Source organism: Heterocephalus glaber, unplaced genomic scaffold (assembly GCF_053883595.1).
Source record: "Heterocephalus glaber isolate CG9 unplaced genomic scaffold, H.glaber_assembly_v1.0 deba00001550, whole genome shotgun sequence".
Classification (NCBI taxonomy): domain Eukaryota; kingdom Metazoa; phylum Chordata; class Mammalia; order Rodentia; family Bathyergidae; genus Heterocephalus; species Heterocephalus glaber.
Window position 1 is genome coordinate 22,296,377 of NW_028258343.1, and position 288,358 is coordinate 22,584,734.

The 288,358-nt window shown below is 43.3% G+C and overlaps 2 protein-coding genes, 1 long non-coding RNA gene and 4 pseudogenes across 12 annotated transcripts; 2 read left to right on the forward strand and 5 right to left on the reverse strand.

The window, feature by feature from the left end:
* The window catches only part of LOC147824273 (mitochondrial nucleoid-associated protein 1-like), an 18,426-nt pseudogene extending 9,553 nt beyond the window's left edge, over window positions 1–8,873 (reverse strand).
* An 894-nt stretch (window positions 8,874–9,767) lies between these two features.
* Window positions 9,768–14,486, reverse strand: LOC110344967 (double homeobox protein A-like; annotated as a pseudogene).
* A 2,973-nt stretch (window positions 14,487–17,459) lies between these two features.
* Window positions 17,460–20,020, reverse strand: LOC101712323 (coiled-coil domain-containing protein 82-like). Its single transcript, XM_087189996.1, has 2 exons — window positions 20,000–20,020; window positions 17,460–18,331 (listed from the first exon to the last, which is right to left on the reverse strand). The coding sequence occupies exons 1-2, from the start codon at window positions 20,018–20,020 to the stop codon at window positions 17,654–17,656; spliced, it is 699 nt and encodes a 232-aa protein (XP_087046122.1). The 3' UTR covers window positions 17,460–17,653.
* A 19,394-nt stretch (window positions 20,021–39,414) lies between these two features.
* Window positions 39,415–204,470, forward strand: Tbc1d32 (TBC1 domain family member 32). 10 transcript variants are annotated; one of them, XM_087190189.1, is made up of 33 exons: window positions 39,415–41,498; window positions 53,373–53,534; window positions 58,002–58,194; window positions 66,199–66,267; window positions 68,026–68,151; window positions 71,870–71,948; window positions 72,074–72,177; window positions 72,264–72,325; window positions 73,090–73,234; window positions 75,352–75,411; window positions 77,772–77,862; window positions 80,707–80,847; window positions 85,361–85,453; window positions 87,202–87,344; window positions 89,381–89,508; window positions 99,974–100,175; window positions 100,699–100,781; window positions 103,670–103,814; window positions 106,752–106,839; window positions 108,649–108,767; window positions 113,495–113,611; window positions 121,460–121,548; window positions 146,513–146,635; window positions 147,624–147,732; window positions 148,487–148,580; window positions 163,729–163,854; window positions 169,380–169,463; window positions 177,046–177,115; window positions 178,504–178,619; window positions 179,373–179,527; window positions 185,515–185,655; window positions 190,522–190,710; window positions 203,528–204,470. In XM_087190189.1, the coding sequence occupies exons 1-33, from the start codon at window positions 41,344–41,346 to the stop codon at window positions 203,645–203,647; spliced, it is 3,921 nt and encodes a 1,306-aa protein (XP_087046315.1). In that variant the 5' UTR covers window positions 39,415–41,343; the 3' UTR covers window positions 203,648–204,470. The 10 variants fall into 10 exon arrangements, with proteins under 10 accessions (XP_087046315.1, XP_087046317.1, XP_087046319.1 ...); XM_087190191.1 differs by lacking the exon at window positions 203,528–204,470 and adding an exon at window positions 199,311–203,521; XM_087190197.1 differs by having other exon boundaries at window positions 41,463–41,498; window positions 53,373–53,470.
* Window positions 68,882–69,480, reverse strand: LOC106010680 (AP-3 complex subunit sigma-1 pseudogene; annotated as a pseudogene).
* LOC110344964 (ubiquitin carboxyl-terminal hydrolase 14 pseudogene) lies at window positions 81,684–84,407 on the reverse strand (annotated as a pseudogene).
* A 5,699-nt stretch (window positions 204,471–210,169) lies between the features above and the next one.
* Window positions 210,170–221,262, forward strand: LOC110344972 (uncharacterized). Its single transcript, XR_002387973.2, has 3 exons — window positions 210,170–213,823; window positions 214,888–215,000; window positions 215,550–221,262. It is a non-coding gene; the product is annotated as an uncharacterized LOC110344972 (long non-coding RNA).
* Window positions 221,263–288,358: the final 67,096 nt, after the last annotated feature.

Here is a 288,358-nt window from a genome sequence, read left to right on the forward strand (position 1 = left end):
GTTACATCAGTCTAAATTCTCTGGTTTGGACGGGGATGTGTGTGGGTGTGGTGGGTGTGTATGTGTTTATGCATTCTCCTCTGCGGGCATCTTTTGTTAAGATACTGGGTACAAGAGAGGTAATAGTTTTAATGGAACTGTTCATGTTAGCCTAGGTCCTGTGTTCTTGACATAGCAACCCCTCCCTGTAATATGTCATCGGCACTGGGGATCCATCAAAGAAAGGAGTGGTTCGGTTATTTCACAACAGCGTATGCTCACTGCAGAGTGTCTGTCTGTCTGCACCACTCACAGAGGGAGTCCAGCACGTCCGAAGTTTCGTTCCACCCTCAGCTTGGCCTTTCCATTCTCAGCACCTGCCCGCTGTCCTATCCCAAGCCTTGTCATCCCTGGACTCTCTCTGTCAGGTTGTCCACCCCTTCCAGTGGCTCCTTGGAAAGGCGAGTGAGAGGTGAGCTCTTGGTCAGGTATAGAGGTTCACCTTCCTACTTGAGAAACTTCAAAACTGTATTTGGGAAAGAATTTTCATTCAGAATTTGAAGGCCTTTCTTCAATACTGAATTTGAGTAGTCTGCATTTATTCCCTCTGTTAGTTCTTTGGGTGTGACCAGTCTTTATTCTCCAGAAAGTATAGAATCCACTCTATTCCAGTGTTGTGGAATTTCAAATGCTGTACCCTGAGGTGGGTCTATTTTCAGCCATGATGGAGGCAGTCAATGAACCCTTTTAACCTAAAAATTTCAGTTCTTTAGACTTTTCTTAAGGTTTTTTTTTTTTGTGCTTTTTTTTTGAGACAGGGTCTCATTTTGTAATTCAGGCTGGCCTTGAGCTTGCTATGTAGCCCAGGCTGGCCTCAAACTCAAGGTTATCCTCCTGCCTCAGCCTCCCAAGTGCTGGGATTACAGGCATGCACCACCACATCCAAGTTTGTCTTGAATTATTTCATTGTTGATTGCTTCTTTTCTTTCTTCTTTCTTCCTTTTCTTGAACACCTGTTTTTTTAGATTTTGAAGTCTCTGGTTTAGTCCTCTATTTTAAAACTTTTTCTCTTCATCTCTCATTGATTTATTACTTATTCTACTATCTATCTACATTTTTATTCCAATTGATCAGATGAGTTTTTCATTTTTACTATGAAATTTCTAATTCCCAAAAGCTCTTTTTATTGTCTGACTATGTTTATAACAGATTCCTGTCGTTTCGTGTGTGTGCAATAATAATGCCTCCTTTTTTCTCAAAGGAGATTGATGACAGTATTTTGTGGAAAAAGGTGTTTTTTTGCTTTTGTTTGCTGTAAACTGAGAAATTTTTGTTTAGATGTTTGGGATGATTCCTATGAAAAGCTTCTCTCACATGCATACAAGAAGCGATTAAGAGCAGGTGGATTAAAAAGCTGATTGGAAACTCTAAGCCCACAAGTGTAGTGTGTGGACTCCATTAGCCTCTATCAAGGAAGCAACTTCTATAATTGTCAGAGATTTGTTCTAAAGGTTAGACCTAAATAAATGTGGGAAGGGAGGGCAGGGATGGGAGGGAAAGCAAAGAGAATCAGGATATGTTATGTACATGTACCAACTTCCCATGATGAATGCAATCATTACGTACTGCAAACCTGGAAGAGTAAAAACTAAAAATTAAAACTAGATAAATAAAAAGAAATTGTAGGAGGCACTGGGGAGGTGAAGAAGTGGGAGAGGAGATGAGGACTCCCTAATGAGTCCTTTCTGAGCACTGATGTGGGTGGACCAGTTGGGGTTTCTAGGGAAATCTGAGGCTCCCATGTCCAGAGTGGGGTGGCAGAGTGGGTGCCAGGACCCCAGGACAGTGCTGTGGGAAGCAAGACCTTTGTGCTGTCCTGTAGGTTCGACCCCGGGGCCCTCAGTGGGGCCTGGGAATGGTGTTGGGCACCAGGGAAAAAGGGCCCAGTGTGGAGTTGTGCAGAGGGTGAGAGATGCTAGCGTCTGCCAGGCAGCACTGCGCAGTCCGCTTCCCTGCATATTAAACTGCAGTTCTTATCTTTTGTTTTTTAAGACAAAGTCTTGCTCTATATTCCAGGGGGCCTTGAAATCACTATGTAGCCTAGGCTGGCCTGCCTCAGCCGCCACCACACTGGGCCTCCGGGTCTCCTCCGTGTTGTAGCTGGGATCATCCCACTGACGGAGACAGCAGGGCTATCTATTCTTGAGTGCTGGGCAGCCCTGGACTTGTACCTGGGTGAGTGCTTGGCTTGCTCACTGCTTAAGATTAATTTGTTTTTCTGTTCTGCTGAGTTAAACTCCTCCTTATATATTTTCTAGCTGATAAAATTTTATAGCTATCACTGTATCTATTATTCTTCCTTAGTTTATATCCTTAAAAATCATTTATGGTCTTTTTAATGTGGCCCTTAAAGAGCAAACCGAAATATATGCATACATTCCATGTGCTGTCTTTGGCTGGGAGTTCGCATAAACTCATTCCTCTGGAAATAAAAGTGATTGTATGTTTTTAAAATGTTTCCATAGCCCACGGCAGGAGTATCCAGATGGACAGCGGCTTCCACAGCACCTGGAATTTCTTTTACTCTCTTCTTTCTGAAATGCTAACCTAGCCAGATCTGCACTGGCCAAGTCACAAAGACAAAGGTGTTTTGAGGTCAGAATTCACTCCAGAATCTCACTTATTTCTGTATTTCAAAGGTATATCTTTTTTTGTTTTGTTTTTTGGTACCGGGGATCGAACTTGGGTCCTTGCACTTGCAAGGCAGGCGGCAGAACCACTGCGCTAAATTCCCGGCTCTTCAAAGGTATATTTTGAAAGACTATAGCATCTCAGGCACTATTGTGGATGAAGAGGACCAGCAACTACAAACTGCAAATCTGCTCCTATAAGGTTTGGCCTTGGGTTCAATGCCCCCTACCCCCCCCCCCCAATGGATCACTATGTGCGAAGAAAAGCTAAAGCAGGATAAGAGGATCAAGGATGGGATTTAACTATTTCAAAAAGAGTGAACAGGGAAAGCCTTTTTCGAAGGCCATTTTAAAAAAAAAGCAGTATTTAAGGTCTTTATTAACAGGCATTTGCAGTTTGTTGACCTTTTTGGAAAAAAACTAAAGTGGAAATTTTTATTATAATTTAAAGATCAAGTTCTTAAAAGTATGAACATGGTCAGACATGAAACGATTTAAAACTCTTTGGGAATGTCACCCCCGCCCCCGCAGCTGGCCATCAGGGCCTCGCGCATGCGCCCTCCCTGAGCTCGCGGGAGGCCCAGGAAGGTGGCTTCCGGCAAGGACCGGAAGTGGGGAGAGGCCATGGGCAGATGTGCTGGGGCTGTGGGTCCGAGGGGCAAGGCCGTCCGCGGTCCCTGCGGTAAATGGCATGGCGGGGCAGTGGCGGGGACGGGCTGGTGGCTCTCAGGCTCACCCGTGCGCCGCAGGAGGCAGGTAGGGGACCCGGTTCCCCAGGACCACGCCAGGCCGGAGGAGCCCGCGGGTCTGCGGAAGCCGGCGGGCCTGACTCCAGTTCCCCGCAGCCTCTGCGCTCCACGCGGCCAGCGCTGAGCAGGCTATGGCCGCGGCCCCCGGCGATGCCCTTTTGCCTCGGCAGAGGGCCGATGTGGTTTCTCTAGATCCCCTCGGCGTGTGCTCAGAGGCACGGCCCGTCCAGGGAGCCTGGCTCTGGGGCGCCGCGGCCTGGCCTCGCGCTTAGGTGGGCCTGGTGGGAAGGGCTGGGTCCTGGGCTGCGGCCTGCAAGGGCGATCGCCCTGCTCCTCCCTTCTCTCTGCTTCCTGGGCACCGTGATGTGAGCAGCTTCCCCTCTGTGGACAGAGGTGAGAGCCAAAATGAACTTCTCTAAGTGGCAGGCATTGGGTATTGTGCCTCAGCGACGAGGACAGGGTACGTGATCTAAGAATAACGGACCGGCACACTTTTAAAACGAACACCCGGCTGCGGGTGTCACGCGTGACTTGTGAAGTGTCCCTTGAAGAGGGGCCTCCTGGATGGCCCAGCAGCTGAGAGCCCCACTGTGACAGAAACAGAAGAAGGGCTGGTCGCTAGCAGACCCAGGAACCAGAGAGGCCAGGACCAGGCTGCAACTCAAAGGTCTCCTCGGACTAAACTGAGGGGAGAGGCCGAGAAACCTTGAGAAAGAAAGAGTGAGCGCTTCCGGGAACAAAGGACAGCATGTAGGCGTGCGCACACACACACACGCACACACAGGGACTTCCTTCAGTTGTGAAGCATGCCGGCCAAAACTCTATCACCAGACTAACAGGACGAAGATGCTCCTGGTGTGAGCTCAGCAATTTGGGAGGTTAAGTGAAGAAAAGAAACACCTGTGATGGAAACAAAGCAAAACACAAGGAGATGGAAATCATGAGGAAAACAGAAGGAACTTGGATAGTTTCAGGAGTCAGAACATAACAAGAGTTAGAATTCCATAAAGGAAAAGGAAAAAGAATATGCAGAGAGTAACAAATAGAAAATAAAATTTCCTGTGCTGATGAAAGACTACAGATTCACGAGGTTCACTGTCTTAGACAGGATTAATTTGAAAAGCTATGACTTAGTTATATTTTTGCATTACAAAAATAAAAGAAAGCTCTCTATAAAAAAACCAAAAACAAACCTTAAACAAACTAGCACCAGACTTTCCCTCTATAAGGTTAGAAACCAGAGTGCAGCACAGCAGTGACAGGAGTGTTGAGGGGACGACAGTGTGACTGAGAAATTCCTTCTCCAGCACCTGTGGGAGCAGATGAGCACACTGAGCCTGGGAGGATTCAGAAGGATAGCGATGCACCGTCACGTAGGAACTAGGAACTAGTCTAACAAATGAAAATTAAATCATGAGAGCTTTCGGTCAAGAGAAAAGCAAAGGAGGGAAAACAGTGGGAAATGGTGAGTCTCAGAGGGTTCAAAACCTAAAGTAATTTGTAATATGATCAGGAAATCAGGACTTTCTAAAAAGAACTGTTTAGCAGTGCATGTTTGCAGTGCATAATGAACACATCCATCGTGAGGAGCTGGTGCGTGACACACAGCACCCTAGTCCTTTTCACATCCCCTTCCTCTCCACCCTCCCCTCCCTCCATCTCTGGGTCCTCTTCCCCTTTGCAAAAGATTTATCTCCCTATTTGCTATTACCTGTCTTTTACTTAGCTTTTAAAATGATTTATGCTTTGGTTTTTTGATATGAGAAACCACATGGCATTTAACCTGTGTCAAGAAATCAAGACTTCCGAAACGGAAGAGAGAAACTGAGAGAGAACTGCCAATAGTAACCTAAACCTAAAAGTCGAAGAAATGTCAGAGGTAGATGAAGTTGTGGATGGGTGGGGTGCTGAAGTGGGAGAGAAATGTGCTAACAATTTGACTCAGAATGGACGGAGCAGGAGTTTGAAGAGTCGAAGTGATGGATATAAAATATTCTAAAAATTTCATGTTCTTATGGAGTAGCCAAATAAAGAAACTTTACAGAAGAGATGACTGTTACTATATGTTAATATAAAAATAGATAAATGCAGCTTATGTTTGTTAGAAATAAGTTAAAAATAGTGTTATGGTGTCCCCCAAGCCTCATGTGGTCATAGGCTATTTTGGAGTTGGCTGAATCTAGAGTATGTGATTGATTCATGATGAGGCCTAGGGCTGAGGGCACTAGGATTAAAGGCATAAGTGCTGCCCACCCTAAGTAGTCTGAATAAGCTAAAAGAGACAGACACTGTTAAGGTCTCTTGTTGCTTTGCTACTGTCCTCCATAAACTGTTGCCATGCTGCCACCCTGCCTTGGAGCAAGCCAGTTATGGATTGAAACCTCTACAAACTATAAGATCAATAAACCTTTCCCTCTTTAACTTCAGTGTTGGGTATTTTTGTCTCAGCAATGAGAGAAAAGTAACTAACACAAATAGTAAAACTTGTGTGGAGGACAGCTTATCAGGATGGAAGAAAGAAGGGAATGAAAAGGTAATTGCCGATGTCAGTCAAATTAAGTTTACGGAATTTAGGGACAAAAAATAAAGTGAGTAAACATGAAAAGCTAAACTCATAAAAAGTGATCACTTGAAACTATGAGGAATCACTGACTCTTTGATGAAAAGACAAGAAATTGTCATTTTTAGTGGGGAAAAAAATCTAATATTTCAAATGAAATTGAGAAGTAAACCTGAAAATAAATTATACCAAGCCGGGGATTTAGCTCAGTGGTTCCACCACCTGCCTTGCAAGCGTAAGGTCCCAAGTTTGATCCCCGTTACCAAAAAAAAAAAAAAAAGAAAACAAATAAATTATACCAGGCATATGAGAAACCTGAAATAAGCAGCTATGGAAAAATTATAACAAGAACAAGTAGAAATTCTGGGCCAAAATATTAAGCCAGGTAATTATAAAAAGTATATGCACTAAACAATATTTTAATGAAATATACAAAATGAAAAGTAGAATGTAATGTAAAAATTAATATTTTTTACAGAACAAGGACATAGATTAAATACAAAAGAGACTTAAATAATATATGTAAGACACTTATGTTTTAGACAGATTCTGTTACTCAACAGTGATTACATATCCTATTCTTACATACTTGAAGCATTTGTAAAATTTGTAAATATTGATTACTTTATAAAATATTTTAAAAAAGATTTTTTGTAGACTACGATCTCTAATTACTATTATCCAAACCTTAGCTACTTTTATACAAGTACCATATGCTGATTGTGCCACTGGAGGCAGCTCCACTAACTACTTTTAAATCAGAAAAAACTCCCTAAACAATTTGATTTTTAAAAAAGAACTCATATTACAGATTACTAATTATTTGAAATTATTGACAGAGTACACCTCCTGGCTGGTAAAGCTGCTCTTATGGGATGAATTAAAGACATGAAATATTTTAATTTCATTAAAAAATAAAGTGCCTCAGTTTGTGTTACCCCCCAAACAGAAGCAAGACAAGGTTTTGGGGGCAGAGATTTTATTAGGCAGAAAGTAGGGCCATGGTAGGGTGGAGACAAGAGGAAAGAGGGGAGAGGACAGAGATAATGAGGCTTGTGTTGCTGTCCTTAGTGATGGGCTCATGTCCACAGTGGCCCGGCAGGTGTACAGGAAATGCCCCTCCCTCCTGGGATTCTCCACAGGAAGGAAACAGCTCTATTTCAACTTGAAATGAAGTCAGATGTGAACAAGGCAAATGTGAAAAAGAACAATGAGTGTGTCATTATTTTATCAGTAAAATTCATAAACCAGATTAAAGATTGTTTACAAGTTTAGGCTGTTAATTTGTTAACAGGATCCAAGCTTCCTTTGCCCTCACTTCTCCTTCTGAGCTGTCTCGATTGTCGCCAGCCTTGGTTTCTGACCTCTTACTACACCACACTCCTTTGTATCTGCACACCTTTGCTTATGCTGGGTTCCCTTGCTTGTAATCACGACTTTAATTCTCTCTCCATATATCCAAATCTCTCCATCCATAAATACACAGTTCAAGTCCTACCTTCCTGAGGCTATTTACTGAATAGTTCCCTCATCACTGATGCTCTAACATGTCTCTAGTGTGTAATTCAGAACATATTGATATAACATATGTATATATTTCATACATATTCCTTTGACTCAGAAATATTTCACATCTACCATTATTCATAGTTCATAAAAAGTAAATTAATCTTGGTATTTTTTAATAATCCATGAGCACAATTTTACTAAGTTTTTTATTTTTACAAGGGCTCGAGTAAGAGTTTGCCTTAAGTCTCAGAAGAGACTTTGGAATTGAACTTTTCAGCAACACTGGAACTATTAAGATTTGGACAACTCTTAGAGATGGAATAAATGCATTTTGCATAAAGGGATGCCCCTGGGGCCAGAGGCAAAAACAATTGGTATACGAGTTGCTAGTGATTGGTTTAAACACATAAGGAACTCTAAAAATTCAATACAAAAATGAAAACAATCATCCAATTTAAAAATAGGCAATAGACCTAATAGAAAATTTTTAGCATAAGATATACAATAGCCAACAAGTATATGAAAAAATTGTTCAACATCACTAATCATCAAGGAAATGTAAATGAAATATCACTTCACTATACTTAGAATATGTATTACTAAAATCACAAAAGATAACAAGTGCTGGAAAGAATGTAGAGGAAAAGGGAACCCTTGCACACTATTGGTAGGAATGTAAATTAGTACAGCCAACACAGAAGACAGTATGGAGTTTCCTTAAAAAAATAAAATTAGAACTACCTCATGATCCACTCATGACATATACACTCAGTATATATCATACTATGTCAACTTCAACATCTGAAGAAATGCCTAGCAGATTAGTGGAACACAGTTCTGGGTGTGTCTATAGATAATTGACATGCAGCCCAGCAACTGAGGGGAAGACCCACCTGGATGTGGCTGGCACCAACCGATAGGGTAGCCTGGACAAGATAAAAGGGGAAAGAAGAAGGAAATGTTCGCATTTTGGAAGAGCTCTAGTCTTTTCCATCACCTTTGGACATCAATCTCCACCTTCTTCAACCTTCCACAACAGACTCACACAGGTGACTCTCCAGGGAGTTTCCAGGCCTGTGACCTTGGGCTGGTGCTGCATTCTTGACCTGTCTTGTTCTGCAGGTTCTCTCTTCTTTGGCTGAGTAGCTCCTGGATCTTCTGGCTCTCCAGGGGACAGATGACTGTTGTGGACTCTCCTCCCTCTGATCCTGTGAGCCACCTAATAAATCTCCTTGGATAATTAGACATCTATTTTCTAATGATTTAGTTCCTCTAGAGAACTTTAATACAATATGTAAAGGAAATTAAATCAGTATGTTGAAGAGGTATCTGCACTCTTATGCTTTTTGCAGTACTTTTCACTATAGCCAATAAACCAACCTTCATGGCCAACAATTTAAGGATGGATAAAAAAACATGAAAATTATATACATATATAATGTGCATATATTTATAGTGGAATATTCTTCAGCCCTATATAAAGATGAAATCTTGTCATTGACAACATGTTGATTGAAATAATCCAGATACAGAAAGACATATACAGCATAATCACACTTGTGCAGAATCTAAAATGTCAGTCTCTTTGGAGCTGAGAGTACAGCAGGTTTACCAGGCCTGGAGAAAGTAGGGAGGGAGTGATGTGGAAAGGTTGGTCAATGCACACTGGTTTGCAGGTAGATAGGAGAAATAAACTCTGCTCTTCTATTGCATAGTAGGGCAATTGTGAGTAATAATAACACGATGTACATTTCAGAAAATCCAAAAGACAAGATAGTGAATATTTTCACCACAATAATAGTGAATGTTTGAGAAAATTCTCAAATATGCTTACCTTAATTTGAGCATTACTCAATGTATGTATGTATTGAAATATCACAGGGTAACTCATAAATATGTATAATTTTTATGAGTCAATTAAAAAAAATTGTGTGAGGAGATGCTTTGAATAAGGTATATATGCTGTCCTTCATCAAGTGTTAAAGTTTTTACATCAACTGATGATTTTTGCCAGAACCAATCATTACTTAAATGACTGAAAAATGATTGCTACTAAGTTAATCTTATTTTCTCAAAGTCTGCTGAACTTTGAAGTGAGTATAAATCACTAGGGCTGTATGATGCCATTTGTACCTGTCTCTGCCTCCTGGGATCCTGTTTATCATTTTGTATCACCTCCAGAAAGCTTAGCTCAAATTTGCAGCAGAAAGATAAATTCTCAGAGACTGTGAGAGATCTCTGGCCTCGGCTGATGATATTACACATGCTGACTTTGTCTCTATGTCTGCCATATTGGAGTGCTAGAGTCGCTGGTGAAGTTAGTGATCTTGTCCCTGGTCTTGTTCTAAGAACCCATGAGGTTCCCTTTTTTTCTGGACACAACATCTACACCTTCAATTTTGAAGCCAAATTTGTACTCTTGACCCTAGCACCCCAAATGTTCTCTGGAATCATTTCCAGGGTAGGGGTTGTTCATAATTACTTTGAGCAGGATGTATAACTGAGAGGATCTATAGCTGGTGCAACACTGGCTGGCCTCTTAGAATTTCTTCTTGAAGGTGATCTCATCCTTGGCCTTGGTTTGATTCTAAAGCCTCCTTAAATTCTTGTCTTTTCTGGAATTGGTGCCTGGCTCTTTGATTCTGAAACCACATCTCGATTCTTGACTCTTTGGTGTTGATACCCAAAGCAAGTTTTGCTTGGTAGCATAGAGCAGGTAAGGTTTTTGGTTAAAGGTATTGATGGGAAGTTTCAGTTGCTCTTCTGTGAATTTGATGTGACTATGTCTACAATTTATGGCACTGACTTGTTTGTTCTGATGACCAAGAATCCACCTCACGGACTGAACCTACCACTTCTGGAGAGTACTTTGTAGAGTCTCCCTCAGTTATGTTATGATTTATCTAATATTTTTGTCATGATTAGACAGCCCTGTAAACTTTGGGATAAAGAGCACAGAGGTTAAGTGCTGCTTTCATCACAGTATATCAAAGATATATACAATCGACTTAACTTAAACACTGATGTTGACCTTAATTTGTCAGGCTTCTTCATTGTAATCACTCTTTGTTCTCTTTCTTTCTTATTATAACATTTGTAAGGAACTTACTGCACAGATGTACCTAACGAAGGGAGAGTTAGCCTGTACTACCTTGAGGGCAGGATAGCCTTATAAATTATTTTGAATCCTGTAATAGAAATTGGCCTCTTCTCTGCCCATTTATTATATAAATATAAATGTAAATATATATACATATATATGCACACATATGTATGTATACACATATGTATGTATATATACATATATATATACATACATATATCTATATCTGTATATATAGATACAAGGCCAGTTCATACTGGCCTTGAACTCACTATACAGCTCAAGCTTGCTTTGTACTTTGGTGATCCTCTTGTCTGAGCCTCACAAGTGCTGGGATTATAGCCCTGTGCCATCATCCTGGCTGAAATTACAGATGAAATGTCTATTGCCTAATGGGGCAACACTCCACAACTTATATTGCTGTCTATGTAAAGCTGGCCTCATCGCTCTCTATCTCAGATGTCAACCTAAGCATGGTATGTCAAGAACAAACAAAAGACATCATCCCTAAAATTTTGGAAAGATATTTTATCAGTGTTTCTTAGAAAATACCAAAGAGTTACTCAAGAGGCAGAGGCAGAAGGGTACCAAGTTCCAGGCCAGCCTGGACAACTTAGAGGGACTATCTCAACCTAACAAATGAAAGTGGTTGGGATATAGTTCACAAGAAACAGAACAAACTAAAATACACCACGGATGTCTTTCAGTCATAATCCAGTTCCCTCTCACTCTCTTTCCCGCTCATCTTGCAGCACACACAGCTCCAGAATGCTTATCCTCAGAATTCCCCAAATGCTTCCAAAGTCCAGCCTGGACTGATTCACTTTTCTTCCTCCCCTTTCCTTTAAGAAGCCACTGTCTTTTCCAATGCAAAGCAATGTAGCCCCTTTTCATGCTTCTCTCACCTGGTCCCCTGAACTGTGGTATAAAGCCCAGGCATTTAAAAGGTCAAAGAGAATTAACTGTTTGGAATAGAAAGGAAAAGAAAGAGGATGCAAAAATATCTTTTTATTTTTTCTGCGACAAAGGAAACTGTAAAATAGAAAAAATTAAAATATGTGTGTAACAGCTAAGCCTAATTGGCTTATGAAATGTCCAGGGAGTTAGCAAAGCACACTCCTGGATGCGGGTGGCTGGACATGGAGGCATGGATTTGGTGTTGGGTCTGGTCCCCAGCCTTTTCCTCCCTGGGGCTGTTCCCATGCCCTGCTCTCTGGCCACTGTGAGTAAAGCAGCTGTGCTCCGCCAGCCTCGCTGCCCAGTTTCTGCCCTGGAGCCAGCTGATCATGGACTTTAGCCCCTGAAATCATGTATCTTAGTTACTTTTGTTGCTGAGACAAAATAATTGACACCCACAGTCAAAGGGAGGACAGTTTATTTAGCTCATAGTTTGTAGAGGTTTCAGTCCATAATTGGCTGGCTCCAAGGCTGGGCGACAGAGAGGCAACAGTTTGTGGCCAACAGACAGTAGCAAAAGCAACAAGGGAGCAAGGGAGGGGCCCTAAACAGAGTCTTTCTGCCCCTTTTATCTTATGCAGACTACTTAGGGCAGGTAGCACTCACAACCTTAGTCCTAGTGCCCTTGAGCCTAGCATTACACCATGAATCAAGTCCAAAAAAAGCCCCACCTGCAGCAGTATGAGGCTTTGGGGATACATCTAAACACGAGACATAACACTGAGAGCCAAATCAAACTTCTAAATTGTGAGCATGAGGTATTGTCCAACAGTGAGAAAGCCTATTAATCCAGCATAATTATGATAATTATGACATACATCCAAATACTTAGTTTCATTTACCAATTTTTGTGTATGCTCACTACTCAACTGGCAAAACAAATATGGAAAAATAGCTAAAATTACAATACCTGCTTTCTTTGAATATAAGGAAAGTATGTTGAGACTTAAGTCTAATTTTAGAAAGAAATTGATGATCAATTGATTCTGATCAAAAAGTAGTAATTTACGTTGTAGCTTGAAGTACTTACACATGGATGATAGGCACAACTAAGCATGTGGTTTGAATCCTGTCTTTGTTCTCTAAACTTGATCATAAAATACTAATTTTGATTGTAAAATAATACTAAAATTCTGCATCAACAGAATATTCAGTTGAGCTGTTTTTTGGAATCTGAATATTTCTTTTAGTAATTAATTATTTTATTACTTTTCAAAAAATGAGACAATTAAGAAATTTATGTTAAAATGGTCTTAAAATTTTAATTAGGAAAATTCCTGAGATATTGAAACTTTTTTTTTGGTACCAGGGATCGAACTCTGGACCTTGTGCCTGCAACACAGGTGGTGGAACCACCGAGCTAAATCCCTGGCCCAGATACTGAAACATTTTATCAGAACACTGAAAGAGCAGGGAAAGGTCAGAAGGGCAAAAGTAGGTAATAGCCATATCAGTCAATGTATTTACTTTCCACTCTCATGGATATACTTTATTGCCAATATATCCTTTTGAATAACATGTAGTTATTACCAAGTCAGAAAATGTTATACACCTGGCTTAAATAGAATCCAAAATGAGTTTTTAAGATAGGAATAATTTTTGAATTATGTTGCAGTCTGTATAATCATTTGAAAAATGTCTGTGTTTTAAGTGAAGATAAATCAATAGCTGCAAATATTTTGGGTCCAAAATATGAAAATGAGGGCAGGCTGGAGTTGCCACGGTTGGGGGTGGTGGCTGTGGCCCCATGCCTGCCTTGGCTGTCGCAGCCTCCATGGGCTCCTGGTCAGGAGAGGAAACAGGGTCAGGAAGCAAAGAAATCTGGATCAAAGCAAAAGCGTCCAGGGGCTGTGCAGTGGGAGGATGCTCAGCCGCCCCTACATCCCTACAACAAAATTTATGGGAGAGGGAGAAGGCTGTCTTCATGCCGGAGATGTTCATACCCAGGTGGACTCAGCACCTGCAGGATATGTTGCAAATCCAAGCTCTCAAGGTCATGTGTGGGCAGCCGCACTTGTGGATGTGGACAGAGCCGTTTCTGGAGCCTCCCACATGAAGCAAGGCCCCCTGTCCACGCTGTCATGGAGCCTGCAGAACATGGAAGTAGCTCCTTCTCAGAATTCTGCTGTCTGTTCAAGTGACTGGAAAAAGTCTTCCATATATTTTGGCTCTGGCTGTCACACTTGTTATGTAGCACATAGCAGGGATTTCTCTTGGAACTGGACAGCTAGCTAATGGCTTTTATGTATGCAAACAGAAGCACTGCAAATCAGCTTTTCCTAAGAGAAGGTTCCTCAAAGATTCAGGGCGCTTGGGTACTGGTATTCTTAGTGAGAGATTCTGTTCTTTTATGTGATAGCTTTCATTTTCAGTCACTTTATCACAGCTGAATTTTCATGAATCCTACAATGGATCATTTGGGCTTCTAGGAAGTACTTTGGATTGTTGGAATTATAAACTATGTTCTGGAAAAAAAATATAAGGAGCTTGTATATGTGAAATGGAGAAAGAATTAAGTAGTTAGTATCTTTAATGGTCAAGTGAGATGAACTTTCACCAAAAATTGTGTATGGTGGATTCAAACAAGCTTCTTAAAGAGGAAGTACAAATGGCCAATAAGGACAAGAGAAAATGCTCAGCATCTTTGGTCACTACAGGAATGTGAACGAGAACAGCACTGAGGTCCCTCTGACCCCAGAAAGCATGGCTGTCATCTGGAGGTCCAAGAACAACGAATGCTGGGGAATATGTACAGGAAGAGGAACCCTCTACATTGCTGGTGGGACTGTAAACTAGTGCAGCCACTGTGGAAATCAGAGGTTCCACAGAAGAGATTAAAAAAGATAGAAACAGAAATCTCATCTCTCCCAGCTATCTCTCTTCTGGGTGTCTTCCTGAAGGAGTAAAGTCATCGCATTATGGTGATCTATGCACGCCATGTTTACAGCAACACAACTCACAATGGCTAAATTATGGAAGAGGGAGGGGTAAAGGAAATATGGTATGTTATATAACTCAGCCATAAAGAAGGGTAAATTTGAGTCATTTATAGGAAAATGGATGGATCTTCAGACCATAATGCTAAGTGAAATAAATCAGACACAGAAGGATAAATGTCCCATGGTTTCTCATATGGACAAACCCCAAATATAAATAATTTATGAGCAAAATAAAAGAGAGAGGTTAGGAAACAGGAGAGTACACTTTGCAGAGATGGGAAAGGATCCGGGGAAAGGGGAGAGAGGAGGAGAAGTAAAAATGATCAAGGTGCAATATGTATACGTATCATTTCCTAAGAAGAATTTAGTTTAATTATTATGTATCACACATATGTGCCAACAATAAAAGAAGTAGACACTCAGAGAAATTGGAGTGTTGGAGAGAGAGAGAGAGCAACAGATAGAGCAAACTGGCATTTCTTTTAGGTGATATTTACAAAGAAATTATTGAAAGGCCAAGTACAGGTCTCCTGAACATTCATTTGGATATTTAGAAGAAACTCTTTTTGTTTGGTACCGGGGATCGAACTCAGGACCTTGCACTTGCCAGGCAGGCACTGGAACCACTGAGCTAAATCCCAGCCCTAGAAAACACTTTTGAGTTATGTTGTTATTCTTTACCAAGCACTTTTTCTGAAATATATTTATTCTGTGAAATAAAGATATACACAATAATAACAGGAGTTTTAAACTCAGCCTATTTATTATCTGACTGTTTGGTGCAGCTCATTACCTTTTTCTTGTATTCAAGCCTTAACAGCTAGGTATCATGGAGAATTATTTGTCTGATTCTTTTGCTTTAGGAAATAATTTAAAGTAGACCTCAGGATTAAACCTTTGGAAAAAACACTAAATTATTCAATTCTTACTTGTGCAGCTCACTTTTTCTATCACAACATTAACAATATTTCTTAACATATATGGATAGTGCTTTATGTTTACCTGTGAATAATTTTTGCCAGAAAAATTAATATTGTTTCATCAGCTTGCTAGGATGATACATTCTCATCTAAGCATCACTACAAAATATCACTAAGGCTGGGGATTTAGCTCAGTGGTCCTGCCACCTGCCTCGCAAGTACAAGGTCCCAAGTTCGATTCCCAGTGCCAAAAAAAAAAAAAAAAAAAATCACTGACTTTGAGAAAATTCTGTTACCTTCACATCAGTTGTCAGATGACGAAAAGACCAGTATTATAGAGCCACCCTTAACTCCTTTAGTGTATTAATAACTTCTGAAGACATATACAGAATATGAAGTTGTGCTGTAAATTATGGCCATTACTCCAGACGTGACAATGCATAAGCTAGAAATCAATATAAGCACATTTATAGTTATCTTCTATAGGTGCTTTTTGTATCAATATGAAATGATTAATTGTAATATTCAAGGCAGAGCAAAGCAAAGAGTTCAGCATAAAAGGGGGCAACAGAAAACCCTGAATGTCCAAGATTAATTATGGGCTTTGGTTCCACCCAAACCGGACAGAAAGATTCTGAATTAACAGGAGCAAAGTCCTGGTTGTCCTTTACTGTTTACTCACAGGCTCTGAAATTGTCTGAAGTGTTCTAAAATGTGTACAAAGCAGCTGATGGTACAGTATTTTCTTCACTAGAATTCAAATTCTTCCTTAGGTCCTCCTAGTATTGTTGAAAAATAGATTATTATACTTAGAAATTTGCCCAAGACCCCATAAAACAACAAAAACATTTGCCTTGAGAAAACTCTTTCCTGATATAAAAAAGTAGGCCCAGACTTCTGGTAGACATTGGCTAACAAGTGACAAAAGAAAATAGGAATACATACTTATTTCTTTGGTTTACTGATTTGGAAAGTAACATAGTTCTAGATCACTGGTTATTGGAGAGAGTACATGGTTTTAAAGACAAAGGTATGAATTACTGACAGCCTTCCCAAACTTACCAAGCTAAGGAAAAAATAATGCAGTACTGATGAAATAAATCGACATTAGAATGCTGTAAGTTTGCTTTAGGTAACTTTGAGGTAACAAATTTTCTTATACCTATGTGTTTTTTTTTAACATATGAGTTCAGTGAGCTCTGATAATTACTTTTTTGTCCTGAAATACTTAGTTGACAAGTTAAAATGGTACACATTCAAGGTGTACAGCATGATGATTTCATAAACATACATATTGTGTATTGATTATCATACCATATTGCCAACTTTTTCAAAACTGCTTTTCGAGGGGTCTTCAATTAGTAAGCAGGTAATATTTTACTTCTGTGTCTTTTTTTTCACTTTATAACACTTTATTATATTATGGGATAAATTAGATGTGCAAAGCAATGCAGATACCAAATTATGCTTTTAAAATGTTTGGGGCAGGCCCTGTCTCTGACATCTTCAGACTCTAATATATACAGATATGGTAAAGTTATGAATAAAAAAAATCTCAATCACTAATATACAGTAAGTGAATAGAAAGAGAAAGAATATTTTAGAGTATGAAATACATATCCATGAAATTTTTCTTGAGTGTGAGGGCTGAAAGACTCTAGAGACCAGAAATCTACTTGCAAGGGAAACTTTAGAAAAGAAACAAAGGACTCCTCTTCAACTCAGAATAGATAAACTAAGTTTGATTCTGAGACAAGGAGGTTGAACTCAAGGGTACACTGAAGTTTTTTCTGTGGCCCACTGATCTAGATGATAGTAGTCAAACATGTATTAGTGAAGATCTTTAATACTGCCAGAGGCAATAAACAAACCTGGACAGAGACTAAGTAATAAATACATATAGATATTCTTTAAATATATTTTAAAAATATGATATGTTTTTATTAAAATGAAAGACATGAATAGTTCATTCACTTGACAGTAATCTATTAAAAACACTGATAACTTTAAAATACATTTATGGATTTAAAAACTTAAGCTTACATATTCCATATATGTCAAATAAAAGTTTTATTAGATTATAGAGTGCTGATTCATGGGAATATAGATAGACATAGGTTTTAAACAAGATATTTTTTCCATGAATATATAAATAAAATATATAAAAATGCCACATGATACAGCGACTCAAGACTCATGATCTTCACATTTACAGAAATTTATAAAATCTTCTCAGGAGGAAAAGTGTTATAATTCAAACCTCTCATCCTGAAAGTAATCCGCAAAATTGAGATATTCTTGAAGTTGACCATATTTCTCTTTAATCCAGCCACTTTCTTTTGACTGAATGAAAATTCTCTCCACTGTTTCTTTAACTTGTTCATCCTCAACTTCTTCTGTCTTTGCAGTGGAGCGACATTCCCGGTACAGTTTGAATTTAAAATGTTTCAGTTTATGGTAAATTCTGGTGCGATCAGCACAAATTCTGCCAACAGTAAACACTTGTTTATCATGCGACATGAAGTCATCGGTTTCCAGAGTTCTGATGTTATACAACTTTGCCGATAAGTGCACTGAATATTTACAGTAGCGATGCAATCCACAAGCCTGGCAAGAACAGTTTTCAGGATTCTTCAAATGTATACGTACATTAGAGTAGTTTTCCACCCGCTCCTTATATTCCTCTTTCCAATGACTCCTAGAAGATAAACCCTCCAGTCGGGGCTGAACAAAGCGGTTATCCAAATAGTGAAGAGATGTCAACATACCTTGTGCATATGATTTTTGCCTGGTGCCATCACACAATGTTCTCAGAAAAGAGTCATCTAAAGCGTTGATCAGCACAGCCCTTACCACTCTTTCAAAGTGAGTATAGTGGTCACTAAAAGAATCTTTCAAAGTGCCTCCGCCTCCACCACGCACCAGCTAGACGAGCGGAGCCCCACCCCCTTCCGGGGACCAGAGGAAGTCCCTTACTATTGTGTCTTTTCTTCTCATGGTGCTGGGGATTGACCTCGGCGACACGCTTGCCAGCCAAAAGCTCTACCACTGAGCTGCACCTCCAACTCCTTGTGTCTCTTAAAATACCTTTCTTCCTGTCTGTCTGCTGTGTAGCTGCTTTAATGAAAGCACTCACAATGCCATGCTAATTCTCCTGCTGTGCGTCCTGTAGGCCGTCCAAGCTGTACCAAGTGTGGACACCCCTGTCGTATTCAGTGTCAGTATTTGAAGTAAGGCCTAGCAGAGTTCACAGAAAAGCTACACAGGAGGCCAGTGTGATCCCCACAGTGTGTTAAACACGTGACCCCATAGCACTACCTTTACAATTTATGAACTTTGAAAGTTTTAGGTTTATCATTATTTTATTCATACCATTTCCATGCCTTTACCACCTTTAATTCTTAAAACTCTTAGACCTCTCTACTCAGGTCTCCTCACAAATTACTGAAAAGAAAACTTTGGTTGATAAAGAACCAGTGGCAACATTTCATATTTTATTGCTAATTAAAATCTTCAGGGTTTGTGTAGTGTTTTTCTCTTTTTTGTACAAGGCTGGTACTATAGAATTTTACTGGAGATATTTTGTTTGAATAGGCAAGGCCATGAACATTCTGTCACAGAAGGTTAGCGAAGGTTGACTAATTCCCAAGGGCCTCCAAGAACAGACCGGACCTCTGGGAATTTTCCATACAACCCAATTCCAGGCTCTGACATTTGGTGTTTCGGGCTTTTACATTTTTCAACATTTTTGTTATACTATTGTTGAAAAGCTAGAAATCTACTCAGAAAAGATCAAGGAAAAATATACCTGCAGGGTACGGGAAAATTTCATCTAAAGAATTTCAAAGAGCAAAGCTAAGACTCAAAAGAACTGAAAAGACAGGCAATTTTCTAATTCTCTCTCCCTCCAAACTTCCCAGTGTGTATTTATCTGTTCTACTTTCTCTTCAGAGGCTGATCCTCTCTAACTTCTTTTTGGCAATGTTGTTGAAGTCATTTTATTAATTCACAAAGAGAAACGTAACTTGGCATGGCTAGTGCCTTCACCCTCAGTAGGAAAGTTTCAAGGTAAGTGATTGGGCTGAGGATTTGGCTCAGTGGCACCACACCTGCTTTACAAGAGCAAGGTCCTGAGTTTGATCCCCGGTACCAAAAAAAAGTGATTGAGAGATCAATAGTGTTTGTGTATATCCAAAACTCCTTAAAATATACATTGACTTTGCAACGTTCTTAGGTCAATTATTCTTAAAAATAAAACTTTAAAAAGAAGTAGTTTGGTAAGAATGGAATCAGATTAATTTGTTGAACAAAGAATAATGAATGAGGTATATCTATGTCACTTCCAGCCACAGGTGCTGCTGCTTTGAAATGGTTCCCATCTCAATTGTACTCATCACTTCTGGCTGAGATGATGAAGTTGGAAAACCATGCTTGTTTCCTGTGGTCCCATGATAGGTACAAAATCTGGACACATCTCATCATTCCGAGTCTTAGTGTTTCGAATTTCTTTTGTTTTTGCTGGGGTTCAAACCAGCAAAAGGCAAGTGCTCTATGGCCCAGCAATGTTGTTAGCCTTAAGTATTTAGAACTTACATCCAGTGACACAGAAAACATTGTGCGTACTGAATTCTTGTGTAGTTTTTGCTACAATTGGCTCTTTGGAGAACTAGAGCTGTAACCAAGCAAAAGTCAGAGGGAAAAAAAAAAAAAGTCAGAGGGAAGAAAAGAGGTACAGATAAACGTGCAGAGAAAATGGTGAAGTGGTGGCTATGTTTGATTGCATCTTTCTACAGTGTGTCATGTTAACATTTATATTTTCTGAGTTCCACGTTTTTCATTTTCTGATTGACTACCTCATTTGGGAGAGCACATCCTGCAGTAGCTTTCTAACAAAGGATTTATGGAAGGTAAAATTTTTGAGCACTTTTTTTGGGAAAATGTCATTTTGTACTCCCATGGTTAATTGATAGTTTGTGTGTGTATTTCAAACTTGAAAATTATTTTCCCTAAAGAAGTCATCTTCTTAGGGTCCTCCCATGCATTTGGTGTGAATTATTATTTTTGTTCATTGTTTAGAGAATGTACAAACGTTTTGTATATGGACATTCATGTCTTTTCATTTGATATATTTTTTAAAAATTACGTATTTAAGTATTTCCCAGAATAGTCATGCCTGGATTATGACTTACAAAAACTCAAAGATTAGAAATGTTTTGATTGCTGCATTTTAGGATAATTTTTTTATGGTGCAAAAGAGAATGAATACCACTAGTCTTTTGGTTTTCTGAAAAAAAATATTTTCATGACAGAGGACTATAGATAAGAAAATTGTACTGTATATAGGATTTATGGTAAATACTAGATTTTTATTGATCTTGCCATAAAAACCAAAACAACAGACATGCATATGAGACAATAGATACATTCATTTACTTCACTTGTTATCTGTATTTGTCCACAGCATCACATTTTACACCTTAACTATACATGACACAATTGATTTTTAAAAATATAGAGCATAATACTATTAGTGTTCTTGGCATTATACACAGATCGAATGATAAAGAATGAATGTGAATGTAGGTTTTCATTTCTGCTACACATGAATTGCTGTTTTTTTATTGGCAACCTAGAAAGTATTTGTAAAATCACTAGAGGAGTAGTATTAAATGTGATATAAATGAGTAGCCTATTGACTCAATTTAAATGATTTCAAATAACTTTCTGTGTTGTCAGCCTGTATATTTTTATATTGTTCCGAATTATTCAAGAATAACAATTGTATCCAGATCCTCATAGGCTCATTGTATGATAGGATCTTGTTTCCTTCCAAACCACCTTCCACCAACCATGAAGGTAACACTTGGCCTGGATCAATGTGGAAGTGAAGACCAGAGCTAGTGTGTGATTCCATCTTACCATGAAATACATGCTCATTGAGGAAACCATGAGCAGTAATGAGGTTCGTGAATATAATAAGAACTCTGTTTATTATTTAATAATAATTATTCTCCATTTGTCCAGAAACTAGAGAAGTTGTATGGGGACTGTGAGAGAAGTGCTATCATGAAGAAGAACAGCCACAGTGAAAATCAGATGGAGACAACCTATGCAGTGTCAATTGTATTAGGGTTCCAAAGGTAAGGAGAGCAGGAAAGTGACTGCCACTATCAGTTCTGCTAGGCACGCTGCAGGCTGCAGCATTCTGTCTTATTCAATCTGCACAAAAATCTGTGAGCCAGGTATTAGTCAGCCAGTCAGGGTTTTGCATCCAACTATTTTTTTTTAACGTTATTTTTTGGTACCAGGGATCAAACTCAGAACCTTGTGCTTGAGAGGCAGGCAGCAGCACCACTGAGCTAAATCCTCAGCCCTGCATCTGACTATTAACTTGATTGCAGGTTGAAAATATCTACAAAAAAATTGAGTCTGTACTGGAAAAAATATCTTTAAGAAAACCCAAAGACTAGTTACATTTTACACACATTTTTCTTGTCATTCCCTGAACAATACAGCACAGCAAGTGTTTACATTAGCACTTAGTGCATTAGGTGTGATAAGTAATTGTGAAATGATGCCAAGTGCACGAGAGGGTGTGTGTCCGCTATACACAAATACCGTGCCATGTTCTGCAGGGCCGCGAGCACCTTCAAATTCCGGTAGCGCGAGAGGTTGTGGAGCTAATCTCCAAGGAGACCCAGCGCTGACAGTACGATTCTCCCTTCACAGATTAGGAAACTGATACACATTTGTTAATGCCAGGAAGGTAATGAGAAATGTTACTGAAATACAAACCACAGATCTGTTGAATTCTAAAACCAATCTTTCCCCTATATCATCCTCCTCCTGAAGCAAGTGGGAAGCGCTGTTTCAGATCCCTCCATATTATAATTCACTTCATAAATATTTAATTTCTTCCTATGTTAGAGTTAATTTTGGTCCCTATGGACACAAAAAAAATGAGTTCTTGCTTCTCAATACTGAGGTTTTTGAACAATAAATAATTTTTTTCCAGTTTATTCTACAGTTTTAAGATTATCATTGACACTATTCATTTTAGTGACTATTTTCCTCCCTTAAATTTGTGAGTCAAGTCTAGTAACTTCAGTTATAATATGTGCAACAAAATGGGACTCAAAATCCCTATTTTGTTCAGGAAATATTGAATTAAATAGCAAAGCAGGGCCAGGGATTTAGCTCCCAAGCACAAGGTCCTAAGTTCGATCCCCGGTACTAAAAAATAAAAAAATAAAATAAAATAAAATAAAAAATAAAAATAAAAGAATTAAATAGCAAAGCAAACAATGAAGGTCATACCCATAGAATGAACAAAGTCAATTAGATATAAAATTTCATGAATGCCCTTTGGGTCTTCTAAAAATGAAACAGCAAATGTCTCTAAGGTTAATATTTTTTATTTTTCTTTTCATTTGTACATGCCTGCAGTATAGGATTACATTCATTGTGGGGAGCTGGTGCATGTGGGTAACATGTCTTAATTCTTTTATGTCCCCTTCCTTTTGCCTACCCTCCTCCATCTTTTAGGTGCTTTTGCTAAATATTTCTCTCCCTACTTCCTATCATTTATCTTGCTCTTTAATTTACTTATACTTCGCGTTTCTCATATTAGAGAAATAGTGCAATGTTTAAGCTTATGTCTTTTGTTTATTTCACTTAACATTATGGTCTCCAATTGCACCCGTTTTTCTTCGTATGACTCAAGTTTAAGAAACTCACTCTAGGTTTTTGATTTCTTGCTTTGAAAAAGTAAATCCAATAGGCTATGGAAGAATAATGTGAAGTGGGTGTGGCAGCGCATACCTGCAATCTCAGCTATTCTGAGGCTGAGGTAGGAAGATCACAAGTTCAAGGGAGCCTGGGCAAATCAGTGAGATCCTCTCTCAAAAACAAAATTAAAAAGGACTGGGAATGGGAGTTGGGATGCTGTTCAGTGGTAGAAGCTTGGCTAACAAGCGCAAGGTCCTGGGTTCAATCACTGCAAAAACAAAAAAGACCTCTCTGGTAAATGCTGCGACATTACTGCCTAATTTTTGAGAAGCGATGCCAATCATGAAGAACTCTACATAGGCGATTTAAGTTGAGAACTTGGTGCATAACTCACCAGTGTAAAGTGTGTTGGCATAGGGTTAATTCTTCTGGAAAAATATGTGTTTTCAGTAAGAGAAAATATCCCTGGGATGAGTGGATGTAGTTTGCTTTCTTACCACATTTTCAATACCTGTAGTAGAAGATTTTATATATGGCTTTTGTTGGAAAGGGTGAAAAATCCCCAAACTAACACCAAAAAACCTTGGCACTTTTATTACATTTGAAAAAGTTTCAAAATTGTTTAGGGAACTGGCCTTAATTCAGAGAGCTTAAACTAGCTCTTCTACCTTATCTGAACAATCAGCAACCTTGCTGTTTTTTTTATTTTTCTAAAATTCTAAATTCTAAAATTTATCAGGTTGTTCCTGGTAACATGGAAGGCTAGATGCCTAGGTTGACTTTCCAATCAAAATGGGCAAGTATTTCTGATAAAATAGTTGATTAAATTTTATAAAATGCATCAATGAACTGACAGTAAAGTAAGAAACACTCAGGTCAATTATCTAAGTACATGTACCTAAAGAAAGGTCATGGAGAATTGGACAAGGACACAAAGCCCAAGACCTGTCCGAGATGGGGAGTTTAATCGTGAACACTGTCCTCCTATCCAGTATGTCAACGGGTAAGGTGAGCCAGAAGGAAACCTTCCCTCTCTATTCACTCCCAGAGGATGACAAAGGAGCCAGCTTTCCTGAATACAGGGCATGGATAAAACCACAACGGAGGGTGTGGGCCAGTGTGTCCCTCGGCCTCTGTGTGCACAAGACAGGTCCAGTGCCATGAGAATAGAAAGTAAAGGGGATCTGGACTAGAGAAAAGAAAGGAGGTTGTCGTTAGTAGCAGATGATCTGGATGGACACATAAGAGTAAAATTTAGTGGTAAACTACTAGGATTAAGAAGAGATTTTTAGTAAGGTTGCTGAATTCAAAATGAATACTGTGGTGTCTTGGTTCATGAACTTAATTCTTTCCACAATTCTGGTTGCATCAATTTTTGTATATTTTTCTCCCTATCCTTGAGATGTGATTTTATTGAGAGTTAAGCAATCTTAATATTTAATTTTTTCTCTTATTTGCCTCTGAATTTTTTTGTTTTTATTTTCTGAGACAGGATCTTACTCTGTAGTTCAGGTTGGCCTTGAACTCACAATGTAGCCCAGCCTGGCCTCAAACTCACAGTGACCCTCCTGCCTCAACCTCCCAAGTGGAGATTACAAGTATATGCCCTCAAGCCCGTATATTTCTGTACTTTTAAATACTACCTTTATCTGCTATTTCCTGATTGTTTTTCATTTAAGCATGTATTCATTCCTAATGTGAATCCCAAAAATGTAATAACACACATACTGCTCTCCACATTCAGCGCATACATCACATTTTTTTAGGGAAATTGGTATCTATTGTTCCTTTTTTTGTGACATGAATACAAACACTCTTCTGCACGGTGAGTGCTTTTTTTTTGTCATTTGTTTTCCTGCATTCCTGTTGCTAATTCTTTCTAATACCACGATAACTGCAAGCAAGTCATTCGATGTGTAGAATGCTTCATTTAATCCGTCCTTTCCATTTTTATTTTGCAGAAACCATCCCAGAACTACTCTGTCATATATTTCAACTTAGGTTGCCATCACTGTTATGCTGGTAATTTCTTCACTTTTCTTCTGTGTTCATTCATTCAACAAATATTCTAGAAGGCCATGTGCCGGGCAGTATTATGGATGCCAAAGACACACAGTGAAAAAGAAATGGTGCCCTGCCTATGAAGGTGAACCTATGGGGAGAGAATTATGTCATGAAACAAATGTGGTAGAATATTAAACTGGAAATTTTCCCTCAGAAAAGAAGATACAATAGACATGACATTCCAAATGTCATGGAACTAAAATGGAGGTAAAAATTAATATTAAAATTTTCAAAGGAGAGAGGTGAAATCCTTTTGTGTGATCCTTTTACTGCACAGGAAATAATCAGATATGAGAGAACTTTGTGAAGAATGACTGGGACTCATGTTTGGCTTGCTTTCCGCAAAGATCTTTCTTTGCTAATTCCTCTTTACTGATACTTTGGTAGAAATCTAAAAGACGTGAGAGGATGAGACAGATGAACATCTGAAAGGTAGAGTATTCCAGCCAGATGGAATGAAAACGTCAAAGACACCGAGGTAAAAGACTGTGTCCTGTGTCTTGGAATACGGAGGAGGAAGTCTGCCAGGGTTGGAGGGAGCGAGGGAGGCGATTGGATGGAGAGCAGCCCAGGGAGTGAGCAGGTGACCTTTGATGCAGGAAGGAAGGGCGGATTCTGGGCATGCTTGCTCAACAGTGCAGCCAGCAGGCTTTCCTGACACCTTTGCTCTGGGACATGGCTGACCAATGAGTTAAGGGTGACCTCAGGATTTTAGGTTGAACAACTGGAAGTGGGCTGTTTACTGAGATGCAAAACACATAGCAAGGAAGAAGAGAGAGAGTAGCTTCACCTGTTTGATTTGCAAGTATTCATTTACAAAAGCCTTACTATCTACCCAGTTGAAAATACCTGGTGGCAGTTGTAAATGAGTCCATGGTGCGGGCGAAATGACAGGGCTGGAGATGAAAACTCAGGAGCTCCTGTGGTGTGGCCAGTACTGTAAAGACGTGGGTCACTGTGTCTGCTTAGGGGATGCGGGCTGAGTTGGGAGCCAGTTTCCTGCTCACTTCTCTCTTCTCAAGTAAGTAAAGCTTCTCTCTCCGTTAGCTTGTCCTTGACATTTCAGTAAACTCATGCCTGTATTCCTTCCATATTTGGGACCAAAGATTCATATGGTCCCACGTGTTGAGATAGATAGGTCTGATTTAGACTATTTCCTTACCTACAATAAGAGGACATGTAAGCTTCTCTTTTGAGAGTTAAGAAATGAATCTTGCTCAATCTCAAGGCATCCACTATTTGTCTTCTTGTACTTGATAGCTTGACTCATGGCAAATTCTTACCCACATAAGCCTGTTTTATCTTCCTATAATATGCTTCCTAGGAGAAGGCTGAGGCAAGCCTTCAAGCTAAATCCTTTCCCCAATGTTCAGCCTAAGTCCGAGGAGGTAGACCCTCACCTATGGGCTCCACACTTGAACAAATGGAATATTCAATTTTACCTCTCATGTTCTTCTTGTCCTTGTGGGTTTGTGTTTTTTGTATTTGTATCATTTTTATCATTTTTGGCATTTTTGGATGGAGCAGAAATAAGTGGATGTATTTAAGCTATCATATTTAACAGGCCAAATGATTTTCATGTTATAAAAACCCTGTAAAATGATCCTTATAGGATTTTTCTAGTTATAACAAATGTATATTATTCAGCTGACCTTGCTTAATAGCTAAAAAGTTTCTTGAAATGATTAAAAAAAGGCTTTAAACATTACTCAGTGCTTACTTCTAGCAGTATTTCTGACATTTTACTGTAATTTTGTAATTTATCAGAATACTGTGAGCATTATCGGGTTATGCTGGAACTCACAGGAATAAAGATTACATAGGAAAAGTCACATCACCAAACTCTATTCCATAGATTACTTCTTCCAATGGAAGTGACTTCTAGTGCCTTGCTATTTTCAAAATGAGCTATTTAATATTTCTGGTTAGGACATACAGGAAAAGTATCTGGGAAATGAAAGAATATGATGAATTTTATTGTTGATATATATGTAAATTTGAAAATTACTAAATATTTCAAAACACAAAGGCTATTTTAAATTTATATATGAAAATAATCACTGGGAAAATAGATTTTGAAAGACGTAAATATTGCCTAGATGAATAATTTAAATTAGCCTATTAACAGCTTCACTGAGATGGTGTTAGGTATTACACGCCAAGATTAACTGAAAAATCAGTCTGTTTTTACTAAGTCAAACATTGAAGTGAAAATTCTCCCGAAGGATTCTTAGGCGTGGAGGGAATCGTCGGAGACCATGGAGAGCATCTTGTTGAGTAATCTGTCCACACGTTTCCCTCTGTTGTGTCTACTTGAGTCAACCATGAGCTGTTAGATGGCAGTCTTGTCCTCCCTGTCTTACTGCACACAGCCCCAGCCCTAGCAAAGAGCCAGGCACCTAGTGCTCAGCACACTGCTTACGTATGTTTGATTTGCAAGCAGCTAGTGATTTCCTGGAGACAACCAGATTCTGGCGGAAGAAACAGAATTCAGTGGTACCTTGGTACTTGTTGTTAGTTGGTTCTGGGAGACCCAAAAAGTATCCCAAGAAGGATAAGTACTGAACAAAAGGTCTCAGCCGGAAAGGGTACTGAGTCACGTGGCAGTCAGCACTCACAAGTTCTAGCTTGCACACCAAGTAACAAACAAACAAACGATCAGTACTACATTTGATGAGTTTCAAAGCAGGCAAGTACCAAAGCGCAACTGAGTGTTTGCTTCAGCTCTGTTTCTATTTGATTTTCAAATCCAGCTCAGGTAGAGGATTCATAATTCTGCCTGGACCACTGGCTGCCTCTGCAGGGGTGACCTGCTATTCACAGCTGAGGGTGGCTGGGGCAGGAAAGGCTGAGTGAGCGGGTGAAACATTAACAAGGCTGTTGTGCCATACGTCCAAGTCTCATCCTTCAATAAACTTGTAATAAAGCTGGTGTCTTATCTCCAGCTGTGTGATCCCTAAGTCTACCTCTGAATTAATTTTCTCCTTGGATGGGAAAGACAAATATCACTTTTGAGCCTCTGTTCCCCACACCTAAAAAGTGTATATTGCGTATAAACTGAAAGTGTAAATATACACAGGTAAACATATAATAGTATAGTAGGGACTAACAAAAAGCAAATCCCTATGCCTCCTTGCCCTCTCTCCAATTCCAATTTCTTCTTAGAGGCAACCATAGTCAAATGTTTTGTTTTTGTTGAGTCTTCTCCCTTTAACTCAATATAATATGATTATGAAATTATTTACCAACCTGTCAGTTTTAGACATAATCCATTAGTTCACAGGGATTTAGTGCACTTATTTGTTTTTTGTTTTTGTTTTTGGTACCGGGGACTGAACTCAGGTCCTTTCTGTTGTGCAGCAGGTGGCAAAACCACTGAGCTAAATCCCTGGCCCCCTAGTGCACTTATATTATGCCTGTTCTAAGAATTTATAGGATCCAACATTATATACAATAATTTTACAACTGTAGGGAAAGAAATTTTCATCCCTAATTGTGATGTGCGTGTGTGTGTGTGTGTGTGTGCACGCGTTGCTGAGGACATAATCGTGCATTTCACTTTGTATGTATACCATAAATATATATTGGAGGAATACATAATTTTATAATATCTATTTGAAGGAATAAATACACATATAATTTTAAATTCAGACCTTCCCATTTTAAATGAGTATATTCTCTATTAAACGTTCACATCAAACTTTTTATGTGTGTGGGGTTTTTTTTTTGTTACTGGGGATCGAACTCGGGACCTTGTGCTTGCAAGGCAGGCACCGGAACCACTGAGCTAAATCCCTGGCCCTTCTTTTTTTTTTTGGTACTGGGGATTGAACTCAGGTCCTTGTGTTTGCACAGCAGGCAGCGAAACCACTGAGCTAAATCCCCACCCACATCAAACTTTTTGAGTGCCTGATATTATTAGCATATGGCTGAGCCCAATTTACTTAACTTTAAATCTATTGTGAAATATTTAGAAAGTCTCCAGTGTTGTAGTGTTACAAATAATGTGCCTGTGAACATCCTTATAATAAATCATCAGCTGCATCTCTGCATTTCTGACCCTTAGAGTGGATTCCAAGAAATGGAGTTGCTAGTTCAAAAGTTATTGATGCAAATTGCCAGTTTCCTTTCCAGGAAGATTTTGTCCATTTGTGCTTCTAGCAGCACTCTAAAAGACTATTTCATTGCATGTTATTTATCTCTAAATATATATATATATTATTCTAAAACTCGGCTAATTTTGTAGGTTTGAAATCTTTACCTTGCTTTAAGTAAAGAGCTTTTTTTCCCAGGTACTAGAGATTGAAGTCAAGGCCTCCATACCGAGCTACATGCCATACATTTTGATTTGTTTGTTTATAATTGGGTTCTATCACTAATTTGAATTCTTAATAATCCAGAAAAGTATTTTATAAAATAATTTACCTCTCTGTTTTATTAGAGATTCTTTAAATTTAAAATATCCCAAAGAAAAGCAATTTAAAGGATTAGTAGTCTTATTAAAAATTCGGTGAGAATAAGAATTAACTGCATGGCTACTTGTATTTATTTTGCCTTTAAACATATATTGTGAGCAATGGAATTTTAATAAAATTATAATCAACAATAATTCTCCCTAGAAATGGCGCTATAAAACTAGTTTAGAAAAAAATTGTGGGAATAAAAAGTTATTGAAATGTGCATAATCTTGAGGTCAGATAGTTTTTATAATCTGGAAGGCCAGTGGTAATGTTTATCATACTTATATATATATAGTTTTGGTTTTTTTTTGGTGCCGGGGATAGAACTTGGGAACTTGCACTTGCAAGGCAGGCGCCAGAACCACTGAGCTAAATCCCCAGCCTATATTTATATTTTTAAACTCATGTTTATTAAAAGAAATACATCTTATTGACAGAAAGATACCTTTAAAGCTGAACTGGCTGGCTTTATTTTCATTCCATGAACTTAACATTTTTTGGTTTTAAATGTGTATGAATATGAAATATGCTGACCACCAAAACTGAATAAAAATAAAGAAATATTGTACTATAAATAATCTACATAAAATTTACTATTTTAGCATACTTTCAAATAGTTTTTAAAAAATCATTCAATAGGAGGGGTAAGTAAAGAGGGAAGAAGAGGAAAGGAAGGTAGAAGAAAAATGAGAAAAGAAGGAAAAAATGGAAATGGGCTTTTGTAAATAAGGGGAAGAGGGGCTGAAGGGAGGAGGGGAATGAAAAAAAAAGGAATCAAGATACATCATGTAAAGGTACAAATTCCCTATGATGAATGTGATCATATGTAAATCTAAATTGTAGCAATAAAATTAAAAATGATAAAAATAAGTAGTTATAGGTATGTGAGAAAAAAAGAGATTAATAAAGGTGAAAACTTATGACTGGGGCTCAATCTAGGTAGCTGAGTAAGTCAAAAAAGAATTCAGCAAGTTACTCAGCCGCAAGAGTTTACATTGAATTCAAGTATGCTCATGAACGATGGATTTATTTTTTAGACTATGTGCTTCTATTTGTCACAGGGGTGGCAATGGACTTTCTCACCTCCAAATGCACACTTTTTAACTGACCTTTCTGTTCGGTGAAGTCTGTGGCCCTGTCAATAACACTTTCACATTTCTTTGTAGCTTGCATTCTGGGTGTGGCTTTGGTTCTGAAAATCAAGCACAGTTACACAATTTGGAAAGTTGAAGTTTTATACATTCCCTGCCTTATGTTTGTGGTGGAACACATGGAGATGGAAAGGAGACATTTCCTGCCTCAGGACCACACTTTTGTCTCTAGCTTCCTGTATGTTTGGAAGCAATTTCTGTGCAGATAGTGGTCATATTTTAGTCCCTATAAATAGGTCTCTGGGCTTTGTGCTGATCACAGAAGCTTCTGGTGTCCAACTTCCTGTCCCTGAACTCAGCTATTGTCCCATATTCTCGAATGACACTGGCACATGGTGGCATGGAAGTAGCATTTCTACTGAAGGATCAGTTCTCAGTGCCCTGGGAGAATTCCTAGAGGCTCAATATAGTTTTCTTCTCTTGCCTTTTCAGCAACTTTACTACTTGAACATTCTGTATTTCTTAAAATACCTAGATTAATTTTTATTCTTTGACTTGAACCATGACCGATCCAACCAGTTAGCACTAATGGGTACAACCTGAAGTCAGCAAGTAACCACAGGGACATGTGGCAGAGACAGCTTGCTCCACGAATACTCATTTTGTCTTCTTCTTTCAGTCACTGAAAAGCTCACTTTTATTTATCCAGACAGAGACTCCAGCTCCTAGTTTCTGCCACAGCTACCTTGTGTTCATGTCACTGTGAGATGTCAACAGAAGGATGCATGTCAAGTTTGGTGAAATTCTTGCCTGTTTCTCTTTTCGGATGGCTGAAAGGCAGAGGCAGTGGCGCAAGCTGCAGCAGCTGCCCTGGATGCAAAGCTGACAAATACTGTTGATGGCAAAGCTGCCCTGCCACCACGAATGGAGCCAATTACACCGGACACCGATCCTTTTTTTTAAATTTTAAATTTTTTCACCTATCCTTCTTAAACTACTCTATTTTTTCCTCTCCTCTTAACAGAAGCTTAGACTGTAACCTAAACTAACACAAGGTATATGTGAACTCTTGTATTGGAGACCAAGCATGAAAATGCCTGTTACTTGATCAACAGTTATGTCTTGGGATTAATGAGGCAGCCTGTACAATATGAGCACAGGAATAAGGATCGGAACAATTGCTCATTTACAGTTCTTGTATAAAATGTCTTCTGGTGGAAGGCTGGTAATATGTCTTCAAATCAGAGTACTGTAAGGTACTTAAAAAGCTGTGCTATGACCAGGTCTTTAAAAGCAAGCTTGTTACACCAGGTGTGCATAGCTCTGCAGATGAGGTAACAAGCATCTTCACAAGTCTGAATGAGAGAGTGAATGTGTGACAGGCTTGCTTTCAGAGTGGTGAAGTGGTTATTTTGCTGTCACTGTGTTCAAAGCAGGATTAGGACATGCATTAGCTCAGAAACTAATTCCAAAAGTTGCTTAGGCCAACAAGTTAGGTAGCATTAGTAAGTAGCCCCAATAAATAAGGAAAGGTAATAATTCAAATTCTTTTCCTAGACATTGAAAAAGACTTTCAAAGCCAAGCACTTATATTTTAGATAAATGGCCAAGCTCTACATCACTTTTGTAATAATTTTTCATCAACAAATCCATGATTTTTGTTCCTTAAATTCTTTAATTGGTGCATTTTAGGTATACAATATGTTTACATTTATCATTGGGTGCTTGTACCTGTACATGATGTATCTTGGTTCTTATTCTTTCCCCATTACCTGTGCACCCTTCACCCCCTCCACCCTTCCCTATTTACATAGACCTTGTGTCCGTTTTTTTCTTTTCTCATAATTTTTCCTTTCCCTTCTTTTCTTTCCCCTTCCCCTCCCACTTCCCCGACCCTTTGGAACTTTTCTTCCTATTTCAAATTATCAATTATTCATTTGAATCATTTTCATCCTTATTTACACTTTCAGTTTCTCACACCAGAGAAACTATTTGGTATTTACATGTGTGTCCTATTTATTTCACTTAAGAGTATGGCTTCAATATGCATCCATTTAGCTATAAATGTCTCTAGTTTCTCATTCTTTATGGCTGTGTAGTACTCCATTTTATAAAAAAACCCACATCTACTTATTCAGTTTCCAGTTGATGGGCACTTGGGCTGTTTGCAAGTTTTTGCTATTACAAACTGTGCCGCTGTAAACATGGGTGCACATATATTGCTGTGATATGATTCTTTTAATTCTTTTGGGAAGATACCCAGCAGGGGGATAGTGGGGTGAAATGGGACCTCTAGCCCTAGTTCTTTGAGGTATCTCCATACAGATTTCCACAGTGGTTGCACCAGTCTGCACTCCCACCAACAATGGAGAAGGGTTCCTTTTGCTCCACACCCCTGCCAGCATTTGTTATTTGTAGATTTCTTGATAGCAGCCATTCTTTCTGGGGTGAGGTGAAACCTCAGTGATGTTTTCATCTGCATTTCTTGAATGACGAGTGATGTTGAACATTTTTTCATATATTTATTTGCTGCTTTTACTTCTCTGTCTGAGAAATGTCTGTTCATTTCAGATGCTCATTTTTGAATTGGGTCTTTGAATTTGGGTGGGTCTGATTTATTTTCAGTTCTTTATATATTCTGAATAGTAGTCCTTTGTCTAAGGTACAGCTGCTAAAATTTTTTTTGCATATTGTACGTTGTCTCTTAGCTCTGTTGGTGGTTTCTTTTGCAGTGCAGAAGCTTTTTAATAAGACGAGATCCCAGTTGTTGATTCTTTGTGCTAGTTCCCGTGCTACTGAGGTTTTGTTCAGAAAGTCTTTTCCTATGCCAATGTCTTCAAGAGTTCTACCTAACTTATCTTCCAGCAAGTTTAGTGTTTCTGTCTTAATATTTAGATCTTTAATCCAGTTTGATCTTAGTTTAGTGCATGGTGATAGGTATGGGTCTAGTTTTAATCTCTGGCAGGTTGAAATCCAGTTTTTCCAACACCATTTATTAAATAGGCTATCTTTCCTCCATTGAGGGTGGTTGGCTCCTTTGTCAAAGATGAGGTGGCTAAGTATGACTGGAGTTGCTTCTACATCTTCTAATCTATTCCACTGATCCTCAGGTCTGTTTCTTTGCCAGTACCATGCTGTTTTCTTACCACAGTGGCTTTGTAGTATAGTTTCAAGTTGGGGATTGTGATACTCCCAGGCATGTCTCTGTTGCCTAAAATTGCTCTTGCTATTCTAGGTCTCTTCTGGTTCCAAATTAATTTTGGATTGTTTTCTCTAGTTCTGTGAAGTATATTGTTGGAATTTCAATAGGCATTGCATTAAATCTACATAGCAGTTTTAGAAGTATGGCCATTTTCACTATATTGATTCTTCCTACCCAGAAACAAGGGATGTCTTTCCATTTTCTTATATCCTCCTTGATCTCCTTTTTCATAGTGCTGTAGTTTTCAGTGTAGAGGTGTTTTGCTTCCTTTGTTAGGTTGATTCCGAGATATTTCATTTTTTCGGATGCTATTGTAAAAGGAATTGTTTCCCTAATTTCTGTCAGTGAGTCTGTTATTTGTGTATAAGAAGGCTATTGTTTTTGAGTGTTGACCTTGTATCCAGCTACTCTACTGAATCTGTCAATTAAGTCTTGAAGACTTTTGGTGGAGTCCTTGGGGTCTTCTATATAAAGCATCATATCATCAGTAAATAATGACAGTTTCACTTCTTCCTTTCCTATCTTTATTCCTTTTATTTCTTTCCTTTTTCTAATTGCTGTGGTTAATGTTTCCAGAACAATATTGAATAGGAGTGGTGATAATGGGCATCCTTGTTCCTGATTTTAGCATGAAAGTTTTCAGTTTTTGACCATTTAGTATGATGTTGGCAATTGGTTTTTCATAGATAGCCTTAATCAGGTTGAGATAAAGACCTTCTACTCCAATTTTCTGTAGGGTTTTTATTATGAATGGGTATTGGATTTTGTCGAATGCTTTTTCTGCATCTATTGAGATGATCATATTTTTTGTCCTTGACTCTGTTAATATATTGTATTACATTTATTGATTTACAAATGTTGAACCATCCTTGCATCCCTGGGATAAATCTGACTTGGTCAGGGTGTATGATCTTGATGACCCTCTGTATTCTCTTTGCCAGTATCTTGTTGAGGATTTTTGCATCTATGTTCATTAGGGAGAACAGCCTGTAGTTCTCTTTTGGGTTGGGTCATTCCCTGGTTTTGGAATCAAATACTTGCTTCCAGGAATGAATTTGGAAGCCTTGCTTCTCTTTCAATTTCCTTGATGAGTTTAAAGAGTAATGGAGATAGCTCTTCTTTAAATGTCTTGTAGAATTCAGCAGTGAAGCCATCAGGACCTGGGCTTTTCTTTGTTGGTAAATTTTTTATTACATTTTCAAGTTCACTCATTGTAATTGGGGTGTTTAGGATTTCTATATCTTCTTCATTTAACTTTGGCAATTCATATGTATCTAGGAATCTGTCCATTTCTTCTGTGTTTTCCATTTCATTAGAGTACAGATCCTCAAAGTAGGTATTGACAATATTCTGGATTTCTGCTGGATCTGTTGTGACTTCACTTTTTCATTCTTAATTGCATGGATTTGAGCCTTTTCTTTCCTTTTTTTGGATAAGTTTGGCTAAAGTTTTATCAATTTTATTTATTCTTTTGAAAAACCAACTCTTTGATTCATTGATTTTTTTGTATTGTTCTCTTAGTCTCCATTGCATTGATTTCTGCTCGGATCTTTATCATTTCCTTTCTTACATGAGCTTTGGGTTTGTCGTGCTCTTCTTTTTCTACGAGCTTGAGGTCCAGCATTAGGTTATTTGAGCTCTCTCTGTTTTCCTAAAATGGGCATTCACTGCTATGAATTTTCCTCATAGAACTGCTTTCATTGTGTCCCACAGATTCCTGTATGTTGTACTGGTATTATCGTTTACTTGTACAAACTGTCTAATTTCTTCTTTAATTTCCGTTGTGACCCATTGGTTGTTCAGGAGAGTGTTATTTAATTTCCATGTGTTTGTGGGAATTTTGTGGTTTCTTATGCTATTGATCTCCAATTTTATTGCACTGTGGTCTGATAATATACAGGAGGTAACTTCAATTCTTTTACATTTACTTAAACACGTCCTATGAGCTAGCATGTGGTCTATTTTGGAGAATGACCCGTGTGCAGCTGAAAAGAATGGGTATTCTGATTTTGTAGGGTGGAACATTCTGTAAACATCTACTGAGTACATTTTTTCAATAGCTTGGTTCAGTTCTAGAATTTCATTAATTTTTTTATCTAGATGATCTATTTGTGATAGTGGGTTATTGAGGTCCCCCACTGCAACTGTATTAGTGCTTATTTGGTTTTTCATGTCCATTAATATTTTTGTATAGTTGGGGGCATTTGTATTTGGTGCATATATATTTATGATTGTCATCTCTTCCTCTTGGATTGTTCCCTTCACAAGGATGTAGTGACCAGCTTTGTCTCTCTTAATTAGTTTTGGTTTAAAATCTACTTTGTCTACAAATAAGATTGCTACCCCTCCTTTTTTCTGGGTTCCTGTGGCGTGGAGAACTGTTTTCCATCCTTTTACTTTCAGTCTATGAATTTCTTTTTGAGTTAGGTGTGTTTCTTGTATACAGCATATTGCTGGATTTTGCTTCTTAATCCATTCTGTCAGGCTACTTCTTTTGATTGGTGAATTGAGGCTATTAACATTGATGGTTATAATTGATAGCTATTGACTCATCCTTGTCATGATGTTTTACTATTTCTGGCTCTTTTATTTCTTATTTTTTCCCTCCTTTCCCTTTAGTTTCTTATCTTGCCTGGTGGCTTCTCTCTGTTGGGCCTCATGGAGTTGTGACCTTCATTGTCCTTTTCTAGGATATTGTTTAGAATTGTTTGGAGTGCTAGTTTGGTGTTCATGAAATTTCTCAGGTGTTCTTTGTCATGGATGTATCTAATTTCCCCATGAATTCTGAAAGATAATTTTGCAGGATACAACATCTAGGTTGGAAGTTATTTTCTTTCAGGGCTTGACATACTTTACTCCAGGCTCTCCTTGAATTCAGGGTTTGTGTTGAGAAATCTGCTGTGATTCTGATGGGCTTTCCTTTGCAGTTGATCTGTTTCGTTTCTCTGTCTGTAGGATTTTGTTCTTGTGTTGCATTTCTGGGATCTTGACTATTATATGTCTAGGTGTAGATTTTTTTTGAGCATGGCTAGTTGGAGTTTTATATGCCTCACTTATCTGTATGTCCAGTTCTCCAACTCTGTCTGCGAAGCTTTCTATTACTTCTGTGAACAGTTTTTTTATGTGAATCATACTTTCTCCTGTTTTTTCATGGACTCCTATCAGTCTTATGTTATTCTTCTTTGCATCATCTAGCAGCTGCTGTATTGATTTCTCATGGTCCCTCACTATTTTTAAGAAATCTGTTTTCATGGTCCTTAAGCTCAATCCTGTCTTCTATATCTGATATTCTATCTTCAGATTCCCTTAATAAGCTGCATATGCTTTCAATGGAGTTTTTAATCTCCTGAATATCTGTTTGAATCTGTTTCATGGATTTCATTTCTTTCTTATGTTGAGCAATCATGGTTTCCATTTCTTTCTTATGCTGGCCATTCATGGCTTTCAGCATGTTTCTGAGGTCATCTATTTTTTCATCTGTTTCCGTTCTAGAGCCTCTAATCATGTCTTTTACTCTGCTCACCATCTCTGTAGTTATCTGGGAGATTATTTCTGTTTTGAATTTTTCTAGAGCCTCATTCATCTGTTTTGTTACTTCCTGTGTTATCAGTTCAGGGTGTCCAGGTGGTTGATTATCAGACTTTTCCACCTCATTTCCCTCAGAATTTGCATTTTGTGGGGTGGAAGTCTGAGTTTGTGCCTTAAATGTCTTCTCATTTTTGTTTTTGTTACTGTCCTTGGTTTAGTTCCTGGGTTGATACTTTGAAGTTGCTTATTGTAAGTATCTTTGTTGATGTATTTAGAACCCTTATGGAATGATTGCTTCTCAGAGGTGTCTTCCAGATACAGCTGTTCTTTAGGTTTTGAGTCTCTAATGGCTCTGAGGCTATCTCATTTTCACTATACCAGGAAGGACAACTGATTAGATCATAACACCTTAGCCCAAGTGATACAATCAGCAACACAACAGCATCAAGTACCTCTTAGAAAATGACAATTTGTGGCAGTTATTAATCTATCACCTTTAACTGTATGAATTAAATCAAGATGAAGGACCAACTCAACATATGTTTATAGTGCATAAACTCTTCAATATATCAACTTTACCCTTCAGGATGGGGAGTCAGAAGGAGCTGGGAGGGAGGAATAGGTAAGTAGAAGGATAGGGGAAGGTTAGCAGTGAGGCCAGAGGGCACAGGAGAGAGAAGGAAAGAGAAGAAAAGAAAAGTAAATAAGAAATATGAATTAGGGCAACAGGAACACAAAGGGAGATGAAGAACAATGTTGGACAGCAAGGGAGCACGGGGGAAAGAGAGAGAAAGAAAAGAGAAAGAGAAAAATATTTTTTTTAAAGTATAAAAAGATGAAGAAAATTAAAAATAAGAGCAAAAAAATAGTGGTAAATTTGAAAATAACAAATAAAAGATTAAAATGAAGGGCCTCCTTCAGATTATGTCTCTGCTATCACAATAGACAATGTGGGCAGCAGTGTGCAGTTATAAGTCAATGAGTCTCAGTAAGCCAGTCACAGACCCGTGAGATTCAGGCAGATTTCTGGCTGCAAGTCCCAAGTTGAGCTCCTTGTCCTCCTGTAGGGTTGAACTCTGTAAGGTTCGATTGCAGGTTCCAGTTGCCTTTCCCCTGAAGATAGTCCAGGTTCCGATGGGAGGTGATGATTCCTCCAACTTACCAAGTATGGTGTTCTGGTGTGTCTTTATTGCAGAGATACTCTTCACTTTTCCAGTGGGTTTCAGTTTTCGATTATCAGGGAGCCTGAGAGAGGCCCTCTCTCTGCTTTTCACTTCTGCAGCTCAGGACAATGGCCTTTATGTCCCCCTGTGCCTCTGTAGTGTGGAACGACGTAGATGCACAGCCAAGAGGCCAGAGGCAGGGGAGTGGCAGGAGGGGCGGTGTCTGTTCTTGCAGGCTAAGGTGGTGGCTGGTGGGTGTGCCCGGGTGGTCCTCCCATGATTTTTTTAATCAAGTGAGACTTTCCCTAAAAAATGGGGGATCTTCCTAAATAGAAGAAGCCTACAATACAGATACTGGTAGTTTATGTCTCCCCAATTTCACTTCAATGTATTATGTAAAAAGCTAATTTGAACAGTTGAAAATTTGAAATGGTTGTTTTACTAGTTTGTAAAATTTGAACGTGGCTAAGTTCTATGAAAATGTACACTTTAAAGCTTTAAAAATGGGCAACAACATTAATAATACCCAAGAATGGGCTGGCGATTTAGCTTAGTGGCACTGTATGTGCCTCGCAAGTGCAAGGTCCTAAGTTCATTCTCTAGTACCAAAATAAAACAAAACAATACCCAAGAATTACTGAGCACTTTCCTATATCCAAGGTCTTTGTATTTAACACAGGAACATTCATTCCAAGTGCACAAGTACCAAGATCCTACTATGCTTACAGCCATGTATTTTATTTTATTTCTTATTTTTTTTTGTTTTGGTACCAGGGATCGAACTCAGGTCCTTGTGCTTGTGCAGCAGGTGCAGAAACCACTGAGCTAAATCCCCGGCAATGTATTTTAAAAATAAGGGAAATATGAAAAAAAAATCACGTGTAGGTCATTGACCCTGCCACTGTGACCTTATACTTTTGGTATGAAAATTAGTACCTTGGCCAAGGTACATCATGTATTAAATACACATAAGGAATACCAAAGCCTACACCATGATCAGAAGCTTCTTTTTCTTTTTGAGACAGGGTCTTGATATGCAGTTCCTGATGCCTTTGAACTATGTAGCCTAGGATGGCCTCAAACTCATGGTGATCCTTGCAAGTGTTGGGATTACAGGCGTGTGCCACCACACCTGGCCAGAAGCTTATTTTCTTAAGAAAATGGAACAATGTCGAATTGACCCCATGGAATTCCAAAATGGACAACACATTCTGTTAGACACAGACTCTGATCATCTTGGATTTGTGTGCAGTAGGCTTACTGGGGTAGACTCCAGGGAACAATCTCAAAGAAGAGTGGAAATGAATGAGGAAAATTTCAATGCATTTTTTTTTTCAGCAAAGGCTTCAGCCAATCATATGAGGAACTCTGGAGCTAGGATAGTGCTTAAGCATTAAAGGATGAGTAAGAACACACACGAACTGGATGAGGTGGCTCACACTGTAATACTAGCTCTCTGTAATTGGCTGAGGCAGGAAGATTTCCAGTTTAAGCTCAACCTGGGCAAGTCAGCTTTTGCACTGAACCATTCCTCAGCAGCAGCATGGGACTTTTCTACAGACAGCAGCTTGGGTGGCTCTTCCTAGCTTGGATGGGATCATGGTGTGGGGATTTATCTAGGTTGGAAACTGGGTGAGGAACTACCATCATCCATTGCAGCTTCCTGCAGTATGCTCTTTATATCTGACAACCCATGGTGGTGTCTCCAGAATCCAGTTGTCTCACTACTTGCAGGATAAACCTCCAATCCCTTAGACTGCCTCACATGACTCTTTCAAGTATGGCCAGGGCACTGCTCTGGCCTCACTTCTTTCTGACTATAAACTCACATACCCAATATTGTCCATGCTCAGGCCCTGATGCAGCCCGCGTCCAATCTGTTCGCTGTTCCTTTCTCCCAACTTCTGCACTGGGTTCAAACCCGAGCACGAATTCCCAGAGCTTCTGCACGGTGCGTCTTTCCAGCATGGGCCAGGTCTACTGCGTTGTAACTGTTAGGTTCTGTTTCGGGGAGACAGCGCAGTGGTCATCTTCCAACAAGCTCATGCGCCAGCTTCCTGGAAAGGAGCTCAGCAGGGGCCAGCTGTGGGAGGAGCCAACACCGCTCACACTTCAGCTTAAGCTTCAGACTGCTTCCATTCATTTTAATTTTCATTAGTGCATGTCTGCCGTGCATAGCGGCTTCCTTCACAGTAGGAATCTGGTGCTTGTATACGACCCACACAAACCGTTTTTAGGCTATTTCGGTGTAACTTTGTTCTCTTCCCTCTACAGACCAATCCATTTCCCCCGCACCCGCAAGGCACAGGCCTGCGAGCATGCGCTTACCTCATCGGTCTTCAGGCGCCCCGCCCTCCCGCCAAGGAGGCCATGTTGACGTGCTGACGTCACGTACGGTGGCCGACGAGCCGGCGTTCCACAGATCCACAGATCGTCGGGGCCGTTATTCGGGGCAACCTGAGTTCTGTAGATACTGTAGGCTGGCAGCGGCGGAATCGAAGGCGAGGCCTAAGAGGGCCCTGATTTCACCGAAGGAAGAAATTGGTTTTTTGGGCACCGCTGAGTGGCCGAGGCCCCGCCTGAGAGTGCGCTCCGCGGTCTCCTAGGCAACGACGCCCCGTGCGGGCCGGGCGGGTGGTGCGCGTGCGCACTGGACGGCGCGCAGTGGTCCCCGGGACGGTGGTCCCGGCCCCGGCTGAAGATGGCGCGCGTGGGCCCCGGGGACGAGGCGCGTCTGCGGGCGATGCTCAGGCAGCTGATCCAGAGCGTGAAGGAGCGGGTCACCGGCGCCCCGTCCCTGCAGTGCGCCAAGGAGGTCCTCCTGCGCCTGGAGGAGACGGACGCCAACTTCCACAAGTAACTGTCGCCCGGGCTCTCGGGGCGAGCGTGCGGGCAGGGTCAGCGTGTGGCCCCGGCCGCGCCTCGGGTGTCCACGCCGCGCCCCCGCGCCCAGTGCAGACTGCCCGTGTCCGTTGGGGCTCGGGTCCCTCCCGGAATCCGCGGCCCGGCCCTGGCCTTCGCTCCGGGCGTCTGCGGGGTCGCGCTGGTTGTCCACGTTGAGCACTGCGCGAGGACCCTGCCCCGAAGCGAGCAGTCCAGTTTCCCCTGGGACCTCGCGCCTAGAAGGGGTCAGGCCGGGACCCAGGGGGTCGACCCGGGCCAGCTGGGGCCTCCGGAGCCGTGCGCCGAGGAGAGGCCTGGGCGGACGCGAGGGACCTGCAGACCTAGGGATCCTCAGCGTCTTTGGAGACTTGTTTTTCTCTTGGTTTTGTCGGTATTTTGTTAAGCCTCCGATTTTCAAAGGCTCACCCTGACTGTAGCTTCTGTATTCGGAGTAGTACGGTAGCATTTTAAAATCAAGTGTTTGCATTTCATTGTGATCTCATGGACAGGACATTTAAAAGTTTTCTTGGGTTGTTTTTGCTGATTCTTAGGTACACTGAAGTTCTACTTAGGGAATCTTTGAGTACTTCAAAAGTTCGCGCAATAGTTTGTGTTCACTTGCAGTTTTACGGGGTGTCATGGACAGTTTTCATCAGATTCTCACGGGTCTTTGTTACAGAATGTCTACAGGGTCCTTGTTCCTACAATTCTCATATTTTAGTATTTAGTAAACATATTTTCTTCACTTTTCCATGACTTTCTTGTTATTTCCTCTTTAGATCCACTTCTGATAGCTACTATTGGATGATAGTTTCTTATACTTTACAGACGCCAGAGTCCAGGTTTATTGGTTAGCTGTTGATTTATGTTTAAACAGTGCAATCTAGAAAAGTTGGGCCTTCTCCAATACAAGTTTGGCTATAGATATTTGTAAACTTAATGTAGTGATAATTTACCTCACATAAATTCACATCAAGCATTAAACTTGGGGTTCTATTTCTGGCTTGTATTTTACATGCATTTATTTTAGAAATCCGTAAGTTACCGAACTAGTTTTTGCTAGGATCACATTGCAGGATTTTGTCCTTTTTATCTAGATTTTGAAACCTACTTTCATAAGTGTTTATATTAATGTCTCCTTATGTTTTAATAGTTTTAGTATCTATGGTTTTGTCCCGTTAATTTTTTATTTGTACTGTTCTTCTTTTGCTCTTTATCTGTCATGCATGCTAGATTAATTTTGTTAATCTTTCCAAAGAACCAGCTTTTTGCTTTTTTCCATCTTTTTCTTACTTTTTTGATTTGAGTTGAGTTGAGAGACAGGTCTAGCTCTGTAACCCGAGCTGCCCTTGAACTGTGTAGCCCAGGCTGACCTCAGCTGGCAACCCTCCTGCCTCAGCCTTCTGAGTCCTGGCATTACAGCCATGCACCACTGTACCAACACGTATGTTTGTTTGTTTGTTTATTTTTTACTTTCATAATTTCTGCTCTTCATTTCTTTTTCTTTCTTGGGAAACCTTTTGACATTTTTTTTCAAGAGAGTTTAGCTCATTAATTTGTAGCATTTTATTTTCAGTGAAAGCATTTAAAGCTACACATTTGCTTATACATATTGCTTTAACTGTATGAATTTTAAAATGTTTTTCAATTCAAAGTTGGGTTATTGTGGTTCCTCTGAGAAGTCTAATGACTTTTGTAATGTTACTTTCTTCAATTTATTAGGTAGATGAAGTAAATGCTTGCTGATTGACACACAGCATTAATAGTTGTTTACTGAAGAGATTTAGTTGTGGTTTGCCTAGAAAGATCCAGGCTGATAATAAATTGTAGCTCATCTGTAGTCTTAGAAATATAGGTGATTAGATTCATAATGTACTAGTGGCACTAGCCTGAGATCTGTATTTTTTTTTTTTTTTGGTACCGGGGATTGAACTTGGGACCTTGTGCTTTCGAGGCAGGCGCCAGAACCACTGAGCTAAACCCCCAACCCTGAGATCTGTATTTTAAGAGGAGGAGCTCTCAGGCAGGCAAGGAAAAAGAGGAGGAAGCCTTTGCCACCTTCATAAAATCTTGAAATCTTAGATTTGCTTGGCATTATAATTATCTACACTCATATTTCTGTTTCTCTTTCTTTTCACCAATGTAACTCTTCTTGAACGCTTAGTATTCTTGAATCACTTGGGTATAACTTACTTCCAAAGGGTTTCATAGTTCAGAATCTTCTTTTAATCTCTATTATCAAAGCCTTGGTTATCTAAATACATGATACTGCCTTATTATTAGCAGGAAGAAGTCTCATTGAAAAGGCTTATGGGGAACCTAGGGCTTATGGCTATTAGCATTTTTTCAAGAAGATGCTTTTTAAAGCCGTCGAGCCTGTGAATGATACACTCTTAAGCAGCACAATGAAATAAAGTGGGGATATGCAGTCTAGCCCTAGCCAGGATTTGTCCCATTGGCTGTTATCTCTGCTCTCCAGAGCCTCTTGTATTTTTCTGCCTTAAGCTGTACACTTCGTCTGAAAGATCCTGGCTCTCCTTTTCTCTAGGAGTGGCTGCGGGTTACTTTGGGGGAGAGAGCCATTGTACCTGGCTTTCCTTGTGTATGTGTGTTGTGTCAGTGTTTACACCCATGGGCTCCCTAAGAAACAAGCAGTGCTGGTTTTCAACCTCCAGACACTAGTCAGCAAGGGGAACACTTAAAAAACTACACGTACTTGAGCTCTGTGTGTCACAAATGAATGGGAAGTTGCTGGGGGTCTTGCTAGAGGAGGGGTGGTAGGGGCTGGAGCTTGGTGTTTTCAACGGCTGTCTAGTTGACTCCATGTGTACTGGGTTGAGGCCATATTGTTAGAGGGCGGATAGTTACATTTCATTGCAAATTGTAGTTTTTAAAAAGTATGTGCCAACTGTACTGATTATAATAGCCCCTCCTGCTAGCTGGTATTTTTTTGGGGGGGGGGTACTGGGGATTGAACTCAGGACCTTGTGCTTGCAAGGCAGGCGGCAGCACCACTGAGCTAAATCCCTGGCCCTGGTATTTTTTGATTTAATGTAAAAGGAACACAATAATATATGTGGACTTGCACTTTATTCTTTGTTTTACAGTAAGAAGAATTAGTGACCTTAGTGAACTCTAGTGTGATTAAGTGATAACTTCAAGAAAACATTCTTTTTGAAGAGTGATATTTCTGAATAAACAAATTACCAATATGTGAACTTCTATAGTTAATGAAGCCGTGTCTAAAAAGTTCACAGAGATGTAAAATACTTGTTCTTTTTATTGTGTAATCTCTTGTACGTTAGTTTGTCATATAATCCTGATTCTGAAATACAATCTTTTTTTTTGTGGTACTGGGAATTGAACCCAAGCACTGCACTGAGCTACATCTCCAGCCCATTTTTAATTTTTAGATTTTGAGACAGAGTCCTGCTAAGTTGTCCAGGCTGGGCTTGAACTCTCGATCCTCTTCCTTCAGCCTCCCAGAGTGCTGGGGTTACAGGGGTGTGGACACCGTACCTGCTTTGAAATATAATCTGTTTTAAACATTCCTGAAATTTGCATTATAATTTGTAACTTACACTAATAAAATATCTTTAAAACATCATTGGTGATAATTTTTAAGTAGATCATTTAAATATTTCTTGCTTGTTTAAACAACTATAAAGATGATTTCCTTAAACAAACGTGTACTAATTTGATCTTTCATGTCTTTATGTTACAATGGCAGTGTCTGTATCTCTGCACATTTTGTTATCAACATTGTGGATATGCCAGAAATTCATCATGGAAAAGCAGTCATTAAATTTTCTTGGAAAATGTAGTTAATAAAGCTGGAGAAGAAAGAATGGAAAAATGAATGTTCTTTTATCCAACCTGGTAAACTTTCCCGTATGAATGTGAAGAACTTCGTACTCATCAGTAGAGAAACATCAGGCATACACTGTGTTTTAGTTGGGCTGCTTCTAAAGTGCGGTGATGTTTGTGTCTTTCCTTATTAGCAAGTAAGGTTTAAATGCCTTGCTTTGACGATCTTTCTTTCTTTTTGGTGTTATGGATTGAACCCTAAGCACACGTTGAACAACATCCCCGGCCCCAGAGGAATATTTTGAAAAAGATAATTTTGCATGATTTGGCAATAATGTCTTTGAAGTCAAATTTAATTTTTTTCTCATTAGCTTATGTTTAAAGTAACAAAAGTAATAAATACGTATGTAGCACATTTGGTGAGATAAACACCAAAGTATAAGAAAACACTAAAGTATAAGAAAACACTGCAGTAAAAACTTTACATGGAGTTATCCTCACCTTTGAGTAGGGTAGAGCTGAGAAGGCCAGCTGTTTTACCTAAGGCTGCAGGTCTGGTCAGTGTGAGACTCAGGACATGAATCTCAGGCAAACTTGAGTCCTAGATATCTAGAAGGCTAACAATTATAAAGCTGTTCATCCACTGTCCACATCATATCCTTAACAAATTATAACACTCCCAATTAGTGGAAAACAACACGAGCAGTGAATATTAACAGACTTCCCTTCACACAGAAGTAAGCGGAAGTTGTATTTTTTTTTTTTTTTGGTACCGGGTATCGAACTCAGGTCCTTGCTCTTGCGTAGCAGGTGGCAAAACCACTGAGCTAAATCCCCAGCCCGGAAGTTGTATTATAATCCATGACAAAGCTCTGTCGTGCTTGGTGTAGTACAGGATTCATTGTTATTTGACCATCAGATGTCCTGTGTCTGAAAATATTCATACAGAGGGGTCTGAAGGGAGAGGACCTAAATTGCAGCACAGCGGATTTAAATTAAACCAGGAAAGCATATTTTATAAAAAAGCCTGCTGCAGAGTTTTGGAGGACGTTTGTATTAAATAAACAGCTGATTCCTGGTGCCTTTAGTGGTCTGGGTTTTGTTAAGCTTGGAGAGGGAGGGTGGTGGAAAGGGCACACTGGCACACTTCCGAGGGCATATTTGGTCTGGATGCATTTTTTGGCTAGATTTTAAAAAGTAATTTAAAATAATAATTTTAATAATACTAAAAATAAAAAATAATTAAAAATTGGGGGTTAGCATGTAAAAAAGTTTTGGAGCTTTTCTTAAAACACTGGGAGATTGATAGCAGGCTCATGTTCCTGCACGGCACCTGGCTGGAGCCGTGTGGAAGCCTTCCCTGGAGGTGGGGGTCCAAGCCCTGCAGTGGGTTTGTATATATGAGGGCCTTTCGGCATCCTGGGCTGTACTTTTGTACAAAATGAGTCAGCTGTTTCTCTTCTGGAGCACTCACTTCCTAAAGTGATGTAATGGGAATATTTAATGTAGAAACCTGTAGGTCTTTGGCCTTCTGGATTAGGTGTAGACATCCTAAGAGCTGGTAGGCAGCACTGTCAGGTTACAGTGCAGGCCACGTGGGACCTGACTGTGGAACGATTTGCCCAGTCAGGTTGCAACAATAATTTTCCATCCTGGGCACTGATTTAGAAGGACAAAATGACTTCTAGGAATTTGGGAGTACTACTGTGAATTTAAAATTCACAGATTTAAAAGACCCAACACAAGATGAGTTAGTGGGTGAGGGTCCGCGACATAGGTTTTTCCTCTCATCTGAAGACTGAGGCTTAGACGCCCGTGTCCGTCTGTTTGTGATTTGTGGCTCTCCACCCGCCATGACCCCTGGGGGGCCTGTTCAGCCTCTCGGTCCCCATGTGATAAGGGACTTTCCTTCCTGGGAGGTTTTTTAAGAAGATCTTTTTGAAAACAGCCCTTACCTCTTATGGTAATGTTTATCAGTAGGATCCTTGGGTTCATTTTATGTGAAGGATAACCCAAAACCTTGAAGCATTCGGAAGGAGTCTCCTGGGAAGTAGTACAATTATCATAAGACTGATGTTATTAGAAAAAACATGTACTTATGCAAGTTCCTAAAGAGTAGATTCAAATTATTTCCTTGCATATTTGCTGTTTACAGCTAATGCTAAATGGTGGATTTTTTATGTCTTATTTAGAATGGTATTCTCTTAACCTGGTTGAATATATTTTGCTAATGGGCTTGTGTTATATTTCTTAACTGCTGTAATTATAAAAATACCATTTCTGTTATTTTCTGGTTGGGCTTTATAACAGCATACGTAAAAATTATATTTCTCAGTTAAATTAAGCTTCCTTTTTCGTAATTGCCTAGTTTATGTCACAGAGATGGGGCTGATAAGATTGAAGAATAAGGGTAACTCTGCCTTTGTCGGTGTAACTGGTGTGCTGCTGGACATAGGCAGCAGTAGGTGTTGGGGTACCCCATCCCTGACCCTCTGACGATTGAAGTCCCTTTCCAGCTGCTGAAACAAGCTGTCTCCCTGCGCCTGCCTCCACCCTCCCAGACCTCTCTGCCTCTATCCTCTGCACACCTGGGCACCCACGCGCGGCAGTGGGAGTTCTGGGTCAGCTTAGGGGCCCATCTTTCCAGCCCATGCCTAAGGGCTCTCACGGTGGCCCTGATCACCCTGAAGAAACACAACTAACCTTTTACCAGCCCTTGCTGTTCATAGCACCCACTCTCTCACCGACCTTTCATTCCCCAGAACCACCTGGCTCCTGTTCTCTTCCAAGATCCAGAAAGTCTGCCTGGGGCCAGGGATCCAGCTCAGTAGTTCCGGCACCTGCCTGGCAAGCGCAAGGTCCCAAGTTCGATGCCCGGTACCCAAGAAAAAAAAAACACCAAAAAACAAAAAACAGAAGGTCTGCCTGGCCCTCATCTTCAGTCCCCTTGTGGCCTTGGGTAAAGCAAGGTCCTCCGACCTGGCTACTCTCCTGCCTTCACCAGGCCTCTCACCAATCATGATCCCTCCCGTGATTGCCCAGAAATCATTCACCAAGAAAGACCTGTATCACTTTCCCAACATCCATGAGACCCTCTCCGACAGGCGGTTCATCCATGGGAGCTCTGTGAAAACTCCCGAGGCTGTCCGGCAGCATAGCCATTGTCTCTGACTCCAGAAATGTGCCGGACACTTGACCCCTGCCCAAGGAGGCAGCCTCCCCACAGGCTGAGATCGTGGTTCTCACCCTGACACCCACCCTGGCTTCCACCTGGCACAGATGACAAGTAACCCACCACCCACTTCACTGTCCCACACCCATCTGGAAACAGGAGCTTCCTCCGGGAGCAGGGCGCATCGCCGTAACAGCACGCACAAACACTTTTGCAGGTGGCAGTTTGCCACGGAGGCGGCTGTCCTCTACTGCCTTTCTCACCAAAAGTGATCCCGTCTCAACGTGGTCCAACAGCCTGGCTGACAAAACCATCAGAAACTGCCCTAACCTGAACCCCCCAGGGCCTCAACACCTGGCCCCACGGCTCCCACTGTTCCAGATTTCCAAACCCAATGCTCAGGCTCCCAAATCGGGCCTTATGGTTCTGGTTTCAAACCAGGCCCCTGGCTGTGTTCTTTTACTGGGTCGCCGCAGTTTACCTGCAGCAGTACTTACAGCTATATTTGTTACGCAGGCCTGTGAATTTATCCTGTTGGTCAAGTATAGAGGAATATAACAATTTAGGTTCATAGACATGGTAATTACAGTGGGTTGGTTATTTAGTGTTAATTTTTTTTAAATCTGGGTTTAGTGGGATCAGGAGCCAAACATAATCAAGTAGATCACATAACTATTCACAAGGCAAGCAGAGGATCAAGTAGACCATAGGACTACATGAGTGTATCTGTAGCTACATACAAGGCAGGACATTCTGACTTCTAATAAGCAGGACAAAGCACTTTTAGGGCGTGGGTGAAAAAGAATGTCAGGTTTTGGGAATCTAGGAGAAGGTAGCGTTTTAGGCTGTGGGAGAACCTATTAAGATCCCGTTAAGGAATACTCCTATAAGACTAAGTGGTGAATATTATTTAGGGGATTGGGAATGGAATTCAGGGTAGTAATGGAACATATGTCTGTCGAATAAATTGGAATCTAAGAGGGATTTTAGTATTAGTGATAAGGTGTCTAATAATGATGCCAGTAAGAGCTACCACTTGTAGATTATTGAATTTACATAAGGCCCTGTGTTACATAAAATACATGCAAAGCATATATTACCTAGAATCTTTATAATAATTTCCAATAGAGAAGCTTTCCCATTTTACGAGTGGAAAAATCCCCACTGAAGCACAAGGAAGGATATGTAATCTGTACAACCTCAAATAGCAAGTGAGGGACTGAAGTTGAAAACTGGTACTACACCATGTGACTCCTAAAATTCCAGCATGACCTGCTTATTCTAGGTCATTGGGATTGGTACTTGGTCTGCTAATTGAAATAAAATTCAATTAAAATAGATGATCATGCAGGTGGCGTGTGTAGGTGGTGGGTGACAGACTCGGCCTTGGTTAGGCTGACTCTGACTCAGTGAGGGGACACGTAGCGGCTGTGGCCACAGTAACAAGCCACTGTAACAGCTCTTCTGCTCCAAGGGGAGGGTGGGCAGCAGAAGGTGCTCAAGAAGTGCCTTGTTTACATGGAATCTGAGGTTGAAATTCCATGTGAGAGCGGAGAATGTCTGGCAACCCTTTTCTTTCCTGGTGGTGACAGAGTTGAAGTACCTTGTCTGCTGTCTGAATTCTTCCAAGTGAGATGGAACAGTGCAAGGGCCGCTGGATTATAGATGAGAAAACAACGACCTGCCCAGGGCTGCGCTGCTGGGAGATGGGAAGCTGGGAGCTGCCTTACTTTTACTGTCTTTCCACTGAGCCTCCCTCTGCCATCTCCTCATGATGGTTAGGGCCGGCAGTGTCTGTGATGGGCCTAGCACTCAGCATGGAGGCCGCTGTGGGGACTGGGAGGCAGTGCTGAGAGCCGAGGAGAAGAGGGCATCTACCTAAAGCAGTGCCGTGCAAGTGAGGTCCGTGGCTGCTCCTTATGGGAAGGAGGCTGTGGTGAACATCACAGGGGGTTCACGACGGTAGGAGTATTCAGGCTCTCCTGCCCCGCGCGTATGTAAGGCTCTTAGTGATCTTTCAACTGGACGTCTGAGCTGTAGAGATCCAAAAGTGACCCATTCTGAATCATCATTGTCATCTGGGAGACCATAAACACTTGAGTATTTTTTAAAAATTTGAACAGTTTCTTCCTATTTCACAATATCTATTATACAGTTTGATCCTTATTTATACTTTCAGTTTCTCACACCAGAGACACAATGCAATATTTACACATGTGTGTCCAATTTATTTTACTTAAGATTGTGGTCTCTAGGTCCATCCATTTAGCTATAAATGTCTCTAGTTCATCCTTCTTTACGGCTGAGTAGTACTCCATTATATATAAAAAACCCCACATCTTTTTTATCCATTCCTTGGTTGATGAGCATTTGGGTTGTTTCCAAGATTTAGCTATTACAAACTGTGCTACTATAAACATGGGTGCACATATATCACTGCGGTATGATGTTTTTAATTCTTTTGGGAAGGTACCCAGAAAGGACATAGCTGGGTAAAGTGGGACCTCCAGTTTTAGTGTTTTTGCAGAATCTCCACACTGATTTCCAGAGTGGTTGCACCAGTCTACACTCCCACCAACAGTAGAGAAGGGTTCCTTTTTCTTCACAGCCCCACCAGCTTTGTTGTTGGATGGTTTCTTGATCATAAATACCCTTTCTGGAGTGAGATGGAATCCCAGCATTGTTTTAATTTGCGTCTCTTGAATGAACAGTGATGTTGAACATTTTTTTCACATATATATTTGCAGTTTGTACTCTTCCTCTGAGAAGTGTGTATCTCAGATGTCCATTTTTGAATTGAGTCTTTAAATTGGGGGGGGTCCTGTTTTTTTCAGTTCTTTATATGTTCTAGATAGTAGACCTTTGTCTGAGTAACAGCTGGCTAAAATTTTTTCCTATTATGTCAGTTGTCTCGTAGCTCTATTGGTGATTTCTTGGGTTTTTTTTTTTTGGTACCGGGGATCGAACTCGGGATCTTGGGTTTGTGAGGCAGGTGCCAGAACCACTGAGCTAAATCCCCAGCCCTGTTGGTGATTTCTTTTGCTGTGCAAAAGCTTTTAATAAGATTAGGTTCCAGTTGTTGATTCTTTCTAGTATTTCCTTTGTGGTCGAGGTTTTTTATTCATGAAATCTTTGCCTATACCTATGTGCTCAAGGGTTCTACCTATTCTCTCTTCAGTAGATTTAATGTCTCTGTTTTAATATTTAGGTCTTTGATCCATTTTGATTTTAGTTTAGTGCATGGTGAGAGACATGGGTCTAGGAAGCCAGTTTGTCCAGCACCACTTATTGAAGACGCCGTCTTTCTTCCAGTGAGGGTGTTTGGTCCCTTTGTCAACGATAAGGTGGCTGAGTGTTTTTGGGTTTGTTTTGCATCTTCCAATCTGTTCCAGTGATCCTCAGGTCTGTTTTTTTTTTTCCCCAGTACTGTGCTGGTTTTTTTTTTGGTACTGGGAATCGAACTCCAGTCCTTGTGCTTGTGGGGCAGGCAGCAGAACCACTGAGCTAAATCCCTGCCCTGTACCATGCTGTTTTTATCACAGTAGCTCTGTGGTATAATTGCAAGTCAGGAATTGTGATGCCCCTGCCTTGCCTTAGTAGTTCCCAGTGAATTTTAGGGATTCATTGCAGTTCTGTGAGGTATGCTTATGATATTTTGATCAGGACTGCATTAAATCTGTGTAACAATTTTGGAAGTATGGCCATTTTCACTATGTTGGTTCTTCCTACCCAAGAACAAGGGATGTCTTTCCATTTTCTGATATCCTCTTCCATCTCCTTTTTCAGAGTGCTGTAATTTTCCATGTAAAGGTCTTTTACTTCTTTGTTAGATTGATTCCTAAGTATTTCATTTTTTGGGTGCTATTCTGTTGCCCTAATTTCTCCCTCAGTGAGTTTGTTTTTTGTGTACAGGAATGCTGTTGATTTGTGAGTGCTGACTTTGTATCCAACTAAGCTACTGAGGTATTAAATCTAGAAGTCTTTTGGTGGAGTTTTGGGGATCTTCTATGTAGCGTAGCATGTCATCTGCAAATAATAACTTCTTCCTTTCCTGTCTTTATTCCTTTTATTTCATTCTCTTGTCTAATTATTCTGGTTAATTTTCCAGAACTATATTGAATAGGGGAGGTGATAGTAGAAATCCTTTCTGATTTTAGAGTGAAAGCTTTCAGAAAAAATTTAGTATTTTTAAATCATGTTATTACAGTTATTGCCCTTTATCAGTGAATGTTTCATTTTAGATTATTTACTTTGTGGAACATTTACCTTCTCTTATTTGTTACCATGTCTGAGTTTACAAACTAATTTTAATATTATTATCACCCTAAGTATATGAAAGAATATGCAATGTATGGAATTTCGTGAACCCTTCTGCCTGTAAACATAGACAGGAGCTGTTTAAGTGGGTTAGGTCGGTTACACTGTCAGAGAAGGACACAGACACGTTTCTGGTGATGGAAACATAACCTTCTGCTTATTCTTTCATCTCGCTGTACTCCAGCTTGTTTTCCCTCATTAACCGGAATAATGGTAAAAATCTTGAGCAGCTGCTTGCCCCACCCTTCAGCATCACTTACCGAAGAGGAGCGGAGAAAGGAAAGGAGGAGACCCTCCTAGCCCTGGGAGTTTGGGGCTTTCCCCTCCCCACCTTTTAGCAATCCTCTTTGCCAAGTGTCCTGGAAGGCACCGATGACAAAAGCAAAACAGAAGTTTAGATAAGCTCGAGGATTTGGGATGAATGGGTCCATTTAGTCTTGGTTAAGGTTAGCAATCTGAATATGTTAGACCTTTGTGGTCTAATATTTTTTCTGAGTTTGGTTAATAAGTGAGTTCATGACATTTACTGCACTTTTAAATATTTGTTCCAGCTACGAACTTGTCAGATACCTCAGACAGCACATATGCAGCACTCTGGGGCCCATGATTGAAGAGGAAATGGAAAAGTGCGCCTCTGAGAAGAATCAGGGTGAGGAGCCGGGCTACGACACGGTGGTGCAGTGCGTCCTCGCCAGGGTCCAGGAGTCCGCACAGTGAGTGTGCCCTGTCCCCGGCGCTGCCCGGCCGCCCGTCCTCCAGCAGGAGGCAGCCTCCGCGCCCGTTTCTTCCCTTACTTCCGCTTTGTTTTTCCGGTTAGCTGCTTTGTCACTGATTGAGAAAGGACAGCACAGTATTGATTTTCTGCTTATTGTCAGTGTCTCCTCCTAGAATCCAAGCCTTACAAAGACGATTTTATCTTTTTTTTTTCTTTAATCTTTTACCTATTTCTGTATCCTATGCATGGAAAATAAATGCCTGGTCCACCTTAGGTGCTGAACAAACAGGTATCTGCTGATGGAATCAGGGCAGTGTCGTGGCCAGCACCATGTACTGTGCCCCGGATCACGGTGATTGGCTTGGTGTGGACCCCAGCGTGCAGTGCTAAGAGGGCAGAGCCTTCCAGAGGTGGGCTTAGCGCAGGGCTGTGCTTCGAGGGATCAGGAGGTCTGCCAGCAGGGCTGTTTGAAGGAGCAAGACTGTGCCCCACCGCCCCACTGGCCCTCCAACTTGCCATCCTGCCATCCTGACCCCACCCAGTAAGAGGTCTTCACAACAGGAGCTGAGTGGAAGTTGTTCTTTACAGAGTATCTAGCCTCAGGGATTTTGTTACAGCAAAGGAAAACAGACTGATGAGCTGATGTTGGAAATAACTCATGGCTTTAGCAGTAAATGATTCTCTTTCCTTTCCCTTATCAGTCATGAGCCAATCACACATTTAATGGGTCACTTCTTCATGTCACATGTTAGATGTGGCCCATACAAATGAATGAGAAGTCTGCCCTCCTGTAACCCATGGGGAAGTGGGGAGTTTAACATTAGACTGAAATAGAAACTTGAAGTAGTTTCAGTACTGTACGGCAAATACCGTGATATATGCAGAAGCTTCCATGGAAACGTGACGAATGCGTTGAACAGCTGTGACAGAGAGATGTCAGAATTCAGTTGGGCCGGGGGTTTGGCTCAGTGGTTTTGCCCCCTGCTTTGCAAGCGCAAGGACCCGAGTTCGATCCCCGGTACCAAAAAAAAAAAAAAAGAGAATTCAGTGGCTCAGGGGAGGTTTCTTCCTCTCAAACAGTGGTTGGGAAGTACCTGTGGGCAGGTGGACGGTGACAGCCAGGTGTCATTCTGCAGTGGTGTCCTGTGCAGGGCCGTGTGCTGAATACTGGAGGCCGCAGATGACCTGAAAGGGAAAGAACATCCGCTTGTCCCGGTGGACCTTGGTCTCACCACAAGTGGGAAGTCGGGTAGCTCCATGGGACATGTTTTGCCAACCCCAGCATCAGAGACCTTGGGGTATATACTTCAGCCTGTGTTTCCTACTGAGTTTTAAAGCACTAAGTCAGATTTATTTTTAAAATAAGTGTCTATTACTTTGGACAGCAGTTTTTCCCTTGGTGACAGCTGATTATATTATTTAAACCAAATACATTATTAGTTGGACAAAGTGATAGTGTACAGCTATCAGTAACTTAGCAAGTTTAAACCTCTGTGAAAAGCCATAGAAATTAACATTTTATTTCTTGAATTTTAGAAAAAAGAAGAAATGGAGTCCTCTCTCTTTGGATAAGGTTAAAATTCCTAGTCATCTCTAGCAGTTTTGTTAAATTTACTGTAAACAGAGTGCTAAAACATTTTGTAGTAATTTAGATAATGTATTTTAATGATAAGGGCAGTTTTATGTGATACTGCTAGGAAATTCCTTTAAATTTCTGTCTAAGCTATTTAATTCCTATGTTTTAGTTCATCCACATGTAAAAATTAATACAATAATAACTGCCTCACAAAGATTTTAAATGACTCAGTGAATGTTTGTCTTCTGCTTTATGAATCATGGATGAAAGATTTTACATTGTACAGAACAGTATTCAATGTTTTTGTGATTCTTCAGAAATTACTTTGGGCTAATTGGCCACATTGCATCTACTAACGATATTTAATCACTGTAATAATGACAAAGTACTTTCCTCATTAAATATTTCAGTATTTATCTTTTGAATAGAGTTTGCCCACAGAAGCATTTACTGTTACTCTTGCAGCAGTGGAAGAGCATGCTGTGTGGGTTTTCAGGGTGACGTGCTTTTAATCTGAGCTTCTACTTTGTGGCTTTGGTGCCTGGCATATTCCAGGCACCTGCTGTAGGCTGTGTCTGCTGTTCCTCAGCTTTTTCAAGTGGCTGCTGCAGTGGCTGCTTTTGAATTCTAGTTCATGTAACTGGACTTTGACTGCCTGGCACTCTAGTTTTTGTTTAATGTAATTGCGGTGATTATTATCCTGTGATACTTTTTGCAGAGGAATCCGTGTTGGACTTTGCCAGAAGATTAGAACGTTTTTGTCCAACTCAGAGTCTCGGATTGTTTTGTGAACTTGAGTTACCTTGCTTTCACCCTGCATGTTGTTGGTATCACTTAATGAGGACGCGTGAGCCTCAGCAGGCGCAGTGGGGACTGTGTGGCGTTCACTGCACTCCGCGTGCAGGCCTGCAGGCAGCTGGGAGGAGCTTGCTGTGGCCCCGCGCAGGGCCTGTGGAGAGGAGCGGGCTCTGGCTCCGTGATGTGACCCGCCCGCTCCTTTGCGATCAGTGCAGGGCGCTCCGCCCCTCACAGCCGTCTCTATACATCCCTGTCCTCCCGAGCTCCTGTCTTCTCCCCGCTCGGCTGCTCCTGCTCTATTCGTGCTCGCTTTGTGTTCAGTGTTGTCTTTTCCTATGACTTCTGGTAATGTACCATATGCACATGTGTGAAATACATGCATGCGAATGTATAGTGATAAGTAAGTGTATGTTTCTAGCTGTATTGCACTACGAGTCCATTTTCGGTTGCATGTGACAGCTGACACACATGACCATACACAGCCTCACCTGTGAGTGAGCCCGCCTTGCACGCTGTGGCGACCCCTGAGGGGGCAGTGAGTGTGGCAGGAGGAGCGCCAGGCTGGGTGGCTCCTGCAGGGTCTGGGCATGCTGCTCGGCCCTGCTGCCCGCTTGGGCCGAGGCCTGGGCCGAGGGCTGTACCTGCAGACCGCGACCTCCCGTGCCGCGCAGCCGTGCTGGGCTAGGGGCCTAGGCTGGGGCCGGTCCAGTCCTCCGTGTGGTTCTCAGCCCGGAGTGGGCGGGCTGGTGGGCCCTGTGCACTGTCCCTGTGGGCCCTGGATCTGCCCGAGGCTCTGCAAATTCGGCTGCTGCTTCTCCGCAGCTCCCCCGGCAGGGTTGCTCTCCAGGAGGCAGTGCCTGCCCTGGATGTGATTAGCGAGTTCCGGTGACCGCCCGCCACCAAGGAAAGGAGGCGTTTCTGCACTTATTCCCCATGCATCGCCATGTAATAAACAAGCCACAGTGCTTTACCTGTGCAGACTGCTTCAGATATTCAGTTACTTCTTTATTTCTATCGCCCTTAGGATATAAGCTAGTGAGGTGGTACTCTTTCTACTTCGTTTTATAGTTGAGAAAATTGAGATTTAATTTCTGACGACAGAACTGCTAAGTTGTTAGGGTTACAATCCAGGAGTATAATTTTAAATGTAGTACTCAATGAACTGTGTGTATTTACATTCTTATGCCTTTTTAATTTTAAAGATAGAGATGTCAGTGGTCCAGTTCCCATATTCCTTGTTTGTGAAATAAAAGGACTAGGCTTTATGGTTCTTCCTAGATCTAAAATTATATTTCTAATTATTTTGGACATCTCAGTCCAATATAATGTAGATTCTTGACTGTGCTTAAAAAAGAGAATTTTATCATTAGTTATGTTTGAGAGTTTTAGACAGAGGTGAAAGAGGTCTTAGAAATTATCCAGATAAATTCGTACCAATGTCTGAAATCCCTCTCCTGACCTTCCTGTTACGGGCTGTCTAGGGCCTGTGTGAAAGGCCTGCTTATAGCTCAGCTCACACTGAGGTCCTGAGTGTGGACAGCAGGTGCCCGTCGGGGCTGCCAGGGCCTGGAGCTGTAAAGCACAGGTAGGGAAGAAGAGAGGAAACAAAGCACAGAGAAGGAGAGAGAAGCAAGACGAGAGAGGGCCGGGATGTAGCTCAGTGCAGCTGCGCCTGCCTCGCAAGCACAAGGTCCTGAGTTCGATCCCCAGTCCTGAGAAGAGAAAACAAAACAACAACAAGACGAGAGGTAAAAGCAGTGAAAAGTAGCCTGGCTTTTGGTTGTACGATATTCACAGTGGATCTCTTTGTGCTGATTGGAATGAACACCATTGAAGCATGCAGCCTTAGATTCTGTTTTCTTACTGCTCTGGCTTACGTGACTATGAAAAACCCCAGGAAGTGGAACACTTCCCGATTCCCTGTTCATTTTCATTCCTGTTTTACAGTTTTATTGTAGCCATTTAAAAAGACATTCACTTAGATTTTGCTCTAGCACTGCGTCCTTACAGGGAAGAATCGAGTCACTTAGCCGAGTTGACGGCTGTGATTTTTGCTGACACTTTCTCACTCAGCCTCCTTTGCATTTGCAGGTACAAAGACATGATGCATTCCCTGAAGGGTGTCATGACGGCCATGGTGGGGTGCATGAGTAGTGGGTTTGAGGAGCAGGAGGAGGAAGAGGAGGAGACGCAGAGGCCCGAGAGGCAGAGGAAGGCGCACAGGGAGAAGGGCAGCAGGCACTGCACAGACAGCTGCTCTGACAGCGACTCCTCCTTCAGCCAGGTGAGCTGTTGCTCTGCAGTTACCTTTGCAAGTGGTGTTGTGATCCTGGGCTTGCAATAAATCCTTTGTTAACTGGATTTCTTCTGCTTTCTTATTTAAATATTTAGAAGAAAATAATAAAATAACCTAATACTAATGGCTTCGTCAGTGAAATGCTACCATCTGACAGAATTCTATGTGTAGTGTTAAATGTGTTATATCTGAGATCATTCTTAAAGAGGTGAAAAATCTATTAAAATTGTACGGGAGGAAACAGATCTGCTTAAGTTTTAGTTAAAGCACCTCATTCTCAAAATGCACACGTTGGCACACGCCTGTGATCCTAGCTGGTACTCTGGGAGACTGACGGAGGAGGATTGCAAATTTGAGTCCAGCCTGGGCAACTTAGCGATTTAGTGAGATCCTGTCGCAAAGTAAAAATAATTTGGTGGAAATGAGGTCATAATTTCAGAAGATATTCTTGTTTTAAGCTTTGTTTTGACTCTTGAGAAGGAATCGTGGCTTAACACAGTCACAATGGGCCGTGATTTGTATGTCTTGGGGCTGGGCCCCTCTGGACCACCGAGCTACCTGCCGGCAGGGGGCAGGCCCCTCGTGGTGCAAGCCGTCTGGTGGGACAGTCACACGCACACCACTGATGGCTCCCGCTGCTGGGAGCATGTGAACTTTCTCTGGCTTCCTTTGGGATTCCCACCGGCTGTATTTGAGATTTCAAGCATCTGTCCCATGAAGAGGACTGTTTCAGAAGGAAAATTGGGTGGGGCTGAACTCTGCCCTTAGAGAGGCATAGGTCCCTGCACTTTGGACAGGAGAGTGTGAATACTAGCACGTCCCACAGAGCCCTTGCAGGGAGGGCAGGCTTGGAGGTACCTGGGCAAGCTTTTGCTTTTTGGAAAAGCAATAGACTGAAGAGAGGTTGCATTAGTGTGTTCGTAATTGAAAAGGTCTCTGAAAATATGTCAGCTATTTATTCCATTAGGCAGTGACTTTTTAGGTGCCTTCAAAATTGTCGTCACTTGTTCTGGGCATAAAAACGTGTCTGAATGTGTCTGTGGAAAGCATCATGTGGAGAGTTTTGATGCTGCTGTTTTGACACCACCTGCATTGTGCGAATTGAGTGGCCTAGCTAGTGTTTTAGAATTGCATCCCGATTATGTATGGATTTTTGATCCATTACTGAGAAGCAGGAAATTATTACGTAAATTTGCAGCTATTGAAGACTGGAGGGGAGACAGTGGATTTTGCAGTAGTGTAAGCAGACCTGTGCAAGGGTTTGGGTCGTGGCCAAGCCGGAAGGAAGAGCCTGCCGAATGAGCGGCGCCCGGTAACATTAGCTGTGTGCTTCGGAGATTTCTCCTGCACACTGGCTGCTCTCTGCTCGGCTTCCTGTTTGTTGTGACTCGCTGCCCCACTGGACAGGGAAGAGTGGCAATCGTAGCCCCGTGATTCCCGCGTTGGAATCTCTCCTTAGGGACAGGCCTTGAGCTCAGGCCGAGCCGAGCCCAGCTCCTCAGCCTGCCAGCTGTCTGCAGACGCTTGGGCTCCGTCCACTGAGTAGGAGCCAGTGCCTCCCCGGGGCTGGTGCTTCCCGGAGCGGAAAGGGCGCTCAGAGGGTCAGGCCATGCGGCGGCGCAGTTCCCGCCCTGCAGGCTGCTGTGGCTGGGGGGAGTCTGAAGAGCTGCCTGCGGCTCTCAGCCTGGCCGGACGCTGGACGCGGGAGATGGCTGTCCCCTCGCGTGACCGGCGCTCCTCTCCTGTCCTCTTCCTCCGATGTTCCAAGGGGTGCGCCCTCCAGCGCGGGTGCTTCACACGGAGCTCAGGCCAAGAGGACCTCTCCGTCACCCCGCAGGACACGCACAGGTTCACAGCGCTGCCGATTCCTTGCTTTGCAGCAGGCCCCGCAAGACTCACCCTTGCCCCCCTGTGGGGCACAGTGAGGGTCCCCTCTCCGCGTGGCAGACGCGACCCGGCTGACCGCCATCGCCGCGGACACCCTGCCCTATCAGGGTCTCGTGGGTGGACTCAGGAGGGCAGTGAAGAGCAGAGCTGTTGGGGAGGAGATTTCTGCCCAGCCCTCCTCCTGTCTGGGCCATCATGTTCCCCTGCCTGCACTCGCTTGTAGCTACCCTCGTTTCTCTCTTTTTTTCCCCATTAACTTTATTGGTACATTTTAGGTATAGAATACAGTTACATTCATCACTGGGATCTGGTACCTTTACATGAGTCTCTTGGTTCTTATTTTTTTCCCCCTTCCCCTGCTCTCCCTTCACCCCCTCCACCCTTCCCTATTTGCAAAGACTTTGTTTCCATTTTTTTCTTTTCTCATATTTTTTCTTTTCCTTTCTTTGCTTTCCCCTACCCTTCCCACTTCCCCTGCTCCTTTAGACCTTTTCTTCCTGTTACACAATATCAGTTATACATTTTTTAAATTAAAATATCAAGATTTAGGAGACATTACCACAGATTTTACAGAATTTAAAAGGATATAGAAAGCATATTACAAAAATCTTTTTTGAAATAAATTTGACAACTTCTAAGAAGTACCTTGGAAGACAAATTAATGAAACTAACTCTGGAGGAAATATCAAATTTGAGAATAGCACCTGTTAAAGAAAGTATATTCCTAGCTTGAAAACCTACCTATATGACAACAGCAGGCTCATAAACATTTTAACTGATGAATTATATCAAACAATTAAAGCAGAAAAAAGAAGGAACACTTCTCCCCACATTTTAGGAACTCAACATTGTGCTAATCCTAAAACTGGATAAAGATAATAGAAGAAAAAAGTATGAACATAGATAGAAATTTGTTTAACAAAACAAACTATTAGAAGTCAGATCTGGCAGGATGTAGAAAGTGGTTTTGTTATAGGGATGGCAGTGTTGGTTCAGCATTGGAAGATCCACCCCCCAAAGTAATCATTCTAACAGAGGAAAGGAGAAAGCCATATGATCCTGTCACTAGTTGGAGAAAAAGTACTGGACTAAATTCTACAGCTGTTAAAGCTATTAGGAGACTAGAAGTAGAACAGAACCTTCTCAACAGATTAAAGATACCCTCGTTTCTCTTTTACCTCACTCACTCTTTAGATCTCAATCAGAGCATCTTGAGTTCAACCTGTTTTCTGGCCTCTTCTACAATATTTCATGCCAGGGATTTAGCTCAGTGGTTCTGCCACCTGTCTTGCAAGCGCAAGGACCAGAGTTCAATCCCCGGTACCAAAAAAATTATTTCACACTCTGCAGTAGTCTTTTCAGTGAGAAACTCTGCCTTTGAGGACTTCGTGCCATGCTGGGGTATTTCAGGACCTTTGTCTCTTCCCCAGTGTCAGGCAGAACCACAGGGCCAGCAGCAGCCCAGCCTGCATGGGAATCTGGCCCTACCTCTCTCTGTCTTCAGTTGACAAGATTTTACTCTTTCGTATTACCTGTTTTGCTAGCAGAAAAATGTTCAAGCAAAAGGGAAGGACAGCTGAGATTTTAAAAACCTGAGCACCGAGCATTGACACTGCATGCAGCCTTGGACAGGCCCCGACCCCCAGTGTATGGTGAGGAGCTGACGTGTTTTCCGCCCGGAGCCTGCTTTGAGGACACAGTCTCTGACTTTGAGGACACCCGGGAAGCAAAAGCCACTTCTTTGATTAACAGTGCTAATATTCTTTTTTGTGACTACTTAAGAGTTTTTGTACTTTATAATATTATTAGATTTTTGTTATTATTTCTCAGTGTAGCACCTGTAAAGGATAGTGCCTCATGGTCAAAACATAATTAAAACATCGGAAAAACATATGAAAATCTTAGCATCTGAGTGTTTTTGTTTTGAAATACGTAGTAACTTTTGTTCTTTGAGGTTTAATGAAGTGTGGGTGGATAATTTTAAAAGATTTATATGCACTAGAATTGGAAAAAGCCCTTCTGTGTGGCTCTGATTCTATCTTAATGTTGCATCAGCTTGAAATGGACTCTGCTCAGCCGTTTGTGAACTTGGATGTTGGTTTCCTGCCCTTTCGTCCCTCAGTTTTCTTATGTGGGTGTTGAGGGACAGCCTGCTGTCTAGGGTTGCTTTGGGAGTTTAATGATTTAACATACACGAGCCACACTGAATAGGACCTGGCGCGTTACCCTAAGCACTTACACACAAACGCGTCCTGTTGTCCTTCTTACCGGCATTGGGTGGTCTTGTCTGTTTTTAAGACTAGGAAAGGAATCATTGTGCATTAGGCATATTAAAAGGCTAATTTTTATAGGCTATTTACATATTTCTCCTTTTTATGTTCCATGGCAGTATTGTTTAGACAACTGTAATAACTGTCTTTCTTTGATCGGCTGTATGTTTAATGGCTTGTACCGTAGACAGGCCACATGTTTAAAATAGAGATTTCTAGAGTAAGTTAATTTTAAGGGTGAGTCTTTAAAATCTAAACTGTAACAAGTGCATAAATATTTTTTAGGACATATTGTAATAAAGTAATCAAGTATGATATCTCTATAAAAGACAGTGAGTACATTCTCTCCTCTCTGTCTCTGTCTCTGTCTCCCTCCCTCCCTCCTCTCTCTTTTGTGTTGTGTGTATATTGTTACTGGGGATTACACTCTGGGCCTTTACACTGAGCTGCATCCCAGACCCTTCTGCTTCCTTTTAGTTTTTGAGACAGGGTCCTGCTAAGTCTAGTGACCAGGCTGGGCTCCAACATGAGATTTCCTGCCTCAGCCCCAGAGTGCTGGGATTACAGGCATGCACCACTCTGCCTGGCTTCTTTCATAGGTCCATTAAAAAAACAAAACAGAATGTGTTTTCCTTATGTCACCTTCACCTGATACAATGTATCCAAACTTGTTTGGCATGAAAACCTTCAATTCAGACCCTTGTGATCATTAAGAAGACCGAATACATCTCAGACTATTAGTCTGTTCTATTTCTTTGCCTTTTCTCCTTATAGTTTGCCCAGAAATTATTTGTTCAATTTGCACTTTAACAGATGTAAATGTATTTCTAAAAAATTCCTTTTGGAAGTTTCTGCCTGTGTTGATGTCCCCACATCTGTCACCACCAATAGATCACTATGTGTTACTTTACAAAGGAAGCTAGCAGCTATTGCTGCTGTCCTCGGCCTGGTCAGTCTTAAGAAGTATTAAGAACTGAAAATCTGGCAAACACATTCTCAAGTTATCTGTGTGCCTTCTTGAAATGTATTATTTTTAGTTACTATGGTAATTTAGGGCTAGCCACTGATAATAATATAAAAATGAGACCTGATAGATATAAGATAGATATAAAACTCATTCTTATATCTAGTATAATAAAAATTATTAAATTGCTTAAAATTATTTTTAGAGAAAAGTTTGTACTGTGTTTAAGGAGGCAGTTAAAAAGGTCTAAGTGGTCAGTGTGGTAAGCGTTGCAGCTACTCCAAGTAGGTAAGTATTAAAAGTTAAAGCAAACTCAGCTGAGGACTCAGGCTCCAGGGTTTGCTCCCTGAGTGGATAACGCAGGCTCCTGCCACCTGCAGCATCCTGTTCCAGCGGCTTCCAGAGTGCCAGGGGGCCATGTGTGTTATTTATTCAAGGAGCCTAAGATGGAAAGAGGATCGGATAGGCACATAAAAGACAGAATTGTCAGGCAGAAATAATGTGTCATAGGCTTTCCAAAGTGGAGCTTTAACTAAATATCAGAGGGCTGAAGAGAAAAGTATCCAGGCCCAAGGATGGGCAGTCTGCAGGTCAGCCCCGTTGAAGGAGTGGATGGGAAGGGCTCAGGGCTGCGTGCAGAGGTGAGAGCTGTGCTCAGGGCTCGGCGTGGCCCCATGGCACGGTGCTGGCCCGGCCTGTGCGAGGCCTTGGGTTCAGTACTGGGACTACAGAAAAGAGACACGTTGTGCTGTAGCAGTTATCATACCTCCTCATTATGCAGCCACGGTGTCTGGCACATCTGCCTGACACATTGGAAGAGCTGGATAAATGTCTGTGAAACAAATCCATCCATTGAGAGGCTGAATGGGATCGGGCTGGAGGCCGAGGGACCGCGTAGATCTTGGACAGAGAGATGTGCTCCCGAGATTCGCCGTCCGTTGTGCACGCGGTGGCGTGGGAAGGGGACACAGCGGTGCGGGAGAGCGGCTGGAAGGCTGTGTCCGCAGCTGAGGAGGAAGCGGGATAGAACTGTGGGCCGGGGGCCGTGGAGCGGGCCGAGGGTTGTGGAGGAGGCGTTCGAGGTCTCGCTCTGGCTTCGCGCTCAGGTGTGGAGGGTGAGGACTCCCGAGCCTTGGGGTTGGTACAGAGAAGACTGGCGGACGCGCACCCATCACCCCGTCACATTGCCGGGTCCCGCGGCCCCCCAGGACCCGGATGGTGGGTAGTGTCAGGAGGGTGACCCTTCGCTGGCGCGAGTGAGGGATGGCGAGGCGCTGAGGTGCTGCCTGGGGACAGACAGCGGCAGCTGGGGCTGCAGTGTGCGGCGGCCGTGGAAGGCGCCAGCCTGACGCGGGCAGCAGGCTTGGTGGCTGCAGAGAGCGGTGGGCCGAGCGGCGGCGGGAGGAGCCCTGCCCGGGATGCACAGGCTGCATCTGCGAGGCCAGGCCCGGCTCTGATTTGGGCACGGAGATGCCTGGGCAGTCGGCTCCCAGGGACAAGCTTGGGGCTTGTGCTGGATCCCCGAGGACCAGGCGAGCTGCGTGCACCCGCGTGGACCTGCGTGGAAGCGGGTGGGAGAGGGATTCGGAATTACAAAGGCCACGACTTCCATTTCCGGGCTGTCACACGCGAGGTGCCCATTGGACCTCCACGCTGGGGTGTTGTAGGGAACAGGGAAAGGGGACGTTACCAGAACCTCTGCAGTGAGTCCTGGTCTCCTGCGAGCCCTGGCAGCACACGGCGAATTACAGGAAAGGTAGAAAAATGAGACTGAGAAGAAGCTGAGCTTTGGGTCTGATCAGTGCTGCTCTGGGCGGCAAAGACGAAAGCTCCCAGCTTACTGCACCTTTTACTCAGTACTCAGTACATCGGGAGAAACAGATGTAACATGACTTGCAGAGAGTTCAGTACATCCGCGTAAACAAGATGTAACAATCCAAGAACAATGAGGAACTGAGTAGATGTTTGTTCCTCCCAGGATGTTTCTTGTCCTGGGGAATCCCAGCATCACTGGATCATTGAGGTCTCAGCTGTGAACGGAGGCCAAAATGCAATTATGTCTCGGAATTCCATAGCTGGGCTGTAGCAGGAGAACTAGGCTAACCAAATGATTTTTCCCTAAAATTGTGTAGCATTGCTCCCAACAGGGTGTTAGATGGGCGACTGTGGAGGACAGGAGGGCTGCAAACTTAGGGGCGAGAGGTGGCCTCTGAGCCGAGGGGCGGAGTCCCTGGGCAGGGGCCGCTCGAGAAGACGCTGGGAGGCGGCAGCGGAGCTCTGAGCGTGTGCGAGCCATGCGTTTAGGAAGCAGGCGCTTTCACTGATACATGGTAACTTGTAGCTATTAATGTAATTTTTGTTATTTTTAGATGGTCTTTTAGTTTGAATTTTTAAACAGTTTTTGATGGGAGAAAGACCTTTTCTTTCTCTTAAACAGCTTATTGACCACTGTAAATTTTTTTCTAAATGTAGGTTTTTACTTCAGAATTTTTTTCACCAAAGTAGAACTATGGAGATAGACCAAGAAAAAGTGTGGGAAATAATGGGAAAAAGAACTTCAAACATCCCTGTAAACTTCTGCCTAGGCCGTTGGACCCCACTTGCTTATGTTGTTTGTTTCAACTTTCCTTCTCCTTTGCTTCACTCTTTGGGGTACATTCTGGGTTTGTATAATGCTCTATACACTGCAGTTTTCTCAGAAAATAATAGTTTTTGTATACGTGAAGGTTCATTGTCCTACGAGGTGTTCAGTTCTCATTTTAAAACCTTTGGAAAGTGGATCACTTTCTGTCCTTCTGAACGCTTCTGTGTTTTACAGAGCAGCACTGCTCCAAACGCTGAATAAATCTGTGCTTGTCAATTGCTTTACAGAGTTACAAGTTTTGTCCAGGAAAATTGCAGTTGATTGTGGACCAGTTGGATCCCCGGCAACCTAAAGAGGTGAGTGCTCAGCATGGTGCAGGCCCAGCCAGCTCTGCCTGTGGGTGGCCTATGTGCTCATGCAGGGCACGGATGCAGGGGTGGCTCTTTCTCCTGCCCTGGGCCTGCACTGTGGGGCACCCTAGGCCAGTAGCCCTGATCAGCTTGCTGGTCTTGAAACGAAAGGGCACAGAACAAGGAGACCGTCCTTAGAGAATTGCAATGCTTAGAAGAAAACAATTATTTTCCTAGCTTCTTTTTTAAAGGGGTGAAGCGTTTGTTCTCAAAACTGTTCTCCACTGTTGCTTTGTGTGCAATATTTTAGTGATCTCTTATGAAAAAATTCATTTAATGCTTTTCTATTTTTATAAAATGTGAACTACTTAAAATTTTTGATAAACAAAATTAAATACTTACATGTGACATGTTATGAAATGTGCATTGAATTGTATCTGTTTATATGTTAAGAGAATTTACTAATTACTGTAATAATGTTCTGTTTCATTTGAAAGTCAATTTGAAATAAAAATAAGGATCTTTGAATTTTTTATCTTAAGACTTTTAAAAGACTTGCCATTTTTTGTAAATTTTTGAGTTATTTTTCCTCAAACTTTTCATTTTAAGCTCATTCTCATTGAAATTTTCTGAAAAGTCAGAATCATTTTTTTCCTCTCAGAATTTTGCATTCTGTTTTATTCTTGGTTCGTAGTAAATAATGTTTGAAAAGATATTGGATCTGAGATTTGACTTTTATATGATAAAAATCCAATTGTCTTCAGTTTAAATGGATTACTTAGAAATTTGTTCTTGTTCAGCACTCTGTATTCCGCTTCCATAAGTACTAAATTCTTAATGGGATTTTGCCCTAATAATTAACTGAAAAGGAGAGATTGCTTAAATTGAAAATTAATTCCTAATTTCTGACACCTCTCATATCCCCAGTGCCTGTCACAAGTAGAGGTGATGAGCCTGTCTTTCAGGTGACTGCGAGACATTGTCAAGCACGTCTGCCTCTGTCTTTGTCACCTAAAGAGGCAGATGTCTGCTGGCCGGCCGAGGTCTTGGTGCTGGCTCTGAGCCGCCTTTCATTCAGAGGCTGCAGGTGGGCGGTGCCTGGGTCTGAGCACCGGGCGGGACCCTGTGTTGCCCCTGCTCGAGGGCACATGCAGCCTGGTGCCATCCATCCGTGGAGTGGATCTGTTCCCCATGGTTTTCAGTGATCCTGATTGGAGCCGATGGAGAAGTAAACTGGCTGTGAAAATTCAATTCTGCATTCCACTGCGGAGTGACTTATTTTTCTACCTCAGTAGTTAGAAGGTTGGAAAATAATGGGCTGGCAGGAAAGACAGTTGGCGCTCACCGTTTTGCGAACCCTTGGTTCGTGCTGACGGCCGTCCCCAGCACGCTAGGCAGTGCTCCAGGCTTGCGGCCCTGGCCCTGGCCCTGGCCCTGTGGGTGCCCGTCGGTGCCCGCCGATATGGGGAATCTGCTGCCCTGCTCGGGCTCATTCTGCCCCCGAGGTCCCGTCTGATTCCTGTAAGATGTAGCAATTCAGTGTTCAGGCTTTGTTTACCTGATGCACAGAACTGGTTTTCCCCTGCTTAGCACTCGGTTTGAAAAATCAGTTCTCCTGTGTTATCTATGAAAGGACATCAGATTCTCATAAATGGCACTAAAGTTATCCACACCCTGACTTTCAGTACCTTGTTAAATTCTGTTTTGGAGAATTGGAATTATTCCAGTCGCTGAGTGTTAATGCACATCTTTTAAAAACTCCAGGTGAGACACGAAGCCTTGCAGATGCTGTGCTCCGCTCCTCCCTCGGACATCCTGGGCTGTGAGAACGGGGCCTCCCTCTGCCAGAGGCTGACGGCGGCGCTGTCCGACCCGGACCCCGTGCTCAGTGTAAGGACCCGGCTGTGGAAACGTACAGTCGCGTCTCTCCACCATTCTGCAGCTGCAGTAGATTTCTCTAATGGAGGCGCACATAGTTATGGAATTTCAGCTTCAGCTCTGCATTGTCAGAAGTCTCCTTTTCAGGAATTCCTGTTTATGGTCAGATTTGAAGTGCGGCTGCGAACATACTACTTTGTTAAGTAACAGACGGTTGTTACCTTGTGGATTATGTTTTATGTGAAGGGACATCCAGGTACTTTGTGGGTTTTTTTTTTCCAGTTACCTTTAAATTTATTTAAACTAAGAGGAAAAGGTCATAATGTTTTCGTGCAATACATACTTGGTTCTTTAAATAACAACTGTGACAAACAGCAGAAAGAATAAAGGACTGCTACACTTGTGATCCATACAAAACACCAACATTTTGGGTTGTACGTAATTAAAGAAATACCTCACTTTCAAAATGCTGTAATAGCCCATACACAGAGGCCTGCCTTAGGTGGGCATAGGAATGCAGTTTACAAAAGAAAAAAAATCACACCGGAACTATACAATTTCTTTAAAATCACTGAGCAAGAAAAGCAACATTGAACTTTCATACTGATTTTACACAACTTCTATACAGTTCCTTCACTTAAATCCAAGAGCAAAAGTTAAGACTCTCCTCTATTTTTGGTAAACAACTGTATGGTAAACTTCGATGACTTTTCCCCCTGGATTTTACCTGGGAGTGGCCTGTTTTATATTTTATTTAAAAGAGGGCAGGTTTGGCACTTTTATACTGATGTCACCAATGTTAATATTCCTTGGGATCTCGGGAAGATTCATATTCTTTACAGCTGATACAGCACAGACTAGAGCTCCTGCTAAGCCAGCCTCAGATTTCTCCAGTTTATTTTGTGCATCAATTTTGTGTAGCAATTTCATTCATGTTGCTCCCCAATACCATCCCCCCATCACCATTTCCATGAGAATATTGTGAACCCTGTCCAAATGGAAAATTAAATCCAGTTCACAGACATTTTCAAAACATTCGTCTAATGTTTCCATGAACACTTGAAATAAATCTAAAATGCCAAGTTCACTTTCTGAAGAATCCACACAGAAGACAAAATATAGTGTTGCATAATGTCTATAAATCAGTTTGTTGTCAGATCCTCCAATTAATAATCTCCTTCTAGGAAATGACATTTTCATCTCTCAGCTATCAAATGAAAGTCTTCCTGATGATTTGTTGTTGTGCATCTTCACTGTAGGGCTGGTAGAACTTGGAGAGCCGCGGCTTGCCATGTTTGCTGAAGCTGAGGATCGCCTTGATCATGGCTGGCCCGGCCGATCTGGTGGGCGCTGGGGCGGGGCGGGGGCGGTCATGCGAGGCTCGCCTGGGGATCTCATGCCCGCCCCCCTAGCTTCCCTTTGTGGTTTTTTTTTTTGGTACCGCGGATCGAACTCTGGACCTTGGGCTTTGAGGCAGGCAGCGGCACCACTGAGCTAAATGCCTGGCTGTGTTGTTATTTTTGAAATGAGATGCATATGTTCAAAGAGTTTATAGTATGTGAAAACTGAAATTTAAAAATTAGAAATCATTAGCATTTAAGTGTTTATTTAGAGATTAACTGCTAAGAAAGGAAAGCTAGAAAATGGCAAAGCAAAGAGATTATAAAATGAGATGAGTAGCATTGAAAAAAATCCCTAAAACTGTAAAATTGCAGGCAGTAGATGTGACTGCTTTATGGAAAGGTTGGTGGGCACGCAACTTTTCAAGGGCAGCTCTTCTATGACTGAGGTGAGTTTATACCAGCAGAGCCCCGATTCTGTGGAGAATCCGTGAGGTGAATAAACAAAGTCCTGGCTACTCTGGTGTGTTGGTGAAGACAACTTGGGCTTTAAAACCGAAGTGGTGTTTTGTACAGAGCTGGAGATACCGGCGGAAGAGTTGCGTTTGTTTCTGTTCCGCGTATCCGTGGGACATCTTCAGTGTGCGTGTTGTTCTTTCTTTGAGGCTGGAACAGCCCCAGAGTGGGACAGAAAAGGAGCTCACAGAGCTCACCCTGCAGTGCAGGCCACGGACAGCAAGCGGGGGGTTAGGGAGACCAAGGCGTCAGTCTACCCTCAGCCTCAGCGAGGATGTGATCTGCTGAAGACAGAGGGCTGGGGGCCACTTCCCTCGTCCCTAGCAGAGGACAGCATTTACCTAACGCTCTGATGCAGTGCAGACTTCCCAACACCAGAGGGTGCTACAGACTTCTGCAAAAACCCATGCAGGCACTTCCAGGGAGAAAGACCTTCAGGGTCCCTTTTACTGTTCAGAGCTCTCTCAAAACAGATAACAGTCCTGATTTCCCCTGTGTTGTTTCCCTTGCCTAAGGAAGAGTTGCAGCAGAATAGATTTCCCTTACTTTAGTAATTGTGCAATAAGTGTACCTGTTGCACTTTCTACTGGCTTAGTGTAAGTTGCTTTAGTTAGCCATTAAGATTACGATGCAGCCGGATCAGTTTCCATACTTAATAAATTGGGAGCAATTGTTATAAAGGAGAAATGGTAATAAAGTCAGTCATTTTGCGGTAGAAAATAAAACGTGGCATCCTTTTCATTTTACATTTTTGCTTCACTCCTGTTACTGATTTTGATTCTCTTTCTTGATCGCCTGCCCTGAGAACTCTCGTGTGTACCTGAGTGAAGCTTTCAGTGGTCGAGGGTCGTGACAAATACTTCTCAACTGCTGCCACGGTAGAGATGGATCTCCCAACGTGTTTAGTATATGTGCTGCCAAAGCAAGCGCCTCCCAATGTGTTTAACCAGCTGTGTGCAGCAGGAACTTCTTGGGTTATTAGAAGTCTCTGGTCATGTGGGGGAGTATTTCTTGTAAGCCTATGATGTGAGCAAGGTTATTAATTTTTCCCCTAGGTTAGAAAATTGAGGCAACTTTATTTTTATTTACTGAAAAGTTGGATTTCAGTTTTAGGATTAATCTCACTATGATATTTACATTTATAGAATTAAAATTCATATGATTATATAACAGCATCATTCTTAAGTACCTGCTAGTGCCAGGCTTTGTTCTAACTACATCTGTTTTTCATTCAATTAATTTACCTTGTGATACTTTCTACCTTGAGTTTTAATAGTGTTAAAAATATAGTATCTTTCTTGGGGATAGAAACAATTATTAGAAAAAATCTTAAATGTCTAATTACTGAAACTACTCATGTAAACAACTGAAAAACCAATCTTGGATTTAGAATCCAGTCAGCTTGGTGTGGTGGCGCATGCCTGTGATCCCAGCCCTCTGGGTGACTTAGCTAGTTCCTGTCTCAGAAAAACAAAACCAAGAAACGGGCTGGGAATTTAGCTCAGGGTAAAGGTACTAGTTCTGATTCCCATTCCCCCCGCCCCCCCCCCCATGAAATACGTGTTCCTAAACTTTGTCGTTGCCTGTTCTGTCATTAGCTAACTGAGGCCTTCACTGTCCTCGCTCCCTCTGACCTCTCTCGTGCCGCTCCGCCTTCCTGTCAGTACCTGTCATGAGCAGATTTTGCAATATATTTTGGTGTTGTATTTGATTTGCTCTTTTGCTGCCTAATGTAAGAATGTGATGTTTTATCAGTACATTCCTATTTAGTTTTCAGGGCGGTTTGTGTTTATGGTTTGAGGTTTTAGTATGTAAAGAAACTGCATCTGTCTGGCTGGAACTTTAGAGGTGCATATTCTGTCTCCTTTCCCTAGGACCGGATTTTGAAGTTCTATGCGCAGGCGTTCATACTTCTGCCGTTACACATGACCAATGAGATTTACACAAGCTTAGGTGGGCTTACTATGTCACTACATTTTTCTCTTCTATGTGTACTTTAGGAAAATGCATATGAAATACATTTTTTTCAGAAAGCACTATAAATGAATAATGTACCAGTTGTTACTTTTCTTTTTCAGCAAAATATTTGGAGCTGTACTTTCTTTCTAGAGAAAGTCATATTCCTACTCTTTCAGCGGGTGTAGATGTCAACAACCCTGACGTGACCCGCTTACTTAAAAAGGTATTTGTTCACTAGAATCAGCTTCTCTTTTAAGTCATTCTGTACTTCGTGGTCTGTTTGTGACAGCATTGTACCCTGTCCTGTAGGTCCGTCTTCTGAGTGAGTATCAGAAAGAGGCGCCGTCTTTCTGGATCCGTCACCCAGAGAAGTAAGTCTGTCCCCAGGCCGCTTGGGTGGATGCAAGGCCGCAGTGCTGCCCCTCAGGTTCAGGGAGAGAGAGGCCCAGACAGCCTCGACTGGTGGCAGGGTGGGAGAGGGGTTGGTGACGCCCATCTTGCTTTCCAAAGCTTGTTTGGTCGGGTGCTAAGCTTGTGAAGGGATCTGTACAAGCACCTCGTATCACTGCTAACCGTGAAAGCAGGATTGTGCAGTTTCAGGTTGTTAATTAATCTCTGCTACTTTAGACAAAGTCTGTAAAATGTTCTTTAAACGTGTTCATTTAATGCTCAAATTTCTAATAAGGTCATAAGAGCATCAGTGAGTCAGAAACGGAAAGTTACATTTGGCGAGCTGTTGCTGAAGTAGTTAGGACTGTAGATTTTTAGCTGAGCATGGTGGCCCATGCCTGTAGTCCCAGCACTCAGGAGGCTGAGGCAGGAGGATTGCCCTGAGCTCCAGGCCAGCCGTAGTGAAAACCTTTCTCAAAAAACCAAAAAAAAATTTTTTTTAAAGTAGAAAAATTGAGTGTGAATTCTATCTCTGCCATTTCCTGAAATAAAAAGTTTCTAAAGAGTATATTCTACTTTGTCATTCTATAAAGTGTATCACTACTGTTACAACTGTATACTATATTAATAGTGAAATGAATCACTGATATATAATATGATAATTGTACATAAGCATATAGTATAGGACCCAATGTATGATGGCCTTTGTTCTGCTCTAAAGGTCGCGCCTCTTTCCCCACGTTAGGTATATGGAGGAAATTGTGGAGAGCACTTTGTCCTTGCTGTCAGCTGAGCACGCTCCAGGCCCTCTTCTCTCACCGAAGATTTTAGATCCGATCTGCTTTTTTGCACTAGTTGACACTAAGGCTGTGTGGTTCAAAAAGTGGACGGTAAGGAAGCGGGGAGACTTGCGCTGTCATTTTAAACAGGAGCGGTGTTGCCTGGCCGCGCACTGCGGCTTCTGGTCACTTTCTCGCATTTCACCGTAAGAGCCTTGCATGCGGCAGGTGGTGTGGCCCCCTCTGGGCCGCGAGGGATGGGGACTTAGCCGTCCAGACTGTTGACAGAAAGTGGTAGAGGCACACGGCTGTGCGGTGGGCACGCATTTCAGTCCGGCCAGGACGAAGGGCCTGTTCACATCTGACTTTCTTTAGCGTGAAGGCTCCAGCTGCCCTAGGCAGGCGCGGTGGTGGGCGCTCAGCGCTGGCGCTTGCAGGGCTGAGGAGGGACGTCCTCGGGTGTGGCTGCACTCCCCCAGTGAGCCTGCAGTTCAGGCGTGGCTGGCATCTGACGGCGCGCTCAGCCCTCCGCACCGAGAGGCCCCAGGCACTGTCTCTGTCTCCTGCCCACCCCGGGCTCGGCTCGGGTGGCAGAAGAGAGCAGAGCCGTGACCGGCAGCCAGCGGTTGCTCAGTGCGGTTGACTGTTACTCCCTGATGGCCCTTTCTTTCTTTGCCTTTTCTGATCTGACCCTGATGATCAGTGCCCACCTCTCGGAACGTGATGCTGCCTCCAGTAGGGAGCCCGTGGCTGCAAAGCAGTGGTGGGTGAGCCTGGGCTCCATCCGCTCACGGGGACCTTGGTCCCACCCGACACGTCTCTTGGTCTTTCCGTGATTGTGAAAGTGCAGCACCTTTACTGAAGAAAATAGGCAAAAAATGTAAAAGCTGTTTTTTATAGTTTTGCAATGCAGAGATACCAGGGTTTTGGCTTATTTAGGCATTTGCATTTTTTACATTATAAATGCATATTTTGCATATCTTAAGAACTGAATTTTTTTTACTGAACACTTTTGACTGCCAGTTCTTATTTCTTAAGAGAATGAGGCAGGCCACAAGAAAACGAAACAAGAGGAAATTAGTGAGATTGGGTGAAAATGTTTCCTAGTCGTACCGAAAACTGACTGCCTCCTCCTATAAGCCTTCCATCTAAGGGAGAGGTGGCAGACTTCGTATGTAAAGGGTAAATGGTTCTGGCTTTGCGGGCTGTGTGGTCCTTGTTGCAAGCTTTCAGCCCTACTTTATAGCTTCAAAGTATCTAAGAAAGGATGTGAACGAATCACCTGACTGTGTTGCAATTAGGCTTTATTTGCGGTGGTTTTATTTGGCCTGCTATAGTTGCTGACTCTGGTCTGAAGGAAGCTTCCCCTAGGGAACATGATGAGTATTAAAGGTAATTTAAGCATACATCAGCATATTTCTCTTATTAACCCTGAAAAGAAGGATTCATGGTTTTTAAAAATACTCTAAGCCACTGGGTTAAAACATAGGGTTCTGATTGACCTTCAGTTGATTGTAATACTATTTACTGAATTAAAAACTATTCCCTAGAATTGTGATAGGTTTTGCTATCTAGTATTGAATGTTAAACAGTTTAGGGTTTTACTGTTTTTAAGTAACATGAATAAACCACATTTGGAATGCTAATGCCGCCAGATATAGTTTAGCTAAGAGGTATTTGTAGTTTTCCTGGCCTTGTGTGGTGCTGTGTACACACGAGTGTCTCAGCGCGAGCGTGCAAAGAGGAAGCTTCTTCACCACTCCCAGTCGTTTGAAATGTGGTTGGCGGGAGGCGGTTAGGACATCGTCTCTGGACGTTTCCCCCTTGGCCAATTTGTGTACATGTAGACGACAAGTCTCCAGTGTAAGATTTGTGACTTTTCTCTTTCTACTTTTCTGTCTTCTCCTTGGATCCTGCCATACCCCTGTGGTCAGGCTGGGCCTGTTCTGGTTTTCGTAGTGGTGGTTCAGCTCGGGACTGGCCTTACCTGACAGGTAGAATGTCTTATGCTGGTCTGCCACCGAATGAAGCCAGGGTTTGGTGCGTCATTTGCATTCTTGTGATTGCTGCCCTGTGAATGCAATGCACGTAGAAAAATCTACTTGGCACTGATTGTAATAATTTAAACCTAAGTTATTATGTCATTTAGGATATTATTGGCAAAGATGCAGGAAAAGGTTTTGAATGGCATAACTTGAATATTAAATATCATTTTTCCTTAATTTTAGCATGCATATTATAGCAGAACTACAGTACTCAAACTTCTTGAAAAGAAATATAAGTCTCTGGTAAGTTTGTACCTCTGCCTTTATGTTGAGAAATTGGATCAAAGAAAGATATACGATGCACTGGCTGGAATATGCGAAGTTGAGTGGTGATGATTAATACTGACTAATGAAGTAGTTCCCCTTTCATGTGACCTCAAAATACCATCCTAGGAAAGTTACAAGGGTGAAAGTAGAAACTTAAAATGCAATCAGGGTAGCAGGAAATGTGTGAGTACAGAGTAAATTGGGCTGCTATAAATAACAAGTTAGCTTGAGGGAAACTGTATTTTAAAGTATTACCATGTAATGTGATTCAGATCAGGCATTAATACGGGAATTACTTTTGTAAATATACCCATACATTTGAGTGGAAGTTTCATGAAAAACTCAGAGTGATAAATACTTTTGTATTGGCAAAAATTTGGTTTGAGTTATGCCAAGTGTAGACCAATAATATAAACTGTATCATCCACATTATCTACCTTTATTCTGTTAGTAGAACAATGTGTGTGGGCACTTTTCAGCCAATTAATAATTGACGAACATGAGCAAATGAAGTTTATTAGGATATTTAATAACATATAAATTTGGATCACTAAGGACGGCTTATGTGGTTAGGTAGGACCCTGAGTTTCGAGGTCAGTGAATGAAAGGTTCCCAGCACCGTGAATTTGTGGTTGAGAGTTACGTAGAGCATAAAATGAAAGAGGACAATGATTATTTTGTGTTTGATAGTTGAGAATTGAGCAGCAGCAGAAGGCAGGGATACTGAACAGTAGGGTGGGACTTTACTGGTAGAGGTAAAAGGTGCTTAAACTTTTTTAGCAAAATGAATTGAAGCATAGCCTTTCAAGATCTCAGGTCTCCTCCATTCCCATTGGAATGGAAAGTTGCCGGTGGCCTGTGGTTCAGACCGCTCCTGCCGGCAGGGAGGAGGGGAGCTCGAGCAGGGTGACATCGCCGAGGCTTCTGCACAGATCTGCTGACTGCCGCTGTCTCGGGGGCCCAGAGGAAGTAGGCAGCACGTGTGGGTTCTCCCCACGACTCGTCAGCCCTGTTTCTCGCTTGGGACACTTGCTCTGCCGGTAGATTTGGGGCTGCAGGTCGAATTACTCCATTGAACCCTTCCCAGTATTCTATCAGCATTTCAGGTATGTTGTGGGTCAGACCTCCTTGAGACTGTGTGAAGCCTCATTTCTCTAGGAAGCTTTCCTAAATTAATAAAACACCAGAGTGATTCATGCTGTTATTTTTCAAATTAAATTTTGTTCTGTTTTTGAAATGAAACCCTGAGGAAAACGGTTCCAAGATCCAGTTCTCTGTTTTGCTTGGAGAACTGGGAGCAGACCGAGCGCCTGCAGCAGACCCCGGGTCCGGCCGTGGGTCTGCATGTCTGTCCTGAGCCCCTCGCAGCTGTGGCAGTGTGTCCTTCCTCAGCGCCTCTTCCGAGTTCTTGGCATCTCTTCAGCAGTAGGCCTCCGTGCTTGCTGCGGTCTAGCCGCTGGCTGTGCACACAATTACTAGCATTACTAGCAACTTGAACTGGGACTCGGATAACGGAAGAAGTAATTCTGAGTTTCATTTATTCCCAGACTCCCCGAAACAGACCTCTCCAAGGTTACCAACAGTCACCAGTTCTCATGCTCGGTGGCTTCTGTTTTGTCTGGAAACCAGAGTTAGAGGCCCTGTGGGAAGTAGGCAGGCGCGGAGCAGGGGACAGGGAGGGGAGCACTGCACAGGGTGCAGTCACAGTTCCTTGTCCATCCTGACTCTGCTCTTTGAACTTTGATGTTTTCCTTTATCCATTTTCTGAAATTCTGGTAGTCGAGGTGAACCGAAGGCTGATTCAAGTGAGGAAGGAAGAAAGGATTCCAAAGCAAGGGAATTAGGCAGCAGAGTTTTAAAAATCGTGGTCACTGAGTTTTTACATCTTTCACTAAGATACCAAATAATCTGTTTTTGTCTTTTCTGTACTGGAGATTGTACCCCGAGCCTTTGCATTGAGCTGCACCCCCAGGCCTTCCGTTATTTTTTCTTTTGAGACAGAGCCTCACTAAGCTGGGCTAGAACTGGCAGTCTTCCTGTCTCAGCCTTCTGGAGTACTGGGGTTACAGGCGTGGGCCTCCACCCCAGATAAGCGACCTGTGTGTTTCTGCCCACTGGTGATGGTGCTGTGCCACTGTTACACTCACTGGCGCCTGGTGTTTTCCGCAGTGCTCCCCAAGCCTGCTGCAGTGACATTGGGGCTGGTGAGGCTAAGCTTCAGGGTCTTGAAAGGCACATTTTGAACATTTCCCTTTATTATTTTTACTGCCTTAACTATTTAAAAAAATTCTTGCACTAATAGGTTGCAAATTTCTGGAAAATTACTGTTTTATCAGATAATAGCAGCAGTCCAGCAGTGTATTCAGTACTTGGAATTGTGTGAGACCAGCAAAGCGGATTTAATTTTGGGACATTCAAAGCACTGTGGTAAGTACTATTTTCTTTGTTGCATGCTTTTAAAAGCGGTTAATTTTATTAATAAAAATAGCTTAGAAGTTGTCTATTTATTTTGAGTTTTTGAGACAGGCTCTAGGCTGGCCTTGAGCTCGGCGTGTACCGGCTCTGGCCGTTGCCTCAGCCGCTGGAGAGCTGGGATTACAGGCGCGTACCACCACGCCTGGCAGAAGTTCCCTACTTTTTCCTAGTTAGCAGAATGGTAGATCAGATCACTTTTGTCAGCGATGCAAAATACTTTTCACAGGCTGAAGAGGCCCCGCAGGCAGCTCCGTGCCCCGCCTGCGGAGGACACCGGTGGGTGAGGAGCTTCGCTGGGGCCCGCCCTGCCCCTGCCCGGCCTCCTTCCGCTCCGCTTCCCTGGGGCCCTCCGTGGGCTGGTGCTGCGGCGCCCACTGGCCGTCGTGTCTCGCGAGCCGCTGTGCCCTGGGTGCTCCCCAGTCGGAGCCGAGAGGCCCCGAGCCTCACATCTGCCTGTGGCCCCGACGAGCGTGGTTTTCTCTCACCGCCTACGGCCGCACTGCCCACCCACAGCTCCTGACGCTGTGCATCCATCCCTGCTTACTGAAAGAGCAAAGCTGCGCCTTCTTTTTCTTCCTCTTTTTCTTCTCACAACTTGGGAACCTGATTCTTTCCTGGTTCTGTTTTGTTTTGTTTTTGGTACTGGGGATCGAACTCGGGACCTTGCGCTTACGAGGCAGGCGGTGGCGCCACTGAGCTAAGTCCCCGGCCCCTGTGACTTTTATATTATTTCCACGCAAGTTATTTTGAAAGTGTGACGATACCTTATAAAGTAGTTCATCCCCCAGTAAATCCCGTAACTCAAAGGAAAGGAAGTGGTCAAAGGCCAATAAAGAAAGTTTCAAAGCCGGTGTTTGTGGTGAGGAAGAGGCAGAGAATTGGAATTTATCCTCAGGAGACAAGGACGTGCGGGTCTGTGTGAGGTCTTGCTTCTGGACTCACAGTTTGTGAACGCCCTGGTGCGCGGAGTCCTAGGGACCCGACCTCCCTCCCGATCTCCGGACCCCCGACCTCCCGACCCCCCGACCGCTTGATCTCTAGACCCCTGACCACCGGACCTCTCGACCTCCCGACCCCCAACCACCCGACCTCCCTCCCAACTCCCGACCACGCCGCCGCCGTGGCCCAGGTTAGCTCAGCTCGGTCCTCTCTTCTGGCGGGCAGGAGCTCGTGGCCTGGATCGGAAGTGCAGACGAGGACCTCTAACCCAGACGCTCCCTGGCTTGCACTGGCTCCTGGGGATGCTCGTTCTTCGCTGTGCCCTGACAGCTCTCCCAGGCCGCTCTCTCCCCCGGCTCCCTGCCTGTTCCCGCCCTCTGCTCTCCAGGAAGAGCCCCGCGTCTTCTTTCACCAGGGAAATGGAAGTTTCCCCATGTGCAGCCCCACGCGTCCCGCGCTGTGCACACGTGCGTGTCTGCACGCCTCTGCGCGCGCTGTGCTCCGCCTGTCTGCCTGGTCTGCTGCCTTCCGTGCTGCGAGCAAGGTCGTTTCTTCGCCATTCTGCCTCCCTGTCCAGTGGTGCCTGATCCTGCGTCCTCTGGGTGGCGCTCTGCTGCTAGGTGCCCCAGCCCTGCCTCCATGGAGGGAGGAGCTGCCAGACACCGAGTCCCAGGCCCGGCTCTCTACCGCCTGCTGACTTCCGGCCATGGGAGCGCGGCTTGTCCTGCTGCTCTCGGACCTTCCCCTCACAGCTTCCACCCTTTCCTGTCTGCAGCCCAAGGTTCCCTCCTCCTCCTGTGCGCGGATTGTTCATTCTCTTCTAATGAGCGCTGTCCCCTCTCCCCTCCTGAGTGTGAGCTCTTTGCTCTTCTGCTCTCGGTGCTGTGAGGGCCTGGTCTTGGTCCTGGTCCCAAGTACTGTATGTGTTTCCTTGTAAATGGTGACTGAATTGTTCGAATGCACTTCCTCTCCTGAGTTCAGACCCACACACTTGTGTCCTGCTTAGTGTTGTTATCCAGAGGTAGCATGAGCTCTTCAGAAGTAACAGTATGGAGGGCTGGAATCACTGCTTCCTCTCTTTGTAGACCTTAAGTCTTCATCAGAATGGCTTCAGTAGGAGTCTCCCCGTTCTGAGACACTGACTTGGGAATTCAGTCTTTTATCTTCTCGCTCTCCACGTGCAATTTTAAGACACGTGAATTTCATTTTTTCAAATCTGTCTCCCATTTTAAATTCGTTTTGCTAATGCTTTTATTCATAATTTTCTTAATGGGATTTCTTGTTCAGTTCAAGGTCTATCTAGGGCCTGCTGTATCTAAGATCTTGACTGCGGGATAGGAGAATACAGAGGAAGATGTCCATGTTGGAGAATGCTAACGTGGGTGGAGATGTAATCTCTTACAGTACAGACTCAGTACCCCTTATCTGCAGTGCTTGGGATCTCCAGTGTTTCAGATTTCAGAGTTTTGGGGGTCATGGATTATTTGCATAGATTTACCTGTGTGGGCTTTTAACTGGAAACATCAAGCAGTGACATTTGTTGAGACTCCCTTCCACTCTTCACTTCTGAAGCCCCTCGCTGTTGGGAGATGGTAACTGGTGATCTTAGGTGTTTGAGAATGAACACTGGACACACAATATACCTTTCTGACTGTCACCAATGTTACAATGGCTGCTTTTCCTCAGATGTAGTGTAAGGGATCTTAGGAGACAATGAAGAAAATGAATAACTTAAAACAGTTTACACCAGCACTGCCTCCATCATGGGCCACAACCCCGTTTGAGGCCCAGAAGGCCATGGAGGCAGCTGCTGTGAAATACAACACTTATCAGTGTTCTTGTTTGCTTTTTCTGAAGGGGACAAACAGAAAACGCTCTACTACTCAGGACAAGAAGTACAATATATTTATTTCATTCACTCACTGTGCCTTTTGGGAAGATTACTGATCTATACACAAGGCAGAAAACTATTTCCTATAAAGCTGAAGAATAGACACGGTGAGTGCAAGCCCGGAAATGAATGTGGTGAGATGAGGTGAGAGTCGTGTGCTGTGGATTCCTCACCCTCGGAGGCTGGGCACGGTCTCTTCTGGGGTACATGGCTGCGTGTGGTTTCGCTTTACAAAGGATTGTCTTTTTTTTTAAATCATTGATCACAATTTAGTTAAAAGTCCTGAAAAGCCAGCAATAGTTAGGCTGGACACATACTTGATTGGAGCTGTGTTTCATGGGGTGGAGAGCGGCACTGAGTCACACACCGAGAGCCACAGGGCCTTTTCCGCCTTCCTGGAAAAGTGTTTGCCAGATAGGGCAGAGGATGGGCAGCTGCTGAACACTGACACGAGCCTCAAAGAACAACAGATAGGGAACGGGTGTGCAGTAAACCTCATTGCTGACTCTTGGGCTGAGGCAAGGAGGAAAATGATCACGGAACATCATGATTGAGAGATGTTCAGCTAAGAACTTTTAAAAATTAATGAAATTGGGCTAGGGATTTAGCTCAGTGGTTCTGCTGTCTACCTTGCAAGAACAAGGACCTGAGTTCGATCCCCGGTACCAAAAAAATAAATAAATAAAATAAAAAATAAAAATAAAAATTAATGAAATCACTACAAAATGAGCTTCTTACTGTCCCATAGCGGGCAGCATACTGCAGAGGCAGCATTCTCCCCATAAGTTTTAAGGTGAGGCATGCTGGTCTGCTGCTGCCCTCCTGCTCCACACAAGGGAGACGGAGAAGGGCGCCTAACGTCTTCCTCTGAAGCTCCGGATTAGAGAAGTGGCCAACAAACCACACCTGGTTCACACCGCAGCATAAACAGCTGAGCAGAAGATCACCATTCACTTTCCACTGCCATTGGGCTAACTCTGCGGGGCCCGTGGAGTAGGACGTAAGTGACCTGCCGGTCTCCACCGCCAGAAAGCCCAGGGTGTCTTCTGGTGTGACCATGCCAGCCTTCTCGTCTTCAGACTTGGTCTGCTTATCGTGTTTGCTTTCACCACGGTGCATCATGACCAGAAGGACTCGACCTTCGCTGGGGCATTAGCACTGCTCGTAGGTCACAGTACCCACAGGTACTGGGGTTGGTATCATCAGCAGATGGAAAGGTTCGTGTTTAACTTCTTTCTGGGCACTACTCTTCTTGTCACTTGTATTTAGCTGCTGATTCACTTTTTATAATCTTCTGTATCCTTGAATTTTGATGGAGAAGAGACCATTTTCTCTTGAAGTTCAGGTGTACAAAGTTCGTACACATCTAACATAAGGGGAAATTTAACATCAGATGTGATGTACAAAGGATTTCTCTGCAACGTCAGAGACTGGTGATTTCTTCCTGAAGCTGCAATTTAAGTCCTGTACGAAGATACTTGACTTTCTGATTTCTAAAACAGCGAAGTTGAAGCTGATTTTCCTTTCCTTCGGTGATTTCTTCTTCTTCAGATTCTGTATGTTTCATGGTAGTTTCAAACTCAACATCAGCAGCGAAGAACCGATCCGCTGAAGTTTTCTTTTTGGTAGGTGTCACTGCTGACGCAGATGAAGAGTCTGTCTCTCCAATAGAATCGTCCTCCGTGGCTTCCAGTTTCGGTGACAGACTCGCGTCATGTGCATCCAGCATTCACTGGCATCCTGCTGAAGATGCTGTTCTCATTCACCTTTCTCTGCAAACTGGGAGGGCCGTGTGTAAAAGCTGCAGTAGAATAGTAGGGGGAACGCTGGAAGTTTTGTCCCTGGGCTCAGATCTCCAAGGGCGGGGGTCGTAAGGTGTGCTGCGCACTGCTGTGAAAGCCTCTCCAAGTTCAGGCCCAGGAGTCACTGCACTGAAGCATTCACATAGCAGGCATCACCGAGGTGTGTCAGGCCACACGCCAACTCCATGAGGAGCCAACTGTTCCTCTGCCACGTCTTCTGGAAGGGCCTCTGCTGACCACGATTGTGGAGTTGCCCGTTTTTATTTTGATGTCCCCTGTCATCCTCCTGCAGTGCCCTCCTTTCACCGTGCTTTCTGCCTGGCCGGGCTGAACTCCCGTCAGCACACAGCTGAGCCTTGAGCACTGCAGGAGGGTCATCGCGTTCAGTTCCACACCTGCACACTTCTTCCCGTGTACACCAACACACACCCAGGTCCCTCCGCCTGCCCTATCCCCCTTCCCCGCTCTGCGCCTTCAGCCGGTCCGCCCTGGTGTTGGTGTCGGGGACACCAGTACAGTGCCGCATCGGGGCCAGCGCTGGGGGCTGGGCCTGGGGAGTCAGCGAGCGGACAGGGACCAGAGAGCGTGTGGCGGCGCCACTGATCAGGTGCCGCGGGCTCGTTCCTGCGAAGGAGAGTTTCTTAGTGTTCAGCGTGAACCTCTTTCTACACGTGCGGTTTTCTGTTCTCCTAGCACTTACTGCTTTTCTTGTTTCTCTCTTCCTGTCAGAATGCTAGACACACTTGATGACCAGTTCTGGTAGAAAGCTAGACAATCTCGTTTAAGTTGTGGCCCTTGTAAATTATCTGTGATCTGTTTGGCTCATCACTCCCTTGTTTTCATTCTTAATCTGTAAAGGAGAATAATGGTGTCAGTGATGTTGGACATAGAGAATTTTGCGATCACAGAGAATATTGCTCATAAATAGCACAGCCTTTATCATTTGATATATTGCCACTTTAGTTTCACAGTCTCATTTAATTTTTACCAAATGTCAACATGTGTTGTTAGTTACTCATACTTATTTCCCTTAAAACTTGAATGCACGCTGGGAATACAGGATAGAGTAGTTCAGAGTTGGCAGTTTTCTTCTGTGAAGTACCCGACAGTAATTATTTTGAGTGTGGAGAGCCATACACTGTCTCTGTCACATGTCCTGTGAGTGGATGCATGGGTTTGCAGCGCAGTGCTAACATAGCAGGCCTGCGCATGCCGTCCTTAGAAAGCCGCCTGCAGGGCTGGCCTGTGGCTGGCACCCGGGAGCTCAGCGTCCTGTCCTTCTCCCAGGGCTGATGCGGTGCTGAGCAATTCGCACCTGTACTACCTGCAGTGTGGTTTCTGCCTGATGCCTGCTGTCCTGGGGAGGTTAGGGTTTTGGCCGTGCTGGGCCGTGGGTGCTCATGTGCTCAGCGCTCAGCATAACCCTTGGGCGCGGGGCCTCCCCCAAGCTTCCCTGGTGGCTGGCATTTCACACGTGAGTGTTCCAGGCGACGCCACTGCAGAGGCCTGGAGACACTCGGCCTGGTTTGCTCTGGATTTGCACCTTTCCTTCTGGTTTTGCTTTGTGCCCTTTTGTTGTCATTATGCTTTGTGTGACTGTGTATGACATTCTGTGAGTCTGCCCAGTAAATCCCTGAATCTGAGTATGGCTTTGAGGACCCCTGACATTTGGAAAGGTGCAGTTCATTCTTAGCCTTTGAACCCCACACAGTCGGAGGCTGCAGTGTGCTGACCCTGTTGAACATGCATTGTTAATACTTGTTTGTCTAGTTTTCTTATTTGCTTCATCTTTGTTTCCTGCTTGGTGAGGAGCTTCCTGAGCTGCCTTCTGTACTTCCCTCGAAATTCTCCTCATAGTCCCCCATCATTCAGGTGCCCTGGGCACTTACTGGAGCCAACTTTCAACTAAAGAGAAGTCATTTTATGCGGTATTGCTGAACTTTACAGAAATAGAACAACTAATGTGTACTTATGATGTTTTGCCAGTACTCAGCCTCAGTTTGCAAGTCTGTCCCCTACAGTTTGTTGAGCATTTCGTATAGGCTTTTAGTGTCTGTATCTCGGCTCCCAAATGTCACATACGTCCGCAGAGTGTACTGAGGTGCGAAGGTCAGCAGTCGCCACCAGTCACCTGCCTGTTCTCCAGACCTCCGGCTGAGCATGAGTGCTGAGGGCTGGAAGCGCTGCCTGTGGCCACATCTGGCCTGCCCTCCAGTTTCCTGTGAGTGTAGAATAACTTTTTGTTTTTGTATTGTTGAAGAAACTTAGACTACCTTGTCACATTTGGAAAGTGTATGAAATTAGATTTCAGCGCGCACAGCGCTTCATTAGTAAGTGGCCGTACTCCTGCGTTTGTTTCCTGTCTGTCTGCGTAGGGCTTTGGCACCAGCCTGACTCTGACAGACGCAGTTCAGTGTCTCATGCTTTACAGGGAGTTCGCTGACCACGGTCTGCTGTGCTGCATCAGTAAGTTAGCTGGACTACCGAATCAAGCTGAGTTTTACTACTCTGAGTCAAATGCAAAGCAGCCATGATCGGATTCGGACAGCTTCCATTGTAGGTTTCTAGAAGGGGTTGGCTCAAAGCCGGTGGTCACCACCTTCACTTCAAGTGGTGCTGTGCTGCCTGCCATGCTGTCCTTTAACACATGGTGTCTGATTTGTTGTGGAGCCTTCTGCCTTGGGCCAGAGCTCTCTTCTCAGTGACTGAGTTTCATAGAAACTGTAATGCAGTCACAGGGGTGATGGAACGTGTTTCAGTTTCCTAAGTTGTAAGTGAATGCTAGGAATTAATTTTCTCTCTTTTTTTCTTTGCAAAGACTCAGTATCCCTTACAGATCTGGTGGTTCTGTTTATTCGGCTCATCTATTATTCACCAAGCCATCCAGATACGACACCAGACGTAGATTCAGGTAATCCTGCCTCTATTTTAAATGGAGAAAGTAAAAACATTGGAATTATTAAAGATCCAATTGTTTTGAATACCTGACCTAGTTTGGCAAATAGTTTTATTAAAATATAGTATTGCTCATAAGAAATTACATCAGGCCTGAAGTAAGCCATGAAATTTGACTGTTCACTGATGTAAGATGCCTCTGATCCACTAACCCTTGTATTTAGGCTCAGTTCCACTGAGACCATAATGTTATTCTTTATTAAAGATCAAGATGTCCTCAAGACATGGTCTTGTGGGAAGTTTGGTTGGTGGATACTCATGTGTCCTCTTTCTGACATTTTCTGTCCTTTATACTTTCCTGGATGTTGTGATCAGATTGCCTATTTTGGGCCACATCCAAGACTTTGATCTCCCTTCCTCTCATTGAAGAGTAAAGGAGAAAAATTTTTCATTTTTTTCTATAAGATCCTTTTTAGTTTTATGCCTGTTGAGTGCCTCATAAAAATGTATTAAAATATTAACATTTAAAAGTTATACTTTTTTCTTTGAATATCAATACATTCCCAAAGTAAAACACTGAATCCCAAGATATCCCAGCTTGGCCCCTGGAATTGGGATGAGCCCTGGACACGTTGGCACGGTTCTGAGGGGGGCTCAAGCAGTCAAAGCAAAAAGTGGTTTGGGCTCATTTTAATGCTATGAAGTACTTGCCAACTAGTAGGTTTTATGTATGCAGTAATAGTCGTTGGTTTTAATAGTGCACGGAATACTAGTTTAAGGCCCCTGCTTAATGCTTCTAAACCATCTTTCATGAAGAACGAGCCTTTCTTCATCCCAGTTACTTGCTCGTATTTTGCTGTGCCTCTGGTGGACCATTAGTGGTGTCCTCTTTGCCTGTGCGGCCACGAGGGTCCACACGGCAGGCACCAGGAGGAGACGCCTGGAGCAGTGAATGACAGCTGAGTGATGTCAGTGACACCTCTCCTGGCAAAGAGGGCTTCTTCCCCAGAGCCGCTGAAAACTCACTGCCGTGTCCTTTTCCAATGCCTTTGGTCGGTGTTGACTGACAGGTCAGCACATGCATGGGTGTGGACCGCTGTGACATAAGCAAGGGCTTTCTTAGTTCTGGGGTTGCATCTGGCTAGCCCAGTCCTCCTGGAAATACTTACGAGGGTATTTAAAAGTCACACTCATTGTGGGGACTAGTCTAACCATGAAACATTTGTATGTATTATGCTTTTCCATTCATCTTTTAAAAGAAGATCTTATAAATGCCCCTTGCTTTTTGGTGATAATACAAGAAGTATATCAGCTTCAGGAAATTTTGTGAAAGTTTCTGTTCTCCTCTGTCTTCTTTTTGCCAATAGTCTCTACTTAAAGACCCACTTATGTTTCTCCTGGGCTCCGTAGCTGCATACGTTACTATATAGGAAGAGAGAAAACGTGAATGCAAGTGGAACTGTTTCCTAGGAGAACCATATGTTCACTCTCAGGCAGTATTCGGATAGCAGACCGTGAAAGGTCTTGTATTCTTGTCATTTACCATTGATATTTTTGTCATTCACTACTTTCTATTTGCTGGAAGGTGTGTTAAGCAGATCGTAGTCTCTGGCTGACTGTGACAGTGTATCATCCTGTTGGTGCTCAGCTGCATGACCTTTGATGCAGAGCTTTACGGAGCAACAGTGGCTCACACATAATTAAAAGTAGCAGTCAGTATTTAGTGTTTTGAGTCTTGACTTTTCAAAATACTTTGTTTCTCAGAGGACTATTCCCCGGCAAGCATGGTGACGGAAATTCTGCAGATTCTCTGCGATCAGAAAGAATGTGCCATGGAATGCCTGTACAGCAGCACTGTGATCAGCACGCTCCTGCAGCCGATTCACAACCTAATGAAAGGGAACGAGGTTGGTGTTGTTTACTAAAAGACCCAGTGCTGGTGAACATTCAGCAGGACTTAGTTTTGATATATTTGAAATATCTTAGTACACTATCTTTCCAAACATGAAAATACTTTGTGCTGATACTGATTTTTATTTGTTAAATCGTAGTTTATGCAGCTGATGGATTTATCAGTTATGACAAGGAGGGTGTATGTACAACATCTTAATTTTTTTCCAGTCAGACTTAGATTTGCTGATGTGATGAACTTAGAGAGTTATTCTCTTAAGAAGCTATTTGTCGGGCCGGGGATTGAGCTCAGTGGTTCCGCTGCCTGCCTTGCAAGCACAAGGTCCTAAGTTCGATCCCCCCCCCCCAAAAAAAATGGAAGAAGTTATTTGTCTTGCAGGTGTGAGAAGTCTTGTGAATTCCTTTTTATTTGTTTCAATGGCAGTTTTATAGCTTTTGGAGACAGTTACTTCCCCCAGCAGCCGGTGGGTTTTATTGTAAGAAGTAGACCACCTCAGAGAGAGACCCGGACTACACCCGGGTCCGGACAGACGGACGTGTGTCTCCTGCCCGACTGCGCCCTGTGCCTCCTTGCGCCGCCCGTGGCTGTCAGGAAGGTGCTTGTTCAAGGGGACCTTGCCGGGGGAGTTGGGGCCCTTGCTGGCCCTGCTGATTCTCCGTGTCGCTCTGTGCCTGAGGCTTCAGCTTCCGGCAGACCCCTGCGTGCATCGGCAGCCTGCAGGTCCCTGCCTCTGTTCCCACTCTGCAGTGAGCCGCTGGTTTCTCTCTCACACCCACGCTGCAGTGGGCCATCACGTGCTTTCCAGCTTGTTGTTTGCTGGATAAATTTCAAAAATTTCAACTTGGCGTTTCCCAGGCTTTCAGTGTTTTTGTCCTGTTTTCTTTCCCATCTATCCCGGTTTTGTTGTTGTTTTGGTACCAGGATGGGATCGAACTTGGCTCCTTGCGCTTGGAGGCAGGCCGCGGAACCACTGAGTAAATCCCCGGCCCCTGTCCGGTTTTGACAGGACACGCGTTTTCGGAAGAAGGCCACCGGGCCTCCCGGCGTAGAGACGTACGCTGGGGTCCGCACTTCGGGCGGGAACTTCTCTCCAGGTCCCGAGCAGAGTGCGGCGCTTTGTCCTGATCCCCCGGTGAGGGCGTCTGCGGTTCTGCTCGCTCCCCGCGGCGTTCACTCAGCTGCACACAGCCGCCAGCCGCGGCACTGCTGTGTGTCCTTGCTCTGAGCCGGGGGCTGCGACCGAGAGCCGAGTGGGAGAGGGAGGACAGGCAGGCTGCCCGCAGGAGTTACTCACAGTGAGGAGTAGCAGCTCCCCGCAGTTGGACCTGTGTGTGTGTGTGTGCGCGCGCGCGGGCGGGTACGTGCCTGCCCTCGGTCTGGGTTAAAGTTATTTTCAGAAAGCCCCGCCGGGCGTGGGAAGTCCAGGTTGTCCGTGTCCGCGGTGGACATCCCCGTCCACACTCCAGGTGGACACATCTGACTGTTCAGCTAACTCAGTGAGCGCACTGGGTGCGCCCTGGGAGCCCTCAAGGGGGAGGAGCCGGCAGGGCGGGAGGAGCCGGGCCACAGCGTCCTGTCCCCTGCGCTCCTAACTCGCTCACCTTCACAGCGCCCTCTGGGCCCTGCGGCTGTATCTGTATCTTGGCGGAGCGCGCAGCTGCCTCCGTTTCCAGGCGGGGCAGAGGGCGCTGGCCCACACAGCTGGCTTCCGCCTGTCTGCAGTGAGAGGCCCACTTTGGGCCGTCAGGTGAGTGAGGCGGTCGTGCCCTGAGTCTTAGGGGCGCTGGGGGCGCAGCAAGGACTGAAATAGGGGAGGTGTCGCGTGTGCTAACCAGTAGCAGCCGCTAGCAGCAAGTGGCCTGCCTGAGAATCCTGCATTTATTTGTCCCAGCAGCTTTTCTGGTAAAAGACTGAAGTCTGAGACTTATTATTACCCAGCCAAAGAAATCGTGGTGGCGGTGATGACGTTATAAGGCTGCATTCCACCCGGGAGGTGGCTAAAATGCCCGACTTGTCACTTTTAATGCACAGGCTGCTCCACATTGCTCAGAAACCGCTTTGATCCACGCGGCTGGTGTCCTGGCAAGAATCGCTTCTGCCGAGGAAGGACTTGCTTTGCTTCTGTATGGAGAAGACATGAGCCCTTCCGAAGAGGACAGGTCGGTGCCGTAAATCCGGATGAGTGTTTCGGCTGCAGTGGTTTCTAGGCCAGCCGCTCGTGCCCGGCTGGAGGGTTTTCTCTAGATCTCACGATCTCACGTCAGAGTCAGGGCGAGAGCCAGCCCCTCCAGGTGGGGTAGCCCGCCCTGGCTCATTATCTACCGGAGAGCCCCACGGGGCGCTGATTCCAGTCACGCCAAGCACAGGTGCGCAGTGGCAGGGTTTTCCCTCTCTCTCTCCCACCCGCCACCCAGCTCTGGCTCTTGCTCTTGTTCAGACGTCTACACCCTCTGCCTAACAATGCTGTGGCAACCGGAACAGCATATGTGTTTATCTCCTTTTGAAAATGGCATTGTATGATGTACATTACTCAGAAATTTGATTGTTTCACATGCAACTCTGGGTATTTTCCTAGGTGAGTACAGAAAGTAACGTTTTTGTATGGCTTTACCATAAACTATTCAATCAGACATGTCCCTTGAGAACATCAGGCTCTGTCTAGGATTTTGCCTCCATAAATAACATTGCAGTAAATGTTCCTTTTCTTCTTTAGCGTGTCGCTGTGATAGATTTCATTAATTGATATTTCCATGTTGAACCAGCCTGGAATGAATACTACTTGGTTGTAGTGAATAATTCCCGCTATGTATGTTGCCTGTGAATTTTTTTGCCATGTTCCTGAGAGACAACAGTTTCTAATTTTTGGCAGGCTGAGGTATTATTGGAATGCTGGTATTCTAAGTTAGGAGTTATTCCTTCTGCTTCTATCTTCCAGAAGAGAATATTGAGCATTGGTACAATTTCTTCCTTACATATTTGATTCACCAGTGAACCAGTTTGAGTTTGGTGTTTTCTGTTTCTGTTAATTAGTAATTGAGTTTCTTTGGTAAGTATGGGTCTATTCAGATTGTTCTTTTGTGAGTGTTGGCAGATTGTGTGATTCAAGAAGTTTATTCGTGCCTTGATCAAAAAAAATCTACACATGGGCATATAATAGTTAGGATTCCAGAAACCCAACAGAAGAACAAAATTCTACAAGCAGTGAGAGAAAAGAAACAAATCACATACAAAGGAAAGCCCATCAGAATCACAGCAGATTTCTCAAGGCAAACCGTGAAGGCAAGAAGAGCTTAGAGTGATGTATTTCAAGCCCTAAAGGAAAACAGCCTCCAACCCAGATTGATGTACCCTGCAAAACTATCTTTCAGAATTGATGGAGAAATAAGATGCTTTCATGATAAAGAGCACCTCAGGAACTTCATGAATACCAAACCGACACTCCAAAAAATTTTAGACAATACCCTAGGAAAAGACAATGAGGATCACAACCCCAGGAAACCCAGCAGAATGAGTCCATTGGGAGTGACAAATTAAACACAAAGGGGGAGAATCCAACAAAAAGAAAAAGTCATGACAAGGCTTTTAAAACTTTTAACTTCATCTCCCTAATGAGTGTATAATTCAATCTTATTATTGTACTGATTAGTATTTTTCTGATTCTAGCGTTCCCCACCATTCCTTGTGCTATACTGGCTGTTTATCATCTTCTTGTGTCTACTTTTTAATTGGGGTGTCTGTTAATGAGCTGTAAGAGTTCTTTATATATTCTGGTCTTAGGTTATATGCATTGTAAATATGGTCTGTTTAAGGACTACTTTTCATTTTAATGATGTCATTTAAAGTTCTAAATTTTGATGGAATCTCATTTATCAATTTTTGTCTTTTATACATCATGTTTTTTGTATCCTAGGTAGTTCTTGCTTACCCTAAATGCATGAACATTTTCCCTTATAATTTCTTCTTAAAGTTTTATAGTTTTAGTCTTTCATATTTAGGTTCTTAGATCCTTTCAAGTTATTTTTATGTAGGGAAATAAAGGGTTGAGGTTCATTTTTTATGTATGGATACCAGGTGTTCTAGTGCCATTTGCTGAAAACACTATCTTTTCCTCGGCTCTTGAATTGAGTTTATATTCTATAAAATGTTAATGTTAAATAATCTTTCAAAACTCAGTGGACCATATATGTGTGGTTCTATTTCTAGATTCTCTGTTTTATTCCAATGATCTATATGTCTTTCCTTACACCAACACTGCCTTGATTACTGTAGCTTTAGAAGAAGTCTTAAACTTAGGTACTAAACATCTTCCAACACTGTTTGGTTTTTGTTTTTGTTTTTAACTTTTCTAGGTCCTTTGTACTCCTGCATAACTTTTAAATTTCAATATCCAATTCTTCATTTATAGCAAGTATACACAGACCTGAATTTTTATATATAGCTTGTGTTTTCTAATCCTGCTAAATTCAAATACAAGTTCTAGGGGCTCCTAGAGATTTCTTACTATTTTCTCTGTTGGTGATCATTTCATCTACATATAAAGATTTTGCTTCTACCTTGCCAATCCTATCCTAATTGTTTCTTTTTATTGCCAGACTATTTTGGTTTGGGCCCTTGTTCCCCACCTTAGGGAGAAAGCATTGTATCTTCTCTATTCATATAAGGCATTTTTGCTGGAAGTATGGAGTACATGTCTTTAATCTGTTGAGAAGCTTCTGTTCTACTTCTATTCTCCTGATAGCTTTTACCATGAACAGCTGTAGAATTTAGTCCAATACTTTTTCTGCAACTAGTGACAGGATCATATGGCTTTTTTCCTTTCCTCTGTTAAAATGATGACTTTTGGGGGTGGATCTTCTAATGCTGAACCAACACTGCCATCCCTATAATAAAACCACTTTCTACATACTGCCAAAAAAAAAAAGAAATTTATTCATGTATTTATATTATCAAATTTGTGTGCATAGAGCAGTTTATAATATTCCCTTACTATTCTTTAAGGACTATCAAATCAATAGTGATGGACTTGCCTTCATTCCTGGTATTAGTACTTTTGTGTTTTATTTTTCTTTTTTAGCTAACCTGCCTCTTGCTTTGCTTTTTTTGTTTAGGGTTGCTTTGGCTATTCTGAGTCTTTTGTGTTTCTATATGAATTTTAGAATTGTTTTTGCTAGTTCTGTGAAGAGTATCATTGAAATTTTACTGGGAATTTCATTGCATCTATAGGTAACATTCGATAATGTGGGTATTTTAACAGTGCTGATTCTACTGATTCATGTATGTGGTCCATCGACTAATTCATATTCCATCTTCTAATGTCTTCAGTTTTCTGTAATTTTCATGTCCTTAGATTTATTTCTAGTTTTTAAAACTTTATTTTGTGAATGGGATTGTTTCCTTATTTCTTTTTCAGCTAGGTCATTATTGGTATGTAAAAAAGGTACTGATTTTTTAAACATTGATTTTATATCCTGCCACTTAATTTATCAACTCTAAAAGTCTTATGGTGGAGCCCTTTGGGTTTTCTAAGTATAGGATCATAGTATCTGTAAAAAACGGTAATCTGACTGCTTCCTTGTCTACAATGGTACCTCAGTTTATGAACTTAATTTGTTTTATGATTTGAGGGAATATGATTGCATTTGTATTTGTTGGAGAAGATGGCTGTGGTTGTGTTTGTCACCCCATGCAGAGCTTGCAAACAGAAGGAAAATTTTGCTGAACACTTTTGTTTGCAAACTGAATTGTTTGCAAACAGCAGTATTTGTGAAGCAAGGCATTACTATATTTGTATATTTTTTATTTTTTCTCTTGCCTAATTGCTCTAGCTAAAATTTTATGTACTGTAATGAACAGGAGACATGAAATTGGTTATCCTTGCTTTGTTCCTGATTTTGTGCCTTACGTAGTTATTAGTATTTTGAAGTATATTTTTCAATATGAAGTTTCTTCAGACTATTAACATGAAAGGATGTTGAATTTTGTTGACAGCTTTTTTCATCAATTGAGATGATCATGTGATTTTTTTCTTCTCGAGTCTGTTTATGTGGTGTATTATAGTTACTGACTTGCGTATGTTAAAACATCCTTGCATCCCCTGTGTCTTATGACATTGTATATGAATTTTTTAATGTGCTGGTGCATCAGATTTACATGTATTTTCTTAAGGAGTTTTGTGTCTATTTTCACCATGGACATTAGTCCATAGTTTAGTTTTGTTTTCTTCTTTCTGTCTGTCTGTCTGTCCGTCTGTCTTGTTGTGTCTTTGTCCAGTTTTGGTATCAAAGTGATGTTGGTCTCATAGAATTAATTGGGAAATATTTCTTCCTTTTTCCTGCATGAAATAATGTGAGGAAGATTGGTGTTAGTTCTTCTCTAATGGTCTAGTAACATTCAGCAGTGAAGACATCTTGTCCTGAGCTTTTCATTGTTGGAAGATTTTTTTTTTTAATTACTTTTTCAATCTCATTCCTTGCTGTTGATATACTTGGGTTTTTTTGTGTCCTCTTGGTTCAATTGTGGTAGGCCAGATGTGTCTAGAAATTTATCTACTTCTTCTGGGTTCTCCAATTAATTAGAATATAAGTTTTCAAAATAGCCCCTGATTATCCTCTGGGTTTTGGAAGCATCTGTTGTAACATTACCTTTTCTATCTTTAATTGTATTGATTTGAGTTTTCTTTTTCTTCCTTTTGGTTAGTCTGGCTAAGGAATTATCATTCTTGTCTTAAAAGCACCAATTCTTCATTTCATTGATCCTGTGTATTGTTCTTTTAGCTTCTATCTCATTAACTTGAGTTCTCATTTTTATTTTTTCTTTCTTTCTGTTCAGTTTGATTTTGGTTTGTTCTTATTTTTTTTAAGACTGTGAGATACATCATCAGGTTATTTGAGATCTGTCTGATTTGTTTGTTTGTTTGTTTGTTTTGGTACCAGGGATCAAACTCCGGTCCTTGGGCTTGTGAGGCAGGCGGTGGCACCACTGAGCTAAATCCCTGGCCCTCTCTGATGTTTTGATGTAGTAGGCATAAACTTCCATTTCAGAATGGCCTTTGCTCTATCCCAGACTTTGGCATCTTGTATTTCCCTTTTAATTTGATTCTAGAGATTTTGTAAAAAAATTTCCCTCCAGGTGAGATGCTCAATCTGCGTCAGTTTGTATAGTTTTTGTAACTTCTCTAACTGTTGATTTCTAATTTCATTGCATTTTAATCTGGCAAAATGCATGACATTCTTTCGTTCTTTTTTTTTTTATTTTAAAGGCTTGCTTTATGGCCTATACTCTGATCTGTTTTGGAGAATATTTGGTGAGCTACTGAGAATAACATATTCTATAGTTTTTGGATGGAATGTTTTGTAGACACCTGTTGTAAGTCCATTGAATCTATGGGGTAGCTTAATTCTGATGTTTTGTTTGTTTGGATGACATCTATTGATTAGAGTGGGTATTGAAGGGCCAGGGTTTTAGCTCAGTGGTTCTGCCACCTGCCTCACAAGCGCATGGTCCCAAGTTCGATCCCTGGCAGTAAAAAAAAAAGGCTCTAGAGTAGGTATTGAAGTCTTCCACTATCGTCACATTGGTCCCTAGGTGTGCCTTTATTTTAAGTAGAATTTATTTTCTGTAATTGTGTCCACCAGTGTTTGTTGCATCTATAGTATTTATAATTGTTATATCTTCTTGGTGGTTTGATCCTTTTATCAATATTTAGCGGTAGCCTTCTTTGTTTCTTCTAAGTTTGTCTTGAAATTTGCTTTGTCTGATATGAATACAGCTATTCCTGATTGCTTTTGGAATCCATTATCAAATATTGTTTTCCATATTCTTTCATTCTTCAGTATGTGTATATCTTTGCTAGTGGAATGTGTTTCTTATAGGCAGCAAAGAGTTGGATTTTGTTTTTCAATACAGTCTTCCAGTCTTTGTCTTTTTTTTTGGTACCAGGGATCGAACGTTGGTCCTTGCGTTTGTGAGGCAGGTGGCGAACCACTGAGCTAAATCCCCGGCCCCAGTCTTTGTCTTTTGATTGGAGAATTAAGACCATTTCCTCTCAGAATTATTATAGAAAGGCATGTATTAATTCCTGTCACTTTGTTGTTTTTTTAAGAAATGTTTGAGCCTTTCATAATTCTCAATAGTTTATCTACTCTTCTGTTTGCAGGGTTTCTTTAAGTATTTCTGCAGTGCTGGCTTAGTGGTCATGAATTTCTTTATGCTTATCTTGGAATGTCTTTATTTCTCCTTCATAGGAAGAATGGCTTTGCTGGATATAGTCATGAAGGTTGGCAATTATTTTCTGTCCTGGGCTTCAGGGTGTCTGCAAGAACGTCTGCAGGTATTCTGATTGGTTTTCCTCTGTAAGTGACCTGGGATGTTCTCTTACGCCTTTCAATATTCTTCCCTTGTTCTGTGCTCTTACCGTTTTAACTATAATATATCACAGGGAGGATCTTTTCTGGTTGTTTCTGTGTGTTTGAAGTGCACCCTGTACCTGGAAGTCCTTATCTTTCCCAATATTTGAGAAGGTTTCTGTTATTATTTCATTAAATAGATTTTTTTTTGTGCCGTTAGTTTGAAGCTTGGGATCCTCCTACTCCAAAATTTTCAAGGATGGTGTGTTGGGAACCCCTGAAATGTTACCAGAAACCTCTGCAGTAGGCTCCAGTCTCCTGCCCAATCTATGACACAAGCCTGAAAAAAACCTAAAAGGCAGAACTAAGAGGGACAGAAGGTAGGGAGCAAGGACGGCCAATGCTACTTTAGCAAAAGGTGCTGGTCCATCCATGCCACTGATTTTTATTAGTGATTTTTATCAATTGGGGTAAAGGCGAGCTATGCATGAGGATGGGACTACATGTGAGGATGCACAATCCTGCAGTGTTTATGAAAATTGATGGAGATAAAGCTCGTAAAGGAAGCATTCTTGAATTAGGAACAGAATAGACAAAGTATATGGTTATAATTAGAACATTGTCCTTCTAGTTAAGAAAGTTTTAATTGTGGGAATGGAATTTGGATGTGAGTTACTCCAACCTCACCACATAGGCTTCCACTAGACTTGCTTCTCAAAACAAGCCAGTTGGGGGTCAACTCTTCTCGGCCTGCACTGCTTACAGCCTGTTTGGGGCATAATCAATATTGCAGTCTCCTGCAAAGGTCTTTTATCCAGAGTTCTTGGATGTTTGTTCATAATTTTGACCTTCTTCTAAGTATAAGACTATGATAATTCTTTGACTTTAGCTTCAGTCTCTGAAATTTTGTCTTCTACTTGACCCTTCTATTGGTGAGGCATCCATTGAGCTTTTGATGTATTTTGTTTTCCAACATGTCCGTTTGGTTCTTCAGAATTTCTCTCTCTCTCTCCCCCCTCTCTCTCTCTCCCTCTGTCTCCCTCTCTCCCTCTCTCTCTCTCTCTGTGTGTTTAATTGCTTCTTCATACCCTGAATTATCTTTCTTAGTTTATTCAGCTCTTTATTTGCATCTTCTCCAAAGTCATTAATCATTTTACAAATCAATCTTTTGATTTCTTTGTTGGGCACTTTATCCATGTCACTTCTATTCTGTTACTGGTGGGTCAGGGACCTTTGAGGAGTAGTTTTGCCTTGTTCTTGTGAAGGTACAGCTTGTAGTACCTGTGCTGCCAGCCACAATGTGTCCCCTTTGGCTTTGGCCCTCCCTGGGTTCACCCTGTGCTTGGCGTCAGGATTCCCTGCCTCCAGAACTGGGTTGGGCATTGTGGACTGGTTCATTCCTTTCTCTGTGTGGCCTTTCTGTTTCTCCATGAATTTTAGCTTTTCTGTTGGGTCTTTCTTGAAACCTGGAGTAGTTCTTCTCTTTTCCCTCACTGAGTAGCTGTTTTCTAGCTGTGTTGATTACAGGTCTCAGAGGGACTGATAATGCTGCCTGCTTCTACCCTACCACATTCAAGTTACCAGTTTCTGTTTTTAATGAGAGGTTTCTTTAAATATTTAAGATGGACTAAAATGTAGCTGGAAAACCGCATGAGAAGGCGGGGCTTGTTACTCCATTCCTTGACAGTTTTGGGGGGGATCAGTGATGTCAGTACCTTTGGTTGCACCTTGATTCTGTCAGATTCCATGGAAAAGCCTCTTCCATTGGCTGACAGAAGAGCCTAACCCTAGAGAGAAGGCTGGGAGGAAAAGGTGGTGGACCTGAAGCTTTATATTTAACTTTATTTTTAAATAGATATCTTTATTATTGTATAACAATTGTTTTTTAAATTTGGAGGACTAACCCTTTATCATGAGTTCTAGATCTCCTTTTGTTTCCTATCACTTAACCACGTAGAAGTTTTTGTTTTCATATAAATATTAATTTTCATGAAGTCAAATTTTTCCAAATCACTCTCCATGATTTATAAGACTAAATAAAATTAGAAAGAAGCAATGAATTGAAGAGCTGGTTCTTTGAAAGAATAAACAAAATAGACAAACCCCTAGGCAATCTTAACAAAAAAATGAAAGAAAAGACCCAAATCAAAACAGTTAGAAATGATAATGTACCCCACTGAAATCCAGAAGATTATTAGTACTTTGAGAATCTGTACTCTTAACAAATTGGAGAATTAGAGGATATGGATAGGTTCCTAGATACATAGGATTGATTACCAAAACTGGACCAAGAATATATAAAACCCTGAACAGTCTAGTAACAGGCAATGAAATTGAAGAAGTAATAACAAAGCTACCAAGAAAGCTCAGGTTCTGATGAATTCACTCTCAAATTCTACAGGAACTTTAGGGAAGACCTAATGGTCATATTCCTCAAATTCTTTAATGAAATTGAAAGGGGAGGAGTACTCCCAAGAGTTATTCCTAGAAGTTTAGCATTACCCTGATTCCAAACCCAGTAAAGGACCCAAACAAAAAAAGAGAACTACAGGCCAATCTCTTTAATCAGTGTAATTGCAAAAATCTTCAACAATGTACTGGCAAACATAATATTAAAAATCATCAAAAAGATTATACCAAGTAGGCTTCATCCTAGGGATATAAGCATTGTTGAACATATGCAAGTCAATAAATGTAATACATCAAATAATCAGAAACAAGGACAGAAATCACACATCTTCTCAATAGATGCAGAAAAAACCTGTGACAAAATCCAACATCTATTCATGATAAAAACCCTGAAGAAAATAGGTACAGAAGGACCAAACCTCGGTATGATAAATGGGACTTATGACAAACCAATGGCCAACATTATAATAAACTGGAGAAGCTGAAAACTTTCCCTCTAAAATCAGGAACAAGACAAAAATGTCCACTATCGACACTGCTATTCAATATAGTTCTTGAAACTTTTAGAGAAATTGGGCAAGAAAAAGAAATAAAAGGGATATGTACAGGAAAAGAAGTCAAATTATTTGTAGATGACCTGGTACTCTACATAGAGGACCCAAAAAATTCTACCAACAGACTCTCAGAATTAATACCCAAATTCAGTACTGTGGCAGGATACAAAATTAACACACAAAAATTAATACCATTCCTATATACCAATATGAACTCACTGAGAAAGAAATTAGGAGAACAGTACCATTCACAGTAGCATCAAGAAATTAAATACTTAAGAATTAACCTAACCAAGGGAAGTGGAAGACCTCTTCAGTGAATACTGTAGTACTCTGAAAAATGAACTTGAAGATGTCAGAAAGTGGAAAGATATCCCCTGTTCTGGAGGCAGAACCAATATAGTCTAAATGGCCACACTCCCAAAACTGATGTACAGACTTAATGCAATCCCAATGAGAAACCAGTAGCATTTCTCACAGAGCTAGAGAAAATAATCCAAAAATTCATACAGAACCAGAAGAGACCCAGAATAACAAAAGCAAACCTCCGTAACTGGGTCAAAGAGGAAGGCATCACAGTCCAAGACTTCAAACTATCCCAAAGCCACGGTGATAAACACAACATTGTATTGGCAAAAAACAGACATGTGGGCCAGTGGAACAGAATAGAGGATGCAGAAACATCCCCAGGCACATTCAGCTATCTGATCTTCGATAAAAGAGCCGAAAACATACAGTGGGGGAAGATAGCTTCCTTAATAAATGGTGCTGGGAAAGCTGGCTGTCTGGATGCAAAAGGTTAAAGCCAGACCCACATCTCTCACGGTGTGCTGAGCTAAAACCAAAATGGGTCAGAGACCTAGATGTTAAAGCAGAAACACCCAATCTGCTGGAAGGTAAACTTGGTGTAATTAGAATGGGGCACAGCACACTGTAAGCACGTTAGTCTGTCGTGTATCTGTTACTGCTGGTAACAGTGTCTCGGCCTTTGAGGTTGGCATCTTGCACATGGCCTGCCTGGGAAATGCGTCCACATTGGGAAGGGTGGAGAATTCAGGGTTCTGTCTCCACTGTGGAGTCAAGAATCACACACGGCCCTGGCTGCTTGTCGTCTGTGACCCTGGACCTGCGTGTGGCGCTCTGTCTCCCTCTCTGGCCCCCTGTTCTTTCCCGCCTCCCGCTGAAACTGCTCACTGCTGGACTTCTCACTGGCCTGGGCACAGGGACGCCCTAAGCAGAGGAGGCTTTCTGACCAGGCCGGCCTTTTGGGCGGTGCTTTGCAGTCAGGGTTATGTGACCTTGGTGTCGTCTTCTAGTCTTACAGGCGCTCATGTAACCGCCCAGTTTACAAAGAGACTTCTGGAGGGGGAGGTTCCTGGCCTTGCCGGGTCAGCGCTGCTGCCTGCGGTGCAGCGCGCGTTCGTGTCCCTGTGCTGCCAGATGTGCGGCACCTGTGAGGGGCTGCAGGCGCTGCTTCCTTACAGTCTGCACGAGGCCGTCGCGCAGGCGCGGAGGAAGGTGAGTGCTGGAGAGCCCCCGTCCCCCGCAGACCTCCATTTCAGATACAGGCAAGGCCGCAGCGCCTCTGGATACAGTTTTCCTGGGGGAAAGGCGACTCTGGCATCACAGCACCCAGGGCACCTGAGCCTCTCCAGCCAGCATGAGGGCTTTGCACCTCCGCTCTCTCAGTGCCCACAATCCCAAGCCTGTGCAGGCGCACAGGGGCTGTGGTAGCAGAGGCCTCAGGGAAGTTAGAGCTGAGCAGTTGCAGAGAAAGCGGTTTCCTTACAGATGCTGGAGACCATGGTGCAGCAGGGGCGGGGTATGGCGCCTGTCGGTGCTTTCCTAGGTCTTGTAACCTCTGTATGTGGCTCATCTGTTAAATGGTTTGTGATAGGATGCTGAGCCAAATCATTTGCCTTGCAGTAACAATTTTGATTTTAATTATAACTTTATTAAAAAATACAAATGCAGCAAAAAAGGTCTCATGGTAAGTGCTGTCAGTAAGAAAAGTAATGTAAGTTAATCGGTTGTCTTCTAGGCAAGTTTGCCTTCAGAAGGAATCCCTACTCCAGTACTGGGTTCTCATTCTGTCTCTTCCGTGAGCCAGGGATCCCAGAACATGTAAGTATACTGTTAAAGTTGTGTGCATATTACATTTGCTGAAATAATTTAAAAATTGTTAAAATGTAATAAAATACTATGGCAAAAACATTTTATAGGAAGTAAATCTATATACACAGGTTCCGAAAAACTACAGTTCAGAAGATCTTTAGAGATTATGTGGTACGTATAACCTTTCCGACAGACTAGCAATATTTGGTATCCTTACTCTGTCATGTTTCTCCACTTTAGACTAGGAACCTTGACATACTGTAGTGTTTCCAGAACATGTGTTGGATTAGCACACTAGAAGTGGGTTAGGGTGGGCTTAGGGTTAGGGTGGAAGTGCCACATCCATCAGGGCTCTACAGCGACAGAGCCAAGGCATTCTACAGCGTTATGCATTAGACAGCAGAGGATTTCTTCAGGGAATTGACTCACATGGTGGTGGAGACTGGGAAGTCCCACAGCAGGCTGTCTGCAAGCTGGGACCCTGGGTTGCTGGTAGGGTTGCTCAGTGCAGTCCAGGACCCTGTGGGTCTGGAGGCTGAGGCCGGAGAGTCTAGACATCGATTTCCATGGGCAGGACAAGAAGAGAACATCCAGCTCCAGCAGGGGTAGCTGTTCACATTTCCCCTTATTCCACTGTCCACACTGAGGGTCAACCTGAGACTCTGCCACTGTCCTCTGGGAAAATCCTGGGGAACACACCCCAGAATAATGTTCCACCAGTGCGCTAGGGATTCCTTCCTCCAGGCAAGTTGACATCCAGTTAACCATCATTATGTCTTAAGAGAAACGAAAGATTTTAGTAGAGGTTTTGTTCACTCTTATTGATGACCTCATAGAGTCGAGTACCTTTTGTTGTTTTGCTTTCTTGAAGAAGCTGGTGTGAGACAGGCACCATGTGTTCTCTGACTCTGGTAAAATGTGTGTTCAGCCATCTGGGACAGTTAGCCAGCCTGCTCCTGCGCACTGCAAGCACCTGGTATTCCTGTGTGCCTGAGTTGGTATGAATGAGACTTCCAAAGCCCGAGGTCTTGATTAAGATTGATATGAAAAAGGTAGAAGCAGGTGTGATCTGTGAGAACTGTCAGGGTTGTGCCTTTGACACACTAGTGCTGAGCATTCTGACCTTACATTTTCCAGTGACTCTTGGAGGTTCCTTCTTCATCCCCATTTGCAGGTGATGACAGCACTGTCCAAAAGATAGGGGCTGGTGCATAGTTGGGCTGTGTGCTATGTCTCTCAGCCTGGACAGAGACTAGAGGCCCGCATGCAGTTTCTGCATGCTGCAGGTTCATATCAGTGACTGAAGCTCTGTGAGGTCCTTCTGAGGTGACTGCAGAGAAAACTGTGATCACAGAGAAGGGCAGACGGCGCTATACCTGTCCTGGTGGTCCCGGGGCCTGTGGAGACCTGAGTATGCAGTCCCAGGGCTCTCGGGTCTGTGCGGCTGACCTGTGCTCCCAGGAAACTCACCTTCCACGGGCATCACCATTCTGCAAACTGACCAAGTGAGCTTTGCCATGGACCCTCCCCAGAGCAACAGGATGCTAGAATTCAACAGCTCCAACCTTCCTGCCGTGTTGAGAAATTTGGAGTGTCTTTACGAAAGTTCAAAGGAGAATTAAAAATGAGTAGCAGAAACATTTATATGTTTTAAAAAAGAAAATACGAAGTAGTTAGGTGTTTGTATCATGCTGGATGTGCATCATGGGTTTTAGCGAGCTTCTGTAGCCATTAATCCTGTACACATACTATAATTCTCTGTCCTGTTGATGTTATCGGGAAGTTTGGTTTTATATTTTAAATCACCTAGTTTATTTCTTCGCACTGTTTAATTTATTGAACCTGTTTTTACTACCTTTTTTATGACATGTGTTGAAGCTTGTGGCCTATTCTGTTCAGTAGGCTTACTTTTCCCCCCATGCTTTGTTATCTTTGAATTGTTCTTTGATTAAGATTTGAGAATGGTAAAATTATCCTTTCTTTTTATGTCTAAAAATGTCTGTTCTTCTTCCAACCCATTCCCCCTCCCCTCGCCCAACACACACATTCTCAGTCAGAGGTGATAGTTTATCTGGGTATAAATGTTTAAGTAGAAAATTATTTTTCATCAGTATTCGAAGCTATTACTCCATTATCTTCTGAATGGGTAGAAACTGATAAATCTATTGTCATGTGTCCTTGTATTTATTCATCTTTTTATATGATGCCGGAGATTGAACTCAGGGCCTTCATAAGGTTTTGGTGTTTGCTGTATCTCTCTGAATTTATCTTAATGGTACTTTGAATGATATCATAATGGCATCTTTCCTCAATTTCTAGAAGATTTAAAAAAGATTTTAATTGACAAATAATAGTATATATTAAGGACAATGCTTTTCAATATTCTTTTTATTCTCTTGGGGCTCTAATTTTTTTCTCTGGAGAAAGTTGTGGGTCTTCTTTATATTTGTGTTCTGAGAAAAAAAAAACGTCATTCTCCCAAAGCAAAATATAAAATCCCATGGAAATAACATGGCTTAGAAAGTCAGAAAACACATTTTACAATGAAAGAAAGTACAGAAATAGTGGAAAGTTGAGAGTTGAAGGATCCAGGCAAACAGGATAACACTAGCAAATCAGAATAGATTTAAGCTTGCAGGAGAGAAGTTGTAATAAAATACTGAAAAAATGCAGTTAATGCTTGTTTCCCTCAGTGAAGGAGAATTGTTAGAACAGGAGATAAGAAGAAAGGAATTTACCATCAAAGAAACCAATTTTTTAATCTTATTTTAAAATGTCTTTTGAATAGTTTACAATCAGTGTGTGGTCTACAAATTTAATTATTGGAAGGATAAAGCTGAAACATTTTTCATTCAGGTTTTAGCATACTAAAATAACTTCTACCTTCCTTTTACCAGTTTCAGTATGGCGTGGGAAGAGAGTTTGTTAGATGATTTACTGAATTTTGCTGCTACCCCCAAAGGATTACTGCTTCTTCACAGAGCAGGTGTAATCAATGACTGTGTGACATTTATGTCCAACCAGTATGCCGAAAATCTACAGGTATGAATTACCATCTGCTGTGGGCAAGAGGAGTTTTTGAGGTTTGAAAGCCATTATTAGCATCATTCTGTTTTGTGTGCATGCAGAAGTTATTAAGCCTCAATTAAAAAGGCATATAACATTGCAATACTTGAGTTGTTTTGTTTTAGGAAAACATTAGAGCCTTGATATTGGTGTCTGTAGCTGTGTTTAGGCAGTTAATCATCCAGATGTTTTATAAATATGATATCAAACATCTGGATTTACTTACATTGGGTGGAACTTCTGGAGAAAATTACTGGGTCTAAATGTATGTATCAATGAAGATTTAAGCTTCTATGTTTTAAAAGAAGTGAAACTCTTTGTAGAGAAACTATATTTTACTGTTAGATAAAATTTATAATGTAATTTAGCCTTTCTTTGGGTAGTCAGAGCCATTAAGTTGTATTCAGTCCTTTTTGTCAAAATAAATGTGCCTAGACTTTTGGAGTTTTTAGGGACTTAGGTATGGTTTTTTAAAATTTGTTTTTAAAGTAATTTAACCACATTAACATAAATATTACCTGAAAAAAACATCTGTAGATGCATCTAATTAAAAGAACTTTCAAACATAAAAATAAGAAGGAGGAGTCAGTCATACAGGATGTTAAATATATTTCACATGATGCAGTGGTGGAGGAGGTGAGGGAGAGGGGATAAAAGAGACATGGTTAAAGGAACTGTTGTTTTCATCCATTCCCGGCCTTGGCTGGGGCCAAGGGTGGCCTTTGCTCCTGTCCATTCAGAAGTGGGTTTCCTCCTGCCTTGTGTCTGGCAGCTGGTGCGTTTTGACTTGACAGCAAGTGCTCTGTTCCTTCCTCTTGCTCTCTTTAATTATGATTTTCTACTTTTGTTTAAGCTTATAAGAAAAAAGTAAGTCAGCCTTTTATTATTTTTGCCTGTGAAAACCTGTTCTTAAGTGAGATCTTCACCCTTCTTTGGTGCATAGAGTGTGTCCGTTAGTCGTGGGCTGTGACACAGGTTGGTCGGTACAGGTGTGTGCTCTCCTTTCATGCTGTCCGAATTGACCTGCAGAGTGGGGAACAGAGGCGGCTCCCGGCCTCGGCCTAGGGCATGTTTTGCTCGTCCTCCTGCTTGCGACTCCCCTGTCTCGTCCATTTCTTCCTAGTGTTGCTCCTGATTGCTGGCTCCATTCTCCCTGCCCATCTGTGTACCCCAGGCTTTCGCGTCTCCCCGTTGGGTGTGGGCTGTGCCCATGGGGAGGTAGGAGCTCTTTGCTTAGAGTCTGCAGAATGTCTCCAGGCTCTTTAGGTTGACAGGAAGTTGTGTTCGCTTTCCTAGAAGGTGAGTTTGCAGCTGCCCATGTATACCAGTTAAGGATTTAGGTATTTGTTTTTATACTTTTGAAAACGCAGAAGAAATTCAGAGGTGTGTTTCCTCTTCCTTCAAATGCTTCAGACCGTGCAGACCCAGCGTTTGCTGGAGAGCTGACCCTCCGCGGGTGAGACGCCATTTTTAATTTTCGTGCATTTTAGAATGGCCCAGTCTCACACTGTGGCCTTCGGGGCTGATGCTGTTCCCTGGGGTTCAGCAGCTTGCAGTGTAGTTTCTTCCCGTCTTCACTACAGAGATCAGGGTACCTGAGTGTGCTCTGCCCTATTCCATAGATTTTCTTTATTTAGATTCTCAGTTGTTTGGCAGTTGAGCAGTCGCAAGGTCATTTCCTTAATTTTTCAGAAGAGAAAGTTTTACACTTGTAGTGACGAGCTAGTTACTCACTGCAGTGAGGCTGGAACTCAGACTCGTGGCCGTCCCTGACAGTGTCTGTCTGTTTAGTGACCCTCTCTGACTGCTCTGATGATCCCCCCGCCCCGCACCCCACAGTGTGAACTAGGCAGCCCCGAGGCCCGTGCCCGAGTCAGCAGGGCCGGCAGGAAGGCCGGGGAGCAAGGCCCTCTTCTGCTTGTGGAGGAAGAAGCCAGGCTGGCAGGAGGCTGAGCTTCTGAGCCGTGTAGCTGCGGGAAAGTGGATTGTAAATGAGGAAAGTGGGAAGTGTAACCAGCAAAAGGGGAAGAGGAGGGCAGACTGAGAAAGACAGCACAGAGAATCGAATAAATAAACCCCCTGTTCCTCGTGGTCTTCGGTTCTTCTTTAGTTTCTTGCCCTTACAACTGACTATACAGGTTATATTTTTAAAATTGAGATTCAAACAAAGACTTTTAATAAAATGTTACAGAAACGTGAACCCTGAATGGTCCGCTCTGTTTGGGAGCCACCACTGCACCAGCCAGAGTGATGCTGGCCAGGGTGAGGAGGTGGGTCCAGTGCCTGTGTCCGTTTCCCCGAGTGGTTTGTGCCGAGCGACACTCACTGCTGTGCCTCTTTCCAGGCCCTGTGTGGGATTCCTCATCAGAGAGGGCGCTCATCCAGCTGCTATATTAAGGACTAGGACTCTGTGCACACGAATGCACGCACACACTGTTCCCTGCCTTAGGAACATGCCTTCTAGAATAGTCACCTGGAGAAGAAGCCATTATTATTTTTTAAAGTTGTTTGATTAGTTGAGAATCTAATTAAGAAACTGGCATTTAATAGAGATTTATTAATGATGAAAGTGATTAATGAGGAACCGACCTAAAAAGCAAGAATAGGATAATAAAATTTAAAGTTGGAAGCAATTTTACTCTCCATCTGGTCCGAGTCCCCTATTTTATATGTGACCAGAGTTAGGCCTAGACAGGTAAGTGACTTTGCTCAAGGTCAGAGCTCGGACCTGAAATAAGATTGTCAAAAATACCACATTGGTGCACACTTGTTGATTATTAGAGTCTTAGCTTGTTTTTGCTGCTGCACTTAATTGTCTTATAGACTGTCTAATATTCTAATCTAAGAACAGCAGTAACTCTAAAGTAAGACGGATGAAGCAGCATGCTTTTTTCTGTTCCTCGTTGATGTTAGGTCAGCAGGCAGAAGAAGGTGGGCTATGGAGTTTTAGTGACGCAGGTGGCGTCCACAGCAGCAGGTGCGGCAGTGCTACGAGATTCAGGTAGGTATCTTCCCTTGTTTAAAAGTAAAATAAAACAAGCAGACAGTGGAAAGCTTGCCTGGCACAATAAAGTATCAGATACTTAATCTCGCGTTCTTTTACTCACGTTGAACCTTGTGCAAAAGAAAGTTAGAGAGTTTTGTTTTTGCCTTTGTCTTTCGTGAAATTCTGCTGGGGTTTTCCCCCTATGAAGTACACAGGTCCTGCAGTGATGGCGCATGCCAAAGGGGACAGAAACTCGTGTGGAGCCTGAAGCATCCTTCCCCCGCATCCTGTCTCTACCCTGCCACCCCTAGGCTGGCCTGAGCGCTCTGTTCAGATGCTCACCATGGCCGTATTCCCTTCCTTCCCTCTCTTCCTGACAGACTGTCTCACCCCTTTGTGTTCACAGTGACTTGGGAGTGTGCAGAACTTTTTCTCTGGGGTCAGTCGGGTTTAAGATGCTCGAAGCTGGGTGAATATGCCACATGTCAAGGCTTCCTGGGCACGGCCCAGGGTGCCGCTGCTAACAGAGGTGTGGGGTTACATTCATAAGCCCAGTGACCTGAGTAGTCACTACTGCTTCTCTCTCTAAGTGAAAGTCTTTTTCTGTTTTGTATCTTAAATTTAATTTTTGCCTGAACTAATTTGAACCACTTGTATAATGAAACACGTTTTTTTGACAAAACTTGCCCTAAACTGAAGGACTTGTGTTTCTTCTACTTAGAATAATATAATCGAAGGATTTCCAGGCTAGTTCGAACCTCATATCTTACCCTTGGTGAAGTCATTAACTTCCTCATACTATGGAAACTTTTCACAAAGTGGTTAAATATGGCTTTCCATAGGCCAGAAGGGGGAAGACATCCAATGGTATCTTGAATAATAAGAGGACATATACATGCATCATCCCACTTATATTTTGTGGCAGCCCTGTAATTATTATTTCCCTTTTCAAATGGGAAAATCACGATATTTTCCCCAAAATTTCGTGGTTCATAAATTGAAAAATGTGGAATTTGAACCCTGATAGTCTTGTTTTTAGAGTCTGTATTTTTCTGTTTTATCAGAGGACTCTTATTGTTCTAATATTATTATGAACTTACTGATTTTATGATTGGATGTTATGTTTTTATACTTTTTTTTTTCTTTTTGTACCGGGGATCGAACTCGGGTCCTTGTGCTTGCGCAGCAGGTGGCGAAACCACTGAGCTAAATCCCCGGCCCATGTTTTTACACTTTTGTGTATGATTTGATTTTTTTCAAGGAGGAATTTGATAATCAGGTTAATATTCATTTTCACTTAGGCATGTAGCTTTTGACTCATGAGATCGCACTGAAGCGGAAGTTGTATGAAATGCAGCATTGTGTTGAGCATGTGGAAGTGTGTGTGTAAGAGAACACACCCACTGTGCTGTTGTTCGGACACCCACCTGCTTCTGGGTGCTTCCTTCTCTCCTCCCCCTGCCCATGACACAGCCGGACACCTCATGATGCCTTTGCTGCTGACCCACTGCAGAGCAAAATGTAAATTTTATTGTTTTTTTAGAAGAACTTATTCATAGAAGCTGTTGGCCAAAGGGTAAAATCCTGGACTCAAAATTCAGCACTCCTGCAGGGAAGGGGTTTCTCTGGTTTGCTCACTAGGTTTCATGGTGACGGGGATCACAAAGCAATAGCAGCTTTGTTCGCACAAAGGCTTTCTCATGGAAGACGCGTGTGTCGCCTGCGGTGAGTGTGGACCAGCGTTTTCTCAGGGAGAACTGCATCCTTTGCTCCGTAATCCAGAGGGATTCTACTGTGCACATGACGTGAGCTCTTTCCTCCTAGGCTTTGTTAGTGCCCTCGTCGCTGGACTGTGGTCCAGTCTGGAGTGTGGAGGCGAAGACACGATGGTGAACCACCCCCGGCCTACGCCAGTGGAGCCTATCGACCGCAGCTGCCAGAAGGTGAGGGCCGCTCAACTCACAGGCAGTGTGCAGACGTGACGCGTGCCCCTTGGGAGCAGCCTGTGCTGGCCTTGTCCACGGTCAGTTACAGCCGCTCTCTGAACTGCCTTCTCTTTGTTAATCCTAATTTTTTCAGTTTTTTCAAAATAAATTTAGTGAGCAATGGAAATACCAATATTCCTTGGGAGTATTTTACAGGGTGCTTGCCTTTCACATTATTTTTACTAGTTTTTCTCCCTGCATAAAGAGTATGGTAATAACTTCCCAGACATATTAGAAAAAACAGATCTCTGAACCAAACAAAAATGCGGGTAGCGTTCTGACCTTGGGCTTGAATCTAAGAGAACAGAGCGAGGATCTGGGGAGAGTAAAGACATTGTCATTTAGGATAATGCACCTGACATTCTTCCAAGCACCCGTGCAATCTTTTATTATAACGCAGGGGCTTTTATAGATCTTTAACATTTTCTCTGGGTTTCGCCACAATTAAGTGATGATTTCTAACTTTGACTTTGTAGTAGTTTGGGCCTTTTCTTCAAAAGAGATCATAACTTTTTAAGAAAAACCCCCAGCATTTCATAGTTCCTCTTTGTGGAATAGTTCACTTCTGTAGAAAATGCAAATTTTAGAAAAACAGTTTTAAAATGAAGTGGGTAAGAGTACTGTAATCACCACAGATAGGTAGCAAATGGAAGAGAGTTGTGTATGGATGTAGAGAACGGTGCTGCCTGACATTCTGGGTTTAGGAGAGCTTTTTGTGAGGACTGGTCTGAGGCACATCAGTGGGACTCGGGGGAGGGCCGCACAGCAGCCGGAAGCGTGCGGGTCGCAGAGAGCACCCTGCCCGCAGTGGCTGACCCCAGACTCTGCCCACACCCGGCCCTTCCACGCACTCAGGTGCAGTCTCTGCACACACGTGTCAGCACACCCAGCCCCGGGCCGCCTGAGCCCTTCCCACTGCTCTGTCCATCTCTAACGATGCCCGCCCTGGCGGAGCAGGTACAACAGCTGCCTCTGTCCTTCTTGGAGCTTTCACATCCGGATTTGATTCTCACCCAGTGTTTCATCTCCCACGAAAACCATGTTCCTGTATGCATTCTGTCTGGAGTGTCGGATGGCATTGACATCACTTCTCTGAAAACAACTCTTTCCTGGAAGGGAAAGACAGAGCTTTACCGGAGGGAGGGCGCTCAATGCCCCAGCTGCCTAGAAAGGGGGACTGTGAGGGCTAAAGAGAAAAGGACAACTGGAATTTCAAAGAAAGCATACTGGCCAGTGACAGTGCCTCGGGGCAAAGACAAAGACTCTCCGAGCTGGCCGCTATTTACTGGGTGCACACAGTAATTGGAGGGAGCGTCAGGAGACTTAGTGGGTGGGTGATCCTGTGGAGATGAGGATCTTAGGTCATGAGGATCTGAACGTGGTAAGGACAGCATTCTTAGTAGGTGGCATGAGATAGCAGGCTAATAAACAAGTCGTCTTTCCCCTGGGTGAAACCTCTCTCTTTTTTCAAATTACTACTCAGTACTCGAAGAACCAGGAAGTCTTCAGCTGATGTACTCTTGCCCTTGAGCATCACAGTATCACAGGACCATTGAGGCACAGCTGTGACAAAGGCAGAGCAGAGTTACGTTTCCACCACATGCCGTAGCTGGCTCTCGGGCACGGTGACATTGGGCCTTAGACAGCTAGAGTCATGCTGTAATTATGAAGTGACTTTCCCCGCAAATGTATGTAGCATGCTCTCAACAGAGCTTGGCCTGGCTCCCCTGGCTGCATGTCGGCCTGTGTCTTCTCCCCGTGCCTGTCCCCTCACCTGCCTGCTGGGCCGGTCCTTCCCCTGAGGACCCCCATCCCCTCTGCAGTGCCGGGGCAGTGCGGGTATTGGTTTAAATGATCTCATAGTGGGTTTGTCCGCGAGAGTGGGCAGTGACCATGACTTTATTCATTTTTAAAATTTTTAGCATCTGGCACAACTACTGATAAGCAGCTGGTGTTAAAACATTTTGAATAAATAAGTGAATAGATGGTCATTATCAATCGAAAACTTTGGGGCTTTAGGTAATTAGTTTGATGCTTTGATCTTAAAATATATTATATTTGAACTTCCATTAGTTTTCTTATTATTTCATAAAACCCTATTCTTTAGAACATTGGTAAGTAAATTTATGTTTTGTGACCATGTTATGCTTTATGCTTTTCATGGAAATGTTAATATAATTAGCCTCTGTTGTTAGCAGCACCTTACCATGCATTTTGTGGGGCCAGTGATTGCATTCAGTGCTTCCAGTTTCTGCTTCCTACAGTGTGGATTTGCATTTACCAGTGTCTTTAGAAATTCCTGTCATGTGTGAAATGGATGTGTTTTCTTCTACAAACAAGTTGCCAAGGTCTTCTGAAGTCTCTTTAAAATTCTATTCAGGTTATTTTTGTTTGGGAATACAGTTATTGAATTGTTTTCATCTAAAGTTCTGTTGAATTTGCCTAGAGCAGCATATCAGAAGTTCCCACAAGGGAACATTGTCCAAATTGTTTTCTGAGCGGGAGATTCCATAAATATGGAATTAAAATGCTAAATAATACAAAGCCCCTCAATGTAGTATTGATACATGTGATTATAAAGACCACTTATCTTTTTCCATCAAATACAGATCTATAAAAAGTTATTTTTATACTTTTCCATTGTGATGTGTGGAAAGTCACTTTAAACATAAAAGAAGGGGCTTATTTATGATAGTATCTAAATACTGCTGGATTAACATGAAGAACATTGTGAAATTTGCTTATTCAAATTATAAAGCATTTTTGGCTTGTGCTTTTTAGTCTGTATTCTCTTGACAGATTGGATTGAAGTAAAACCGTATTGCAGTCTGTTTAATCATCTTTCCAGCCAGCACCTGGTGATTATGACTGAGCAGTGCAGGGGTTACAAGGTGGCCTTGAGCCACTGTCCCTGCAGTGGTAGAGACAGAGCCCTGGCGCATCCGCTCGCTGATGGCCACTATGTCCCTTGCTTCTCTCACTGTGTCCTTCTGAGGCGGTCTCCTCTTAGGCTGGCATCCAACTTATAGATGGCAACCAGGTCCTTCCCTTTATTTAGTTGTTATTCTTTGATCATTTTAGTTACCAGAGAGATATTTGCAGTTGTGTGTAAATTATGTTTTTAGAATAGGCCAGAAATTCTATCTTCGTTTTAAGGACTATTGAGTTCTAGAGGAAAATGCGGGCACTTAAAGAAAACATAATGAGAGTTCATTTTCTATCCAGAAATACCGTTGTTACAAACCACTGTGTAAGAAACACACTCACCATTACACTCACTGTTGTTGGTTAAGTTACACTGCATTTAGATTATGGAAGGAAATATAAAAAGGACTCTAGCTTCCAGGTTCTTAGGCAAGGAAAGAAGAACAAGGGGAACAGAGAAGTAGGAGCTAAAGGTTATATCCTGATTTCTAAGCAGTAAGCTTAGCCTGAAAGTAAGAAAATATACATTAGTTCTGCTGCCAACCTTCTGAATAAGTGATCCAGCCAAGCCACTTTAATTACCTGAACATGAAATTTTCCCATCGGTTAAATCAAATCAAAGAATGAATTAAGTGTTCTTTTTAATTTTTTCAAATTTCAGGTTTTTTTTTGAGACAAGGACTTTATGTAGTTCAGGCTGGCCTTGAACTCACTGTGTAGCCCAGACTGGCCTTGAACTCGTGGCAATCTTCCTGCCTCAGCCTCCTGAGTTCTGGGATTACAGGTGTGCACCACCACACCCGGCCCAAATTTTGGTGTTCTGATTCTAGTGAAAATTCTTAATTTGTCTGATTTGAAAATTTTTTGAGACTAGTAGTTTTTTTAAAAAAGTTGAACATGTGAAATGCTTAATAGTTAAAATGAATTAATATGATGTAACTGAAGATAAAGCTTAGGTAGAATACAGAGCTTTTAGAAGTAAATGGAGTTAACTGGAGTCTCAGAGATGCAGTGGGAAACTTTTGAAGTTAGGGAGGTGGGAAGAAGGAGGAGCTGCTAGGAGGATGAGGCAGCAGTTGGAGGAGGCCACAGGCCACCATGGTGTGTGGCTTCCTGCTGAGGAACCAGGGGTGGAAGAGGGGTGTGAGTGTGAGCCCCGAAGGCCATGGCTCTGTGAGGACAGCGCTGCAAGGTGCAGTGCGCACAGGAGTCCGGGGCCCAGAGGAAGATGGGGTGAGGATGTGGAGCCTCGAGCCCGTGGGAGGGACTTGCTAAGATTACACCAGAAAAATGAGCCAGTTTTGATGGGAAAAGCGGTGGCTTGTTCAGGTTAACAATGATATCTAGGTTAGTGGCATTTGCAGTGAATGGATTAAAAGGTAATCAGAGGTCCTCAGGGCAGGAATGTGTAGCATTTCTTATCTTGCCCTGGGTTCCCTAAGTGTTACTCTTCTGTGTTTCCTTATACATATAAGATTTAATAGCTCAGAGGGCAAGAAGGCTCCCTCCCTCCCTCCACTTTTTTGTCAGAAGCAAAGTTTTCACTGCAGAGCAGTTGGAAATGTTTCCCGATTCTCACACGCGTACGCCGTGTAGCGGTTGTTACGTCGTGCACTGTGAACCTCTGGGTTGCTGTTCACTGCCTTGCACTTCTTCTGCATGCAGGGCCCCATGTTGATCAGACTGATTGGATTCATTGACCCCAGCCCTCCTGGCCACAGAGCCTAAGATCCACGAGAATCCTCTCCTCCCCTCCCCAGTCTTTTCTAGCGCTGGTGAGCTTGCTGTCCTCCCCTGCTGGGTACGAGCTGCTGGGCCTCCAAGACCTTCCCAACCGTGCAGAGTACTCTCTCCGCGAGCTCCCTACGTGTGTCACAGTGAGTCAGTCCTTTGCTTCCCATTTTCCTATTCCTATTTCCTATTTATAGATGCCTACCCTAAGATTGGGAGTAAAATAAATGTATCTTGACCAAAAATTCTTTCCTAGCCTCTAGAGGTTGAATCAGGGTTTTATCCATGGTTCACGAGTGGGAGTTTGCTCCAGAGCACCCGGCGGCCTGTGCCCACCCAGCCCAAGCCCTGCCCTCCAGCCCAGACAGCTTGGGAGAGCAGGAGTCCGGGTGGAGCAGGGTTCCAAAGCCTCACTGTGTTTAGTTACGGGTGCTGCTGTCGTGGGCTGGTGTACTTAAGAATAGTTTATATCCGAGGAGTTCAGGGTGTTTTGTTTGTTTTAATGAGCTATATATTATTGCCCCATGAGGGCAGTATATATGTACTGTATTTGTTTAATCTGAGACTTGTTTAACACTCATAAAGTTATCCAGGTGATTAACTTCAATAACCCCTTATAAGAGATATTTACTTCCCTATCTTTGGGTAAGTTTATGAATTAAACATGCATAAACTTGTATATATGCATATCAGGGTTAGTAAAGAATTATTTGACACTGGAATTCCCTATTAATCATTATTTTTTCTGGTTATTTTTCTAGTGCATTATTATTTTTATAAACACAGGTTTTGCCTTTTCAATACTTTCAAGCCATGCTAACCCTAAATATTTGAATTTTTAAAATCTCATTTGACTTTGGGAGAGATTTTTGGTAACATGTGGAATAAGATATATAAAGATGGGTACTCCATTATTAAAGCTGTAGCCTAGATTCTCTCAGTTTTCTTTTTTTCTTCTCTCTCAGTCTTCATCAGGTTTTGCAGTCATAGCTTATGCTTAGTTTTATCCCCAGGGTGTGCGGCAGAGTTGCGTACTTAGCTGTGGCCTTGCCCGTGTCTCCCACAGCACTGAGTAATGAAGGAAAGTAGGGTGTCCTGGGTGTCCGTAGCATCTCGATGCCCGGTGAATGACTATAGAAAATAATCCTGATGCCCATCATTGCTTTATAGAAATGAGCTGTGGAAAACAGAATAAGTGAGTGTTATTAATCTGGAATAGCGGCCCAAGTGTGTACTTTCTTAAGATTCTGTTTCTTTCTCAAGCCTGGTGTGTATTCAGGCCTATCTTTGCACTCAGGCCAGGATTCGTCTTCTGTTTATGCTTAAGACATTTAACTGCAAGCAGTGTCACCCTCCACTCCTGGAGGGCGTTGCATTTTAGCCCTGTGGAAGAATCGCTGGCCGCTTCCTGTCACCCCTTGAGCGCGTGCAGACAGTCCTACCAGCTGCACAGCTTATTTAACCTCTGCATTCTTTTGCTCTTCTTGTTTTGAGGCAAGGCCTTGCTGTGTAGTTCAGGCTGCCCTCGAGCTCACAGCAGCCCTCCTGCCTCAGCCTCCCGAGTGCTGGGATGACAGGCGAGTGCCGCTGCGCTGGAGGTCCGCTCATTGTCATTCCCCTGTCCCATGGTTGTGGAACTGTGTGCCCCGCTCCCTGTGGTCTCCCCGGCCTGTCCTGGACTTCTCTCTGGCATCTTTCCTCCGCCGTGAGCTCTTCCAGTTCCGTGGCCTCTCGTGGGCACAGGCAGCTCCATGCCCTGGGACGTCTCTTCCCTGCAGATCTGTTCTGAGATTCCTAGTGGAGAGTGGGCACTGAGGGCTGGTGGGCGACTTAGCCTTCGGGTTTCTGCAGCTGACGCAGTGAGTCTCCTCTCGGTGCCGGTTGTGTCCCATTCTCCTGCACCATCCTGTCCGTCTGGGAGTCGCTGCTGCCAGTCCCTCTGCCGGCGCAGTGCTCGGCGTCCGCGTTCCTCATCGCGTTTGTCCCTCTGAGACCACCCCCCGAAGACCTCGTCTCTTGTCTGGACCACTTCAGGGAGACCCTCCCTGCTTTCGCTTTCAGCATCAAGCTCTAGGTGATCCTCACACTGAACCAAAGGGTGCTGTAGGGATGGAGACCAGCTGCGGCTGTGGGTTCTGTTGTTTAAAATCCCTGCTGGTCTCCTGGGCGCCTGGGCCTGGCCTCGCCCCCATGGCCCCTTTCTGTGCCCTTCACCCCGCAGGCTCTCAGGGGGCAGTTCCGGCTGCGCTGTCATCCGCCTTGGCCAGGACATCTGTCTCCTCGGCCTCTGCCCTTGGCCCCCTTTCTGGTCCCGGGGTCCTCGCAGAGCGCTCCTCGCCCCGGCAGGACCCGATAGAGGACATACGTGGTCCGGGTCCCAGACCTGGCTCTCCTCTCGTCTCCGCAGGCCTGACAAGGTGCACTTGGCCACTCTGAGTGTGCCCGGCTCTCAGGGGCCTCGCTGTGTTCAGTTTCTCACAGGCTGGACTCCCAGCGAGAAATGCAGGGTAGAGCTCTAACTCAGCGTGTTAAGTTCTCACTTTCTTCGATGGGCCGTGGGAGGAGCTCTGGCGAGCTGTGCTGAGGAGCCCGCGTGTGAGTGTGTGTGTCTGTGTGTGCATGCACTCGTGTGCACACATGCGGGCGTTCCTCCCGTTCAGGGTTACGTAGGAGGGTGGCACGGTCAGCCCACCTCGGCCTCCACACAGTCCGGCCCTTGTGCCCACCTCTTCCTGCGCTTTGCCAGGCCCCTGCCTTTCACTGCCGCTTTGCCCTGAATTAGGAGAAACCCGTCAGCATCCCGTCAGCTTGCTGGTGACAGCCCAGTCTGTGCTGCGGTGCGGACTCTGGTTCCGCTGCGCCTGGACTACTGTGGTGAGTCCTCAGGAGTCTCCGTCCCTGACGTCCTCAGGGTGTGCTCAGGCTGGCTCTCACCATCCACTAAGTCTCGGTCTGAACAGGCTCCACCTCCCGTTCAGTCACCATGTCTTAAGGCTTTCATTCATATGCAGTGGTTCTCCCTCCCTTTCTGTTTCCAGGATGTGGACTTTTGGAGAAACTGGCTCATTTGTCTTTGTGTTGCCCTGATTCATTGTTTCATTAGCAGGTGTGAAATGATGGTTCTAATTTTGCCATTCTTTTTCTATTTAATTAAATTCTTTAGTAAAAATTAATAAAAATAACCTTGCAATACAGTTATTTTTCAGGAAAAGCAGAATAAAGTCTTGACTATGGATACATTTTTAGAATAATGAATTGGGGCACTAGTTATCTCTAAAAGGGAGGTTTGAATATAATTGTTATCATTATTATTGTTATGAATCTGCTTTTTGTAGGTATATGATTAATCCAGTGCATTCAAGCAGAAACAATGAATCTGCTGGAAGATAAAATAGGTAAAACTCTTGAAGACATAGGCATAAACAAAGACTTTCTGAATGTTCCCTCAATTATATAGGAAATAATACTGGGAACCGACAACTGGGATTGTATCATTTGAAAAGCTTCTGCATAGCAAAGGAAGCAACTAGCAGGGTGAAGAGGCAGCCCACAGGATGGGGAAAACTTGCCAACCACTCTTCAGACAGGGGACTAATATCTACACTATATAAAGAACTCAAATAATTAGACCTGCCCCAGTAAGTGAATCAGTAAAAGTGGGCAGTTGGAATGAGTTCATATTTCTGAAAAGAAGAAGTGCACATTTCCAGTAAGTACGTAAAAAATATTCGGCACCGTTGGTCACTATAGAAATGCAAATCATATCAACACTGAGATTCCCATCTTACTCTAGAAAGAAGGGTCATCATCAAGGACTCAAAAAACAATAAATAGTGGTGAAATTGTGTGTGTGGGGGGGAGCCCTTTGACATTGTTTTTGGGAATATAAACTGGCACAACCACTAAGAGAATCAGCATGGAGATCCTTCAAAAAACCGAAAATAGGTATTCCATTTGGCCCAGCTATTTCCCTTCTGGGTATCTTCCTCAAAGAGTTAAAGTCATTATACTATGGGTCCATGCATACCCATGTTTCTGGTAGCACAGTTCCCAGTAACTGAATTGTGGAAGCTCCCTGTGCCGAGCCCATCAGGAGGTGAAAATGTGGCATAGATGCGCACTGGAATCCTACTCAGCCATGAGGAAGGGTACATTTTTTTAAAAGGATAAATTCGAGTCATTTGTAGGAAAATGGATGGACCTTGAGGCCATAATGGTAATTGAAACAGATCAGACACTGCAGGTTAAATAGCTCATAGTTTCTCTTGTGCGAGAAACCCAAAGTATAAATAATTTAAAAAGCAAAATGAAAGAGAGACGCTGTGCAACGGAGAGGTAGACTTTGTTGAGGGGGAGGTGGCTGGGGGATGGCGGGAGGGCCGGAAGAGAGGAATGGGGAAGTGAAGGCCCCTCCAGGTGACGTGTGCGGGTTCAGTTCCCTGATTTATCTCTCAGCAGTGAAGAGAGCATCATAAGTGCACTGAGCCAGACCCGGAGTCCTGTCTCACGTGATACTGCTTAAGCAATGAGTCTGGAAGTTACACACATGGAAGCAGGGTGTGGAGTGCTGGTGGCCGGGCCAGGGAAGGCGAGAGGGAAGAAGGCAGGTGGCAGTCAAGGGCACAAAGGCTTGCATCCACAGGATGCCCAAGCCCTGCAGATCTGCAGTAGCGTAATGCCTCCTGCTGACAGTATCCGCACGAGCAGTGTGCTGAGTAGCTGTCCAGTACTGACTGCCTTCTCTCCCTCCCTTCCTCTCCTCCCGCCTCCCTCTGCCTACCTGTCCACCCCCCAGTGCAGGTGGAACCCACAGGCTTGTTCACACCAGGCAAATGCTCTGCCACTGAGTTACATCCCCAGCCCTTCTTGTTTGATTCTGAGACAGGGTCTCTAGTTTCTGGGCTGGGTTCAAGCTTGCGATCCCCCTGACTCAGCTGCTCCAGCAGGTGTACATGACATCCCCATCACAGTGGGTGCAAAATGCAACCCCCCCCGTCACAAGCCAAAATAAAACGGAAGGTGAGTTTTACAGTTCATGGAGGAGGTTGTTGCATAAATTGTGACTGGCTGCACAGGCGTCTGTTTATCTCCAAAGTCACCAAGTTGCATATATTAAATACGCACAGTACTTCCAAAGTGGTTTATGAGGAAAGATGATGCTGTTCTTATCACAGGTAACCGAGGGTTAAAGGAAACCCAAGACCCCATGGGCTGCCGCCTGGCCAGTGAGGCGCTGCCCCAGTGCTTGCTGTTACCAGCGTCCTCGCTCCTCGCTGGGGCTGTCTGCAGTTGAGGCCCGGCCCTCCTGCACCCGAGGGCTCACTGCCCCGCTCCTTGTCTTGGCTTCCTAGGGTGGATGTGACAAAGTCCTGGACTGGGAGGCTTAGGACAGAACCCTTCCCGCATGTTCTGGGCCCCTGATCCTCAGCAGGTCAGCAGGGGCGGACTCCCTGGGGCTGCAGGGCAGAGCCTTCCTGCCTCTGCAGCTTCTGTTTTGAGTCTTGTTGCTGCCTAACTACTTCTGCCTCTGTGTTCAAAAGACCACCCCTCTCCTCCTCTTAAGTTCCTTTGTTTCTCTTTTGAGGACACTTATCTTGGATTTAGGGCCCAGCTGGATAATCCAGGTTGAATTTACATTAGAATCGCAAGCTTTAAACCCAGTGCGAGCAACTTAGTGATTTAGCGTGCCCCTGTCTCAAAAAAAAAATAAAGGGCTGAGAATACAGTGTAGTTTCGTGCAAAGGCCCTGGGCTCCATCCTCAAAAGTGGAAAAATGAAAGATTCTTAATTACTTCTGCAAAGACTGCTTGAAGCAGGACAGCAGTTGCAGGTCCTGGGGCATAGGGTGTGGATGTACCTTTTGGGAGGAGTTACTGTTACCCTGCGACTAGCTGCACCCCACGCAGGAACACGGCTTTCCTGTCCTTCCCTACTGTGGAAAAGCCCGAGGGCGGGCCTTGACCCGGTCACATTAGTGTGGCTCTGGGTGCTCCTGGGAGGGCGGGCCTGAGCATCTGCCTCACCCTTCCCTGCCTGTTCCTAGAAGTCTGCCGGGCCTGGCTGGCGCTCAGTGTGCAGCTATTCCAGCAGCTCCTCTGTTCTAGCCTGGGGCTCAGGCTGGCCGCCAGTGCCCAGAGCTTGTTCTCAAACCCGACAGCAAGGTGGAGAAGAACTGGGTTCCGCTGCTCCTTGCAAGGCCCAGGCTTTGGCCTCCCTGGCTGGTTGCTGGGAAGCTGCCGCCTGACCTGGGACGCTGGTTCCCGCACATGCGCGCCAGTGTGCAGGCAGCGGAGCGCCCCACCGGCAGCTTCCAGGGTGCTGACGGGTCGCGGTGATCCTCATCCGGGAAGCAATCGCTCACTGTCGCTCTGTTCTCTGACGGTGCCTCAGCGCTGACCGATGGCAGAGGCCCACTCCCCTACCGGCTTGTGGGTAATGCAGGCTCTTTCCAGCCTCTACTCCTACGGACACTAAGATCCAGACTGGAGTGGTCCTGGTGTCCAGCGGTCTGAGTCTGGCTTCTGTGGGCAGAGGAGCTGATTGCAGTTGCTCTGAGGCCCCACTGGTGAGGACAGACCTGTGGAGAGCCTTCTCAGACTACTCGGCAGCCTCTCTCTCCAGGCAGATGATCAACTCCAGGTGGTTCTGTGAAGCTGACGCTGACCTTAAACACTGGCCACCACTCAGTGCAGAGTGTCCACCTGTTTGGAGCGCGTGGCAAGCCTGGCCATCTGTCCCCGCAGAAGGCTTGCGGAAGGTCCCAGGTGCTGCCCTGGAGCTGAGGTTGGGAAGGAAGCAGGGGTGGGCTCAGGTGGGCACTCAGTGCGCTGTGCAGCTCCCCGCGTGACAGCAGCAGCCGCAGACAGCGACAGCCCGCGGAAGGGACTGTCTCTTCCTCATCCTCACAGCTCATTAACACCGTCTTAAACTCGTGCGTGCGTCAGGTGTCCTCTCGACGTTCCTGCGAGGCCCTGGAGGTGGCAAGTGTGTGCCTGTCTCAAGTATAACTGCACTGAGTTAGCTTATCCAGGAACCCAGTTTTTACATGTTTTAATTAGCCTTTCAGACATGCTTTTTGAGTTATCCACTATCTCCAACCTCTGCACAGACTCACTCCCCGCCCCTTTACTTGGTGCTGTGGTCTTGCTATCATTATTCGCGCAGTGCTCAGTGGGCTTTCCCTGACCTTACCCCCTGGCAGACTCTCCTGTGTTTTGCCCTAGTGGTCACAGAAAGCTCCAGGCGGAGGGCAGCAGGTTTCTTGGGCAGGAAAAGGAGCAGTGGAGGGACGGATCTCCCAGGCCTCCCCCACAGCAAGGTGTGCAGAGCTCTTAGAGAGTTCCAGGAACCACGCAGCAGGGGAGCTTGTGGTGCTGGAGACAGCGGGTGACAACTCGGTAGTCGGGCACTGTCTGCCCTGGCCTTCGCAGCTCTGAGATTGCTGCACCCCTGGGGTCTTGGGGACCCCAGCCCTGGGCAGTGAGTGGGCCTTAGGTAGAATCTGGCTTCTGGATGTATTTGTAAAGTCCTCAAGTGACTCAGTGTTCAACCATTTGAGCCAGAGAATATTTATCAAAATCCCAAATACCTACTAGATAAAAACACCAGATCCATTGTTTGTGCTCTGCAGTTCTAGATTTTGTGTATTTGTGAAAGTAGTTTGCATTTTTTCCAGTTTTATCATTACTTTATTAACTGTAGGAGTTGCTCACCTGTTCCAAAGTTGGATCTAAATGAGTGGCCTTGTCTTTGGCCAAATGTTAGATTGACTTTAGGAATTTGTACAAGTCTCCATCCCCATCCAGGCCCCACCCAGACCAAGCAGTGCAGAACTGCTCAGGCTGGGTCCTCACACGTCTGTGGCTTTCCTAAACACAGCTTCCCAGGTAACTGCAGTGGAAAGATAACTGAAAATCACAAATTCAAATTCATGTTTATTGATTTAATTTTTTTGGAATGATTTACATAAAGCACAGTCTCATTCTGTATTTCAGGATATAATTGATCGACTTATCATTTTAAATTCTGAAGCTAAGATTCATTCTCTATTCAACTATGAACAATCACACATTTTTGGACTAAGGTAAGGTGCTCAATTTAACTTTAAATGTATTTTATTTGTTATAAAATGATGCATTTATTCTATATACTTTGAAAAGTACTTAAAATAAGCTAATTTAAAAATTATGTTTAAAGGTAAATTTTCTCCTGTGACATTACAGACAAGCAAATTCTGGCGTCTAGGTTTGTGTGCCATAGCCTTTATCTGAGGCCGGGTTCTGTATTTTTAGTGTCTTCCATTGCTGGTTTCATGCAGGCATGTTGGGCACTGTGCCAGGAGGGCACTCAGAGTCGCCGAGGCATCCCTGTGCTGGTGTTTGAGTAGACTCCAGCCACAGTTAAGTGGTGAAAGAGGCCGAGACGTGCGTGATTTGTCTTGAGGCCTAAATTCCGCTGCCTTGGTACTGATCATTACTCTTCAGCTTTGCTTTTCCTGAGGCTTAAATCTTTCTGGTTAAGTTCGTATTCCTTGCCATTTTATGCAGCTTGTTCAAATGGGAAGTAAAGCAGAGTTGGTAGGGCTAGAGACTTAGGAAATTCTTAATCTTTTGGTCATATGTAGACATACAACAGGCTTCCCACCTGCGAGTTACTGCCTTTACAAGTTGCTGAATTAAGGAAATTTTCCACTTTCACAGGTGCATGATTCTTTCCTTCTAGTAGTAGTTTTTTTTTTCCTGTCATTAAGGAGGTCTGTGATAATGCATTACCTAAGAAGTGAGGCTATTACTTTTCTGTAATGGGAGTATATTTTATGGATCTATATTTTAACATAAAAAGAGTCATTAATAGGTGAGTTTCATTTCTGGTCTTTCTAGTTCAAAGAAGGCATAAAAAAGCTGCAGCTGTTATAAGTCTTTGGGTGGTGTACCCTCTGTGTCAAAATCCGTTTTCGTATTAACTCTGAACTTTCTGTTTTGTAGCGTCAGGCACCTCATAAGCAGTGGGGAAAGCGAAGCGTGTACACAGTAGCACCTCCTTTTGCCCAGCTAGTAGGTTTCTGACTTCTGTCACCACAGAGCTCAGATTTGGACCTGCTGTTAGCGATATACCCAGTGAGCATCTCTTTTTCTTGTATATTTCTTTTACATAGTTTTCCCTAGTGTTCTTTTGGGAAAGACAACAGTAGGATTTTATGAAGTTATATAAAAAAGTAATTCAAAAGGTGAGATCTCCTGGCTGCTCGTTCCTCTTCATTGTATGCTCTGTCTCATAATACCCACATGGACTCACTGTTCTACCAGGAGTTTCCATGCGTCGCTGGCGGGTGAACACACCGTGTGAGACAGTGGTCAGCTGTGGACCCCGGGTCAGGCTGCTCAGTGTTTGCCAGGTGTATGAGGCGGGTCCTGGTCCCTCATCTGCTAAAGGGGGGCAGGTACATACTTTCTTCACAGCATTGCTGTGAGGATTATGTATGAAAAAGTAAAACAGCCTGGCACCTAGCGAGCACTATAAGAACAGTTGTAGTACAGTGGACTCTTGTCTTACAAACTCAATTCATTCCAGAGGGCTGGTTGTAACTCAAGTTGCTCAGTTTGTTCCGGAAATCTCGGAAAGAAATACATGGAGACACAGAATTTGGGTAAAATAATAAAAGTTCTACTTGCAAGCGGGCAGGACAGCCAGAAACCAGTCTGGTTAGTATGGGCATGCCCCTTTGTTCAGCGTTTCCTTTTTATATCTTTTTTAGCCATTATCTCATGGTAGTGGTCTTTAATGTGTAAATATAATTCCAGTTCCTCTTTACAAGTCACAAACACAAGATAGGAACATATACATTGTAAATTCACCCAGCCATTGCAACTTTGTTAGGTTAATGAGGTTACTAGTTAAATAGTCAGATTACCATCACCTTAAACAACAAGAGTTACGGGACAAGCAAATCTTAAAGGAACACATTACTTATTTTGCTTCTATAACTACCTTAATATTCAATCTACGAAGTTATCTAAAACTTTTCCCAATCAAGTTTAGGCTCAGGCTCTTCTACACAGCCTTCACAGGCAGATCTCAGTGTCCTTAGAGAGACACTGGCCCAGGATTTCTCAGATAGCCCCACACGGGAAAGGATGCTGACATGCTCCTTCCAGAGCTCCTTAAGGGTTAAATCTGTGTCTGAGACCATCTGGAAGCACAAGTGGCCAGTATTTGGGATGTAACTCAAGATTGTGGTCATAAGTTAAAACTAAAATTCTGGTCATAACCCAAGTTGTTCATATGTCAGGCTGGTTGTAACTCGAGGGTCCACTGTAGTAGCACTTTGTGAGTTCTTGTGTGTCCACTTCCTCTATTCCATTTTTGTGTTTCACCATGAAACGTTTTTGTCTCTACTTTTTGGTATCTCAGTCATCTTCAATGTGCTGCCTAGAAATTTGCTGTGTTTATTACATCAGTGTCCAAACAGAAAATGAGAAAATTGCTTTCTGAGGAAAACTTTCTCTTAACTTCATGTGCTTTCTAACAAGTTTTTTTTTGGTAATACATTTGTTTTCATTGTGTTTTGAAATCTATTATTTCCATAATCTCCAATTCAGTTGTATCTTTCTAATACAGTTGAATACATCTGAAGTTAATTTGATCTTATGTTGCTGCTGATATTAGTCCATTAGCAGCATTGACGTCTTTTGGTGATAATTCACACTGCTTATTGCATTGTCTATGCACCAAGTGTTTCTGAGTGTTTGGAGTTCTTATCCATATCTTTCTCTTCCTCCCACAGTATTTTTGTCTGTAATGGTGTTGTTGTTGTGCCATCTTCTGGGCAGATCATCTGATGTCTATGTTCGGTGCTCCCCGCCCCATTCACTATTCATATATTTACCTCAGAACTGGGAGCTGCTGGAGAGTAAGCCTGACACAGAGGCTTCATGAAATGCAGCCTTCTACTTTGTGACAGCATCCCATTGTGTGATAAAGTCCTGACTTTTAATCCGTCAAGGTCTTCTCACAGCTTTTGCACTGGGAATGCCTCCCACCTGAGAACACAGCTCCTTGGCAGGCCTCCCCTCCTTCTCTCTCCTTGTGCTGTCCTTCTGTGTGCCCCATCCCTCTGTCTTACCACGAAAGCAGCAGAATGTGCGGACACTGCCTTGACCTCACGGCCCTGTGGGCCCTCCCTGCTCTCTGCTTCTTCTGCAAAGCCACATCTGCACCACTTGCCCTTGCTTGGTCCCCTCAGATTCCTCCTGAGCCCCCTTGCATTCATTCCACTTTGACCTCGTAACATGAGAACATCCATCCTGCTGATGTTGGGTGTTTGCAGTTCCATGTAGATAACTCAGTGCCTCCTCTGAGTCCCGTCTTACTGTAGCTGTCAGCAGGTGTTCACATGGGCACCGCTTCTTCCTGGCTGGGATGCTGTCTTTCTGTAGCTTGTGTGCTGCTGAACACCTCTAAGGGTGCAGTTTCCCTGCTCATCCACCAAACAATGCCCGTATTGCGAATAGCAAGGATGATTGCCTACACCTGGGCTTTTCCCGCACTCCTCCTATTTTCTCACTTTGCCCTTACATGTGGCCCATGTGTCAGTGCATGGCCCAGTTTCCACCACACCCCAGACTCCTCGTCCGGGTGCCCGCTCATGTATCCAGACATCGTGGTGCCCACGGCCTGGGCACACAAAGTCAATGCCCCTGAAGTGGAGTTTTCTGTTCCCACACCGCCTCCCATAGAACAAACAAAATGAATGTTTTGGTTCTGTCTCATTAAGTGGCCCATCCATCTCTTTGGTTGCTTAATCCTGAAAGTCATCTTAATTTTTTCTTAGTTTTTTGAATAGCAATTTATCTTTATTATAAAGAAATTAACCAGTGTAAGAAATTAAATATAATAAATTAAGTGAAATTTCTTCTAATTCCCCAAACGTCATTATTAACATTGAAGAAAATAATTCCAGACATCTTTCTATATATATATATATATACAACAGAATAGAAATAACTTTTATTATTAAAAAATGGGCATTTTAGATTCTAAATTTTATAAAAAAGGTAAAAAAGGGTCTACCACCACTCCCAGTGCTGAGGAGGTGTGCTGCCTAGGTGCCAGCAGCACCCCACACCCCATCGAAATGAGAAGACACATAAACAAGCCTCAGAAACAGACTTCCAGATCACCCACAGGTACCACAAAGGAAAACAAGATGGAGCACTGATACTCAACCACCTGGACTCCTTGAATTGGCAACAAAAGGAGATCTGGAAAAAATGAAATCAGAAATAATTTCTCAGATAACAGTGGAGATTGTGCTCATAGTGCAAGACATGATTAATAAATTTAGAGAGGATCTGAGGAACATGACGAAATCCCAACACAGGAAACAAATGGAATCCATAAAACAGTTACAAACACATTTCCAGGAGATTGAAAACTCCAGGGAAAGTCTATGCAGCAGAATGAGCCAAAGTGAGGACAAAACTTCAGATATAGAAGATAAGATTGCAATTAGTGACCAGAAAAAGAAAAATTTCTTTGAAATTGTAAGAGATCACAAGAAATCAATCCAGCAGCTGCTAGACGATGGAAAGAAGAATAACATAAGACTGATTAGAATCAGTAAACAAAAAAGAGACCGTTCAGATGACATAAAAAAAAACTGTTCACAGAAATGATGGCAGAAAACTTGCCAGGCAAGGGCCAAGAACTTGACATGCAGATAAATGAGGCATATAGGAATCCAATGAGCCTTGATAAAAAAAATCTACACATAGGTATATAATAGCATTCCAGAAACCCAACAGAAGAACAAAATTCTACAAGCAATTAGAGAAAAGAAACAAATCACATACAAAGGAAATCCCATCAGAATCACAGCAGACTTCTCAATGCAAAACCTCAAGGCAAGAAGAGCTTGGAATGACTTATTCCAAGCCCTAAAGGAAAACAGCCTCCAACCCAGATTGATGTACCCTGCAAAACTATCTTTCAAAATTGATGGAGAAATAAGATACTTTCATGAAAAAGAGCACCTTAGGAACTTCATAAATACCAAACTGGCATTCCAAAAAATTTTAGACAATATCTTCCAAAAAGAAAATGAAGATCACAACCCCAGGAAGCCCAGTAGAATGAATCTATCTGGCATGACAAGAAATTAAATGCAAAGGGGGATAATCCAACAAAAAGGAAATGTCGTGACAATGGTAAGTCAATGTGTGTCAGTTATAACCATCAATGTTAATGGTCTCAATTCACCAATCAAAAGAAATAGACTGGCAGAAGAGGTCAAGAAGCAACATCCAACAATATGCTGCAAACAAGAAACACTCTTAATTCAAAAAGAAACTCATAGATTGAAAGTTAAAGGGTGGAAAACAATATTCCATAAGACAGGAACCTGGAAAAAAGCACGAGTAGCTATCCTCTTTGCAGATCAAGTCGATTTCAAATCAACACTGATTAAGAGAGACAAAGAAGGACACTACATCCTTGAAAAGGGAACAATCCAAGAGGAAGAGATGACAATCATAAATATATATGCACCAAACACTACTGCACCCAACTATATAAAACAAATGCTAACAGACATGAAAAATCAAGTAAGCACTAATACAGTAGTAGTGGGGGACCTCAATACCCCACTGTCACAAACAGATAGATCAACTAGACAAAAAATAACCAACAAAATACTAGAACTCAATCAAACTCTTGAACAAATGAACTTAGCAGATGTTTACAAAGTGTTCCAGCCCACAAAATCAGAATACACATTCTTTTCAGCTGTACATAGTCATTCTCCAAAATAGACCACATACTCATTCATAGAACATATTAAAGTAAGTGCAAAGGAATTGAAGTTTTCTTCTGTATATTATCAGACCATGGTGTGATGAAATTGGATCAGTAGCAAAAGAAACCAGAAAAATTTCATAAACACATGGAAATTGAACAACACACTTCTGAATAACAAGGGATCACAGAGGAAATTAAAGAGGAAATCACACAATTCCTTCAAATAATTGACAATGACAACACAACATATCAGAATCTATAGGACACAATGAAAGCAGACTTATGAGGGAAATTCATAGCAGTGAATAGTCATATTAGGAAAAAACAGAGCGAGCCCAATTAAACAACCTGATGCTGAACCTCAAGCTTCTAGATAAAGAAGAGCAGGACAAACCCAAAGCTCATACAAGGGAGGAAATTATAAAGATCCGAGGAGAAATCAATGCAATGGAGACTAAGAGAATGATACAAAAAGTCAATGAAGCTGAGTTGGTTCTTCGAAAGAATAAACAAAATTGATAAACCCTTAACCAGCCTTATCAGGTAAAGGAAAGAAAAGGCCCAAATCCATGCAATTAGGAATGAAAAGGATGAAATTACAATGGACCCAGCAGAAATCCAGAGGATCATCAATACCTATTTTCAGACCCTGTACACCAATAAAATGGAAAATACAGAAGAAATGGACAGATTTCTAGATACATATGAATTACTAAAGTTGAACGAAGAAGACCTAAAAATTCTAAGCAACCCAATATCAATCAATGAAATTGGAAACATAATTAAAAACTTACCAATGAAGAAAAGCTCAGGTCCTGATGGCTTCACTACTGAATTCTGAAAGACATTTAGAGAGGAACTATTGCCAATACTGTTTAAACTTTTCAGTGAAATTGAAAGGGAAGCAATACTCCCAAATTCATTCCTGGAAGCAAGCATCACCTTGATCCCCAAAGCAGAGAAAGACCCAACCGAAAAAGAGGCCAATAGACCAATCTCACTAATGAACATAGATGCAAAAATCGTTACTAAGATACTGGCAAATAGAATGCAGAAGATCATCAAGAAGATCATACACCCTGATCAAGTGAGATTCATCCCAGGGATGGAGGGATGGTTCAACATACAGAATTTAATAAACATAATACACTATATCAGTAGGGCCAAGGACAAATCCATATGATCATCTCAATTGATGCAGAAAAAGCATTTGATAAAATCCAACATTCATTTATGATAAAATCCTACAAAAAATTGGAATAGATGGTCTCTACCTCAATCTCATAAAAGCCATTTATTAAAAACCAACAGCCAATATCATACTAAATGGTCAAAAACTGAAATCCTTCACAGTAAAATCAGGAACAAGACAAGGATGTCCACTATCACCACTCTTGTTCAATATAGTTTTGGAAACATTAGCCACGACAATTAGAGAAGAGAAAGAAATAAAAGTAATAAAGATAGGAAATGAAGAAGTCAAATTGTGATTATTTGCAGATGACATGATACTCTCTATAGAAGATCCCATGAACTCCACCAGAAGTCTTCTAGACTTAATATCCAAATTCAGTAAAGTAGCTGGATACAAGGTCAACACATCAATAGATTTCAAGTACAGGAACAACAGACTCATTGAGAAAGAAATAGGGCAAACAGTTCCTTTCACAGTAGCATCCAAAAAACAAATACCTAGGAATCAACCTAACAAAAGAAATCAAAGACCTTTTCTCTGAAAACTATAGCACTCTGAAAAGAGAGATTGAAGATGCTGTCAGAAAATGGAAAGACATCCTTTGCTCCTGGGTAGGAAGAATCAACATAGTGAAAATGGCCATACTTCCAAAACTGCTATATACATTCAATGCAATCCCAATTGAAGTCCCATCAGCATACTTCACAGACCTTGAGAAAACAATCCAAAAATTCATTTGGAACAAGAATAGACCCGGAATAGCAAAAGCAATTCTAGTCAACAGAGACATAGCAGCGGGTATCACAATCCCCAACTTGAAAGTATACTACAAAGCTACTGTGATCAAAACAGCATGGTACTGGCAAAGAAACAGACCTGAGGACCAGTGGAACAGATTAGAAGATGCAGAAACAACTCCAGACACATTCAGGTGCATCATCTTTGACGAAGGAGCCAAACACCCTCACTGGAGGAAAGATAGCCTCTTTAATAAATGGTGCTGGAAAACTTGGGTTTCTACTTGCCAAAGATTAAAACTGGACCTATATCTCTCACCATGCACTAAACTAAAATAGAAATGGATTAAAGATCTAAATATTAAAACAGAAACACTGAACCGGCTGGAACAGAGGTTAGGTAGAACCCTTGAAGACATCCGTGTAGGAAAAGATTTTATGAACAAAACCTCAGTTGCCTGTGAACTAGCACAAACAATCAACAAGTTGGATCTCTTCTTATTTAAAAGCCTCTGCACAGCAAGAGAAACCACCAGCAGTGTTAAGAGACAACCCCCAATGTGGGAAAAAATTTTCAGCTGCCTGTTCCTCAGACCAAGGTCTATTATCTAGAATGTATAAAGAAATTAATCAAAGCAGACCTACCAAATTTAAAGACCCAGTTCAAAATTGGGCATCTGAAATGAACAGACATTTCTCAGACAAAGAAGTAGAAATGGCAAATAAACATATGAAAAAATGTTCAACATCACTGGTCATTTGAGAGATGCAAATGAAAACAACGCTGAGATTCCACCTCACCCCAGAAAGAATGGCTGCTATCATGAAATCAACCAATAACAAATGCTGTTGGGGTTGTGGGGAAAGAGGAACCCTGTTCCACTGCTGGTGGGAGTCTAGACTGGTGCAACCACTGTGGAAATCAATATGGAGATACCTCAAAGAACTAGGACTGGAAGTCCTATTTGACCCAGCTATTCCACTGCTGAGTATCTTCCCCAAAGAATTAAAAGAATCATACCACAGTGATATATGTGCACCCATGTTCATAGCAGCACAATTTGTAACAGCTAAAACTTGGAAACAGCCCAAATGCCCATCAACTGGAGACTGGATAAAGAAAATATGTTTTTTTATATATGAAATGGAGTACTACTCAGCCGTAAAAAATGAGAAACTAGAGACATTTATAGCTCCATGGATGCACATTGAGGCCATCCTGTTAAGTGAAATAAATAGGACACACATGTAAATACTGAATAGTTTCTCTAGTGTGAGAAACTGAAAGTGTAAATAAGGACTAATAGGTATAATAGATAATGTGAAATAGGAAGAAAAGGGGCAAAGGGGAAGGGGAAGTAGGAGGGCTAGGGAAAAGGAAAGAAGGGAATGGAATTAATATGAGAAAATGAAAAATGGAAACAAAGTCTTTGTAAATAGGGAAGGCTGGAGGGGTTGAAGGGAGGGCAGGGGAAGGGGGAAAAATAAGAACCATGGTGGTATATGTAAAGGTGCAAATTTCCAATGATCCATGTCATTACACGGTATACCTAAAGTGTACCAATAAAATTAAATTAAAAAGAAAAAAGAAACCACAATGAGACTACAGAATTTCTGAGTTTCAAATAACTATTTTTTTTTTTTTTTTATCCTCAGGGGTTGTTATTTTCCTGGAGATTCTTCCAAGGTTAATGAAAATGAGTATGTAACATACTTCATGAGGTTTGCAAGTGGCATGATACCTTGCTTTTAAACAGTGTTGACTGAGCTGCCTCCCCTTCCCTGTCCCCATCATCTGCATCTGTCCTGTGTCCCTCTCATGACATTGGGGCTGGATATCAGCAAATGGAGAGGCCCAGGTGGCCCAGGACTCAGTGCTGGCCCTGACCCGGCTACGTGGACAGGTGGCAGAGAAGTGAAAGGAGCCCTGTGTGCAGGACAGGAATGTGGGGTCCTGGGGCCGGGCTCGCCTCGTGGGCACCACTGGGTCCTCCTGGGACTGAGAGGGGCCCACAGGAGCTGTGCAATCCCTCCAGTGGGGGCACCCTGCCAGCTTAGTCACCTTGGCCTGGGCTCTGCTGCCACCCCACTGGGGCTAGGCTTCCAGAACCGGTGCCTGGCGACAGCTCAGACCTTGTTCACCCCCACAAGTGAGGGCCAGTGGTTCCTCTGGGTGGAGGAGGATCTCAGCTCATCAGAGGTGCTCAGTGAGGTGACGTGAGAGTCTCAGCGCCTTTTATGTAGGGCAGCAGATTAAGAGTCTAATTTCTACAACTGTAGGTATCTGCTTCATTCATCTATCTGGTAGCTTCGAACCCAGGGCCATGTCCTAGCTCAGCTGTGGAGAAGCTGCTGAAAAGGGCATCAGATGGGTGGCCATCCTTGGTAACCTCATGCCAGCGAGCACTCACCTACCATGATGATCCAAGAATTCGAGGTCAGGAATGCAGCAGAGAAACGCATCCCTGTACAGCCTCACTCCCATCTTCCTGTGTGCGTCTGTTACACCTTTTATTATGCTGTGTCTAGCTGTCCCTGAATGCCTCATGCAGTCACAGGTGGGGCTTTTTCAGAGGTGGCTGGATGTGGAGTGTGTGATGCTGGAATGGATTCATGGTGCGATGCTAGGCTCAGGGGTACCAGGATTAAGGGTATGAGTGCTGCCTGCCCTAAGCAGCCTAGATAAGAATACAGGACAGAAAGAGGTGTGGTCGTCCCTCACTTGCTTTGCTGCCTTCTACCTGCCATGAACTGTTTCGCCTCTGCCCTGTGCCACCTGCTGTGGAGCCAGCCGATTATGGACTGGAACCTCTACACCCTGTGAGCTAAATAAACCTTTCCTGCCTGAACTTGTGAGTGTTGGGCATTTTGTCTCAGCAGTGAGAAAAAGTAACGGAGACAATGTGGGAGTTCCAGACACCTCTGTGTGGCTTCTCACAGTGTCGCTAGTTCCCTGTGTGCACTGTTCCTCAGCATCCCCAGCTGAACGTCAGCCCACATCAGTCAGTCCGTACTAGAGAAGCAGATACAACACAGGACTTATGGATATATGTAAGAATTGAGAAGATTGGCTCATGACAGCCCCCCACAGGTCAGATGAGGAAGAGTGCAGAGGGTCTGTCTGCACCCTGGAGACTGAAGGGTTCAGTGGAAGTTCTGGAGCTCACTGCAGTGTCCTGTGGGGGTCTGCGGTGAAAGCTGAAGGATCCACGCCAGAAGGCAGGAGATGAGTCTACGCTGGAAGGCAAAGACTGGAGCTCCGGTCTGAACACAGCACCTGGAGCCCTGTGCCTGCCCCTCAGGGCAGAGCACTCCCCCGTGCCTGGCCACCCCTGGCTTCACCGTTACTCCACAGAGTCGCTGTTTATTCTCCTCTTACCAGCGCCACCTGCCGAGGCAGGCTTATGGCCTTCTGCTGTCATGTCTCCCACATCGCCAAGCTTTTGTTCATTTGGCTGACATTTATTTGTTAGATCTGTCCATTGATGACGATACTGTAAATGCGTGGAAACTTTGGATCCTGCCCAAGGCTGAGCAGTTTAAAGTTTTTGTAACCATCAATAGCATTTGAGGAAGGTTATACTCTTCCCAGCACATTTTATTTTAACATAAAAACTGTGTATCACATGGGGGAAAGAATTAGAATATCACTCAATATTAGTAGTTTTCCTTACATCAAGCTTCAAATTAAGTTTTAGTTATAGGATGTAGAATTGCTAATTTTTAGTAACCTAAACCTTATATAGTAATTGCCAATTAAATATACATTCAAATTTAATATTGTTAAACATACCAGTATGGAGACAACCCTCTTTCCAGTCCCGCTTCTGTCTCTCTTGGACAGAAGCTCTCTTTCTCTCAATTAATTTTTCCCATTCTTAAAAAAACACCAGTGTGGTTTTCCTGAAGGCTCTTTTTCTTTGTATCACTGAATTCTAATGTGGTGAACTTACTGTTAATTTTCTTCAAAACAAAACTTGGAAATTCTCGGTTTATTCCTGGTTTTGATGGAGTCACTTTCTCAGGAAGGAAGGACGCAGAGGGGAATTTTTCCCACCGGGAGTGAGATGAGGCTTCCACAGGGCAGTCTGGGGATCTACAGAGCAGTGCCTGCACCGTGGCTGGTAGGAGGGGAAGGAAGCTCACGCGTTCGCTAGCTGTGGGGCACCACAGGGCTCCCTCTGGCACTGCCAGCTTTCCAGAAGCTCTAGTGCACCAGACGGGGAGGGGAGGACATGATCAGCTCTGACTGTGAGACTCAGCCGGCCTTCAGATGTCCAGAAGTCCCGGTCCGTCTGCTGGCGTCTGTTCTCCCACCTAGTCGGGGTTTTGAGGGTTCACGTTCCAGAAATGCTGCGTGAGGACACGACGCGCTGCCCAGGGACACTAGCCGTGCTGAAAGGTTAGAGGTCATTCTCTGCCAGTTCAAAGTTGTGCTGTGATTTTATTTCTCCCCCTAATTTATATTTTTGGAGCCAGTAAGACATTATTTTTCCATTTGGATAGTTTTGCTACACGTCTACCAATGATTTATCTCAAGGTGGTTGTCACAAAAATAGAACAACAGTGGTGATTGCTGCTGAGTCCTTTCTGAGCGCCTTAGATATTTTGAATCATTTAAACTTGACTACCTGTAGGGTTGGGGACGTAGCTTAGTGATGGATCCCTTACCTAGCATCTGCAAGGCCCTAAGTTCAGTCTGCAGCACTACCAAAAAAAAAGTGTACCAATAAAATTAATTAAACTTCAGAGCACTGAAGTACAAACTACAGTGATAGCAGTAATATCCTCTCATGAATACAGTGTTATTTCTCTTCCCCTGAAGGACAGATGTCCTTACCGTCTTCCCACCAGCTTTTGGTGATTTTTGTTCTCTGTTAATTCACTTGCAATTACTTTTCACTTTGTGTGTGTGTGTGTGTGTGTGTGTGTGTGTGTGTGTGTGTGTGTGGTACTGGCTGTTGAACCCATGGTCTTTGCATTGAGCCACATTCCCAGCCTTTTTCACATTTTACTTTGAGACAGGGTCTTGCCACGTCACTGAGTTGCCCAGGGTGGGCCCAAACTTTATCCCCTCTTAGCTCGCCAGACTGCGGGATGACAGGTGTGCTGCTGCCTCGCCAGGGTACATCTTCATATAGTTTTCAACCTGTAGTCTCAATTACAAAATCAGTACCCTGTATAAAAAAGGGAAAATTGAGATGGAATGAAAAGGAAGTTGATAACTTTATAAATGTTTGCCTGACAAAGGAAGGTCAGAAATACAGTTCTTCTATCTACAAGTAGATAGGAGATTTCCTCTGATGGCTGGCACTTCCCTACTGCCTGTGCTAGTTTTGCTTGCTCTTGCAAACGGCCCCAGCTGCTGACCCTGAGTCCCAATCTGTACTCTTACGCCTCTGGAGCCCGTAGTGATCTCATCTGGCCTGTGTTGCATTACTCTTCCGCTAAGTTTCCTCTTTGACATGGCACTCCTGGGACGTGCTGTGGGAAGCCCCAGACACAGGCTTCTCTCCCTTCACCTCCCTGGGCAGTGGGAGTCTCCACTGGTTGTCACCATGAGTCCCTGCAGCCAGCACAGTGACCTTACTCTGCTGATCTAAGAAGCCACAAAGTTAAAGGGAAGTTTACATTTTCAGTTCGGCCAGAAGATGTCTGTTATAGAATAAGATCTGAAAACCAGCAAAACACCCTGGCCACCACCAAGTTAGGTTTCAGAAAACCAAATACAGTCATCATCTCCACTTCCACCCCCATGTGCTACAGTTCTAAGGGACATAGCCACACGTGGGTCTGTGGCCCAGCCTTGTAGGGGAGCGTCTCAGCACTGCAGGGTCAGGTCTCCTTGTGCGATCCACTAGCTCCTGGGGTCAGCTGCCTCTGGGAGATGGGAGCTCAGGAGACCGGGCTGCTGTGGGGTTTGCTCAGCGCCTGGCCTCTTTGGCTGTTAAACTGGTTTCTTGTTCAGAAGCAGTGTTGATGGACGGTGGTGTAGGGAACAGGGAAAGGGGGTGTTACCAGAACCTCTGCAGTGAGTCCTAGTCTCCTGCGAGCCCTGGCAGCACACGGCGAATTACAGGAAAGGTAGAAAAATGAGACTGAGAAGAAGCTGAGCTTTGGGTCTGAGCAGTGCTGCTCTGGGTGGCAAAGACGAAAGCTCCCAGCTTACCGCACCTTTTATTCAGTACTCAGTACATCGGGAGAAACAGATGTAACAAATGACTTGCAGAGAGTTCAGTACGTCACATTGGGATAAACAAAGTGTAACAAATGACTGGGGGACGGTGGAAATCCAAGAACAATGAGGAACTGAGTAGATGAAGATTTGGTTCCTCCCAGGGTGTCTCCCGCTGGTGTAATCTTGTCCTGGAGAATCACAGCATCACCGAACCATTGAGGTCTCAGCTGTGACCGGAGGCCAAAATGGAATTATGTCTGGGAATTCCATAGCTGGGCTGGGCAGGAGAACTAGGCTAACCAAATGATTTCTCCCTAAAATTATGTAGCATTGCTCCCGACACGGTGGCCCTTGGTGAGACATGGCGGAGCCCATGGTTGTTATAATGAAGCTCTTGGCAGGCACAGTGGCCAAGGGTGTCAGAGCCTGTTTCTGATCCAAAGGCACCGACTGCCGTCAGCTGCCACTGGTAGCAGGTGATTCTCCATGTGCCGCATCTTCAGACCAAGCTTGGCTTCTGCCTGGGGCAGTTGGGCCTCATTAAATGGTCATATTCAGATCATTTGAGATGAGGAAATTCATATTGTTCAGCTCACTGGTATTTCCTTCCCAAATTTAGCAATCAGTCTAATCCAGGGCATCATATGGTTTTCTGAAACACAGTGTAGATGCAGAGTAGCACTCAGCAATGAGGTGGAAGTAGCACTCGTAAGATAAACTGGGCCCTGAGAACACAGTGACACGTGACATGTGATGTACACTTCTAGCACACACTTGTGTCTCATGGGAGGTTTCTTTACATGGCTAAAGAGGAAAAAAGTCCTAACCTGGTTTCTAGATGGCACTGTGTGTTGCACCAGCAGCTACAGAACTGGGCTACTGTGGCTGTATCTGCAGCTTTCAAAGGTGGGATACATCGAGGCACTGTACGCACTCTTTCTCCTGTCTGGGGGTACTGAGACCTCGGGTGCCAATTTATGTAGATTTCCAGACCATGACCAATGGAAGGGCTGGATGTTGGGGGCTCAGAATAAGAAAGATTGGAGGATTAGGGTAAGAAAATCGGTGGGCAGATGTACAGACAGGGTCCTCTGGGAACAAACTGACCTTGGGAGAAGAGTTCTGACTCCATACATGCTCACTAAAGGTCCCTCCTGTACAGAGGCGGGGTCAGCTCTCTCTCTCCACTCAGCCTGTGCTGCTTGAATGGGATCGTGAGCAAAGTGGCCGTACTGGTGCCGGCTTGAGATGATTTTCATCAAAATAAGTGTCACAGTGTAGAACCCCTCCCTTAACAAAGGGGGCGTGGATTTATTCCAGAATCCTAGGCATTTGTGGAAGCCAGAAGCTCTTGTCATACCCAGCATGCCCCCGAAATGTTGGCCAGCATTGAATCAGCCAGACTCAAAGCCCAGGTGATAGATTTTCTGGATTTGGAGGCTGTGTGAGTTTTGATCTTATTTTTGTTCTGGGTCACTCAGAATCGATAGCATCGTGAGTAGTTCACAGCAGTATGCAAATGTGGCAGGTGTTCTTCAGATGCCATCAAAGAAGCTAGAGCCATGCACTGTGCCATTTTCTTGGTAGTAAGCAATGTGAGATTAACAATTCCTGATGCATTTTCCGGGTAGATGCATCACTTCCCAGGCCACTAGAGCGTGAAAACCTTACTGAGGTGGCAGGCCTCTCAGTTTTATTCCTTGTCCACCCCCTGGCTGACCTGGGTCTTATGAAAGCATCTGGTGTTCCAAGCTGTGTTATGGTGGAGATCGAGACTGACCCCAGGACTCTCCTGCACTCCGAGCCGGGCTTTTGGAAGGTCTCTGGCTAGGGGGCTATAGCTGAATGTCCTCGTAGGAGGGAGGCCTTGTCAGCAGACGTGGGCTTGGGGCATGGCTGGAAGGATGAGCTCCCTCTGCAGCTGCTCCCTTCTCTCTCTCGTTTCTGGCTGCTGTGAGGCCAGCAGCTGTCCTCTGCCAGCCCCTCCAGCACGCCGTTTCTGCCTGGAGCCACTGGGCTGGGGACTGACACTGAGCCAAAGGGAACCTCTCCTCTTTACTTGTGTGTGGGGTGTTACTGTGTCTCAGCCACGAGGAAAGTGACTAAGACAAGCTAGCTCCTGCCCACCCAGGTGCAGTGAGTATATGACAGCAGAGCCATTTTTCATGACGATCTCCCAGATAGTAAGGCGGTTGAGGCTGCTTTGTCTAAACTGTGATAAGGTGATGATGATGGTGTACTGCTGTCCCTGCTAGACAACAGCATGTTTCTTGTGCTGTTCATGCTGACCAAGTCGGCAGAGTCAGCGGTGAAAAACTATGCGGATTCACTCTTACAGAAGGGCTTTGCCTTGATAGATCCTGTATTGCACATAATGAACAGATGCACTGCAGTGTGCTCAGGGAAGTGTCAGGGCACTGGGCAGATTAGCACTCTCAGGTTCTCTTCTCTGAATTTAAGGTTTCAGAGGGTTGTGACAGCAGCAATAAAAATGTGAGTAGTTGTCTACTATTATGAGAAGACTGTTGGGAAAATCCTGTGACTGTTCATTGATATCTTGTGCTCTTTCCATTTTCTCCAGTGGATATAAATGCAGTTCATAAATTGTGAGTTTTTGTAGAATATATTGTGGGGCTTTCTGTGTTTCTTCATAGGATTAAATCACCCCTGCCACTAGGGAAGAGAAGATGTAATGATGATACGATTTAGTTGAAAATTGTTTGTCTAGAGATTCTGCCCCTGTGTACCGCCGAATGTGTAAAAGAGGTGAGGAGAGAAAGCCATTATTGGATATTATCAAAAATGAGGCAAGACAGTTGGCTGAGTGTGTCGTCGGGGATCTGGATGCTTTCCTGTAGTGACCAAGGAACTCGGGTCTGGCTGCCTGCGGACTAAAAGCGCCGATGTAGACAGGTTGTTCTGTCTTTGTCTCCTTCAGCCAGAAAACTGTGTCCTCGGGAATGCTAGACGGGTGAGGTTCTTGGGAATCATGGGACTGTAATAGTGGGTTAGTACTTGTGTTTTGCTTAGCGTTGTATGAGGGAGGAAATAAACCAGCAGCTCAGATATTTGTCTTCCATCTTTTGACGTACAGGAACTTATCTTGTTAAAAGTAACCCAAGAAGGCCACGCTGGGAAGATGTGTGAGGCACCGGTCGGTCTCTGTGGCCCTGTCACACTCCTCTGAGACTTGTCTGCTTAGTCACTGCTGATATCTTTACATAAACTTACTTTAAAACAGATTTAATACCTTGTCTTTTTCATTAAAAAATCAAAAACTATACCCTTAAAACTTTTGTCTAGTTTACCAGTGAATTGGGATTTAAGGAGTAATTGTTGACTTTCTTTGGAGTACTTCTTAAAGGGACCAGGTTGCTTGACATGAGGAATAATGATCTGATTTTTTTCTGTATTTTTGGCAAATTTGGTGTTGTCTTTCTTCTATACTATAAAATATCAATATAGGGCCAGGGATTTAGCTCAGTGGTTCCGTTGCTTGCCTTGCCAGCGCAAGGACCCGAATTCGATCCCTGGTACCAAAAAAAATATATATATATCAATATATATGTACATATAAAAATAAATTTAAAAAGTTAAAATCTATAGACTTCACTTTGTAAACCTAGATTTAATATTGTGATTTGGCTAAAAGATTCTCTCAGCCAAGTGGTGTTTTCTTCTATGTACCTTCTAGGTGATGGTTTATACAAATTTGGTGGTGTAATTAAGCCATTAGCCTGTTTATTAGATGACTACATAATTGAGTAGCAAATGGTTTTAATTGATATCAAGTCTTGTAAGAATCTTTATGCATACTCATTAAAGTATGTTTTTATTAGTATTCTCATAAAATGTGTTCATTTGTTTCATACACATTTATACTTCTTGTGGATTGAACAATGTACTTTTCCCTGTTATCCATCCCACCATAACACTTGGTTTTTAATGAAATAATTAAAACACAAGCAGCACATAAGATATAAACACGTAGTTTAAAAAATGGTTGTAAAACAGTACCTATGTAAGTAGCACCATCTGCATTTATTCTGTCACGACTACGTCCCTTTCCCTAATGGTAGCCTTTATTCTAATATTTTTATGATCTTCACTTCTTTGGTTTACTTCATGTTTTTACTGTCTAGGTTTGGCTTCTTTAGACATTAACAGTTTACATTAATAGCAGCATGCACTGTATATCCTGTTGTACCTGATCTTTTCCGTGAAGTGTTGTCTTAAGATTGAGTTCCATTGGGCTGGGGATTTAGCTTTGTAGTTCTGCTGCCTGCCTTGCAAGCATAAGAACTCAAGTTCGATCCCCGGTACCAAAAAAACCCCAAAAAACCCAAGATTGAGTTGGATGTCTTTGCATTTTGATGACCACATAATATTCTAGTGTACCTGTTAATATGCTGTGTTTTGTTTATATGTCATGTTGTTAAGTGAACTTTTGGATTTATTCTGACTACATGTAGAACATTAGCTACATATTTCTTGAATACACGTATACATAATTCTTTAGTAAGTTATAAAACAAGTGTCTGTTCAACTAGACTTGTTTATCCTTGTGTAAATAGCATATTGTTTTATTATTACAGTTTTATCATAAGTTATAACTGATAAATTCTTTCTACTTCGTTTTTCTTTCAAAAATATTTTGGCTACTTTTAGACCTTTCCATATGAACTTCAGAGTCAGCTTCTTACAGAAATAACCAGTGAGGTTGGAATTATCACCATACTGAGTCCTCAGATCAGTATTGGGTAAATCCTTCTGAGTGAGCTTCCCAATCTGTAGACATAGTGTGCACCCCTTGGCTAAGTGTCCTTTAGTAAGTCCCCATGGTGTTAGTTTCTTCTGTAGATGACTGCCTATCTCCTGTGGATTTATTAGTGGATTTATTATCCTAGGCTATGGTGTGCACTGTGGTGCACGCGACAGCGTGTGGCCAGTGGCCTCGTGGCTGTAGGCACAGACGCTACAGCCTGGTTCCGAGAGCAGGAGAGGAGAGGCGCAGCCTCTGGTCCTGGTCTGCCTGCGCCGGTCTCTCTGACCCTGAAATGTTCAGCGCCTGATGCCAATTGATAGATGAAGTCTACTGAGTACACTGCGTGCTTCATTCTTTTAAAAAATATTTGAGGTTATTGGCTGAGGTGTTTTGAGCTCTGTATAAGCCTCAGTTTTGATTAAATTACTGCATACTTAAGTCGAAAGCCTGCTGAGACCCTACACCATTCTTACCCAGGAAGGAGCCCAGACTATTTGTTACGGTTCACCTTCTTCCGTCACAAAGCGTAGCTTTCCTCACACGGGCCCTGCGCTTTCCATATTGGCTTTCATTATCTGTCATACCTTTTGCCATTGCTAATGGGATTTCTTCTTTCCACGGTAATGTTTTCATTGTTTCTTGCTGCGGTGCTGTAAGTGCGTGCATTGGGCTTGGAGGGCGTTTTCGTTCTGGCCGCCGTGCGTGATTCTGGGCGTCCACTTCCTCTAGTTTCCGGCTGTCCTGTCCGTCCGGTGTCCCCTGGAGTGAAGGCCGCGGTGCCCTCCTCCCTGCGAAGCCGCAGGGAGTCCTGAGCTCCACAGTACTGTGCTTCTCCCTGCGCGTGTGTCCCTGGGCCGCGGTTTCCCTGAGGAAGCAGACAGAGGAGATGAGCAGCAACAGGGGTGAGCAGGAGCAGCGCCCGGCGACAGCACAGCCCAGGCGCTGTCCTAGTTACCCGAGCTGGAGTCCCCAGAGCCCTGCGCTGAGGCCCCTCGGGAACTCTGCGTGGCTGGGAGAGCAGACCACACCGACAGAGGAGAGCAGGCGGCCGCGGCGAGGTCGCAGAGGGCCCCGGGCCAGGCGCGGGCCAGCTGCGGGTCCCCGACTGCCGGTGTGCACTTGTACGCGTGGCGTAGGTGCTTCCTCGGCTGCGCGGAAGCTCCGTCACCCCCACTGGCAGGGCACACGCGCGTCCCGCACTGCGGGCAGGGAGGCGAGGCCCACGGAGGGGGAGCTGCCTAGAGTGCCGAGTCCTCCAGGAGGGGGCTCGGGCCCACTGTTGTCCGCCTGGTTGCCGCGGCTCTCCCTGCATGGCCCCGTCTGCCCCGCCTCATCTCGGTGTATCCCAGGACCTCGCCCAGTGCTCCGAGCACAGGGCGCAGGACGGCGAGGATCTGACTGTCTCCGGGCTGAACACACAGCAGAGCCCAGAGCGGAGCGGGCTGGGACACACGAGGCCAGGCAGTGCCCTGAGCCCCGCGCCCTGGAGCTCTGTTCCTGAGAGTCCTGCCCTCTCCTCCTCAGCCCACGGCCCGGCTCTTCAGCCCTGTTGGAAATGCGCCTCCCAGGTGCCCCGTGCTGGCTGCCCCCCTCCCTCCGCGGGGTCACTGTCGTCTTCAGGTCTGCCGTGGGTGCCTCCGTCTGCGTCCGCGGTGCCTCGTGTGTCCTTTGTCTCTGTCCTGTCCCGTGGCCCTGCCTGCCCACCTCTGCTGTCCCTTGCACTTGCCTGCTCCAGCCCCACGAATCGGGCTCGCTGTGACTCTGTCATTTTCACCTTTTGCATTGCCTGTGCTTCTAGAACGCTGCGATAAACTATGGCTGGTGCCCATGCCCAGGCTGCGGTTCCCCCGAGCCGCCACGGCTGCTGCAGCGGCGCAGGCTGGTCTTCTTACTGGCGACGCATGCAGATCACGCGGACAGCAAGAGGACCAAATGGCAGAACCGGAAGAGAGCAGAGAGAGCCCCGTAACCACAGGCACAGACCAGCCAGCCGTGCCTGTGCCCGTGACAGGAGGGACCCTGCGATGTGGGCTGGAGCCGGCGGCGCTCACTGCCTGCCAGCCTTGTAACAGAAGTGGCCTTTGGACCTGGCCTGCTGTCCTCCCAGGGCTGGCCGCGGGGCCTTCGCAGGGAGCCAGCCGCACGGTGGTCCTGCGCACCCGCAGCCAGCACAGGCCGGAGCCTTCGGCGCTGAGATTCGTTTAACTTGGCTTTCTGTCCTGTGCACGCGCGTCCCCAGTCGCAGTCCGTCCTTGCGCGGTAGGTGGGACCACAGGGCGTAGCTGCCCTCTCCCTGCCTCTCCGCGCCCCTCCCCGACCAGCACCCCCTCTCCCACGGGCAGGGCAGGGCGGGGCCTCACGCAGGGCCATCGCCCGTCCTGTCCAGTCAGTGTCCTCCTGTGTGACCCTCAGACTGCGGAGTAGAAACTCTTCCCCGCTCTTCAAAAGCAGACAAAAAGGGAGAGGGCGGTCTTTCCTTTCTTGTAGCCTTAATTGGAAGTCATTTCCTGTACGTGATTTTAGCTCCCATTTTGAGGTAGGTTTGTTTTGGAAACCAATTTCTAGAACGAACCGCCCTTTAATTTACTCAGAATTCATTTGGGGGAGACAAGAGGATGTTCCACCCTAAATCAGCCTTTAAACATCGTCCTGTTACACACTGATGTCATGATTACGCTGGGACATTCGCGAACGTTCAATTTCCTTTTTTTCCTTGAATTGACTGTTTTGTCACAGGATGTGCTGTTCTTTTAATGCCCTTCAGGATTAAAGTTGTTAGGTTTCACCTTATTCCTGGTGTCCGTAGGCTTTTACAAGTCTTGCGTCATTGGCTGGGTTTGATGTACTCACTCTGGCCCAGAGAACTGGTCCAGGAAGAGGGTCTGTCCACAAACAGAGCAGCTGAGGTCGCTGTGGGTCGCCTCCCCCTCCCCCTGCTGAGGAAGACCGCTCTGTACTTTATGGATACGATCCGGGAGTGTTCAGCCACCTAAGAAAGCAGAAAGGTTCGCGGTTTCCCCTAAGCCTTCTTGGTCTATGGCCCGTCGGTGCCGGTCCTGGCAACTCCACCCCGCCTGTTCTGCAGAACTCCTGCCACTGCGGTCTCTTTCGTTTCCCTCTTTCACTCCTCCAGCTCCGCACTCCGGGAAATCCCACTACTGTTCACGTAACCTAGACGCCTCCGATTATGAGACTTTCTTTGATTTCTTTGATTTTGTGTCATTACGTGGACACAGATTATGATAGCTTCGGAACTCGTTTCGTGGACTCCTCCCTGTCCCTGCTCGCCCTGAAGCGTCCTCTGAGGACGGCTTGCTCCCCACCCTCTGTGCTCGGTTTACGGTTGTTGTTTTCTGTCACTTGTTTCTGTCTTTTTGATGTAGTCTTCCAGTCTCCTGTTGCTCCCTGCTCTGTCTCACGGCAGATTCTGGGTTCACTTTATCCTGTGGATTAGTTTACACTCGATGTGCTCAAGAAAAGCTTCTTTTCTTGCAGGAAGATGTTCTTGACTAATATCTTTTAAGCTGTATCTTGGTAGGTGATTTCTGTATGCTCCTCTAGAAACCTGTAATTAAAACTCATTTGCATTTTATTTTCCACACTCTTCTGGAAGAGAATATTTTCTCTTGGTTTATTTATGTATCCTTCTGAATAAGTAAAACATGCAGTTATACTGAGATACAGAAATCAGAAGTTTCAACCGTAAAAAGCGGTGACTGAATGAGCTTCCGTGTGCCCACCGCTGTCTTCTGAGTTTTTGTGGTCTGCTCTCTGATGCTTCCATTGCGCTTCCACTTCTGTGACAGTTTTATTCCTCTGCTTCTCTCCTGAGCTCTGCCAGCTCATGTTTTATCTTCCTGGCTGTTTGGCTCTTTCTTCCCTGTGTTAATGCAGCTTGTGCGAAGATCTTAATGGAGACAGTTGGTATTAAACATTTTTAAAATTCATTACTTGGCCCCAGTTTTCCACTGTTGAATAGCACTTTGCAGTTTATGTCATCTACTGGGTCATCCTCTTTCCTCCCCTGTCTTACAGCAGCTTTGTAAGCACCTCTGTGTGGCATTTTCTTTTTGGAGGGATTGAGTTATTGCTCCACCAACTAGGTGCAGGGACCTCGTGTTGCAGAGAGGCCAGGGCCAGGGTCCTGGTAGCCGGATTCTTCCCGCAGATGCACGCTTGATGTGTGCACGTGTGTGTTTGTCCTCTTTTCACGCTCTGCACCCCATCTTAATATGAGGGCAGTCATTTACCGGTTAGCCAGTATCTCTGCAAACCAACCAGTAATAAGTGGTGGAGTTTTTTGGACTTCTGGTCCCACTTTGCTTCTTCTATGTCTTAGAACGACTTGGGGCCAAGGGTCCCCCTGTTGCTTTCTTGTGAATTCCATTTCCACTGTTGAAAACAGAGCCTCAGGCCCTGCATTTAGGTTATACTCATTTTTGAGAAATTCTCCATGTTTTTTTCTTAGAAATTTATTTTTGAGGACTATGCCATTTTTTTAAACATCATTGATAGGCATGATATTCTTTCTCAGTTCCTTTCTTTCCCCAGCCATGTCTGCCTTATTTTTACTAACTTTGGTTGCCCTTTATGTAATTTGGTGGTTAAAATTTTCTGTAATATGCTATTTCCCTTCTTCCTGTGTGCTTTTGGATTGCTTCTCAGATGAGAAACAGGGATGCCCATGTGCATACCACAGTCTTAGAACTAGATCTAAGTGTTCCTCCCTTTCGGTTTCATCTGTATTTGGTATAAAGTGATTCACTTTTATAAATGTACGTGTGAGACATTTTTCGAAGTTGTGGCTAGTGGAGTTTCTGTTGGTTTACTTACGCATTTTATGACTGTAGTCAGATTCTAGGAGGTAACAGTGAATTGCTATTTTTTGACTCTTAAACTCATCAACCAAACATTTCTCTCCTGATTATGTACCCTTCTGAATAAGCAAAACCTGCAATTATCCCAACATCCCAAAATCAGAGAAGCTGTGGACAGAACGTGGCGACTGCTTTTGTGAACTTCTGTGTCCCAGCCCGCCCTCCTCCTTCCCCCTGCCCTTCCCACCTCCTGTTCCTCTTCTTTTCTTCGGTATGAGGACTGAGCCCGGGGCTCTTTCCCAAAGCTACATCCCAGCCCTTTTTCTCTTTCACTTTTAAATTTTGAGACAGGTTCTCAGTGAGCTGCAAAGGTGCATGGGCTGGACTTGAACCTGTCATCCTCCCGCTTCCGCCTCCCCCACTCCTGGCTTCATCACTGTCTGGATGAATGATTAGTGTTTTCCCCATCTTGCTTCACCTCTCACCTCCCACTATGTGACTTAAGAACCTTCCAGCAAATTTCAGATACTCCATTTTACTGTAAACAGTTCCGTGTGTTACTCTAGCAGATGGAGACTGATTATGAAAAGCAAAACAAAAAATGAAATCCCAAACCTTTATCACCATACCATTGCAGCATCTAATAAAATTAGCAGCATCCCCCTGACCACCCCTGGTACCTATTCCGCATTTTACTGTGTCACTCGAAAATTATACTTTTAATTATTTGAATCAGGATTAAAGTAGTAGCTGTACATTTGTTTCTTTATATGAATGAAGACAAAAATACCACATTGCTCAGTATTTCTTTTTAAATTTATGTTTTCTCTTTGTTTTTTCATGCCATTTTTTTCTGAAGGCATAGTACACATAATAACATGTGCGTGAGTCTTTCCAGATTCTGGATTTGGAATCTGTTTCCACCCCATGGTTTTTTTATCCTGTTTCTCTAATCCCGATATTTGCTATAAACTGATCCTGAGATACGTGGAAGCAACTGGAGCCGGGGTTGCCTTCCTGGCCAGAATCCACGTGTGTCCTCTCATGTCCCAGTGGGAGACGCACTTCAGCGTGTCTGTTAAAAACATTAGGGTGGATGAGTGGTTAGCTGTTCTCTTGAGCTGGGAATTACAAATTTAGGTATTGACATTGTACCAAATGAACACTTCCTAGATTGGTAGCAGAATGATTATTCTATCATTACTTACAATTAATTGTTAAAAGGAAAGTTATAGCAATTTGTAGTTTTAGAGGATTTGCTAATATTTCCTGCTGAATTTTTAAATTAAGCAGCAGTGAAGAAGAAACTACACTAGTGCTCCCAGAAAATTAGGCTAAAATTTTCAAAAATATGGACTACAAATTACTGTTGGCCTTTTAAAAAATTTCACTATGAATCTTTGAAGAGATTATTCGTATTCATTAAAGATATATCTGAAAAACTTGTGGAACCTTCCATATAAGACCTGTATTTCCATGTGTCTGTATCACCTCGAGACTTGAGATATGTTTCCACTTTCAGGGTGTGTTTCACTAGACCTGTTATCTTCTGCGTTTACAGATTATTAAGTGTGATGTGCTGTGACCTGGACCTCCTGCTCCTTCTGGAGGCTCAGTATCAGGTATCCAGGGTCCTGCTCCGCGCTCAGGAGGAAAACATCTCAGAGGTCTCGGGGAGCCACAGGTGGGCGAGGCACTGGAGCGCAAGAACCGCGGTTCTTAGAGGATATTGTCTGAATCCAGTAGATTTAAATAACTGTGTAAGAAGCAGTTAAAGCATAAATGTGACAAAGACTATGACACTTTTGCAGAGGGCTTGCAGAGTACCACTTTCGAAGTTAGTGGCTGCTTTTCATTTGTATTTCTGTGGTTTTAGTTAAGCCCTAACTTTATTAATGATGCTATGCAATTACACCGCTTTTCAGTTCACCCGCAGTGTGCAGTGGCCCGCTGAATGAGACGTTTGATTTTGTGTCCCTCTTGGAGGAACTCCTTAGTCCATTCTCTTAATGATGGCAGCCCATAGTCATAATTCTGATTATTTGCAGAACGAAATGGTGATTATATCTTAACGGTTTTCCTCTTACCATTGCCTCAGTTTGACTGGCATTTATCAAATATACAGTTGTTAGCTACCATTGCTTCCATGTTTATAATTTTGGAAAAAAGGAATCATCCGCCTCCGTGCAAGCTGGGTCTTGGGAATTTAGAGTGTGTGACTTGGTGCTGTAGGTTTGATGTGGAGGAAAAAGATGGACAGATCGGGAAGTGTGGGGCTGGTGATCAGCAGCATTTAGACTTTAAATTCCCAGCACTGGGTCTAGACCATGAGAGAACCTTGCCTTAATATATAGTGGGGCACTGCAGAAATAATGAATGCTTTAATCCCATTTCTTTAAAGTCCCATAGCATTTATCAAGGAAATATGGTTCTGTTAGTGCCACTAATCTTGTATCAGTTATATCTCCATCAGTTTATCTCCTCTCTAGCTAAGAAAGCTATACAATACAAAGCAAATTTAGCCCTTTTGTGTATTTTAGGCAAAGCACTGATAAATGATCTGTTTTCCAGACTTCTCTGCTTTTCCTCTTTACAATCTGGTGACATGATTTTAAAAATCAAGTTATATTCAGTGAAGGAGTGAACAAAATCTCTGTTTTTAATTTTTTCAGGGGTTTTATAATCGATGGCTTATCAGTGGAGAGAAACCACGTTCTTGTAAGAATGAATCTCATTGGGGGGCCGTTGGAGCGGACTGTGCCCCCGAGGACACTGGACAAGGTGCGAACCGCAGCGGGGAAGTGTTTGCCTGACGGGTGGGAGCCAGGCAGCTGGGTCAGAGGCACTGCATCACACAGCTGGACTTTTGCTGCGGTCACACGTTAGGGTACAAGTCAGTGCTCACAGCGGAGTCTGCACTGTCACCCCGGGGTCGCCAGTGCTGTCTGTGCAGCAGAGTAGGTATTGTTTCACTGAGAGCTTGTCCTTCCTCCTGGTGCTTTTGAATATTCTACTTGCAGTGTCTTTCTTTCTCATGATACTTAACTTTACTGGGCCTCTGTATGTTTTGTATTTCTCTGGCAGTCCAGAGCCCTCTTCCATCAGTATATGCTTCATATTGGTTTCTCCTGGAGGTGTATTGTTTTTGTTCTTCAGAACATTCTTGACTTGATTGCTATTCTGGGAAAAATAAGATAGAAATGATTGACAACATGAGGAAAACAGTTTTAGGGGAAGAAAATACAGGTTCCTTTTGATGATTATAATTTTCCTTTCATAAAAAAGTAGTTATACCATCGCTATCAATCCTAGTAACACGTTATTGTGTGTCTTCAGTGCTTAATGTTGTTTCTTTCATGTGTTAGTCAATATCTTTTGAAATAGTGAGTGTAGTATCAAATAACTTTTGGTTAGTTGGGCAACAACCCTAAAACAAACAAAAATCCAATTTGAATTAATGATATTTCTGAAAATACTAAAATTCAGTATTGTTATAAACTACTTCCTAAACTTATTTATTTGGTTCTTTTTTTAGGGTGAAAATCCGTATCCTTGGCCGATGTTTTCATCATATCCTTTGCCACATTGCTATCGCTCAAAGGCTACAAGAAATCCTGATATAAAACAAGGTAAAATATTACCCCAAGCCCCATGTTATTTTTCATTCTTTTGTTAGAATTCAAAACAATAATATATTAGGAAGATAAATATCATTTTTATTCAGCATGGTCCACAGATTCACTTATGCCTACTTCTTTTTAATCTTTAATTTTTCTCTTTTTTCCTACTACTGAGGCCAAGCAATTCCAACTTTTTGTGACCAAGGTAATATACATCTTTCCAGTAGCAATAGCTGTTTGGTTTTAAAGTAACTAGTGTTTTTTGATTTGTTGAATTCTAGGGATGTTAGAAATTATGTATTCAGCACGTGCCACACACACATTCTCTGGGCCCGAGACTTGGGGTGTGCAGAGCAGTGTGGTGCAGTGTGGGGTCAGCGTCTTTCCCAGGAGAATGCTCTCAAGTAACCGACAGCGCCTGGCGGACGGAGCCCCTCCGGGAAACTCGCAGGTTACCCGCGCCCGGAGCCCTGAGGTGCGGGTGGGTTTTCTGGGTAGCCGAGCTGTCTGGAGGGAAACGCGGAGGGGTTGGAGAAAGCAGGTTCTGTTCAAGAGCTGGGAGTCCTGGAAGGGTCGCGGGGCCGCGAGTGCCAGCAGGTGGAGGTCGGACCAAACCCGCGGGCCAGGCCCAGGCAGGGCCAGCGCCCGGGGCTTGGACTCGGACTCCAGGCGTGCGCTGACGGAGAACTGAGCTGAGCCTGCACGTGCTGTTCATCAGTCGCGTCTCGCTGGTGTGAGGCGTTAATGCTCACCTCAGAGGGCTCTCCTGCCCGGTGCCAGAGGACCTGCGTGGGGAAGAAGGCAGGCTCCCTGGCACAGCTGGCGCGCTGGGCCCTCCCCGCCGCTCTGCAGCCCTGCGTGCCGAGCCGCTGCTCCAGGACGCTGAGGAGCCAGGGCACCCCAGTCTCCGCAGGGGAAGCCTCTGCGGCCCGCTTTCCTGTTCAGCTTCTGGCCGCTTTGTCCGAGTTCCGCGTCCTGTTTCACATTTCAGCTAGCACGCCGAGAGCGCCTGCTACAGGGAGAGCCGGTTCATTCCCCCACTGCCCGGCCCCTTCTGCTCTCCTTTCTCTGCTGTAACATTGTATCTTTCCTAAGGGCCACTGGAAATAAGTATCCCTTTGTTACTTTGCATTGTATTATGCAACTACATCTTTGATCATTTGTTTCTTCAAAACACTTCGACAAATCGAACAAGGTGGACAGATTCTTTAAAAAGATTTAAAAGTCACTTCTCTAGGAAGAAAACAAAACTGGCATCAACTCGCAGGGAAGTGCTCTTGGCGGTGCCTTCCGGCTCCGCTGCCCCGCGTGAACGCCCGCACCGGAAAGAGGAGGTGGGAGCAGCTCTGTCCAGGCCGCAGTGGGCGCTGCGACTTCTGGTCTCCTAAGCGAGCATTTTCAGGCTTTTCTCAGCCTTCCCTCCTCTCATTCCGCGCCCCCTGCCTGCCCGGCCGTCTGCGGAGATGCTTGCTCGAAGGCCGCTTCCCCTGTAGCCCACCTCGTCCTTCTCCGAGCCCTGCGCCTCGCAGCCCCCCCCCCCTTCCGTCTGCAGCTGAGGCCTGGGCGGCCTGCTCCCGGAGCCTGTGCCTGCCACTCTGTGTGCCCAGCACCCTCTCGCACGGCCTCCGCTCTGGGAGCCTGCGCCCCCTAGCGCTCCTCACTTCCGGTCTTGCTGCCTGGCTTCGCCTGGCATCTCCTCTCCTGCGGACGGCCCGCCGCAACCTGAAACCCGTGCTATCTGCTCTCCACTCGGTCGCCCCGTTTGCCTCACGTGCTGAGCTCTCCAGCCCCGAACTCTCTGGATCCCCGAACGCCACTCACTCACCCAGACCTCCTGACCAGGGACTGAGTTATTATCTCTAATCTGCTGGGTGAACTTGGCTTTTACCACTACAGCTTTTCATTTTTAAATTTTATTGTGATTTTTTATTAGTTTGCATTTGCAGTACATGAGTTACATTCCTGCGTGGAGCTGGCGCGCGTGGCTGACACATCCAGATTACTTTGTGACCCTCGCCCCCCCATCCCTCTTCTCTGTCTCTTTGGCCCTTCCTCACTTGAGAAAGCTCCGTCCTTCTGTTTCCTACTATCTCTCGTGTATTTTGCTCTTTATTTATACTTTGGGTTTTCTGTATAAGAGAAGCCACGTGAGGTTTAAGCTTGCAGGTCTGCTTTTCACTTACCATCTCAGGGTGCACCCGTTTTCCTGCAGATGACTCAAGTTTATCCTTTATGGCAGAGTAGTACTCCATTGGGTGTCATTACCTCATTTTCTTTGTCACTTCATCTGTTAATGGACATGCAGGCTGCTTCCAAGATTTAGCTGTTACGAGCAATGCTGCTGTAAACATGGCGTGTGTGTCATGGTAATATGCTGTCTAACTCTCGAGAAGACACCTAGAAGGGGAAGAGCTGGATCAAATGGAATTTCTAGCTTTACTTTTTTGAGGAATTTCCATGTTAATTAAACAAATTTTTAAAATTAACAAATACGAGTATTACATGTATTTACTGTGCACAGTGTGTCCTGAAATGTATATATATTTCAGTGCTACATGCGCGTGCACACACACACACACACACACACACACGGTGGACTAGCTAAATCAACCTAGTTAGCATGCAGTACTGGAAATACTTGTTTTTGTGGTGAGAACATGGAGAAGTCCTGTTAGTGATTTTCAAGTACACAGCAAGATGTTTGCAAGTTCAGTCACCGTGCTGGATGAATAGAGCTCTTAACCCTTTTCTCCCAACTCAAGTTTCGTGTTGTTTGACCGGACATCTCCTCCGGCACTGCAGCCCAGGCCTGGTACCCTGCTCTCTCTGTTCTGGGGTCTCGGGACTCTCAGACTCACGCACGAACGCAACAACGCAGGACTTCGTCTCCTTTGCGTGTCTTCTGCGGTAACGAAATGTCCTGGGGGTCTGTGTGTATTGTCACAGGCGATGGGTCTTCTTTCTTTTTAATGGCTGAACTCTTTATTGTTATTTTGTTTCGAGGAAGAAGTAATTTCTACGGGATTGTTTTCGAAAGCCAACAAGCAGCTGTTTTTGTCCCATGTTTAAAATCTTCTCTTGAATCCACTTCCTTTCCCTGAAGTCCGGTGTCTGCCCTTCCTGACCCTGCAGGCCTTCTGGGAGGCGACGTCTGCACCTGGTCTTCCAGTCGCTCTTCCCCACTCCCTGCGCGCCCACTCCGGGCTCCACGGCTCCGCGTTTGCACCCGCATCGCGCCCCCAGCTGCGGCCGGTCTGGTCCGCATTCTGTAGCCCGGCAGCTCCGCTTCACACACGGGTCCCGCCCCAGTGCTGGAAACAGCTCTCGTCTTCCGGAGTAGACCTTGCATTTCCGGGGGCTCCATCTCTGGCCTCTCCGGTCGGTCCGATTGGCCGCTCCGCGTCGGTCGTCGCCGCTTGTTTCAGTCACTCTCAGTCTCCTGTGCACTGTACATCGCTGTTGCTGGCCGCTGATTTGGTGCAGCTGAGACCACCTTCGCACGCTCCTTCAGAACCTGTCCCTTTGATGTTTTCCCTCATTTCAGAAACGGCCACTTTGTGCTTCCTGTTCTGCAAGCAATGACCGTGAAGACATTTTGGGCCTCCTTCTTCATACCCCGTAAATCTGCCAAGAAAGCCTCTCGACTCTGTATATCTAAAATAAAACCACTTTCGCCGTCTGCCCCTGCTCTCCCCTCACGTGTCTCAGTATCCTGCTGTGTTCAGCAGCCAGAGAGATGCTGTGGAAATGGACTTGGTAATATTGCCCCTCTGCCCGCCTCCTTCCATGGCTTCCTTGATGTTTACAAGGCCCAGGACCATTGTGACACCCTTCCCAGTGCTGGCAAGCTTTCTTTTAGAGAGTGTAGTACAGTTGCAAGCCGTCTGCAGGTCTTTATTTTCCCACCGTCCTACATAGGAACTCTTACTGTGTTTCTGTGTATTCATGAACTGTAAGTGAACAAAACATGAGTCCCGATTTAATAGTGGCACGTGATAAATCCTGCTCAGTGGTCCCCATCTTGCTGTGGTTCTTGGTAAAGAGGAGAGAATGCTGTAGGCATCAGTGGATAGCTTAGGAGGTGCCTCAGGAAGAGATGTTAAGATATTTATTCAATGCATCACAGCTATATCTCATCCTGCTATTGCAGGTATCTCAGTATCTGTGTCACGGGTAATAGCCTCTTAGGGTGCTAGAAAACAGGAGAGAAAGCCAGAAGCCTGTCTAGCTTTCCTTTTGACTTAAAGGATACAGTAATGGTATCTCTAGAATCGGTGAGAAAACTTAGCCACATATGTTTTTTTAACAGGTATAAGGCTAAACTGAAAGTGGTTATAATATAATTAATAAACTATTAATTTGCATTTTCAAAAATACTATGCTTAAGCTAGTGATACTTTAACACACCACAAAAGATATTTTAAAAGCAGGACTCATGTACTTTCCATTCTGCTTTTTGATTCAGAAGTAATGATTCACTGACTCTGACAGGTGTTATCTTAGTCATCATTTGCACTGCAAAATTTTGGTTTATTGTTTCAGTGTTGTGGAAAAAAAATCACTTCAGTTGTGTGCACATGGTGACATCTTCCTCATTTATCTCCCAGCGTCTAGATTTATCCTGCTTGCTACAGTTAGCATCTCCTCATCTGTTAAATTGTCTCTTGTTAGTTCCTGGCCATCAGTGTTAGCTGTTAGATGATTCATCTTTATCTATAAATAAGAATCTGGAGACATCATCTGGTTCAGTTGTTCTTCTTTGTGAACATTTTCAGTGTCACTATATCCAAATGTAAATGGCCTTTTAAAAGCTACTGGTTAATATTTTGTGTGTATGTGTACCTGCACAAACATATATGTACATATGTGCATATATTTTTATATGAACACATACATAAAGCATCACACATGAAAGCTTTATTTAGTAGAAATGATTTCTAGTTGAAATATAATTTCTCTGTTATCTGAAAGTTGAGATAGAGTGAAATGTACTATGTAGTACAGTGGTATCTCAATTCACAAACCTAATTCTTCCCACAGTTCTGGTTGCAGACTGAATTGGATAAGAACCAAATCAAATTTGATGATTAGGTTCAATGTTGATCTTTTGGGGAAGTTTGATTTGGTTCTCATCCAATTTGGTTTGAGACCAGAATTGAGGAAAGAATTAAATTTGTGTACTGAGGACCACTCTAGCTTGTGTTGTTACCTCCATTGGTCAGTCTTCTCCTTGCGGGATAAAATACCTGACACCCACAACTTAAATGAGGGGAAGTTTATTTAGCTCATGGTCTCATAGAATTCGGCCCAGAGTCACCTGGCTCCATGACAGTAATATCATGGTGGAGGGTGTGACAGAAAAGAGCTGCTTAACTTGTGGTGGCTCAGGGAAGCAGAGTAGCAGAACAGAGCCAAAGAAGGGGCCCTGACCTCTATGACTCACCCAGAAGCGTGCTGTTCTAACCCACTCTGAGGCTCCCAAACAAGGTCACAATTAAGCTTAACCTTTGCATTCCACCCCTTGTTGACTTGTCACCCAAACACATCTCTTTAAACTACACTTAAATCTTCAAATACAGACAACAAGGTCGTGATTTCGCCTAACATGGTATATCCTGTGTGCAACTACAACCCTCCCCAGAACTGCACCAGTCCTCTCATTATTCAGAATCCAAGTTCAAGTCTCCTCTGAGACTCAAGGCAAATTCTTATCTGGGAGCCGCTGTAAAGTTTAAAAAGCCAGCTGCATACTCCCCATATGCAGTGGTACAAGGCAGACCTTCCCATTGCAATGCAAAGCAGTAAGAGGATGCAAAAGAATTTGACCCAAAGCAAGACGGAAACCCAGCAGGGCAAGCATTAAGTATGTCTCCATGGCCCAACCAGACACCCCAGAAGTTTGCTTTACTAACTCCCTGGTGGCTCCTAAGTTAGTTAAGATGACAGTTAAGCTTACCTGTCACACTGCTTTTGCAGAGGTCAAAAAAGAAGTGAGGAGAGTGAAAGAAAGACAGTATTATATAGTATTTAAAAAGCAAGGCTCAGTTAGCATTTTAGGAGCTCCTAATGTGAGCTGCTGGAGAGCAACTTATAATACCTTTCCTATTTGAAACACAATTGGTCTAAGATGGCAATCTTGTTTGTTCTTATTTTTTGAGCCAGAATTAGGTCTTTTAGGAGTTACTGTTACAACCCAGTCTACTATGTTCTGTTTTGGGGTGCTCAGAATGTGGCTCTCTTTCTCATAGGAGAAGGGGGAATCTTGAACTCCCATACTGAAGACTAAGATGGAATAAAGAATCGAAGAGTAGATTCAGTTATTGAAAGCATTAGACATATCTCAAAAAGATGTGAAATGTGTTCTTCTTACTTCCCTATCCAGCATCCTCTATTTATTACTTTTAAAAATGACTTTTATCCTATTTATTCAGACTGAAATATAGTAAACAATTTCAAATACACTTGCATCCTGTCTACTTTACCATTGAATTCCTTTATCAAGAAACCATTTTGATGTGCCTTTACTCCATTACGCTGGTATGTTCTAGGAGGAGACTGAGCTTTTGTCTTACTGTTCTGTTTGTTTCTAGGGCCCTTAACAAGGCCAGTGGTGTGGCCAGGTCACAAACCTCACTCTCGTGTCCCCTGGCAGCCAGGCCAGATGGCATTGCTTGCCTTTCTGTGACCTTGGAAATATAAATGAGCCATTTGCAGAAAGCCTCTGATAAAAGTGAACGTCTTTGTTTTTCAAGGGGCTTCTCCAAAGTTGCTCTTAGCTGGTGCGGTCCTTCAGAGCCCTTCCTGAAGGCCCACTTCCTGCGGCTTTCTGAGAGGCAGGCAGAGCAACCCTGAGTGGCCACTGTGTGGACAGCTGCATCCTTTCCCTGCTTCAGCTTTTCTCCTTATCACACATCCCCCAAGAGCAATTTTCCTGCGTGTTCCGGACCACCCACAAGTCATTTTTCACTTTGTATAACAACTTTATTGAAATACGATTAATATGATATGCAACTCATCATTTAAAGTATGTATTTCCACGTACGTATACATTCAGATATGTTCAGTCATTACCGTAGACGGTGAACCTACAGCACGTGGTGCCACAGTGGGTTGTTTGTATCACTGAAAGCTCTAAGAGGTTCACCATCACTGCCGTGGATAATTTAGGACATTTTCACTTCCTGAAAAACAGAACCCTCTATCCCAGTTCCCTCGCCGCTTCGTCCAGATCTAAGCTGTAAAACCAGCCCTCTACTCTCGGTCTCTAGAGGTTTCTCTAGTCTGGCCTCTCACTGGGATGGAATCATATACACTGTTCCCACATGATCTAAAACAACCTCCATCCTTGCTTGTCTCCCCCCAGACCCTGATTCATTTCTCTAGCGGCTCTTGTTCCTTACAGCGGGCTCATGTAGTTTATGGACTCTGCTGCCCTACGCTGTAGCCTCCCTGTGGCAAATGGTTTGGACATGAAATGGCTCCCGCAGGCTCATGTGCCCAGGGCCTTGTCCCCACATGGGGGCGCTATGGGACACGGCAGAAATCCCACCTGGGGGGTGCAGTGGGAGGAAGTGGCCTCCCTAGGAGTGTGCCCTTGGAGGGTATCCAGGCCCTAGCCCCTTCCGTCTCTCCTTTCCTGGCCGCCATGATGTGAGCAGCTTTATTCTACCATTGCTCCCCATGGTGACCTTGGCCCTCACCCAGGCCCAGAATGGTGGAGCCAAGCAGTGCACAGAAGCCCCCGGACCCACGAGCCCACGCACAGGCTGCTCCTGAATTGTTGTCTCGGACATTTTGTCAGCGCAGGTCGTGCGCAGCCCACAAATATTTATTGAATGACTGGGTGAATCAACATTAAATGTCTTCTCCCTTTATTTTTCCCAGCATCAGACTCTCTCTTCCAGACCTTTGTCACTAAACATTGAAAATTATTTTCAGGCTAATCTGAAGCAAATTGAGAATTTTTGTTCTTACTTGGAATAACCTGTGATCCACCCAAATTCTAAAGCACACACAGCTTTGCAGTTAGAAGGCTTCTAGAGTGAGACTTCTGTGTACATCATTCACGAAGTAGACATTTCTATTAGAGTTATTTTGTCATTTACCAAGTGGTACTTTAGTGTTTTATAGCACATAAAAGGTTTCCATTGTTAGTATTACATTCCATTTGTTCGCAATTGAAAAAATAACCAAAAATGCATAGGCTTTTATTCTGTGATTACCTCAAATTTAGTCTTTTATAGCTTCAGTACCTTGCTTTACAGCTTCTATCACATTTTTACTTATCTTCTAGGAAATTGATTTTCTGCCTGGCAAAACATTCCCTTTCAAATACTGTATGAAAGTGTAAGTTCCATGGTGATAATCATTTCTTTTAATGCAATGCACCAAGTAATATTTGCATCCTTTAGGTTAAATTGTCCAGACACCTTTCAGTTGGATATTTTAGATGACATTACTACAATATGAGAAAAGAGATCAATTTAAAGTTTGTAATACATAAAATATAAATACACTCCTCCATGGCAGGGATGGCGAACCTTTTAGAGCTTTCAGTGATAACAAACAGCCTGCTGCAGCACACGTGCTGTAAGTTCACCACCACTGCCCTGCAGTGTCTTTTATTTTATTCCTCCCCAACATGAAATAGTTTTTTTTTGGTACTGGGGATTGAACTCAGGACCTAGCACTTGTGAGGCAGGCACCAGAACCACTGAGCTTAATCCCCGGCCCTGAAATAGTTTTTTTTTAATTATAAATTAAATGAGGTAAAGAGGGAGGATATCATACAATTTGAGCAAATTTTAGTTAAAAATTTTTTCAGTTTATACATCAGCTATGAATGAAGTCAACATAAAACATCTTGAATCATTAAGTTCTTTGTATTAGTCAGATGTCCTCTAGAACCTGATTCTGTCTTGGGCCAGTACCATGAATCTCAGCTATGACATCTATATTATTTGCATGCTATTTGCATTTCTAAAGGTAGCATAAGTGAAAAGCTAACCATCGACAGTGTTAATGTCTCAATGTTAGGGAATGGAAGGGCTTTCTTAGGGGAAGGGAAAAAAGGGAAAGGAAAAAATATGAGAAGAGGAAAAAAAACGGAAACAAGGTCTTTGCAAATAGGGAAGGGTGGAGGGGATGAAGGGAGGGCAAGGGAAGGGGAAAAAATAAGAACCAAGATACTCATGTAAAGGTACAAGATCCCAATGATGAATGTAACTGTATTTTATAATGAAAATGTACCAATAAACTTAATGGGAAGGGCTTTCTGATAGCTATTATCACACAGAAAGTCTTTTGAACATTTTATAATGAATAACCATTTCCATGCATTTTGGCCAATATGGAAACAAATATTAATAATAGATGACGTATCTAGATGAGACATGGAGCGTCATGCTCTGTTCCTTTGGAGTCAGAGTGTTCCGTGAGTGAGTAATAAAGCTCATTCTGTATTCTTAGGAAGCCAGTGTATTTTTGCTAGTTCATGGCCATCTCTTCATCTTCGTTATGAAGATACTCTGGAATTATTTTAAATTGTTTGCTAAATTAAAAGATGTTGAAAGTCACCCTTTGCAACCACACATACCTATTATTTTGTAACTAGAACAATATCCCCTAGTTTAACAAGACATTTTTCATTAGTCTATACTGAATTTTTTTTTGGTGCTGGGGATCAAATTCAGGACCTTGTGCTTGTGAAGCAGGTGCAGTGCCTCTGAGCTAAGTCCCCAGCCCCTGAAATTTTAAAATAGTTATGTCCGTACTGAGTTTAACCATTAAATGGTGCTGTATCTTGCTAATGTTTTCTATCTTGTTGAATCTTCATTTCGTTTGAATTTACAATTTGATGCCAAGCCACTGTACAACTTTAATGCTGTAGATTTTGGAATGTTATCTACAGAGTATGTGGAAATGAACTTTTTACTGGAGGAAAGGGGGAGGAGATGGACTGTAACTGTATTGCAGTAAAATAGTGAAAATTGCCCAATTAACAAATGATTAGATTGGATTATCTTCATTGCTATTCTTATAAACTGTGTAAAATTTAGGATTACTGCCTCTCCTTCAGTCAGCCAAAAATAGTCTCCAACAGGCATGATTGTAGAAGTACACTGAAAATAGTAGGATACTTTATAAAGTGTAATACAGCATGATGACGGGAATTGTCATTCTGATTTTAGGAACCTTGTGTAGTCTATCGTACAGATACAGTCAGTCTAGAAATGTATTTGGTGATGGATTTTCCCTTTTACCAGATACTTATCCAGGCCTTCATGTCAAGCCAGACATTTTCTCATGCTTTTCTTTTTCTGTATTGCTTCTCACCTTGGAATTAAGATTTATTCTCTGCAGATAAAGGTAACTGACTTTCGACACTAACCTGTTCAGCAAGGAGACTGGCGCTGTGACTGAGATGGTGGTGACTCTGCTGTGTACTAATTTTGAGCTGTGGCAATGGCAATACCTAGTTTGCAAATCAGAAAAAGTATTTTCTTTTTAATGGTACGGTTTTATTTTCATGTGTTTTTACTTTTATGTTTGAGAGAAACATATCAATAACTACCAGAAAATTAGATCATCTTCTAGTTTAGTTGCAGATGAATGATAAAGGAAAAGTGAATTCCTTTTTAAAATTTCACAGATTTCTCCTATAGTAAATGATTAGTTATCAAATATCAAAAGCATAAATGATGCAGTAAATAAAAAGTGAGGAACGATCTGTATAAAAATCTCTATAAAACCTGACATTTTAATTCAGCTGTTCCAGCAAAATAAATACTTGTCATTTCCCATTACAAGTGCTTCTCAGAGGCCACTCCAAGGTCTTCCCTAGCTGGCTAGGACCTAAAAGGAAGAAGAGAAGTGGAATCATGAATGGAAATCAAATGTTCTGCACGAAGCTTCAGGAGAGTAGATGGCTCTCTGAACTAAGCCTAGGAACACTTTGCCAGTCACTTTATGAAGCCTTTCATTTATTTTTATTCCTTTTATGACATGGATTTTATAAAATGGGTGCTCAGAAATTACCAGGACTGACATCCTAGGGAAGGATTTTTAAGTTTCCTGATGAATAGCAGATGTTCTTCGTATTTATCTCAAGCATATGTTTTTCCTCCTTTTTAAAGTTCTTACTGTACATATGAGGCATTTCTTTCTCTGTTGTCTGTAATTCTCTTACGTGATTAAAATCACCTTTCTGATAATCATTTAAATTGGATGTTATATTTTATAATTATGATGTACATTTTAGTAGATTTCTGTACATGTGCTTTAGACCGAGTCCTGCTCTTTTCAAACAACTTGTAGATTAGCAAATACTATGTTGTCCATATCCTGTGACGGTATCTGTGCTTACCCCGGTATAATTATAGATTACAACCAGTAAAAAAGCAGTGGTGTAAGAAAGGGACTGTTATATTCAGTCAGATAGAAAATACAGACTTTTCCTCACGTGACCCTAGCAGTGAATATTTGCGTCATCACAGGAGGCTGCACTGCACGTGGGAAGCCTCCAGACTCTTGTCGGGACACACTGGACTCATTAGAAGCCTGCTTTAGAGTAGTGCCTGCTGTGCTGCTCGCAAGTGAGCGTTTTGTGCAGAGTTCAGTGAGCTCCAGTACAGACCTCATACAGAATTAGGAGCTTTAAGTGGTCACACTTCAGCAGCACGCTACATTGCCTCATCTTAGTGAGTAACTTCACTCTTACGTACATGTGTCTCATGTGATTTTTATATGTGAGAATGCTCGTTTCTCAGAGTTTGAGTTTTGACAAGTATCTGTAGCCACACGACTGCCCCGTAGCCAACATACAGAACATAACATTTTCCCATGACCTTACAGTCATTCCCTTTGTCCCGTGTAGTTGATTTTTCTCCACCTCCAGCCACAGCCGTCTCTGTGAACAGGGTCCTGCAACCTCAGCACTGCTGGTACTTTGGACTGGGCAGTTGCAGAGCTCAGCTGCCTCACTGGCCCTTCTTCCCTCGTGCTGCCCAAGCTGCCCCTGGCTAATATCTGAAAGCCTTCACTTCGTGTCTTTCATCCGAGATTCTAGCTGCTGCTTTAAAGGCGAGTATGTCTCTAAGTCTTCCATCAGGAGCAAACCCAAAATTTTGAGTTTTAATGTTCTTTTTCCCCCTGACTATGAAAAAGGAAACATTCCATGCAGAAATTTTGGAAAAAGTGATCATTCATATTTATTTCATTAACAGAATCACTGATTCAGAGTTGTTGCATATCTCTGAAACACATTAGGGAAGAACATCCATTTTCTTTGCCCTCGCATCTCCAGGAAAAGAACTTTGGCTGGAGTAACATTATCGGTTCCTTTCTAGACATCTTGGCTTACTCTGCACAGACTTAGGAGGCAGGGTTGACGGGTGAATTTGGAGAAGATATGCAAAGTGCTGGATTAGCCTTTTTGTAGACTATTTTTAAGTGAGTCTGTCTTTTGGTCATGTTACTACCTTCTCCAGCAAGAGTGGTCAGGGAGGCCTTCGATTGGCCTCCACCCAGTCCAAGGAGGACATCTAGATGGCAGTGTGGCAGCAGACCTATGCAGTGGCCTCCTGTAGTGGTTTCTGCAGTAATGCTGATGCCCGGAATTCTGGCCATCTGGAAGCTTGCTTTAGACCCAGACATCTCCCCAGAGCCTGCTGTGTGGAAGGTGATTGTCTCGTTGGGTGCTGACTGCTGCTGTGGGGCGGGGTCCAGTTAGAGGGGCCACTGGTGGGGTGACCCGGAGGGTGCGTCTGCTTCCCGGCTCCGCCCTGTACTCTGCACATTTTCCTCCACTGGGCCTTCCCCACGCCATCTCTGTTTCTACCTTGGTGTTGCCAACCACAGACTAAACTGTGAGCCAGAGTAACCATTTCTGCTCACCCCACCTCCTTTGCTTCAAATCGGGTTCCCAGATACCCACCCTGGGCCCGTCATGTCATCGCCCCTGCTGAACAATAGACCCAGGCAGCACCACGCCTGCTACTTCAGTGCTGCTTGCAGTTCTAGGACTGCAGGACTCTGTGTTTTTGCTTTAGAATGAGGACAAGGAGGCAGAACAGGATACAGAATGTGAAGAGAGAAGAGGCAAGCACAAGAGGAGGTCTGGGGAGAGGGTAAAGCTCATGAAGAGCTATTTAGACGGCCCCTGTTTGGCAGAGGTGGTAGTGACAGCCTTTGTTTGAAAGGGGTAAAGGCAGGGTTACGTAAGGGTAAAAGAGAAAAAGAAACAGAGAAGGAAGCAGGATGAAAAAGCACAGCAGCGTTTGTTTTCCAATCAGGTACTAGTAGTGATTTTATTAGTTTATTCGAATAAGCTAAAGGGAGTTTGTTCTTAGGAAAATAGTGTAGATATTCTAAATGAAAACAGTAAAACAAATTTCAGTGTGTTGAGTTTTTACCTGATTCATATCAAGATACATTTGAAATTTAAACTTTTTTGTTAACGATAACGTAATTTTTAAGAAAATTATTTGCTATTTTTTTAGTTTAAAGATTTTTAGTGTTTTGAAGGATTTTTTTCTCCTTTGATTTAATTTGGTAATTTTCATCTAATTATTGCTTTTATTATTGAAGCTATTGTGAAAAGCTCCTATGTAGTTTATTTGTGAAATGTTTTATACAGTTACAGTCTTGATATTTAAAGGTAATTATTAATACTGAATATGAGAATTCTGCATTCTTTCAACCAAACAATTTTTATATGTATTTGTGAGTGTGCGTGTTTGGTGTTTGTGTCTCTGTATATTTGTGTGTTTTATAGGAGAGAATATGTGGGAAGCTTTCATAGGAGGCTTTTTGATGAGCTAAATGTCAAATAAGGGAATATTTTCCCAAGTTACCAATTTTAAATACGAACGTGTGCGTGTGTGTGTGCGTGTGTGTCTGAGAACCGTGAAGCCCCTCACTGACCCGACAGCTTCGGGGGCTGAGCAACATCACACTGTGTCAGAGGGTCCCTGGCTCGCTCACCCCGTCGTGATCTGTGTGTTGCTCATGTGTATCCGTGTCCATGTATGGGTGGGCCCCACCTGCATTTTCTCCTTCCGTAGTGTTAGTTACCCCTGTCCCCTGCTGTCTGGATGCTCAATAAAGTGTCCTGGAAATGAATAATTCGAGAGTTTTAGATTGCGCCTTGTCTGTGTGGGGTGTCCTGCCCAGGATGGGGCTCGGCCTTTCGTGAGCGCTGCTGCCCTAGTCACGTCATCTGCATGGGTGCCACGTCCAGTCTCGGTGCTGCAGTGCACCCTTGTTTCAGACACAGCGGCTCCTGAGTGCAGGAGCAGTGACTGGCATTTTATCACAGGGCCTTCCAGTTGTTGTGCTGGTTACTGTTAACTTCTCCCTGTGTGATTTATAAATTAAACTATCATGTGTGTGTATGTCTAGGAAATGTGTAACTCATACAGGAATTGGTGCATCCAAGGTTCAGCTATCAGCAGAGGGTCTTGGGACGTATCTTCTGTGGTAACAGGTTTACTGTACAGACACGTGTGTGCATATCTTTAATGACATGAGTCACAAGGGCAGTGACATTGTCTTGATCATGATAGCCATGTAGGAGGGACTTTATCTATGTTTTCTCTAAAATTAAATTCATTTTAACTGATAATAAAAATAAGTGAAAATTGTATACTTAAATTGGCAGTATACCAGAGTAGCATACTTTTAACACTTCAGTAGTATATTTTTTTCAGAAAAAGGAACCAAGTAGTTGACTAAAAGTTTTGTGCACTTATGCTTTCTTTGTGCTTTGAAAGACATGAATAAAATTGCACCTGAACATACATAAAGAACGAGTACAGTTCATGTCAGTCTGGGTAGTGCAGTCTCAGGTTCACACGTCTGTTAAAACAGACCCTCAGTAATGAACCGTGTAGAGGACAGTTCAAGGACTTGTGGGTACAAAGCAACAACCTGTCTCAGGAGCTTTCGATAATTCAGTATCCATTTTATAAGCTTTTAGCAAAAGTGATAAATAGTAACTGACCTTGTATAGAATATAATTACAGAAAAATGTTTTCCTCTGGAGTCATGCACAGTGCTTTCTCTGGTGTTTGTACTGTCTAGATTAATGTAGTACCTGAGTTTTGGTATACACAGTGTGCGATATTATAAGAACATAATGTTTCATCCTTCCTCTCAGATGCTGATCTTAGCCAACTATTATCATGCTTCATGATATCTGATAAGCAAACTGAGTGGGTAGAAAACTGCCAAAGACAGTTCTGCACAGCGATGAAGTCCAAAGGCCACGTCATCAGCGGAGGTGGTGAGTGCATGGCTTTCCACTACAGTGTTTAGGTTTTCTTTTTTGGCATGAATAGAAGCCGCGGCTCCTGCGGTTAGTACTGATGTACTCAGAAAACAGCACTAACCCTGAAGTCCGCTGACTTCCGAGAAACTTAATATTCTGAGGGAACAAAAAAGTCTGTTCCCCAGTTTTGAAATACCATTTGTTTAGATTTTAATGCTGCTCCCAGAGTTCATATTTGCCCCGTGTGAAATGCCGTGGAGAATGAGAGAAGTTCTTCCTTTGCATCCCTTTCTGACCATCACCCGTGACATCTGCCTGCTAACGAGGAGCCTGGTTGCCTGGGCTGCTTCCATCCCGTGACTCTGGTCTTCCCACCCACTGGGTCTTGTAGGTTTTATTCCTAGATTTGTCTTTAATTTGTCTCTGTAAGCATTACTTTAATTCAAATACTCACCATTCAGCAACTGGACTATTGCAGTCTCATGTGCGATTATTGTAAGTAAGCATAAGTAAGAGTGAAAGTTACCTATAATTCGGAGACTGTCACTGTTTGTAGTTTTAGTCACAGTCAGTTAACAACCATACTATTTTCCTCTGTCTTTTCACTCAACACAGTATTGAGTAGCATTTCTTAGTCAGTAAAGACATGTCTTTTGTTAGTTTATAATTTCTAACACAAATAATTGTGATAAACAACTTATAAAGTGAAAAAGCTTATTTTGGATGGCAGCTTTGGAAGTTGCCATCCACAGTTCATTGCCCTGGGCTTGATCCTGGCAAGAGCCTGTGGGGGAGCAAGGGAGAGAGGAAGAAGGCCGGGATCCCTCCATCTGCAGGGGCCTGACGCCCACCCACTGGGCTGCGCTCTTCAGACTCCACCTCCCAGGAGCCAGGCCTTCGGACCTGTTAAGGCCAGGCCTGGCGCTTCCACAGGGCCATTTTAAAGCCTACTCCTTTGATTGTGTAGACCTGCTTTTTGTAGAATGCTTTCCCAGTCCCAGGTGACTCCCTGGGGCCCTAGCCAGGTACGACTGTCACGAAAATCCGCAGTAATTTAGGTGCTCTGGTAATGTACAAGCAGCAGTGCAGTTAATGGCCTGCAGCTGAGTTCCAGGCTGCTCGGTGTTGGGCCCAGGAACCCTCTGCGCTCTAAATGAAAGCTTCAGGGCGTGATGATGAGCACGGAGCTCAGAGGCTGGGGAGCTGAAGGCCGCACAGGCAGCGCGGGAGGACAGCGCCACCTCTTTGTTGCTGTGGGTGTCATCACCCATCACTGTCACCGCTGCTCCTGCCTCAACACCTCCCCATGGCACCCGTGCATCACGCGGCTCTGAGGCCAGGTGTGCTTTTCTCTCAGCTGTCTTCTTGGCATAACCCCTAACCCCAGGGTGAGGGGGGAGTCAGTGCAATTCCTGGTTGTTCTGTGCTCCAGCTGAGCCAGCATGTCCAGATCTTACCCTTAGCAAGGCTGTGCTGTGGGCCTAAATTAGCCTGTTTCATGTTTACAGCCATAAAGCACATGTGTTTGGCACAACCAGATTATTTTCGAGGCTCAACACCAATTACAGTTTGACTATCCCTTACCCAACATGCTTGGGGCCAGAGTATTTCACTCATTCTGGAGTTTTTCTACGTAAGTTACGTACTCCCAAGATGGTGTAAACATTCCCGTGGCAGAGTTCAGGTGGGAACGGGTCGGGGAAAACCAAGGAAGAATTGGACCACAGCAAGACCAGAGCCCAAGTCCTCTGCTCTGCAGCAGGCATCGAGGCAGTGGGAGTGAGTGAGATGTGCCCAGCGGCTTGGGCAGCCCTTGTCCGGCCTGCAGGAACATGGCTTCTTTCGTGGGCTGCCTCTGGCCTGCGGCTTTTCCTGGCTGACAGCCCCTGCTCCTGCCGTCTCCACTGCAGCTTCCACTTCATCCTCACAGCGTCACATCGCCCCCTCTGGGCCTGCCTGCAGGGACTGAGGCACACATTGCCTGGCCCCTCGGGCTTCATGTTGAGCTCCTGATGGGAACCTCCATGGCCCCAGCCCTTGCATTCTGTGGATGATGCCACGGACTGCCAGCAGCTCCAGCATGGACCACAGCTGCAGTGGCCTCTGAGTGCTGGGCCCCTGTCGTGAAAGCAGAACCTTTCAAAGGAGTTTACACTTTCACAGATTGAGCCCTGGGTGGGTGGGAGGGGCCGGCCGATTCCCCACGTGCCCTCAAGCTGTCTTTCTTGTTGTCCCAGTGCAAAGTACTTGCCTCCCGCCCCCAACCCAGAGGTGCTTTTTAATGGCACTGATCTCCCCAACAGCCACACTGTCCTTGGCCCCAAGTTTGTACGTGCTTCTTTTGTGGCCAAGGTGCAAGCTTTTCAGGTATTTCTGCTCAGCATTTTGCTCCCGATGCTCACTGGCTAAATGTAGCCAGCAATGCCTGAGCCACAGCCTGAATGTCGTGCTGCCTTGAAATTCCCTGCACCAGGCTCAGCTCATAACCTGAGTGTCAGGACTTGAACAAAATGTGCGCAAGTTCTTTTGGGCGTGTCACAGGGGTGGTCTCTCCTCCAAGTTCCATCTGAAACCTCACAGGCGAGGTCTTTGCTGACCCCACTTTAGCTGGCATCCTGGTCCTCTCACCGCCCACCAGAGCCACCCACCAAGCTCTGTGCAAGCGTCCTGCAGCCTTCCCAGCCTGCCCAGCTCCCCCAGCTCCCCCAGCAAATCACTTCTGAAAGCTCCGAACCACAGTTCCAGGCACCGAAACAGCCCCACTCCTGGACACCCGCTTTCTGTGGCCACCAGCTTTCTGTCACGGAGCCGAAATACCTTAGGATAACCCGGAGGAAGGAAGACTGACTTTGGCTCATGGTTTCGAGGTTCATGTCTTAGGAGCCTGTGTCTGCATGCTGTGCAGAGGCAGAAACTGGCGTGGGGAGGAAGCTGCAGGGCCGCCTAGAAGCAGCATGCACAGGCCCTTGGGCACAGGCCCCCTCTGCATCCTGGTGTAGCCGGGATGCACTGGCAGCGAAGCTTTGGAAAATGAGTCTGCAGAATGAATCCAGCAGAGAGTGCGAACATCCACCAGCGCTGAGTTGTCCTACTTTTGGAACCAGCAGTGGCTCGGCTGGTGCTTCGGTCTGGTATAGCAAAGTGCTTTACCTGGGTGATAAACACACATTTATTTCTCACTCTTCTGAAGGCTGAATTCCCGCAGATTCAGGTCATGGGCTCACTCTCCTGCAAGAGGCTGCCTTCTGACTCCAGGCTGGTAAGACAGAAAAGGGGGCACTAGTCTCATTCATAAGCCTCAGGGCCTCGGGGCCTCCTGCATACTCACACTGCTGTGGAGATTCCCTCAGCGTTCTGAGGGCCCGGAGCATCTGGACCAAGCAGAAGCCAGGGCCAAGGGAGAAAGCAGAGTCAGCTCCAGGGCACCCGGGCACGCTCTGCCTTGCAGAAAGAAAGCCCAGGTGACCTTCTTCGTGTGTAAAAAACCAATGCTCTCTAGTTCCCCTTCTGGATAGTACCCCACAGCTGATTTTCGTGTGAAGTCAGGAATCGTTTCATGATGTGAATGAGATTAAGTTACAGGTAGTGGAATGTTCAGTGATTTCTGAATGCCTGAGTCTGTTGGCCCTACTGAGTAAGCGGCCACTCCAGCAACGATGCAGATCAGCTGCCCTCACCGTTGGTTAGAGAGCAGTGCTAGCGCGGTCAGAGCCCTGGGCTCTCCTCACGTGAGCATAAATGTTCAGCCTTGTTCTGCAACTATTCCTACCCCTCAAAGTATGTGGAAATGTATGGTCCTGTTCAGGCTGGTTCAGTGTAATATATCCAGTAGCAGTCCAGAGCCCGCTTAGAGTATTTCAGGGCATCGTTTCATATATGAAGTAGAAGAATTAACTTACGAGTAAGGCTGTAGTGTACGGCTCTAATAACAAGACGTGGTAGTAGTGAAAGTCAGTACTGGCTAGAGGCAGTGTGCCTGGCCGGGTGTGGCCTTAAGGTCCTGACATGCGCAGTTCCTCCATGGAGGTGATTAGGGATCGGCGTGGAAGTTTGTTCAGCTGTGTCTCCCACTCTCACACCTGACTGTGGACCCAGGATTCAGAGACTCCTCAGCGGTGGGCTGACTTCTCCCTGGATACATAGCATGTATGTGGCTGAAACAAAATGGAATAGTTACTTTGGAGTTGGAGTTGGGAATGGCACTTCCATTTAAAATGGCCTTTCTGCACAATCTCTGTAACTAATGTATTTCTTGCATTTGAGATTAATCTTATAGAGTTAAGAATGATTACATCTGAACCTCATCATGACATTGTTTTTTTCTGTAAAATTTGTAATCTCAAGAGACAATATTGTAAGCGATTTGGAAATAAAGAAATTTTTACGTATAGAAACTGAAAGCTCTCACCTAAGAGCTATCACTGATGTGTATTCGTGTGGTAGGATTTGTGCCTCTGCTTGTGATACAGGATCAGTGTTAAGTGACTGTAGACAGGAACATCACTGTGTTGATGTCCTTTCCGGCCCAGCAGTACAGCCTTTTCAGACTCTTTATACCCTGTCCCTTTGCAATTATGAATATAATGAATAAAAACTGTTTTTATTGGGCCATCAATATATGCTGCCTTACAGCTTGTCAGCTACAGTTGTTGAAAAGTATGTTATCCCTCTGTGATTTTGCACTTTTCACACGTGAAACACTAATTTTCCTTTAAGAATAACGTGCTTAGGGGCCGGGGATTTAGCTCAGTGGTTCCACCACCTGCCTCGAAAGCGCAAGCTTCCAAGTTCGATCCCCAGTACCAAAAAACCGAAAAGAATCACATGCTTAGTGAGCAGGTGGATGTGAAGTAGGGCCTGTGCAGTTAGTACAGGTCGTGGTTAATCCCTAAACATTACTAGGCCACAGCTTCCTCGCTGTGTCTCTACAGATGCACTTCTTGTCAGCAGAAGAAGACACTGGCTTGCCTGTCAGCCATCACACCCTGGCCATATTGGGATTATGCTGTACGCAAACACAGTCACATTATCAGACAGCCTAGAAAAGAGTCGTTTTGTCATTTCCAAGCCAGATGAGGCAAGCTTCCTTTTGATCTGGCTCCTTTGAATTTGCACCATCCATTGCAAAGTATGGAAAACTTCCGTGTATTATGTCATGGACTTGAAAGGAACACGAGCTATGCATTAATCCTGGTCTTGAAGCCTACTACTTTTTTTTCTCTGTATGTGTGAATAATTATGATAAGATATTATAGCCTAATTAGTATGTTGAAATCATTTAGCAAATTCTGAAAGAATCCTTAGAGAATCTAAAGATAGCAGATTATTCTTTCCCAGTTTTGCATTGAAAGGGTTCTCAACTAAGCTATTAAAATTTAATTTAAATCAGAAACATTGTTATGAATACTAAAACCGTAAGAATTTTATATAACTCTGAAGAAGTTCAAGTGACTTTTACCTGCTAGTCTGTGATTTAGAGATGCATTATCACATATTACTCTTGACCTTTAATGTCCTAATTATTCTCCTGTTTATTGCAGCTTTAGGAGAATTACTTGAAAAATTTGTGCTTCATCTCACTGAAATTCCAGCTGAATGCTACTTCCCCTCAGTGGAATACACAGGTACATTTTAAATATGTTGAAGTTTGAAAACTGCTTGGTGTGAAAACAGATAGTGCTTCGTGGAGGTGTGTGAGTAGATTACAAATAGGTGTGAGTTTTCCCGGCTCGCTGGATGCCGTGTGCGTTCTAGACAGCAAATCCGTGTGCCAAAGTCTGGTTTCCTGGTCCTTTGGGACTTATGGGTTTGTCCATCAGAAATTATTTTTCCTCGGGTGTCTTCCACTCTTCTGGTTTTATCAGGTATTCTCCAGTGATCTCTTGTGCGCGCACTACCTATGCCTTAGTCTGTTTTCTGTTGCAGTATCGCGGTACCACAGGTTGTATAAATTACAAAGAAAGGGGGTTTGTTTGCTTTTACTCCCGGTTCTGATGTTCGGAAGAGACGAACCTAGTCAAGCCTCAGGACTCACCACCTCGTATAAACCAATTCCTTTAAAACTTACATCTTCTACTCAGACATCTGCTGCAGGTTTCATTCTCGTAATTCCAGCTGCCTGGTGGGTAAGCGTCACCTGCATGTGACAGTGCCCTTCAAACCCGGAGGACCGTGGGGTCTTCACCGAGTCACGCTCTCTGAACATGCCGTCCTCACCTGCCTCGGGGGCAGCATAGGCGTCACCACTGAGCTGGGACTGCAGGTTCCTGGTCTTCCTGAAGCCCAGTGTCCCCTCTCATCACTGAACTCCACTCTGTGCCTTGGTGCTTCTGGAATTTGTCACGTCCTCTCTCGTCTAGGGCATTGTGTTGGACCCTGCCCCTTCCTCAACTTGGAGTCTGGCTCTTTCTCAGGGTATTTTTCTCCACCCCTGGATGAACTTGGAAGTGCGGCCCTGACTGTTCCCGCTCGTTGCTCCTCCCCCTGAAGTTCAGTGCTAGTCCTTAGGTCTCTGCTCAGCCAGAGCCCATGGCCAGCCTTGCGCTGCTGGCATACTTATCCACCAAAGAGGCCTCACACCCTAGTGACCCACCAGGGACAGAGGACAGGCTTGGCTGCCTAGAGTTCACTTTCTGGTGGGAAGACAGGAAATGAATACCTGAAAGGTCCCCACGGTTTGGTGCTACATGAGAAACAGCCAAGAGGGGAGGCACCTGGGAGAGGTGGTTCAGATGGGGTTTCCTGCGTGGCTCGGAGCTGCTGCGGGTTTGCAGGGCTTGTGTTTGCGGCTCACTGTGGCCACCACATTGAGAGGACTGCAGGGAGACGGAGGCCGAGGCAGCGGGGCCCTGGACTCTGAGAAGATCCTGATGAAACTGGATGTTGGCGGTGAGGATGGCAGAAGGGCTCAGACTGTGGTGTGTTTTGAAGAGGAGGTGGACGGGTGGGGTGATGGGTGGGGACAGGTGAGAGGGGAAGCATGGTCCTCGCGGTGCTGAGCTGTGGCTCCGAGGCTGGAGGACAGGCGGACGGCATGTGTCGGGGAGGGGAGCCCCGAGGGGTCGTGCCTGTCCTGCTTTGGATCCCTGGTAGACGTCCAGGGGATGCGCCTCGACTCGGTGCATTCGCAGTGTGGCGCTGTGAGGACAGTGCTGGCTGGAAACATGCGCTCGGCGTGGGAGCAGGGGCACAACTCCCTCTCCGGCGTGCCCACCTTCTGGCCAAGTCGCTGGTCCTCACGTGGCTCCAAGCCCCTCCTGCAGGGTACTGTCTGCCTTGTCTGTCGCTGCATCCTCTGCTCTAGAAAATGTCAGTAAATGTTGGCCACACTCAAAACAAAGAAAGGGTAGAAGAATGGAAGAAGGGACTTTGTTTGCTGTGTCAATGAATTTATCTCGAATGCTTTATTCTTTTGCCTATTAAAATTTCTGAGCAGAGCCTTTCTTGGTTTATCTATCTCAGCAAGACTTTGGTGCTTCGTGAGGACGGAGCAGAGCGTAGGCCTGAAACTGGCTGGAACAGATGTCCCTACTCGAGGGCACAGTGGGAGCAGCGACGGGGGGCAGAGGCGGGCTTCTCCCACCTTGGGTTGGCCAGGTCTCCTCGTCAGGGAAGCTGCTTCCTCTGTCTGCTGAAGAAACTGCCGCTCAAACATGTCCTGGTCATATTGCCGTGGAAAACATTGTGAAGCATCATCTGCGCTTCCAGTTTGGCCTAGCCTGTCTTCCTAGCCTGGTTACCGAGCCCCCCGGGGCAGGCCACTGTGCCCGAGCCCGCTGGCCCTGGCACGGGTCACTTCTGGACGGACAGTCCCCGCCCACATGCCCACGTGGTGGTGTCAGATCAGCTGTGAGCCTCCAGCTAGCATCACTGCCTCTCTTCTGCTGCCTTCACTTGAACCCTGCCACATCCACAGTTAGTGCTTTGTTTCTGGCAGGCTTGAATCGCTCTGTTAGCTCTCAAACACCTTTGTACCTTTCCTAAGGCCTTTGATTAAATATACTTGCTGTTATGTTGCACCTGTAACTCCCACAGATATAATTTGAAAGCATTTCTAAACGTACTGATATTTATAAGCACACAGAAGAACCTGTAACTGTTTACACCAGTAACAGATAATGCAAACTTGGGGAAGGGGTCAAAGAAATCATGAGAGAAGGAAAACAAAGAAATGCGAAGTGGTAAAACTTAAGGCGGATGAAGGAGCTGTCTGTTGAGTTCCCTTGCAAATGAGTGTGTCGAGGCACTTGGTCTACACTGACTGCTTCATCCAGCCTGGTAACTGCTCTCTGAAGGCCATGTAATCATCGCATTCAAAATGAGGAAACTCAGGCACAAAGGAAAGAAAACAGAAGTCATGAAGGTATTTTGAACAGAAACATTTGTGGGGAAAAGGCCAGCTGTGCATGGACCTCAAGCTCCGTGAACAGCACACGGGGTGTAGGGTCGGGTCTGTGAGCGACAGAAAGGCGCAGGGGCAAACCTCATGGGGAGCTGCTCGCACCTTGTGGGTAACACTCCAGTGTCTGCAGCTCCGTGGGCAGGTTGTTCTACTGGGCCATGTTGTTTTGGAGACGATCTAAAATTAAAATTATATTGTATGTCTCATGTTAATGCTCAACAAGACTGGTTGCTCAGTGAGCACACATTTACTACTCTCTGTTCTGGCTCTAAATTATGCCAGTGAAGGCTTTGGATTGTGGCGTATGTTATCTAGGGAGATAAGCCTGCATATGAGTATGAATTCTTCAAAGGCTCCAGGTGAAGGCTGTCCACAGAACCCTGCAGACAGCCAGAGGTGAGCGGCTTCCTGCTGACTGCCGTGTAGCGTTTACTACTGCGATCCACCAAGCTCAGTGCTGATGTAGATTCCCTCCAAAGGTCCAAGACAGCCCCGTCCTTTATCATGTAGATCTTGGCTAGTGGAACAGTGGTTTGCTATTATAAAACTGCACTCTATTTACTTTAAATAAGCAGAAACCAGTTTTTGATATAAAAGACATTTCAAACCAAATGCTGGAAATAGTCTTTTTTTTCATGTTTCTTGAAATGAGAAATTGATTGTGTTTTTAGAAATGACAGCTTTCCAAACCCTAAGGTAGCTGAAATTAGAATAACACAATCATCCATCTGTTAGCTCCCTCAGGATTTCAATGCATTATAAAATTTGCAAATCTGGAAAAATCAGGTTAGTTTGGCTGTTTATACCCTTCAAAAAAGAATTCACAGCTTGCATGCCATATAGGTGTCTTTCCAGTCTTAACAGGCATAGCTTCTTGTCAGAATGTGCCCTGGAAGGGACTGGGGCTTTTTCCTGCTGTCATTGCTTCTTTGAAATGACAAATTAAGAAGCCATCTCAGGGGAGCAGATACCTATATTTTATCTCTTTTCTCTTCGTGACGCTAGTTCACTGAAGGGCTGGGAAAAATGAGAAAATCTTCTATTGTTTCACCTTTTGAATATTAAAGTGTAGTCCTAAAACTTAATACATTGTTTAAACACCTTTCGAGCTTCTTCGAATGCTGACAGATCCGCTCCCATGCCCCTTGCATGTGGAACCTGTGGTGCAGCACCAGCTGGGCACTGGCAGGAAGTGGCCCGGCAGGGCCCTGAGAGTGAGCGGAGCTTCGCCCAGGACTGAGCTCGCCAAGGAGAGGCACAACCCGGCCGAGGGAGGCAGACGGCCGAGCGGTTTCTGGGAGTGGAGCCCTTGCCTCCCGCACATGTGCAGGGCTTCGGGGTCAGCCGGGGCCAGGCAGTGCCTGCTCCTGCCAGGCCTTGCGCTCGGCACAGTCTTTACTTTGATGAACAAGTTTTTCCACATCATCACCCAGCGCAGGCAGGACGTATTTAATTCTTTTGCTGCTGTTCTATGTGCTAGCATTGCAGACCAAAAATAGAACAGAAATTATTACGAGAGTGAGTGATCACAGTCCATGTTAAGCACATTTTGTCAACGTTTAGTTCTGAGGCCATTCTCTTCATAATTAAAACAGGAGCTTCTATCAGATAATCCAGTTTCACATTAGCAGCGTCATACAATCCTGAGTCGGGTCCAGCTCCGTTAAGTGAATGAGTGATGCTGTGGGTGCCCTGGGTGGACCCTTTTCCCTAATGCACTGTCCTTTTCACGGTACCTTCAGGAAGTGGAAGCTGTAGCTTCTGTTTATCATTTGACTTTGGTTTGAAATGTCTGAGGCCCGTATTTGCATCCTTTTCTCCCTCATCCAGGTTGGTATCTCAAGTACAGTTTCCTCTGTTGCTCTTCACTGGGTGGTGCTTCATTTGTCTCCCGACTCCTTTGTTCATCCATCCATCCATTCTGTCTCCCAGCAGGACAACATCCGTAGATTGCTGGTTGCCAGCCCGAGATGTTCAGGAGAATTCCTTGAAGACATCCATTGGTTTCGCCCATAGAACTTTAGAAAAGTCAAAGCATGCATCTCAGGCCACACAATGAATCGGGTCCACAGTGCACACGGTGGCCTGTCTGCCACGTTGCTCCCTCACACGATTCTGTTATCCTTGGTTGGTGTGTGTGTGTGGGGAGGCCATTGTCCCCTGGCGGGAGCCACTGCACTCCATAGGACACGTGGCTCGGGGACCTCAGTCTTAGTACCCGTCCCACCCACTGTCCACACCTCCTGGGCAGTTAGGACAGCTCGTATGCTCTCTGGAGGGGACATGTTCCTGCCAGTGCAGTACACAGCTGCCCCTGAAGGTGAGCGATCACTTTCTGTAGTGAATAGCGTCGTTCTCCATGCCCTGGGATTCTGCTCCCGTCCAAACTCATCTTGTCTGGCAGTACTTCTCAGAAATCTCATTGTGTCACTGTGTCACATGGGGATGGCTGATAAGAGGTCTGTTCCATGGCTGTTGAAACAGTCAGAATTGTTGTGTTTATTTTCTTAAAGCTATTTAAATTATACAGAATTTGCCAATGTCACCAACAAAATAGCACCAAAGTTTTACATTATTTAAATTTGAAAGACTAAAGTGTAATTTGGCATAAAGATCACCAGGAGCAGACTCAGGTACTGAAACAGAAAGACCCTCATGGTCACCAGTCCTAGGAATTTAACCTGATTATGCTGCAGTGGATATTTATACAGCTGTGTTTGATTTATGGCTAATTTTAAAAAATGCTTTTGATATGATTGCAAAGTTGAAATTATGGGTAATATATGAAGCATGATTGATAGTTTTTAAAACTGGCTGTCATGCTGGAGAGCAAGCGCTGATACTGGGTAATGGAAACCCAAGGGAAACCTTTTAAACTATGTGGGAATGAAGCAGAACCCCTGCCTCCTACAAACAGGGCAAAGCTGAGCTTTGCAATCCATCCTCTTCCTCCACCTTTCTCCTTTACAGTAGTCGTTCCTTTCCAGTGCAGCCCTAGGGCGTCAGGGACCCCATGATTAATAGGGAGGAAGAACTCCCTGTCCACTCCAGTGTGGACATTGAGGCCAGGCACTGAGGAGCTGCTGTGCCCAGCCTCCCCATGTGGCTACTGGGAGAGGGCAGAACTGTCCCCTTCCTCCAAGGGAGGAAGCACATCTAGTATCACAGGGGGAGTTGTGAATACAAGAAAGTTCTCACCTGTGGAGACTGCAGCTTAACTGCGGTCATTATGGGTGAAGTGTAGCAGTACGTAGCTAAGATTGTACGGTGCCAGTTGAGACTCAGGAATGGCAGTTTTGAAGGAATTAGCCAAGCATTTAAAGAAATTTTTTTTTCACTTTTAAAGTCTTATTTTGGTTTTATTTTTCTGTAAAAAAAGTAGCAGTCGAAATATGGTGAGCAGCGGGTCTGGTTTCCCGGGATATGGGTGGTCCCGTGGCTTGGGATTTCAGGGGTGGAACTGTGGAAGTCCAGGCAAAGCAGGCCGAGTTGGTGACCATGATGGATGAGTCACGGTTAATTATTGCTGGTCCAAAGAGCAGGTATTGGGGAGCCATGGCATTTAATGCGATCTTCCCGGCTCTGAACATCTGCAGTTTGCCCTCACTTTAAGGCTCAGCTCAGATGCCCCTTCTCCCCGGCCCCCGAGAATACTCTCCTCCTCAGGACCCACCAGCCCAGCTGAGCCATTCTCCCACTGATTTCAAACACTTCTATCAGCCTTACCTGTACACACGCTGGGCCTCCACGCTGCCTGGAAGGTCTTTCAGGCTCTGATGTTTGATTTATCTTCAGCCCTCAGCTTCTCTAGGCGTTTAACAGGGAGGGCTTATGAGAAGAGAGGAAGGAGTCTCCGATGGAGATGATCCTGAGGACAGTGTGACACGCCACTGCGTGATGAGGGGAAGCTGGTGACAGAGGGTTCTGGACGCCTGGCTTTGGTCCTCTGGAGGGCCGAGGTTGTGATTGTGTGTGTGTGTGTGCACGTGCGCATGCTATGTGTGCTATGCATGCTATGATTTCATTTGCCAAAACTTGAAAGCTTCTGCTAGACCCTGGACGCTGTGTGGTCACACTTTGACTGTCCCTGGTGATGTCCCCCAAATATGTCTGAGAACCAGTCCAGACTTGCAGCCCCTTTCACCTACTTCACTTTGATCCAAGGCCATAATTCCTGCTCCATAAAGAAAATGGGCCGAAGAAAGAAACTTGCTCCACTTTCTCACACTGTTACTCATTCACTAACCGTGGGAATTTCTTACTGAAAGACTTCAGTATGGGCCAGGAAGGAATAAGGAGCGATCCGTGCCTGTCTGCACCTGAGAGTCCTACACACAAGACGCCAGTACGGCGTTTCTAGATCACTTTTTAGGTCAATGGCCTTTTGGTTTTTGTTCATAGACACGTAAATCAGATTATTGAATAGTCTTATTCTGTATTTAATATGCTTTAAATGGTAGATACAGGAGAGAAGTTACATGTAAAAAGTTTTTTTTTAAAAAAGTAAAGCAATTTAAAAAGAAGAACAGTAAAATCAGTGAATTCACACAAATATGTATATCACACAATTTAACAAATATCCCATGCTCTTTTTTATGAGTAATAGGTTACATAATAAAACCTTAATTAAAAATTTCCTGTTAATTCCTTTGAAAATGTAACTGACAGCCCTTAGAAGAACACATTCATCAATGTTTGCAAAATTCACATTAAAATATGTAAAAATATCACTTTCATCAATTTCGATTAAAGTGTGATTATTCTGCAGACTTCTACATTTTGAGGACTCTGTTTTCTCTTCCCAGCTGCTGATGCAGACGTGAGGAGTGAAAGCCTTTCGTCCGTGCAGCAGCTCGGCGTGCGGATGGCTATCAGGTACGGGGCAGGCAAGCTCCTTCCCGGGCTCCTCAGGATCCCGCCTGATACGAGCTGAATCATATTCAACGGCCAGCTGTTCTGTGAACTTCACATGCAGAGTTTATCACTCAGAAAACAATAGCCTTGTCTTTGAGGGTAGCAGTGCATGCTTACGTTCCGCCTGCCTGAGTCAGTTGTGCTCAGGATTCCAGGGTGGATGGCGTGTGGGCGGAGTGAGGCTCCCAGCCACCTCCTCAATGTCTGTGATGCTCCTGTCACACGATGGTGACAAGGACAGACATACCTTCAGGGTAGAGTCAGAAGTTAAAATGAAGGCTCCAAGATGGTTGTCGCTTGAGCTTTTAGTGCTCAAATTGTCGTTTTTGAAAGAAACGGGCCTGCCAGCTGATGGTCAGGGAGTTCAGGAGCGAGTCCTGAGGCCTGTCTTTCCTGCTTCTGAAAGCAGGATCTCCACACCCCGTTCAGTTGCAGGTCGCCTTCAGAATCACAGTTAGAAAGGCACGGGTGAGTGCTGTTAGAGAGGCCGAGCGCTGGGAAATTCGTGGCAGGATCGGAGCCCTCTTCCTCCTGCTGTGTGACTGCCCTCACAGAGCCCTGCAGCGCTACACGTCCCTTCCGAGATGGAATCCGTAGTGACAGGCAGGGTAGCTCAGTGATGCCTCCTGTGTCGGAAGCAGGCGGGAGGGGCTGACCCAGGGTGTGGACAGTGCGCAGTGCGCCTGAGCTGGCTTCCGTGCAGAACCCGGAGACAGCACCGCAGCTCGCAGCCTGGCTGTACTCTGCCACCCCAAGCCGTGTCGGTCACAACTGGCAGACTTCACAAGAGGGGAACCGGGTCTCAGTGAGGTGTCTGACAAAACCGAGGACTTTTTGTGTGACTTGTACCGGGGATTAAACCCAGAGCCTTTACACTGAGCCCCAGCTCCAGCCCTTTTCATTTTGGCTTGAGACAGGGTCTTGCTAAATGCCCAGGGTGGGCTCAACCTTGCAGTCCTCCTGCCTCAGCCTCCCAGAGTGCTGGGATTACACGTGTGCACCATCACACTGGCTACAGAAGCACTATTTTACCTTGATTAACACATAGCTACTTTCAGTGTGTATTTAGAACGTTTTATTTTCTCACTGGTCTGTTGTCTTCCTGTAAGGTTATTAGTGTTTCCTCGGTACCCACTGCCAACCCAAAATGTCATAATTACCAGGAACATGTGGTGGGGCTTGTCTTTCCTAAGTGCTCTGTTTAACACAGTTGTGCTGAAAGTAGGATCCTGAAAACTGAAACCTTGACATCTCAAGAGGAATACACTTTGATGGATTTTTAAAAAATGATGGTGCAATTCAGAGCCTGACAGTTTTCATTTTATGCTTCTAATGGGCTTTTAATGCAGCTATGGCAAGTTCCTCAACTTGTTAAACGATGGTGCGGAAAGTGATCTCGCCTTGGTTTTGAAACACTGTGAGAGATTCCTGAAGCAGCAGCAAGCGCCTGTGAAATCTTCTCTTTGTATCCTTTTTGAATAGATGCGCAATAGTTGAACTTTCCTCTTGTATTTTTCATATTTCTTCAATAGGACACCTTAACACATAGTAAAATAACACTTTAAGCTACACTAGTGATTTGCCATGTTCTATCCAGATGGTATTTTATTCTGTATTTTAAACATAAATTTTCTTAAATTGAGTCATAATCATTAGAGTCAGTCATAGTCATTGAATCTTAAACTGAATAATTAAAGTCATTACGGTGAATTTTCAGACATATCTAAGGACGGTTTAAAAATACATTTTGTAGAGGCAGAGTAAGAATGATCCTGCTGCTCTCCCCAGCCCATCCACGTGTTATTTCATTTGAATTTGTTATTGTTCTGAAATGGAGTTTGACTCGAAGAAAACAGTGTGTCCGAACCCCTGGCATTGCCAGAGTCTGAGCTGCGCGGGCCCCGCCGAGCTCCTGAGGTCGGGAATTCGGCTCTGGGGACGGACAGGCCTGGGTCACGCCCGCCGCAGGGCTCTCTGCCCGTGGTGCTGGCCGTAGCTTCTCCTGCACGTGGAGTCATCAGAACGTTACCATAGCAGCTGTGGGGTGCTTTGTGTTCGTAATAAACTCATCTCTCTTCAGGAGCTCACGGCGAGCGATCTATCCAAGATCAAGATCGAAGACCGGCGGCTCCCAGGGGCGGTTAGCGTCTGTGTGGGTGGGGACCCGGGCAGCGTCGCGTCCCTAAGCCTCCTGGAGGTTTCCTTGACGCCTCCCCAGTCTGCCTGCAGGGGGCCTACGCCGGCCACGACTGGTTTGTGTCCTCGCTGTTCCTCATGCTCTCGGGGGACGGAGAGAGGACGCTGCGGTTTCTCCTGCGCTTCTCCAGGCTGCTGGCCTCTGCGCTCCTCTGGCTACCGAGACTGCACCTCTCGGTGAGCCACAGAGCTTGGAGCGTTAGGAAGCATCAATTTAAACTCACTGCGGTATTAGTTTATTTTGGAGGGCTAATGATTTACATTCACGTTTCTACCAGAATAGTTTTTTGACAGAATCTCTTTGAAAATAGTGGTTTAACATTCTCTCAGATACGTGGTGTCTTATCTAACTGACAATGGAGTCAAAGATAAAGATGAAGCATTTTTATTAGATAGAAGCATGATATTAAAATAGAAGTCTAACATTAGATAATTTTAATAATTATAAACTTACAAAGTTATATTAGCTAAATTCTGGATGTAAGAAAATTATTGAATGGATTTTTTGTTATTTCGTTGGACTCTATTGATGCTTAAATCACAGTGTAAGAAAATCATTTGTTAAGTAGAAATTGTAACTGTTTCATAGAGGAAAAGAACTGCTCATTTTTCATACATTTTGCAAATCTTGAGTTGTATTGTATTATAAATATATTTTGATAAAATTTGTCAGTCTTATGAGACCTCAGCAGCATTTATATTAGCAAAGGGTAACCCTTAATTAATTGATTGATGTTGCTCTGTATTTCACTTTCTTATTCACTGCGCTGTGCTTAGATCTGAAGCCAGGAGAGGCCGCCTGCTACTCAGTTACTCTGACCCTCCCAGATCCTTGCCGGGCCAGGCTCCTGGGGACAGCGACCCCGGCTGTCAGGGACCAGCTGGGGGCCAGCGGGGTGGGCGGGGTGGAGGAACACAGTCGGCGCTGTCAGGGATACGTGCGTGCATACGTCTGTGGGTATGCACGTGCTCGTATATTTGCCTCTGATAGTGAAAATAGAACCCAGGCCCCAAGGAATGAGTTAAGTATCGAGATTGTATGATTTAATGCTTGAAATGTCCGTGGAGTTCCTGAGTAAGCCTTCCCAGTTCCTGCCCTTCACGTGATGAGAAATTTTCCTCATACGAACCATAGGAAACATGCCACCAAAGTATTTGCAGTCTTTCATCAAAGAAACTATTTTCTACTGTAAACCAAAATCTTGAGTAATGTAATCTTTAAATTAGAAAGATTTTTAACATGTTACACTTCTGCTCTTCCATTTACAAATTTAATTTTCAAACCTTTTTGATAACGTGTTTAATTCCAAACATTTATTTTCATGTCAAACATTTAAAAATAACACCCGCAGTTTGCTTGACCTAACACTTCTGCTTTAGGGTCCAGATTGTACCGTAAGCATTGCCAGTGAATTATGTGTAACCGCGGTTGTCTGCAGTTGCACTTCTACTTTGAACCTGTAAACTTTTAGGTAGCTGCTGTTTTCATAAGAGCGGTAGCACTCTTCTCCTGAAGCCGAGCACAGGCCGGGTGCCGGCCACCGGGTTTGCTCAGGGCGCCCCCTCGCCCGCGTCCCGCCGGTTCCGAATCCACTGCGCAGCGCCAGCTCCTTTCTGCTGCGGCCGGCCGCACATCGGGGCCCAGTTCCTTCTGCAGCCCACACACACCAGGCTGGGTGTCTTCTTACCGAGTACTCTGTTGCCTCTTCGTACCACAAGGAGCATTCCGCCAAGATGCCCCCAGGAGCTGTGTTGCGAGCTGGTGGTAGGTGTTATTTCCAGTGTCCACGCACCGCCGCGGAGCCAGGAGGGTCGGCCGCCGGGGGAGACGGACGGCTCGGTGTGCGCCAGCGAGCGCTGCCCTGATAGCCGCAGATCCACGGGCTTGGTCCTCCCTCCGCGCCCCTGCTCTCCAGCCTGCGGGACGGCGCTGCAGGCCACGGCACGAGCGGGCGCTCAGCTCTCCAGCTCGTCCGGAAACCGCCTGGCGCGCCCCGTCGGCATCGGCCTCAAGAAAGTCAGCCCGCCCCTGCCTGTTTGCCGGGCTTCACTACCATGCTGTGTGTGTTTCACTGCTTTTCATAGTGCGAGTCAGCTCCTGGTTCACATTGAGTTATATTTTTATTTACTACCCAGAACTTAAATGGGAGCTCTACGAGGACGGAGTTTTGTCTCGTTCACTGATATGTCCCCAGCTATAGTCCATAGTAATCACTCAATAAATGTATTTTAAATATGTGAATTAGTATTTAAATAGAAATATGTAAGGGTCAGTAGGCTTTTTCTTACTTAAAATCTGGAAAAAAAGAAAAAGCTATTTGATCCCTGCATTCTTATTATATTAAATTGCTTCAAGAAAGTTTTAAAAATTAATTTATAATAATTAAACAGGAACTAATGAAGCTTAATTGTCAATGAAAACAATATGAAGTCCTCAAAATTTTGCAAACTATGACCATACTACTCATGAGATAAAAATAATTTGAAAATTTATCCTTTGAAGTCATTTAGACTGGTACAACCCTTTGACTAATTGACTAAATTATCTTCAATTATTATTTGTTTTAAATTTAAAAAACTAAACGATAATCTTCATATGGAATTCCATCAGGAATCTGTTTGGCTAATTATTAACACTAAAGCTATTGACAGAATTACAGATAAGAAAAATTAAGAAAGTCTTTCCATGTGAGAATACCTAATTTCAAATATTAATTATAATAAAAGCAACAATCATACATGCCTTCTCTTTTAGTACAACATGTGGAAAGGGAAAACAAATTAACCACAATAAAACCCACAGTACTTTCTGTGCATATACAAACAAAACTGCACTGACGTGAAACGGCTGCAGCGATGTGCAGATGACCCGGAACCGACGCATGCACGGGACTGCCGGGGAGACCGGTCAGCCCCGTCGGCCGGTGAGGCCCGTCCCTCCGGAGGCCGCGACAGTGCAGAGGGCGATGGAGCCTCTCCGGCGGAGTTCAGGCCAGCCCGAGGGTGAGTTTGCAGTGCTCCGCACACTCGCGAGGCACATGTGGACACCCTCCCGCGAGTGATCCCTGTGGGAGCAAGGACTCCTGTCAGAACTCTCTCATATCCGACTTTGCGTCTGTCTCGCTCACGGCTGAAGATTGTTTTCCTGTTTCGTTCCTGAGAGGAAAAGATGTTTTCTGGAGTCGCAGAATAAAGTTCCGGGAACTGTCCAGCCTTCCCTGTGTCTGCTGCAGGACACAGGTTGGCAGGTGGGTGACGCAGGACCCGCTCGCTCTCTGCCCCTGGAGCCCTGGAGGTGGAGGCCGCCGGACCTGGCCACGCTGGACAGTTGCTTTGCCTTTGGACCGGGTCTTTCTACTTGATTTCCGTGGTGACACTGAGCCAGACTTTTCTTTGTGTCAGCAATAAATGCCTTCTTAGAACTACCGATAGTGGAAGAAAAACAAAGACTGCTGTGTTTCGTTTTGAATCATATATTTTTCATTTTTCATCACTACAGTAGAACACCCTAAAAATGTCATTTTATAAAATCTTTGTTTCAATTTATGTCACTCTCATGTCTCCTAATGGTCCAGGAGATGTCTGTTTGATAATTTTTTTGGAGTTTTCCTAGCATAATTTACACACTAGCTTGTATGTTACTTACAGGACATATTCAGTGCTGCTGTCCTGCATGTCCAGTCCTTCATCCTATATTCTGAATGCGAGTTTCTGTTTTTTCAGGGGGTTGTCACTAATTAACCAAACCCTAAAATTATAAGCAGCATGCAGTGTGGTAATTCAGAAGACCCTTTGTAAGACTCATGTGTCTCAGAGCTGTCCTTAGTGATCTGGTTTTTTTGGTACCGGGGATTGAACTCAGGACCTTGCACTTGCAAGGCAGCGCGGTGCCACGGAACTAAGTCCTCGGGCCTACTGATCTGGTTTTACGAATGCTATTTCAATAAATTAGGGCGGTGACGTGGTAATTAATAGACTGACTAACAGACTTCCATTAGAGCTGACTGCCTTGATCCCCTGTGGGGTCCTCAGTGGCCGTTGGAGCGCAGCTGCACTGTGCAAAGTCTGACCTCGCGAGCTGTGGTTATGAAAAGCTGTGCTGTGATTTCAGTTTACAGAGATGCAAGAGCTCTCGCCTGATCTTTGGAAATCCAGTACACCATGGTGCCTTGTTTTCCTTGAGAATACAATGAATTTCTGTCATCTTCTTTTTCGTAATGGACTGACTTACCTCAAAGGTGTTTCTATTGCAATACAGAAAAGACCCTGCAATAAAAATCATTTCCTGTGCCTATAGTTCTTATACTACTATGAGACATGTATTTGGAAAATGATTACCTAAGTTCACATTGAAAATTTAAATATATGTGGACTTTTGATACGTTTATTAGATTCATTCATTCTACAAATAGCGAAGCAAACGTATCTCATGGGATGATTGATTGATGGTAATTCTCACTCGGTCCGTCATTTTGCCCTGACTGTCTGAAGTCAATGGAAAGATGTCCAGGTAATGGGTGTCTGTGTGTTCACCAGTGTATAGAATTAGCATTGTCCATGTGCTCGTCTCCTACTGAACCTGCTAGAACAATATGTAGCATTTCATGTGTAATTACAGTCACATGACTCTTAAGGGTCTTCTGAATCAGCACATCGTAAGCTGGTTATTATGGTTTCAGAGCTTTGTGTGGTGACAAGCCCCTACAGGACAGAAGCGCTGGCTCAGAATATAGGAATGAGGGATGAGCCTGCAGGATAGATAAACAGCATTTATTCCTGCAAATGCACATTTCTGCAATGCGAGGTAATAAGTCATTATTTATGATGAAGAATGACCAAACAAAATCTACTGATAAGTCAACCTGATTTCTGATTATAGGAGCTTCACCTTAAATCCTTAAAGTACCTTAGCTATAAAGTTAGAAAGAAATCCACCATATTTTAACTCTTATGTAATTTGTTTGATTTATTTTAATTTTAAAATGTTAACTTCCTTTTATTAAAAGTAGTCTAGCTGGGCCTAGTGGTGCAGGCCTGTAATCCTAGCACCCTGGGAGGCTGAGACAGAAGGATGGAAAGTTTGACCCCAACCTGGACAACTTAGCAAGACCCTGTCTCAAAAGAAAAACTAAAATCTGGCTTGGATGTAGCTCAGTGCAAAGGCCCTGGGTTCAATACACAGTAACAGACACACACACACACACACACACACACACACACACACAAAGTAGTTTAGAAGAGTTGTCCAATAAAGGTAAAAAAAATACTTTTTGAGATGTTTCTTTAACTATGTAAAGTCTTTAGATCTAATTTGATTGTCAGTTTTTATTGATATTGCTGTTTCGACCATTTTTCTTTACACAAGTTTTTTTACACAAAATTTTACCTTCAACTTTATTATTGCATGTTAAAAGCAATTATTGTGATTTATAACAGTAAATAAAATTATTGATCGCTCACAATGATAAATTGTATCTAAGTGATCAATTGAAAAAATAACCAACTTTATGAAGACCTTGTTGAAAAATGTTTGTAAATATATATGTATATATTCAGAAACATATGTAATATATAAATGTGCATGAAATATAAAATAAAAATGTTATACAAAATAGTTGCCTTGCAAACCTTGATGGGATACATGGTGTATTTTCTCCAGTTTTAAAGATGAGTTCATTTTTAGAGTTCCCGATTTGAATTATAATTAATTCAGGCCCAGATTTGTGTTAGTATTAACACACAAAAAGGGACCAGGCAAATGTCCCCAAAAGCTCACTAAAAGATTTCAACATAACATCATTGACTGAAGCCAAGAACATTAAGCACGTTGAAGTACACTTAGTATTAAAGTGTAAAGCATTTATTACTATGCATTTGCTTGTTTATTCATTTACACAATGCTTTTCCTCATCATTCTGTGTTAAAGTTGCCAAAATTAGTTTTAACTTAATTCCTGTGTCTTAGATATATAACCCTGCTTTTTAAGACTTACTCCTTCTACAGTGTTTAACATTCTGACCCTTAACTTACATAATTAAACTAACTGCAGTAGTGTGTGATGCCACCTCCTAAATTTCGAAGCAGCAATTTGCAACGGAAGGAAAAGGCAGGGCTGAGTATGTGTTGGATCGTTTTGAACTATTCTCCGTTTCTGTCTGGTGCAGAGGTACCTGCCTGCTGACACCGTGGCGTCGGGCATCCACCCCGCGTATTTCTGCAGCGCTCACTGCACGGAAATGCTCCTGAAGACGGAGGTGCCGCTTGTGTATTCCGCCTTCCACATGTCCGGGTTTGCACCGTCCCAGGTAACCTGTCCGGAGGAGCATTTCTTCAGCTCCCAGATCTGTGTCTGCCAAGAGAATAGGCTTCTCATCCCAGAATGGGAAATACATTGAAAGTAACAGAAGTGTGGACGTGGATCTCTAAACTGACCCCAGCCCGCTCGTTTTAATACAGCTTTGCGTTCCAGTTGATCCCCGTGTCCCACGTTGTGCGTTTCATTTCGACTCTCAGGACACAGACTTTCTGAGAGCCTGGAGAGATCGTGTGGGCTTTTCCGTGGGGATAGTGCTCCCTCCACACTGATGACAGTAAAATACGGCCAGAGAAGGGTTAACGGAGTGACAGGACAGGAATTCCATCCCCTCGTACCTCACAGAAAAGCTCACAGGACTCTGCCTTTGCTTCTGCCCTGGGAGCTGGTGGGTTTGAAGTCTTCTAGCCTGGGACTTGGGCAGTGTGGTCATCGCAGTCACAGTCCCTGTGGGCACATCTGTCCCCCTCCTGTGCATGGCCTGCTGGTGCTGGTGATGTGGCCGTTTCTTCACTGTGCTGTGATCAGGCTGAATTCAGTTGTGACGCTTAAAGCTTTCTGGTTCTTGAATCAAATCTTCCTGTCAGTGACAAGGGTACAGCTCAGTAGCAGAGCGCTTGCTAGCATGCATGAGGCCTGGGTTTGATCCTGGGCACTGAGCACCCCCCAAAATTGCCACTTTAGGTCAGAGTTCCTAAAGGTAGAAATGCTTCATCAAAAGACATGAGCGTTTTTAAGACTCCTGACGTATATACCAAATTGATTGACTTTACTCTCTTGATGTAAATGAAGAGAGCACCAGTTATGCCAGTCTGGGGTAGTTGACTTTTGAAAAACTAATCACTTAATAGCAGAAATTTTTCTCTTTTTTGAATTTCATGTTTGAGTGTCAGCACATTCAATTGTATGTTCATAGCTTCATTAACCAGTCACATCTTTTTAACTGCCCACTCAGTGTGTTCCTGAATAACTTTTATATGTTCTTTAAAAGTGGAGCCCGCTATCCAAACCTATTCCATTTCTAAATTATATCCATTTTACTTAGGTTAACCTTGTACGATTTTTATTGCCACGGGCTAGTAACGCAGAATGGCAGGGTCGGTTCTGGGACATTGGTGCGTGAATTTAACATACTTTGATATTCCCAGTCCCATTGTCCCCCTTTCCTCTGCCTTCTCTCCTCCCCCAAAGCCTGCCTCCCACTTTTCTGTCATCCTCCCTCCCTCCCTCCCTCTCTTCTTCCCTCCCCAGCCATGTGAACTTCTCTTGAGATGTGTTTGTTCAGTTCCTTTGCCTATTTATTGATTGGGCTCTGCTTTTCTGCCTTTAGGATTTTAATCTCTTTGTATATTCCAGATCTTAATCTTCTGCTGGAAGAGTAGCTGGCAAAGATTTTCTCCCTCTCTGTAGTCTGTCTCTCCACTCTGTGTGTTTTCCTGTGCTGTGCAGCTTTTCCATTTGATGTGGACCCTGTGACTTCCTGGGCTGTCGGAGTCCTGCTCCTCAAGTCCACCTGTGCTCTGGCTTCGGGCTTTCCCTTGCTTTCCGTTAGCAGTTTCTCATTTTCAGGTCTTACACCTCAGTCTTTTATTCATTTTGAATCGATTCTTGTACAGTGAGAGACAGGGATCTAGTTTCGGTCTTTTGCAAGTGGAGATCCAGTTTTCCCAGCACCATTTAAGAGCTGTCAGTTCTCCGTATATGGTTTTGGCCCCTCCGTCCAGAATCCACGGGCAGCAGTTGCTGGGTTTGTTTCTGTGTCCTCAGTTCCGTTCCCTGGTCTGCAAGTCTGTTGTGCTGCCTGTCCCGTGCTCTTTCTGTTACTACGGCTTTGTGGTATAATTTGAAATTGGGTATTGTGATGCCTTCAGCCTGGCCCCCTCCCAAGATTGCTTTGCTATTCTGGGTCTTTATTTTTCTGTATGAATTTTCGGATGGATTTTTCTGGTTCTGTGAAGAATGACATTGGCATTTTGACGGGATTGCCCTGGGTCTGTGGATCCCTCTTGGTAACATGGCCATTCTGATGGCATTGATTCTGCAGACCGTGAACCTGGGAGACCTCTTCATCTTCTGATGTCTTCTTTACTGTGTTCAGTGTTCTCACATTTTCACTGTAGAGGCTTTTCACCCTTGGTTAGATTGATTCCTGGGTTTGGTTTCTTCTTTTTTTTCTTTGAGGTACTGGGGATCAAACTCAGGGCCTTGAGCTTGTCAGGCAGGCACGGCACCGCTGACGCTGAGCTACATCCCCCGCCTGTCTTCTTTTTTTCAGCTATTGTGAATGGAATTGCTTTCCTGATTTCTTTCTCAGCTAATCCATTACTGATGTGCAGGAATGCTGTAATTGATTTTCGTGTGCTGATTTCTCCGTGAGATCTAAGTCTCCTGGTGTAGGTTTGTGGGTCTTGTGTGGAGAAAATTACACCATCTGCAAATCGGGATAATTTGACTCCTCTCTCCTGTTTGAGCCTTTCATTTCTTCCTCTTGCTCTGGCTACAGTTTGCAGTACCAGATTGAACAGGAGAGGCGAGAGGGCGCCTTTGTGTCACCCTGACTTAGAGGAAATGCTTTCAGGTTTTCACTGCAACCTGGAGGCTGCAGGCTTGTCACAAATGGCTTTCCCCAGCTTGAGACCCTTCTGTACCTGTTTTCATCAGGATTTGGGTCATGAAGCGAGGTTGGATTTTATCAAAGGCTTTCTATGCTTTTGTTGTGATGATCATTGATTTTTTTTTTTGCCTTTGAGTCTCTTTATGTAACGTGTTAATATTTATGAGTCCATAATATACATTCTTCAATGTGAAAATGGATTATTAAGGGCTACAGGAAAAACATTGAATATCTCCAGCTCCACTGTATGAATTTAGTGATTAAAAGAAAATATATTGTTCTATTGATTTGATATATCTTATTACATATATCTTATCAATTTGAAACTGCATACAAATAGATTTATCTAATAAGGGTATTGTATTATTTCTAAGCAGTAATGTTATTCTTTTTCTTAAATTAATGTAAAAATGCTGTTATAATGGCTCCCTATTGCGCTATGCATTTGGCCTTCAGAAGTACTTATTATTGCTTTGTTTATATTACTTTTCTTTTTATTGCTAATTATAAAATATGAAAACAAGGTTTAAGTAACTAAATAGTTATATGTGATTAAGTAATTATTTGGGTACAAATTTTATGTTGCAAAGCTTATTCATTTTGATTTAATTAGGAGCAGAGCTTTTTGAAGTTTCATATTTTTAGACACAGGATTAGTTGATTAGTGAAGGATTTGTGGGAAAGTTGCTAAATGAAATATACAGATCTCTGGAGTAAAAGCAATAAGCTCAACTAGAGTACAAAACATTAAACATGCTCAGAAATGCATATTTGTTGATTGGAGTTTCTTCTAAATGTAACTGAGATTGGAAAGAAAATAGAAGTCTGAATATGTCTTCTCTTTAAATGAGTAACAGAAAGTCATGTTCTAATTAACTTTTTGAACAGTTTTATTTTTGCTAAAAGTCTTTTTTATTACATTTTGTTCCCTTCCACGGTTTAAGAAGCCCCACTTCTTTAACGAATTGTTCCCTCACCTCTACGGGCCCACTCCACCTCCCAGTGTGTCAGGCTATTGCACGGAGCCCCGTGGATGGGGGAAACCTCTCAGCTTCCCACCCATCACGCCGCTGGACTGAAGGACACTTTGGTACTTTGCAATGGCCTTTGAAAATATAAACTTACATATAAATGCACACCAGATCTCACCTACATGTGCAATAAGAATATTGTCTTGTATTCTTGTAATGACTCTTTGTAGTTTAAATAATAGTTGCCAGTCGTATTTCATTTAAACTCTTAACCTTCCCTACGTGGCTGATGGACAAATTCAGGATGAGTGACGTGGAGCGACTTAAAGGTCACTCAGGTAGTGAGGACTTCGCTAAAGCACTGAAGATCTTCGAATTCTGAAGTTAGTTATCCTTGTTGCTAGTTCTGTGGTGAGAGCAAATAAGGTAAGGCAGGAAGAGCTGTTAAAAGCGGTGTCTCAGAACTGTGAGACATGGCCCTGTGGAAGTCCTGTCTGGCCTGGCTGCCCCCGGCCTCCGGAAGTAGTTATTTTAACCAAACTCTTGGCTTTGCTAAGGTCACGTGCTGGGCCACTGGGGTTGGAGCTGGAACTTTGACATCTTTTTTGGGGAGGGTTGAGGACTCGATCCATAAAATAATCTACCAAACTATTAACAGTGTAAATCTCTGCGTCATTGTTATTTTTAAAAAACTTTTCTGCTTTCCACAGTGGGTGTGCATTGCTTTTATGACCCGAACAAATGTCATTCAGAAAATAAGTTAAACAGAGGCAAAAACAAAATTGAAAAACAAGCGGTTTGTAAAAGTCTCATTTTTGAAGTCTCCTGATTCTCTACATTAGCTCTCAGTTTTTGTTATGTAGCTCTGTTTGGTTTAAATTGTTTTCTATTTCAGCAAGAGTCCATTTGCATTAATGTAACATTTAGCAGTCTGCCGTCTGCATAATTATGCCTCTGTGGTTATAGGTAGGACAGGGAACATTCGCATCTGGGAATCACAGCAGTCCCTTAGCAGTGGTGTTCTGAGGAGAGCAGACGGGTTGTGGTGAGAAAGGAGCGGTGGGCAGGACGAGGGAGTGACAGCACGAACATGCAGATGCCTGACTGGGGCCCGGGTCTGCCACACAGGAAGCCCCCTCCCTAGGCTGTGTGCAGAATGTCATTCTTGATTAAACGCAAGGTTTGCATTGGTTTTATGTCATTGGTTGCTGCTTTTTAAAAGTCAAAAGTAGTTTGATAAGCTTTTTAATGACCTTTTTTTTTTTTTTTAAAGATTTGCCTGCAGTGGATCACTCAATGTTTCTGGAATTACTTAGATTGGATAGAAATATGCCATTACATTGCCACTTGTGTTTTCCTTGGTCCTGATTATCAAGTGTACATCTGCATAGCTATATTCAAGCATCTACAACAAGAGATTCTGCAGCACACTCAAACCCAAGACCTGCAGGTGTTCCTAAAGGTACCCTTATATGGAGGGGAAATGCTGACTTAGAGTTAATAGCCAGTTTGGGGTGTTTAATGTCAGGTGCTTTTCTAGACGTTCCTCCAGTCTCCACAACAACTTTGAGAGGCAGGTGTCAATAGGATCTCCATTGTAGAGACAAAGAGGGAGGCATGGTGTTAAATAAGCTTCTCAGAGTGCACAGCTAGAGTAGAGCTGGGATGTGCGGTTATTAATGTGCCCGGGTCTCAGACTTCACTCTGCACCATGCACTCTGCCAAAGGCCACTTCCTTCACTCAGTGCCTCTGTGTCTTATTTGGCAGTAAAGGCATTCATGCAGAGGTTTGATACAGACACATTTTTAAAAATCCCTAACCCCACTGATATAGGGGGAAGAGATGTAACTCCCAAACCCACTAGCTATCCAAAATGCGAGTTCATGTTCTCTAAAATTGAAGAATGAATTCTAGGAACAGTGGAGATTAAGAGTAGGAAAAATTTATTGAGAGAAAGCTTCTGTGACAGAAGGGGGACCAGAAAGTGGGTTGCCTGCCCATCCCACAATTCAAAGATGTTTTATACAGCAAGGCCATGTGGTGAGGTGGGTACAAAGTGGGACGGAACTGTAAGACCCAATGGAAGTTTACAAGGTGGGCATGAGGTAGGACAAAACCATGACCAACCAGTAAGATCACAAGTACAGTCACCCAGGTAATATTGATTAAATGGAGGTCAAATGGGAGAGCAAGTCTCCTAGCAAGTGTACAAGGATTTTCAGGAAGGGTGGGTCAGGGATATTTCCTGGAGAGGCTGGGTTAAGACCTTGACCCCCCACCCAGGTGACTGACACCTGTTTAGAATATCAATCACCGCTATTCATCATAATGGGTGTGTAGTTTCTCTCCTTTAACAATTCTGGCCTTCAGTGAGTGTATCTTCACTGTCCTCCATGTTGGCTCCATGTTGGCTCCATGTTGGCTCCATGTTGGCTCCTTGTGGGCTGGCCCTGTCTACCTGCCTACAAGATATCTAATTAACTTACCTATCTACAATAATAATAGAAGCATTCCTTCAGGAATGAAAGTCTGAGTGAAATATGTGGTTTAGAGAAGATTCTAGCTTCTGTTCATTTTGGTCTATGCTGAAGACTTTAAGACAGGTGACCGAGAGTCTAGGCTCTTTGCCTGCATTTCTTTTTTTTCTTTTTTTTTTTTTATTAAATTCTTTTATTGGTACATTGTAGGTATACAACACAATTACATTTCTCATTGGGAACTGTACCTTTACGTAATGCATCTTGGTTCTTATTTTTTCCCCATTCCTAGCCCTCGCTTCACCCCCTCCACCCTTCCCTATTTACAAAGACTTTGTTTCCATTTTTTCCATTTCTCATCATTTTTCCTTTCCCTTCTTTCCTTTCCCCTGCCCCTCCCACTACCCCTACCCCTTTGGACCTTTCCTTCCTATTTTGCATCATCGATTATTCATTCTAATCATTGGTACATTTTAGGTATACAATATAATGACATTCATCATTGGAAATTTGCACCTTTACATAGTCTCTCTTGGTTCTTATTTTTCACCCTTGCCCAGCCCTCCCTTCAACCCCTCCAGTCCTCCCTATTCACAAAGATTTTGTTCCTATTTTTCCATTTTCTCATATTAATCCCATTCCCTTCTATCCTTTCCCCTAGCCCTCCCACTTCCTTCCCCTTTGCCCCTTTTCTTCCTATTTCACATTACCTATTATACATTTAGTCCTTATTTACACTCTCAGTTTCTCACACCAGAGAAACTATTCAGTATTTATTCATTTGTGTCCTATTTATTTCACTTAAGAGTATTGCCTCAATGTACATCCACTTAGCTATAAATGTCTCCAGTTTCGCATTTTTTATGGCGGAGTAGTACTCCATTTTATTAAAAAAAACACATTTTCTTTTTCCAGTCTCCAGTTGATGGGCATTTGGGCTGTTTCCAAATTTTAGCTATTACAAACTGTGTGCTATGAATATGGGCGCACATATATCACTGTGGTATGATTCTTTTAATTCTTTGGGGAAGATCCCCAGCAGTGGAATAGTGGGGTCAAATGGGACTTCCAGTCCTAGTTCTTTGAGGTATCTCCATACTGATTTCCACAGTGGTTGCACCAGTCTACACTCCCACCAGCAGTGGGGCAGGGTTCCTCTTTCCCCACAGCCCCACCAGCATTTGTTATTGGTTGATTTCATGATAGCAGCCATTCTTTCTGGAATGAAGTGGAATCTCAGTGTTGTTTTCATCTGCATTTCTCGAATGACCAGTGATGTTGAACATTTTTTCATGTATTTATTTGCTATTTCTACTTCTTTGTGTGAGAAATGTCTGTTCCTTTCAGATGCCCATTTTTGGATTGGGTCTTTAAATTTGGGAGGTCTGATCTTTTTAAGTTCTTTATAGATTAGAGATAGTAGACCTTTGTCTGAGGAAGAGCAGGTGAAGATTTTTTTCCCACATTGTGGGTTGTCTCTTCACACTGCTGGTGGTTTCTCTTCCTGTGCAGAAGCCTTTTAATAAGAAGAGATCCCACTTGTTGATTGTTTATGCTAGTTCATGGGCAACTGAGGTTTTGTTCATAAAATCTTTTCCTACACCGATGCCTTCAAGGGCTCTACCTAACCTCTGTTCCAACTGGTTCAGAGTTTTTATTTTAATATTTAGATCTTTAATCCATTTTGATTTTAGTTTAGTGAATGGTGAGAGATACAGGTCTAGTTTTAATCTTTGGCAAATTGAAACCCAAGTTTTCCAGCACCATTTATTAAAGAGGCTATCTTTCCTCCAGTGAGGGTGTTTGGCTCCTTTATCGAAGATGAGATGGTTGAGTGTGTCTGGAGTTGTTTCTGCATCTTCTAATCTGTTGCACTGTTCCTCAAGTCTGTTTCTTTGCCAGTACCATGCTGTTTTATCACAGTAGCTTTGTAGTATAGTTGCAGGTTGGGGATTGTGTTAGCCCCTGCCATGTCTCTGTTACCTAGAATTGCTTTGGCTATTCTGGGTCTCTTCTTGTTCCAAATGAATTTTTGGATTGTTTTCTCAAGGTCCATGAAGTATGCTGCTGGGATCTCAATTGGAATTGCATTAAATCTATATAGCAGTTTTGGAAGTATGGCCATTTTCACTATATTAATCCTTCCTACCCAGGAGCAGGGGATGTCTGTCCATTTCCTGATATCATCTTGAATCTCTCTTTTCAGAATACCAGTTTTCAGAGAAGAGGTCTTTGATTGCTTTTGTTAGGTTGATTCCTAGGTATTTCAGTTTTTTGGATGCTATTATGAAAGGAATTATTTGCCCTATTTCTCTCTCAATGAGTCTGTCATTGGTGTAGTATCATGTCATCTGCAAATAATGACAATTTGACTTCTTCATTACCTATCTTTATTCCTTTTATTTCTTTCTCTTATCTAATTGCCGTGGCTAATGTTTCCAGAACTATATTGAACAAGAGTGGTGATAGTGGACATCCTTGTCTTGTTCCTGATTTTAGTGTGAAGGATTTCAGTTTTTGACCATTTAGTATGATATTGGCTGTTGGTTTTTCATAGATGGCTTCTATCAGTTTGAGGTACAGACCATCTATTCCAATGTTTTGTAGAGTTTTTATCATAAATGCATGTTGTATTTTGTCAAATGCTTTTTCTGCATCTATGGAGATAATCATATGGTTTTTGTCCTTGGGTCTATTGATATAGTGTATTACATTGATTGATTTGTGTATATTGAACCATCCCTGCATCCCTGGGATGAATCCCACTTGATCAGGGTGTATGATCTTCTTGATGATCTTCTGCATTCTGTTTGCCATTATCTTACTAAGGATTTTTGCATCCATGTTCATTAGTGAGATTGGCCTATAGTTCTCTTTTTCAGTTGGGTCTTTCTCTGCTTTGGGGATCAAGATGATGCTTGCTTCCAGGAATAAATTTGGGAGTATTGCTTCCCTTTCAATTTCATTGAAGAGTTTAAACAGTAGTGGCAGCAGTTCCTCTCTAAATGTTTTGTAGAATTCAGCAGTGAAGCCATCAGGGCCTGGGCTTTTCTTAGTTGATAACTACATTTTCAATTTCATTGGTTGATATTGATGTAGTTCAGAATTTTTAGGTCTTCTTCGTTCAACTTTGGTAATTCATATGTATCTAGGAATCTGTCCATTTCTTCTGTGTTGTCCACCTTATTGGCGTATAGGTTCTGGAAGTAGGTATTGATGATCCTCTGGATTTCTGCGGGGTCTGTTGTCATTTCACCCTTTTCATTCCTAATTGCATGGATTTGGGCTTTTTCTTTCCTTTTTCTGACAAGGTTGGCTAAAGGTTTGTCAATTTTGTTGATTCTTTCGAAGAACCAACTCTTGGCTTCATTGATTTTTTGTATCGTTCTCTTAGTCTCCATTGCATTGATTTCTCCTCTGATCTTTATAATTTCCTCCCTTGTATGAGCTTTGGGTTTGTCCTGCTCTTCTTTTTCTAGAAGCTTGAGGTTCAGCATCAGCTTGTTTAATTGGGCTCACTCTGTGTTCTTAATATGAGTATTCACTGCTATGAATTTCCCTCGTAAGACTGCTTTCATTGTGTCCCATAGATTCCTGTATGTTGTATTGTCAGTGTCATTTAATTGAAGGAAATATATGATTTCTTCTTCAATTTCCTCTGTGACCCATTGGTTGTTCAGAAGTGTGCTGTTCAATTTCCATGTGTTTTTGAGATTGTTGTGGTTCCTTTTGCTTTTGATCTCCAATTTCATCACACTATGGTCTAATAATATACAGGGGATAACTTCAATTCCTTTGCACTTACTTAACCATGTTCTATGTGTGAGTATGTGGTCTATTTTTGAGAATGAGCCATGTGCAGCTGAGAAGAATGTATTCTGATTTTGTGGGGTGGAACACTCTGTAAACATCTGTTAAGTTCATTTGTTCAAGAGTTTGATTGAGTTCTAGTATTTCATTACTTATTTTTAGTCTAGTTGATCTATCTCTTTGTGACAGTGGGGTGGTGAGGTCCCCCACTACAATTGTATTAGTGCATATATGGCTTTTCATGTCCATTAGTATTTGTTTTATATAGTTGGGTGCACTAATGTTTGGTGCATAGATATTTATGGTTGTCATCTCTTCCTCTTGGATTCTTCCCTTTACAAGGATGTAGTGTCCTTCTTTGTCTCTCTTAGTCAGTGTTGCTTTGAAATCTACTTGATCTGCAAAGAGCATAGCTGCTCCTGCCTTTTTTTGGTTCCTGTCTCATGGAGTATTGTTTTCCACCCTTTAACTTTCAGTCTATGAGTTTCCTTTTGAATTAAGTGTGTTTCTTGTATGCAGCATATTGTTGGATTTTGCTTCTTGACCCATTCTGCCAGTCTATTTCTTTTGATTGGTGAATTGAGACCATTAACATTGATGGTTATAACTAAAACGTATTGACTTGTCATTGCCATGACTTTTTCTTTTTGTTGGGTTCTCCCCCTTTACATTTAATTTCTTGTCATGCCAGATGGGTTCATTCTGCTGTGTTTCCTGGGGTTGTGATCCTCAATGTCTGTTCCTAGGATATTGTGTAAAATTCTTTGGAGTTCTGGTTTGATATTCACAAAGTTCCTAAGATGCTCTTTGTCATGAAAGTATCTTATTTCTCCATCCATTTTGAATGATAGTTTTGCAGGGTACATCAATCTGGGTTGGAGGCTGTTTTCTTTTAGGGCTTGGAATATGTCACTCCAAGATCTTCTTGCCTTGATGGTTTGTGTTGAGAAGTCTGCTGTGATTCGGATGGGCTTTCCTTTGTATGTGAGTTGTTTCTTTTCTCTGACTGCTTGTAGAACTTTGTTCTTCTGTTGTGTTTCTGGAATCTTAACAATTATATGCCTATGTGTAGATTTTTTTTTGATCAAGGCTATTTGGAGTCCTATATGCCTCACTTGTCTGTATGTCAAGCTCTTTTCCCTTGCTTGGGAAGTTTTCTGCCATTATTTCTGTGAAGAGATTTTTTATTTCATCTCCTCTCTCTCCTGTTTCTTCATTGAGCCCAATCAGTCTTATGTTATTCTTCTTTGCATCATCTAGCAGCTGCTGGATTGATTTCTCATGTTCCCTTATAATTTTGAAGCAATTTTTCTTTTCTTGGTCATTAATTGCAATCTTATCTTCTATAGCTGAAATTCTGTCCTCACATTGGCTCTTTCTGCTGTGTAGACTTTCAGTGGAGTTTTTCATGTCCTGGAAATCTATTTGCATCTGTTTTATGGATTCCATTTGTTTCCTATGTTGGGATTCCATCACGTTCCTGAGCTCCTCTCTAGATTTATTAATCATGTCTTGCACTAGGGGCACAATTTCTCCTGTTATCTGAGAAATTATTTCTGATTTCATTTTTTCCAGATCCCCTTTTGTTGCCAGTTCAGTGGGTCCAGGTGGTTGAGTATCAGAGTGTTCCACCTCCTTTCCCTTTGGGGTTGCTGTAGGTGATCTGGAAGTCTGGTTTTGAGACTTATTTACGTGTTTTCTCATTTCGACTGGGGCGGGGGGCTGTTAGCGCCTGCACAGATTACCCCCTCTGAGCTGGAAGAGGTGGAACAGGGGCTGGGTGCAGCGGTAGGGATGGTGACCCAGAAGCCCTTTCCTGTGGCCTGGGAGCAGTGGGAGGGATGGTGGCCGGGAAGCCCCTTCCTCTGGACCAGGAGCAGTGGGACGACGGCTCAGAAGCCCCTACCTCTGGGCCAGGAGTGGTGGGAGGGATGGTGGCCTGGAAGCCCCTTCCTCTGGGCCAGGAGCAGCGGGACAGAAGGTGGCCCAAAAGCCCTTTCCTCTGGGCTGGGCGCAGCGGGAGGGATGGTGACCAGGAACCCCCTTCCTCTGGACCAGGAGCAGTGGGACAGCGGCTCAGAAGCCCCTACCTCTGGCCCGGGAGCAGCGGGACTCAGTACCTTGGTCTGGTGTCCTCTGCATCTTTGTAGTGTGGAACCAGGTGGCTGCCTGTCTGCAGTGGGGTGATTCGGCGTGTTCCGGACGACTGGGGACCTCGGTAGGGCGTGGGCAGCTTTGTCTGCATTTCTAATGACCACAAAAGAGTTCTTTGAGACTCTGAAGGAGTGAGTTAGAAGATGAGCTGGAGTCTCAGGTTCAGACCAGCTGGACACTGATTGGCCGCCTGGCTTTCCCCGGAGGGCGAGTGTAGAGACCCTATGTTCTCCTCTGGCTAAACTTCTGGAAGATTAGATGAGCTGGATTCCATGATACAAGTGGACATCAGCAGGAATGATCTGTTTTTCTCACAGTAGGCTGCATAACTGAGTGGTCAGCACCAGTGTGGTGAGGATGCATCAGTGCCATGCTTAGGCAGTGGGCAAGACAGAGCTTGCTGGGATGCAGCCTCTGTCTGCCCTTCTGTCCGTCTGTCCATCCATCCGTCTTTCGTGGTGGAAGGATGCTGGGAATTCCAAATATTTTATATCTGTGACCGATGATGCTTTGGAAAGTGTGTGGGCATCATAATTCTGTCAAGAAAAATATCCAAGAAAATGTTGGAAAGTGTTCTGAGGCCTCACAGCTAGCTAGAAAGCATAAGCCTTCTCTCTTTTTTGATGTTTTAAGAAAAAATTTAGTGGACTCGTATGTAACACACGCATACGCACACACACACATGCAGCTCTGTGGCCGTGTAGATTAGTAGTAGCTTACATGAAGAGACGGCCGAGTGCTCTGCAGACTGGCACCCTCTCTAACATGCTAATAGGCTGGCAGTGAGCGTGGTTTTAGTTTATAAATTCAACCTGGGGACAAATGTCACTGAAATGCCAGGCCAGGAAATGATTGCCTTCCAGGCTGTAAAGGTTCAAAATACATAATTAAAGTGCTTCAACTAAACCCTGAATATTATGGCAAAATCAATTTATAATTATGAAAAATCACATTAATTTCAACCCAATCAGTAAATTGTCAAGAGGGATTTTTTTGTTGATGTGGTTGCAGCTGCTGTCACCAGAAGATGTTGACAGGTAAGAAAGGAGATCAGACTGAGAAAATCCGATTGAATACCCAGCTTTTAGAAGGCAAAAGTGTGCACAGTACTAGAAATACTCACCCTGTGAGGGAATAAGTGAAGCGGGTCCTGCTGGGTGTTGAAGAGAGGCCTTCTGCATTGCCTCGATATCGCTTCTCTGCACCACTCCGGTCCATGTGAGGTCAAACCCTAGCCACGTCACTCTGTGTGGATGAGTTCATTGTTCAGCCTCCTGGCACCGTAGGGCAGTTGAGGAATTGGGTGAGACACTTCTAGAACGTTATCTGGGACCAACCAGTGCTTCAGAAAAAGCTGTTACCCAGTTTCTGAGGCCCTGCCCCTCTCTTATTCTTGCTTCTTTGTTAAGAAAAATCTGTGTAGAGAACATAGCAAAGGAAATAAGGTTTCCCGCGTCTACTTTTTGTCCCCTTGTTTCCCCAGCCTCAGGGGCATCTTAGTAAATCACAGCATAGCCGTCCATAATGGGGATATCAGCTTCGCTCCTTGGCCAGCAACACTCTGGTTCTGAATCGGATCCAGACCTGGTTCCCAAACCGAATCATCTCTCGTCACTGCAGATGTCTACTACAGTTGGGCTTCAGCCCTTGAGAAGAACATAATGCTGTCCTGGATCCTTTGGAACCCACGTTCTCTCCAGACCCGTACCCTGCTGAAGCTGCTCTGACCCTAAGTTAGCTCAGGTGCCTACTGATGCGTTTGCACTCTTTCTCACACCTGCTCAGTCAGAATTTACAGGGCTGTGTCATGAGTTCTAGATTGCTGTATAACATCTAGGAAGGTTGAAGTCTTTAGAACACAGCAGAGTGTTATCTTTGGAGCTTTTTAGTACTGGACATTCGACATTTTAAAGATTTCTAATATACAAGCAACTCATGAGCAACATAGTGGGAGAAACACTGCTTACAGGAAGTTTGTTTCTACCACTTCCACCACAATGTGGTCCTCTTTTAAATGGTGGGGCTCAGTCACAGCATGTCTAGCGAGGGTAAAGGGCAGAGCTGCATTCCTAAAACACTTCTATCTCAAGTGCTTCTTCCGTGAGATTTGACATTAGTGCAAATCCTTTGCTAAGGAAAGTTCATTAAATGGATTAACTTCTACACATTTGTAGCCAGCCAGCTCTGTTCCATTTTAACCCAAAGGAACTTATTTTTTCTGTTCCATAATTTATAAGAAACTATTGAAAAACACCTTGCAAAATGTTGAGAATTAAATGTGTGGAAATGCATATCAGAATATACCTAAACTGGGTCCTGAAATCCCAATCCGAGGAATGCCGTGAACTTGAAGCCTGCATGCCTTGTTTCTGCTCACCACTCTAAAAGCCTTTTCTTCAGATTAAATTCCAAGCTTAAGGACTTAGTCACTTAAACATATTTTTGTTTGAAATTAATTTCCGCAATATTTTTTTTAACCTTCAACTGATGCAAAGAGCTTTAAAAAGTCTGGGTATAACTTGCGTTCCAAGATAGGTGCATTCCAGCAGTTTGCAAGAACACTTAGTTCACAGCCTAGCAGAATGATTCCCTCATCCTCTTGGGCAGGGGCAGAGGACCAGGAGCCAGTCTTCCCCGATGGGCCATCTGTGCTTAACCTGCACCTCCTGGGGTCAGGAAAAGATGCCCATGGGTTCAGAGACCAGCAGTGAATTTAAAATAGGCTCTCATCGTTAATACTGACTCCACGAGTGCCTCAAAAGCTCCCTGGGTGCCAACCCTAGCACAGGGCTCATTGGTGCTGCCTGTTCACTCTCAGACCTACCTGCTGCTCGTTCTGTGGCTCTCGCTAGCAGTTATGTCCCAGGTTGTAGTTAGGAGACAGGACATCCCTGCCCACACTGACTGTCCACGCTACCGAAAGAGAAGAGGTGACGACACATGCAGCATTTCAGATGCCGTAGATAGGTCTCAGAGGAATCTCACCCTGAGGAAGTCAGAGGTGCTGTGGACACAGAGAGACTGGTGAAAGCCACCAGCGAGGTGGCAAGAAGAGACTGACGGGAAACAAAGGAAAAAGTCCTGCAAGCAGTGGGGGGCGAAACAGCCTGGTGGGGAGGCAGGCAGGAGCAGCTCAGGAGCAGCTCCGCACGACAGTCTGAGTTTAGACCTCTCCGAGTGCAGAGGGACCTGGCTAGCCATGTCCGTAGTGGGTCAGAGAGTTCAGACATCAGGGGAGCTTGAACTTGGATCCAAATCCTGCTCTCCTCCTAACGTGTCAGATTGTCGGAGTTCCGTGGACCTTAATCAGATGCTCTCAGTAGGAAAAGGAAACAGATGCACATTTGAAACAGGACTGGTAGGCACACAGGAGAAGGAAGGCTGTGTCCATACTGCACCACGTAATGCTGTGTACACAGAGCACGTGGTGTAGCGCTCTCTGGTGACTTCTGCTTTTGGGTAACTCAACATGTAAAGCTCAGGATGAATCACTGGAAGCACATGAGTTGAATAGCAGTTAGACAGTGGGTCTGAGCCCAGCCTGAAAAACTTAGTAACTTAGCAAGACCTTACCTCAAAATACAAAAGTAAAATAGGGCTGGGGGTGTAGCTCAGGTGGGCAGGGCCTGGGTTCAGTTACACACATACAATTACTATAAAGTTATCCACCAAAAAAGAGTAAGATGAAAAATATTCTATTTTGAAGACCAAAAGTGAAATTCAGATATTTTTGAAATTTTATTCAGAGCTAAAATTGTCTACAATTTTTAAATAATGGACTATTTCATCTTAAAAACATTCCTTTCAAACTGTACATTTAGGGTTTTCTCTTGTGAAATAAGACTTGAATAACTTTATAACCATTTCTTTCTTTTGGTACCGGGGATCAAATTTGGGACCTTGCACCTGCCAGGCAGGCAGCAGAACCACTGAGCTAAATCCCCGGCCCTTTATAACCATTTCTGTGTGTATTTTTTACTCATGTAGTTAGTAGGATATGTTCTGTGTAATTCTAAAATGAAAGCAGTGGTTTCCAAAAACAACATCTAAGAAAGGAAATATATTTGAGCCAAAAATAGCTATGGCTTTCCTAGGTAGTTTTATGTTTAAATTGATAATTAAAAGATGTTAAGTAGATTTTGCTTATTTTATTTTTATGCCCAAGGAAGTAGTATTAGAGAAATTATCCAAGGGCTGCCATCTCTGACTGCAGTTCACATTTAATGAACTGTAAGCATTTCTTGAAACCCGTGAATGTCCAGAAACAGTTCTCCTGCTATTACATCTTTATTCTCTGGTTGGAATAACACACAACCATAACTCCCTTCTAGCTTAGGTGTGCTTCTAGTGAAGAGGGGATCAAAGCCAAATCACATGTAATTTGAAGAAAATGGGTGAATTCATAACTGTCCTATGGTTACAATGACTGTTTAAAGTCATTCTTGAACAGTAAGATCTTGTCTTACTTTGATCCTATTCTTCCCCGAAAGAACAAGTGAAGTATTTTGATAGGACAGAAATTTGCAATTCTGCTCTTCATTGGGCGAACATCTCTGCTTTGATTCAGTCCGAATCCATGAACCAGGGCCTGATGTGACCACAGCTGTTGCTATTTAGGGCAGGGCCAGGTCTCAGTCCTGTTTGTGTCTTAAGTACATAACCCAGAAGCTTGTGTACAGTAATGAAGTGAAAGCAGGAGTGGAGGGATGAAGGGGGTGGGTTAATGCCACCATTACTTTTGGATTAAGAGTTTGAGTATTTATGCTCCAGGTGTTAGCTGTAGCTATAATGGTGCAGTGCTGTGTATCAGAGTCATTTACTGAGCTTTTCCTACAGCCTTGTCGATAGGCACTCATTTTTGTAGAATGTCCCAACTAAACCATTCCTCAATTTGTGTAGATTTTAAGTGATACATGGCAAAAATAAGAGTTTTCCCAAGTGTTTTGCAGGCTGAGAGTTACTGCTCAGGAGCGATGACACTGAGGCCTTTGAAGTCACCCAGTCACTGAGAGCTGGGCGGTGTCCCCAGCTCTTCTGCCTCTGCCTCCCTTCTCTGAGTTGACCGCCGCCAGCACAGTGTCTGGTCGGTGATATGTATTGTCTTTTATTCTTGTGGATTGCTGTTGTTTTGTGTTCTTGCCTCTAAACTATAAACTCCTGAAAGGCGTGAATTGTTCAGATTTTTCTATAACCTCTCAAACACCTGACATAATTACACTGAGGCAAGGATAACTATTTTTCTGCAGAGTATTTTTTGAGCCTTGAAGGTAGGTACTGCATTGAACGTGTTTGGAGGTACTAAAGGGAAGGGTCAGGATTCCCCCGAAGTGTGTGAAATTCTAAACACGCGTTCTTACTGTTTGTTCTGGAGGGCCTCGTTTGGGGCACTGATCATTAAATCTCAAATCAGTTTAGACACGCACAGTGCCAGCGTTGTGAGTCAGCTGTTGGAGGTTGAATGAGTAGTAGCTGGGAAACAGATACTTCTTGCACTGTTGAGGTACCGCTTTAGAGATAATCTTTAGGGCCTTTGCCAACCTCAAATTTGCACAATCATCCATAATTGGAATTATTATATATGAAATATTAGGAAGGTTTCACTGTCTAGGAGTTTTTTTGCTTTGTATTAGCTGCAAAGCATTGTAGTTTCGGCCGGAGACGGCCTTGTTTCCGAGGACCTGATTGGTTCCTGCCAGATACAGTCACCGCCCCCTAAGTGGGAGCGATCACGCACTGCTGAGGCACCCAGAGCTCCAAACACATCAGTGTGGAAAGTGAGGAGCTTGGAGTTGTGTGACTTCACCCCACGAATGCTCTCCCGTTTTTGTGCTTGGCAGGAAGAAGCGCTGCGTGGGTTTCGAGTGAGCGATCATTTTGAATACATGGAAATGTTGGAGCGCAACTACCGACCCGCGCTGCTGAGGGACATGCGGGCCATCAGAGAGCAGGCCGCGTAGGTCTCGAGGTGCAGTTTAATCCTGGGGTTTAGTCATTTTTAAAGGAAACAAAGGACTTGTTTATTTTATGTCTGCATGTGTAACAACGTATGCTTTGTGAAGACATGCTGTAAATCAATACCCAGAGGTCTTGAACATAGTAACATATTCAAGCTGGTACTAGCCTGATTTATGCAACGAATCCCTTCTGGTGAGGCCCTCGTCCTGGAAGGCTTTACACTCACACCTGGCTGACTTGTACCTGGGATTTTGTCTCAGACTCAGTGTCAGCTCACCGTACATTGTCATCTTCACCAGATGATTGAGTTTTCAATGGTTTGGGAAGAAGTGGTAATAGTGTAAATAATTGTTTTATTGAGAATCCATAGAAGAAAAAAATTGTTTCTCCAGTACTTGTATCTCTTTGTGTTCAAGAGAACAACTGCTTATTTTACGTGTGGAAGAATAAATGATATTTTTCCTGGCAAATGGCAGAAAAACTATTGTCCCCATACATAATTGTTTTTCTAGGAGATGCTTTTGATACCTGTATCAATTTGTACTTTTTTATTTGAAATGTCATCTTTATATGGTTTGTTTAAAAGATAGAGTGGTTATTTCATACTGTTAAGCATTCTAATATTTGTTGTGTATTTCCTTAGTTGTAGATTTGATTTGTGCCGAACCTGAAAACATTAAGGAACATACAGTTCTGAATTCTTTTAAATGACTAACACTGTGCTGGTAAGATTAATACTGTATGTGACGGTCTTTTTTTCATAACTGTCACATTTCTTCTGTGAAAGGCAGTACACAAATAAATTGAATTATTATTAGTCACCAACTTCTTTTGAAGTTTTTTTTTAAATGAAAGAGGTCATTCTGAATTCTTTGTTCATATCTAAATGTAATTTGACCATTAAAACCATTCTGAAACTAGTGCTTATTTCAAAAATGAACCATCCACAAACTTATTCTTCCCTTTTAGCATGTGAAACACCTGGTCCTATACAGTTTTCAGTTGTGTGAGATTCAGGCTATTGCAATATCAGCCTTCCAAAGTCGAGTTTTATAGTGTAAATGCCAACAGCAGATTTGCAGTAATGTTGTTCATAAAAGTATTGGAAAGTCAAGGAAGTAAACTGAGCAAGTTAGTTGGACACATGAACACTCGCTCCACTGCTGGAAGTCAGATGAGAGTCCTAGGTGACCCGAAGCACCGAGCTTTGTCTTCCCCCAACCACTGCGAAAAGCTGCTCCGTGAAACCTCTAATTCCTGTTTATAGCTCCGATTCTTCTCATCCTCTGTGACCCGAGTTACTGGAAATAGAAATGGAGAAGGAACTGTAATTTAATTTTCTGTCACTGGTGACCGTGATTGGAAACTGAGGTCTAGATGGTAACAATTTAATTTTGAAAAAAGCGACTTCGACCGGAGCCAGAAAGCTTTCTTCTCATTTGCTAGATTAGAAATGTCTCATGAACAAGAACTTAGCATTTAGTAGAAGAAAATATAAAATGCAGTAGTTTGTGTAACCACCATTATGAGTTGTTTTTGTACTTAAGGATGTCCTTCAGAATAAGAATACTCTGTTTTGCTGCTTTTTTAAAAAAAAATTAAAATCTTTAAGACAATTTATTTGTCATTTGCAAAGCGATAGCACATGCATTACAGCATTCAATTACAAATTATATTTTATGATACAGTGGAAACAAATTTGTGAAAATACTCATTTCTAAATCTTTGAATATTGCTCTCAAAATTTCCTGCTTGGGGTTTGGGAGTGTGTATCAGCGGAGGAGCCCTCGGCCCGAATGTACAAGGCCCCAGGCTCCACCTCCAGCATCTGAGAGAACAGCTGTGCTTGTAATCAGGTCTCCTGATCTTCCATGGCTAAGGCCTCTCTGAAGGTAAGGCAAGTGGAGAAGAGCTGCATCGAAACTCCCTGGAGGGCTCTGCATACATTTACGATTAGTACACAGTACTGTGCTCCTGTTTGATTTTTTAATTTCCAGATATTTAAGAAATTGCTGTGGTTGTTCATCAAGCAAACATTTTAAGGGCTACACATACAAAATTGTTTTTGATGTTGAAATAGTGAGGTATTGAGACATGAGACATACCCCTTCCACTCAAAGAGTTCACTGTCCTCATGGGAAGATGTGTCACTTTTAAAGCATGGAAATACAAGGATGACAAGAGAATCGACTTCCAAATTTGGTGACCTTGCCAAGTTCTGATGCAGTGCTAAGGGCAGCCGTTGGACTGGGTTTAAATGATGCTAAGCGAAAGACTGAATGCCGCTCTTGCTAGGGTTCTTCCTGTGAGAGGAAGAGAACAGGGGTGGTAGCTGGCAGAACATGAGATCAGAGACACTTCTCCAGGATTTTTGTTGTTGCTGTTCAGGACGGGAATGGAAGCACGTTTGCTCTTTGGTGGAAATGGTATCATGGAGAGGGGAGCCGATGGTGGGGCTGAGAGGAGTGAACATCCTGGGTAGTTGGAGGATAGAGGGACGGGACGCGGTAAGAGTGGTAGCAGCAACCTTTCTGGGAGCCGGAGTAAATGAGCACAGATGCGCGGCACTGTGGAAGCTGTGGTTGCCTTCAGCCCCCAATCAGAAAGGCCATCAGCTGGGAGGACGGGAGCCTGTGCTAGTTACCGGGAGATGAGTGTGAGAAGGAGCTGACAAAGAAAGCAGTGCGTGGAGAGGGCTGGGAAAAGACAGCACCGTTGTGACCCAGTGGTCAGAGATGACTGAGTAAGGCAGTGGTTTCTCTCCACTCCCGTTTCCCGGGCTTTTAACCCGGATTTTGGCTCAGCTTCGGGAGAACACTCACCAGGGAAAGCAGAGGGATTTGGTGCTGTGACACTGATCTCTCACCCTGTATTGAAATAAAATCAGAATGGCTCAAAGAGCTGGACATAAACACAGAGGCATTAAATCTGACAGAAGCTGAAGTAGGTAAAACTTGAACATGTAAGCAAGGGTTTTCTGAACACAAACCCAGTTACACAAAGACTCACACCAAGAATCAACAAATGGGATCAATGCAAATTTCTGCAAAGCAAAAAAAAAAAAAAAAAAATCAGTAAAGATACAACCTACAGAATGGGAAAAATTTTTGCCAAATACTCAGATAAAGGACTGATATCGAGAATATATAAAGAGTTAAAAAATTAGATTCCTCCAAATAAAAGATTTGATCAAAAAACAAGTGAAATGAGTAGACGTTTCTCAGAAGTAGTAGAAATGGCCAGTTAAGTACATGAAAAAATGTTCAGCTTCTTTAGCCATTGGAGCAATTCAACTCAAAACAACACTGAGACTCCGTCTTACTCCAGTAAGAATGGCCATCATCAGGAGCTCCAAAACACAAATGCTGGCAAGCTGGGGAAAGGAGCCCTTCTGCCTCGTGGGTGGGAATGTAAACTAGTTCAACCATGTGGGATCAGTACGGAGATTCCTCAAAACACTGAAAACAGAAATTCCTTCTAGGTATCTCGTGAAGGAGTTAAAAACATTATATTACTGCAGCACAGCACATGCCTACCCATGTTTATAGCAGCACCATTTATAATAACTAAATTTGGGAAAGTACTACTCAGCCATAGAGAAGGATAATTTGAGTTATTTGTAAGAAAATGAATGCATCTTGAGACCACAACACTAAGTAAAATAAATCAAACACAGAAGGTTAAATACCACATGGTTTCTCTTATATGAGAAAAGCAAAATACAAAAAATTTAAAGAGCAGAATAAAAGAAACAGTAGGAAACGGGAAGGTAGACTCTGTGGGGATGAGAAGGGCCAGGAGGGGAAAGGGAAATAAAAATGATTAAGATGCGGTAAGTGTATGTGCCGTTCCCTAAGATGAGTGTAGTTACATATTGCAAGCATATACCAATAAAAAATAAAAGTGTAAAATACGGGAAGTGGAGACGAGAGGATCAATGACAGTGAAGGTCACTAGGACTGTGATGACAGGGTCCCCTATGGGGGAGGGTATCGGATTCGAGTACTCGAGAGAAAGGAGACACCGTGAGACCTCAGAGTTATTAAGTGCAGTGCTTAAAATTGAGATTTCTAGAAGGGGATTACTGTGGCAGTGAACAGCTGGGGAAGCAGCGGATGAGTCATCAGAGGAAGGAATATTCAAAGGTCTCAGTAGAAACATCATTTTTGACATTACATTTTGGCAAGAAGTTCTTTGGATAGCTTCAAAATGAGCCAAAGTTTTCATAGATTAGTGAGGAAAGAAAATATTGACAGGAAACCTTAAAATGCAAAAGTAAATGGAAATAAAAAATAAAAATGAAAAGTAAATGGAAATCAAAGGCAGTGTTATGCGCTTGTTTTAACATACCTATTTTAAATCACCCATCTAATTTTTTCAAGGCTTTGTTTAGGCAAACATTTCATACCAAACAAGCTACAAACCGTAAAAGAAAATATTGCTAACTTTTTATATTCGTTAAAATATACTCTGAAATGAAAAGCCACAAGAACATAGATTTGTAAAACATACCGCATCTACTAAAAGGCCTTGTATTCAGATTTCATAAAGTTTCTAACCACTCATTAATAAGAGAACAACCAACCCAATTATAGGTAAAATTCCATCCCTCCATCCTCCCTTCCTTCCCCTCTTTTCTTTCTCTTCCTTCCTTCTGTGTGTGTGTGTGTGTTGCTGAGGAACAAACCGAGAGCCTCAGGCATGCCACTCAAGAATTCTACCACTGAGCTACATCCCCAGCTCAATAGGCAAATTATTTAAACAAACACATTACCAAAGAAAATACACAGCTTTTTGCTATCTCACATAAAATATTACTCATCACCATTCTTTTTGGGCACAACACTGCAAGGAGCTAACCCCTGCTCACTAAAATGGTTAAAACCCATAACATGAATCTCAGTGAAAACGTTGTTGCAAGGGACATAAAGGAGGGGAGCAGTTGGAGCCTCGTAGAAATACAAAGGCAAATTTGGAGTTTTGTAAAGAAGTTAAAAACACACCCAATGATATGACTCAGTTTCTAGGTATAGCCCCCAAAGAAAATACACTTCCATCAAAAGACTTACACGTGAACAGTAGTTACTCATAATAGCCCCAATCTGGAAATGACTCCAAATTTCTTCTAGCTGATGAATGTTTAAACAAATTGTCATTCAACCATAAAGTAGATTACAACTCAGCTATAAAAAGTAGGCAGTTGCTGGTACATCCAAAATCATGGCTGAAACTGAAAAGCATTGTGAGGGAGGAAATAAGCAAGACTCAAAAACAGTGCATCCCTAATGGTTCCATTTACATGAAATTCCTGGAAAAGAAAATCTATCCAGAGAATATTCTTGGCTTGCAGGCCCCAGGTGGTGCAAATGGGGGGAACTGCAGGGAGCAGAGGGATTTCTGCATCCCAAGTGCAATGATGGTCACGTGATGACCATTTAAAAGCACCTTGAGTCCCGAGTTCGATCCCCCACATGACAAAAGAAAAAAAAAAAAGTGAACCTGAACTATTGGGGCTGGGGATTTAGCTCAGTGGTTCCGGCGCCTGCCTTGCAAGCACAAGGTCCCAAGTTTGATCCCCGATACCCCCCCAAAAAAAAATCTTAAAAAAAAATAAAAATAAAAATAAAAGCACCTTGAATATGTGCTTAAAATTGTGGGAATTTCACTTGACTAAAGCTGACTTTATCAAAAAGGGATAAATGCTACAAAGATAACTTGACAAATTCATCACAATGAAAGAATTTCATTAATGATTAAGTTAGGTGTAGATTTCTCATGGCTCTGTAATCAGGTTAAGGAATATGCCATTCTGGTTTTGTCAGTTTTTTCAGAAGTAGTTTTTCATGAGAAAATGATTTCATTGAATGCTTTTATATCAAAATGATCACATGATCTCCTGTCCTAATCTATATATTGATTTACATTGAGCTTTGAATGCTTGACCAAAGTTACATTCCTATTCTTTCTCATGATATTTTACCATTTTCACATGGCAGATTTGATTATTAAATTTTTAAGAATTTTCAGTGGTCAGAATATTCACCTGTAGCTTATTTTTCTAGTTTTTATATTTTGGTTAATGTTTCATGTACACTTAAACAGACTGCATATTCTGTTATTTTTTTATAAAGTGGTCTACATATCTCAATTTGATATTGGCTTATGTCTCTTTAATGATCTTTCTGGCTACTTATTTTGTCAATGACTGTGACAATAATGTTGAAGATAAGATTGTAGATTTGTCTTTTTAAAGTTTATTGGCATTTGCTTCATGTATTTTGAAGCTCAGTTATCATATGTATAAACATTTTATAATTGTATATCTTCCTGATGTATTGACAGCATTATATCTAGTAATGTTCTTTGTTCTGAAGTCAAATTTGTTTACTATTAATTTAACCACTCTAGGTTCTTCTTCTTCTTCTTTTTTTTTTTTTTTTTTGGTACTGGAGATCGAACTCAGGTCCTTGTGCTTGCGAGGCAGACAGCAGAACCACTGAGCTAAATCCCTGGCCCTGTTAATCCACATTTAACCTTATACATCTTTATATTTAAAGTACTGTTGATGTAGACAGCATAGGGTTGAGTCTTTTCCCCCAAATCTGTCATATCATACCTTCTAATTGGGATTTTAGATCATTTACATTTATTGTAATTATTATTGTATTTGGGTTGAAATTTACATTTATCTTCTTGTTTTCTACTTTTCCCAACTGCTTTTTTGTCTTTTATTTTTTATTGTTATCTTTCTATATTAATGGACTGTTTTCATTGTTTTCCATATTATGTTCTTAGTTGGTTTATTACTTATTTTTTTTTTTAGTATTGATTTCAGGTTTACATTGTACATATTTAATTATCATAGTCTGTTTTCAACTAATATCACAGCATATTATGTTTATAATAGAACTTTTAAACCAAGAAAATCAGAAATGTCACTGGGTCACTCCAATCCAAAATATTCTCTCCTTTCTCTTACATAGTAACAGATTCCTTAACATTCCATTGATAACTAAGTTTATAGTTCCACGTACATTTTTCCCTTCTTTTTTTTTTTCTCTTTCTCTTTTACTTTTTCTTTTATATTACTAGGATTGGACCCAGGGCCTTGCACATGCTGTACAAGACATTACCACTGAATCACACACCCCCAATCCCTTTTATTTTTCTTATTTTGAAACAAGGTCTTGCCAAGCTGCCTCAAATGAACTCAAGCTTTAAATCCTCCTGCCTTAGTGCCCTGTGTTGCTGGGATTACAGGCAGGTACCACCATGCTCAGCTCATGCAGTTTCTTAAGTCTACTTTTGAACTGTGTTGTAACATGCTTACTGCCATTTAATGCCAGCATTATTAATAAGCAAATGTATCATTAGCACTTTTCTTTCCAGTACGGGGGATCGAACTCAGGCCCCTGGGCCCCCAATTAGCACTTTTCTTTAGAAGGTCACATCTGAGATATTAAATATGAGCTGCTTAAGAACAGGGGCAAAATTGATTCCTACTCAGAAATTCTAGCTTAGTACTAGAAACAGTATCAGTATTCATTTCCTAAATGAATTATCAAATTTTTTGAAATATCACATATAGCTGAAGCAAAGGTTGAGACAAGTCACTTAGGAAGAAGTGACCTGTGATACTGGTATAAATGTGGTTTCTTCCTCTTCAATGTGGGATGAATTTCAAATGGCAATGATAGCCACTAAATTCTCTTTAGCAAAATGTGTAACTCACGTGTACACATAAGAGCAGCTCCCTCTGTGGAAATGTGTGTGTCTACTGTGTGCCCTGCTATAGGCCAGCGTTATTTTGACCACGACATGAATCTGCGGGGTTGTGTGACCAGCCTAGAAACCTAGGAATGATTTGGAAATCAGATGTGAGCATTTTGGAGTATGGCGTATGTGCAAATGTGTGCCTAACTTGTATTGATAAAAACTGTCAAAGCGATTACTTTGGCGTTTGAATCTGTTTAGTCTCTCTTTCTAGAAACCGTGAATGATCCAGTTGCAAACAAATGACCGGACATCTGATGTTTTAAGGACTCTCCTAGCACAATGTTGCTGGATGTTGATAAATTTTTTCTTCGTAAACCCAGCCTAACTACACCTTTATTGCAGCTTATAGTCCGGACACAGGTCAGCAAACTTTAGCCCACTGCTCAAATCCATCCCTTGAACTTTTTTCACAAATAAAGTTTTATTGGAGCACAGTGCCTACATGGGTCTGTTTCCTCTACGGCCACTTTCATGCTATAGTGGCAGAGTGGTCATGACAGAGATGGAATGGCTTGCACAACCCACAGCATTCCTTGTCTGCCCTTTTAGGAAGAGTTGCCAACATCTGGTCTAGAATGCTAATTATGCATAGAAATGCAAATTTGCCTTAGGTAGAGTAACCTTTTTAGACTAACAGGGGACCGGGGGAGGACACCTAGCCCTAGACTTCGGTTAACTAACAATGAAGCTATGACTCAGAGAATGAAGATATCCCCAAAGAACTCACAGAGCAAGCAGTGCACTGGTGGGACTGCAAGCTTGGGGACCACCCCACTGGTGCAGGAGTCCAGCCTGCCATCTGCAAGTTACTTGAATGTTTGGGTCTTCGTTTTCTTGCTGATACAATGAGTGTTACAGCGGTACCTGCTCCCAAGGCTGTGAGGTAATGCATTTGTGTATAGTGATTGTTTGTGGATACTCTATCAATTATAGCTCCTGGGGTGACTTGCTGTTGGGTGGCAAGTGGGACAAAAGTCCTAGAACTCAGCTCTCTTGACTTGAAATTCAGTCCACTTTCCACTGTGCCATCTGTTCATTCAGCACTCGGCAGACCTTCATCAGATCCTCCTGTGAGGCAGGTGCTTTTAGGTGTGCTCTAAACTCGCCGGACTTTTCCAGGAGTCAGATCACATTTTTCATTGTTTTTCTTACTTGTTATGAAATGGCCGAAAATAAACTCCTGGGCAATCCACAGTCAGACACATACTTCTGTAGTTTATCTAACTTATTCATGTTTTTTCCTGCTTTGAATGGTGATAGTTTTAATCCCTAGATTGAGTGATATTGAGCCGCTCACTATAGGATGGATTAACAATATATTTTTCCTTGTGTTTTCTTCTCTAGTGATAAATGAAACAAATGTTTCTTTTTATGTGACATAAAATTTTACTAACATATTCTGTGTAGCAAAACTGACTTACCTATGTCATTTCTTCCCTGTAGAATATAAAGAAGAAGAGCTATTACTGAAGTACGTGCCAACGTATTTACTTATCTGATGAGTTTAAACAGGATCAGGGGAGTTTGTCTCATATAAACCCTAATTTTTAGCACTAGCTGTACTTTAGCTTTCAAAATCAGTTAACTTCTTTGGCAGGTTTCCCACCATATATTCTGCCGTTGGCAGTGGGCCACCATGAAATGCTAAGTGCTATGGAAATAATTGGACTGTCATGTTTGCTAATAGAGTGAGTTTGAGATACATTGGGGGAGACAGTTATTAAAGTGTTGGCTGTTGGAGTTTGACCATCTAGTCCTGGATTTCAACATTGATCTATCATCAGAATGTGTAAGCTGTTCTTTATTGAATGACACATTTATATTTTTAGCCCTTTCCTAAAATGCCAGAGTTCATTCCTTGAGCATCTTTAAAGTATCTTTCTTGTACAACACCAAATATAATTAACCACAGTTCCAGTGGGCTCTAACGGTTTCCTGGACTAACACACCACAGTCCTATAATCAGTTTAACTGGTGCTGAGGCAGGCCAACGACAGAGAGCACAGTGCCTGCTCCATGAGCTCTTTCCCCTTTCCTGGGTACCTTAGACCTGAGTCCGTACAACTTCGACAAACAGAGCCTCTTTACCAATCCAGGCTGTGAGTGCACAAAGAAAGAGTTCTCACAGGAGGTGGCTGAGGTGGGCTAAATACCAGTGCTGTTTCTGTCTCTTCCGAATGATTTCAGATGAGCCCAGATGGTCATGATCCCAGTCACCATCCTGTTTCACACTGTGAGTCCAGGTGCGCCAAGGCATGGCTGTCTAGCACAGATTCAGCTAAGAAAGTTTTACTGATACATTTTTCCCATTCCCAAGTTCGAGACCATGATAGATGCTACTTGTTTAGCAGGTTCATGTGCTGTCAAGGAAACCTTGTTTCTGCAGATGAAAGCTGAGACCTGTAAGTATCCCATCAGGGTATTTGTCTTTTGAGCAAACTCCAATTTGATGGAAATTAATGTATTTTGAATATCCTATATGTTAACTTTCAGCATATATCAATTTTTTTTCCTTTTGACACTTAGATTCATTTGTAGGCTGAAAAATCTCAAGCTTTGGTATAAAGAATGTAAACTTATTGCTGAGTAGCAAATTAATGGAAATCAGAAAAAGAACTGATGGAAATATTTCAGTCGTGCTAATGATTGGCAGGAAAACTACACACACACACACCCCTAAGATCAAGTTACTGATTTATTTAGCAAGGATGGACTGATTTATTGGGCTAAGAAAGCCACATTGTACAAGAACAGATGCAGCCAGTGCAGCCTAAGATTCAAGATGCCCCCATTCTTTTGTTACCATCAACTTGTTCTAGAGGAATATATCATTGTTATTTACATAGATCTTGTGGAAACATTGAGTTCTTCTTGCAGACTTTGGGCTCGTCTGCTCCTTCACCCAAACTCCACATCACCGAGGCGATGGCCCCAACCTAGGGAGGTGAGCTGGGCCAGGGCTCAGGCACACCTGAGCAGCACCTGCTGAGCTCACCAGGACTTCAGAGAACCTAATTCACCCCCAGACACCTGCATGCAACAACCAGAGAGGAAATAGAAGCCATGGATACTGAGCACACAGCATATGCCTGATTTAGCAACATTGAAGAACTAGTGTAACCCCCATAAAATTATCAAAAATACCCTGCACCTTTACATGGTAACTTATTGTTAAGAGAGTACGTTCTTGGATATGTGTTATATATCTGCAGCAACTCTGCCACCCGGGCACAGTCTCTCAATGTGTGAACGTGTGTGTGTGTGTGTGTGTGTGTGTGTGTGTGTCCAGTGTTTTTCATGCACTGAAGTTTAATCTTTATGTTTGGACATAACTGTGTTCATGCTGAGTGATAATTTTAAATTCCCTATTGATGTTCTTAATAATACAACAGAATCAGTGATCAATATTTAAACTCATATATATGCATCACATGGAGATTACATATATTTATCTTCTATTTTATAGGATTCCCTGGCAATCAAACACATTTAATCCAGAAGTATAGAGAAGTCTACTCTGTTAAGACATCAAACACAAGATAGTTTATGCCTCCAAAGAGTTTATGCCTTTACTTTATGGTGAGAAGAGTGTGTGTGATGGAAGAACAAATGCAGGCTTCTGGTGGTAAATCCTGAGGTCTCTCAAGCGTAACTGCTGATAGGAAAACTCAGCGGAAGGCGACATTGCCTGGAGCTGTGTGACCGTGAGGGACAGGAGGGAGGGACAGAAATAAAGCGAAACAGCAAGGTGCACACGAGATGTAGGAGTGGAGGGTGTGAGACTGGAGGAGGGTGGAATGCAGCGCGGCCCAGGAGGGGCTTGGGGAAGATGCCAGATGATGCACTGGATGCGTCCACCACTCAGTCTCCTGAGAGCTTCCAGTGATTCCTGATGATTTCTCAGCAGAAGAGTAACACGACCCAAGTTATCTTGAAACTTAAATCCCAGCAACTAATTCTAGCCCTAACTTGCTTCATTTAAAATCCTTCTGTTCAATGGAATTTCTGGTGAATGGATTTTCTTTATTTTTTTTTATAAATGCTGTTAAATAATAGTATTTATGATGAGTGAATTACTATGCTCAAAATCAATTTCTTTAAAATCAACTTTGTATTCTTTTTTCATAGACCCTAGCATCTTTGCCAACAATACACACCGCTGGAACTTCGCAAGCTGTGGTTTATGCTAAAGTGGACCATTCTTCAAAATGACTTCATGCAGGATTTAAAAAGTCTCCCCTTAAATGGTATTTGAAATGCAGTTCTGTAAAAGATGTGGAGGTGAAGAGGTTTGCACTCAGAATAAAAGGACACAAAACCTTCAGCAACTCTGGAATAAGAACCTATTCAAGAGAATGAGCACTGCTAAATTTCTCTAATGAAGCAATTATTTCAAGCTGTGTTTCTCAAAGAATATTTAGTAATTAAGCTTATGAGTGCTTAACGGGAACAAAGCTAAATGGGGCACTGTACGGAATTCTCTGGGTTGTGACCAAGCGGCTGTAGAGCACGGAGGAAAAGCTGTGGCCTTGGAAGGCAGTGATGCTTTTGCACTGTGAGCGGGCCCGAGAGGCAGCTTCAGCCCCGCCCTGGATGAAGCTGTTCTCTGTGGTCAGCGAGCCCGGCACCTCTCCCCCCACCTGACACCTGCTCTGCACTGGCCACTGCTTTCCCACCTGGTCCTGTCTGGCCTCACACTCCCGTCTAGTTTCCACTGACCAGAGCCCTGGCTAACTGCCATCACCCTTCAACGTCAGTCATCTTGCACAGGGCAGTGTTGAACATCGGGACAGAAAGTCAGTAAATGCGTGTTCTTGTCACGGTACCGGGGGCAGCTCACCCTTTCATTTCAGTGCACAGATGAATCTCTGGGGCAACATGCAGGTGACCGATCTGCTGGCGTCTAACTGGGCTCCAGCACGCCGAGCTGTGGCCCCGAAGCATCATTCCCAGGCAGAGCATGTCGGGTCATCCCTGGACCAGATCCCCCTGGTGATTCCAGACCCTGAGTGAGGGTGGAAGCCAGCAGGGCCTTTGGGCATCCTAGACACGGACTAGGACTGTCTTTCTCCTCCTCGGTGCAAGGACTCTTGGCGAGAGAGGAGGGAAGGTGCAATGCTCCGGAAGTGACATTTTCACTGTGCCGTGTGTCAGGGAAACAGTGCATAAGAGCCAGCACGGACGGCAGGAGGTGCCAACAGACCGCAGAGGAGGCCAAATGCAGTCCCAGGGCAGAAGCAGCAGACCCTCGCCCCTGAAGGAGAGAGAAGCCAAGCTAGAGAAAGGTGATCTGCAGCCTGCTGCAGTGTTTCTAGGCTGATTCAGAACCCACTGTGGGGTCACAGCCCTGGTTGAGGAAGCATGCAGGCATCAGTGCTCGGCAGGGAAAGTCTGGCTGACTGACTTAATGGCTGTGCCTGTCTACAGGGGTGGACGTGTTAGCCACAGTCCCTGGGCCTGGTGAGGTGCAGCCAAGATGGCAGTGCTCATGTCAGGCTGGACCCCACACGCCATCAGGCAAACTGCTGAAGGGCTGGGCTGCAGCGCAGCACCCCCGTGCCCTTGGGGCAATACCTCACTCTGCAGAGCAAAGCAAAACTAAACAAAGCCTTGCGTAAACTGATGGATGTTTCAGTGTAAGTAGGAGATCATTCTTTCAAGATATTTGTGAGACCATGGCAGCTTGCATCTACTCTTTTTATACATGTACATTAATGAAACCAATCTGAGATCCTTCTGAATGTTTATAGTCAACCAGCACTTAATGGATATGTCATACTTGGAAAATGATACCGAGGTATTAGTGCAGGTATTAGCTGTTCTTAAATGGTTTGCTTTTGGGTGGATACTACAGGGAAGCACACTGCCTCTAAGAATCCTTTATGCCCAGAAGGTGATGAGGCAGCTTTATCATATTCCCATTTTCTTTAAAGTTTCATTTTAAACAACACTTCAGCAATAAAACCATTTCTAACACATAAAGGTAGGGAGGAGAACTAATTCTGCAAGACAAGACTCAAAACTATTACAGTGACTTGGCAGTTAGTAGAGTTGAGCATATCAGTTGCTCAGGAAGGTAGTAGGAGAGACCATCTGTGTAGGTTATTTTGCTTTGTTTTACTCAGTGGTGAAATTGTTAGTATAGGCAAAGCCAGAAAATTAAGAGAGGCTATAATGCTTGGGTTTATAAAATTTGACTAGTTCTTAATGAAAAATAGTACTATCAGTGATGACCCTTTAAATTGTTAGATATTGAAATTTACTAAGATTGAGATTTAAATTCAGAGCAGTGTTTGTGTGTGTAAAAGCACACGTGTACATACGGCGGGCAGAGAGAGCGCTGGAGAGCAATCGGCAACAGCCACTGAAATGTGGAATTCATGACCTCCAGACTCACAGTCCCTCTCCTAGGGGGCGATGTCCACAGGGATAGCACACTCGAGTGGAGGATGTCAGTGCAGGATGATTATGCTGGGACTGTTCCTGATGGGGTGAGATTGGATAGAGCCATGATCACCAAAGAAGCACGGACAAGTCGGGGCATCTGCAAAAGTGAATTTCTTACAGCTGCATCCACTAACCTGAAGGATTTCCATGAGGTGCTCTTGGATGCAATAACCACCTGTATGGAACTGGTTTGTGTTAAATAAAACCAGCATGCATATCTGTGTGTATCAGCAAATTGTTATATGAGCGTAAGGAAATGAAAAAACAAAAACTAGATTGTTCATCTGAATGTGATGGAAGGTGGAGTGATTCAGATGTGCAGGGAAAGACACACACGGAAAAGATACAGGGGAAGAGTGATGGGGGACCAGTCAAGAAACAGAACCTGCAGGACTGAGGCATTTTTAGCTTATTTGTTAGAGAGTCTTACACATTTTCAAGCTGTATCAGTTCCTGTGTTAACTGAGTGATCTTCAAACCAGTGAGATGTGTTGAAAGATGAACTGAACCTGACAGATCCTGACCCTTGGAACACAGTGAAGACAGTAGATAAATGGGGCCGGTGGACCCAGAAGGAGTCCGAGGTTAAGCTGAGTGAGTGAGTGTGACTAAAAAGAAGGGGCTGGAGTCATCGTTGAGTCACTAGGCGTCTAGCAACTTTACACCCACGGAATACACGAGTGCTTGCAAAGGGCAGGGGCGGGTGAAACACTGCTCCAGTTCAGTCATCTTGGGGGACAAGGCAAGGGCCGCCGAGTCCGGACAAGAGGCAGGGTGTGACACACAGCACACCTGACACTGGGACCGCGGGTGCAGCCGGACTTCCATCTGCGGCTGGCGACAGCATCTAAGGTGGGTCTCACAGAAGTTTCTGTGCTGCGGAACGAGGAGCCATGGCTCCCAGGGATGAGACCACACAGGCATGGTGACACCACAGCACCGAGGAGCTAGGACCCTGGGGAGAGGAGCTCGAATTGGCTGTGCTGCCACAGGCCCAGGCGACCAAGTGACAGGGAAGCCAGAAGTGGATTTGGCGGGTGCCTGGGAAGAGCTGGGAGAAGTAGGGGGAGCGGGAATTTAGGGCACTGAGCATTTCCAGGACAGCAGCTGGGCTCGCGGGTCTCCATGTGGCCAGGTTGATGGGTCCTCTCTGGGCATCCACCTGGGAGTGTTTCCCACGCGGGTCTCACACTGTGCTCACCTGCTCGCTCCAGCCCAGCCCGGCCCAGGTTGAAGCTTGGCCCTTAACATTCCCAGTTTTCATAAAGTCAGCCTGGCTTGCTTCACCTCTTCCACACCTGACGGCCGCTCCAGCAGGAGCTTTACACTCGGGCTCATCTTCCTTTCCACGAAGGCTCATCTCTCAGGCTGATTTCTGTCAGTGCAGCCCCTCTTCGCCTCTCAGGGAAATTCTTCATGGCCTTGGATCTCCTGAGGCTCACGGCTCCAATCCTCAGAGCTGTTGTGGACCGAATCCTTGTCCTCATTTTCTATTGTGGGGCTTGGAAAGAGGGATGGTACGGATGACAGAAAGATGCACAGGAAGAGGAGCAGGTGTGGTCCGTCGTGGGGCAGGAGCGGCAGGTAGGGGAAGGCGATGACGTGGCCAGGCATGGCGGTATCCAAGTTGCCACTGTGTTTTTCATTTGAAAAATAGTATTTTATTATGCTTTTTATTTTCCTTTAATATCTGAAGGGGAAATTGGCATTTGAATAAGTAAAACCCTATAAAAGTTAATTTACCAAAACCTGGTTGACGAGTATTTGTATCACTGAGTTCACTATGTTTTGTTCTGTTTAATCAACTCTGCTCAGTTGGAAACGTTACTGCTGAGTTATTAACAGTACATATTTTTAATATTTGTTTGCATAATTATCTTCAACTTCTGTTTTGACAAGATTTTCTTTTCACTTATGTAAATTCCCACAGTGACACCAGATGACTCCAGACAGACTTGTATTTGTACAGTGAAAAGAAGCACACTTTTCTTATAAAGAAACACCAGCAAGTGAAAATGAAATTAAAATGTAAACTCAACCTTTCAGAACTTAGCTTGAAGAAGCTGGAAATGCCAGCCCAGCAGGAAAGGTCTTCGGAGGCCTTGTCTTCAGGCGCAGCCCGAACTGCGCTGTGGTAAAGCCAGCGTCTTCTCCTTTTGGAGACTGAGTTCGGCCTCGTGCTCACCTAGGTTGGAAGAAAGTGGGAAGCCAACCTATGAGCTTCAGGGCTGTAAATCTGGGCAGCAGCAACAGCGATTTCTCCCTATCTTCTGTAACGGGGCAGACCAGCCTTCCTGGAGTAATTTCTGACGTTAACGGTGCGGGCTCCTGGATTTAATGGATTCTGGCTCGTGTTGTCACAGTGAGACGCCTCCTGTCTCTGATATTACTGGGAGTTTCTTTAAACGGTTTAAGATGTTTTACCATCCCGGAGATGCATTGTAACCTTGAGAAACCCCAAGCAGCAGCTCCACCTCTGAGTTGGACGTCTAGTATGGCGGTTATATTGGTGGCCAATTATGTTATTTTAGTTTATTAGTGCATGTGTGTGGTACATAAGGTTCACAATCACACACATCTCAATTCCTCTTTTTTCACCTTTATCCCTCACTCCCTTCCCCTCTCTCCATCTTGGGACCCATTTCTCCTTTGAGAATGATCAGTCTCCCTACTTCTTATTATCCACCTCTTATTTTTCTCCTTATTTTTACCTTGGGTTTCTCTAAGAGAAACAAGGTGTTATTCAAGCTGTGTGTCAGATTCATTTCTCTGAATAGTATGATCTCAAAGTGTGTCCACTTTCCTACAGACGATTCAGGTTTATCCTTCTTTATGGCAAAGTAGTGCTCCGTTGGACATACACACCACATTTTCTTTAGACATGCGTCTGTTGGTGGACATATGTACCATCTCCAAGATTTAGCTCTTGGGAGCTGTGCTGCTCAGAGCACGGGTGTGCACGGGTCACTGTGGTACGACGTCATCAACGTTGGCCTTGGGAAGACAACACTGGGTGCTGATCGAGTCTGCACAGCACGTGATCTTAGTCCCTCCTGTGCCCCACGTGCAGACCATGCAGGAAGCCAGTGCCCTGCACAGGCACTGTTTGGGGAAAGACTTTTGAGGCTTTCATAGAGGGCAGACCTTGACATGCCTTTGTTAGGGACGCAGCTGCCCCTTCCCTCCTGCTCAGGTATCCACACGGGGTTTCCCTGAACTCCTCCCATGGAAGTTTGAGCCGGGAGACCCTCCTGCCGACAACTGCAGTGCTTCGCTGTGGGTTTTGCTTCATTGCTCTGGATCTAGCTGAGGTTGGAAATCTTTTAACATATTTATTGGCTGTTTGGATATCCTTACTTGTAAATTGTGTGTTAAAGTCTTTTACTAATTTTTGTTGTTGTTTATAATTAAGTTGCCAATGTTGTTATGGCTTTTTAAAAATTAATTTTGTTAGTACATTTGAGATATACAATATAATGACATTCATCATTGGAAATTTGCACCTCTACGTAATCTCTCTTGGTTCTTATTTTTCCCCCTTCCCCTGCCCTCCCTTCAACCATCCCACCCTTCTCTATTTACAAAGACTTTGTTTCCATTTTTTCATTTTCTCACATTAATTCCATTCCCTTCTTTCTTTTCCCCTACCCCTCCCACTTCCCCTTCTCTTTTGCCTCTTGTCTTCCTATTTCACATTATCTATTATACCTGTTAGTCCTTATTTACACTCTCAGTTTCTCACACCAGAGAAACTATTCAGTATTTACACATGTGTGTCCTATTTATTTCACTTAAGAGTATCGCCTCAATGGGCATCCATTTAGCTATAAATGTTTCTAATTTCTCATTTTTTATGGCTGAGTAGTACTCCATTTTATTAAAAAACCCACATTTTCTTTATCCAGTCTGCAGGTGATGGGCAACTGGGCTGCTTCGAAGTTTTAGCTATTACAGATTGTGCTGCTATGAACATGGGTGCACATATATCACTGTGGTATGATTCTTTTAATTTTTTGTGGAAGATGCACAGTAGAGGGATAGCTGGGTCACATGGCACTTCCAGTCCTAGTTCTTTGAGGTATCTCCATACTGATTTCCACAGTGGTTGCACCGGTCTACACTCCCACCAGCAGTGGAGCAGGGTTCCTCTTTCCCCACAGCCCCGCCAGCATTTGTTATTGGTTGAATTCATGATAGCAGCCATTCTTTCTGGAGTGAGGTGGAATCTCAGCGTTGTTTTCATTTGCACCTCTCAAGTGACCAGTGATGTTGAACAGTTTTTCATGTGTTTATTTGCTATTTCTATTTCTTTGTCTGAGAAATGTCTGTTCATTTCAGATGCCCATTTTTGGATTGGGTCTTTAAATATGGTAGGTCTGATTTTTAAAAATTCTTTATAGATTCTAGATAGTAGACCTTTGTCTGAGGGAGAGCAGGTGAAATTTTTTTCCCACATTGGGGTATGTCTCTTCACACTGCTGGTGGTTTCTCTTGCTGTGTAGAAGCCTTTTTTTTTTTTACACCGGGGATTGAACTCGGGTCTTTGCACTTGCACAGCAGGCAGCCAAACCATTGAGCTAAATCTCCGGCTGTGCAGAAGCCTTTTAATAAGAAGAGATCCCACTTGTTGATTGTTTGTGCTAGTTCACGGGCAACTGAGGTTTTGTTCATAAAATCTTTTCCTACACGGATGTCTTCAAGGGTTCTACCTAACTTCTGTTGCAGCTGGTTCAGTGTTTCTATTTTAATATTTAGATCTTTAATCCATTTCTATTTTAGTTTAGTGCATGGTGAGAGATATAGGCCTAGTTTTAATCCTTGGCAAGTTGAAAACCAATTTTTCCAGCACCATTTATTAAAGAGGCTATCCTTAAAGAGGGTGTTTGGCTCCTTTGTCAAAAATGAGGTGGGTGAGTGTGTCTGGAGTTGTTTCTGCATCTTCTAATCTGTTCCACTGGTCCTCAGGTCTGTTTCTTTGCCAGTACCATGCTGTTTTTGTCACAGTAGCTTTGTAGTATAGTTTCAAGTTGAGGATTGTGATACCCCCTGCCATGTCTCTGTTGCCTAGAATTGCTTTTGCTATTCTAGGTCTCTTCTTGTTCCAAATGAATTTTTGGACTGTTTTCTCAAGGTCCATGAAGTATGCTGCTGGGATTTCAATTGGGATTGCGTTGAATCTACATAGCAGTTTTGGAAGTATGGCCATTTTCACTATACTGATCCTTCCTACCCAAGAGCAAGGGATGTTTTTCCATTTTCTGATATCATCTTCAATCTCTCTTTTCAGGGTGCTATAGTTTTCAGAGAAGAGGTCTTTGATTTCTTTTGTTAGGTTGATTCCTATGTATTTCAGCTTCTTGGATGCTATTGTGAATGGAATTTTTTCCCTTATTTCTATCTCAGTGAGTCTGTTGTTTGTGTAGAGGAAAGCTATTGATTTTTGTGTGTTGACCTTGTATCCAGCTACTTTACTGAATTTGGTTATTAAGTCTAGAAGACTGTTGGTGGAATTCTTGGGGTCTTCTATGTAGAGTATCATGTCATCTGCAAATACTGACAATTTGACTTCTTCATTTCCTATCTTTATTCCTTTTATTTCTTTCATTTTTCTATATTGATCAGGAGTAGTGATAGTGGACATAGTTGTCTTGTTCCTGATTTTAATGTGAAGGATTTCAGTTTTTGACCATTTAGTATGATATTGGCTGTTGGTTTTTCATAGATGGCTTTTATCAGATTGAGGTAGAGACCGTCTATTCTAATTTTTAATAGGGTTTTTATGATAAATGTGTGTTGGATTTTGTCAAATGCGTTTCTGCATCAATTGAGATGATCATGTGGTTTTGTCCTTGGGTCTATTGATATAGTGTATTACATGTATTGATTTGCATATGTTGAACCATCCCTGCATCCCTGGGATGAATCCCAGTTGGTCAGGGTGTATGGTCTTCTTGATGATCTTCTGCATTCTATTTGCCAGTATCTTATTAAGGATTTTTGCATCTGTGTTCATTAGTGAGATTGGCCTATAGTTCTCTTCTTCTGTTGGGTCTTTCTCTGCTTTAGGGATCAAGGTGATGCTTGCTTCCAGGAATGAATTTGAGAGTATTGCTTCCCTTTCAATTTCACTGAAGAATTTAAACAGTAGTGGCAGTAGTTCCTCTCTAAATATCTTGTAGAATTCAGCAGTGAAGCCATCAGGACCTGGGCTTTTCTCAGTTGGTAAGTTTTTAATTATGTTTTCAATTTCATTGGTTGATACTGGGTTGTTTAGATTTTTAGGTGTTCTTCATTCAACTTTGGTAATTCATATGTATCTAGGAATCTGTCCATTTCTTCTGTGTTTTCCATCTTATTGGCATATAGGTTCTTGAAGTAGGTATTGATGATCCTCTGGATTTCTGCTGGGTCTGTTGTAATTTCACCCTTTTTTATTCCTAATTGCATGGATTTGGGCCTTTTCTTTCCTTTTCCTGTTAAAGTTGGCTAAGGGTTTGTCAATTTTGTTTATTCTTTCAAAGAACCAATTCTTGGCTTCATTTACTTTTTGTATCATTCTGTTTTCTCCATTGCATTGATTTCGGCTCTGATCTTTCTTTATAATTTCTTCCCTTGTATGAGCTTTGGGGTTGTCCTGCTCTTCTTTTTCTAGAAGCTTGAGGTTCAGCATCAGCTTGTTTAATTGGGCTCGCTCTGTGTTCCTAATATGAGTATTCACTGCTATGAATTTCTCTCGTAAGACTGCTTTCATTGTGTCCCATAGATTCCTGTATGTTGTATTGTCAGTGTCATTTAATTGAAGGAAATGTATGATTTCTTCTTCAATTTCCTCTGTGACCCATTAGTTGTTCAGAAGTGTGCTGTTCAATTTCCATGTGTTTTTGAGATTGTTGTGGTTCCTTTTGCTTTTGATCTCCAATTTCATCACACTATGGTCTAATAATATACAGGGGATAACTTCAATTCCTTTGCACTTGCTTAAACATGTTTTATGAGTGAGCATGTGGTCTATTTTGGAGAATGACTGCATGCAGCTGAAAAGAATGTATATTGTGATTTTGTGGGGTGGAACACTATGTAAATATCTGTTAAGTTAATTTGTTCAAGAGTTTTATTGAGTTCTAGTATTTTGTTGCTAATTTTTTGTCTAGTTGATCCATTTGTGACAGTGGGGTATTGAGGTCCCCCACTACTATTGTATTAGTGCTCATTTGATTTTTCATGTCCGTTAGAATTTCTGTTATATAGTTGGGCGCAGGAGAGTTTGGTGCATATATATTTATGATTATCATCTGTTCTTCTCACATTGTTCCCTTTACAAGGATGTAGTGTCCTTCTTCATCTCTCTTAATCAGTGTTGGTTTGCATTCCACTTGATCTGCAAAGAGGATAACTACTCCTGCTTTTTTTTCGGGTTCCTGTTGCATGGAGTATTGTTTTCCACCCTTTAACTTTAAGTATATGAGTTTTTTTTTAATTGAGTGTTTTTCTTGTATGCAACATATTGTTGGATCTTGCTTCTTGACCCATTCTGCCAGTCTATTTCTTTTGATTGGTGAATTGAGACCATTAACATTGATGGTTATAACTGATACATATTGACTTATCATTGTCATGACTTTTTCTTTTTGTTGGATTTCCCCCCTTTACATTTAATTTCTTTTCTTGTCCAGTGGATTCATTCTGCTGGGCTTACTGGGGTTATGATCCTCATTGTTTATTCCTAGAATACTGTCTAAAATTTTTGGAGTGCTGGTTTGGTATTCATGAAGTTCCTAAGGTGCTATTTGTCATGAAAGTATCTTATTTCTCCATCCATTTTGAATGATAGTTTTGCAGGGTACATCAATCTGGGTTGGAGGCTGTTTTCCTTTAGGGCTTGCAATACCTCACTCCAAGCATTTCTTGCCTTGAGGGTTTGCGTTGAGAAGTCTGCTGTGATTTTGATGGGCTTTGCTTTGTATGTGATTTGTTTCTTTTCTCTGCTTGTAGAACTTTATTCTTCTGTTGTCTCTCTGGAATCTTGACAATTATATGCTTATTTGTAGATTTTTTTGATCAAGGCTAGTTGGAGTCCTATATGCCTCACTTATCTGTATGTCAAGTTCTTTTCCCCTGGTTGGGAAGCTTTCTGCCTTTACTTCTCTGAACAGCTTTTTTTTATGTCATCTGAACTCTCGTCTGTTTTTTTCATTGACTCCCATCAGTCTTATGTTATTCTTCCTTGCATTGTCTAGCAGCAAGGATTTCTCATGATCTCTTACAATTTTAAAGAAATTTTTCTTTTCCTGGCCACTAATTTAGTCTTATTTTCTATATGTGAAATTCTGTCCTCACATTGTCCTCACATTCTGCTGTGCAGACTTTCGATGGAGTTTTTAATCTCCTGGAAATCTATTTGCATCTGTTTTATGGATTCCATTTGTGTCCTATGTTGGGATTCCATCATGTTCCTGAGCTCCTCTCTAGATTTATTAATCATGTCTTGCACTAGGAGCACAATCTCTGCTGTTATCTGAGAAATTATTTCTGATTTCATTTTTTCCAGATCCTCTTTTGTTGTCAAATGAGGGAGTCCAGGTGGTTGAGTATCAGGTTGTTCCATCTCATTTCCCTTTGGGGTTGCTGTAAGTGATCTGGAAGTCTGGTTTTGAGACTTGTTTATGTGTCTTCTCATTTTGACGTGGGGGAATGTGTGTGCTGTTGTCGCCCACACAGCTCACCCTTTTGTGCTGATAGTGGTGGTACGGCAAACTGGACGCCCCTTCTTTTGAACTGGGAGCGGTGGTACAGGGGCTCGGAAGCCTCCTCTGTGCTCAAAGCAGTGGTATGGAAGCCTGCAAGCCACTACTTCTGTGCTGGGAGTGGTGGTATGGTGCTAAAAATATTTCTATGACAAAATAAACATTCTGTTTAACACTGGCCAATTGGCGATACTCTTGGTTCTCAAAACTAAATCTCCCTTTTCCTTGCCTTTTTATTTTTATATTTTACTTAATTATTTACTTTTTTTTGTGTGTGTGATGGGGCCATGCTATGCAGTTCAGGTTGGCTTTGGCTTCACTTTGTATCCTAGACTGGCTTCAGTGGTGGTGATGACCCTCTTGCTGCAGCCTCTGAGTGCTGAGGTTACAGGCAGGCACCACCATGCTTGGCTGGCCTGTTCATTTCATGGTACTAACAAATAATCCCCAGAGATTCATAAGAGTAGGATGGACACACACACACATGCATACACACACAGACTTTAGGAGTAGGAATTTGTTCATACTACCACAGAGGTTGGCAGGTCCAAAATCTGCAGGGTGTTCCAAAGGGCAGGAGACCCGGAAGAGCTGATGCTGAAGGCCATCTTCTGACACAAATCTCTTGAGTTTTTCCAGGTAGATCAAACTCACCCATGCTATGGATTGTAGTCTACTTTACTGAATGTGTAACAATTTGAATATCAATTTCATCCAAAAATCACCTTCATCTCAATACCTAGACAGCCAAATAGCTTGGTGCCGTGGCTTAGCTCAGTTGACACATAAAGTTAAGCACTGCAGATGCAATGATGGTATGGTTGATGTCATCACTGGAAACATTTAAAAACTTTAAACCATCATTAGCAGATATTCTACTTGTGAAATTATCTCAGGTGCCTGCTGTCTGTATTCACAATTTCCTCTGGCATTGACCCTGTACACGGGAGATCTCCAATGGCTATGTTATACAAGTTTAGGCTGACACAGTAATCCACAAACCCAACATTGCCATGGCTTCACACAGTGAAAATGTCATTTACACAAAACCTCCATCCACAAGGTGGATCAGGCCCTGGGCTCCAGCTTACTCCTCTCTGCCCACAAGCAGACAAAGGGAGGGTGTGAGGGAGAAGGGCTGTAGGCAGGAAAGAGCTGAGGAGCAGAAGCTGCAGATCTCAGTGCAGACTGGAGGCACAGACATGGCCATCACTGGGGTGTAGCACCCTCAGGGGACAGCCTGCTACCCAGCGGTGAACAGCAGAGCCAGGGGCCGTAACAGACCAGGAGTCCTGTTAGGCTTTGAGGGCCTGGCCCCAGTAAGCACTGGAAATGATCCTCATATTTGCAGGCAGAGCTTGAGAGAGAAAATAAGGGTCAGATGAGGCTGGGAGGTGGGGCCCATGATGGTATCAATGGTTTGTCAGAATCGGGAGAGATTTGAGCTCACACACTGGTTGCTCTGTCTTCTCACACTGCTTGCTCTGTCTTCTCACACAGTGCTGGAACCATGCACGGCTGATATCCCAGAGCAGCAGCCAAGTAAATCTATTTTCTATGAATTATTCTGATTCAAGTATTTTGTTATAGCAATGGAAAGCAAATTCAAGACAAACACCAGCTGAGGGAAATGCATGCTCTTTTCAGAGTCCCAGCTCACTGAGATCTGGTGAAGACATATTTCTTTCCTTGCTGTAAATATATATGAGTTGCAGTGCCTCAGTCTTAACCTTCTATTTTAGTTTAAGTCTTGAAGAAGAGAGAAGAATCTACTAAATTTCTCTTTGCTGGGAAACAAGAGATTAAAAGTAAGACTCCAGGCTTTACATCAATCACTGGTCCCATCTGGTGAACATTCCCTTTGATGGCCTCATTTAGAACTTCAAGAGATTTTGTGCAGATTTAAAATTCTCATTACAGCTCTTGCCAAAGCCTCTTAAATGCAAAGCAATCTTAACTTTAAAAATTTAGAAATTGCTGAAGGAGATGTATCATTTACAGCCAAGAGCTGAAGATTGTAAGGAAAAATGGATCATGGGAAAAAACTCTAGCACATTCTGTAAGACTGTTGCTCTCTGAAAATAAAAGTAGCAAGACCTTCATCATGATATTTAAAGGTCTTTTCCTACATAGAGCTATGTTCATTTCTCCTTAGTTTCTGGGTTCCCCCTTAGTTTCTGGGGAGATGTGAAATACCAGCTGGTATGGTTCTTTGGCATATTGGCCACTTCCCTTGCCTTGGAAGGATCCTGAAGGGACTTGCTTCATGAGCTGCATGTTTCTTCTGCTCTCCAGGGAGCACTGTCTCCTCCCAAACCGTGACTTCCTCTTCCAAGGAAATGGATGTCTCCATCTCTGCAGTGTATTCTAGATGGCCATTTTCAATGAAAAACAAACACCCCCAAACATTTGTTTGTTCCTAGAGAAACTGTCCATTTTATCATTAAACTGACCATGGCCTATCTTACTGCTCCTTGTTGGTTACTGATCGAAGTCCCTGTCTGTAACAACATCTTATTCCTCTTGGCTTGAAGGGATATAGCTCATTGCCTTAACTATTTCATCTGCAAAGATCATTTCCATATTTTACATGGACTCCCACAATACTTATCCTTTTTTCTAAATTTTAATGTCCCCTGAATTCATATGTGCATATTTTCCTCTGTACATTTTCCTATTTGGATTTCTAATTTTCACTATCTTCTTTACAGGAAGAGGAACCACGTAGTATTTCTTTAAAAAAGGACAGAAAGGAGAGAATAAGCAGCAGAAAAGTGCAGAGCCATCCCAGTGATAGATTGCCAATATCTTTGTAATTATTTCTATCATAACTCTTACCCTGATAGCACACTGTGACTGCAATAGAAGATATATTGTTCAAGTTTTCTTGGGACTGTCAAGCACAATATGCCAGGGAGAGGTGTGGGGTATATTGCTGCACATCCATAATGCCAACAAATTGGAAATAACCTTGTTTAAAAATTCTTCCTCAAAACTGATACTCTGTTCCTTCTACTTTCTACATGAACATGCGCGTAAAATAGACAAAAGGGAAAATTCTCATTTGTGATAGAAATGAAAGAACAGGAGAGGGTGAGTGTTTAGTGAACCCCTCTCTCAGTCAGGCTCTTTCAAGCCGATTGTCTTGCTGACCCTCATACCACGTCCTGGTTGTGGTGTGTGTAGTTGTTCTTGTCATGCGTGGGAGGAAGTGGAGGCTCAGTACCAGTCCTGGAGAATGAGTGGCCACACGGGGACTGGGCCAGCTCGGGTGGCTGTGACTGAGCTGGGGACACGGTCCACACAGCACCGATGAGAGCTCAGCAGACGTCCTGTCAGTAGTCATGAAGTGGGTTACGTGCAGCAACTGCACTGATGATGCACCTGAATGGGCCACATTCTTCTCAGGATTTCAGGGGTGACTATGTTAAAACAGCTGCACCATCATTAAGCACCCAGGATCTATTACTTTATGCATCATATTGAGCTGTTTTCTTTGGCTCTCTGTGAGAATAAGGGAAAATGAATTATCATCTTTTCTCAGTTAAGTAGATAAACAGGAGAATCCATTTTCCTCAGGTTCTGCAACACCTCACTCCTCTGAGAAATCTACCTTAATGAATAACCCTAATAATTGAATCTTCTATCCTGTGCTTGCTCAGACACTTAATGTACCATGAGACTATGTGCAGTAATTGATGTCTGGTCACTTTGGATTCTGTAAATGTGTTTGGAACATGATGTATATTACTTAGTGAGCTGGTTAATAAACCTCTGCAGAGCAGCCATCCACTCCTCAGGGCCTGCACTGAGGACAGCAAGGGGAGGCATGGGGAGGGCCATAAAGCAAAGCCATGAAGCAACAAATAAGGCAGAGTGGGGACTTCATCAAGGACAGTCAAGGAGAATGGGTTCATGAACCCAAAGAAGACTCTAGTATGAGAGGAGAGTGACGTACTGCAGGGTGTTGAGTAGGAGCTACTTGCTGTCAGGAAGTGATTGATGATAGCCTCATTAGGATGACAAACCCACATGACAGGCTGTAGGGATTGGTGGATGAATTGGAGAGGGGAGAGTAGAGGCAGAAAGGGAAGGCTATTCTTCCAGAAGCTTGATGATAAAGGGGTAGAAGAAGCTAAATGGTGCCTTGATGGGAAATACTTGGTCACTGTTAGAGATGGCAAGGAAGAAGGAGATGAGAGGTAGAAGATGAGCAAGAGAGGAGGCAGCATTGGTCACTGACTTCCATGTGTGATCTGCTATCAGACTAGAGCTGGAAACTTGGATTTATCTTTCATTGGCTGCAGGACTTTGGACAGGCCTCAGTCTTGTCACTTGTTAGATGGGCATAATTTAGGATTGTTGTGAAGATTAAATGTTACAATAATTTAAAATGCTTAGCTTAGTGACTGACACATGGTGAACATCCAATAGGTAACAGCTATTATAATGACCAGTGTTAGAAATAGAAAGCTCCTAAATTGAAGTCATAGATGAAGGAATTGGTGTCCAAAGGAACATAAAGACCACTTTTTCTTCACAAGGACAAAGGACTAATGTTGTTATAATTCACATTGCAGGAGGCAAACTGAATGAAAAACTACCAGATGGCCTCAACTTTTCTTTTTCAAAAAAAGAGGACTATATTATCTATTGTGAGTGAGAGTTTAATAATATAAATTTAGATCCAAAGCCCCCCTTTTCCATTGACAAATGGAATTATTAGATAACAGTGAGTAAAATAATGAGTGGAACATATTAATGACTCCTAAAAATGAAAGGCACCAATTTTATACTAGCTGGTCTCTACAGTTAGGTTATTCACCTCCAAGAGTGTACAATTGTCTAGTAGCAGAAATGGCAAAAGGCATCTTGGCTCTTTAGAATTGAGGATAGGAGAACTTGCCATGATAAGGGTTGGGAGGGCCATGAGATTTGCGAAGGTGAATGAGAAAAGAATTGAAATGGGCATTGCACTAGTAGGGAAAGAAATTAATCCAGGAAGAGAGAATAGATTCAGCAATAGTTATGTCGAGGTTATAGAACCAGATCAGTTGTACAAGTTATGAAAGGAGGAAGTGAAGGAAATTTCAGTAGTTCAAAATTCCAGTGGTATAGATATTGATAGTAATTATGATTCCTACATTTATTGCTCATATTTCATAAGGGTAAGTTCACAAGAATGGAGTCCTCTTTTGTAAATGCAGAACAGAAAATGTTGAGAATCATGGCTCTGTCTAAATGATGAGGAGGGTAGATATTAAGAGAATGTTTATTCCTCATCTTGCAAGTCTACCACATCAACATGAAGATTCTTATGGAGAAAGTATGGAGCCCGAGACAGCATGATGATGTTTGAGCCAACATTCTTGAAAACATGAATCTTCACATTCTCCTAAACTCCAGTCACTTGTGGAATTTCTCCCTGAAATAGAAGACAAGAGCTTCACCTCTTCGTGAAGACATTGTGGATATTGCACACTCCTCTTCCTCTCTTCACTTATCAAGTATCAACATAAACCAATCGGGATGATGCTGAATCTTCTAAAGAAAAGAGGCTTAGCCCAAAAGTGCCATTAAGAACCCGGAGAATGTGTGTAGGATTGGATTCTGGAAATAACTGAATCAAGAGAGAACAGAATACAGTGGTGCCTTGTTTTATGAATTTAACTTGTTTTATGATTTGGGGGAAGATGGCTGTGTTTGTGCTTGTGAGGGGAAGATGGTCATGGTTCATATTTGTCACCTGATGCAGAGTTTATGAATGGAAGTAAAATTTTGCTGAACACTTTTTTTGGGAACAAAATTGCTTTCAAACAGAAGTGTTTGTGAACAGAGATATTACAGTTCTGTATAAAATTGAGCAAGATAGCATTTGCTTTCAGGGTAGGACTTGACCCTCTGTGAAAGACCCCAGAAAATGCTAATAAAGTGCAGTTATATTGGTTCTTAGAAGCTTGGAGAAGACAATGACCCACATTTAATAAAGTGAAATGCCAGAGTTGGTATGACATACAATGGAAAAAGAATCCAAAAGCCCCTTAGAATATGCTAGAGAGATATACTAGGCAAATAGAGAAGACAGTTTGTTTTCCAGACTAATGAGAAACATTCTGGAGAAAGGAGCCAGAATGCTGAGATAACTGCAGACTTTCCACTCTAGATTATGGCCGATGGTAGCAGATGGTATACAGAACCCTGCAGGCTCCATAAAATTATTGATAAGGTTTTTGAAATCATAAAACCACATCATGACACATAACCCTTTGAAGCAAGGTAATGCATGGCTGTGTTAGAGGCATGTGTGTATGTGGGGTGTGCATGGATGTGTGCATACGTGTGCAAGCCGACTTGCGGAGAGATACGGGGATAGTTAATAGATTGTCAGTCCCATCTCTCATGATAGGGTTTGAACTCCACAACAACACCATGGCCTAGGGACTCCTGGGGTGCTCCCTACAAATTAGGACAAGTTATTCCATTTTGTAACTCCTGTAGCTTGGAAATACTTCTCTGACTCATTCACAGATGACTAGAAGATTTTATCTTTTGTTCTGGGTTCTCAGAGCAGGTCCAAGATGGAACAAGCACACGGTCTGGGTATGTGATTGCATTTCCTGTGGGCTCACTGAATGTGTGACCCCCTGACATAGTGTTCCATATAATAACACAGGGACCAAAGGAAGGCCAGCAGCACTGTGCAGCTGCTCTACCTAAAAGCTGCTGGTCTTGCTGAGGAAAGGCACAGCACCTTAACTGTACCTGAGGCATCCAGGTGAACATGGTATTTTGAGAGAGCAAGATGATTTATTCTAATATATAGTACACACTCAAAGTCAACCATGATGATAGAGTTGTAGACTTCACAAATCTAGGAAACCAAGAGGTAAAGGTAGGGGTTTTCTTGGTTATTATCCTGGAAATTTCTTGGGATAATTTGTGTTTCCTTGCCTGGAGGTTCTGAGGAATTGGAGTTTTTGTTCTCCAGAGGGAAGTATGCATACACCAGGAGACACTGTCCTATGAGTCACGGTAAAATTGAAGCTCAAGCTGCTGTTTAATCACTGCAGGTCTTACAGGTGGAGAACAGAAAGCAAAGAAAGAAGTCACTCTGCAGGTGAGAAGAGTTAACCCTGGTTACCATGGGGAGAGGCTGTTGTTAGCCAATGGAGGAAAGAAGCACGCATTTGCCTCTCTGATGTCTCATCAGGGTGCTCTTGATGTCCACTGGCCAGTTCTGGTAAGTGTAGAAGTGAAGCAGTTCTGATCTGAGAAGGGCATGGAGTTTAGGAATTCAGACCCCACAGGGATAAACCTCGAGTCACCCACAAGTTAATTCACCTGCAGTGGTGTGGTGCTCAGGATGAGGAGCATCCAGCGTGGATGATGAAAGTCAGAGGTGATGATATTGATGGAAGCTGTAAGATCAGAAGCCACAGGAGGGCTACAGTTTCTCCCATGAGCCACCCTCTTGCAAGGTTCACCAAGAAAAGAAAACATTTGAGTTTTTTTAAATGGTCCAAACCTAGTGTAGAAGAGAATTGGACCCAAGTCCTGCAAGGAGCAGGCTGTAGTGGCCATGTGGTACCTGGCTCAGAGGTCTCCTGAAGACGAGCTCTCTGTCACTCCAGGCCCAGAGGGACTGGCCACTCCCGGCTGAGAGTCCAGGCTCCCGGTTAGCGGTTGCCTTCATCCACAGGGATCTGCTCTACAAAAGGCTACGTCCTCTTCCTGGGGAAGCCCTGCATGTCATGATCAGTCAAGATGGGGATCAAGGGACTCAGCCCACTCGCCTGCATCCCAGGCACATTTGAAGTGCCATCTTAGCTGTGGGACTTCCCCCGTGGTTTCTTGAGTCCCCTGTTGTTCCTGTAACAGTTCAGTTTTCCTTTCTACCCAGTCTACTTCCTTCACCTCTTTAGAAATCGTATCCCTAAGAGCACTCTTCAAGAAAGCACTGACCTGTAAATCCTCTTGCTAGTCTGTTGCCTGGCTGTCCAAACCAGGAAACAACGGCTTGGAGAAAGTGAGCAGAGGAGCTCAAAACATGTGGCTTCTTGTTTCTCTGCTAACTCTCTACTTTCTAACTTTCAAATCGGTCCCCAATATGCCTTTTTACATAAGATTTAATAAAATATCAAAGTATACAGTTAAGATGTCAAGAAAATAGCCATAAAGTAAATTTACTTTGTGCATAAACTGGGCTTAATCAATTAGGGACTGTGAATGCGAAAGTCAGGAAGAGACCAACATAAGGTTGGGTGGATCTGGGTGAACAGAGGATTTCTATGAATGTTTTCAGATTCAATGGCTACATACATTTTTAGTAGTATATTCTAATTTTCATAAAGCTGCTAATGTCCAAGTTAGGTATGGTATTCAGTACAAAGATGACTTTTCACAAATTCATCCTTCTTTAGTTGTGTGAATTGGACAAGCTGTTTAATTTCTATGAAACTCTGTTTCTTCATCAATATGTTAAAGAAAATGCAACTATGTAAAATTATTCATATTTTAAATATTTATTTTTCATTGATGCTGTATAAATTTATTGGTGCTGTAATAGACTTCCTAAAAGTTAGTGACTTTAACAACACAATTTTGTTATTTTATGATGGACCTCAGTATCCTTATTATCAGAGCCTGTAGATAGATGTATGACCTTTCTTGGTCAGAGGGACTCTGTGAATGTGATAAAGTTAATAATCTTGAGATGAGATTATTCTTGAGTTTTGGGGGCCCCTTGTAGGCCCAGGTGTTAATGAGAAGGGGTAGCAGTGACAGCCAAAGGAAGAGATGGGAAGATGGAAGCAGGGCTGGAGTGGCAACCTTGCGGAGCTTGGGAGAGATGAGGAAGCTGATTCTCCTCTAGGTTGTCCAGCAGGAAATCAGCTTTCTCTTAGCTCAGGAAAACCCATGTGAGTGCTCTGATGTTCAGAACTGCAGGTAGTAAACTGAAGCCGTGGTGCGCTGTTGCCGCAGTAGTAGGAGGCTGGACCAGTGGGTGCCATGAGGTTGAGTCCCCAAGCTGCCTTCCTCTCCGGAGACTCTGGTTCCTTGTCCTTTCCAGTTTCTAAAACTCACTTGCATTCTCAGACTTGCTCACACCCTGCCCTCTTCAAGTTCAGTAATGTGCATCTTTCCCTGACAACAGCCAGGAAAAATTCTCAGTTTCAAGGACCCGTGTGATTAGAGATCCTTAACTGTCCTCTCCTCAGAATCCTTTTTCCCTTTGGCATGTAAAGTATCACATGACCAAGTTCAGGAGATGGGGATGTAGACAGCTTTTTGGACAGAGTATTATTTTCCTACTGCGTCTACTACCCTGCAAAGATTAATGAGATGACATCAGTGAAACATAAACATGTTGCCTAATGCAGTAAACATCAGTAGAGCCTTCCTCTCTGGAGATCAAGTTCATATTTTAATTGCTCTTATCTGTTTTGACATGTTCTAATTATTATGCTGTATAAATTAAATATTATAAGGATTTGGTACATGTTACTTCAGCCTCGTTAGCTGAAGCTGATAAATATCCCTCCTGATTTTCCAAGCCATCTGAATGGAACCAAATTATTGGAAATGTATGAGATTTGCTGGGTTCAAGAGTGATCTCAGACACATATATAGTTGCCCAGGAAAACTGAGCAGTTTCCCCTCAGCAGCTATTTTGTGCATGGATAAATGGACTGGGCACTCTCCTGGGTACTAGGGAAGGAGGGCCCAGTGGTAGGTAAATAATACCAGCCTTCGTGGTGGCCCAGTTGAATTCAGCTCTGAAAACAAATTGTCATTGCTCATTCCAGTCCCTATGCGTGTGATGGAGCCACCACGACAGAGCCATTGTTTGTGCAAGGAGCAGCTTTCAGCGTTAGTATTCTTTTAGCTCTTGCTTCCTGCAGTGCTGTTTGTTGTTAAGCATACTTTTATTTAAATTCTAGATCCGTGGGTTCTCACAAAGTTCACGTTTGTACTAGATCATCAATTGGAAATGTCATTAAACATATATTCAGTTAGGGAAATAATTAACTTGTTAGGAGTGAGTTTGGGCGGTTTTCCAATTTTGCATTAGGTATTTTGAAGTCACATTTGTAATCATTAAGCTTTACATGTGGCTGTGGTCAGCAAAAACACCTCACTGAATCAATTGTGATTATAGATCAAAAGATGCACGACAGAAACCTCTCAGAACTATAACGGAATGAAGGAACCTGTATTTTTATTCACTGGAAATAAAGTTCCCTTTAGGGAAGGAGCTGCCCTTATTTAGTAAAATAAACAAAGATGTATGACTTTCTGTTCTGGAAGCTGGAAGGAAGAACAGTGGGAAACTAAGACTGAAGGAGAGCTAATGAAAATACTAGAGCAAAATTACTACACATAGCACCAGCATGTTGGGTCTTGAGAACAGCGATGAAAGAAGAAAGAGAGATAGAAACAAGCAAGATGGAGACCCTGAGAGGGCAGCCCCGTCCACAGGACCTCCACACAGATGAGGACATCAGCCACTGAGTTTTGCGGTGACACTTCCTACTCTTCACCAGTCCAAGCTTTCTGCCAAGCGTGACCTTTAACGCACGAAGAATGAAAGCCGATGAAGGTAGAAGTCTCCATCTTAGCTAGTGCAGGCCAGACAGAAGACACCAGGGAAGCCCCCACCTTCAGTGGACACAGGAATTGAGCAGAGGGCGTTTGGGCCCCTGGCCCTGGGCCAGCAAAGCCATGGCAACAGCCGGGCGCTGAGCGCAATCTCAAGGTGCTCAGCGCCATTTTCCGCATCGCTAGCTGTGATGTGGTGAAATCACTTTGTCACTTTCAGGCTTTGTTTCTTCACCTAAAAATATTGACTTAAACTCGGGCCCAGGTGAGGGCCCTGCTGTGGCAGTCAACGCCAAATGTTATTGCAGTGGTTGGTGTTGTTGCTATTCATTTTGATATTGCCTCTTCTTTTTCCTTGTTTGTTTCTTTCAGCCCGAAAGGGCAGCGATTATCATAATAATTCTGTTAGGGATAATAGAGATTTATGAGCATTCAGATGAAGAAGACTGAGGCGGATGTAAGCAGAACTGATCTTCTCCTCCCACCCAGCTGGAGCTCTGAGATGGCTCGCCCTCATTGTCCTTCCTCCTATTCACTCCCCAACACACTCCTCTCCTACCAATTGCTGTTTTTAAAAATGCTCCTCACACAGGGATGCAAAAGTGCAAATTGCAAAAATCAGCGACACTTCTGCTCCTCGTGTCCACTGGGCCCTCCTCGCACTGACGCACCCCATAATACTCTGCAGTCTCCCTTACACGAGGCAGCTCCTGGGCTCTTCTCAGGCAGTTCTATTTCTTTTCGGATTCCTTCGGTGTCCTTTCTCCTGTGCACACCTCGCCATCCTTGCTACCAAGTATTTTCATCCCTCCATCCTCATCCAGGGTTCCTTTGCTTCACCATCGCCAGAGGTTTAACTGCTACAGCACAATATCTGTGTCCACATCCGCCGCCCTGCGTTTCTACTCCACTTTGTCACCCAGGCCAGATCCTCTCCCTGCCAGGGTGTAAACATCTACATACACATTCAGAATCACATTGCTGTCACTCCTCCCTACAACTGGTTTCTGCTCTGTTATTTTCATCTCATAGCCAGCTGCCATATCCCTCTCCACCCAATGTCCTACTTGTATTTTACAAGTCAGTGATCTCCAAACTCTTTTGATCTTGTACCCATTAGTGAAAAACACTAATCAAGCACTCCTGAATGGATTCAGCTGGATATTATTCATTTGTATTATCACCCCATATATTCAATATAGGGAAAAGCTTTTAAAATTTTTTCAGGTAAGAAGTAGAAACTCTAATACTTCATACAGTCACTAGAGTGTCATGCCACCCTGTCATAGACATCTCTGCATTATTAGGGCTTGCTGACTCTACATCCTAAAATTTTAGTTGATCTTTCATTTCTTGCCTCTTCCCACAGCCTTGGTTCATAACCTCATACTTTTTTCTGGGAAGGTTCTTGCCACAAATGCATCATTTCCTGGCCTCCTGGCCCTGCATTTGTGTTCCTCACATGTGTTTTACTGAATTTATTCAAACTATATAGCTGTACTTTTTCCCTCCCCCCACTAAAACCATTCACTGACCTTCCACTGTCTACTGGACAAAACTAACCTTCTATGGTCCAGGTCCTATGTAGCTGGATATGCTACGACTCCATTTTTTCCCTATTCACTTTTTATGTAAAGAAAATTATTGATGCTAATGTCATGGCTTGCTGAGTTAGGTATGTTTTATGCAAAGGGAAGGAACCATTATGGTACACTAGGAATTACCAGTTAGCTGTACCTCCCTCACAACTTCCTGCCTTGTCTGCTTGTTCCAAACCCACCGCTGTCCTGCTGGGTAGGGGGGGCAGGGACCTGCAGGTGTTCATAGCAGTAGCCCTGGGCCCGCACTGGAGCCCCATCTCCAGGCCCTGGTGGGGCTGGGGCTCAGAGCAGCAGGGGGCTGAGAAGGAGCTCATTGTGAGGAGGCAGACTCATCAGCTTGTTCCTGACAGGAAGAGCTGTCCCTCCCAGGAGTGGTCCAGTGGCCAGGGCATGACTCTGCCCTTCCCAAAATGCTGAACATCCACTAGGGTTGCTTCACTAGTTTCCCACAGTGTCTACCTTTGTGTCATGTAGTTCATTCTCACTAAAAAGATCAGAGTGATCCATTTATACCGCAAGTGAGATCATGACACGCTTCTCCAAACCCTACGATGGGCAGCACACTTTTAAAATCAGTTTTATAATTTGCCACTACTTGTACTGATGAATATTTGGGATAGTGTTTTGTTCTTTAACTTACAGAGAATTATCAAAGTGTTAAATAGCAAAGAGAGTATAACAGAAAGTCAATGTCTCCCTCTTGGAGTAAAAACCAAGATCCTCACAGTGGCCTCTAGCATCAGCTCTCTCACCTCCTGGCCCTTCTCTGCCGCTGTGCCTTGCTCACTCTGCCCCGCAACCTGCCCCTTGCCTCCCCTGAGCCTGTCGCTCTCCCCCCAGGCAAGACCACTGCCTCTGCTGGAACATCGCTCCCTAGGGTGTGCGTGGCTCTCTCCTCCCCTTTCCTCTAGCCTCTGCTCTAAAGTCACATTCTTCCTGCAGTCTCTTCTGACTACTAACTGAAAACCGCAACCAGTGCAGGAATATTTCATTTTTGAATGCTCCCTACTCATCCAGAGTAGCTTTCTGTCTGTCTGTCTCCCTCTCCTCACCTTCAAATAAACCGTCTTCTTTTATATTAAAGAAACTGAAACCAGCACAGCCAGATACCTGCCCCTTTACTCTCCCACGTGTCCTTTCTCCCTGTGTGGTTCGCGTCTTGGTGAACCCCCAGACCTCGCGTGAGCGCCCAACTGGGTCGGGGCGTGTGACGTCACCGGCGTGTGACGGGCTCAGAGCTAAACGTGGATGGGAGGTGAGGTCTGGTTGGAGGAGGTGGCCCCTGGGGGCGTGGCCTGGAAGGTGCCTCTCCCTTTCTCCACCCTCCGTAGCTCTGGCTGCCGCGCCATGAACAGTTTGTCGTCTGCCACGCCAGTGCCTGGGAGCCAGTTGCCTAGGGACTGAAACCTCTACAAACTGCGAACTAAAACAGACCTTTCCTCCTTAAGATGAGTGTTGGATATTGTGTGTCAGCAGCCAGAAAGCGTAACATTCCACTACTATTTTCTACATATTTTTTTACAAAATAGTACTTTGCTTAATATGCTATTTTAACTTCTTCGTGTCTTAGGTTTTTGCTTATTGTCCATATGCCCTCACAACAATAGAAACTCCGCAAAATAAGACATATTTGTGTTTTCCACTGATCGTTTAAGAGCCAAAGGGTGCTTAGCTCATTACAAACTCCACCGATACATGCTGAAATTCTTGTTGAAACGCTGTATCTTACGTACTATTTTATAGTTGGTCCACTTGCCTTTCATAGTAAATTACAAAATCCATGATATAATGACTGTCTTATTCATCTTTTAAAAGCCATATCTGTCACGGGACACCTTAAAGACCCTAAAACTCACCATTTAAAAGTGTACAGTGAGTCAGGGTTTTTTTTTTTTGTACCGGGGATCGAACTTGGGTCCTTGTGCTTTCGGAATAGACAGTGGAACCACTGAGCTAAATACCCAGACGTGAGTGAGGATTTTTGCTTTGTTTTGTTTTTGTTTCATTTCATTTTATTTTATTTGTTCTACCACTGAGTTACATCCCCAGCCCTACAGTGAGTTTTGACAGATGAATACAGTCATGTGACATCACTGTACCCAAGACAAAGAACACATCCATCACAACAAAATGGCATTCAGTTCACAGCCAGTCCCTGCTTTCTAGCCCCAGCCTCTGGCAAACACTGCCATGTTCATTATCTTTGTTTTTACTTACGTTTTAAAATTTCATGTGAAAAGAACCATCTGGTATGCATCCTTTCTAGTTTGACCTCTTTCACTTCCATAATTATTTTGAGATGTATTCATTTTATTGCATAGTCCAGTTGTTTGCCCTTTTTGTTGATGAGGAGTATTCCATAGTATTTCTGCACTACAATTTGTTTATTCATTCACCAATTAATGGATATTCAACTCTTTTCAGCATTTGGATATTATAAATAAATATGTTATGGACATTTGACTACAGTTCTTTGTGTAGGTGTAAGTTTTATTTCTCTTGGATTAGAACCAGGATCGATGAGACATAATATTAATCCGTATTTAACTTTATATGAAAATGTCAAACTGTTTTCCAATGTAGTTATATTATAAGCAATATATGAGCTTCAGTCATGTTGTGTTCTAGCCAGCACTTAGTAATATTACTCTCTTTAATTTTAGCATTTGTAGCGATGTGAACTGAAATCTCACTGTTTTTTAATTTTCACTTCTCTGATGACTAATGATATTATACATCTTTATATGCATATTTTAAAAATTCATAAATATTCTGTTTTTTCTTTTAAAATGTTTTTTCATTGCAGTGCTGGGGATTGTATCATAGCTTTACACGTGCTAAACAAGTACTCTATCATGGAGGTACATCTCGAGCCCTCAAATCTACTCTTCAGTGGACCATTTACAAAAATCTTTCACATATTTTTACTGGATTGCTTTCTTATTACTTAGTTGTAAAAATTTTAAATATATTTTTGGATGCAAGTCCTTAATCATATGAGTTTTGTCAGCATTTTCTCCGTGTCTGTGGCCTATTTTCTCATCTTCTCAATAAGATTTTTTAAGATGAAAAGTTGCTATTTTTGTAGCTAAATGTATCAGGAAATTCCTTTTGGTTCTAGTTGGGACTTTTTGTCAAGAATGCGTTTTGAATTTTGTGAAATATTTTTCTTGTATCTATCAAAATGGTCTTATACTTTCACCTTTTTAGTGTGGTAACATAGTGAGTTAATTAATTGGCATTTCAGTATTAAGATAAGCTGGCTTTCCCAGAAGAAGCCCACACTGTGATGTATTGTCCTTTTTATGAGTATATTGCTGGATTTGACTACTAATAATTTTTCAAAGTATTTTTATATCTTTATTCATGAAGGATTTTTCTGTGTAGTTTTATTTTGTTGCAATATATATTTTTTAGTATTTGTAATGGGTGCATTTGGCATAAAAAATGATTTGGCAAGTGTTCTTTTCTTATTTTCTAGAAGAGTTGATTTAAGATTAAAATTTTTGATAGATTTATAGGTTCCCTAAATCTTTGGTAGATTTCATTCTGTGAAACAATATTGGCCTGTGGTTTTCCTTGGAAAGGTTTTAATTTCTCTAATAGATACAGAGCTATTATGATTATTATCTTTTCCATCCACAGGTTTGTCCATTCCATTTGTCTTTTCACACATCAGCCATATGAATACTGTACAATGGTGCCATCAGTCGGACCATTCCATGTCTGCAATTGTGGATCACTTGATTCTTTGCCAGTGGATCTACGGCTTTGCTGATATTGTGTCTCATAATGTTTATTACTTATATTGGCTTGCAATGGTCATGCCTTCCCGCCTATCGGCCTGCTAGTGAGGGGAGTTAAAACAACCCCGGTAGTTTTACATGGTTTGCATTTTGTTGTTGCTATATTTTATTTTCTCACAGATTTCCTGTTCTTACAGTAGAGAGCTACTGCTATGTTCTTAGCACGTGTTCTGGACTCCTGGGGAGGAGAGGGCATGGGAGGCGGAAAGAGTGCTGGTTCTGAGTGTCTCACCAGCCCCAGATCCCTCCTGCTGAGTGGGCCTCCAGCTGCCCCAACAGGTTTCTCTGAGTGCTCCTTTGCCTCCCCAGCGCAGAGCTCCACCATTTCGCTTGCTTCAAGGCTGCCAGTGCTGGTGCTGGGGAGCACCGCTGTGGTTCTTCCACTGCAGGTGTAGCCTCCTGTATGCTTGTGCATTCCTGACCCTTCTGTCTGTGTTAGCTCAACTGTATTTGTGTTTTTGCAAATTCTTAGCTGCAATCAAGTCTGTTTCTTTCTTTCTGTAGCAGCCCTTTGCTCTCTGCCAGCACTGGACCTTTAGTGTGGATGTATTTCCTGACTTCTTCCAGGGAGAGACTTTTTCCTTATGTTCAGTGCAAGGTGGGGAGTGTGAATTTCCTACTCACCCAGTAGCTCAGCCCCTTTCTGGGATTTGGAGGCAGGAGTGATTTTAGCTTTTTCCTAACATCCTGCAGCATTTATTTCTAGCCATGCTACCAACATTCATCTGGTAGAAGAGGGTTAGTGCAAAGGCTTTGCTTTGTAAGAGAAAGAAGTCTAGAGCCTTGCTGGGCCCCTGCCAATCCCCTGTGCCATGGCTGATGGCTACAGGCATGCCAGAACCTCCTTCTCATGTGGTATTAAACTGCTAATGTGTGCAGATTCTCCATGTGTCTGGAGCTCAAGAATTTAGGGATTTCAAATTGATATGCTGATCTACCATTAGTCTTTAAGGTGTATGAGAAGTTTACTGGTTTTCTGCTGTCTGTGGTGGTGAAGGTAGACTGTCAGCTTGATTGGCTTGGGAGCTGTCCACAGAATTAGTGAAGGACACTGCAGGGTGTGTCTGGGTGGCTCCTGGAAGTGTGGCTGTGGGGCCTGTACCTGGTCCCTGGCTCCTTCCTCTCTGGCCATGCTCCCCTGCTGTGTTTCCTGGTGCCATTATCTAGGCATCTTTGCTCTGACTCGGCCTTCTGCCATGATGCTCCTGCTTGGAGACAGCCAACCATGGACTGAATCCCCCGAAACTGTGAGCCACATAAACGTGTCCTTCCTTAAGTTGTGGGTGTTGGGTATTTTGACCTAGCGACAGCATTATTGACCAGAGCACTTTCTTCCTTCCATGGTTGGTGTCTCTTCTTCTTGTTCTCTGCCAAAGTCGGAACAGTTTATAATTCCCAATTTTCCATAGAAAAACTCGTATTTTGAAATTCTGTCTTCTTGGTGATTTGAAACTGTGGCTCTAAGATAGGCCCAAATGAAACTAGGACTTGGTAGATTCAATTTTCCTTCTGGATAAAATGGGAATGACAATAACTTGAGTCTCTGCATATCTTATGTGGAAGGAGAACTAATGTTTTCATCTTAATTTGGGACTCTATTATAGAGAACTTCTAAAAAAATCTCTAAGTTCCTTCTAAAATGTACTTAATCTGTATAGGCTTCTAGAAATACCATGGAGTCCTGGTCTGGGAGACGATTTCTGCCCAGAAATATTTAGATGTTCCAGTTCAGTGACCTCAAGCCCTGGCCCTCTAAGGCAATGTAAAGCATTCCTGGCTGCTCTCCAAGCCTCTTTCAGGGCTCTCATGTCCCCCCTTCCCCACAGCCCTGCAGGTGGGGGTCCCCTGCTTGGGGCTCTCCCGCCTGGTCCCACCTCATGAGCTTGCTCCCTAAATTCTTACAACATCCTGCGGCTCCAACCGAAGTGAGGACTCCGCCTCCATGTCATGCTCTCACACAGTATCTTCTTTTCTGCTCAGCACGTACCTTCCTTTGGAACATACAACACACTTGATTATTCCTTGAATTAACCTCTTCCTTCCTGTGACCTGTTTTGGGCCAGAGACCCTGCCTGTGTCACCCACTGTGTTGCTGACAGAGTTTAACTCATACTTTGTTCTTTGCCTAATGCAAAGCAGTTGCTCAACATTTGTTGAATGAATAAAATCCTTATGAGGTGGAGAGACAGACAGAACAAGGGCAGATTCAGGATGGCTTTCCAAGGCAAGGTTTGGTGCTGATGGCTACTTCTCAGAAGTGGAGGCCAGGCCAGGGCCAGGTGGGCTTGTTCTGAACCGTCCTTTAAACAAGCAGTCTCCGAGAGTGAGGGGGAGGCCCAGTGAACATGGCAGCTTTAAGTCTGAGCTCAGCGTGAGAAATGCCCACATTAAATTGGGTCGCAGAGACCATGCCTGGGACAGAGCAACTCAGTGGTCCTCTGGGAAAGAGACGCACGGAGCGTTGCCACAGCCTTCTTTGTGTTACACAGCCAGAATTTCATAGCAACCACTTCACCCCAAGTGAATGAAGAAAGTGTAGATTGCTTTGGTCAGTAGTTTGCAAAGCTAGTTTATTGTTTAAGGAAAAAAACCCCCTCATTTTTCACCTAACAACTACGAACTTGGGTTTCAGGTAGATTAAACTGATACAATTAATAGACTGTAATATAGAGGACTATTTTGGTTACCTAAGGCAGAAGAAAGATATTCATAAAGTCTCAAGTGCATAAATCATGAGGCACAGATGGATTAATTTGATCATATGAAAATTGAAGATTTATTTTTTTCACTAGGGACATAATAAAAAACAACAGATAAAAGAACAGGAAAGTTATTCACAATATTGAGAATGAATGAAAGATATATATCTATAACACACAAGGAACTTTACAAATAAATAAGAAAAATACAAAAGCCACAATGAAATACAAATAAGGTAGGCAGATGGTGTTCACAGAAAAAGCACCCCCAAAGCTATCGGGAATATAAAGGGGTGTCCACCATCAAGTCAAGTGGGAACAAGGGAGGACTTGTGTTCGGTGCCTAGTGTAGCTTTCTCTACGGCTGTGCGCAGCCTCTGAACCAAGGCAGTGGGAAACAGGAGCAATGTTCACAACAGTGAGCAGCACGCAGGCAGCACTTCCCATGTGTCAGTTACTATTCTGAGCTCACAACAGCCCCAAAATGTATCAGTTTATCCATATTTCCTTCATTCATAGAAATGAAGGTCTGTAAGGTCAGGCAGTAAGTGGACACTTGGGATTTGAACCTGGGCAGTCTGGTTGCAGAGTTCTTGGTGTGAAGCCACTGTATGCCTAAGCACTGCAATGAGAGCTGCAGTACATCCTTAATGAAAATGAGAATGTGTACATTCCAGACTATGATACATGTTTTTATGGAATGTATTAGTATAAAATGATAACCAAAGCATATTATGATGGAAATAATTACATAAATGCATCAACGGAGGGTGTAAAGATTTTGCGCTTTTACAGATTTCGTACTTAAACATGAGCTTTCAAATGCCAACATAGGTGAAGGCCAAGCAGCATTTCCTGGACCCCAGAAGCTCCCATAGGTCAGAGGGGCAGACGCTGGTGAACCAGAGTAGCACACGACACAGAGAGAAGAACCAGGAGATTGTATGGAAGAAATCTTCTTTTAGCCTCTTATGAGAAGAAACTGAGTTTTTTTATTGGCCTGGTCTTTTGTTTAGTACCTGATACAGAAGAGTTGATGGTTGAAGATTTAAATATTTTCCTTACCTAGAAGTCAGTCTCCAACATGTGGGTGACAGACAACACCAGGAGCGGCATTTCTTACCTAAGCTCTGTCCTCGTTCAATGGCTATACATTTCATTCAAGTAAAGAATTGTTCTGTGTTTGCATTTTGGCATTATGTTTAATTAAAATATGGGTTTGATATGAGCTAAAAGAAACCTCAATGATCAGAGAATGAGAAACAAAACAAGACTCATGGGGAGAAAAATGAAATAAATTGTTGGCTGTTTTTCATCCCACACTCCTGTGCACACAGGCGCGGAGCTGCCGGATGGGACAGTCTGGGCTGGGGTGGGAGCAGCGAGATGAAAGGCCAGTGGCTGTGTTGAGGGAATGTGACCCACTTCTTGTTCGCCCACAGCTGCTTGAGATTCTTGGAAGCAGAAATACATCATGAGATTCAACTCAAGGAGCAGCAGGAAAATCAACTTGTAAGGAAAACAGTTGTCTGCAATATTTTTCTTGCAAGTCACCTGAGTCACCATTTTGGTTTTCTTCCAGAGGAACTGGGGGTCTCGTGGAATCTGCTTTGCACAACTGGAAAGTTCTTTTTTTTTGGTAAAATTTTTTTACAACAGGGTAAAGGAGCCTAATATTACTTTCATTAAAAAAAAAAAACCCTCTCCCCTCCTTATCGATAATCCAGGTGCTGGCTGATGAATGGTGGAAGGACCCAAGGAGGAGATTTAGAGTGGCCAGGCACAGATTTAGAGTGGAGTGGTCCAGGACAGTGTCCCTACACACTCTTCCTTCTTCCCGTAATCGAGCAATAACCGTTTTCAACGCACACCCCATGCTTGTCTGCTCTTCTGCCCCTCATCAGATTCCTCTGCCTATAACTCTCCCTCCCTTATTTGTCTTTCACACTGCAACTGTTGTTTGACGCCACCTCCAGACACCAGCCCTTGGTCCCAAGCCCCAGATCTACTCACTGCGCATTAACCCCCTCTGGCCCTCACTGTAGGTTGGGTGAGTGTCCCAAAGTTCCAGGTGTTAGAGCCATGGCTGCCAGCCTGTAGTCCTCCTGGGAGGTGGAGAACCTTGGGAAAGTGGGGTGCAGTGGGGTGCAGGTCCTTGGGGTGAGCACTGAAGGGTGCAGGGGCCCAGCCCCTTCCACTTGCCCTTTCCTTCTTGGGCACTAGCAGGAGCAGCTGCCTCTGCCACGCCCTGCCACAGGATGATCTGCCTCACCAACACCCACCCACAAGCAAGGGCGCCAGTCAACTATGGACTGAAACTTCCAAAACCATGAGCCAAAATCAAGTTTTCCTCTCTTTAAGTTGATTATCTCTGGTATTTTGCTACAGTAATGGAAAGCTGACTAAAGCAGCACTGTATTTTAATTGTTTTATTTGTTCTGGGACTTATTGGTTCCACCTGACAGTAATAATTTGTTGCTGTGTATTTTGTTCTCTTGTCTCGCTCATCTTTGTCTCCCTCATTATGAGGATGTGCACATGGCATGTTCTCAGTATGTGGATATTGCATTGAATTAGGGTTTCAAACATAGTGAATAAAGCTTTTAGCAAGTGAAGTGGGATGGTCCCACATAGGATCGGCTGGGTGTAGGGAGACCACGGGGTTAGAAATGTTCACAATGCCTTGTGATGTACTAGAAAACGAGGGCTCAGAGGACAGGCATGGACAGGGGTGGATATGGTGACTCACGAGGAGACCTTGGAGGGAAGGGGGCAGATTGTTATGAATAATGATGAGAATGTACCAATAAAATTAAAATTTAAAAAATGATGATGAGGACAGTGATGATTACAGTGCTGAGGACAGAGCTAGTATTGTGAGTGGTTTATAGCTCATGTAGAGGATTCCAGTGTGCTGCTCACAAATCTGACTCCAGAGAATCATGGGAAGTGATGGATAAATAATCATGTGCTAAAGTGATAAAATGCACAGCTTTCTTGAGTTTTTCTGGGAAAAGTTTTTTAGCTTTGAGGTTGGAAAAGGTATGTTGCATAGAACGTGCTACAACTTAGAATTCAGGTTAGTCATGGCAATTTAAGAGTTGTTGCACTTCTGTTCCCATCAGGGAGTAGGAGGATTTATCTGAGGAACAGCCTGAGAAATCCTTTACAACAAGTGCCTTGTAATGAATTCCAAATACCAGCGTTATTTTTAGCAAGCATTTATTAAACTCCATGGATTTTGGAGGGGCTGCTGGCCCTCCAGAAGGATGGAGACAGAGCAGTAGTTTCTGGAACCTGGGGAGACATTGGCTTCTGGGTTACTTTATGCAGGGAGAAAGCCTGATGTGAATGTCTGCCTTCTGAGAGCAGAGGGTATGGGGAGTTTTCAATGGGATGTCACCCTGTCACTTGGGTTGCACTCTGGAAATGCGGAACTTTAAGTGTAGATGGGCACAGAAGACGCTGAGTCCTGGGTACTGTCCTATTGTTGTAGGGCCCTGTGTCCTGCAATGTTGGTGACGTCTCCCCATCAGTGACATTGGCTCAGTGACATTGGCTGTAATGCACAGTGCCCTCTCCCTCCATGGGACCTGCTTAAGGGTTTTCCATCACCAGGTGGGAAGTGAAGAGACTTTAGGTATATGAATTTCAACTGTATCATTTCTGTGTGGTCCATCTTCCATTGCGACAAAGTACCCAAGACAACCAGCCCTCTTAGACGAAGGAAAGGCTTTTTGGCTCCTAGTTGCAGAGGTTTCAGTCCATGGCTGCTTGGCTCAGTTGCTTTGGGTCCATGGTGCCACCGTGCATTTTGACAGAGCTGTGGTACAGACTGGGAGCCAATCTTCAGCACAGGGACCTTCAGAAGGAGATGTGTCAGATCCAAACCACAGCACCTTCTATTTCTGCTCAATTTTCATTTGTGGGAAGGGCTTGAACTTTGTGCTGCTCAGAGACAGAGAAAGATTTTATAATTTGGAGCTATAAATCTCTGCCACTCTCCAGGTCCTCTTTATGACTGGCGGGAATAGGAGAGTGAAGGAAGGATCTGAGGAGCAGATCTCGGGCCAGCTCCTGGCAGGGGGTGCAGCCTCCAAAGCCTGTTTTTCAGTGGGAGGACAAGACGACTGTTTTGGGCTGGGCAGAGATGACAGGGTTTCAGCAAGCACAGGAGGGAGGTGGAGGGGCAGAGCTGGAGGTGGAGAAGGTTTCTTAGGGGGCAGGTCAGTGCCTGGGCCCACGTGAAGCTGCCTGAGTGAAACAGAGCCATGCAGTGTGGACTTGGTGTGGACGAGACAAAGGTGATCACATGGATCAAAGAAGGACAGCAGGACAGCCCTGTTATGCCGCTAGGCTCCTCTTAACCTGCCTGGCACGATGGGGCTGCTAATGACATTGGCTCAGAGGTGCAGCCCGTGACAACAACTGGGGAGAGTTTAATTTGGCTCTAACAGGAGGATGAATAAATGGTAGTTAGTTATAAGGGGAACTGGGGTTTGCTGGGTTAGTTTAGGGTGGGATTAGCTGGGAACTCGTAATTGAGTAGGTTGGTTTGAAGTAACATTCGGAATGTTGCATGGGGAGCAGCCTTTTACGTTCCTTTTGATGGGTTATGTCTGGGAGCCATAAGGGAAAGGTCACTTGGGTGTAAAGTATTTATTTACTAAAAGGAAAGCACGCTGCAGCCCCTCGGAACTCAGGGGGTGTGTGACTGGTAGGAAAGGGGCAGAGGTGAATCCCTTGGACTTTTCCGGGGTGGTACGGTTCACATGCAGAAAGCCAGAGGGGAGAGGCAGGCTGTACGACTGTAGGCTGATTTGCACACATGCTAGCCAGGGTCCAGGAAACCTGAGAGGGGATATGGAGGCCTTTCGTAGCTACAGGGATTCTGGAACCTTTCAAATGTGTGCTGTTTGCAAGCTTTTATTCGAGTGTTGCAGTTTGAGCACCAAAATGGAATATGATCCAATCTGTTCCACATATTTATTGCAGTATTTTTGTTTCTGATAACCATGAACCCGGGGGGCACCGCAAATGGAGTTTTATTCTTGGAAAAAAATGAATAATAGAAAATATTGAACAAAAGAATGAATGCTTACCAGGAACATTGAAATTGAGTCTTACACTACAAAGGCAAGAGAAATTAAAGAACCATCTGAAAATAAACAACAATGAAATCTATTTCCAAGACTGAAACCATATTGACTTTTCCAATAACAGCTGCATTGTGGAATTGCAGAAAGCCACATCTACAAATCAGGAACATCCAAAGGTTAGTATCAGACAAAGCTGCAGTCATTTCACTAAGTGGCAATATTAACAATCTTAATTCCAGGGATAAAATGACATAATGTACACAATGACTTTTATTTAGAAATGATTTTATTAGAATATTCACATTTATTACAATCTCTATTCTACACTAAATGAGGCAGGAAATTTTAATGTAAATAAACTAGAAATTATTTGTTGTAAACAATAAATCAAGAGACTAACCTTTATTCCATGGTAAATCATACTAGCCATGATGTTAATTAAATATTTTGTTTAAATATCATAGAAATCTAAGAGATGTCATTCTTGACAGTTCTGGGGATGAAGAAACTAAGGTATGGACAGGTTGAGAAACTGCGCAAATGAAAGGTCCAACTTTTTTTTCAAATATTGAGAATATACTACCAAATATAGAAGGAAAATGGAATTTAAAACATGACCACTTTATAATCATAATTGTAAAAATTAATTCAGGCATGAATAGTTAATGATTGTAGGGCCAGGGAATTTTAATAAGAAGCATGAATTTATATAGTTTCAAAGTATCTTTCCACAATTACATACAAAAAAAGAATATTAGTGACTATGCAGTGCAGAAAATAGACTACAGTTAAGGAATAATGAAAATTAACATCCCCAGGAAGGGGCCAGGGGAACCCCACATCTCTGGATGTGGTACCCCAAAAGAACATAGCATCATGGTGTATTATTCAAGCCCAAATGCAGAATCCAAGTGTAATCATGAAGAGGAATCAGGGAGGCCCTACGAGGTAATTGGCCGCATTCTTCAAGAGTGGTGATGTCATGAAGGCAAAGGCTAAGGACAGCAAATGGGGAGAGGTTTTGAGATTTAAAGGGAGCGAAGGAAACGGAGAGCACATCGCTGAGGGGGTGAGAGGGGAGGGCATGCGGACAGCCGACTTGCTTTCCCGCCTGGAAGCTGGGACAGGGTTTCCCAGCGGGCAACTCGTGTGAAAGCCAAGGCTGAGAAAGCACAAGGAGCAAACCAAAGACTAATTTCTCTCATGATCGTAGATGCAGAAGTACCAATGAAACAGTGCAGTGGAAATGGCAGCACAGGCTAAATGAATACCTCATTAACGTCGAGGTGGATTTTCTTAGGAGGAAGCAGCCGGTCACTGTCAGACACCTGTAACTCAGTTCATCGATAGATCGAGGAAACATTTAATGCAGTTATTTTAATGGTGCCAAATAGATTTGATAACATTTAGTATCAGAGCCTGATAGAAACATTGTAAACTATATTTTCTTCCCATGATGGAGGTGAAGCACACTCAAAGATGAAGGTGTGAAGCATTCCCCTCAAAAGCAGGATCTCAGCCCTCTCCTTTGATAGTGGATGTGATGCTGCACTTTTGGCACAAGGGAGAAAGGCTAAAAACAGCTAATAACCCTCCATGAAGTAAGCTGAAAATAACGAAATATTCAGTCATTATATTCAATGTGATTATATAAAATTCTTTCATTAAAGATACTAATGCACACGCAGACACATAGACATGAATGAATTAATAATTTACTGGTATAAACGCCAAGATTTTTATGCTTGAAAAACCAAACTATATTTGGGCAGAAGATTCATAGTGCACATCATAGAGTAAAGGTGTAATAAATGTTATACTGTGTGTGTTCTTCTGGTTAAAGTATATAACCATGTAGATCTCCCAAATGCATTTTAAATTATGGGATACTTTATCATGGTTAGTTGTGTTATTAAGATTATTTGTTATCTAAACAAAAAAATAACCTCAACATACCACAGAAATGCTAACATATCTTATTAAAGAGGTAGGTTATGAATGATATAACATGTGATGCCCAAGAAAAGACTTTTATTGGATTAGAAAATAATTCCTAAAGCACATATTCTTGCTTGTTTGCAAATACTTTTAAGTTATTTATATGTATATGCGTGTGTGTGTATATATATATACACACATATATTTAAATAATTTATATCAGATTTTATACCATGTTCCTGCTCTAAATGCTTGGGAAAAATCTTAAGGCAGGTTGTTAATTTTGAGGTTAAATAAATGAATGAGTAGAAAAGAATCTGTTTGGCGTAAGGAAAGACCATTGAAAGCTAAAAAAAATTTTAAAATTAAAAAAAAACACTGCTAAATCGAGTGAGTTTTACTACCCAAATCTCCAAAATAACAACATCATCAACAACCACAACAAAAGCATATATTTATAAAACACAAAAATTCAATCATTCTTTGAAAGTACTCAGGGACTTCCAATCACTGTAGGACCCACTGGCTCGCCTCTGCCGCGGGCGAGGCCGCTCCACGCTGCTGACATTCCAGAGCATCCGCCTCTGGGCGAAGATCGTACCAGGCCTGCACACAGCGATCACCGAGGCTGGCAGAGAGCTCTGCGTGCAGCAGCGCCCCGTCCACACTTCCAGTGGCTGAGCAAATCTGTGGTCTAGGGGATCATTTCTTTCTTCAGATCTCAGAGAGAGACCGCTTTCTTTCATAATTTCATAATTCGGTATTCTCCAGAGATGCTCTTTTGAATTCTGCAGCATCAATTGCCTGGTTGTACCAGGGGTTTTGTAAGAATTCCAGCAAATTCTCTGTCTTTCCTTGCAAAAGCTCAAATATGCACACCTTAAGTCCTGAATACATACTTTCTCATAAGTACATTTCTATGACTCCAGTTAACCCCGACCACAAATGCCAGAATTGATATGGTAGGGGATCATGTTTGTGGACAGATCCTCAACTCACTCTTGCTCTGCTCCAGGAAGGGCCCTTCTGAACCTGGAGGTGACATCGTGGCCTTCCTGTCTCCAGCTACTCCTTGTCACAGGAGAGAAAGGGACAATTTCTTCCCTGGTTGTTGCCTAACTTGATGTGTCCATTTGACTGGGTGTAGGGTTTCCTGGTGAAAATTGGCCACAGGGGGCATCGATGTGGCCTCGCAGGACGAGGTCAGCATTTGAGTCCCTGACCCAGCAAGGTAGATGGTCTCCCCACATCTGCGGGTGCCATTCAATCTGTTCAGGGCGCACAGAGAACCAAAGACAGAGGAAGAAGGAGCTGACGTTTCTTCCTGCTTCCTCGCTGAACTGGGACCTCCCACCCCAGTTTCTCCGGTCTCGCTTTGGGGTGACATGATTACCCGCTCCCTTGGCCCTCAGGCCTTCCGACTCAGGCTGACTCAGACTGGCTTTCGGGGTCCCAGGTGGCAGATGGCAGAGAGTGGACATCCCAGCCTCCAATCTCTCTCTGAAAATATGTACACATGTGTCTAAAATATAAATGCATTGTATTTACAAACTTGAATACATAGTTATATTGTTATCAATTATATATTTAAAATATTTACAAATATATATTGTTTGTCTGTCTATCATCTATGTCTCCTGCTTCTCTGGAAGACCCTAATGCACCTCTAGTCTTACGTTTTGGTAGTTGGCTAGAACAGAATTTTTGCAGCACTGACTGTGATCTGAAGATAGCTCTATTTTAGGAAGTACCTGGGATTCCCTTTTATTCAGACACAATGAGACAACACATTAGGAGGTGATCACACTAAGCAGATAGCTTGTGACTGACTGTCTCCAAGAGGGCAGGCTGCACTGTGCCATGCAGCACCTCACAGGAGCCTGCAGCGGTGACTCGGAGCTGGGGACCAGGAGGCGCTGACTGCGCTCCTCACAGGAAGCCGGGAGGCTGGAGAAGTGGCCTGGCAGGTGTGGGACTGAGTAGTTTGGGAAGTTGGGCAGCCTGTGGGCCACACAGTGATTGCGCATTGTCTGGAGCTGGCCTGGGAGGACTCAGAACGGGAGCACTGGTATGTGAGAGTTAAGGGGGTCCTTGGAGTTACGCAGTGTGGGTCATTTTGTTTCTCTAAGAATTGCCTAGGCCTGGGCAGGGCAAGCTCTCTCAGTGGGGCCCCTGATGCCTGAGCATCGAAAATACAGAGAAGAAGAATTTAGATTAACACGTTGCCCTTCACCATGCCAGAGTAACTGGAAGTTGTTCCTATGCCACAGTACTGGACTGCACCCCCTCCCAGCCCCTGACCCATGACTGCCCATGCATGCACCAGCCTGGCTGGCCATCCATCTGCTGTAACTATGCACTGCCCTCAGGCTTCCGGGTAGTTACAGCAGGTAAAATCCTAACACTGCGATCTACTTGGCTATATATTTTATAGGCTGATACAAAGTTATTTATAAAAATTAAATGTTAGAAACACTGATATATTGAAATGTTGTCTGCAGTTCGTGCACATAAAGAGTCACAGTCATTGTACTTCCTTAGGATTATGTGGCAGTTCTCATCAGTGGATCTTAAGGCAAAGCTTCCCTTACCACTTTCGATGAATTCAAATTAAAGGGATGAATGTAGAACATTTAATACCTGTTGACTTCACTTGAAATTTTTTTGTGTTTTGTCTTTCTTTTTCATTTTATTCATTACTGGTACCTATAAGCAGTGCATGATGATCTCATCCTCGTGGGGAGTTGGTGCATGTGCAGAACTCATCTTTGTTTCTTTTTGTATTCCCTGTCTTTTCCCTCTCTCCCTCTTCCCTGCATGTTGATCCCCTTCTCATTTTAGAATGATCTATCTTCCTACTTCCTACTGTCTATCTTTTATTTTGGTCTTTATTTATAATTTGAGTTTCTCATGTAAGAGAAATCATGCAACATTTAGGCCTGCATATCTAATTTATTTCACATAATATTGTGGTCTTAAGGTGCATCCATTTTCCTACAAATGACTCAAATTTAACCTTTATGGCAGAGTAGTGATCCATTGTATATAAAATGCCACATCTTCTTTATCCATTCATCTGTTGATTGAGACATAGGCTGCTTCTAAGGCTCAGCTATTAGAAATTGTGCTGTTATAAACATAGGTGTGCATGTATCGTATAATATGATGCCTTTAATTCTTGGGATGATAGCTAGGGAAATAGCTGGGTCAAATGGAATTTCTAGTTTTAGTTTTCAATGGAATCTCCATACTGATTTCCAGAGTGTTTGTACTAGTTTACATTCCCCAAACAATGTTCCTTTTCCCCCATATCCTTGCCAGTATCTGTTATTACTTTATTTCTTGATGATGGCCATTCTTTCTGGAGTAAGATGGAATCTCAGTGTTGTTTTAATTTGCATTTACCTGATGGCCAGAGATGTTGACCATTTTGTCATGTATTTATTGGCTATTTGTACCTCTGAGCAGTATCTGTTCATTCAACTTGTGCCCTGTTCCAGAGATCTCTCTGTCCTCTAACCCTGGGATGTGGCAACTGACCAAGCTGAGGTGTATCCTTGCTCAAGTTGGTAGATGGTGGAAGCAATTAGAGTTCTGATCTGTGCTGGAGGTAGGCAGCAGAGCAAGGGTTCCACAGACCCTGTATTCAATGCCAGCTGTTTCAGACCTCACTGCTTTGGGCCTGGCTTCTCATCACAGATGTCCTGGGCTGTGCCCCACTGTCTCCTGGTGCTGTCTCTTTCCTGTCACTGTGGGAGAGTAACACCTGAAATGAAGTTGTTTTTCAGTTGTTCTGAGTTTCAATCTTAAATACTTAACTCCTTCCAGAAACTGTGCACGATTGTACACTCTCTGGAAATACGGTGGACACAGCAGTGGATTCCTTCTCCAACTGTTGCCTGCTGGGTAGAAAGAATCACTTTTGGGAGTAAAACCCCAGACTGGTTTTGCATTTTCCAGTAGCACTGATCGTTACCTTGTGTCTGCAGAGTCAGGTTCCCTTCTCCAGGAGCTGGGGTGAGCTAACAGACTGTTTCCTTCTTATCTGTTCACTGTGGTCCATTTCTCCAGCTTCTCTGTAGCTTCTAATTTTCCTGCCAGTTCCCGCCCGATTCCAAGAGATCTGCTGCTTTTTTTCTTTCCACCAAGTTTTCATTTCCCATGTGTCTGACTTTTGTGTCTCAGATCAGCTGTATTTTCCTGATCACTACTCCGCCATTTTGTTTCCTTGAGTTCACTTTTCAAAAGATCAGATATTTCAAACAAACAAACAACAACAACTAAATCTTTGTTTTCTTCAGTCTTTTGTATATTGGTTATTTCAAGCTTATTTAAGATGAAAGAGATTTCTGCTAGTCCAGGAATTATAAAAGTAAACATTTATATAGTTCATTTATCCATTGTTCATGTTGGTCTCAATGCTTATGTGTTTATTGTTCTATGTATAAACAATTCCTAATTTCCTTTCCCATCAAAGACTGAGTTAACAAGTAGATTTCTCATCATATTCCATGGCCCAGCTCCAGAGTTGTTTTTAAGTCGCTAGGGTTACACAAATTTTCCTCTTAATGAATCTGGAAGGCTTCAAGAAGAAAAAGGTATTAAATGATGTCTTTTGTGCCTTTTAATAGTGTGGCCAAAATGGTCATTTTTCTGCTCAGTAAAAATGATGAATAACAGCTGGAGTTAGTCATATATTTGCAGGCACAAATTTGCACTCTTTTAGAGCAAAAATCCACATTAAGCTTCCTTTGAGCAAGCTCCTTTAGTCTTTAATTCGAACTGTAATGAAACAAACAGTGTTAGCAGTAAGAACTGACTTGGAAACAGTATTGTAAGAATACTGCTCATTAACCATGGAGCTGGGAGATTCATGGAGTTCCTCAACTCCCCAAGCTTTATAACCAAACACTACAAAAATGCTAGTTTTCTGGTATGAATACATAACGAGAACACATTGTACCTAATAAAAAAGTTATAGTTGTCTATATTTTTGTTTAATATGCTTTGGAAAATTAGAAAACAACGCTGAAATTCCCAACATCTGAACCATGGCCTATAACAAAGCATTCAGTTACATATGAATAGTTTATATCTAAGAACTTTTGTAAATTATCCTCTAGATTGTTACTCAGTAGCAAAATTTCTTCTTATGTGCGCTTTTTCCTTAAACATCCTCATATGCTAAAAACTTGAAAATAATTTTGAAGGAAAATGTTATAGAAAGCTGATGTCATAGAAAAGTGTTATAGAAAACTGCTTTCTTCCTATCATGTCTCTCCTTGCCCTTATTTCTGTCTGTCATCTGTATGTCTTTTTCTGTCTCAGCCTCAATTATATAGTAAGCTAATAAAATAGAAAGCCTGATTTGAGTTTTCCATTGAAAATTAACTTTATTTCTTTTATTTTCATTATAAATGTTATCTGCCTTACAATCTTACAAGTGGGCACTGACAGGAGGGCTGAGAAATGTCTATCATCAGATCCAGACTTAAGAACTGGAGAGAATAATTTCTACAGATTATTTAGCCCCCCAAACTGTGGTCAAAGATGTCATTTATCTAAGATTGCTGAGCATTTTAGAGGTGAAACTAAAGCCTACGACCACAAGACCGAGTCCTCTTTCACTGAACTCACCTGTTTGGGTCACCATTGCTTGAAAACTTTTTCCAAGTTTTCTTTCCGTGGAGAAGAAGAAGGTGAGCTGTTGTTCTAAGTGTAAGAAGCTGGTCTGTGGCACTGGGTTCAGATATTTTAGGCATGGCCATCTGCAAAGGGAAACGAGGAACTAACAGTTCCACATCAGGCACCACTGTAAAAACCTTGGGACAGGGCCGGGGATTTAGCTCAGTGGTTTCGCCGCCTGCAGCGCAAGTGCAAGGACCCGAGTTGGATCCCCGGTACCAAAAAAAAAAAAAAAAGTTGTGACAGCATCAGCCTGTAGTTGTTTTAAACTAAATCATTCCCCTTCTTTAAAAACTTCAGTGATTTGACCAACATAGCCTGCGAGATCATCTCAGAAATGTTAACATAGACTAAATAAAATTATACCATTATACCATGCCTGGCTCCACATTTCTAATTTGTTCCTAAATCCTTAATAGCAAGATTTTAAACACAAAATCAAACAAAACACTGCAATTCCAAGCAGACAGGGCTGTACTTTTTAAAACATTAGAAATAAAAATAGAAAAATTTCAACTGTTTGAATGAAGATCAATTAGCAACAGTAAAATCTTGATCTACAGTCAGGTTTTCCTTTACTTCCTTGGTGGAGAGTGTCATGTGATTTGTTACCATCATTCCTCACTCTATCTACAAAGTACAGTAGCAGGTGAGGTGACAACTTTCAGATTCACTCATTCAGGGTGCAGATTCCATTTCCAGTGCAATTCGTATCACAGTGATTACCATCATCAGTGCCACTCCAAAATCAATCAAAGGAAAAAATTATTTCCTTGCTTTTGAAACTTCTTACACATGTAAGCATGGTATTTCTCTGCAGACTTTAGCACTACTATTGTGTCTTTTTTCCAACTGCAAAGTAGAAAAAGAGACACTTACGATAAACTTGGTGGACTATCTTCTTTGCCTCTTACCCTGTCTTTCACCTGAACTTTCCGAGAAGATACAAATTATCCTTTAGGAAATTCGGATCCATTTTCAAAATAAAGAGATGCACTTTAGAAGATATGTGTTGAAGTTAGTGCTTGGTAGCCATGAAACTCCAATGGTAAAATCTCTGCCCATGTGTAAGGCAAAGAGTTAACGGCAGCGAGGAGCCGGGAATTCGTACAGGAAGGAACAACTGATGTAGTCTAGGGACAGGGGCAATGTTGTTACAGAGCTCTCTAAGGAGAATTCAACTTCTGTTCCTAATTGATAAGGTAAATTTTGATCTACAATAAACAAAACATTTCATCCTGTAGATATAAATTAACCTGGTATATGAATGTACTTCCCTACAAAAGAAAAATAGAGGCGTGTGTACGTATTTCTCTTTTTGTTGTAGTTTTAGATATTTAGTTGTTTTTAAATTTGATGTTTCTTGAACCAAAAACAAGTAAGAGTTCTCATTATAAATACTAAGTATGAAGATGCCCTGAACTGGTTTTAATCCTCAGAAAATTTAAGTGGACTCGTCCCATGATCTAAGTATTGGAAGCAGGGAGCAAGCACAGAAAAAAAGAAAAATTTGAGAATCTGAAAAATTTTCCTACAAAAATATTCAAAATGTCTCTTACTAGAAGCCTTCGTAGCTGCCGTGCAATCCGGCCGAGAAATTCAATATCAAATTTCAGACCCAATAAACTTCCCGCCGTCCATGCCGCACCCCCATTGGTAATGAGTAGAGCGCGCCTGCTGGCGCTTGGGAAAGGTCACGCAGAATTACAAACCCACTCGGCCCTGCACACCCGTGCACCCCGCGTCTCTGTCTTGTTCTGTCTGCTCTGCAATCATCTGAACTTTACTCAACTTTACCACCTGCTGGTCGCTCGATGCTAATCAATAGAAGCAAATATCCATGCGGTCTGACCTTCCGCAATCTGGGAGAAGGCTGGAAGGGTGTGTGAATCCAGAGAGAAAGGAACAGTGACCACGGCTTCTCAACCCCAGAAATATAATTTAATTTGGGGGTGTTGTTTTAATTGGAGAAGAGAATGAATGAATCATAAAAAGACATTGCCTTCTAGTTTGAAAAATTATAACAGCCTTGGAAAAGATCCATGTATTCAGATCTATTTTGTTTTATGCTGACTTCTGTCCTTTCGAGCTAGATGTCAAGATATCATAGCAGTCAGGCTTCTTCTGCAAAGGGAACTCAGGAAATCCCTTTCCAAAACTCCAGGTCTAGGGAAAAAACCAGAGGGAAATGTGCATGTTTTCCTTTCTCCCCATCTTTTGAACCCACCCCTAGATCAGAACTTTCATCTGGAACCCTGAAAAGGAATGCAGGAGGGTGAGTCCAGCCTGGCCTGGACTGCCACAGTCCTGAGAAGGCGGCTCAGCCCTTCCTTCTCTCCCCAGTGGTCCCCACTGTGCCCTCTCCACCACCGCCCAAATCACAGCCCTCAGCTCTGAAGTGAGCTGAAACTAAATTGCTGCTCTTTTCAAATTACATTTATGTACTTCATGCCTCATCTGTAATTGTGGGGAGGATTTGTCTTCGGTTAAAAGTATTTTCGGCATCAACAGGCGACTGGAGGAGGGTGGATTATTTAGGATGTTATGCAGAGAAATGAAATTATATACTTCAAAAGGAGAGCTAAATTAAATTCTACACTGATTTATCTTAGACATTCATGAAGTCATATCAAGTTATTTTTTACTTTGGCTTAATTGCCATTGGTAGTAAATTAGGATTTAAAAAATCAGGTAAAAGAATAAGATTTCAAGATATGGAAACTGCCGTTTGAAGAGATTTTTAGCATCTCTAGAAGTTTCTATGCTCTGTTGCAAAATTTTATCTACATGCCTTTTTTTGAGTATTCAAACATTTTATTGAATCAGACTCCACACATTCTTTTGGTAAGAGAAATATAAGGAGTGAGAATATTGATTTTCTTACGTGTTTTTTTGTCGGCCAGTATCCCAGACACTTTTCCAGATGTTATTATTTTACTCTAACAATTCTTACTTGAAAAATAGCACGTGTATTATTATTAAGGATTCAGGAAATCAAAAATTGTAACAAATATGTTGTTTTTGGTAACCTGAAATTCCAAGGCAAAGTCTTAGATACTGTACAAAATTAGGAGTCATTCAAAGATGGCAAAACCTTTATTTATTTATTTATTTGCCTATATCATTGACTTTTCCAATACAGAAAAGTGTTGCAAGGGTTTGTGTGATCATCACAATGCTTTTCATTATTTAAACTTAAAAAAATTAATTTCAATTTGTCTTAAAAGAGTGGTGTTGCACAGTGTAATACATTCCAGGAAGATCGAGTTCTCTTGCCTGCAGGTATTTTCACTTTCAGTCTTCTTTTTGCGTGGCTCGTGGCTGACGCTCCACCTCCCCATGTACTCCGTGGTCCTCGGTGGTCCCGGAGTCGCTTCGCACAACAGAGCAGGGGACTCCTGTCCTGAGCCCAAAGCACAGGCCGGGCTGGGACCCTGATGTGGCACCCGGGGGAGAGCCCGGGATTCCAACAGAGCTCTGAGACCCAGGCCACAGCCCAGACGTTGGGTGGGGCCTTAGAAAGCCGTCACCCCAGGACAGTGACCAGTCTGTCCGTAAGGAACTGCAAAAGAGTAGATCTGGGGAAACATGCAGATGCTTTCATCCCAGGATCACCCAGTGGAACAGGTAACAGCCGACTTGTAGCTGGCAAAAATATACTCTTGGTATGGGTCTATTTATGAATAAACAAGCAAAGTTACACGTGGAAGTTTCTAGGCACTTCAAAGACCTATTTGCTTTTAGCATCATTCTATGGAACTTTCACTAGCTATGAGATGGACTTTAAAGTGATTAATATCCATGCTTTTTCATAACTTGGGCAGGATATTCCTTGAAAATAAACCCTTCCCTAACTCTACAGAGATGACAGCTGTGTCCATAATTCTTTGAGCAGATCAAAAGTGTTTTTGAATACAATGAAATGTCGAAGACAGAAAGCTCAGTTTTAATAGACTATTCCTTTAACCATGTTTTCCTCAAAAATTTGTATTAAAATGCAGTCTACCTACTTCTCCAACTCCAGATATTAATTATCTTGACAAGCCACGGGAAGTGCCAAGGAGCTGTGAGCTGATGAAAACAAAGCATTGGTTTTGCCAAGGATGCACCTGACAGCTCTTAGGGGACCTGGAGGGACGAGGGCGGAATCACAAGGAAGATTTCAAGGGTTTCATCAATAAACTCAGGCAATTTAAAGTTGCAAAATTCATCAGATTTATCCCAAACTTAGATCTGTTCTGAATGCACAGTGGCTTCCTTTTATAACTTTTTAATGCGGTGAATTTGTATTAGAATGATTTGGCTTTGTATTGTGTGAAAGTACAGAGTATGGGTTGATATAATTAGACTCACACGCTGTCATCACTGTGAGGTCTCAGATTTGGAGAATAATTGTTCCATGAATAGCCATTTTCTTTTGTGAACAAGTTAATTTTTACAATGGACCTTACTTTGTTATTTGGTATCTTTTCCATCAACCTGAGTTTTTTATATATTCTTTTAAATAATACAATAATAGAGCTAATTAATTTTCCTTTATAGAAAGATAGTCAAATCTAATTTTTTATTAATCAGAATGAATTAATAAGTCACCTTAAGAAGCTAGAAAGACATTGAAAAAGTCAGGGAAATTCCCGGAGGTTCTTTTGTTTAAAAATTATAGTGAGATTTTTCACCTCTCTTTCATTACCTTGGGATCACAGCCGCATCCTGGATTTTACCACCTTGTTCTCCCCAGCCCCCGCCCCAAAGAGTTCTAATTTGTGTCAAGGTGTTAGGCACAGCCTGTCTTAACCACCCGTCCCCGTGTTTGGGATGGGTGCAGCAGACTCTACACTGGGACCTTAAAGAAGAAAGAGACAAATTTATTAGCACAGTGGAGCAAAGAAGCAAGTGGCTTTAGCCATCTGTGGGTAGTATTTTCCTAAAGCGGGTGTTCTCAGGCTCTAGGAATTCTTCTCCTGGAAGCATGTTATGTGCGAAGCCAGCAGCTGCAGAGTGGGTTTGAGACTGCAGGTGCAGAACAACACAGATGCCCTTAGCTACCAGCCGAGATCCACTTGAAAGCGAGTCCTCCCATCCTAACTCTCCTTCCTGTCCATTAGGCGAGGTTCGCTTCCCAGGGCCCCATTGCCCCAAGGAGGCTGCATCAGATACCAGCAGTCACTTCTTACTTCCTCAGTTTTTCTTAAGATTTTTAAGGAAGTATGGGCCTACTTATTTTTGGATCAACTGATTTTTGTGCTTAGGTATAAAAGTTTAACTAAGACCGGGGGCCTCTGCATTTTGGGTCCTTGTCCCATGTACCAGAGTGAAATGACTTCTTGTTAGTCTTCCAGGAGAAGTGAATTCCAAATCCAAACATGTGCATCAGGACGCTCAGTTTTCCTTTCCCTTAAAGGAGAGACTGTCGCTCCTTTCTAGGGAATCGTTAAGCACTCCCTGGCAATGAGTTTCCTCTGCACAGTAGCATGGGTTACAAAAGCGAAAATATTCTACTTGTAACTTTTGGCCAAGCAGACCAACATAGGGCACATGTGCATCGAGTCTGAGGACCTGGCTATTGTCATGGTTTCTGGCCAGACTGTGAGCTTAGTAACAACAACAGACAGCGATGAACATTGTCCAGAAAGTTAAATCCTGAGAGGTTCGGATGAGCACAAATATCCCATAATATATGTCATTATGTTTTACATAATATGTACAGTATGCTACATATGCACTATATGTTTGTACTGGTAAAGGGGAGCAAATCCTTTTGGATGTTAACTTTTCCAGGGAGGGTAGACGCAATCGTTCAGAAAGCAGGAGTAACTCAGTCACGCAGCTCTGGTGTTCAACCCTGCAGTTCCTAAGGAAGACCTGACCTAAAGACGAAGCCTCTGCTACGCTCACACTTCTCTTCTGGTTCATCATCATTAGGAGAAAATAGTTTGAATCCCACAAACATGATTTCTTGATGCTTTTCTTGTTTTCCAGTTGATCTTTCATTTGCAGAGACTGTTTTTCCAGAGGAGAATTCTAATTTATTGCCAGTTTAGTTAGGATGGCCAGTTTCCTCATTCCACGAACATTTGTGTTGTGGCTCAGAGTGTGAGGCCTTAAGGTTCCAGCGATGCTTATGGCTGGAGGACACGAGTGTCTAAATAGAAAGTTGCAGTGGAGAACAATCTGTTCCATATTCACAAACATCAGCCGTGCAGCATTTTGTGGAGAAGTAGGGAGCCGCCATGGAAAGTCGTATCAGGCACGACTTCTCCTGGGCAAGGTTACTGGAAGGCAGGTTGGGAAAGGCTTTGCCAGGGGCAGGAAAGCCTTCTCAGAGTACAAGAGTGAAGTACGTGTCTCGCTGAAGGGCACTGGAGTCACGCTACTGTCACGTGTGTAAGCAAGGCTTGGGGTGCTGGGGGCAGGTTCTGGGAGATCAAGACGCACCTGGTATCCCAGAGCTCAGGCGCTGTTCCGGAGCAGGGGGGGAAGCCTGATGAGCGTTAGCACGGGCTGCCCTGGAGTCAGAAACACCCTTCCAGTGCCAGTGCGGAAAGTGGATCGCAGCGAAAAGCAACCGGAGAGAGAAAAGGCCAACTATGGACAAATATTACCATAGGTAAGAGAGGCGATGCGAGTTAGGTTAGGGCAGTGAGGGTGAGGAGGTCGTAAGGAAAAGGTTAACCGGACTGGACTTGGGGAACGAAGAAGAGGAAAAGCTGGGATGCGTTCTAGGCTTGCTGGAGATTTGAAGACAGAGTGCAGACTTGTGTTAGGGAAGGGGGCTCGGCGTGGACAAGCAAGTCCGAGCTGGGTCCTCCCTTTGCCCAGCTGGCCGTGTGAGCCTCCAGCGCGGAGCGGGCAGGCGAGATGCAATCTGGGAATGGTGAGCGAATGCACGTAGCAGAAATTGTGCTGCTACCTTTCGGGGGACTTAGTGAGACTAGTGAGCACGAGCACCGCGCGTGACTTGTCTTATTTCCAGGTTGGAGCACCACATACACAGAGAGTTGTGTGTCCTTGATCGAGGAACGGACGGCAGAGGGGCCAGGAAGGCAGTGTTGGGGAGAATGAGAGAGGAAGCGCCGGGCCCCAGTACGGACGCCCAGCGGAGGCTTTCGAAGGACTGGTCAGCAGCGCTCAGGGTGTGAGCGGGCGAAGGGGAAAGAAGTGCTCAGCCCAGCACGGCTGTTCTTTCACACGCAGACTCAGGGGCATCCATTTCATTTTTATTTACACTTAGTAAAGTCTGGCAGCGGGGTGAATGTCAGGCAGTGTTTGCTAGATGGATTTCTTTTTTACTCAGGCTCAAATTTCCTTTAAAACTCTCCACAGTGCATATTCATCAGAGCCAACAAATGTACATTAAACGAAACTGTCAAGAAGTAAAATGATATTTTGTTGAATGTAGTTTAAATTATATAATCAATAATAAGATATATCGATGTAAATGCAAATCTGCAGGCCCAAGAGAGAAAAGAACAGTGTTTAATTTAATTTTTTTTTAAACTTGTTGCAACCTTGTGAATTTCCATATTTCACAGCAAGGTAGCTAAGTGTTTTTAAGACGTGGAACAAAAACTGAAAAAATGATCTTTAGTAATGTCAACTTAGAATAAACTCACCTCACGTTTTTTTTTTAGAATCTTTTTTTTTTTTTTTGGTACCGGGGATCGAACTCCGGTCCTTGCGCTTGCTAGGCAGGTGGCGAAACCACTGAGTTAAATCCCCGGCCCACCTCATGGTTTTAAAAGTGAAATAAGGAAGCTAATTTTGCAGAGCACTGGATCGTTTATTCATTCAACAAATACTGAGCACCCGTACGTGGTGAGCACTGTTGTATCTGATAGGGATGCAATAGTAAATAACCAGTCGACATGGCTCTTGCTGTCTCTGCTCTTGCAGTTACAGGTGATATGAAATGTATAGAAGTGGAAGTTAATTAACTGAGGTTGAAGTACATTCTCTGGCAGCTACCAAGTAGAGGGCATAAACAGGGCATCATACTTTGTAATTTGTAACAAAATTTATTATATGAGCTTATAGCGATAAAATATATACCCCAATTGTCTTGCAGAAATGATATATTTTTAACACGATGTCTTTAACTGTCTTGGGAAGATACCTAGAAGGACAATAGCTGGGTCAAATAGAATTTCTATTTTCAGTTATTTGAGGAATCTGTATGTTGATTTCCACTGTGGTTGTACCAGGTTCATTCCTACCAACAATATAGAAGGGCTTACAGTACAGGGATCCATGCACACCCATGTTTATAGCTTCACAACTCATAACAGCTGAATCTTGGAAGTGGCCTATATGTCCATCAACAGATGAGTGGATAAAGAAAATATGGTGTTTACACACAATGGAGTAGTATTCTGCCACAGCAAAGGATAAATTTGAGTCATTTGAGGAAAATGGATGCACCTTGATACCATCATGTTAAATGAAATGAATCAGACACATAAATTTAAATACGCATGATCTCTCCTAAGTGAGAAAGTCAAAATATAAACAAACAGAAAAATAAAACATAATAGGAAACAGGACGTAGATCTTTTCCAAAAGGGAAGAAGTCCAGGAGATGGAGGGAGAGGGGAGGGACAGGAAGAGGAGGAGAGGGTGAAAGAATAAAGATGCGTTATGTATAGTACCGACCCCGGGGAACAGTGACCACCATGTGTGCAAACATGTACTAATAAAAAATTACACTTTACCTTCAGGAAGTGCAATATATTTCAAAAATCAAGAACGAATAGAAATTAGATCCGTGAATTGGAAGTAGAGAGGATTGGGTAGATCTTTTCATAGAATTAGAGAGGTATCTTCAGACAGAGGGAAGGGCATGTTCTTCCTGGGAGTGAGGAGGCAGAACTTAGAGAGAAGAAAGGAACATGGTCCAGGGGAAGTGGGGGAGGCTCAGCACCACACTGAGGACTCAAGTGCGCCTCCTCTCGGGGAAACCAGTAAATAGTCACAAACAGGCGGGTGACGTGAGCATCGCAAATTCTTCCAAGGTCCTTCTTTGGTTAGAGTATTAAAAAAATGAACAAAAAGCTAGGAAAAGAAACAGTACACGAAGACAGCAGCTGTCATATTTGGAGTATTGTCTTCGGTGATCATTGACGATTTACTGGAGTAAAAATGGATAACAATGATAACTACTTTTTAGGGTCTCTGAAGGACTAATACATAAAGTGCTTAACATGTTTTTCAGTACATTATAGAATTTTAAATGTTATTTTCTTTTTACTCATCCTAGATAAGTAACATTGGCCATCCATTTACTGGTTCCTTGTCTAACAATAAGGCGAGGGGAAAATTGAGGCTTTTTAAGAATATGGCTTTCTATTCTGTTAACATCCTTGAAGCAACCAGTAGGGAGGGAACTGAACGCCATCACGAACACATCCTGGGTCTTTTCGGGTAGCCAGAATGCCCAGGCCAGAACCTGACTGGACCCAGCAAATTCTGGGAGACCCACGTCACGTAGAATTGACTCTTGGCATTTGTACTTGGATTGGGGTCAGTTGTTACTTACAATCCGCAAATACCCCGGATGGTTACATCGTCTCAAAGTCCTCCAAACACTCTGCATTCTGTTTTGCCTGGAAAACTACCTGAAGCCAAGCCAGGCATCTTAACGGAAATTTCCAGCATTATTTGCTCTGCAGGCCTTGGTTGCTTCAAAGTAACACTGTACAGGAGTCTTAGCATGTTACAATTTTAACATTTTGAATGATTAAAATGATTCTGCAGTTCAAGTTCACATCACATATTAAATCCAGGCTTTCTTCTTCAGATCAAAAATGCACTAGGGGCAGGGATTTAGCTCAGTGGCACCACGCCTGCCTCGCAAGAGCAAGGTCCTGAGTTCGATCCCTGGTACAAAAAAAAAGCACTAAGAAAATGAGTTTTCTTCAGTGTGTGGAGCAGTTGTGGAGCTCGGGAGCGAGTGGAAGCCCGTAGGACTCCCTGGGAGCTTTCAGGTGCAGGAAGTGGCCCTGAGCATTGCACGAAGTGTTCCTTCCTGCAGCTTCCCCACTGCTGCCCCCAGGCGGTGATGTTTTTGCTTCACTTAGTACGTTGCTCTATCATAGACATCTCTCGAAGCCTGAGCACTGACCTCGATATTTGAGTCAATTGGAATCGAACCCAGTGGAAATTGTGAAGTTTTCACCCCCAATGGGGTTTGTGTATTTCTTTGGAAAATTTGGAAAGAAGTTTAGGGAAACAGGGAAAGAACGTCATGTGCCTAGAGACACACACGCTCAGAGTGAAGGTGAATAATGAAAGGGAGGCACTTCTATTTTTTGCAAGCTAGTTACAGTTGTTCCGATCAGAAAGATTCACAGGTGAGCTCTTCAAGTGTGTTCTATCAAAAGGAGCAGCAACGTGGTTGGTTTTCCAGGCCTGCAGTGGGCTGCATCGGTGCTTTACAGGCGGGAATGCTGGGGAGGGACAAAGTCATTGGTTTCTGCCTCAGAGACAAGGAGAACCGCGAAGATGGAGACATCACTTGGACGCTCGTGGGAGCTCTGGGCCCAGAAGGCCAGAGGATGCCGTGGTCACCTCTCACCGGACGCGCTGGCCACATGCGGGAGGCCCCGTGCGGGCGCGCAGGGAGGGCGAGCGCCTGTGTTTGGTTTGCAAGGCGTGGGACTCGATCTTTAACCAGCCTTGGTGCGATTAACTTGAATTGAGAAAAGCGCAACGCAGGCTGAAGACACGGCCGGCCGCTCTCCGGCTTGGTGCTGTGCAGAGGGGGAAACTGCGGAGGGAGGCGCCGAGACCCGTACGCCGAGGGCAGTGAGGGACAGCGAGGCAGGTGCAGAGCCGGGGTCCCCTCCCTGCGGCCTTTGTGCAGGAGAAGCCTGGGGGCAGCACACGCAGGCACAGTGCAGACGGCCAGCTGCCCGGGAGGCCGAGGCAGGAGGACTGCAGATCCGGCCCGGCCCTGCAGCAGCAGCGCTGGGAGAGGAGGCGCGGCCTGAGCCCAGGGGCCTGGAGGAGGCAGCGGGGGCCGAGGTCCGCCCTCTCCTTGCTCCTCTTTGGCCCGCGTCCGCCTCCCACGCGTCCTCCTCCTGTGGCTGAGGGCTGGCAGGGTGACCGGAGATCCGAACCCTGGAAAGCGTGGCCAATGCGTGCTCTGCGTGTGCGCTAGGGAAGGAGAGATCGGAGGGGGCGGGCGCAGCTCTCCCCTCGGCTAATTCCTGGCCAGACTCTGACCTGCACTCAGCAGTTCGGGGTGCTGGGCAGGTTGCAGGCTGAAGCCTCCGTGCTGTGTGGGGACGTGCAGACACTTCCTTCCGCTGTCCAGTCCGTGGCCAGCCCCTCCAGGCCCTCCCCGAACACCTCCCGTAACCACATTCTCGATCTGCTGCTGGGAATCTGACTCTTTCCGACTCCCTTGTAACTCTGACAGCGTGTGTTTGTTTTTCTGTGCCTGATTTATCTCACTTGGTGTTATGTTCTCCGGGTTCCTGCAGGTTGTCTCAAGTCATAGGATTTTTCTTTTTGAAGGCTGAATAGTATGCCGCTGTGTATATACGTCATGTTTTCTTTACCCATTTATCATAGGTATCAACCTCCTACCACATGAATGGTTTCCAAATATTTTCTCCTACTCTCCGTGTCTGTTCTCTCTGTTGTTCAGAATCTTTTGAGTTTGATGCTTTCTCATTTGTCTATTTTTGCTTTGTTGCATTGTATGCTTTTGGTTGTATCCAATAGAGCAGCACCCAGACCAATGTGAGGAATTTTATAGTCTAGTAGTTCTTAGAGTCAGGTCTTGTAGATAAGACTTTGACCCATTGTGATTTGATTCTAGTGTATGGTGTAAGAGCAGAGTCTAATGGTATTCTTCTACATCTGGAGATCTTATTTTCCCAACAGTTTATTGAACAGATTGTCCTTTACTGCTGTGTAATCTTGGCAGGTTTATAGGAAATCAGTTGTAATGTGTGGGTTTATTCCTGACTCTCTCCTGTCCTGTTGCTCAGGGTAATTGCCATGCTGGTTTGCTAACTATAGCTTTGTGGTATATTTTGTCATCGGGCAGGGTGATGCCTCAGCTTTGTTTTTCTTGTCCAGGACTGCTTTGCCCATTCTGCATCTTTTCTGCCTCTATACTAATATTAGGGGTTTTTCTATTTATGTGAAAAATAACAGAATTTAATAGGGATTGGATTGAGTCCTTAAGTCACTTTGCATAATGTGTACATTTTAGAATATTAGCTCCTCCAATCCATGAATGTGGGTTAACTTTCCTCTTGCATTTTCTCCAATTTATTTCATTAATGCCTTATATTTTTCACTGTAAAGATGTTTTACCCATTGGTTAAATTTTTTACCCAAGTATTTTGTTATTATTGTTGTTGTATTGCTATTGTATATGGAATTGAAATTTTTATTTCTTTTTCCAGATATTTCACTACTAGTGTTCAGAAATATAATTAACTTTTTTATGTTGACTTTTGTATCACGCAACTTTATGGAACTGGTTTATTAGTTCTCACAGTGTTTTGTGGGTGGAGTCCTGAGGGCTTTTATGTGTAAGATCCTGTTAGGAAACATGATCCCGCACCTTCCTTTCTGATGTACTTTCCCTGTAGTTGCGTCTTCCTTCCCTTCACTCTGACCAGGCCTCCAGGCTGTGCTGGAAAGGAGCTAGAAAGTGGCAGCTTTGTCTCCTTACTGACCGACAGGTGAGATCTCTCAGCTTCTCGCAAGTACGATGCCAGCTGCAGCCTGGTTGCGTGTGGACTTGGCTGTGCTCAGCTGTGCCCCTTCTGCTTTTATTCTCGGAGGCTTTGGTCAGGACAGGGTGCTGGATCTTGTCCAGTGCTTTTTCTGCATGGGCTGAGAGGAACACATCATTTCCGTTAACGTGGTGTCCAACTTAATAAGATGCTCAGGCTGGCTCCTCTTCACATCCCAGGGGCAGATCCCACTTGATCTTGGAGAAAGAGTCTTTTAATGTCTGCTTGAACTGGGGTTGCTTGTACTTTTTAAGCATTTAAAAATCTATGTCCATGAGAGAGAGGCCTGTCATTTTCTTTGCTTATAGGGTAAATCTTCATATTTTTTGCTTTTTTCTCTTATCTTACTCATTTAATTTGTGGACTCTTTCTTTTTTCCTTCTTAGATTAAAACAAAGTTCTTAGCCACTTCCGTAACCGAGTCTACCCAATCTCCAGCCCCAGCAGCCACATTGACTTCCAAGGCCGAGCCAGCCAGACGCTTCCCGTTGCTCAGGCAACGCTCTGCTCTCAGCATCCGGGCCTCTGTCACGCGGGGGCTGCAGGTGCCGCTTGCGTGTCTGAGGTCTTGGTCGCGGATCGCCCTCCCCATCCTCCTGTGTGTGGCGATCCCACTGCTACCTAAGTCTTCGGACCTGAGGCCAGCAGTCGCCACCAGCCTGGGACCCTCGGGGATGCTGCCCGATCCTCATTCCTGTCCCTGCGTCTCCAGAGCGCTCAATACCTAGTCTGACAGCTGGGTGGCTGGTTACTGGATTTACTCTTTCTCTGTACTAAATATACTTCTGGAAAGAATGAAGATTGCATTTTGTTTCCCATAGATTTTAGCATAGTGCCATATCTGTCACTTAAGAGAAAGAAAATAAAGACTTTATGAGAATTGAGTATCTCAATGTTTCTATATCCTCATACTATTAATGCTCAAAATGGCTAATATTGACTTACTACATTTCTAGTCTGATATAAAATTATCACTTACAATGTGATTTTTAGCACAGAAATCCAATATTAGAAAAATATTAGGAATAGCAGGAGCAGAATGCTTTGCTCTTGACTCATTGGAAAGGTGTCAAAAGCAGGAAAAGTTTGAAGGTTGTGTTAGTCAAGGTTCTATAGAAAACCAGAACCAAAAGGATAGATGAATGGATTGATAGATTAATTGATAAATAGATAATAGATGGGTGGATATGTGGATAGATGAATAGATGGATGGATAGATGGATAGAAGGAAAGATAGAGACACTATGGACGAAGAACTGGAGCACATGGTTATGGAGGTGAACTCCCACCATCTGCCGTCTGCTGGAGATCAGCAAAGTCAGCAACATGGTTCAAGGCCAAGACCAAAGCCTGAGAACTGGGAGCACTGGTACCTGAGGAGAAAAGGAGTGTCTGACTTCCATAAGTGAGAAGTTTGTTTTCTTCTAATTTTTTCTTTTTCTTGGGCTCCCAAGGAATTGGATGCTGCCCCCAGGACACTGATGAGGGAGAACTTCACTCAGCCTATGGCTTCAGGCTGCTGCCTCTTCCAGAATTGCAGACACCAGAAGTAATGCCTTACAAGCATTGTCCAGTGCACACACAATTCACCACCACAGTGGCTATCATCATCTTGTGCTAGATAAATACGATTTTCCATGTGAAACAAACATAATATAAAACTTTGGCTTCATCAGAATGCCCAACCAGTGTTGGCTTGGGGCTACGATGTGGAGATGCATTATTTGCATGCTCCAGTACATAGCAGTGCAGAATCAGGCATTTCAGGTTTTGACCTGGAGTAACAAATGCTAAGACCCAGAACTCTCAGTGAACACTGAGGATTGTAAAATGCTAGTGACTCACATAAACAAGATAGGATTTTGTCTCTGGACAAATCATTTCTCTTGAACAGATGACATGGAAGATCTTCTTGTTAAATGAGATGTAGAGATTTTACCTTGAATATGCGTTATTAAAAATGACAAAAAAAGAAGTAGTTGTGAGGACAGATGGAGCTCAGAGCCCATGACTTGGGTTCTCCCTGCTGGGCGCTCTGCTGAGTTTACCATGAGGTGTCTCAGTGATGTCTGTGACTGAGTCCCGTACACAAGGCGGATTACTTTGCTTACAACATGCTTCCACTCTATACATAACTATTCCTGACGTGTTATCTCTCTTCACCCCCAGATTTCCATTTAAAAATGCTATTTGCTTTTTTCCAAAGAAATCCTAAACAGACCAGGTGCATCCCAGGAGCAGCTATGCCCCAGGGTGCCTGGTGACAGTGGTCACTTTCATGTACAAGGGAATTTGACAAGTCACTTCCCTTGTCTACGCTTCCCCACCCACCATAGGGGAAAACTTCACTGCAAACCCAAGTCTAATTGCCTCCTTCCACCTGACTGTGCCACAGCCTGAGCACTTATCTTGGGGTGCTGTGACTCGGGGCAACATGACCGGGGTGGTGTAACCAGCAGGAGGAACTCAATTCCTTACTGAAGCATGGGGTGTGCAGGGTCTTTGTGAATGCACCGCACCTCGAGGGTCAGAGTTGACAAGACTGTGAAGTCTGTAGTTTCTTCTGGCCAAGTTCTTGGTCTTAATTTATGTCACCTAGGAATACAAGGAGGCAATTTCAGTGATGGTTAGAATACGTTTTTAACATTAACTCATTTGGGAACATAGAAGGTTGAGTGACAGTGAAAGATACAAGTTTGGACAGTATTTACATAAACCCTGAACAATCAAATCAGAGGTAACAAGGGACTCAAAACAACAGGTGGGGTAACAGAAACGAAGGAAGAAACCATTTGAGTTCATCTTTCTTTTTTCAGCTAGTTATGCCAGATTTGGATAATTTAAACCAGAAAAGCTTTATCTAACCAAAGGGAAACAGTATAAAAATTCTGCCTATATCCCCTTTAAAATGGAAAATTAAAACTAAATATCAAACTTTCCAAGTGTCTCCAAAAAGAAATACCATCTGCTAGCTTCTGTGAATCAGTAGAGAATAAGACAGAATCACATAGATTAAATACAGTAGAGAAATCAGTAGAGAATAAGACAGAATCACATAGATTAAAGCAACAGCCTGTTTCAAAGTCCAGCATGGTCATTTGGTTTCTAACTTACATAGAGCATTTTTATTTCTGCTTTAAATATATTTGTTCATGTTTAAGAATAATACCACCAAAGCCCTTGTAATAATAAAAAATTTATCTAGGGGTAGAAGCTACACTGAAACTTAAGCAGTTTTATTTCTGAATGTCAGCAAATAGTTCCAGCTGTCAGTGGAAATAAGTATGATGCTTAATGTTTTTTGAGATGGGTTAATGGACAGAGAAAGTCAGAAGAATAAAGCATAATGGGAAATTGCTGTTTCCTCTCAACCCGTTCAGTCTGCTTGCATGTCTGTCTTGTAGCTTCGAAAGGCAATGATGGGATGTGAACCCTGGGACCGGGATGGCCCTGGGGACCTGAGCTGCCCTGAGCACCCAGACCACCCTCCCGAGATGCAGAGGGACTGGGATATCACCCCTGCTCACCGCACAGCTGTCCCCACTGGGGTGAATCCACACCTAGGAGAAGCTGAAACGCTCCCCCAGACTCCAGGGCCTGCTTTCAAATGCAAACAGCCTTCCTGTAACACAATTCACCCTTGCTCCCCCAATGTTAATGAAATCTTGAAAGAAATATATATTCTCCCTGAAAATAGGATTTCTGGTTACATTTGGCCTTTTATACCCTCAAGGTTTCTGAAAATTGTGAAATATATTCCTCATCAGTAGCTCTATGAGCCTTCAGGAGAGACGTGAGAAATCTTAGACCATGCTCAGTATCATCTCTTTTAAATTGTAGCCAATGATCGATTTTTCTTTTTCTTTTAAATCTAACTCAAGTAGTCCTTTGAATTAAGCATCTGATTTGATGTGGACTCACTGGCTAACAATGACTTCTTAACTGAGATTCTAGTGACATTCAATACCAACTTTTAGTGACTTCTTTGATTTGTGCATGAAGGATTTTAGGGAATTTACTTTACTATCTTATCTTATCATTAACTTCAATCTCTATTTTTTTTTTTTGGTAGCAGGGATTGAACTCAGAACCTTGTGCTTTTGAGGCAGGCAGCGGAACCACTGAGCTAAATCCCGGGCCCTTCAATCTCTGTTTTTAATTTATTATTATTTTTAAGCAGTTCACAAGGGGAAATAAAGCATCTCATGGGTTTGGTCTAGGAAATAGTCTAGTCTGTGACACTATGTGTATTATGGCGTTGTCTTTGATTTACCCTGTGCTACTTTTAATAAAAAGCACCTGGACTCATTATGTTTTGAAAAAAGTTAAAAAGCTGAAGGAATAAAATGGAAAAAAAGAAGCTCCCTTGAGATTTCAGTATCTAGTTGCCTTACAAAAAAAGAGAACAATGCCCAAATGCCTCAGTGAATGATTTCTGAAGAAGATGCAGGACCCCACTGAAGATGCATCTTTTGGAGAGGAGCAGATGGATGTTTGTGGAAGGACATTTCAAGTGCTTTGCTTTGGGAAAGTCACTACTTGAAAATAGGACAGAAATGCCACCCAAATTGATTCCCCTTTTGGGAGGGAGATGGTAATGACGTGCAGACCCCAGCGCTCCCAGGACTGGGAGCGCTGGGGTCTGCACATAACTCTGAAGGAAGGGAGATGTGAGGGCTACCCAAGGTCAGGGACGCATTGCCAAGAAAATTGCAGTGGGGTGGGAGGGCATCCGACAGCAGCAGCAGGAGAGCCAGGCGGGCGATTTATGGCGGGCTGCACATTAGGAGGCGGCTCTCGGTGCCAGCTCTACCCTTGATTCTCTGGACAATGTGAAGTGAATACTAACACTGTGTAAGAGCTTGATGTTATTATTTCAATTTTAGTTTAGAAATACATAAAGCATTTGGGAAGCTCAGAGGCAATATATATAAGAATCCACACTTACAACAATGGTGGTTATTATAGTTTTTCCACTTCTTTTGTATATATTTTTAGCCTCAAATAGTGATTATATATAGACATGTACAGATGCACATATTTTTATTTATCTTTAAACAGAATAATTTTATGGAAGCTTATTTCTATCAATACTATAAAAGTCTTAACCTTGGATTTCTCTGGTTAAGAGAAAGGCAATCAGAAAAGATCCTAACATCACATAAATATTTTAAACACGAGGTCTATCCTAGGAATACAGATATACAAAATCACTCAAGTCAGTGACATTCTAAAGGTGTTGCACCATGTGGGTGAAAAAATCAAGCCATGGGGTTTTTCTTAGTATTCTTCCAACACACAGTTCGGACAACTTCTTTATCTGCTTTCATTAGCAGTCATGACACCGCGCTGTACATAGTACTATGGCATCAGAGGAACCATGAAAATAAAATTTTTTTGACTAAATTGAGTCAGCTCTCTAGGTTCCTATGAGCGCTGGCTGATCAGGTAGCACTTGAGAGCAAGCAATATGGATTTTGGGCTTTTTTGCACTATGTGATAAAACAGAGTAAATGTTCCCTTGCTGGAAATGAGGTGGAATTTGGTTTGGGTTTCCATGGGAAGGCTGAGGTGCTTGGTTCCCCTCTGCGTGGGTTAGCTCTCCAGCACAGTCCCAAGGTAGAGCCCCTCGCTGGCTGTTGACTGCAGTGGCTGAGTAGGGGCTTCTCAGCGCAGGCTCCTGCCCACACTCCGAGTCAGAGATTTATGAGCAGGGTCAGGCATGGCAGTCTGAGGATGCCAGTGTAATTAGAAGGCCATTGGAGTTGTCAGCTCAGTGTAAAATACTCTGTGCTGCGGAGTGAAGCCTTAATTTTCTAAGTAAATTGACTGTAATAACTATCAAAGTACAGCTGGTGAGCAGGCCAGCCATCTGTGAAGAGGGACTCCATCGACAGCGACAGCCTTGTTAGACATTCCTCTGAGGTATGGAAATTTGAACAAACTGAGCTGCTTCTGAGCCCATGAAAAGCAAAAGACAACTGAAAATATCACATATTGTTTTTTGCAAAGAAAACCAAACAGTCCTGGAGATGGAAGGATAGGTGGATGGGTGGGATGTCTATCGTGATGTGCACACAGTAGGGGAGCAGGTGGTGCTGGTCCTGACTTCTACAATCTAGCGACGGTGAGGCAGCAGGGGCCTCAGGGAGCTAGAAGCTCTCCCAGGGGCTCCAGATCCTCTGCCTGCCTCTGGGGTGTTTTTATTCTGTACTCTCATGAGTACGGCTGACAAACCATTTTAAATTTACTCTGGTCAAGGAATTTAATGTAGTACCTTAAGTCTGTTTCTTCATCTACAACTTAAAATGATGTCCAGATTTAAAGATCTTCAACCCTAACAGGTATGGAAACAGATTCTAGTGCTTATGAAGAACCCCTCCACGTTGGAAATCCAAAGGGTTTTTTTTTTTTTAATTCTTAAAAAATTTCCAATCTCCTACAAATCTAAATAAATCTGGTCTGAGCTCTTTCAGAGGAAAGTGTATGAAGACAGAATCAGCAAAGTCTGTGTTTGAATCTCAGTTGATTCACATTCTGATGAACCAAATGTTTAATCTCCTTGATTTGTAGTTCTGCCAATTTTTCCATTTATAAAGCAAAAATAATGTGTCTCTTACAAGATCTTGTAGGACAGAAATGATCTCATATCTAATGCCTGCCCCATAGAGGGGTGAATAATAATAATTTTTTTCTCTTTCCTTTTTTTCCAAAATAAGTGAAAGAATCCCAAATTTCCATATTCCCAAACGGCATTTGCTGATACTGCTCTTAGTTACTTCCCCAAATGAAGTTATGAGAGGATAAAGACCACCTAAAGAAAGATACCAGCAGAAAGGCAGCTGCTGCTATGACATTTAGAATGTAGAGACATAAATGAGAAGTGTGTAAAACTTACGCTGCGGAGCTCACATAAAAGTAGTCCCTTAACGTGTATTACTATTTGGGGAACTGCTATTCCTAGGAGAATTTTCAAGATTTTTTTAAGGTTACTATATTTTCACTTGTGGTAAGTCTTGTCATAACAAAACCATTTTTCTGCCTGTATTACATGATGTGCTGTAAATCAATAATTGAAAAATGCTTGGGGAATAATAACACTAAATAAATGCATAATTATTATGTAGGGCTATTTATTTCACTTGAGTAAAAATTGTTGACAGCTTTACTATGTCAAGCCTCTAGAAAGCCGGTAACATGTTCTGTGGTGTTTTGAAATTATGCTTTGGATGGTGCGGTGCCTGAGCTGAGCTGGTGAGTGATGGCTCCAGACCTCGTGAAAGGCAACGACACGGCAAACACGCCACTTCCTCGGTCCCATCTTGTGTACAGAACTCGTACGCACAGAGCTGAACAAAGGGAGACCTAGATTGAGAGCAGTGTGTGTGCAAAACACCAAGGGCTTTGCGAGCCACAACATCAATATGGTAACGTTTTTGTCAAAGAAAGCTAATTCTCAGGCTGCATTACTGATGAATGGACGTCAGTTGTGCCAATTAATTGGTTTTATCGTACTGCTTTCATACAGGTCTATACCACACTTTGATTGTGTCCACCCTTCCCATTACCTTCTCTTACCCTTCCCCCGGTCACATCCCCTTCGGATAGAACCACTTTCCTGACTCATTTCCCCCGTAGACTCCACCTATAAGAGAATACACTCAATACCTGTCTTAGAAATGGAACACTGGAGTCCTATGAAATGCTTGCACTGTTGATGCTTGCATCTGGAATATGCATTCAGTTCAGGTCACCACATTTTAAGAGACACTGACAAGTAGGTTTGGTCATTATTTGAAAAGCAAGTAAAGTTTCTGTGAATATTCAGCCGGGAGACATGATCATTGTATTCAAAATTTTGGTTCTGGAGAATGAGGGATACTTAAGCTATGTTGTTACAGAAAGCAATACCTTGACAAAAGAGCACTATGGAAACTAAATTTACTAGAAATAAATTAAAACTCTCTAATGCCTGGGGTTTCTAATACATAGATACCTGAACTGAAAATATTCTGATGAAGGCTCCTCACTGGAAGGGAGGAGGTGATGGTGAGTCCTGCCTGGCTGGGGAAATGTCCAGGAAATGAGTAACACGCACTTCTGATTCTGTCTGGGAGGCCATTTCCACAGACAGTCGCCGGTGGGACAGCAAATCGATGGGAGAGACCGTCCCAGGGTGTGGGTGGAGCATCCAGCAGGACGGGAGCTGGGCAGGCAGACAAAGGAGGAAGCTCTTGGGCGGAGCTCTTGTGCCCTCGGGCCCGTTCCCATGCGGTGAGCGGTGAGCGTCCTTTCCCTGCGCTGCCTTCTCCCTCTTTCTGCCTTGGAGCCAGGTAACTGGAGGGAACTTCTGAAATCATGAGTGAAAACAAATCCCTTCAGGGTGTATTTTCCACTTGGTTTGTCACAGCCACAGAGGACGATGTTGAGCACGTTTTAAACACAAACTTAAGATACTTTTTTATTCATTATCAAATATCCTTGTACAGGTTGTATATTCTGGCATATTCTTTCTCTGAAATGTTTCAAGTTTCACATTTTTTTCAGATTTTGGAATTCGTGTGTGTGTGTGTGTGTGTGTGTGTGTGTGTGTGTGTGTGTATGAGATAGCTTGGAGATAAGACCTAAATCTGAAACAAGATTAATTTATTAATATACTCTTCTAACATAGCTTGAAAATAATTTCATACTATATTTTTAATAGGCCAGTGTTTTGACTGTGACCCAACACATGAGGCTGGGTGTGAAATTTCCTATTTATGGTGTTGTATCAGCACTGGAAAAGTAGCATGGATTTTGGATTTCTTGATTAGGGATGTATAAACTACAATTACCAGGCAGTTTGAAGTCAGCTGGTCTTGTAACTTTTGAATTCTAAGTTATTATTTAGATGAATTCTTAGTTTGGACAAATTACAACCAAATGTAATTCTTCATGAGGTTTGTTTTGGAAGGAGACATAAGTACTTTGGAAAATTTGACCATTTATATTAAGAGTACATAGGTATTTAAGAAAATAAATGTGAATAATGATACACTTTTATTTGTGTTTTCATTTGATTACTTAGAAAAAGCACATAGAAATAGCAGCTTCTCCTTTCCACTCTCTAAGCTGGGAGATTCATTAAAAAAAAAGTACCCAAAACAAAAAACCCAAACTGGACAAAAACAAACAAATGAATAGACACCTGCCCTTTCCCCAACAAAAACCCTAACCCAAACCCAGGACAGGAACCCTACTTTAGAAAAGACTTATATTTGAAATTCTAAGAGTCAGGTACCCTGAAGGTAATTCTATTTTCTGTGTGTGTTTGGATGTTTCCAGTCCTGCATATGCATGACGATGGTTCATTTTTTACTAGATGTTCATGGTCTGCATTTTCAGTTTTCAAAAGTTAACTCTGTCACTTCAGAGGAACACAAAACTGAAATAGAGATTCTGCCTCTGGGGGTAAGATGAGGCTAGGGAGAGGAGAAGACAAAACTTGTGTTTTACATTATATGCTTTCCTCTCTCTTTAAAACCACACACAAGTCTTACTTGGATGGAAACAGCTTGGTGGAATCTGAAGTAACTCAGGCGATCTCTGTGGTGTGTAACAAAGTCTGCAGGCTGAAGGCTGGGTCAGGAGGCAATGGCACCAATAGAGCCCCCATTTGATGGGCTCTGCATCAAGGCTGCGTAGCTTGCAGCAGGTGAGTAGAGCTGCTTTAGTTCCACGTGGTTGCCTGGAGGAAACGGACTTCTGCTGTGCCGGATGATTAAATTCTCCTGAAATCTCTTAATCATCATTTGTTATTTTGAATCTAGCATTTGTTCTACCAAGTTCTCAAGTCCCAGTTGGCCTTTTGTCACTCCACAAAATTTACTCTGGACTCTTTTAACTTGCTTTTCTAGCCAGTCATTCCAGCATCGTCCCATATTTCAACTCTTCTGAAGCCGGAGGCCTAAATTCCTGATGTCCTTGCTCCTCTGTCACACATTCATGTCAGTTGGTTTTCTAAGGTGCCTGGAACAGAAATCAGGTGCAGCTAGTTTACAAGGTGAGTCACATATTGAGAGGATATTGAGTAGCCCTCCCTGCTCCCCGGAAGGGTAGAAACCCAACCCTGAAATCAGGGAAGAAGCAAGACGGACAATGGAGCTGGTGACACAACTAAAATCTTGCTACAGAGATGGCCTGACAGGAGCCCCGACACCCCCCTCCCCCCCAGCCCACTGTGGCCAGCACTTGGTTCTGCTGCTGTTCGAAGCAGGGTGCCACTGGTGCTGCTTTGGAAAGGAAGTGTCTGTCCCCCACTTCTCTGTGAGGTCCCTGCAGAATCAACGTGCAGGCGCCACTGCACCCAGCAGAGCCCAAGGTGTGTGTCCCTGCCCTGGCTCCTAGGGACAGGTGCCGGGCAGTGCCTGGGCTCTCTCTCCAGCCTCGAGCCACCAGGCAAGATTCATGCGGTGGGACATCCCGCAAGCACAGCACAGCTCCCACCTGCTGAGCTCCAAATGTTAGTCAAGATCAAATAAATAAAATACCACAAATGTTGAGCACAACACATTTTACTGTTGAACAGCTCTCAGCGAACTTATTCTTTGCTTTCCCCTTGGTAAATCTGTGCTCCCATCCACATCTCCTTGGTTTTGGACAACCTGGCAACATGGCTTTTATCCTTCTTGCCCTTCTGACAGTTTTATATAAGACATCACCTGGGTACAAATTCAAATAGCTCCTCATTTCCCACCCCTTCCTACTTCATTATATTCTTGTGGAAAGTTATTCTTTTGGCATCTGAATCATGGTTCTGTGCCAACCTTTCAACATTTCCTTCCTCGAACTCTATTTCTAAATTTAATCCCTAATGCTGTCTTCTCGGGTTTCCTTTCCTACATCCTTTTCTCTTTCTGGCAGCTGAATCATAGATTGTCAGGATTTTAATTATTATCCACCTTTCAACGTTACCCTGTCAGTCCACGGCTTCTGGTATTTTATAATCAACTAGATGTGCGATTTTAGACTTAAATTTTTAACTTTCTTTTCTTCCCTCGGAAACCAAATTGACCAAGGAAGGTCAGTTCTGCATCTGCAATTCCTCCAGAGTCCTCCTCCTTTCTGTAAACATCACCACTGAGGGGTCTAGACCATCCCCAGCTGGGGCAGCCCTGAGAGCTCCCTCATCAGTCCTCCTGCCTCTGGTCTTCCCAGCCGATTCGGCTCTCTGCGAGGAAGTTCTTATTACATCACTTTCTCGCACCATAAACTTCTGTAACTGCTCCTGACTCTCTCTTGACACCCTGTCCTCACCTGCACACTGAAGCCGAGCTCAGCAGCTGCTCGGGAGCCTGTGTCCACTCTCCTCCCACTGCTCTGGCTCCCGCTGCTCCTGCCCCATTCGAAACCTTTTCTCAGTGTAAAGTTTCTTTCCTTCGTGGTAGGCACTATGTTCTCTTAACGGTTTGCATTGTACATAGGCATCTTGGCATGTTTGATTCCTTAAATTTTATGAAAGCAGGCATGAAGTTGCATCCACATGGCTACCCCTCTCCCGGTTTATTAGAGTGAACCCAGATATTTAAAGCTCAAGATCCTTGCCGATTATGAGACAAAAATCAAAGGAACGGGAGCACTTGGACTGCAATTTGCACTACCATATTGTTTCTTTGTGCTTCCGTGGCTTGAGACAGAGTAGTTACCCGAATTGTTTATCATTTAAGTCACAATCAAAGAGGCAAAGTGTGCTCATGAAGCGCACGGCAATGTGTAATTTGACATTAGGAGGCAGTAAGATATTTAGCAAATATGTCATTAGACTTTATGGTATAAAATGTCCGTAATTTTCATATACTTGCTAAAATTTGGGAGCAGGACAATTACACAACATGATGATTAGCAAACTAGCTTGGAAATTTAAAGATTTGATGTCCAATCCACTGTGTTAACTACTTTATCTACTCTTACTTTTGGGGGGCTTTCTTTACATACATGAAAAATAGAAATGTATGTTTTAGGAATCATTCTACAAATTGGTAGAATAATTAATCTGGATCCTGCTCTGTTGATAGTGCTAAATTGCTGGAGTGGAGTGTGAACAGCTGGGTATGGATGAGAACACAGGACCGACAGGAAGCTTCAGGTGGCTTTGCGGTCAGTTGCCTCTTAGAAGAGCAGTCTAGGAGTGCAGGGCCCCACCGGCCGCAGGCTGTCAGAGCCCTAAACAGGGTTCTGTCCCCAACTCTTTGTGCGACTCTGGACTAACAGTTTAATCCGAAACGCTTCAGTCCCGTCTGTACAGTGGGCCAACAGCAGTGCCCAGTGTGTGGCACGGGTGAGGAAGGGTTAGCTGAGTGTCTAGCCTGTCTCCAAGGCTTGTTCTTATTGAGGGTGAGCTTTCTGCTGCAGATATCTGATGCTGGCTTACATATTGCACACATTTATTGTCTTTATTAGCTCAGTGACATTTATGTCAGCTGTTGATCTGGATTTGCTTTCCTGGTCTCAAGCTTTATGAGAAACTCAAGAATCAATAGGGATTATTTCAACTGATTTAGAGTTCATTTAGGAGTACTTCAAGGGTTAGGAGACCAAACAAAACAAGGAAAGAGGATTTGAAAGAAGAAATTAGATTTCAAAGTTTAAGAGATTAAATGGGTGGGTGGAGGCGTTCAGCATGTACTTACATAAAAGCTGGGAGGCAGTCTTGTGCTCTTTTTAGTCAGCGGCTCCTGACCCCATTAGCAAAGGCTTAATCTTAGTTCTATTGTTCTTTAAAATTTAGATTAAATTTCTTTTTAAACTTTCATAAAAATGTAAAACTTGTGTATATTTATGGGGGTATTATGTGATGTCTTGATACATATATATGTTGCATAATTTTAAAAGCAGGTCAGGCTTATCTGTCTCCTCAGACCTTTACCATTGCTTTAGGGTATATCCTTTCAGAAACCTTTCTTCTGGGCTTCTGAAATGCACAGTGCACTGTCATTTCCTGCAGTCACCCTCCTGTGCAACTGTATGCTAGAAATGCTGCTCCTGTGTAACTGGAACTCAGCCCTGATCAGCCCTACCCCGCTCTCCAGCCTGTGGTAACCCTGCTCCCCCAGGTCAGCTTGTTGCTATTTCACATAAGAGAGAGCTCATGCAGCGCCTGTCTTTCTGTGCCTGGATCATTACACTTAGGAAAATGATGTCCAGTTCCACCCACGTCGTCTGAGGATCTCAGCCTTTATCATGGCTGAGTCATATTCCGCTGTGAATATGGGTCTTGTTTTCTGTATTCATTTATCAGGTGATGAATGCCTAGCTTGTTTCCATCCCTTGGCTCTTGTAACTAGTGTCCCAGGGAACCCCAGAGTGCAGAAGTCTTTTGGACAGCTTCATCTCATTTCCTTTGGATATATGCATACAGTAGTGGGATTGCTGGATCACATGGTATGAGATGTTTGATTCTTCAAGGAAGATCTTCCATACTGTCTTCCATGGTTGGTGAACTAGTTACATTCTAATTAATAATGCAGAGTTCACAGGCATTTTTTCTATGAAATGTATATTGAAGATGAATTTGTGATTTCCTTTTAGGAGTGAATATATATATATATATGTATATATATGAAAGAAAGAATATATCCAAGTCCTATATGGATGTTAAATATAAGCAACATTTACCACGGGAACAAATGTTGATAGATGAGAAAAGGAGTTAAATTCCAACTATCATTTTTCAACTGTCAAATGTAAAATCTAGGAGCATTCAGGGAAAGACTGGAAAGAAACCTGAAGAATGTGAGAAACGAGAGATACTCTCATTTACTTTTGATAAATTATCATTTTTACAAGATGGAAGATTTCAGGAAATGTGGGTTTTCCTTAAGTGGTAAATTCCTGGGGAAAATTCCTAGCTCATCTTTCGGGGCTTATGGTATTGGCCGTGACTGGCCGTGTCTGTACCTGTACCCCGGCCCCTGTGTGTTTACTGTCATCCCTGCCCTCCTCCTCCTTCCTCGCTCCCTCTCTCCTTCATGCTCTCTCTCATATATGTATATATATATATTTCTGTATCCATTTTACCTTGTTACACTGTTGGCTGTATGTATGAACACCCTCGATTATTTGAAAGGCAAGGTAGAATGTGGAAGACATCCATAAGGACAGCAGGATAAGTGGGGTCCTGTAACGAAACTGCTCCCCACAGTTTGGACGCAATCAGCCAAGTTGAGTGTGACTAGTACAGTGAGCATTCTTCATAGAATAATGGCAGAGATTTTGGTTTCTGGTATGAATGGGAAATCTTTGGAAGATAAAAACTCTTCCTGTTTTCTTTTCCTTTTCCTTTTCTGGAATTCCATTCCATTACTTCTTAAGGATATATTCAAGGGTGATTAGTGATTTAAACTGATGAGGTGGCACCCAGCTGTTGTCCCAGCCACTGGGGAGGCTGAGCCAGGAGGATCACAAAGTAAGAGTCAGCCTGGGTTACACAGTGAGACCCTGTCTACAAGGAAAGAAAGAAAGAAAGAAAGAAAGAAAGAAAGAAAGAAAGAAAGAAAGAAAGAGAGAGGGAGAAGTCTCTTAAAATCTTAGTCTAAGCCATCTGATATTACATCATTTCTATTGATCACAAGCTTCATTTGTTTATTTTTGACTTATCTTTGAGGAATTGAGAGGCCCATTAGATAATAATTAATGATCAAAGACTTTTTTTCTTTTCATATAAATCAAAGAAGAAAAATTTCCTTCTCAACTTTAGTATCTTCGTTTTCATTAACTTCCATACATTAATGTGCTCCAATTAGGCCTTTGGATTTTATTTTTAATGTCATGGCATACAGAGAGATGAAGCACACCAACATCATGACTATCCTGGTGAGGTTGTTAAATCAATGATTTAAATTGTTGTCATGTCGAATACTCTTTATTTTATGGCTAAGAGTCATAAAAGCTTTTAAGATGTTTGCATCTGCAGCTGTCCTAGCACATCATATACAATCTGTGGCCCCGTTCAGCTCTTTATTTCTGTTTAGATAAATTCCTGCCTGGGCATTTTGTCTGATTCTACTTCAATCACTAATTTATATAATAATGTTTCAGGAAAATATTTTATGTGAAGGCTCAGGATTAAATTATGATTTGTGCGTCAGGATGAGGCAGGGCAGGGGCTCATTGTCACAGCCCTGGGCTCCCTGCCTGTCTCTAGGGCTGTGGAGCAGTCACATTTAGAAAATCTGCATATTCACAAATTTGTGCAAGGCATGCTGGCATGCACGGTTTATGGATGAGAATAATAGCAATATTTTGAACAAAAATGCTGTAGAGTGTGGAGAGAACAGTGAAGAGGATGTGGTTTAATGAGGATTTCAAGAGCATTCTGAGAAACAAATGTGCCTGTGTGTAGGCTGGGCTGTGATCACTGTCTGTGATGCATTGTGCTCATTTTAGGAGCTGTCATTCCTGTCGCCTGCTTATCGAGAGCTGTAGATAAGAGGAAGAGATAAGCCCTGTGTGTGCGCCAGATTTTCATTTTTCTCAATCAAATGATACTTTAGAGTGAATCCAACACACTAACCACTCTCCAGTCAATCGGGAGTCCACACCCTCCTCCTACTTTTCTGTCTCTGTACAGAGCCTTTTTTTAATCTTGAGCAAGTGCCCAGAGATGGTGGCTGTGGAGGCCTTAAGTCAGAAGACATATTCTAATATGCAAAGTTCATGGAAAACACAGGCTGAGGGAGAAGCTAAGTTTCCTCTACATGTAGACAATTGGATTCTTGAGGGAATCAGCTGTGAATCTAGTTAGTAAATCAAGAACAACTCCCAATCAGACTGAAGAACTCTTGCTTTGATTTTGACAGGCAGTAGGTTTAACTGTGATGCTGTAAAGCTTCTGTTTGTTTGATCCCGGATTTCCCTGTGTAGAAGTCACACAATAAGGCGTCCTATGTAAAAGGCTACCAGTTATATGGGTAGCCGAGCAATGCAGGAAAGTTCCAGTCTTTCGGGACACAAGTCCTGATGCCCTGAAGTTGCTTAGTTCGGGCAGTGTTGGGGTGAAAGATGATCACGACCCCACACAGAGCAAAAGGAGATTCTGAAATCAACCTTACCAAAGAAAGAAGGCCACTTCCTTCCTCCAAGCCAGGGAGGTAGGAGTTGTATCGGAAGGTAGGGAGTCTGTGTCACCCGTAGGCCTTGAGTTCTCAGTGTGGCTTCCAAACTGACACCGTCCAGGAGATGATCATTGAAATTATGAGGACCACCTCCAGTCCCCATGGCAGGCAGGTCTAATGGGCCTGGCGCCGCCCTGCAGGGGCTCCAGGGCTGGAGGCTCTGGGCCAGCCCACCTCTGCCTCCGAGCAAACTGGATTTAAAGCCTTTAATGCGGCCAATCTCTGTGACTTTTCCTTATTTTTAAATTTTTTCTTTACTTTACTTTTTCATGATTGTATTTGTTTACATAAATTATCGTAACATTGTGAAAATACTCAGGAGTAGTGTTGCCACTATGAAGTTCCTGATTCGGGACAATGCTCATTTTAATTTGCCCCATTGCCAGGAAGTTTAGAAGAAAATCTGATGTGATGAGGGTGGAGCAAAGGGAGCCAGCAAGGGGGCAGAGAAACCAGGTGGAAACCGGTGAGAGCGGCCGAGGTTGGGCTGGACCAGGCAGGCAGGCGCTGGTGAGAAGAGCACAGGTGAGGCCCCTTCCGAAGGCAGACCAGAAGGATGTGGTGACAGAGGTGGGCAGTGAAGGAAGAGTGTCATCAAGTCTGGCTGTGGCTCTTTGATTCTGATTAGATGATTAGGCTGCTCCAGCTGAGATGCAGATAAATGCAAGGAGAAGACACTGCGGGTGCTGGGAGTTCATGTTGAGAAATACGCTAAATTTGCGAGCTTCTTAGGCCAGCGCGTATGTCAAGTGGAAATCAGACTATAGGTCTAGGGCTCCAGGTGAGGTATTTAATGGTGCTATAAATTTGGAAATAATTAGTTTATAGGTGATATTTAAGACACAGGGCTGGCTGAGATCACCTAGGGAGTGAATGTGGAAAGGAGAGAACTGAAAGGTCGAGTTGGAGGAGGTCCAGTGAGGGAGAGCCTGCCCTTTGGCCAATCCAGTGAAGCGGAGGACTGTGGCAGGACAGGGCAGTCTTTGGAGAGCGCTGCTGGGGTGAGCTCCAGGTTGCTGGGAGGAGGTGTCCATGGTGACTATTACTCAGAGCCTTGGCCGTGGGTCCCGGCTCCTAGGAGACAGTACGATGTCTGGAGATAGGAAAGAGAGAACAAAGACAGACACAGAGAGCTGAGAGAAGAAGCTAGGTCTCGGGCTGATCTATGCTGCTCTCAGCAGCAAGGACAAAAGGCACTGAGGCCATCCAGTATTTGAGCATTACAAAGTGGAGTTTGGGGTGCTGGCAGGCCTTGGGACACCTGCTGACGGGTTCACAGGCAGGGCTATAGAATGAGGGCATTAACCATTAACAATGCTTAATTCAGAGGGCAAGAATTTAGCTGGAGACAGCTGACCTTGGCTGAAGTGAACTTGTCCGAGCCCTGCTGCTTCACAGACTAGGACTTCAGTCTTG

Bases quoted from the DNA above. Each gene is read 5' to 3' on its own strand.
- LOC101712323 (XM_087189996.1), bottom strand. From the start codon at position 20,020: ATGTTTTCTGTGTCACTGGAT. The intron at 18,332-19,999 runs GTAAGTTCTAAA...CCGCTCGTCTAG, and splicing joins TGTTTTCTGTGTCACTGGAT to CTGGTGCGTGGTGGAGGCGG.
- Tbc1d32 (XM_087190189.1), top strand. From the start codon at position 41,344: ATGGCGCGCGTGGGCCCCGGGGACGAGGCGCGTCTGCGGGCGATGCTC. The intron at 41,499-53,372 runs GTAACTGTCGCC...TATTTGTTCCAG, and splicing joins ACGGACGCCAACTTCCACAA to CTACGAACTTGTCAGATACC. The intron at 179,528-185,514 runs GTGAGCCACAGA...TGTCTGGTGCAG, and splicing joins TACCGAGACTGCACCTCTCG to AGGTACCTGCCTGCTGACAC.